The sequence below is a fragment of the Mesoplodon bidens genome, assembly GCF_964165515.1.
Source record: "Mesoplodon bidens genome assembly, chromosome: 10".
Taxonomy (NCBI): Eukaryota; Metazoa; Chordata; class Mammalia; order Artiodactyla; family Ziphiidae; genus Mesoplodon; species Mesoplodon bidens.
The window spans coordinates 103,238,702-103,516,499 of NC_138172.1; the positions used below are offsets into that span (position 1 = coordinate 103,238,702).

At 52.4% G+C, this 277,798-nt stretch overlaps 3 protein-coding genes across 5 annotated transcripts; 2 read left to right on the forward strand and 1 right to left on the reverse strand.

Moving 5' to 3' along the window:
• Window positions 1-72,363: 72,363 nt before the first annotated feature.
• On the forward strand, window positions 72,364-220,113 carry SLC22A23 (solute carrier family 22 member 23). 2 transcript variants are annotated; one of them, XM_081245517.1, is made up of 11 exons: window positions 72,364-73,143; window positions 107,144-107,247; window positions 112,342-112,496; window positions 176,326-176,494; window positions 193,718-193,845; window positions 196,798-196,848; window positions 198,137-198,239; window positions 200,471-200,703; window positions 202,306-202,338; window positions 203,462-203,585; window positions 215,814-220,113. In XM_081245517.1, the coding sequence occupies exons 1-11, from the start codon at window positions 72,493-72,495 to the stop codon at window positions 216,169-216,171; spliced, it is 2,109 nt and encodes a 702-aa protein (XP_081101643.1). In that variant the 5' UTR covers window positions 72,364-72,492; the 3' UTR covers window positions 216,172-220,113. The 2 variants fall into 2 exon arrangements, with proteins under 2 accessions (XP_081101643.1, XP_081101644.1); XM_081245518.1 differs by lacking the exon at window positions 196,798-196,848.
• A 642-nt stretch (window positions 220,114-220,755) lies between these two features.
• On the reverse strand, window positions 220,756-226,057 carry PSMG4 (proteasome assembly chaperone 4). 2 transcript variants are annotated; one of them, XM_081245519.1, is made up of 4 exons: window positions 225,870-226,057; window positions 225,390-225,688; window positions 223,801-223,876; window positions 220,756-220,964 (listed from the first exon to the last, which is right to left on the reverse strand). In XM_081245519.1, the coding sequence occupies exons 2-4, from the start codon at window positions 225,561-225,563 to the stop codon at window positions 220,843-220,845; spliced, it is 372 nt and encodes a 123-aa protein (XP_081101645.1). In that variant the 5' UTR covers window positions 225,564-225,688; window positions 225,870-226,057; the 3' UTR covers window positions 220,756-220,842. The 2 variants fall into 2 exon arrangements, with proteins under 2 accessions (XP_081101645.1, XP_081101646.1); XM_081245520.1 differs by lacking the exon at window positions 225,870-226,057 and having other exon boundaries at window positions 225,390-225,755.
• Window positions 226,058-252,343: 26,286 nt separating this feature from the next.
• Window positions 252,344-255,469, forward strand: TUBB2B (tubulin beta 2B class IIb). Its single transcript, XM_081247052.1, has 4 exons — window positions 252,344-252,497; window positions 253,240-253,348; window positions 253,651-253,761; window positions 254,106-255,469. Exons 1-4 carry the CDS (start codon window positions 252,441-252,443, stop codon window positions 255,164-255,166), a joined length of 1,338 nt encoding a protein of 445 aa, XP_081103178.1. The 5' UTR covers window positions 252,344-252,440; the 3' UTR covers window positions 255,167-255,469.
• Window positions 255,470-277,798: the final 22,329 nt, after the last annotated feature.

Below are 277,798 nucleotides of genomic sequence, written 5' to 3' on the forward strand. Positions count from 1 at the left end.
GTGTTTCTAAATCCCATTGCATACGAGCAGCTGACTCATGTCAGCAAAGCCTACCAAGAACATAGGAGAACTTCTAGATGTTTCCCTGAGCAAGAAGCCTCATCCCCATGCTGCTTCTGGAGAGCTATTCCCTGTGAGTAGGAAGGAAAATCCCTGGAGAGAAAATCTGCTTCCCTCCCTGCATTACGGACCATAACCTGGTACCTCTTTCAAGCCTGCGCTCACCGCTCTCCCCTAGTGAGGCCTAGCCTGACCTCCCCTCCACTGCCCCCAGCACATGCACACTGGACGCCCCGCCCCAGCCCCTCCCCGCTCTGCTTCGTCCTTTTAGCATTTATCTCCTTAAAAATGTCCCTATTTACCAAGCCCATCGTTTACCGTTTGCTAAGGTGAGGGGGCAGGAGTCTGCTTTGTCCCCTGATGTATCACCACAACCCACAACCCCATCTGCCCCTAAGAAGATGCTGGTGGATATTGGTGCCATGGCTCTCAGACAGAGAAGAAGTGAAATTAGATTGTGATGGGGTTTTTAACTAGTTAAGACATTCTACATCCAGATTTTTAAAAATAAAATACCCAAACAGAAGCATGGGATCATATCCTATTTTATCCTATTTTAATGAACAATTTACTTATTCAGACTCCATATCATGAAGACTCTATTCCGGATACAAGGAAATAGAGAGGAAATGGTGTGTGTGTGTGTGTGTGTGTGTGTGTGTGTGTGTGTGTGTAGGGGATAGAGATGAAACCAGAGGGCAGATCCAGAAGGTGGGTCCCTTCATATCAACCATGAGCCTGAGGCTGCTCTCCTGGAGCTAACTCTGATCCTTCAGAGCCAAGGTCTCGTCCCCCGCTACCAATGATGTGAAAACCTCCCATGGGGTCTGGAATTGCCCCAGAGCTGGAATCACCACGTATCACGCATTATTTGGTCCATAAAAATGAATCTCTGCGGACAGGACATTTCACAAAACTTATTGAAGGTGACAGCTGCCTTGGGCAAGGGTCCTGGGGCCACTTCCTCAGGTGTGGCGTGGCCACTGGGGTTAAGGTTTTGTACATCAAAGCCCGTCATCAAGAGAGACACCCTCAGCCTTCCCTAAATGACAGATAGTCTCCTAAAAGAGGAAAACCAACGCCAGCTTCCATTTGTTTAAAACAACCATAACGGAACCAGGAAGTTATTTAGGGCTCAAACGCTTTCACCCCTTTCCTCCTGGTTTAGCTGTTCCACGTGCAGGGTGAGGAGGAACCTATGATACAGTGAGACGAGTCCAGATTTTACAAGCAGGGGACTGTCCTATAACTCCACCACCACACCAGCTGTTACCTGGAACAAGTCAAGTCACTTAATGTCTCTGGTTCTCTCCTCTCTGAAATGAGGTTGCCTGGAGCTAACCCATGAGTTTTGCTTCTCCTACAGTGAGTCCCTCAACCTCAGTCTCCTCATCTGTAAAATGGGAACAGTGCCTTCTTCACACAGCACGATGCTGGTCTGGAGCAGGCACACAGTTATCTGTGTTTCCCTTTCCCACTTCCCGTCCCTGCTTTTCCCAGTGTGACGGTGCTCCTGACGCTGGTGTCTGTTCCCTCCCTCCCCTTCCTGCCTGTCGGAAGCCTCCTAATGGAAACTCTGCAGGGGGTGGAAAGATACTGAGGAAAACTACACGCAAGCCTCCCCCCACCCTGCATTCCCAGAGGCTGGAATTCAGGAGAAAAGTCCCTGGGGACCTATTCATAGAGACATCCACCCCCCAGTGAGCTCCTTCCGCAACCCCTGGCTGCATCATCGAAGCCCCATGACAGCCTCGCCCTCCAGACGGATGCTTGTCCCCTCTCCCATGGGTTCAGGGAGGCTGTGCAAACCTTCAGTTACGGGGGCCGGATTCTGACCCAAGCGTGCTTGACTCCAAAGCCCACGTTCTTTCTTTGGCTCCCCAGCTACACAGCAAAGCTGGCTCTGCCTTTAAGCCAGGCCCCCAAATAAAAGAGCCCCCTCCACCACTGAGCAGGCTGCTGGAAGGTGCCCTCTGACCCTGTGTGGGTCCCATAGGGGATGGCCAGCCTCCCCCCACCAGCTGCCTGACTGTCTCCCAAACACCTGGCGGGGGCAACAGCGTCACTTGGCAACCGGTTGGAAATGCCCCATCCCAGACCTGCCGAATCAGAACCTCTGGGGTAGGCCCCAATCTGTCTTCACAACCCCCCAGGGGGTTCTGAGGGGCTCAGGTCTGAGAACCACGGGTGCATGACACCAGGCCCTGTGTAGCTTAGCGCCAGGCTGTCGGAACAGGGAGTTGAGCTCAGAAGCCTGACATTCTGAAACACCTCGGACCACCCACCTTGGTGGGGAGCCCTGATCATCGGCCTACAGTATGCGAGGGGTTAGGGGGGTGCATCGGCCTGAGGACACAGTTCTGTTCCCAGCAAGAAAAGACGTTGCCTCCCCCAAATCAGTGCCCAGCCAGAGGGACCAGCCAAGCGAGGCCCAGTCCCTGGGGGAGGGTCAAACATGGGGCGCTCGTGGGCAAACACCAAATGCAGAGGACCAGAGAGGGTCGAGGTGAGAGCCACGGGCCATGAGGGCAGAGTGGAGGTGTCTAGAGGGGCCACGAGCACAGCTGGAGAGAGACCCCGGCCACCTGCTGCTTAGGAGGTGGACGCAGGGCACACGGGGTGTCCGGAGCTGAGGTGGACCCCAGCTAGGCAGGCAGGACGCTTGCCAAGCTGGCTCAAGGCAGGAATGAGTGGCCAGGTGTCTCCTCGATTATTCTCCTCTCCAGTCCTTCCCCGGTCCGAGGTCAGCACACAGGTGGGGATGGGCAGCGCTGGGCGGGGGTGGAGGTGGAGGTGAGGGATGAGCCCCTTTGTCAGAATTCCTCAAACCGGGATGATAATCAGAAATGTCACTTTCAGTGGACACAGCTGCTGGGATAATGAAACACATGATATGTGCCATGAGGTGCAATGTTCAGATCAAACAATGAAACACACACGAGCATTTTTATTTCTCAACATAACGCAGTGAAAAAAACCATATTTTCAGCCAATGCTCATCCTAAGCCAGAGGCCAACCAACCCCTTTCTATGGTTTTCTGGAATCACGTGATTCAGTCCACACCTCAGGCCAAGACAGGGGAGGGGGTGGTGACAACCCTGGGACTAGGAGAGGAGCACGGTGCCGAAACCAACTGGAAAGCTTCTATCTGGGACTTACCAGTTCTCTGTCATTTCCCCCTTACAAAATGTGTCACCGTGCAACGTGAGATTAGAGCAAAATTACAGATTACAGTGAGAACATGGTCCAGGCAAGGAGTTTCTCACTGGCAATACTCTTCTTTTTCATTTTATGAAAAATAAAAATTTTTCATTTTATGAAATAAAAGCCCTATATTAAGAAATTAAATTATTTTAATATTTGGTACCTCATGGGTATGTTAACTATCATTTATTAAATTGCTTTTAACTCAGGAAATGTTCAAATGAAACGTGAGCCCCCGTGCAAATCAAATTTAGATCATTAATCCTGACGTTAGTGGAGAAGCATTGCCAGGGAGACGGCGCTGTGGGACGTTTTTATCACAATAAGCGCAGCATCCGCGGGTGGAGACAAGGAGGCCAAGAGAAGAGGCAGAAGACGGTGGGTAGAGGGGACACGAGGGGCGGCCTCCCCCCTCCGGGCACAGGCAAAGCGGGACGCTGACTGGAGGGAGGAAGCCGGTGGTGGAAGGTCTGAAGCCCCTTAGCGTCCCGAGTGACTCAAGGATGGTCCTGGGTGCCTAGAATGTTCCTGGTGGGGGGCACTGCAGGGGACGAGGCTGGATGAGCAGAGAGCTGGCCTCCTCCCTCCTCTGAAGGGCTGCCCCCCAAACCACTGTCCACCCGCAGCCAGACCATCCTTCATCCCTACGTCCCTCGTCTTGTCACGTCGGGGGTGACATCCTGCACGAGGCTGAACGGCCACTGACCTGGTCCAGACCTCTCTCCCGCCCTGCCTCCACCCACCCACTCCTCGGCTGCAGCCTCCCCGACTTCTCGAAGGACCGCAGACCACCGCAGGCCCCCTGTCCCCGGGAGCGCCTGGCCTGCAGACTCCCTTCTCCCCTCCCCCGTGTGTGCTCTTCGTCCTCTGAAGCGTCAGCTCAGACGCCGCCGCTCCGCGCAGGTCAAACGCCCCCCGCCCTGTGCCTCTCTCCTCCCATTAGGGCGTGAAGTCCGTCTCTGCGGACCCCGCGTGGCGCCTCTTCACCCCGCAGGGTCCCAGCAGGTGCTCAGTCTGCGGTGAAGGAAGGAGCGGAGAAGCAGCGGAAGCCCGTCTGGTCCAGTCCCGGGCTCTCCATCCTGCCACCCCCGCAACCGGCCCATTACCACAGCCTCTCCTTCTGAGGCAGCTGTCGCCTCCATGACGAGCTTTGCTTCTGGGGTCAGAAGCCCGAGGTTCAGACCTTCTGGTCCCACCTGCTACCAGGTGGCCTTGGGCTGTGAGTTCCCTCCGAATTCATCTCGTCATCTGTAAAATGGGATCGCACCCGCACTCACCCAGCTGTGAGGATTCCAGGAAATGCACTCAGCCACGTGGACAAGAAATACTGACATTTATTGAGAATTTGCCATTTGCCAGGAACTATTGTGAATTTTCTGAATGTATCGTCCCATTTAATTCCCACAGCAACCTAACTTCCCCGGTGGGGAAAGTGAGGCTCACAGTCACGGCAGCACGCGGGGGACAAGCACAACCCCAGCGGCCACTCTGCCCTCAGAGCCCTGAGCCCACGCACTGTTTACAGAGGCAGGGAACTTCTTAGAATAACCACAAAATATGAGGACCAGCCATGCCCCGAGGAGTTTCCTGCTTCACTTCTCACGTCAAGGACCCAGCTCCCTGGACATCCGGACGACTGCGGACACGGCTTACGGGGGCTCCGAGAACATGCTCTCCCCCTAAGAGGTGAGGGGACAGCAGTGACTTCCCTGCGCTCTAATCAGCCTCGGGGAACTGGCTTGCCCCTCAGAAAAGGCCAAGGAGGGACTCGGCCAGGCCACCAGGAATGCCTTCCAAGGGAGGCTGTCCCAGTGCTTTTCTAGGACCTGCCTCTTCCCAGCAAGAGGGCCCAGACTTCATCCCACCGTGTCCCTGCTGAGTGTCCGTGTGGGTAACTGGGAGTGAGAGGCTCTGGAGGGACAAAGTAATTGGCGTCTCGAAACCTATTCTTCAGCAATACTTGCTGAAGGATGAAAGAATGAACAGTCAGTTGAGAGCTGATCAGGTGGCCATTTTTTTTTTTTTTTTTTTTTTTTTGCGGTACGCGGGCCTCTCACTGCTGTGGCCTCTCCCGTTGCGGAGCACAGGCTCTGGACCCGCAGGCTCAGCGGCCATGGCTCACGGGCCCAGCCGCTCCGCGGCATGTGGGATCCTCCCGGACCAGGGCACGAACCCGTGTCCCCTGCATCGGCAGATGGGCTCTCAACCACTGCGCCACCAGAGAAGCCCAGGTGACCATTTTTAACTCGATGGAAACAATGAGATCGGATGCCTGTCCCGCTGCTGCATTTGGACGAGGCTCACAAGCATGTGAGTCTTTTCCGTTTTCCTTTGTCTTTCTTTCTCCAAAGTTTCTTTTCAATACATCTAGACTGACCCAAATGTCACTTGTCAGCCAAATTCTTGTGACAATTTTTCTTATTGGCTTTATAGTTTATTATGATATCTCAACCCAACATCATCAAGTGTATCAAGAGGAGAGCAGGCTCTTATTAAATAAGAATCTGTGTTGCCTGTGGACACTCAGGTTACTTCCATGTCTTGACTATTGTAAATAGTGCTGCAATGAACATTGGGGCGCATGTATCTTTTCAAGTTAGAGCTTCCATCCTTTCCAGAATATGCCCAGGAGTGGGATTGCTGGGTCATATGGTAACTCTATTTTTAGTTTTTAAAGGAACCTCCATACTGTTCTCCACAGTGGCTGCACCAATTTACATTCCCACCAACAGTGTATCGACAGATGAGTGGATAAAGAAGATGTGGTACGTATACACAAAGGAATATTACTCAGCCATAAAAAAGAATGAAATAATGCCATTTGCAGCAACATGGATGGACCTAGAGATGATCATACTAAGTAAGTCAGACAAAGACAAATATCATATGATGTCACTTATATGTGGAATCTAAAAAAAATGATACAGATGAACTTATTTACAAAACAGAAATAGAGTTACAGATGTAGAAAACAAACTTATGGTTACCAGGGGGGAAGGGAGGGAGGGATAAATCGGGAGATTGGGACTGACTTATACACACGACTATATGTAAAATAGGTAACTAATAAGGACCTGCTGTAGAGCACAGGGAACGCTACTCAATACTCTGTAATGACCTATATGGGAAAAGATTTAAAGAGTGGATATAGGTATACATATAACTGACTCACTTTGCTGTACAGCAGAAACTAACACAGCATTGTAAATCAACTGTACTCCAATAAAAATTTTTAAAAATATGATACAAATGAACTTATTCACAAAATGGAAACAGACTCACAGACATAGAAAAAAAATGTATGGCTACCGAAGGGGAAAGGGGGGGATAAATTGGGAGTTTGGGATTAAAATATACGCACTACTATATACAAAATAGGTAAACAACAAGGACCTACTGTATAGCACAGGGAACTATGCTCAGTATTTTGTACTAACCTATAATGGAAGAGAATGTAAAAAGAATATATATATTTATATACATATGTATAACTGAATCCCTTTGCTGTACATCTGAAACTAACGCAACATTGTAAATCAACTATATTTCAATAAAATTTTTTTAAAAGGAATTTGTATTGCTCAGACTTGTCTTTTAAGCCTATTCTGGGAGGTAAAGCATGAATCAAGTGGAAGAAAGACCAGTGTATGTTCATCTTTTCTAAAACATTAAATACTGAGACCTCACTTACCAAAAGTTATCCTTACATATATAACTCCCAGTCATTTCTCATATAAAGTTTTATTAAACGCTATAATTCAGTGCCATTTTCTCTTGAAGGAAGATTTGTATTTTTGTAGGCTGTGACGGATAAGGTAGTAGTTAAGAGACCCTGACATCGCACGGTGCATTTATGACCTCAGGCAAATTACTTTACTCCCTTAGTCTTGGGTCTCCATCACCATGAAATATGGAAGAAAAAAAAATGAGTCCACCTCACAGCACAGTGTAGGGCATATTGAAGCACACAAAAAATGCTAGCTGTCATTATTTTTACTTCAGCTTTATTTTTCTGTAAATTGGAAAACAGTGTGAAAAATGATGGGGAAGTTTTTATACCAAACTTTTTTTATACCTAAAAATACTTTTTTCTTCTGGTCTTGGGAATTAAGAACTCATGGAGAACAAATAAGTTAGGAGAGGAGACAACTTCTTCCTTCAAATCTATAAATAAACAAATCCTTAGTTAACGGCTGTTGAATTTAGATTTTTCATTCTTCCCAAGGAGTCCAACTTCAGTTTTCTGAGAATACAAGAGGCAAGGACTCACTATAAATCCATGTGGAATGACATGAGATGTAAATGTGAGGATTATTCTCTGATGGTGCCTTATCTTTCTGATGTTTTTTTTTTAACAGAATCAGTGACTATTACGGTTGTTAGGGAGGAAATAATCAGCTAGAGCCCATCCAGATCTTCCCCCAGACATTTAATTGTATTCTACTTAGGCTCAAGCCTTACTTCATTAATATAAATGAAAACCATTGAAAAAATCAAAAAAAAAATCTGCAGGATTTATTATGCTCATTAGGAAATACTTCCGATTATGCCTCATCCTCAGGAGTATTTTAATTCCAGCTTCTGTTGAGTGTCCATCATTTGTCATCCACAGACCTCTCTGGGTACCTCCTACCTAAACAGACCTGTGCCACATACTGGGCATGAAAAGACGAGTATGAATCAGCCCCTCAGAGCAGGGTTATGGCAGTCAGCCTCCGAGGTGACCCTCCATGAAGCTGCCTCCTGGCATTCGCATCCTTGTGTGCTCCTTCCCACACTCTGCAGGGTTGGTCTGTGTGACCAAGAGTACAGAAGTGATGGTGAGTCCCCCGGAGTCCAGGGTATTAAAGTCATTGGCTCTGCCTTGCTGCCGTGGACCCCTCACTCATGGAAGGGGCTGCACGTTGCGCTGTGGAGACCCCCCACTCCGTCAGGAACGGGGAGCATCAGAGGCCGTGGCGTCTCCCACCGCAGCCCAGGGCCTGAGCTTGGAAGCAGCTTCTCCAGCCTCAGTCACGCCTTCAGATGAGACGGTCTTGCTGACGGCTGGACTGCAACCTCTCAGAGACCCTGGGCCAGACTCTCTTTGGAGAGAGAGAGAACTTTACGTACCGATAACTTTCCTTCCCCAGAGCAGACTCCACGGGTTTCTTTTTGCAAGTACATTTTAAGGCAACCTTTTCTGGCCCTGCCTTCACGGCATATAGAATTAGACCATGATTATAAACCCGAGAAACAAAAACTGCTTAAAAATGAGTGCTGGGCTTCCCTGGTGGCGCAGTGGTTGAGAGTCCGCCTGCCGATGCAGGGGACATGGGTTCGTGCCCCGGTCCGGGAAGATCCCACATGCCGCGGAGCGGCTGGGCCCGTGAGCCATGGCCGCTGAGCCTGCGCGTCCGGAGCCTGTGCTCCGCAACGGGAGAGGCCACAACAGTGAGAGGCCCGTGTACCGCAAAAAAAAAAAAAAAAATGAGTGCTTAAAAACAAAACAAAACCACATCTGTCTCTCTGCCTATCCCCTGTGGGGAAGGAGGGTGGATACAGGGTCCCAATAGCACAGTTACGAAAATTTTGCTTTTTTACTGAAGGAAAGTTTGACCATGGAAAACAAATTACAAATTTCATCCCAAATCATTAAAACGATTAACTCTGAGCAATTAAAAACATTTTTTTAATTAAAAAGAAAAAACCTGCCCAAGGAGGACCACGTTGATTTGCCTTCTCAAGAACTCCAATCCGAGGCCTAATCCTGATGCTCTCCGCGGCCCCTCTAAACAGCAGAGAATAGTAGGTTCCCATGAGCTGCCTGCTGCTCGGGTTGAGAAAGATGCTGAGACCACTTGTGGTTCGTGGTCTCTGCAGTGGCAGAATAGCTCCTCCACCGAGAGGCAGAGGCTGCCGTAAGGACACCTGCTTGGGCTGCTCTGGCAGCATCACCCCTGCCCCATGTGATCTACAACTTCTAACCTGCCATGGGGAATGGAATGACCATGTTTGCAACTAAAATGAGGGCGGGCAGGCTCTGGGGGAGGCCCTCCCATGGGTGAAATTCTTCCGTGCTTCCACCTCTGTACTTTCTGACCCCCAGAAATCCAGACGGGATTCCCACTTGTGCCGGAGCAGCCTTGACAGTGATCTTCACACAGGCGGGGCTGTTTGTACACACAGCAGCGGTCCCTGAGACCTCAGACAGTCTTCTCTGCACTGGTGACCAATCCTTCCCCCCACCCGCCTGTCCACCTGCTGTTCGATACATGGGAAGGTGATGCCAGGACCTCAGCCACGGAAGTCCACGACATCCTGGCGTTAGCAGTGAGATCTGGTAAGATCTAGGCCTGCCTTGGCATCACATTGTACAAAGTTATTTAATAAAAAGGCAAAATTTCGCATTGATTTATTTGACAGATATCTGGTGACCACCTACTGTGTGCAAATGCTTGAAGAGTAGGGACAAAATGAACCTGGAGCCCTTCCCAGAAAAATGACAAGATCAGCGTGAACTTCAATATTAGAACTGAAAAAATAAACAACAAGATAAAAGCAGATGAGACTCCATTCCTTACACAGCCACACTCCACCTGTCCTGGTCTTCGGTCGCTAACACAGACGTTGTGTCTGTGTGTCCTGGGGGCCTTAGTCTCCTCTAAAACCACCTGCAGGAGCAAAGGGGAGAGGCACCAGCCCCTGCTGACAGGAGCAGGGAGTGTTCACTTGCTTCTTTTTAGACCTCAGGTTTTGTTTTATAAAACACACATGTACATACACACACTCACCACTTCTCTGAATAGCAACTAAATCTCTAAGCCTGCTCCATTTGGGAAAAACAAAAAAATGCCGGGTTCACTGGAGTTTGCAGATTACAAAGCAGGGCTAAAATAGCTGCTTTCACCACTAGAGCAAAAATCGATGGGCCACCTGTGCTGTTCCCACAATGGAAGCCTTTAGCTTCCCAACAGCATGTGAAGCCTAGCGCCTGCAAACTGAAAGTGTGTTGCCAGCAGCTGCAAGCTACCTTCAAGGCTGGGAAATCTCTCTAAATACAGTTACCTGTGCTCTGCTGAGCAGGGAACGGTCACGGACAGAGGGACCGTGGATTCAACATCAACATGTTTTTAATGATGAGGATAAAGCAGACCACATTACAGGGAACAGGAGAGGCCTGCAAATTTCAGTACCGTGGAAATTAGATACCACAAAAATACAGGATTAATAGCTAGAGCCTAATGAGTGGAGACGGGCTTTGACATTTGCATGTGTCAGGGCTTCCCTGGTGGCGCAGCGGTTGGGAGTCCGCCTGCCGATGCAGGGGACATGGGTTCGTGCCCCAGTCTGGGAGGATCCCGCGTGCCGCGGAGCGGCTGGGCCCCTGAGCCATGGCCGCTGAGCCTGCTCGTCCGGAGCCTGTGCTCCGCAACGGGAGAGGCCACAACAGTGAGAGGCCCGCGTACCGCAAAAAAAAAAAAAAAAAGAAATTTGCATGTGTCACCTTCCCTACCCCAATTATTATTATTTTTTTTTGCGGTACGCGGGCCTCTCACTGTTGTGTCCTCTCCCGTTGCGGAGCACAGGCTCCGGACACGCAGGCCCAGCTGCCATGGCTCACGGACCCAGCCGCCCCACGGCACGCAGGATCCTCCCGGACCGGGGCACGAACCCACGTTCCCCGCTATCGGCAGGCGGACTCTCAACCACTGTGCCACCAGGGAAGCCCCCGATTAATATTGATGGAGGAGTTTGTGAAGGAGAACCACGGGTCTAGATTGTACCAGTTGCAATGGAGATGCAGATTCTAGAGCTGTGTGGACAGGGTGGGAATCCTGACGCCACTATTTACTAACTGGGTGACATTTAAAAATGACATAATTTCTCCATGACTCACGTTCCCCTGTAAAATGGACATACTCGCTGTGTTATACTATTAGAGTGTTGGGAGAAGTAAACAATACAGCTTCTGGCAAGCCCAATACTGCTTTGTCTTCTACGGTAGAATCAGAGTCCTCCCCATTCTCCCGGGTCCTTCCCCTCACCTGGAAAGACCCTGCAGAACATTGTGTTTCCAAAGACAGCTGCAGCATGTCTCCCCTTCCAGATGCTCTTCTGCACTGTGACTCCATTACTAATTATTCCAGACAACCAAATCGCTTTTCTAAACAGTGTTTTGCAAAGCTACTATCATTCCAACTTGGGATGCCAGGAATACACTCACCCTGGTGCAGCCTCGGCAATAAATCCTGGACTCCCGGTGCCCGCCCGGGAGCCCAGAGTGGGGTGCAGGGCTAGAGGGGTGACCAGGTGTCCTAGGAGGTGCCAAGAGGGGAGGGGATTTGCGCGGCTTGGGCCGCTGTTCCCAGGTGGCAGGAATTTGTTCTGAGGGCCTCTAGAGGATTTGGGGGAGTCGATATGAAGTAAGTATAGTAACCAAATGTAGGGTAGAAAAACCATAGCAGGAAAACTTAAGATGTGTATACTTTTGAGATGGTGTCTGACAAGCCATCAGGACTGTGTACCTAGGGACGGGGCTTGTTTCTAACAGTAGCCACAGTGTATCCCAACAAGTGATGGCTGCAGGTCAAGGAAGGTGAAATCATCTTACTCTGTTTAGTAATGCCATCCTCCCTGTGGGTGTTCCCTAGACAAGCCCGTGCCTTGACTGGGTCACACTCCCTGCCCCGGCACGACTCCACCTTGAGTGTCCCAACCTCCACCTGAGACGCAGTAGAACTGCTGAGCTGGCCCTGCTTGGAGTGATTGTTCCTGTTGCGTAATTAGAAATACATTTAGGTACAAGTTAGCTTCTGAAGGCCATGTGTTACCTGTGGGAATCTGCACCACGATTGTCAGTGGCCATTTCTAACTCAAGAGCCATTAACTGGAAGAGCTTTGAGATGCAACTACCAGCAACCGGGGAAGCTGGGAGGGACGCTGGCAGCAGCATCCCGGACGTGGCCGGGGAGGGGACGGTGTTGTCACTCAGCTCATGAAGTGATGATCGGGCCCCCATTGCTTTCCAACGGCTCTGTTTGGACTGGCCAGCAACTTAATTTAAATGGCCGTTGTGTCTTTAAATTTAAATATCATACTTGTGAGGAAGTATTAAGCAGGCACTGGTTTTCCTGGTCCTCCTCCCCCCTGTTCTTCCTCCTTCTCCTCCTTTTCCTCTTCTTCTCTTAGTATTTTATTTTTATATTCGTGTGCATAGTTCCATATCTGGCTATGGATCCCTGCTGAATGAAGGAACGAGTAATCCTGGTGGGGTGCAAGGTGTTTGAATAATCTACCTTCATTTAACAGATAAGAAAATTGAAACAGATTTCATGATTTCAGTCATTAAAAGGTATTTAAATAGACAGAAAGGTACATTTACTCTGTTAAACATTTTGGGGAGACTTCTGAGAATGATAATGATATTGCCTATAATTTTAAAAAAAGAAAAGAAAAAAACCTCCCCAAAGGAATCTTAAGAGTTATAACTACACTGGAACTGAGGAAATCTTCTGTGTCATGTTTACCAACTTGAAGAACTATCAGCAGGATTGAACACAGTTTGGGTTGAATTAAATGCCATCCTTATTCACTGAAAGACAACGATGTAACCAACGATGACAACGATGGGCCTCTCACTGTCGCGGCCTCTCTTGTTGCGGAGCGCAGGCTCCAGACGCGCAGGCTCAGTAGTTGTGGCTCACGGGCCCAGCCGCTCCGCGGCATGTGGGATCTACCCGGACCGGGGCATGAACCCGTGTCCCCTGAATCGGCAGGCGGACTCCCAACCGCTGCGCCACCAGGGAAGCCCAAGAAGTACAATATTTAATCCAGGAACCGAGCCGCAGAAAGAACACTGCTGAAAATACAATTCTGGAGTTGATAGAGGAACTGAAGAAGGTGCCCTCCGGGATAAAGAGGCAAAGGGGTAGAAACTGTGAAGGGGAGACAGGAAAAGAGCTCCGAGGATAGGTCTCACAGAGTTAGTCTCAATCTCTTTGAAAGCAGCTGCAGAAACAAAACATATACACAACGAGCAAAGCACGTATTCAGAAATACTGGACAATTGACAGTAAAACTTGTATTTCCTTTGAGATGGCCCTACCGAACCCAAAACTTTATGTTCCATGCTCACGGGCCAGTGAAGATAATCCGAATCATCCACAGGGCTTTCTCCCGAACACCTGGGCATTCCATCCTAAAGAAACGTGTTGGGACAGCTCTGCTCGAAAACAGTTAGCTCTGTGTGCCAGGCCCAGTCACTCCTTCCACGTGACACGGAGAGGAAGTCAGCGTCGCCTAAAACCCAAGCCACAGACCAACCGCGCCCTGAGCAAGCAGCCTGTAGGAAGAAGTCCACATCCCCTGGGAACAAGCCGTGGTCTCACCACGGGTCAGCCTTCATCCAGATTCACAAAAATTCACTCTACTGAACAAGACCCTTGACATCAGTCCGAAGCAGCTGCCCTTGGGTTACTTTCCCCTGATGAGTAGATGCTTTTCTTACATGACCAAAGTGTTCACCAAAACGTACTTCAAATAAAGAGCGGTCCACCCTCCAAAATCCTTTTCTTCTCCTTCCTAAAACATTGAAACTACTGCAACTGCCAGTCTTCACCTCTATATGTAATGTTCACAATTAAAGAGTTTTAAACTATTTATGGATCTGTCTCTTTTTCAAAGTTTTTTGGAAGTATAGTTGATTTACAGTGTCGTGAGTTTTAAAGTATTTTTAAAGGAATGAATGGGAGAGGGAGAAATATGAAGAAAATTCCAGATTACTTAACAAAAACCAGGCGATAAGAGAGGGAAAAGGGAAGTAAATGCACGTTCAACATCTTGACTATGTGAAGGCGGGTGGTTATGAATAATGTCTAATTCTTGGCTTTGACAGAAGAAAGGATAAAATATGTTTGTAATAATTTAAGGGTAACCACGATTGAGATAACATTTAGGTGTAATTTTTCATACCACTAGAGGAGAAAAAAAGACATAAAATGATCAAACAAGGAAGAGGCAGGAAAGGTGGAAAAAAAGGAAGCAACAAGACATCACAATGAACATAAAACATAAGATAAGATGGCTGGAGAAAGATTGAATGTATCATTAACACAGCAAAAAATGTGCATGGATAAAATTATTCTCCTTGCTCTGTCTTACATTTGAGAAGAAAAGAACAGATTAGGTGAAAGAGAAAAAGATCAGCTAGCTGCTATTTTTAAGGTGCATACCGACAACAAATGATAAAGAAAAAAGGTAGAAATAAAGAAGTGAGCAAGAATATATCAGGAAAATGCTAACAATGACAAATGGCAAAAATATAAACATGACACGAAGTGCACTTTAAGGTCAAAACATCAAATAAGGCACAGAGGAATGATAGTGATGAAAGATATTATCCCTAAAGAAATGGTAACAGCCATAAACATTTACACACTAAGCTACATTTCATGGAAATACTTGAAACAAAAAAAATTTTAGGAATTCAAGGGTATTTTGACAAGATCACAGTGAGCTTTAAGATTTTATATCAAAATTTAACAAATCTAGTAGAAAAAGGCTTAACATGATTAGAGTACTTGAATTACATAAGCTTTATTTAATACAAATACTATTTTTGTATAAAACAGAAAATCTTTTTTAAATGCTCATGGACTGTTTACAAAAATTGTTTAGAGACTGTATCATAACGAAAAGCTCGACAAATTCATATTTTGTCCCCCTTTCTGGAACTCATGTTGACGTCCTAACCCTCAGTACCTCGAATGTGACTGTGTTTGGATCCAGGGCCTTTAGGAGTTGATTAAAGTTAAATGAGGTCGTTAGGGTGGCTTTAATCCATTCTGACTGGTGTCACTAGAAGAAGAGGAGATTTATACACATGAAGAGTCTCCAGAGGAATGACCCTGTGAGGACACAAGCAGGAGGTGGCGTCCACAGCCCAGGAGAGAGGCCTTGGGGGGACCAGCCCCGTGACACCTTGATCTGGGACGTCCAGCCCCAGGGGCCGGGTCTTTGGTGATGCGAGGCTCTCCCTGAACCAGTGGGGTCTGATGTAAGGGTACGTGTAGTTCACACGACTCTGCCCCCCTAGAAAGCCACCCACTCCCCAGCACCCAAGCGGAACCAAAGAGATGAGACCTAGCGACGGAAGAAAACAGTCTGTGTGGAGCTCATGAGCCCAGCGCTCTGTACAGTGCACTTCACGGTCCACTTCAGGGATTTTCTACAGCAAATTTGTCTACGTACAACTTGAGCCCAATAGGCTACTTTAGAGCTTAATCTTTACCTCAGCTGTCACTCGACAGGACAGCCGGGGCGTCAAGTTTGGAGCTGACAGAGAAATGCACAGAAAGGCCCCCAGAAACAGAAATAAACGTGCGTGTGCATGTGTGTGTGTGTGTGTGTGGGACATGGTTCCCCAAAGGTATCCATGAGTTTCCAGACAAGAGTGGGAAACCCCATGGTCCAGAGGGTCTCCAGGACCCTACCTGAGGGTGTGCCGAGGGTCCAAGCCCACGGGCAGTGCCGAGGATGCCGCCAGGCTGGCACTGGCAGGACGTGGGCATTCATGACCACGTGGATGCAGAGGGTAAGGGTGTTTGTTTCACGTTCTCCAGGCAAGTGGCCACAAAGCCATGATGGCTGAAGGAGACCCCAAAGCAGGGCAGGCCCCCAAACGAATGGGGGCTGGGGGCTGCTAGGACAGTACAGTCAGACAGGAAACGCACATGCAGGGGACACACAGCCCGGAAGGAGTGCCCTTTGATCTTTGCTATTTCAGGCCACTGTTTTCAGGAAGTAAAGTGTACAGATTATGGACAAGGGTTCCAAGCAGGCAGCTGTCAGGCGGGGTAGGATTTTAATCCAGTGTGGAAGGGAAATCACATGATTTGATGACGTTTTTGATCACGAGGAGGCAGCAGGGTGCCTGGGCCCTACTCACATCCCTGTTAACGGTTTTCCCACAGAGGCCATTCGGATCCAACTGGGAGCACATGCCCTTCCCTCTCTGGTGGCGGAAGTGGTGGAGTCAGGGAACTGCGTCAAATGCCTGCTCCTGGCTTAAAAGCTGTGTGACAGTGGGGAAGTTGCTCAACTTCTCTGAACCTCATTTCCTTTTTTGAAAAAAATTTGAATCTCATTTCTTCATCTGCTCTGGGGATGGGATGTAAAAGTTTGGGATAAACCTCAGTAGAGCTGCTAAGGAATAAATAAAAAAATAAAATCTACCTTAAAAAATTAATTGAGATACATTTTATGAAACCACTTACCTGGGGTGACACCTGGCACGCACGTACAAGGTAGACGGCGCTAAATGAAGACTTCCTTTTCCTCCTTCCCCTCGCCTTCCCTCCGCTCCCTTCCCACCCCCTCCCCAGAGGGACACGGGTTCCCTAGCCCCTCAGGAGCCCAAGGTGTGGAGGGTGAAGCATGCTCACCCTGACTTGTGTGATTCCCAGGGATTCCCAGACGCGCCCCGCCCCCCCCGGGGGCAGTGGTGAGCAGTGCACAGGCTCGAAGCCCAAACCCAAGACAGGAGGGCGAGGCGGGCAGGGAGCCCGCGGGGCCTGCTTGTTTATTTTTGTCCTTTACCCCAAATATTTATTTATTTATTTTATTTTTGGCTGCGTTGGGTCTTCACTGCTGCGCGCAGGCTTTCTCTAGTTGCGGCAAGCAGGGGTCCACTCTTCGTCGTGGTGTGCGTGCCTCTCATTGCGGTGGCTTCTCTTGTTGTGGAGCACGGGGCTCTAGGCACGCAGGCTTCAGTAGTTGTGGCACATAGGCTCAGTAGTTGTGGCTCGCGGGCTCTAGAGCGCAGGCTCAGTACTTGTAGTGCACGGGCTCAGTTGCTCCACGGCATGTGGGATCCTCCTGGACCAGGGCTTGAACCCATGTCCCCTGCACTGGCAGGTGGATCTTAACCACTGCGCCACCAGGGAAGCCCCTTTACCCCCAATTTTTTTTTTTTTTTTTTTTTTTTTTTGCGGTACACGGGCCTCTCACTCTTGTGGCCTCTCCCGTTGCAGAGCACAGGCTCCAGACATGCAGGCTCAGCGGCCATGGTCCATGGGCCCAGCCGCTCCGGGCATGTGGGATCCTCCCGGACCGAGGCACGAACCCGTGTCCCCTGCATCGGCAAGTGGACTCTCAACCACTGCGCCACCAGGGAAGCCCCAGGTGTTTCTTTTTATGTCTCTCTAGATCTGAACAATTATTTTAAGAGTAAAAGGTGTACAAAGTAGGAGGGAAAACATCCCTCAGTCCACGTGCCCTCGGGCCTCCATTCCCTGGGACCCAGCCTGCTTCCCAGAGTTAAAGTTCTGGGTATCTTACTAGACCTTCACCTCACACTGCGGCTCAGTGGTGCTGAGAAAATTAGGTTCATGTCTTTATCTACATCTAATTTGGTCTTCCTTCTGGGCCCTACCCACTGGTTAGCAGGTGAAACATTTAATATTAAGCTATATTTTTAAATTAAAAATGTAACTTAATGTCCAGTGTGATTCCAATTTTGATCTGAAAATATAAACGATTTCTTGGGATGATTCTCCTTGTCTGGGCAGGTGCGCCCAGACTTTCAGACTGACTTCCCTCCCCCTTCCTGTCTCTCTCCTTGTCCAACAGGTAGAAAATGGGGGCCGTCAATGACCTCGGACATCCACCTGGCCCTCCTGGGCCACGTCATCTGCCGGGGGACGTCCCATGCCCCCACTGGGGCTGTCCTCTGGTACTTGCAGTGGACGCTGTGCTGGGGTCGGTCTCGTCTGGCCTCCCACTGGTGTCCCCCTGGCAGAGGGAGCCTCGTCTGCCACGGCTGCAGGCCCCAGATCTCTGTCTGCATCCAGGCCCCTCACCTGCTCCCCTGGGCTCTGCTGTGGGATCCTTGCAAGTGGCCACAACAGGCCTGTGGCTGGCCCGTGTGTGTCCGTCCGGACAGGGTTCGCGCCCCTCTGACACTGGGGCCAACCAGGGCCGTCTCTGTCCTGCCTGGCTGTCCCGCAGGTAGATGTGGCCACCCCGAGGTGGGCCGTGGCAGCTAGGCCGGGAGTGCTTTTCGGAGACCGAGGTAGGCAGCAGAAGCAACAGCCCACCGCGCGCTGTGTTCCCTCCTTCACCCAAAGCACCTCGTCTTCTCTGGGCCGAAGCCACACCTCCGCATCATACCCGTCCCTCCAGCGAACCCAGGGCTTGGCCCTGTGGGGGGAAAGCAAAGGCGCCTCTGCTGCACAACGCAAGACAGCTCTGAGGGGACAGAAAGAGCAGAAGGTCCTCCTTCCAGCCAATCCCCTGGCTCGCTGCCATGTCGGTGATGCTCCTGTCCCTGCCCTCCTGGGCTCCCGGCCCAACTCTCATCTCCTCGCCTCCCTGTCGGTCAGCATCCTCGGGGAGGGCAAGAGCCCACAGGTGGCCCTCAGGGGCCAGGTCTGCGTGTCGCTGAGGTGGACGCTGGCCGTGTGGACCCTGGCTGTGTGGACGCCGGCCGTGTAGACCCCGGCCGTGTAGACCCTGGCTGTGTAGACCCTGGCTGTGTGGACCCTGGCCATATAGACCCTGGCTGTGTAGACCCTGGCTAGGGTGGACCTTGGCCGTGTGGACCCTGGCTGTGTGGATCCTGGCTGTGTAGACACTGGCTGAGGTGGACCTTGGCTGTGTGGACCCTGGCTGTGTGGACGCCAGCCGTGTAGACCCCGGCCATGTAGACCCTGGCTGTGTAGACCCTGGCTGTGTGGACCCTGGCCATATAGACCCTGGCTGTGTAGACCCTGGCTAGGGTGGACCTTGGCCGTGTGGACCCTGGCTGTGTGGACCCTGGCTCTGTAGACCCTGGCTGAGGTGGACCCTGGCTGTGTAGATCCTGGCTGTGTAGACCCTGGCTGAGGTGGACCCCGGTGGTGTGGACCCTGTCAGGTAGACTCTATGGACAGCGCAGCACTGGCAGAGGGGCCAACTCCCATCTTGCTCAGTTATTGACGGCAATTTTTTGTTGCTTCTTTTGCTGTTGGGTGTAAATTAGGGGGTCGGGGGAGGGATCTCCAAGTAGGAGGGTTGGGTTGTGGGGCTGGGAACCCCCAGTCCACAAAGTGAACACATGCACGCATTTGTTTCCAAACTCAAATGGGGCCATCTTCTTTTGATATTAAACTTTGATCTTTTATTCTGAATAATAAATTATAATCTCTTAGAATCGTACAACCTGAGATATGGCTTCATCCTCCCACCCCCAAGAAATACCATGTGGTTACTGATTATACAGATTCTGCTGCCTGCGTCCTCTCTTGGGTCTTGGAGGGCTGGGCCGTTTCTGGAGACAGTGGTGGGCATACATTTTGGGATATTCCACACTAAAGTGAAGAGGAGAAACTCTTTGGAATACTTCAAGAACTCCCTTCAAGGCTCTCCTGAATGTCTATTTTTTAATTGATTGTATCTGAAAAGAAACATGATGGTGAAGGTAGTAAATATACAGCCTAATCCTCCCAGATGGGAAACAGAGCTGAGCCCCTTCCCCCCTCAGTGGCCTGGCTTCCCCAGAGGCCACACTCCCACCACAGGTGCACCCTCAGAGACTGCACAAAGCAAAGGTAGCCCCAGGGGACCCAACTCACCAGATCCCAGCAAGTGCAGCTTCCCAGAGAATCCAGCCCAAAGCCTGACCCCTTATACTAGAAATGGCTGTTTGGCTTTTCTTCCAGGATTGGAAGATTTTGCAAGAAATTGTCCGCTCTGAGCTCCACATTCACTCCTGGGAAATCAAAGCTGAAAAAGCCCTTTTCTGCCCTCAGGGGTTGGTCGGAATGGCGCTGTCACCACTTCAGGACGACTGATAAGACCCCGTCAGATGGTTAACGTTCAGCAAAGCCAGCTTGCCTCCTAGCTTTGGGGCGGGACCCATCGCATCACCGCCGTGGGAACCCTGGTGGCCTCCGCCATGATGCGCCACCTTAGGGAGGGGGACAGGGCACACGGGCGTTAGCGCACCTCCACCGAGCTAACTGCCTCCCTAATCCTCGTTGCGATGCGGAGGTTCAGACAGACGGTATGAAGCTTAGGTATTTCTAACGAAAACAAAATGAAGGCTGTAAATTTTAGGTCGCTAAGTGTGGAGTCTGCTGGTAGAATTGGGACCTTACGTGACAGAGGGACACAAACCCACCAAGTTCACAGCCACAGAGCAGGATGCGGGGCCGCGAGGCTTGTCTCTGGGCCTCTGCCAGCCTCCTGTCCCCGCAAATATTGAAGATAAAATGACTTAACTCTGGACGTCCCTAAGCCGTGGCTGCTTTGGAGCTGGGCTACTGTTCAGAACTTGCCATTTGACGGGAAGAACCGATTCTCGGGCCTCAGATTCATAACCTTTCTCAACTGAATCCCCCCGAGGACAGAGGCACTCATTTTCCCAGGTGGCCCTTGGCTGAGTCCCCTCCAGGAATTGCCCACCACCAAAGAGTCACTTGACTGAGGTCACACCACCGTTGTGGGGCGGCCACAGGCTACGGCTGGTCACACGTGCAACAGCTCCCGAGGGCCATCCGGCTCCAGAGTCCCTGTGGCAACTAAGCGTCCTGTGGTGACGGACACTCCTTACCAAACTCTGCCAGACCCATCGGAGCCCTCTTCCCAGCCTGGCCTCGGCCTTGGCCTGAAAAGACATGAACAAACAGTAACATCATGTCTACCAGCTCAAGGTTGCATCCCCAGGGGACATGAGGTCCCCTCCAAGTGCCTGCCTCAGAAAACTCAAGCCCGCCAAAGTACTGACCCTTTGCTCCAGCCACACCTGAAGATGCATCCCGTCTCCCGGCCTCTGCGGGAACCTAACTTCTATAAGCGCCAGTTAGCGACCCCAGGGGGTGTCACTTGGACCCACCCTCCCCTTGTAGATTTTCACTCCCCGACTCTGCTGAGCCCTGTCACCCCTCCTTGTCTCCTGCCTCTCCATGTGAAGTGCCATCCCCTCTGTCCACCTCCGTACAAAGTTGTGCTCATGCTGGACCCTTCTCCCCATGGCAATACTTATTCCTGATTAAAGGCCGTCCTTCCCACTTGAACTCGAGCCTGACTTTGTGTGTCTTTGACAGTCACTGTGGCATCTCAGTTCAGCCTCCCCTGAGCTGCCAGCCTCCCCGGTCTTGCCTGAGGACGTAATCATCCGCATCCTTCCAACATGGTCACCACCCCATCCCTCCACCCGGAATTCTCCAGGGCCCCTTTGATCCTAAATCCAAGTTTAGCCCCAGGCCAACTCTTGTCGCCTCCCTGGCCTCAAACCCACATATTTCTCATCTAAGAAATAGCTGATCATCCATGTAGACTCCCTAGCATCCACTGTTTCAGCTCCTAAGTAACTCAAGTGCAGGTGCCCAGCCCCACCTGCTCTGCAGCTCTGCTCTGGTTGAGGCGCCATCTTCTCCGCCTGCCCCACATCCTCCCTGGTGCTTTCTCTGCAGCGTTTGTGGACAGATTCTTCTTTACATGAAAATCTGATGACATCACTTCTCGCTGTAGCCCTGAGGACAGAGTTCAACCTCGGTTCCCTGGCTCCCGAGACCCTGTGTGGTTCACCCACCCCCACTCCTCTCCCGCTCACCCCTCACCCCTGGCCCCAGAACCTGATGCTTCAGGAATCAATGCTTCTTTTCTGTTGCTCAGATTGACACCGTTTCCTCTTCACTGGGGTGGTCCCTTTCCTCCTCTCCAGCTCTCCTCCCTGGACAGCCTGGCCAGGGTGTGCTCTTCCTTCCAGCCACAGCTCTGAGGCCACCTCCTCCAGGAAGTCTTCCCTGATCTGTCAAGTCTGGGTGGAGAGTCCTCTGCTCTTGTCACCCCTTAGATGACCCCACTCAGGGCTTTTCATACAGGGTGTCCTGGCCTGTTCATTTCCCTGTATCCTCCACTAGACATGCCTGTAAACTGCATGAAGAGAGGATTTGACTTTGATTCACTATGATACGTCCATGAAAACCTCAATAATAGGCACTCAACAAAAATCTGCCAGATGAATCTGCCCATTGGGAGGACTTAATCAGGTAATTCAAAAAGAGAGTGTGTCTGGGGCTTCCCTGGTGGCGCAGTGGTTGGGGGTCCGCCTGCCGATGCAGGGGACACAGGTTTGTGCCCCGGTCTGGGAAGATCCCACATGCCGTGGAGTGGCTAAGCCTGTGAGCCATGGCCGCTGAGCCTGCACGTCCGGAGCCTGTGCTCCGCAACGGGAGAGGCCACAACAGTGAGAGGCCCGCGTACCGCAAAAAAAAAAAAAAAAAAAAAAAAGAGAGTGTGTCTGAAAGAACCTGCCCCCACTTAAGACCCTGCAGGCCAAATCCGGCCCACGGCTTGTGTTTGTAAATAAACCTTTATTGGCACATGGCCATACCCATCGGTTTACTATTGTCTGTGGCTGCTTTCCTGCTACAATGGCAGGGTTGAGCTGTTGTGACAGAGGCCATCTGGCCCACGAAGACTAAAATATTTACTATGTAGCCCTTCATGGAAAAAACTTGCCTCTCCCTGGTCTAGACCTCAGCATAAGTAAGCCTGATTCCAAAATGAGAAAAAATGTTTATTAGCCGGGGCTCTGCCGTGGGGATCGAAGCACCATCCAGTTAATTCACCACCCTAGCAAAGGCTTCCTTCATCTGTATTATCCAGATAATCTTATCAACCACCCCCTTCCTAAGATCCTTGGCGATAAATCTCTCCCCTACGTAGTTAATTAACTCTTTCAGCCTCTGCAATGACATTGAGAAGCCCCTTGTCTGGGGTCTAATTGCTCTCTGGGGGCCATAAAAGGTTTCATTCACCCTTAAAAAGTAGAAAATTTTGACCTATTTCATTGTCAGCAGGTTCTGAATCACCAGGTCAGCTGTGTGGACACACAGATTCAAAGCTAGTTCCTTAACTAGTGGCCCCTGGAGGCCTCTGGAACCTGTGGTGAACTCACAGCTGAGGGTGGGTTAAGAGCAGTTAACCTCATACCTGGAGCCCCAGGACCAGGTGCCCCAGGTGCGTCCCGTTTCTAGATTCACACCCACCCCTGCCATAGAACCACAAGGAGGGCACGTGTTCCCAGCCAGAGCCCTGGGTAGATGTCCAAGTTTCCCTCCCGAGAAGTCCTGCCCTCGGGAAGTTTTGCTTTGTAATGTGAGCAAGCCCTCTTCAGCCGGGCAGTGACCTCTGAGTCCAGGAGGACTGATTAGCAAATAGCCTCTGCAATGAGGTCAGTAAATGTCACAGGCAAAGAGGAGCGAAGGACGGCACCCCCTCGAGGCTTGTGGAGCAAAAGCATCCCATTGAGGCCAAGACACAGGAGACCCTACGTGAGCCCTGTGAGAAAAAGGACACACACTGAGGTGCAGCTTCATTGTTACGGACACTCAGGAAGACAGGGTTTCCCAAGCCTGAGGGATGAGCATCACCCCTTACAGCAGAGCAGGTTATGTCCGGGTTCTGGGTGGGGAGGGAGAATTAATGTCCAAGTGCCAGCTCATTGCTTTTTGTTTGCTTGTTTATTTTACTATTTGTCTGTTTCGTATTTCCCAAGACTATTCTTATTTTTTTGCAGTTGGTGTTTTTTCCCATGGATGGGCTCAGATAATCAAAATAGTGATTAAGGTACTATTTCTGGGAATAACAAAATGTTAGGTGGCAGGAAAGCATATGTGGTCCCTTTAGCAAGCAGACAGCATCCTCTCAGTCAAATGGAAAGAAATGCTCAGTTGGGGCCCCCGCTGTGTGAAATGTGTTATAGGTGTCACCTCCTGGGGTCCTGTGAGCAGCCTGATGGTAACACACATACCCATAATACAGATGAGAAAACCAAGGCCCAGGTAAGTGAGGTGCACAAGGTAACTTCCTCAGGCTGGGCTCCCTCCCAAGCAGAGCCTGAGACAGACTTGGGTGCAAGTAGGTGACTTGGGCTTCGGAGCCCAGGAATTCGGGCAGGGGACTGGGTAGGGAAGGAGGAAGTGGACGGAAGCTCGTGTTGTTAAGTGTTGAAATGCAGGCAGGATGCCTCCCAGAACCGAGTGGGGGAAAATGTGGCCTCTCCAGGGCAGAAAGCAAGCAGGCCTGCAGGACATGCCCAAGGCAAAACTTACCAGATGGCCCTGAGCTGTGATCTGCGGGCTAAGGGTGGAATTTGAGACCACAGGTGCCTGTTCTCGTAGCAAACCAGGAAGAATCCAAGTCTGGCGTCTCTGTCTGGAGAGCACCCTCCACACCACCTTCCCACGCTGCAGGCCCTGGTCAGCAGAGTATCACCTGGGCCGCCAGGAGGACAGGGGCCTTGCCTGGCGTGGGCTGGCTGGCCGCCTACCTCCCTGGTACCTCACTTCCCTGTGTCGTGAGGAAAGAGGCACACGGCCCTGCTGGCCTGGTGAAGGCATCCCGCCTGGATGAAGCCAGACACACAGCAGCCTGAAGCCACGTGGGGTCCTGCGGGCTGAGCCCTGCGAGGCCCTGGAGAGCACGATTCCCGTGCGGCCTGAGTGCCTGGTGCCCCCGCTGGTGTGCAGAGAGCACTGGGTAATTGTGCACAGTGGCCTGCACCCAGCACCTCCAGTGTCACCTGCTGTCAGGTGCTCTGGGCTACCTGCTCTCCAATGGGCCCGTTAGCCAGCTGACCACACACTTGCACCTTTGAGATCCTCAGCGCATCCTTGCATCTCGTTGGCCCCGGCTCCCTTAAAGGCCGGTGCCCCCATTCACCTCCCATGTGCTGAGGAGACCTGATCACTTCTGAATGAAGGCCAAGTGACCACCTAACGCAGGGAGGGAGCCTCCGCTGAGGACGGTGAGGGTTTCCAGGCCCGGCAGGTTGAGTCAGCTCCTCGTGGGGAGGCGCCGCTGCCCCCTCGGCACAGCCAGCACTGGAAATGGGCTCCATTGTCGCCAAGCAGGGAGGGGGCGGGGAGTCAGGGGACAGAGCCCTGCTCTCCAGCGGCTGCACTTTCCTGCAACCCTGGTCTGAGACCACAGACCACCTGCCCTCTTCTCTCAGAAACACGATCAAGAGGGTCCAGGACCCATCCAGGGTTTCATAGGAACTTGAAAATTGCACCCCGAATGCCAAGTTTTGTACTTTGAGTAAAAGACGTTCCTAAGAGATTTTTCTGAAAGAGAAAATTAAAAGCTCCTGCTAAAAACACTTCTGTGCTTTTTGTTTTTTCCTGCAAAATTGCAGCTGAGCAATCTATGTGAGCTCACTGGTAGGGAACAAATGTGCACTTAACGGAAGCCTAGAATTTGTGGGACTCGACTCCGCAGTCCATCCAGAGCTTCTCCTGGACACTCATGCCTCACAGATTAGCTAATCGTCCTAAAAATATTCAGAGAAACTGTGGATATTCATTTTCATGTAAAAGGATACTCACTCACCATTCCTAGAAGGCCTGGCGCTGCCCTGATGCAAAGGTGAAGAGACCCAAGCCCTACGTTTAGGGGCTCACACTTGAGGGGCAGGAGGACAGGGGACAAACAGTATATAATAGTTACCACACAGTGGGGCAAGTACTAGAACTGAAGAAAGTTTTGTTTTAAGTGAAGCGCAGAGGAAGGGCCGTGCTAATGCCACCTGGGAAAATCAGGAAAAGAATGAGTCACAGAGGGGACATTTCAGTTGGGTCTTGAAGGATGAGTATGAGTTTTCCAACGGGGGGGTGGAAGGGGGCATGCCAACCAGAGCAGGAAGCAGAGGCAAAAGTTTAGAGGTTTAAAGCATTGTGGCATATGCGGAGGGCTTAAACGGTTTTCTGTGACTGGAGCATGGGGTACAGGAGGCAAGGGATGAGAGATCAGGCTGCTGCATGAGCTGAGGCTGGAAAAGTCTGCTGGGACCCCACTACGACGATAGCTTTGGGATGCTTCTCCCGGGGACACTGCCGGCTGTGTTAATTATTATTTGGAGACCAGGATTAAACTAAACGAAGTGCTTAGAGTAACCAAAAATGCAGCTTCTACCTCACCTCCCTAACAATAAAAGGAAGCAGAGATTTAAAAAGCAAGGGCCTCTTCGCCCCAAATATCTTCTCTACCAACCTGACCCAAGACCGGAAATGTCACCATCTGAGGCCAACCCTTGGGGTCAGAGAGCTTTTTGTTCTTTGATATCCTTAATAAAAATGCAGGGGCTTCCCTGGTGGTGCAGTGGTTGAGAATCTGCCTGCCGATGCAGGGGACACGGGTTCGTGCCCCGGTCCGGGAAGATCCCACATGCCGCGGAGCGGCTGGGCCTGTGAGCCATGGCCGCTGAGCCTGCGCGTCTGGAGCCTGTGCTCCGCAACAAGAGAGGCCGTGACAGTGAGAGGCCCACGCACCGCGATGAAGAGTGGCCCCCACTCGCCGCAACTAGAGAAAGCCCTCACACAGAAACGAAGACCCAACACAGCCAAAAATAAATAAATAAATAAATAAATAAAAATTTTAAAAAATAAAATAAAAAAAATAAAGGTGCAAATATCCTGTAGGAGAAAGTACCTGAATTTTGCGGTTTATTCTGCGTTTTCCTGATCACTGATCTGGGAGTATCTTGTTTTGTTATTGGCCATTCATGGCTCCACATCTGTGAAATGCCTCTTCAGTGCACTTGCTAATTTTTCTGCTGGGTTGTTTCTCATCGATCTGTAGTCATTCTCTGTGTCCTCTGGTTGCTAATCCTTATCAGTAACACGAGTGGCCAACATCTTCCCCCAGACCGGTGGCTCGTCTTTCATGAACACCTGTATCTCTCCATTAACGCCTCACCTGGGATCATGGCCTTCTGTGCCTGACCAGTGCTCAAGAGCTAGCTTAGGGCTCAAGACAGAGTCCCTGGCCTGGAGGGAAAGGCAGGCCTGGCAGAGAGAGGATAAAGCCAGGGAGCCTGATGCAGCCCTGCTCGCCACTTCGGGCCTGGCATCTGCTCGCTCTCAGCCAGGCTCAGCCCCTCCGCCCGGAGGCTCAAGCCTCGGGAACCTCTTCTGATCTCTGAACGCACCGCGCTCTCGCGGCCCCAGGGTTTCCCATGCTGTTCGCTGTGCCAGAGCCCCTTTCCAACTCCTCCCCCAGCCCACTCTGCCGGGAGGTCCTACCGATCCATCAGTCCTCCCCCACGTCTCACCCCAACCCGGTTAGAGTCCCTCCCGTGGGCCCCTGCAGAGACGCTCACTTTTATCCACTGCACGTTGGTCTCCCCACGTGGATTCTTCACTTTCGTGGGCAGCGCCTTCTACCACTTCTGCATCCCACACCATCTAGCACAGGACTCCACACGTGATAACTAGTTAATACATTTCTTTAAAGAACAGAATGGGGGCTTCCCTGGTGGCGCAGTGGTTGGGAATCCATCCGCCTGCCAATGCAGGGGACACGGGTTCGAGCCCTGGTCTGGGAGGATCCCACATGCCGCGGAGCAACTGGGCCCGTGAGCCACAACTACTGAGCCTGTGCGTCTGGAGCCTGTGCTCCGCAACAGGAGAGGCTGCAACAGTGAGAGGCCCGTGCACCGCGATGAAGAGTGGCCCCTGCTCGCCGCGACTAGAGAAACCCCTCGCACAGAAACGAAGACCCAACGCAGCCAAAATTAAATAAATAAATAAATAAATTAATTAATTTTTAAAAAGAACAGAATGACTCGATAAAGGTAATTTGGAATGTAATGATACTTTTTCATTAGGCTTCTCTGATCACTGGTTTAAATCAACATTTGCATTGTAAGTCTAGCATTTTTTATAAAGACCCAAGATAGTTTCAGTGGAAGTTAGAACTTTCACCATGCCTTTTTGACCCTGGAGGTGGCCTTGCGTCAGGGATGACCTGGGTGGTGCAGTGACAGAAACAGCCCAGACCGAGTCGCCATTGGAGGAGAGCTACTCTGGACCCACACTGGACGTGGATGTCATTGCAAGAGGAACCACTGTGGTGTTAAGCCTTTACGGCAGCCAGGGCTCACTTGATTTCCCTGGCCAGAAAGAAGCTCGTTTTGGAATTGCCTTTGAAATTTACTTGGAATATTGTCAGTGCTATCAAACCATCATCCTTTGAATATGAATGAATTCATGGATACAAGTCAGTCCCACAAGTGTGTCCTGAGCACCTCATGTGTTTGGGAGAGAATGACGGGGCCAGAAAGACACCTCTGTAACAGCTACAACTGGAAGGCCAGTGGAGGGCGTGGCCAGGAAGACACGGAGGAGAGGGCTGGAGTTTTAAGCCCTAAAGCTGTTTCCTTGGAAAACACCGTATGGAAAAGAGAGCCATTCAAATCACAATGTCGAACAGCTTTACTGCTCGAGGGGTCCTGCTCCCCTGGCTTTGGGTGGGCGCCCACCCGACAGGCGTGCAGCTGCAAGGGAACTTGATGGCTTGAGACCCTTCCCATCCCAGGAGGGACATCTGCACATTGAGTTGTTCAGACATGCCGTTGTTGTGTGGCCACTGACCGCTGTTGTGCCTCTGTTTCCCCACGGATGACCCAAAGAAGAGGATAGACCGCTTTCTGCCGTGTCATCGGGCCCCATGAGGATGAGGAGGGAATGTCAGGTGAGAGCTCTGGGCTCAGAAGGCTTGTTGTGATGAATAAATCATGGCAAGTATCGACGCGCGACGGATGGTGGCTGGGCTGTCAGTCCTCCCCAAACTGCTGTTTCAAAAAATTCCTCCCCCGAAGGGCATATTTAGTAAGAGCAAAAAGATAAAACTCATGGAGAAACGGGGGGATGTGAAGACTGCTTCTCTGGGATCAATAAAACAGTTTACACAAATAGAATAACCCAATGATGAGCGACCTGAGATCCTAAGATCCTGGCAGCACGGCCAGCCCTGACAGCTAGGGTCACTTGAGGATGCCGTGCGGACGGGCCCAGCTCTCTGTCTCACAAAGTACCCTGCGTGGTGGTGAGAGCTGTAACTTTGCTATAACACATCTCATAATTCCACTCTGGACACCACGCACAAATGCTATTACCCTACCCTCTCCTTGGAGGCGGGTGGGCTGAGCTTTTCTGGGATCCAGTTTCATTGTTCCATCTAATATATAAGAAAGGGTCAGACTGACTCTGAGATACCTTCCAGCTCAAGCCTTCTAAACTTCCAGTCATAAAGCTCATAACGTTCACTTATTATCTCCTTTCAACCTCACAACTAGCTCTGGAGCTAGTTCTTTTCATTCCCATCTTACAGATGAGGAAACTACGGCACAGAGAGGTTAAGTAAGCTAAGAGAAGACCACACAGCATTTAAATAGCAGAGCCGGGCTTCCCTGGTGGCGCAGTGGTTGAGAGTCCGCCTGCCGATGCAGGGGACACAGGTTCGTGCCCCGGTCCGGGAAGATCTCACATGCCGCGGAGTGGCTGGGCCTGTGAGCCATGGCTGCTGAGCCTGCATATCCGGAGCCTGTGCTCCACAACGGGAGAGGCCACAACAGTGAGAGGCCCACGTACCGAAAAAAAAAAAAAGAGATGGCTTTACAGAATTTCCCTTCCCAATTTTCAAGAAAAATAAGAAAAAAAATATTTAAGCTGGCAAAAAAAAAAAAGAGAGAGAGAATTTCCCAACAGCACCAAGGAGGAAAAGAGTATAACCAAAAAAAGAACATTTAAAAAACTGGAAGCCAAGGAAGGGCGGATTCCGGAGTGGAGCACAGGGTATAGACCCAGCGCGGCAAGTCTTCACAGCCCCTGTCCTGGAAGCCACACTGGAGGGTCCACCAAGCTGAGAGGAGGGCTGTCTCTCTCCTCTGAGCGGGTGGCATCAGTGGTGAGAGAGAAGCGGGTAAAATAGGGAGGAGGGTGAGCGAGGGCTGCAGTCAGGCTGCAGGAGAGCACGCTGCCCAAGGGAAATGCCCCGAATCCCGGGGTGTTTCCCCATGGGAACAGGGTGCACTCTGCTGCGAGGTGGAGCAGGTCCTGGTTCAAGAAGGAAAGTCCAGGTAGTCCAACACGTGTACACGATCATGTCACTCCAAGTCCTTTCCTCCACCCATGCAATTCTCCAAGGCAACAGAAAGAGAAACAGACTTCAGAACTGCTTGCAGAGAAAAACAACCTAGTCTCAGAGAAGGAAGGAGTCATGTCAAGTCACTGCTTTAATTCGGGGCAAACAGAATGTCTGGAGGGAACTCCTCAAGCAGGTGTCGGATGAAAAGGACCGGCTGAGCAGCTACGCCAGCATCCAGCACAGAGGGAGGGAGGGAAGGGGGGAGAGGGAGGGGGAGGATGGAAGGGAAGGGGGAGAGGGAGGGGGAGGGGGAGAGGGAGGGGGAGGGAGGGAGGGAGGAGGGGAGGGAGGGGGGACAGGGAGGGGGAGGGAGGGGGAGGGTGGAAGGCGGAGGGGGAGAGGGAGGGGGAGGAAGGGGGGAGGAGGGAGGAGGGGAGGGAGGGGGAACAGGGAGGGGGGAGGAGGGAGGAGGGGAGGGAGGGCGAAGGAATTCACCAAGAGTCCAAAGATGAGGAGATAACTGCAGAGAGAAAAGGGAGAGTGCACAGCTAAAGGCACACGTGGTGAACAGTGGATCTGTTTACAGATAAAGCATATGTCACACACCATAAGAACTATCTTTACCAAACAGACTGTGATTAATGTAAACCTGGACAATGTAAAAATGACTGTATTAGTCTCCCGGGGCTGCCATAGCAAAGTACCATGAACTGGGTACAACAGAAATCTCTTGTCTCACAGTCCTGGGTGCTGGAAGTCCAAGATCAAGGTGATGGCAGGGTTTGCTCCTTCTGGGGGCTCTGAGGGGGATCTGTTCCAGGCCCTTCTCCCAGCTTCTGGTGGCTGCCCGCAGCCCCTGGCGTTCCAAGGCTTGTAAACGTCCCGCTCCAACCTCAGCCTCTGTCTCCATGCAGCTTTCTTTCCTCTGTGTGTCTGTGTCAAAATGTCCCTCTTGTTGTAAGGACACCAGTCACTGGATTAGAGCCCCCTACTTACAATCCAACGTGACCTCATTTTAACGTGATCACATCTGCAAAGACCCTATTTCCAAAGGAAGAGTCACATTCACAGGTACCAGGGGTTAGGACTCGGACATGTCTTGTGGGGGAACTCAATTCAACCAACAATAATAATATAACAATAAAATGAAGAGGAAGAGGAGAAAATGGAAGCAGCATTTGGAAGGAGACGATCGATACTTCCTGAAGCCGAGACATACAGTATAGACCACTATAGATGTGTGTGCACGTGCACTCAATTTTCTGTAATCTCTTATACTAAGAGGAATAATCTCTTTTGTGGTAAAGAAACATTTAAGTCTCAACAACTTTAATTTATATTTGTCCTTTTATAAAATAAATAAATTTTAAATGTAATGATTCGTATTCTCTTAAAGACCCCAGTGACTGCTTAAGAGGTTGTTCCATTAAGCAATTCTAATACTAAGTTCCTGCCTGACAACCATCAAAACCTTCAGAAAGTGTATCAATAAGCCAGAGACCTAGTTATATTTGAAGCCCTGGCAGCTAGCAGCATGCGCGGTACATAGCTGCTGCTTAATGTTTGCTAAATTGGATTATTTTGTTGCTAATTATGCAGCGGTGTTGTACCAGATAACATACAACAAAGCCAGTGCCCATATGCCCTCTGGAATCTTGCACCCTTGGAGGTACACAGTGTCCAGTTTCCAAGGACTCCATTGTTTCATTTCTCTTTTGCACCCAACAGTCTGACTCTGGGAGGTTAATTCCAGACAGAGCTGACGGGGAGAGGGCACATCTGTCCACAGTTGGGCTGAACCCTGTGCAGAAAAGGAAAATGAATCCCTTCTTCTTCTCTGGAGTGTGTATCATGTCCCCTGATCCAAAGTCGTATTCTCTGGCAACATAGTGATTTCATCCTTGGACCAGAGAATCTGCTTGTAAAAAGCCAGGGGTGACACCCGCCCGCTCCTGGGGCTCAGCCGCTTCCACGCAGTTGCATCCTTGCTCTGTTGCATGCAGCCTGGCTCAGAAGTAAGCAGATGCTGCTGCTGACAGATGCCACCAGGCGCGCTGGACATCCGCAGACTGTGACCCGCTGTGATGTCCACTGTCCTCCCTCCCCTCCCACCAGCTCACCTCCAACCTACTTGGAAGGCAGCACAGGGGACTCAGGTTTAGCACGGAGCTGGCCTTCGCTATTACTAACAGGCCCTTGGGAAGGAAAGCCGGGGCTGCATGCTTTCCCGGGTGGAGTAAAAATACATACTCATTTAAACTCCTCCCTAGTTGTCAAGTGACAGGTTTCAAGCTGGCTGGACCTCGGAGATCACTGTGACCAGAGCCCTCTCCACGGAGGAGAAGACAGATGGATGCCCAGATGGGCCATGGCTTCCCCAAGGTCCCACGGGGGGACAGCGTCCTGTTCCAGTCCAGGGCTATATTTTTGCCTCCTTGGAGAGTGGTCCCTGCGCATAACCATCCAAATTCGTGATTCTGTCAAGTGCTTTACTTTGCAATGTCTAAGGTGTGAACCAGTCAACCGATAGTGATGCCAGCGGAGACCTGTTTGGGAAGGGAAAGCTCACTTCCTTCCACACGTTGGCTATGGGTGGTCACACTGCAGCCAGGGTGCCCTGGGTAGGGCCGGGGACGGCGGCAGGAGCTTCATCGTGAAGGACTCCCTGGGGATTATGGGGGATTACAGGAGCGGAGGCTCTTATCTGACTCCCAGTTATGGTTCAGGGGCAGAGGACAGACAAAACGGCCCCAGTGGAGATTTTGAACGAAGGAAATGAGCAATTTGGCATCCGGCATCTTTAGGTCACAGAGCACCATGATCTCTTCTGAAAAGTTCTCTGTCTGGTCTGTGGAACTCTCTGCAGAAAGGCGGTGCCTGGCTGCTATTAGTTCTGCTCCCTTGGTTTGCAGAGAAGTTGGGGGAAAGGGGGACAATAGGGAGTAAGGGGAGATACAGGGTAGCCTGTGGGGAGGTAATGGGAGGGAGGGGGTGGGGAGGGAGGGGGGGTGAAGGGGATGGAGGTGGTGGGGAGGGAGGGGGAGGGGAGGGAGGGAGGATGGGAAGAGAGGGGAGACGATGGGGAGCGGGGAACTTCCCTTAGCAGGCCTGGCTGTTGCACTGTGACCCTTAAGAAACAGCAGGCTTAATCAAGCTGAAGTTTGGGGTTTCAGGGGACACTGGCTCACAAACTAAGGGGAGAAGGTGGGTGTCAGGGGCTCACAAAGCCAAACTGCTCCTTCAGGGTGAGTCAGCCCAGGTTCTCTCAAAGGAGAATGCGGATAGGCTATTTGGTGGATCCGTGGGCAGGAAGTAATAACTTGGGGGGAAAAACGGAAGACCTCCCAGGTACTGTCTTTAAGGTGTGCAATTGCAGGACCATGGACCTCAGAGCTGAGAGCCACCGGCCTTAGAGGCCGTCCACCCACCTGAGCCTCCCGGGTAAGACTCTGCTCCGTCCTCCTCCTTTCAGCAGTTCCGAGAGAGCTGGTCTCCTTGCGGATGGATCCCCATCTCATTTGGGGGAGCTCTAATGGTTAGAATATCATCCTCATATGGAGCGGGATGGGCTGGCCCACATCTTCTTGCCTTTATTCTAATCCTTGCATGCAGTTCTCAGAAGTCAGATTATTACACTGTTGTGACACAGTTTAGAGACTGTGTGTGTGTGTGTGTGTGTGTGTGTGCGCGCGTGCGCACACACGGGAAAGGGGAACTCCCACATCGTTTAGACATATAATCTTGGCAATCCCAGAGAACTAGCAAGCAAGCCAGTGATTTATTCAGTTAGAGGCTATCAATGACTAATTCTAAATCGTTTCATAGTCTATTTGAATTTATAAATCTTGAATTTCACACCAGGGAAACAAGCTCAGCCAACGTTTCAATGCTAACATTGGAAATATTAAAATCAACCTCAGAAGAGCGATTCACACCTGTGTGGACTGTTCTCTGCTCAGACACGAGCTCAGATACATCCTAGTGTGTTTGTTGAACTCTTTAGTTGAACATCATTTATCCTGTTAATTCGCTCTTGATACAGAAGTCCCACCAGAGCTCAGACTTAAGATGCAGGGAGGACGGGGCTGACGTGGGAGGGCCCGGCTCCCGTGTCAACCTTGTAAAGAACATTCTGGTGCTTCTCAGACCTACAGAGCACAGGCCATTGCCAGGACGGCACCAGACGCCCAGCTGTGACTTGTCCCACATGATCATGGAGCATCACCGTCACGTCTGGCTCCACCGTCTGACGCTCAGGACAGGGACCAGAACCTCCGTCAGGCATGCCCCTCTCCATCCTGGCAGCCTCTGCCTTTCCTGGCTGCTCTTCAGAGGGCGCAGCAGAAAGCCTTCCTCTTTCTCACCGGGAAGCAGGGTCAGCTGGAGGCTCCTGTGGGCCCCAAGAAAGCTCACATTTCAGTGAAACTGAATATGATTCCCCGTCTATCCTGAGGCAGAACCGAGCGCTGCTTCCAGCCCCCCTGCCATCCGCCCCTCCAGGCAAAGCTCAAACTCGACACCAGCTCTCTCGGACCCGTTTAAAGGAGGCTGATGGAGCAGACTCTTGCCCGGGAGGCTCAGATGGGTGGACGGCCTCTAAGGCCTGAGGGTAGGTTTCTCCCTCGTTCGGTCCTTTCTTGGACTGTGTTAGTGGTCGTCTCGTGTCAGGCTTCCCAGAAGCAGAGCCCGAGGCCAGGGCTGTGTGCATGTGACCTACTCCGGCAGGTCCCCTGGGAAAACTGATTGAGGGGTGCAGGCAGCAGGGCAGGAAATGGGGGGGGGCATCCATCCCCTCCACAGAGGCATCCTGGAGTGGAAATTACACCTTGGAGTTTGTCTTCCGTCAAAGCAAGGGCCTGGGCTTTCAAACTCCTTCACCAGTTGGTTGCTAAGGAGCACCCCCAGGGAGGGACCCCCAGGCCCCTGCGGACCCCTGCATGGGGAGCAAAGGCTCTGGTCGCCCAAGGCACGTCCTGCATCAGGACTGCCATCGGAAGCAAAGCACAGGGACCCAGGACACGCCAGCTTGAGAACTCAGGAAGCCTAAGAGGGGCCGTGGGGACCTGGTTGGTGCACCCACCAGGCCCACTGCGGTGGTCCACGTCGAGTGGCACTTTGGGCCACTGCTGCCCAGCTGGGCCACTCCTTAACCTGCTGCCACCAAGGATGGGAGATAATAACTTAGTGGAACCCAGTTACAATCCGGCACCAGCAGGTAACCAAGATGGGCCTCGTTCCTAACCTCTCGCTGTCTCTGCCATGCACACACACACACACACAGCAGAGATGCTCACACACGCTCCAGCTGCCTTCCAAGCACAGCCCAAGAGCAGTCAGCAAAGCTGGATCCCCTTTCCCAAGACTCTGACCCAGGTGGGAGGCCCCTTCCCCTCCCCTGCTCCTGGGTCCCACATCCTCATGCAAGCCTCCTCCCCTCCCCCCGCCCACACTGCTCCTTCGGCCTCCCACCTCTTAGTGCTTCTGGGACCGTCTGAGAAAGAGCATCTGTTTCCTGAGCCCTGTTTCCTTCTGTCACTGACCCTAAGCCTTCCTCTGCATCCACAGGATTTATCTGTGAATCCTTTCCTGGAGCAGCACATCTGTGTACAAACCCTCCCCAAACCTCTCGCGGGTTTCATCTCTTTTAATCTAGAACAGGTCCTCATCATTTCTTTGTCCTTAAAGATACGGATTTTTTCCAGCTTTGACGTATAAGTGACAGGACTGATATTTGTGAAGAGGACAGGCCCCTCTTTTAGAGAGTGCTCCCAATTTGATTTTGCATACCTGTTCTCATGATTGGTTGCAGGTTTTGCATTTTGGCAGGAACACTGCCTGAGAGATGTGTTCTCAATTCATCCCACAGGACGGACCAGATGTCAGCCTGTCCCATCACTGCAAACGAGAGCTTTCCCCACCTGGCTAGGTCATGTCTGCCAGGTTTCTTTCTTTGCTTGTTGTTGGTGCCAAAACCCAGGAACAAACAGGTCTCTTGACAAATCATTGTTTTAAAGCAGAAATCAACTATGTTCTAAAGATGTGAGTCCTCAGTTAATAAGTGTATAGATTTAACATAATCTCCCCAAACGTCCTAACAAGTTTCCTTCCTTCAGAAGTAGACAAGCAAATCCACTGAAAATAAGCAAGGTAGCCCAGGAAAACCCTGAAATAGAAGAAAAATGAGGAGGGATTGGTCTTCCCGGTTCTTAAAGCCCATCACAAGGCCTTGGTGATTAATACAGAATATGAATAGACAGCCCAGTGGAAACAAAACAAAAGAGAAAGTCCAGAAATAGACCCAAGTGCATGTGGGACATTAATATATGACAAATGTGGGTAAAGGTGGATTTTGTGATAAATAGCATAGGGACAAGTGGATAGTTGTCGGAGAAGCAGGACCCAGGCCACACTTAGTACATCCAGAGAAACTCCACCGGGACAAAGTTGTAAATGTAAAAGTAAGACCCCGTAAGTGCTCCCGAGGGGGTCTGGAAGTGGGGCCCATCTCTTCTCTCCCCACGCCAGCCCCACAGAGTTTGGACCACTCACCCCTCATTCTGTGCCCTGGAAAGCTGTCCACATGGACGCTGCCAGCAGGCTTCTCCCAACGGCCATGACCAGACAGGAGGGAAGCAGGAACGTGAGGGTAGGGTGTTCCCTTCCTGGTTTCCTCCGCAGACGAGGGCCCCTCTCTAGGAGGCCTGGCCTACACAAATCTCTCCTTCCAGGTTGCATAACTCCTCCGTCCCCTCATCCCCAGGGGCCCAAGGGTGATGCATCTTGGTTGCTGCTGGGCCCCCATTCTCGCACTGCCCCTGGGATGCCCCTAAAACTTGCCCAGGCCCTTGTCAGTAGTCCCTTTGTATGTAACCCCCACCTTAAAATCACCCTAATTTGAGTGTGCCGTGTAATTCCTGTTGGGACTTTGATAGAATAACATCAGAGTCGATTGACATATAAAACCATGTCTCAAAATCCAGCAGCCAAAAAGCAGAGATTAATAATTGCAAATGTAAACAACAGCAATGTCCACAAAGAAATCAAAACCAAAGCACAACACAGAGTGAGAAAAAAAGGGCAAAAGCTAGGGGAAATATTTGTACCTCATGACACAGAAAAGTGTTTTTCTCCAAAATATATGAAGAGCTCTCAGAGATGAAAGCAAGACAGACCACAGGACCAACAGAAAAATGGGCCGAGGTCATGGGCGGTTCACAGAATAAGAAATACACGTGGTCCAAAAGACACGCAAGCGTCACAGTCAGAGACATGAGCAGTAAAACTACATAAGGACACAAGTTTTCCTCGATCAGATTGGAAAAATGACAGAAGTTTGACAAAACACTCTGTTGTCCGGGGGCCAGGGAGGCCAACACAGTTCTCCTTTCTCGGTGGGTCTACTCAACTGCCCATATGAGGGTCACGGCCAGCAAGATGTCAAATGAACTTTCCCCTGACTCAGTGACCCGCTCCTGGGGCTACAGCTGACGGGTGGGCACGGACCTCTGCAAGGTGACTCCCAGAAGGCGTTGTCTGTGATTCAAAAACACGTGGAAACCGCTGAGTGGCCGGATCCGAGGACCTGGCTGAGTAAACCGATGAGTTCCCCAACCCGGCGGAATCGCCTGTCCCTGTGAGAAGGAATGAGGAAGCTCCCTGGGGAACTAAAATCATAATATTTCCCAGACACATCACTGAGTAATGACAGAGTAAGTGCAAAGCATGGTATAATTTAGTGTGCCAACTTTGGGGTAAGAAAGTAGGAAACAAGAACACGCATTTCTAAGTTCCTGTTTTTGCAAAGAGAAAGGAGCCCAAAGGCACCAGGAAGCAGGGTTGAGGAGTGTGGTGCCAGGAGGGTAGGAGGGAGACATGTCAACGCCGGCCCTCCCTTCTGCTTCCCTTTATGACTGCGGTGCTTGTTCCAAAGGATGGAGAATACAAAATACCAGGAGGAAGGGGAGGCGGAGAAATGGACCATGATGCTGAGCCTGAGGGCACAGGGAGCCCTCCTCCGTGAGGGTGTCCGGGTCGCAGCCTTGGCGGCCAGGGGTGAAGAGCACAGTATTCGCAATAAAGCAGACCTCGGACTGAACCTTGGTGTTTCTGCCTTCCCGCTGGACAATGACCTGACCTCTCTGAGCCTCAGGGGGCATGCCAAGGAAACGGGGGTCTTCTCAGCACTGATGGCACAGTGCTATGAGGATGGATAAGGTCACTGCCATCCTTAGAAAGTGCTGGCTCATAGGAAAAAAAGACAGTGCTGTTCGCATAGCTTTTAGGCAGGTATGTTGAAAGGTAAGAATTTAATGGCCCACGTCAACTCTTTGTACCGAAAATTCTCCCTGGAAAATGAAATTACTGTCTTTGAAATAAATGCCGAGACTTCTGTTTTGAGATGCGTGGCTGAGGGCTCTTTGCTCAGCTGTGGCTCCATCATTTAACAAGCACGTCCAGGAGGCGGTGTGGGGGGAGCACACACCACGCTGGCCCCCGCCCCCCCTGCCCCGGAATCCCCTCCTCACTCACCCTCTCCTCATGTCTCGTGTCCCTTCCCCCCCATAGGCCTCCCTTCCCCTTGGCCTCGGCAGTCACAAACGACCCGAAAGCTAAAACCAGGGGTGACCTCAGGAGACGATCCGTTGAATCCACTCACGTCGCAGACGCACAAACCGAGGTCCAGCAAGTCAGGGTCTGCCCCGGCCACCGCCACCGGGGTCGCAGACCAGGACCGGAGCCAGCTTCCCGTAACGGGCCCTCTGCGTTCGGCTCCCGGACCCCAGCTTACCCCAGAGACCCCAGGCCCTATATGGGAGGGAAGCATCATCTCTTCACTTCTCATCCACGTCTAGAAAGCAACCGGGTCAGGAGTCACGTCGTCATGTGGGGCTTAAGTGAGATCAATGCTCCACGCCGGCAACTCAGTGGCAGCCGTGACTGTAGAGCGGTGGAGACAGAGCCCAGCACAGAGAGGCCCCGAGGTCCTGCCCGCACGTGGGAGGGTGTGGGCAGCGGGGGCATCGCGGGACCCCCCGGTGTCGTGGCCCAATCAACCCAAGTCTTCCTCCACGTACGGTCTCCTCTCCAGAGAGGCCTGGCTGCTGCACCTTGAATCCGCAGCCGGGCAGCCGCGGAACAGGAACCGAGCTCTAGAGCGAGGACGGAGCGAAGCCCAGGAAGGGCGACCACCCGTCGGACGGTGACCCTCTGCCAGACGCTGTGCAGCGGGCGAGGGGTCCACAAAGAGACAGAGAACTGTGGCAGGACACAGAGCTCAGGTGCCCAGGAGGGGCCGCACTGTCACTCTTCCTCAGTCTCATCTCTTCCTCGAGTCTCCATTCCGCTTGGAGGCCGAGACCTCTGCCCCCAGGATCACTCGCTCATTTCACAGGAAACGCAGTCCGTGCTGGGGGGCCCCGCGGCCTCCCCACAAGCGGGCCTCTGAGGCCACACTCCGCCCGCTCGCAAGCGCACTGCCTCTCCCTGCGGGTCCTGGGCGTCGGACTCAACCCCAGCGGCCCCTCCCGCTCAATCCGAGGGTCCAGCGGCCCCTCCCTGGCTCGGCCACACACTCTGTTTTCCTTCCCCAGCGCCGAGGCCCCTGGGGCTTCTAACTCTCGCAGGCTTCTTTCCTCTTGGGGCTCGTGAAGAGATTGCACTCCCCATCCCCTGGACGCTGGGGGACCCTGGGGCACGTCGATGAAATGCGAGCAGACCTGACGTCCGTCACTTCCAGGTGGAGACTTAGAAGAGCCCGGGAGCCGGTCACCCCCTTGCTGTGCCTCGGTCGTCAGAAATGCTTCACGCGGTGGCGTTTCCATCCCTCCGGGTCTTGGGTGACGACCGGGTGAAGCAGACACATCCCCTCTCAGGAGGGACGTGCAGCCTGAGCAAGAAATGAAACTTCATCACTTGAAGCCATTGAGATGTGGGGTGTTTCCATCACACACCTAGGCCATCCTGACTAACACAGGGAGAATGAAGGTTCAGGGCCAGGAGATGAGGGGGTTCTCGGGGGCCCTGTGCAGCCAGCACGCCTGGCTGTCACCTGCCCTCTGCTGCTGCCGCAGTCCACACCGCAGCGGGCTGGGGTCTTCTCTACAAGGCTTGCTGGGACCCCAGATTTCCCCTGGGAGTGGGGCACGAGGCCCTCCTACTCTCAAATTCCCAAACTTTTTGGAGGCGTCTATTTTCATGTCCCACCAGAGGTCTGGTCCACAGAATGGAAAGTCGACCGCAGTGCTGCCTCTAGCTAGCCCGCCCTCCCTGGGCCCTGCCCTGGACGCTGGTCTAGTTCCGAGGCCGGGGCGCTGCTGGCCGTCCGCCCCTCCGAGGCACTGTTCACGGCCTTTGCTTCATGCCTGGATGCTTCAGCGCCTAAACTTTGCAGTTCTGCAGCATATGCTCTTGCAGACCAAAAGCTCTTTTCTCAACAAGATCATCGCCTCTGGGTTTCCTTTTTCTTTTTAAAAATTATCAAAGTGATACATCTACACAATTAAAATCAAACAGAGCCACAAGTCTCGTGATGAAACACGGCACCTTTAACGTTTCTATTCCGCTGTTTACGGCAGTAATTCTAAGTGTTATCATTAGACCATTACTTTTTTTAAAAAATAAATTTATTTATTTATTTATTTATTTTGGGGGTGTTGGGTCTTCATTTCTGTGCGAGGGCTCTCTCCAGTTGCAGTGAGCGGGGGCCACTCTTCATCGCGGTGCGCGGGCCTCTCACTGTCGCGGCCTGTCTTGTTGCGGAGCACAGGCTCCAGACACGCAGGCTCAGTAGTTGTGGTTCACGGGCCTAGTTGCTCCGCGGCATGTGGGTTCTTCCCAGACCAGGGCTCGAGCCCATGTCCTCTGCATTGTCAGGCAGATTCTCAACCACTGCGACACCAGGGAAGCCCAAGACCATTACTTTTTGATTTATTGATTTTAGACATTATCCACTGACTTCCTGTCATGAAAAATGCGGGGTTTGTCCCCGGCATCACCTGGCCTGCAGTGCCTCCCATCATGGGACAGATCAATAGTCCGCACTTACCTCATGAAAACCAGGAACACGTGATTTAATTCATTCCTTACACATCTTTTTAACTATTGCCCCTGGATCTAATAATAGTTGTCATTTTGGGGTTAATCATTTTTGTTTGCTTTGTTAATTCCTCCTCCAACAGCATCATGAATATCCTCTGAATACTATTGTTTGCTTACGTGGCCAAACACAGCAGACATCTAACTGACCAGCTCCAGTTTTCCTAGGATCCGTTCCTCCTAAACCCTCACTTCCGGTCCTCCACCGCAGTCCACACAGGATCACGCTCGGCCTCCGCGCCCCTGCCAGCCTCAGCCTGGACGCTCTCTGCCTCTGTCTGGTTTTAGATGCTTTGTTCTCTGGAGCCCATGCCTTCCTCATTCTCTGTTTTGGTAGCACAGCCTCTAATAACTCACAAGAAAGGGTGTGTGAGATGTCAATACTTTTAGACCATGAATATCTGATAAATGCCTTTATTCTACCCTCCCTCTGGATGGATGCTTGGGTACGATGAGAATCATGTCTCCCTGGTCCTCTGGCTTCCATTAAGGCTTTTGAGAAGCCCTCCTAAAATTTGCATACTCTTGTCTTTGTATGTGACCTTTCTTTTTCCCCCCACTCTCTGGAAGATTTTAGGGTCTTCTCTTCCTCCTGGTGTTTTAATATCTCAGTAAGGTGCCTTAATAAGGGTGTCTTTCCATTCATGGTGTGGGTCACTTTTTGGACCTTTCAGTTTAGAAAGGTACGTATTTCGTGGTTGAGCTGTACACTTACAATTTGTGTACTTTGTTACATCTCAATAAAAATTTTAAGAACAGGAGAGGAAGAGTCTATTTTGGAGCTCAGAAGCTGAAATGGGAACTCTTTAGCATCTGTGTTCCCTCCCTGTGTCAATCCGTGCCTCTGGAGGCGAGGACCCAGGCCACGAGGAATTATGTTCACCAAGGAGCATGTGTGTGGGAGAAACGGCCCCGTGTCCCAGAACTTTGTCTCACCTCTCTGTCCTGGCTCGTTGAGGCCTTACGGTTGCCCGCGAAGTAGGTGTGATTATCCCCATTTTACTGATGAGAACGTTTAAGTAACTTCCCTGAGATCCCACTAACTCAGACTTGAACCTGATGTGGAGTCTTGCTGACCCCACCGCTCACCTTCTTAATCATGATGCTCGAGGACCTCCCTGGGGAATTATCCAAGGGCAGGGAGGAAAGAAGGGGAGAACAGACCATCAGCTGCTGCCAGGAAACGCCTGTGCACCTCCATCGAGCCTGGACTCCAGATCGTCTGCTTTTTATTTTCTCTCTTTCTCTCCCTTAGGGAGACGGTGAGTGTCCCAGGTAGACTCAAGTAAGAATCCAAGCTCCCTGAGGCCAGAGAACGGTATTTTCGGGTGCTTTGTTTCCTCCGTAGAATCCAGCAAAGATTAGTGATATGGAGAATGTATTCTGCAATACATTCTTAGGGGATTAAACATTCTAACCATTCTCCTTCCCACATGATTCTAAGGTTAGAGCATTCATTGGCACTGAGCACATCCCCATAAACTCGGAGGCAGAAAATACCCTGTTGGCCCCTCTCCTTTTTAAAGATAGGTTTCTTTTTTTTTTAATTGCAGTGTAGTTGATTTACAACATTGTGCCTATCTCTGCTGTGCAGCAAAGTGACTCAGTTATACACATACGTACATTCTTTCTTTTTATATTATTTTCCATGATGGTTTATCACAGGATATTGACTATAGTTCCCTGTGCTCTACAGTAGGTCCTTGTAGTTTATCCATTCTATATATAATAGTTTTCATCTGCTCATCCCAAACTCCCAGTTCCTGCCTCTCCCTCCCCTGCTTCCCCTTGGCAACCACAAATCTGTTCTCTATGTCTGTGAGTCTGTTTCAAAAACAGATTTCTTTTGAGGGTGACCTGGGCTTTCTTCATAGAAACATGAAGTGTAAGAAACAAACAACTGGGTCCCTGTGGGTTTTCCCCATCAGACTGGGAATCTTTCTAGCTCATCCCAGCTAATCTGCCCATTTCTTTTCCAGTTCAATGTTGCAAAGGTAAATGAAGCACTTTGGTTTCTCTGGTGACGGAAAGTCTCGATGAAGGGGACTACTCACTACTGGAATAGAGGTAAATACTGCCCTGATAAATGAAACCTTCAACTGGATTTTCTTTCCGCAATTATATTTGCTAGCTTTGCAACATAGTGATTAATACATTAAACCAATTAAACTCTGGGTAACTATTCACATTTTCTTGCATATGTTTTTTAGAAGCGCACACACAGAACTAGTCTGAACCAAAGGTGTAATTTATTTGTCTGCCATCTGAGTCACCAAGTTCCCTCAGGGTATCTTTGAACTTGTTCTTTCTAAATCTCTTTGGAAACACAACAATGTAAAGCAATTATACTCCAATGAAGATGTTTTAAAAAAAAATCTCTGTGGAGTATTTTTTTTTAACGTGATTTATTCAGACATAGAAAACAAACTTATGGTTACCAAAGCTGAAAGGGAGGGGGGGATAAATTAGGAGTTCGGGATTAGCAGATACAAACTACTATATATAAAATAGATAAACAGCAAGGACCTACTGTATAGCACAGGGAACTATATTCAATATCCTGTAATAAACCATAATAGAAAAGAATCTGGAAAATATATATATATATATGCACATATATATGTATAACTGAATCACTTTTGCTGTATACCTGAAACACTGTAAATTAAATGTATTTTAATAAAAATAAATAATTACAAGACAAAATACCCATGTGGTTTTCTAGAAACAGGCTGCCCAGCCCAGAACCCAACCTGTTCCATATTCTCTATTTCAGAATTTGCTCATGTGACTTAGGAAACGTTCAGACCACACGCTCTGTGCCTTTACAGCTCTGTGTCGGTGTGCAGCGGTGACTGCTGTTAGCGTGGCTGCTTTATCACAGAAATCCGAAACGGCCACCCTCCCTAGAAGTGCCTGTCAATGCTGGACGGTTGAAGCCAGGAGACTGGATAGACGGTTTCCACACACCTTTCAAAGCTCTTAAATTCTATGGCTTTTACAGCAATGGGCAATATTTTACCTACAGTTCAAAAGGAGTTTTCTTCTTCAACGTTTATGTAGCTTTCAGCCTCGAGCTGAAAGAGCGTCAGAGATGTACACAATTATTAGAACCTAGGTACGAGACCACAGTTTTTTTCCACACCAACAACCCTTCTGGAATATTCGTGAAGCTCTATGGTGTGTGGCCAAGAAGACAGCAGAACTGAAGCTGCGGGTGGGCTACCACTGAGCACGTGACAGGGGATGAGTTACCCCACCTGGGCCTCAGCTTCTGCAGATGTGAGACGGGGAAACACCTGTTTGGCCCTCAGGAAGCTGTGTTTGGTTTCGAGTGATGTCGTGTCTGGTGGAAGCCTTTGTAGGGTGTGAGGCTGTCCAGACACAGAACGCTGTCACGTGACCTTTTATTACTGCTCTTGCCTGGTCTCCACAGAGAGGTCTGCAAAGGGACCCATTGTGGTGCAGGAAGAGAATGTCAGGGCGCCTGGCATGCTTTACTCCCAAGCTTTACATTTCATTTCTTCTTTGGGCGCATTTGTGGAGCGGGGCGCTGTGCGTCTGAGGGAACCCTGTCTGGCTCTGTTCCAACCTCCTGGCTTGACTTCCTTACCTGCCGAGGCGGGAAAGCTCCGAATCCGCACCTCCCAGGCCCCTGTGCTTCCAGCCGCTCTGTCTGTGCATCAGCCGCGTGTCAAGCTGCTCTCAACTGGACGCTGCCACGTCTGTCCTACACACGTGTCCCAGACAGGCAGCCGGTGACACGCCTGAGTCACCTGGCCCGGGCCTCCTGCCTTCCTTGTCACCCTTGCCCCCTCCCCGCCCCCAGAGTGCACACCCCACCCCTCCTCTGTGGGCTCTCACAGTCCGGCCACTGGGAAAGTCACCAGAGGGAGGGCTCCACACACCAGCGCTGGGGAAGTTTCCCTCGGGCAGCCAGGCCGTCGGTGGAGGGGAAACGGCCCTGGGTCCAGGGAGAGAAGCCCCTTCATCTTGCAAAGGGCATCACTCTGGTCCAATCAGGAGGGAGAACCACGCAGCCATTTGAAACAGGCGAAGTTTCATAAAAAGAACTATCAACTGTAACAGGGGAAGGGAGTGATGAGGGATTGGCTAGGAAGAAGTAAAGGGAGCCCCAGAAAGTATAGGAAAAGCAGATACAAAGAGCGGCGATGACCCCCAGGGCTGACAGGGGGCCAGGAAGCAGCTCATACCCCACCCCGGGCTGAGACCTGCTCCCCGCTGGCCAGGTCCCGGCCGTGGCTCAACCAGTGGCCGAGAAGGTGCTGGGGTGCTTCACAAGTGGAATTTGCTGGTAGTCTGTCCTCTAAGGTGCCCCAGAAAGCTGATCATGGGGGTGTCTCACTGGAGTTACTCCATGTGAAACCTCCAGGAGTGGGCGCTGGGGGCTTCGCTGACCTTTGGTGCTGCTGGCTGCAGGACCAGCCCAAGCTCCCGGTCACAGAGCAGCTCAAGGGAGGGAGGGTTTGGTGCAGTAATTCGGTCTCGGTAACAGTCCACCCCTTTGGCCCTTTGGCTTCCATATTCCCTTTCACACGCTCTTGAACTTGTGTAGAACTCTGTTTCCACCTAGCGAGACGCAGCTGTCCTTCATGCGAGTGAGGAAGCCCTCACTCCCCCAACCAAACAAGGAGGTACACAGCCCCGGGAGCCAGTGTACCCACGGCCAGACAAGTTCATTACTACTCAAGTCACAATCCCACTGAGTATTCTGTCACCTGAAGCCTAAACAGTAAAGTTCATCTGTATATGAAATAATAATAAGGGAAAGAGGGGAAGAAAATGGTTGTGTAACGGCCACACATCCAAGCAAGGAGAAGGTAGGCAAGGCTCTCAGTCCTCCTGTAACTGGCCAGGGTGGGGATTGAGCCAAGAGACCCAGCGGGAGCTTCCTGACCCCATGACCTCTTGTCTGCGGCGGGGCCTGAAGCTCCTTCACCCAGCCGTCCTGCGGTGTTTTTCTAGAAGTCACATCTCTTGGACTCTGCAGCTTGTTCTTCCAGATCTTTGTGAGCATCTAATTTCTCGTATTAAATCCCTTCTGTTGAACTTTCTCTCATCTGCAACTAAACCCTGTGTATCACATTTTGTAATTAACATATTTGTACAATAGTGTAAATATAAATATATTTGAGACACCTGCTTAGTTTCTTTCAACTAATGGATATATATGATTTAAGAGTTTTTAGAGACTTGTGCTAGAGAGCGTGCAATGGTTCCTGGCTTGCATAACAAGTTTTGTGGAACCCCTGGAGCATGGTAATGGTCATCAAAAAATGACCCAAGCTCAAATTTGCTGTAGGCTGAGGAAGCGTGTATCACAGCCCTCTGCCACGGCCATGAGTGATGGGTCAGATCCATAGGTGTGACCAGGTGTTTGAAGAAGTTGCCCTCTTAGGGAAAAATACCTTGAAATGGCTTTTTTTCTTTCAATTCAACCCCGGATCAAATCTCTCTTTCCCATGCCGAGATTATACATCTCAGACATGTCTTAACTTTTTGATTTCAGTGAATGGTCTTTTGGTACAAAAAGTCTGGTGAGATTTAAATCAAGTCTTGTGTGTCAATTTCAGTCTTTTGCAGGAGGAAGGAAGGAAGAAAGGAAGGAAGGAGGAAAGGAAAGGGAAAAGGAAAAGGGAGAGAAAAGAAAAAGAAAACAGAGACACAAGGCACCTGGCACTAGAGCAGGCCAGCTTCCTAGAGTTTCACTACCTCACCACCCAGAGCCCTTTCTTCTCTCCCACAAACATGGCCTCCATCCAGGAAGCCTTTCCCAGCAGAGATCTATTGCTTTCAGGCTAGCTTTGTGTGGAAAACAAATAATTTAAGGGCAGCATAAAAGCTTATTGATTATCAATGGTCCACTCTGTGGTAGGTACTTAGACAAGGGGAAAAATGAAAAATAAAAATAAGCCCCAAGTTTACTTCTGCAGAAAGAAATGGACGAAATACCAATAGGGCACCTTCCCAGCCCAGACCTTTTCTGGCACTCATTAAAATTCAAAAGCAGTGACCCAAGTGTGTCCTGGAGGAGACATCCCAGGCTCCCCTGACTTCTCTAGCCTCCTCTCGACCTCCAGCAAGGGGCTACCGGGGGAAGAAGGGAAAGGAAGGCAGTGGTTCTAAGCTTGAGCATCAGAACTCGCTGGAGGGCTTGCAGGGTCCACCCCAGAAGATCTGGACCAGCATCAATGCCCCGCATCTGGAACCAGCTCTCAGGTGGTGCTGATGTTGCTGGTCCAGGGACCATTGTTTGAGAACCAGTGGTTCTGAGGCAGTACAGCAGAGCGGTGAAGAACACAGGCTCTGAAAGGCAGACTGCCTCGGTCCAAATTCCTGCTCCACCCTCACTGTGGGACCTGGGACAATTACTTACTGAGCCTCGGTTTCCCCATCTATAAAACAGGCATCATGGCAGTATGTGCTTCACAGGGTCATCAGGAGAACTGAGTTAATAGAGGTAAAGCACGTAGCACGGCACCTGATCCAGGCACAAGTAGGAGCTCATACACACTTTTAATTGAGACGATCACTGTTTGTCCTGTGACCCCAGTCTGGCCCCGAGTGTCCTGCTGAGTGTCCTGTGTGTGAGCCCTCATCCTCCTCAGCCCCGCCAGTGTCTGGGCTCCAGTTTCCTCTCCCATAAAATGGGAGGGTGGGTTAGTTGACTTTCAAGATTCCTCCTCATAGAAAGACAAAGCAACTTCTGAAGCTTACAGGAAGCCCTTGAAATGTTCCTGGACTGTGACTACACCCGGGCATACCTTCTTTTTTAATTTTCATATATAACAAGCACGTGAGTCCCGCTCAGCTTAGTGTGACGGAGCTGATTGTGTGTGAACTTGCCCTTGTGTGTTTCTTCTCTTTCTCGGAGTGTCACCAGCCTCCCTGCTCTCTCACGGCCGAGGGGAAGGGAGGGAGCTGAGCCGGGGGCTGCACCCCTGCTCATGTGTTCCTTGGGGCAGCCCTGCAAGGTGGTGGCCTTGTCCCATTTTACAGATGAGGAAACCAAGCTCAGGAAGGTGATGAAAGCTGCCCAAGGTGACCCAGCTGGCGGGCGATGATGCTGGGACCTGTGAGCCCCACTCAGAGGCCAGTGTGAGGTGCTGGGGCTGGAGAGGTGGAAGTGCAGACACAGACAGACCAATAAACCAGAGCCCCAGGGGGTCCAAGGAAACAGAGTGGGCCTCTCGGCGCGGCTGCCCAACCGGGTCCCAGGTCTACCTGACACGGCCCCAGAATCACCCGTTCTGGGCGGGGTAACGGCACCCTCATCTCTGCCCCAGAGCTGCACGGGAGGGCAGGGCAGGGGTGACCAGCTGCCCCTCCCTGCTCTTCCCTCCGCCCAGCTACTCCCCCACTCGAGGCTGGGACGCTCCTCCGCCTCTCCCACCCGCCTCTCTGCCTGCAGGTGAGGTTCCTCACCTCTGAAGGCCTGGCCGTCACCTCTGTGGGGCCCCTGAGACCTTTGCCCACCCCGCAGTGACCACCATCCCAGTGCCAACAGGTTTCTACCTTGGCCCCTGGGACTTAGAGCACTGTTTCCCTCCACTACCTGAGCCCCTATCGTGGGCTGAATTGTGTCCCCCTGCCCCCAGATTCACATGTTGAAGCCCTAACCCCAGGAGGTAATTAAGGTTAGCTGAGCTCATATGGGTGGGCCCTAGTCTACCGTGATAGGTGTCTTTATAAGAAGAAGAGATGAAGACACAGACCCAGGGAAACAGCATCTACCAGCCAAAGAGAGAGCCCTCAGGAGAAACCACCCTGTGACACCTTGATCCTGCACTTCCAGCCTCCAGACTGTGAGGGAATGAACTGTCGTTTAAGCCCCCAGCCAGTGGTCTTCATTACAACAGCCCTAGCAGACAAGGTACCTCGCCTTCCCAGCCCTGCAACCCTGCCCCCCAAAAAAGGCAATGAACACCTTGGCGTCTTAGGGATTGGCCTCTGGTCATCCCAGAACTCCTCACACCCAGGGAGGCCCCGGTTCTTAGGAGGCCTTGGTGGACAGGTGTGCACTGAATCAGTGGATGAGTGTCAGATACAAACTGCCTGATACCTCGTCATAAAGCCCCTTTGCCTGCCCCTCACCCAAAACACGAGATGCCCTGCCCAGAGCTGTGCTTAAAAAACAACAGGCAAAGGGACTGGCTGGAAACCCACAGGTGTGTCTTGCGCTGAAAGATGCTTTAAAGAGCTGACCCTGCCACCGGTGGCTGGCCTGGCTGTGCTTTCTATTGGATACCAATGCCTGATGTCATGGTAAAATGAAACGAAGCAAAGCCACTTCGTAATTTCACCTGAGCACAGACAAAAACAAGGTCACTGTGACACCCACAAAAACCCTTTGTCGGCTAAAGTGAGTAACTGCTACTTTGCCAAGATAGCGTTATCTTCAGTCTCCTCTCCTTAGGAAGGCTGATTGAGATGCCTGGACAAAGAAACGCTCCCACTCTTGCGGCAGCATCTAACCTCCAGTCTAGACCAATGGCAGCTTCCTAGACGCCCCCAATCACCCACCTCCTGTAGCGGGTCCCTTCCAGCCCCCTCCCCAAGATACCCGCCATTCCCGTGGTGGCATTCCCCCTCGGGGCAGCTGGTCACGACCCCACCTGTCCAAGCACAGATGTGCCCAGGGGTCTCGGCCTGCAGCTCCTGGACAGTGCTGTCCCCTGGCTGTAGTTTGATGGGATAGAATATGCTAACTGCCAGACCTGGGGGAAGGGGTGTCGAGAGGGAGGGACGGTGGGGAGCTAAAGACTGAGAAGAGGTTTGGCCGTTTCCAAAGGGGAGAGGAGTCCGCAGATTCCGGTCGGCTGCCGCTCTGTGGGCATCACGAGCCTCTCCTTCACCTCCCCAAAAAAGCTTCGGGAACGTCCATGTTATTTGTTGAGCTCTTCAAGTTGGGTTTGGGTTTGGGGCCGAGCGGGGCTGATCTCTCAGTAACTGGCTGGAGAGACTGGGCTGTGAGGGACCCTCAGGAGAGGCAGGGTGACCCCGAGGGGAATTGCTGACCATCCTCCGTGGTTCCTTGAGTCCCGGGAACGCAAGGCAGCGGTTCTCAACGCTCCCAGTGCCTTAGAATCACCCAGCGAGCTCAGGAAAGGTCCTCACGGAGCCACCTCTGGGCCCAGGTGAGCTGGCCTAGGCTGGGCCTCCCAGGTGTTTCCACCCTCACCTTTGGGAATCCTTCCTGCGGGTCCTGGAGCCACATTTCAACAGGTGCGCTTGTTTAAAAGAGCGGCCTTAATTGCGAGGATTTCAACCACCAGTTTCAACGGTGGGAAAATATTTGTGGACAGACGTGTGTCTTTTGTTCTCTAAATAACAACAGAATAAGGTCATTTTGGGGCTTTGTAAGATCTTACCAGAAAGTATGGGGGATGGAGCCGTGGGCCGTGGTGTCTGTTCCCTTATTTAGGACAGAGAAATGCATCGAGTTGTGCTCCAGGTGAGACCCGGCTCCCACCCCGTGCAAGACCTGTAGCACCCTCAGGGGACAGCAGAGAGGCATTCTGGTGTCGCTGGTGCTTTAGCGGAACAAGGGTGCCTGGAGTGGGGCCTTCCACCCCCGGTCCTTTGGGCGCAAGACCCACTAGGACATTCCCAAGACCCGGTGCTTGAAAATCCTCAGATACATCCACTTGAGCATCAGCCTCTGACGGCCTCCCGTGCTGGCAGTGAGGGCAAGAAGCCTGGGATCTGGTTAACGGGAGAATGGCCTTTCCACGATTCTGTAAAGAGTGTTTTTTTAGTCAAACAGGATTTGAAAAAACAAAGCAGAGATGAAATGTGCCCCCACTCAACAGTTTTACCTTCCTCTCTGTCGAGGTGTGACAGGTGAGCACAGGGCCCGAGCACCTTGCCGTTGGGAACATGCATCACACGCCGCACTGTTCCCGCCTGCTGACTGCAGTCCCCTCCCTCCACGGTGAGCCCCCTCTGTCCTTCAGAGCATCTCAGGGTCTAGCACCAGGCCTGGCACAACACCTCAGGTGTGAGACGAGATATAAGCCCCTGGGAGGGCTGGGGGTCTGGTCTGTAGGGTTCACTCTCTCCCAGCACCTGGCACAGGGGAGCTAAGCCACAGGCGACGGAGGAACATCAGGACCCTGAGGATGCGAAAATCAGGTTCTCACCACCGAGAGGCGCGCCCGTGATTTTTCAGACTTTCATTTACCCAGATTGATGCAGCTTTAGCAGGAGTGGGATGGGGAGGACGACAGTGGGGAGAGAATGCGGGCGGAGGGGAAGGGCGGGTGGTGGTGGCTATGGGAGACTGGGCATCTTCGACCTGGACCTTCACTCTCCCCTGGACACAGACCGACCCCAGCAGCCCCTGCACCACTGAGGTCTGAGAGTTGCCATCCGAGCTGCCTTCCTGCGGAGGCTGCTTCTCCAGGGATGACGGATGTGTCCTTTTGGCAGCTCCCCTGTCTCACGCATTTCAGCTCCTTCCCACGCAGTCCGCCGGTGCTCCCAGCCTTGCCCTCAGGTGACCTGAGAGCCGCCTCCTCCCTAACCAGGAGCCCCAGCTCATTGTTGCCACTGGCAGACACCCCGGGGCCAGGACTGCACATCCTAAATAGCGTTAAAATAGCGGAGCTGATGTGCTGGAAACGGATTAATAACCTGCTGTTTGCTCAGCTCAGCTGCCTAAGTTGAAATCTATTCCTCTCAACCACCTGGTACCTGTGGAACACCTGCTGGGAGTTTGGGGCAAAAGAAGCCCAAAGTGGTCCATGTCGGGAAGCAGCTTGCTCCCTACCTGGGGAGGCTCCAGGGACGCTGAGGACGGCAGCTAGGGCTTCAAGGTGTGACGTGGATGCTGAAGGTGAAAGCAGTGGAGGGGCGGGAGGATGACCGGGGGCCCGGACTCCCCATTCCCGCCCTCTCAGCCCCTGGCGCCCCTCATTCTGCTTTCTGTCTTTGTGAATCTGACGACTGCTGGAACCTCATATAAGTGGAATCATCCAGTATTTGTCCTTTTGTATCTGGCTTATTTCACTGGACATAATGTCCTCAAGGTCCATCCATATTGTGGCCTGTGTCAGAATTTCCTTCCCTTTTTTTGGCTGGATCATATTCCATTGTATGTATGGACCACATCTGTTTATCCATCATCCATCAATGGACACTTGGGTTGCTTCCACCTCTGGGCTATTGTGAAGGATGCTGGTAGGAACACGGGTATGCAAATATCTGTTCCAGCCCCTGCTTTTAATTTCTCTCTCTCCTCTCAAGTTTTACTCTAAGTGAACCAAGCCGCTCCTTCACTCGGCTTAGAAATCTCCTCAGCTAAATATCCAAGTTCATCACTTGCAAGTTCCACCTTCCACTCAACCCTAGAGCACAGTCCAGCCAAGCTCCTTGTCACCGTTTAACCAGTTGCCAATAACACACTCCTCGTTTCCATGTGAGCCTCCTAAGAATGGCCTTTAACATCCACGTTTCTACCAATATTCTGAACAAATGAAGTTTGTTCCCCAGTTCCATCCAGGCAGCACGTCCCACGGCCCTCGCTGGGGGTGGCTGTGACTTCCTGCAATGAGCGCCTGACTCAGTCCGGCCACCTCTGCTCCCATCCTGGCCCTGCCTGCTCGGGAAGCCCTTTAACCACGATGGGTCTCAGTGTTGCCGTTGGGGCGTGGGGATGGCGGGGCGTGACCTTTTCCCAGGCTTGTCGCAAGGGTGAAACCAACCACGAGTGGGGAGGCATTTCAGTGCCCGCACACCTAAGGGATTCCTAGTCACGCTTCCGTGCCCTTACGTGGCTAGACAGTCAAACCACAAAAGCCCACGTCTGTGCTTATCCATACTGGCCTCTTGCCTGATAGTAAGTGAGGGAGGAGTGGCATTCTCTTTCGGGTGGGGGGATCTTTTTTTTTTTTTTTTGCAGTACACGGGCCTCTCACTATTGTAGCCTCTCCCATTGCGGAGCACAGGCTCCGGATGCGCAGGCTCAGCGGCCATGGCTCACGGGCCCAGCCACTCCGCAGCACGTGGGATCTTCCCAGACTGGGGCACGAACCCGTGTCCCCTGCATTGGCAGGCGGACTCTCAACCACTGTGCCACCAGGGAAGCCCGGGGGATCTTTTTTAGAACAGAGACCAAGGATAGCAAATACTGGGTTCCAGAGGAGTCTCGGCTGTGTCCAGTCTCCGCCTGAGAGGGCGATGGTGTCCATCCAGGGCATCGGGGGGAAGAGGCCAGACTTAGCCCAGACCCCCCGGGGCTCTGCTGGCCAGTCACCGGGCTCTTGTTTTTCAATTTTCTAGGCTCTCAGAAACCCCACCACCACCCTCCAGTGTGGGGGTTTGTTGTCCAAAGGTACAGAATCATGATGGCACAAGGTGGTAACTACCGCTTAATGATTAAACCAAAACCGACTGCTGTGTCCGTCCTCAGTATCCGCAGAAATGAGCAGAGGGCCTCACGTCAATTGAGTGTCTGATGAGTGAATTCCCGCTAACAGGCGCGAAGCACCGCCAGCCTTCACACCACCAGCATCCGTGCCCTGAGTTACAAAGAGCACAGGAGACGGCCACACCTCAGCCAAGACAAAGGCCAAGATCATTAAACCCGTAAGCAGGTACAGGCAGACTTCCCTGTGCTCCCCACTGCTCTGTGCTCTAATTGGCCCTTCTTCACCCGTGCTGAGCACTCCCCATGTAGCGCCGTAATGACATAACTCTGCTTTGTCCCTCTCCCTAGACAGGGAAGCCCTTGTGGCCCAGGAGCCCTTATTAGTCTGCGTTGCCAAAGCCTGGCGCACCCTCTCCAGACCTTAGAGGAGCAAGGAGGGTGTCGTCAGGCTTCCAGAGCGGGAGGTGCCGGCGACGTTTTCCTCTTCTCGTTCCTTCCTCCCCGAGTCTCATCACCTAAGGGTACCAAAGCTGCCCTGCTTGATTTATTTTGGTCTGTGTGTCTGCAAATGCATACATTAGCTGGCTTTTGAAAAAGACGTGGCTATTCCAAAGGCTGGAATTAGATGTTGTTTCGGATGTTTGCAGAGCAAATTGTGGGATTAGAAAAATGTCTTTATCCGGAACAGGAATTGTGATGCTTCCTATTTTTTAATGTAAAACATGAAGTAAACATAATTCACAGTCATTTTTAATGTCCTGGTGCATCTCAGAGCCCCATTTAAGACAAATGATTTTCAAATGCCTGATGAGTCTGGTTTGAAAGCCTCTGTGGAATTGATGTACTATAATGTACTCAGATCATTTTAAATCCAGGCCCTGCTTTGATATTTGCCTCTCCTTGCCATCATGGATGGCAAACGTAGACACCAGGACCAGAAGAGGGTGTGTGGGTGGGATGAGGGAGAAGCGGGAAGGGAGAGCGTATCTTTACAAAGCCACGAGGCACATACTTCAACATTTGTAAAATCGCGGTGGTACAGGCTTATATTATTCCCTGTACTTTTCTGAATGTTTGAAATATTTCAGAGAGAGAGAGAGAGAAAGAGAGAGAGAGAGACTCTTCCGGGGTCTGGAGCAAGGCCACCCTGAGCCCCTCTCCGAGCCCCAGACAGCCAGAGCTACTCAAAGTGGGGTCGGCCAGCAGCTTCGCAGAAACGCAGATTCTCAGGTCCCGCCCAGCCCCAGAGATTCAGAGTCTGCATTTTTACGAGCCCCAGGTGATTCCTAGACACGTGAAAGTGCTCCTGCTGCCCTGCCCATCACCTCCCAAACTCCTAAAGCTCGGAAATAGTTCAAGGATATTTTAAGATTTCCTTGAACCCCGCCTAGGTCAGGAGTTCTGTGGTGCCCTACACCTGCTTTTCTCAAAACATCTGGCACTATCACCAGCTGCTACCTGGACTGTGAACTCCCCATCGGTCCCTTCGGCCTTTGGGCGGTTGTCCTGTCACAGTATATGGCACGTGGTGTTAGGTTCAATGAGTGTTTTATGAATGAACAAGAATACACAGTTTTAGATATACCCGTCAGGCCATCAACCAAACTGCAAATGGTTCATCCAGGGAAGGGAAGTGCCTGGTTCTAGAGCACATTAATGCATGGAATTAATTTCTTACCATCTTTTTTGGTGCTAAATCTAAAATAAATTAACTCACTTTAAAATTATCTGCATTTTTTTTTAAGTGCATGGTTAAAATTTTGTAGCAAAGTGCGATTTTTTTATGGCACATCTCAGTAAACTGACGTTAAAAAGACTTCCACTTCGGGAACTCAATCTTTCGAGATGTCTTGGCCCCATTTGAAAGCCTGAGGAAAGATGGGAACTTCTCCCCCAGGTAAATGCACACAATTGGCATATAATTCCGGGTCCACCGACCCCAAGTAAAGAGCTCTTGCCCTAAGTCGACAAGGCCAGGTCCACCGCCCTTACCTGGCGCCATCCTGGAGTTTCCCACTGTCATTAGAATAAGACGTGTCTGTGGACATCCCCCCACGTGACACTCTGGGCAGACACCTCGTTTCTCTGGCTAGGAAAATAACATGGGCAACACACTGCAAATCATGACCACCTGCAAATCATGACCACCTTAAAAGCTCTTCCTATCACTGGCTGATAAAGGGATGCTTTGAAGGGTTTTACATTTGGTTTAATCCCACAGTTTCCCCCTGTAGGTCTAGGAGACAGGAAGTTGCCATGGGAATCAACATTTACTGGACAGAGGCCACCACGGGGACCAGACAGTATTTTATCAAGTGGCTTTTTTTCTTTAGACACATCAAAAGGGGCTTGGAAGCCATCAGCAAGGCAGTGGAAATATTTGATTCTATTCACAAGCACCATCTAACCAGCGTGTGGTTTATGCGTAATAAACAAGTAACACCCAAAGGAATAGAGAGATGAGCAGAGCCATCGCTGAGGCTCTGATGATGTAAGGAACCCAGATCCTAAGGTCTCACCACTCCAAGTTGTGCTCATTTCCCGCAAAGAAAAGTCCAATGCTGCCCCTCTTAGCAAGAAACTGCCAGTTCCTTCAGAAAGTCATTTCCCCTGACATTCAGTCATTGCACCTGTACTTTAGTAGAATAAGAACAACATTGAACAATTGAATGATAATTCAATAATAATTGCCTAGTATTGAAAAAGAATAATAACATCGTATGGAGAAACCTAAACAAAAATTTTGGCCAGACCAACAATATCATGGGTATTTGCACCGTATTTAACTTTGCAAAGCTCTTTCACTTTGTGTCGGTCCAGCAATTTAATCATGTTGCCAGAAAGAAAGAGGAACTTCTTCTTCCCCTCAGGCCCACAGCCCCTCACACGTCCACACAGCCCGCGACAAGCGCCCACAGAAACCAAGACCCGCGTGGCTGTGAGCTGGGGTTGAGCCTCAGAGCCTGTTTATTGCCTTATTAGTGTCTCCGATGTCTGTGACAGAAGTCAGCTCTTCCAGGACTCTGAGTGCTGAGGTCAGAGGTTGATTGAAAAAGACTCAGAAGCTTTGAAAAGGTTTAGAAATCTCAAGCAGGGCAGAGTTCATAAGAGAAGCTGGCCTTTCCAGAAGAATTGCCTTTCTCTGGGGGCTTTGTAAAATTAAGCTCAGGAGATAAAGTGAAACGTTGGGTGAGTAGCATTTTTATTTTGGATTTTAATTTAAGTATTGCATTGATCTTTTTTTTTTTTTTTTGCCATACGCGGGCCTCTCACTGTTGTGGCCTCTCCCGTTGCAGAGCACAGGCTCCAGACGTGCAGGTTCAGCAGCCATGGCTCATGGGCCATGGCCCGCTCCGCGGCATGTGGGATCTTCCTGGACCGGAGCACGAACCCGCGTCCCCTGCATCGGCAGGCGGACTCTCAACCACTGCGCCACCAGGGAAGCCCAGAGAGAACTTTTTTTTTTTTTTTTTCTTTTTGCGGTACGCGGGCCTCTCACTGTTGTGGCCTCTCCCGTTGCGGAGCACAGGCTCCAGACACGCAGGCTCAGCGGCCATGGCTCACGGGCCCAGCCGCTCCGCGGCATATGGGATCCTCCCAGACCGGGGCACGAACCCGCATCCCCTGCATCGGCAGGCGGACTCTCAACCACTGCGCCACCAGGGAGGCCCAGAACTTATTTTTATACATTCAAGCTATCTGTTTCCAGAGAAATGAGGTTGGAGGGAGATCAGGGAAAGTGCCCTATTGATTGTGTGTCAATCGTTTCACAATTGACCCTGGTCGTCCTACACAAACTCAGTTTCTAAGGAGCAGCACCCACATGTGTTAACTGGGAATCAGACCTGAGCTCTAGTTCCGGGTTGGCCTCCGATGGAATCTTCAGTTTGGTCAAAGGAGTTGATTTCCCTGGGCCTCAGTTTCCTCTCCCAGAAATCGAGAGGCTTAGAGTCAGAAGGCTGGAGGGTCTGCTTAGCTTCCTGGTGTGTTATCATCCAAAACTATATCCCTCACCCGGGATGGGGAGAAGGTATTGATTTTTTGTTTTCTTGGAAGAAAACCAGCCATGATGCACAGGCAAACACATGAACTAACTCGCCCCTTAAAGAGCTGCTTCTTCCTTCTTCCCTCTTCCGTTTGCTGGAGGCAGGGGCATGGGCGGCTATTTGCAAAGCTTCTGAGAGGCATTCACTGGTGAGCTCACACTTGGGTTTAATGCAAAATAGCCTCTCTTGGCAACAGAGAGCTTCAAACAGTGAGGCCCAGCACCAGTGTAGATGCTGCTGGGATCAGCATTGAGCCCAGAACCCATGGGGCTCGGGTAGTTAGAAGTGGGCTGGAAACACCTGAGTCATCCTCCCGCCTGGCTCAGCAATCAGCCGGTGAACCTAAAGCTACTGAAGATCCCTAGCAGACTCTTTTTCTTTATTTTTTTTGTGGTACGTGGGCCTCTCACTGCTGTGGCCTCTCCCGTTGCGGAGCACAGGCTCCGGACGCGCAGGCTCAGCGGCCATGGCTCACGGGCCCAGCCGCTCCGCGGCATGTGGGATCTTCCCGGACTGGGGCACGAACCCGTGTCCCCCGCATCGGCAGGCGGACTCCCAACCACCCTAGCAGACTCTTGATGAAGGTGCTTTGTGCAGAAGCTTGCCAGGCAGGATGAGCAGGACTTGACACCCTGAGGCCTCATTAGGTGGGGACGTGGATGGTGCCCGTCACATGTGTTCTCCTTTGAAAGGGAAAAAACTGAAGATCGGAGAAGAGAGACCCCAGAGGAATCCTTTCATCTGCCCAGTTGGAAAGCTGGGTTGAGTGAGAGCAACTAAGAAACTGCCTCTTTGTGGAGGACACAAAACTGCCTTTTTGTGCTCAAGGGATGATTTAAATTCTTCTCCACTTCCTCCCGGGGTTTGGACATGGTGTCACCCTCATTAAATGAAAATGTGAGGGATAAACGCTCAGCAAAGATCAAGAGGGAGTGTGGTGCTTTCGAGTGAGGACGGAGCAGATGGGAAGGCCTTCAGTGGCACAGCCAAGCCTGTCACCGTCACCGTCACCGTCGCTGGGGAAAGGCCTCCCCTCCCTGACAGCCTCCTGGGCCTCAGAAGAAATTCACGACCCTCAGAGCCAGGTAGAACCACACAGGAAACTCTCCCCTTACTTCACAGTCAAAGCCATTTCAAGCTCCACGGTATGCTTCTCAGGTTAATCACTCTACTTGGCTTCAATGGACTTTCAGCCACTTAAAGTCAAGAGTGTAAAAAATTTTTTCACAATTAAGAAAATTCAAAGAATGTGCTGCTCCAAATGCAATTTCAGGAAATGAGGCTGAAAGTTTCGAACAATAGCAGCACCTTCCTCACAGGTCCATTGTTCTCTGAGAAGAGGAGAGACTTGTGTGCTCATGTTCTGATCATTTAAAAACATGTTTCTAAATGGGACCTAATTAAATTCAAAAGCTTTTGCACAGCAAAGGAAACCATAAACAAAACGAAAAGACAGCCCACAGAATGGGAGAAAATACTATGTGACCTACAAGGGATTAATCTCCAAAATTTACAAACAGCTTATGTGGCTCAATACCAAAATAACAAAAAACCCAATCAAAAATGGGCAGAAGACCTAAACAGACATTTCTCAAAAGAAGACATACCGATGGCCAAGAGGCACATGAAAAGATGCTCAACATCGCTAATTATTAGAGAAATGTGAATCAAAACTACAGTGAGATATCACCTCACACCAATCAGAATGGCCATTATCAAAAAGTCCACAAACAATAAATGCTGGAGAGGGTGTGGAGAAAAGGGAACCTTCCTACACTGTTGGTGGGAATGTAAGCTGGTGCAGCCACTATGGAAAACAGATGGAAGTTCTTTAAAAAACTAAAAATAGAGCTACCATATGACCCAGCAATCCTACTCCTGGGCATATATCCAGAGAAAAACTTGCTTCGAAAGGATACGTGCACCCCAGTGTTCACTGCAGCACTATTTACAATAGCCAAGTCATGGAAGCAACCTAAATGTCTATCAACAGAGGAATGGATAAAGAAGATGTGACATATATATATATACACACACACAATGGAATATTACTCAGTCATAAAAAAGAATTGAATAATGCCATTTGCAGCAACATGGGTGGACCTGGAGATTATCATACTAAGTGAAGTAAGTCAGACAGAATGACAAATATCATATGATATCGCTTATATGTGGAATCAAAAAAAATGATACAAATGAACTTATTTACAAAACAGAAATAGACTCAGACTTAGAGAATGAATTTATGGTTACTGGGAGGAAGGGTGTGGGGGGTAGGGATAGACTGGGAGATTGGGATTGACATGTACACACTGCTATATTTAAAATAGATAACCAATAAGGACCTACTGTGAAGCACAGGGAACTCTGCTCAGTACTCTATAATAAACTAAATAGGAAAAGAATTTGAAAAAGAATAGATAGATATATATGTATAACCGAATCACTTTGCTCTACACCTGAAGCTAACACAACATTATTAATCAACTATACTACAATATAAAATTAAAAAATTTTTAAATAAAATAAAATAAAAATATCTGTTTCTATATGTAAAAGTCTCATCTGATGCAAGGCATTACGGTCATTTTTTAAAATGAACTAGGTGGGGAAAAAGGTAAAAACATAAAATAGAATTGTAGGCAATGGAGTTTAGATTCTCATTTTTTGGATCTTTTCTGCAGAAAGACTCCTCCAGCATCTTGAGGGCGATACCCGGTTCCCTTGACCCCTCAGACTAGCTCAGGCTCCAGTCCAAGAGGGCAAATCCCTCCAGAGCCTCCAGGGAAGGGTGAGGGATTGAAGGAGTTCACCTGTGCTTCTGTTTAGTTCCGTGTCCAACAGTGGGATTTTCTGAGCCTCTCACACACAGAAGACAGAGGGGAAGACACAAAATTTTGTACTCCAGAGCCTTTTCAGTGGGAGAATGTTTCTGAACCCAAAACAAGGGGGAGTCAGGCAAGTTTCTAAGAAGGCTTCACCGTCTAGGGCTCTATTTTGTTCACTGACTAAGGGTTGATGCTGAAATGACTAGATAAATGATTCCTGAGAGATTAAGGGCTCAGAGATGTCCCCCAGGGAGGGCGGTGGGTGACAGTGCTGACCTGAGGAGCTGTACTTACTACAGGGCATTTTCCTGTAGGGGAGCAATTTGGGGTTTCTCAAGGTCACCAGTACTGGGGCAGAGAGGAAGCTGGCTCCAGGAACAAAGGCAGGGGTCAAGGAGGCCCCTGGCATGACTTTCTGTTGAGAGGACAGGAGCGGAGCAGGGCAGGTGCTGAGCGTAGTGGGCTGGCATCCTGAGTCGGGCAGGAGAACAGTCTGAGTTTTGGAGTCCTGGTTTGCGCACCATGTGACCTTGGGCAAGTTACTCAACACCTTTGAAGGCTGCCGTCACTCCTCCACAGTGGCCTTCACAGGTGTGCAGGTACTTCAGGTGAGCCAGCACGCCGGGAAGGGTGTCAGTGACCGGGATGGTTCTTGAGTTTGTTAGGAGCATGTCCTATCTCTGCTTCTGTCAAAGATGCAGAGCGGTGTGCTTGCAGCAGGACAGGGCAGACAGGGTGCGGCGGGGCCAGGACCAGGCTTTCACTCCACCAGGGGATAAAATCGGGAGGGAAGCCTGGCCGGGGCTGTTCCTGGGCGGGGTGGGGAGGTGGACATGACACTGGATGGTGGGGTGTGGCGGTCCTCCACACTTGGTGATGTGGATTTAGCCCCATCGACAAGATAGAGGACCGGGTGGCCTGCCCCTGGGCAAAGAGGCCACCGGAGATTTGGGACTTTACCCAGAGTCATCCGCTACCAGGAAGTCTGACCGCAGGCAGCAAACTCCAGCTCTGTGTCTATCGGGCCCGGCTGCAGAATTATTTAGCAGAGCTAATGGAATGAACTGTCCTGGGGATTCCAACCTCTTTTCTCTGTTTGATTGATGTTGGATCTGACCCCAGTTTGTGGGGATGATGCGCAATCAGATAAGCTCCTTCTGGATCTCTCGAGGGGTTGGGGTCAAGATGACCACGTCTGACGGCACCTAAATAATCCTGGATATTGTACAATTGTTCACTCGTCCAAGTTCCCTGCTCACATGATCTCACGTGTCCCTCGCAACAGCCCCATGTGACAGGTGATTTGTAGGTAAGGCAGGTGTTATGATTATTCCCACTTTACTGATGAGGAAAGTAAGGCTCACAGAGGTGATGAGACCAGTTCAAGGTCACACAGCCGGAAGGTGTGAGGTCTGGAGAAAACGTCAGGAGGTCTGACTTCAGATGCTCCGCTTTCTCCATGACGGGATCCTGCCAAGCGTTTGGGGGGCTTGAAACTTTTATGCTCCTTGACTTAGGCTTTGACGCCTGGAAGCAGACCCTGGAATGAGGACGCAGGCAAGGGGGCGGGGGCCTCACTGCCCCCAACTCACCTGTTCCAGGTTAAGGGAAACTGAATTCCCAGGGCTTCCTGCTGACTTGGTCCATGGGTTCCGGGCATCCAAGACACTTTGAGGAAAAGTCTCCCCTGGGGTTATGGGGATATACGTATATGTATAGCTGAATCACTTTGTCATAAAGCAGAAACTAACACACCATTGTAAAGCAATTATACTCCAATAAAGATGTTAAAAAAAAAAAGTCTCCACTGGGGGCTGATGGGATGAACATCCCTTAAAGCCAGCCTCCTTTCCCCAACCCCACGCCCTCCCAACAAAACTAGTTACAAGGGCCCTGTGGGGTCTAGGCAAAGCATCCCTCTAGCCAGGAGGCCTTGGAAGGTCCTGCATCCCAATCACGTGATGATGGCCACGTGAGTAGCACTCCCCCACGTGCTTTAGGGGAAAGGGGAGTTTAGTACCTGGGAGTCACTGGTGTTCTGTGGGTGGTAGTTCTCTCTAATTTATTTGATGAGTTATCCTGAAAAGTGGAGGATTCTCTCCTGACAACTTGTAACTAATGTCTCATCCATTTTCTTTCTCAGGTTAAGGAGCCTGAGTGACATCAATATATTTTAAACTCTACAGTTTGCACAACGTTTCTAACCAGCACAGAAATGGCCATCGTTGTTTCTGCTTCTGGTAACTGCGCCTGGGAATTCTGCTACTCCCCACTCAGGCCTGCAGTTCAGACCAGGCTAAGGCCACCTCCACGCATGTGACCAAGCCTGGCCAGAGCATCACAGCCTGGGTGCCATGGTGATAGGCTCAAAAAGAGCACGGGACCCGCCAGCAACAGTCAGAGCTGACAAGACCGGCTGGGATGTTATTGGGATATTTTAGAGAAGAGCTGCCTCTTTCTGCGGGAGCTGCCGGGGTGAGTGAGCAGGGGACACGCCACGTGGAGCCTGAGAATGAAGGTGACAGAGAAGAAAGCAACCTGGAGGTGGAGACAGAGCGGGATTCAGCCATGTCCAAAGCCATGTCCCCCTCGGTCTTTTTGGTTACATAAGCTAGTAAAGTCTCTTTTTTTGCAGAAGTCAGTTTGCCTTGGGTGTATAGTTTTCATATGAAAAAAATACTAATGCACTCGCAGTATTGGTCATTTCCTGTCGATGTCTTGCTATGTAAGCAAATATGAGACCCTGATATGCTGCCTAAAATGAGTCCACTCCCAGATACTGACGTGTAAAGTATTCACTTCAGCTCAGACGTACCAACCAGCATATTCAGTGCCATCTCCCCATTGTCACTTGTGTCCCCAAAGAATACGAGCATTATTCTAATATAAGAATGTAAGCTGTTCCATGCCAGCTCGGATGACGCTCTATCCAGCCTGGGTTCTTTGTTCAAATAGTGGCTATAAGGACACTTTTTGTGAGTTAATGACACAAAAGGTATCATTTTCAAAAAGTAAAATATGACTTATCATATAACCCACCAATGCTGCACCTAGATACTTACCCAAGAGAAATGAAAACATGTGTCTACACAAAGAACTGTATCTGAGGGTTCAGAGCAGCTTTATTCCAAGTGGCCCCAACTGGACCCAACCCAAATGCCCACGAACAGAGCAATGGATAACAAGTCCTGGGGTATTCACACAATGGAACACCACTCAGCAGTAAATACAAAGGAATGAAGTACTGATAATGGGCAACATGCGTGTCTCCTAAGTGTTATGCTGAGTGAAAGAAGCCGGACACACGACAGCCTGTGCCTGGTTCCATTTACTCGAAGCTGAGAATAGGAAAGACTCACCTGCAGTGAGAGAAGCGGGCCAGTCACTGTCTAGGGAGGTAAGGGGGGCAGAGATTGTCTGCAAAGAGGCTCAGCAGAACTTTTCTGGGTGACGTCTGTATCTTGATGGGGGTGAGGGCTTCGCAGGCGTATACATCCCTGGACTGTACATTTTAAATGTGTGTATGTAAAGTATACCTCAATAAAGTCACTTTCTAAAGTGAGGTATTTCCCTAGGATTTTCTTAACGTCCTTTCAAAACTCCTAATGTTGATATTTAAAATAGTCTTTTTTTAAAAATAAAATTTTATTTATTTATTTTTGGCCGCATTGGGTCTTCATTGCTGTGTGCGGGCTTTCTCTAGTTGCGACAAGCGGGGGCTACTCTCCCTTGTGGTGCGCGGGCTTCTCAGTGTGGTGGCTTCTCTTGTTGTGGAGTGCAGGCTCGAGGCACGTGGGCTTCAGTAGTTGTGGCTCACGGGCTCAGTAGTTGTGGCTCGCGGGCTTAGTTGCTCTGCGGTATGTGGGATTTTCCCCGACCAGGGCTCAAACCCGTGACCCCTGCGTTGGCAGATGCATTCTTAACCACTGCGCCACCAGGGAAGCCCCTAAAATAGTCTTTTGGAAAGTGCAGTTTTTTCCTCCCCACGCTCTTCTCTACTGTGTCTTTCTCACCTGTGAGTCTCCTCTGCTGCTCACGGAAAATGCTTCACCTCCGGTCACCACGTGTGGGAGGTTTTCTCCCACATCAAGCAAGTCTCTGGACACCAGCTGGGGGTCCTACACTTTAATTCAATTCAGACACTATTGACCCAGAGTTATCTTCGGATCCCACTGATTAGGGCTCCGTCTCACAAGACGGCACCCCTCCCCACACGGAAGATGCCAGTTCCAGCCCAGGCCGCCCGTCACCCGTGCTTCTGACCCACCAGCTACAGCAGGGGCCCCCAACCCCCAGGCCACGGGCTGGTTGTTAGGAACCAGGCCGCACAGCAGGAGGTGAGTGGAGGGGGAGCGAGCGAAGCTTCACCTGCCGCTCTCCATCGCTCCCCATTACTCCCCATCGCTCCCCGTCGCTCCCCGTCACTCTCCAATGCTCCCCGTCACTCCCCAATGCTCCCCGTCGCTCCCCAATGCTTCCCGTCGCCCCCCGTCGCTCCCCAATGCTCCCCGTCGCTCCCCGTCGCTCCCTGTCACTCCCCGTCGCTCCCCAATGCTTCCCGCCGCTCCCCAATGCTCCCCGTCGCTCCCCGTCCCTCCCCGTCGCTCCCCAATGCTCCCCGTCACTCCCCAATGCTCCCTGTCGCTCCCCGTCGCTCCCCGTCACTCCCCGTCACTCCCCGTCGCTCCCTGTCGCTCCCCGTCGCTTGCATTACCACCTGAACCATCTCCCCATGGCGGCCCCAGTCCGTGGAAAAACTGTCTTCCACAAAACCGGTCCCTGGTGCCAAAAAGGGTGGGGACCGCTGAGCTACAGAGCAGAGGTTGCAATGACCTCCTTCTTGAGTTTGATTAACTTGCTAGAGGGGCTCACAGATGTAGAAACGCTTACTTACCGTTACCAGTTTATTAAAGGATATAGTAAAGGACACTGATGAACAGCCAGATGAAGAGATGCACAGGGCGAGGTCTGGGAGGGTCCTGAGTGCAGGAGCCTCTGTCCCCTTGGAGATGGGGTGCGTCACCCTCCCTGTGTGGCTGTGCTCACCCACCTGGAAGCTCTCTGAACCCCACACTAGTGGGATTTTACCTACAGAGGCTTCCTCACGTGGGCATGATGGGTCATTAACGCCACTTCCGGCCCCTTTTCCCTCTCTAGAGAAACGCGGAGGGTGGCTGGATATTCCAAGCTTCTCATCATGGCTTGGTGTTTCTGCAGACCAGCCGCTTCCAGGAGCCCACCCGGAGTCACCTCATTAGAACAGAAGACACTCCTATCACCCAGGAAATTACCAGGGTTTCAGGAGCTGTGTCAGGAAGGGGGGTCAAAGACCAAATATTAGAACAAGAGATGCTCCTCGTGTTCTCATCACTTAGGAAATTACAAGGGTTTTCGGAGTCCTGTGCCAGAAACCAGGGGCAGAGACCCATAGATACATTTCTTATTATTTCACAAAGAGTATCGTCAAATTTTATCCTATAAATACCATAATTAAATCATAAGATGGAAATGCTATGAGGTCCCTAAACCTTCACAAACGTGTACGTCTCCCTGTACCTCGGTGCCTTCCTTCCTGCTGTTCCTTCAGCTGTTCCCTCTTCCCTTTCTGGCAAAATCCTATCTATCACCCCACTCTTCATCCATTCCAAAAATATTTACCAAGTGCCAGGCCCTGTGACAGGCAGGGGGGCTCCTGAGGCATATAAATCAGGGCTCTGTCCTGTAGGGACATACACTAGAAAATGGAGTTTTACTTGAATGCCCTTAGATTTATATTCCCAGCATTTTCTGGTTGATGGAGACACTCTTGTCAAAGGCCATTAACCTGGAGGCTACGGCCACTCTATTCTGTTCGCTAAAAGCGGCTGCTTATTCCACACACATGAATTCTGCAGCCTCCCTGAAGGCTCTATGTTAACTTTAAAGAAATGGAATCTTTGAGGAGGTTAACAAGGCCACAGGAGAAAAACACTGAAAAATTAAGGGAAAACTTGGATATAAGTGCATTTCTGGGTCAATGATCAAAACTGGATAAAAGATGGAAATGTAAACTAAAATGAAACAGGAAAATTTGAGCAGTTGGTCGTCATGACCCTCAGACTGGGCTCAAGGCTCACCCTCCACGCCGCTGGCCTTTCAGACAGACCAGAGACTGGACCACAGCAGGCAGGTTTAGTGCTGTTAGTGTTTTTTTAACATTTTGGAGTAGTTTTAAAAATCACTCACTTAAACAAGCTTTTTATTAAAATTTCTTTTTCTTTTTTCTTTCTTCTGCCCCTGCATCGACTTTGAGTTCCGGACCATGAAATCTTTACTTGATTAAAAATATCATCACAAATTGTAAATCAACTATACGTCAATAAAATTTTTTAAAATGTATTATCGCAAAGATAGAACCTATTCAGAGGGAAATTACTGATTTAGAGCTTAAAATGAAATTGTGTTTGGAAAGAGTGTTAAATCACCTTTTTTTAAAAAAACTAAAATGTTTATTTTAGAATATTTTTAGGCTTATAGAAAAAGATTACAAGGATAGTACAGAGAGGTTCCATATACCCTACGCCTAACGTCCCCGTTATCAACATTTTACATTAGTCTGGTATATTTGTCACAACGAATGAGCCAATACTGATACATTTTTATTCATTAAAGTCTATAGTTCACTCGGATTTTCTTAGTGTTGACAGAATGTCCTTTTTCTCTTCCAGGATCCCATCCCACGTGATCTTCACGTCTCCTTGGGCTCCTCTGGGCTGTGACGGTTTCTCACACTTGCCTTGTTTTTGATGAGCTGGGCAGTTTTCAGTTCTGGTCAGGTATTTTGTAGAACTTCTCAGCTAGGATACGCCTAGTGTTTTCCTCCTGCTTAGAGTGGGGTTATGGGTTTGCGGGAGGAAGACCCCAGAGGTAAAGGCCCTTCTCATCACACCAGGTCAAGGCTACACGCTCTCAAGATGACTTGTCTCTGTCGATGTTGTCCTCTTTGGAAGGAAACACTGTGGGCAGCCCACACTTCATGAGTGTTGAGTTAATGCTCCACCTTCTCGAGGGTCATGTACCTACACACAGTATCTACAGTTCTTCCACGGGGGAGATTTATCTCTTCTTCCCCATTTCTTTCGTTCTTTATTCAATCACTTGTTTATATCAGTATGGATCTGAGGATAGTCCTTTCATACTTTGGGTTATTAACCAACACGACTTTATTTATATTGTTGCTCAAATCAGGAGCTCATCCCTTTGACACAGCCACATGGTTGTCGTGTTAATTTCTCCTGTACAGCGAAGTGACTCTTACACACACACACACGCACACACATATTCTTTTTCAGATTCTTTTCCATTATGGTCATCACAGGATATTGACTATAGTTCCCTGTGCTCTACAGTAGGACCTTGTTGTTTATTCATCCTATGTATAATAGTTTGCCTCTGCTGCTCCCAAACTCCCATTCCTTCCCTCCCCATCCCCTCCCCCTTGGCCACCACAAGTCTGTTCTCTATATCTGTGAGTCTGTTTCTGCTTCATAGATAGGTTGATTTGTATCATATTTTAGATTCTACATATAAGTGATATCACAATGAACATTCTTAACCATGATAAGGCAAACGTGACATCTGTGATTTTTAGCAAACAAAAGCCAACCGTCCAATTCTAGATCACTTTGTTATACTAATTGTTTTTAAACTCAATAAAAGCGCTCAAAATTAAATTTTAACCAAGCTTTTAATTCAGCCCTATCAACCAAATTTACAATTGAATAGCTTTTTGCATAGAAGTCTTATCTTCACTTTGTTATTTCTTTTCACTTGGTCTTTTGATCAGGAAGAATGAATTGGCTTGTACTCCACGAGTAAGTAGTTTTTCTCAGGATATTACCTGTAGTTCTTTTTTTTGGATAGATTTTGTGACATTTTTATTACTTCTTCAACAGAACAAAAATAGCTTTTGCATTTTCATTTATGATAGGTTTTGTAAATGTCAAATTCCTTGTTAGTCAAAGTTAACATTCCAAAAGTCAAAGAATGATGTAAATAATGTTCAAGTGTACACAAGTAGAGTTTGAAGTAATTTCATATCACTTTCTCCCATCCTCCAAAAATCAAGATAACCTACTTTTCAAATAGCTATCTGAAAGAAAGAAACCAAACTGCAGTAAAAAAAAAAAGGACGTGATATTTTAAAATATATCTATTCATATTTCAAGTATAAAGAAAAAACATGAGCATACAGGTAAAAAAACCAATGTGAAATCCATTTGCTATGATTGCTTTGTACATTTTAAGTTAATTAACTCTGACACCAATTCCTTGAAACTAACTCTTACAGAATTATGGAGGATTTAAAATTAGATTTCTGCCAACTTTAGAAGTAAGCTAAATATTTTTTTCCTCCTGCTATCTCCAAGGAAATAAAATTGTTCAAGTGCATGGGTGATTTGGTTGTATCTTTTATTTCTTCTTGTTACTTTCTCAATTTTAAGAAAATTACAAACAGGCAGATTATTTAACATGCTTTCAAAGGAAGAGAAGTGGAGATCAGTGAGTTCGGGATACTAACATAAATTTAGGGTCACAGTCTCAGACGTTCTCCGGGGCCAGACAAGTGACGTGTACTCACATCCCTGTGTGCCCAGCAGAAAAAAGGCGAGCTGGAGAACTCCTGTCCTTCCATTGCCTTCCGAGGAAACATGGCATGACAAGGGCCAGGGCTTCTGCGATGTACTTAAAAAATGTTCAATCTCCCGATTTTCAAATGTTGGCAGTTATTTTTCTGGAAGCATCGTGTGTAGTCTGTGAGCTGCTTTTGGCCTACAAACCGCCCATCTGCAGACTGATAACTGCCCACAAGAACTTCACATTGGGAGCTAATCCACCAACCACAATAACTTCCACTAAGACATAGAATTGTCAAGATCATTTGAATTCTCCTGCTGGCTGATCTGAGCACTATATTTGAGACACTAAACAAACATGAAAAGGTTGCTTGGTGACGTAAGAAGCAAAGTAAACAGAGATGGAGGATGCCAATAGATAATATCACTCGGTGATAGTAACTGGATATACCCATTTATTCAGCACATACATATTGCCTTGCGTGTGCCAGGCACCAGAAATACAGCTGAGTACAGGAACAGTCTAGAGGTAGGAGGCAGTAGATAAATAAATAAACAAGAAAACTAGCACTTGGTGAAAACTACAGTGCAGTAGACTAGGGTAATGTGATAGCAGGTGCCTGAGTGGCTGCCGTATAGGAGCCAGTGAACCCGGCAGCCATCAGGGTTTCCAATTCTTTCTCTTTGCTCTTTTGGTTCTAGGTCCCTCCGTGAGGTCACTTTTTGTGGTATGTCTTAATAAATTATAGGCCAGTTTAATTGCTACCTTTTAATCTTCCTGACTAGATTTGGGGGGCATACTGATCCAAGAGGGATTTAGGGAAACCCCTAATCTAATCAGCAATTTAATTACAATGCCTGGGTCAGTGCTGCAGCTGCCTAATTCCAAACATCTTATGTGGTTTCCTTTTAGCTTGAGGGTTTTTTTTTTGTTTTTTTGCGGTACGCGGGCCTCTCACTGTTGTGGCCTCTCCCGTTGCGGAGCACAGGCTCCGGACGCGCAGGCTCAGCGGCCATGGCTCATGGGACCAACCGCTCCGCGGCATGTGGGATCTTCCCGGACTGGAGCACGAACCCATGTCCCCTGCATCGGCAGGCGGACCCTCAACCACTGCGCCACCAGGGAAGCCCTAGCTTGAGTTTTAAAGGGTACCATTTTGAGTGTGTCCCCAAATCTTAGGAATGTACCATTTGAGGATTTTTATCACCTTTTTGAAACAAGAACTAGTAACAGCTTGGCAATAAAACTCCCCCCCCCCCACCCCAGGGCTAGGGCTTCTCCCACCTAAAAATGTATATTGACAAATATCTTTTAAAACTCTTTCCTATGATTTTTTCCGCTGGTTTTTTGCTTGCTTTGTTGAGGTTTTGTTGGTGTTGTTCACCCTGCCTTTTTTGAAACGGAGAAATCCTGGAGGGCAAAGTCAGAAGATCTGGTTCCAAGCCAGAAGTTTGGCTCTGCTGCAGGCAACGCCCTAACCCTACAGCTTCATCTTGAAGACCCACCTCTTGGGGGTCTCATGAGGACTGAGTGAGCGTGTGTATCAGAAAGCCAACCCTGCAAAGTTCAATCTTTACTGAAATACTGAACACTAACAAGTGCTTAGTGTTAAAATACGTGCAGGTTTTGGGACCCATCTCTCGGCGGTTTGGTGTTTCCTGCGCCCCTGCGTATCTAATCTCCCTTTCTCAGCCACACCGGAGTCCACGACCTCCCCCGCCCCCAAGGCCCGGTGCGCTAGAAGGGTTTTAAAGAAATCTCTCTCTGGTGTGCAAGTATTTTAAATTGTAAGTACGTGTTGCCCGTAACAAAAAATAACTGTTGGTTAAAAATGTAAGCAAATAATGGAAATGCAGGAGTAGGTTCAGTATATGCAGCTTAGAGTGTATTCTTCTGGAAAGCAAAAGCATTTCTCCCACTTCCCCCCCCCCCCACCAAACAAGGCTGGAAATGGGTTGCTCTATCTGAGACACCCATTAATAAACTTCTTAGAACGTCAAGGGTCCTATCACTGGGCACGCCTGGTGAAGGGGCCAGCCGACCCGGGCGCAGGAGGAAACATGCGAACGCGGACGGTTGCCGCAGCGCGGTCTGCGCGGGAGTGCGGGAGAGGAGGGGGGTCCAGCCTCCGCGTGTGCGCCTGTGCGCTCCGCCGGAGACCGGAATGCATCTTGGGGAGGGGGTGGGGAACAGCAGCACCGTTCACGGTCATGTACATATAACTCGGTGTTGGCAATATATCCTTCCGGCCTCGTGCTTACATAGCATTCCTTTGGGAGTGGGGCGAGAAATGGAGATTTGGGAGTGGGTGCTGCGGTCGGTCGCGGGTGACCCGACGCTGCGGGTCACCCACGACCTGAAATTGGCAAATGCGCCCCCTCGACTGGAAAATCAACCGTGTCGGCACCTCGAAACAGCGCAAGAGGGTTGCTCCCGAACGCTGCCGACCCTTGGCCTCGGGACCTGGCGTGGGGTGCGGGCAGCTGGTGGCGGGCACTTGGGAAGAGAACAGAGGTCACCGAGAGCCGGTGCCGCGGGAGCCGAGCCTGAGGACCACCCGGTCACCCGCTCAACGCGCGCCACCCCCCCGAGCCGCCAGCCTCACGAGCCCGCAGTCGTGGCACCTCCTCCTCTCCCTGCCAGGGGCGGAGCGGAGCCCGGCGGGGATCCTCGCGCCCTGCGGCCGGGCATCCAGTGTCCCCGCCCCTCCCCGGCTGCTGCGGCGGTGGCGGCGGCAGCGCGGCGGGCCGGAGGGGGCGCTCGCGCGCAGGAGCCGGCGCAGCAGGTGCCGCGTTACCTCCACCGCGCGGGGGGAGAGGGGGCGGGCCGGGGCGCGGGAGGCGGAGGGAGGCCGGGCAGCCGAGCCGAGGAGCGCGGTCGGCGCGGCAGGCTGGCATCGAGCTCGCGGCTTCCGGGAGGCGCCGGGGTCGGATAAATACATCCCGGGCGCGCGGGGAGCGTGGAGCCGCCCGCGTCGCGCTCCGCAGGGCCCCCGCCGGCCGGCACAGGCACAGGCACAGGCGCGGCGCCGCTCCTCCTCCTCCTCGCGCGCCGGGCGCGGAGCCGCGGAGAGCGGCGGGCTCGGCCGCCGGCGCCCGGGCCTCTGAGCCGATGATCGGCGGCGGCTGAGGGCCGCGGCCTCTGCCCGCCCTCCGCCCGGCGCCCGCCGGGGCCGCAGCCGGGGCGCGGGTGGCCGGCCATGGGGGCGCAGTGACGCGCGCGGCGGCCGAGCGTCCCTGCGAGCGGCGGGCCCTCCTCGGCGGCGGCGGCGGCGCCGGGCCCGCGCGCTCTGCCCGGGGCCCCGCGGGAGCCTCCGCTGCACTCTATGCGCCTCTGCGGGCGCCGCGGACCCGGGCCATGGCGATAGACCGGCGGCGCGAGGCGGCGGGCGGCGTCCCTGGGCGGCTGCCGCCCGCGGCCGAGGAAAACGGCTCCCTGCCGCCCGGGGACGCGGCGGCCTCGGCGCCCCTCGGGGGACGCGCGGGCCCGGGCGGCGGCGGTGACATCCAGCCGCTGCCCGCCCCGCACCCCGCCGGCGGCCCGCACCCGAGCCTCCTGTTGCTGGACTACGACGGGTCGGTGCTGCCCTTCCTCGGGGGCCTGGGCGGCGGCTACCAGAAGACCCTTGTGCTGCTCACCTGGATCCCGGCGCTCTTTATCGGCTTCAGCCAGTTCTCGGACTCCTTCCTCTTGGACCAGCCCAACTTCTGGTGCCGCGGGGACGGCAAGGGCGCCGAGCCGGCGGGGGTCATGGCCACGGCCCGGGGGGGCGGCGGCGACCTGGCTAACTGGACCAGCCCCCCGACCATCCCCTTCTCCACCGCCTCCTGGGGGACGGCGGGCCCCCTCGGCAACGGCAACGGCAACGGCAACGGCAGCGGCGCGGAAGGGGGCGACGCGCCGCCCCTGCCGTCTCCTCGGGACAAGGGGGACAACGCCTCCAACTGCGACTGCCACGCGTGGGACTACGGCCTCCGCACAGGCCTGGTACAAAACGTGGTCAGCAAGGTAAGAGCCGCGACCGCCCCAGCCCCCCGTCCTGTTCCTGAGCGTTGTGCCCTCCGCGGTCCTCGCGCCCTTCCCCGCGCCCTCGTGCGAGGTGTCCTCGCACCTCACGTGGGCTTGCTGTCCTTCCATCCCCCAAACAGATGTGTTTGCCCGGGTGTGAAGCCGGGCTCCGGCAGCCCTCTGCGGTGGCCCTAACTACCTACGCTAAGGGGAACCTTAGCCTTCCGAGTTGGCACCCAAACTCCTGTCCCAAAGCACACACGGAAGGGGCGCCCCTCCCTCTGCAAAGGCTGGAGCTTCCCTCCCCCACCCTCGAGCTGTCGCTTTAGGCAGGGGTGGCCCGCGGAGGGTAAGGCCTGATGTGTCACCAGCTGTCCCTGGAGGACGCCCCTCTCAAGGTCTGCCCGCTGGAGCCCGGCCCCGGGCTCTGCCCTTTGCCGTGCCAGCTGTCCCCAAGTCTCCCACAAAGAAATAGCCTCCGCCAAAACAGTTCCTATTCCCAGGTGTTCTTCCGGGCACACCTCAGCCATCCAGCGCTGGCTTTGGAAACAGACTGAAGCTGACTAAAGAGCTCAGACTGTAGCCAGAGAAGCAAACAGCTTTCGAAGATTCCCTTTCCCCAAGCTCAGTCCTCCCCAGAGGTCGGCGTATTTCACGTTGGACTTCGCCACCCCCCCCCCCCCCGCCACCGCAGTGTTCCCTCAGGTGTCTTCTCGGGACTGTAGCAAACACCATTGGAGTATAGGAAGGATGCTAAGAATTTGTGGCGTTTCGGGACCACCCCTGCTGTCACACAGCAGCCCTTTTGTCCAGGCGTTGAGGTCAGATCCTGGCCAGCTTTACCTGGACATCTGACTTGCTCCAGCCCAGGGGGACCCTCTAGCAGAGGTGCTGCATCCTGGGAAATGGAGTAGGAGTGTTTGCCAGAGATATGTGGCCGTCATAGAGATGGGGAAGGGGCAGTACTAGAAAATCGATGCCTAAGACATCTACAGTTTTCTGGATTTCTTAACATACAAGAGAGATTGTATGCCAGTGTGTCAAACAACTTGTGTTATTGTGCCCCTTCTGTGTTTTAAATAACTAATTTGCCTTCCAAAGTAAATGTAGACCTTTCTCCCACTTCTGGGCAGTTCTGGGCAGAGTTTGAAATGCTTTGTTTAAATGCAAGACTGAAATTTGACAGTTTATAATAATCTATGTGCGTGTATCTCCCCCCTGCCCCAGACGTGTGTTAGTAAACAGTTGTGCCTCATGGATGTGTAAGATGAGACTCTTACACATCATAAGCCTTGTCTTCAGCTTGTACCAGCCTGGTGAGAAATGAGCTGTCCTCCGGGAACTGTCTGGCTTAGCTGTTAATGGGGAGATCCTTCTAGCTTGGTTCACCTTGATCCCGCCGGTCAGCCTGTCCTTTGCCAAGGCGTTTCTGGGACTGTTTCCCATCAGTGGAGGTGAATATCTGGTGGTTGTTTACCAGCACGGAAAACTTAAGAACAGTGACTATTTTAATACTGTTTGTATGTCTGTGAAAGTAAGGATTTGCAACTTGTCAAATACTTTGAACCTCTTTCTAAAGTACAGGAGGAATGATGTGGATCAAAGCAGATGTGCGTAGAGGGTGCTCTGTTCTGGGGTCACAGGGGAGGCCAACTTGGACGTTAGCCTCCAAGGAGGTGGGTCAGAGGATCACTGTCTCAGTGGTGGGGACCCTGCCGTGGATGGTGGGAGGAGAAAACTAGAGAACAGTTCTTGAAAGCAGGCTATGGAGGCGCCTTGGAGAGCCGGACAGGTGTTCCAAGTGAGCACTCGAGGGGGTCAAAAATGGCACGAGGGTGTGCAGCGTGGTTTGGGGTGCGTCAGTTACGTACAGCTGACAAGGCAGTCTGGGAGGTGAACACTTGGGGGCAATAGGTAGAGACGCATTTTCCTGTAAGATAAAGACTAAAAAGGACATATTGATTTTCACGCACAAATAAGATCTAAATAAAGGACTGTTCTGTTCCATAACCAATGCTTTCAAGAGCTTTTTAAGCACATTTTGGCAGGTACTGAGGCTGGCTTTCTCCTCTGATGGCGGTGTCCGCTGGATCTGTATCAGACGTACAGACGTAGAATGCATATTGTGATGGGTGCTGACTCCAGAGGTCAGGTGCCTGTCAGCGTGGCTTGCAAGTGGGAGCAGAAGGGCCAGGCTTCTCCTTCTGTCACTGGATGAAAATTCAGGGTCTGAGAAGTTGCCTTTTGTGCCATCTTCCCCCACTGAGCGCCGCGATCTTCCCACTCACAAAGAAGCCCCGTGCGATGTCTTTATCATCAGACTTCCTTCAGCAGGTGTGTGCCTCCCTGCGAGAGAGGGCCAGTTCTCTCCCCAGGTATTAGATGGGGAGGGGGATACAGAAGAACCACCAGGCACATATTACATTATATTAAATATATGTTCTAGATATATATCATTAATATCTATATCATATATTGTATAGTCTAGTATACAGGCTATAATAGCATTTACACACGTGAAACTGTCAAGGCAGATAGAGTCCCAGGTTGTTATAGTTAAAAGGGGTCTTAGAACTGACAAGAGTCTCTCCCCTCCTGGGTAGCATCCATGGCGTGGCTGTGCCTTGCACAGAACCCCGTTAGCTGGTTAGTCTTCCTTGCAGAGAGTCATGCTTTTTGGTGGACATAACTCGGGTCATCTCATGCCTGTTTGTGCAGCTCTCTCCTCCGAGTGATTCTTTTTCCTTCATATAATACATGCTCAGCTACCTGAGGATACCCAAGGACTGGTTTCTTCCCTGGCTAAGAAATCTCCAGCTCCTTCAGTCCTTCCATATGGGACAGAATTCGCCATTCTGATGGTTCCACGTGGCATATGTATCTTTTAAGCATGGCACCCAGAACACAATAGGCACGGCCTGTGTGTTCTGATCAGAAGAAAGAGAAGACATTGGACACTTCACTAATGAAGCTTACAGTCGATCATTAAGGCTTTCAGTAGACGTGTCATCTGTCTACCTCGGGGCCTCGATGGGATCCCGTTATGTCAGGGCTTTCTCAGCCTGTGCTCGTGTGATGTGGGGCACCATGTAGGTTTCATCTTGCTAGTTTGGGGTTATTAGATCTCTCCTGGTGGGATCTTTTTTATTTCTATTTTTTGCCTTGGTCCCTGGTATTTGTTAACCAGAATTTGCAATGCCTTTGTTATAGTAATAATAATGATGATGATGATGATGCCAATGCCACCACCTTCCTTTTGTGCTGCCCTTTAAAGTTTTCAAAACATTTTCACCTGTTACTTCCTTTGATTAAGAATGTTGAGCCGTCCAAGGCAGTCTTAACACTGAGTGTTGTCTTGGATTTTAAGTCAGTTCACCAGCCTTGAGTGGACCAGAAAGTTGGTCCTCAACTTCCAAATGCCGTTCATTGCTCTGCGTTTTATCCCCAGCCGGGTAGAAAGATCGTCAGTGCTTAACATAACTCTGCTGACTTTAAAATACTCCTCCCAGTAATTTGCATGGTTTATCTTTTCCTGCTTTGTTCGGAGTGAACCCTTGTTGGTTTCTCACGCTCTCCAGTTCCTTGAATAACCCCTAGAATTTTGCCTACTATCAATGTTAGCAACACCCTCTTTCTGTACGTGAAATTTAAGATGTTTGTTTATCTCCAGTCTTCTGATATTTTTTCTGTTGGCCAAGAATTCTCACAGATTGCTGGCCTTTATCCTGTAAGTAACCTGAGAGTTGTTTAAATACACCAGGAAGTAATTTGAATTCTTTTTCTGGGGCTCAAGATTAGGAGTTATTTAAAGTGACTTAGTACGATTTGATTAGGGTGAAAAATAATTACAATGTCATGCAATAGGAATATCTTTAGAAAGAACTCACCTTTAGGCCATCCTAGTGTGGTTTTATTTCGTGTGTCTACTATATACAACACAACAGTGAACATCTTTGTGCGTGACTGTTTAGAAACTTACTGAAATAGACAATGCATCACATGGGACCAAAAGCAAACAGTAAAAGTAACATTTCTCGCCATCTCTGCCTCCAGTTTCCCTCTTTGGAAGCAGCCATGGTTACCAGTTCCTTATGTATCCTTCCAGAAATATTCCAAGTATATTTTCATTTATATATTTTTCTCTCACAAGCTGTTAGTATACACTGTTGCAGGCCTTTTGTTCACCTGTGTTGGGGATGGGTGCTATCAGTACAGGGAGCCCCTCACTCTTTTCTGTGTAATAATTTAACAAGCCACCTTCCAAGGGGGCATTTCGGTTGTTTCCAGTCTTTGTTATTACATAATATATAATGAAACTCCCCCCACACATGAAACTTTTAGAAGTGGAGGGTCAAACTGGGCTGCATTTTAATTCTGACAGATGTTGTCAAAGTGCTCTACATAGAGATTTTATCGCCATTTCACCCTTCCATCCATAAGGGTGAGGCCCCACTCCCACACCCTCCCTGACCCAGGGGGTTGTCATAGTTTTAAATGTCTCCTAGTTTGACATGTGAGAAATTGTATTTGGTTGTCGTTGTCATTTGCATTCTCTTGTTAGGAGGGAGGTTAAATATCTCTGAAATTTTTTGAGCCATTTGTGTTTCCTTTTCTTTGAACTGTCTCTTTGCATCCTTTGCCTTCTTGTGTGTATATTTGGGGGGGGCATTATTTTCTTACTGATTTATAGGAGTACTTTATGCATAAAGTAAATTAAGCATTTTGGATGTTTTGTAAATGTTTTTCCTTGGTTTGTTGTTTGTCTTTTGATTTTGTTTATGGTATTTTTGTCACACAGAGACTTTTGGTTTGGATAGAGTCAAGTGAATCTTTTATGGTTTCTGGGTTTTGTGGTAGATTTAGGGCTTCTGTAATCGTGGAATGTTAGGGAAAAAACTCATTTTCTTCGAATATTTTTAGGATCTCAGTACCTTTTTGATTTGGTGTTGTAGGTGTCAGATTTGCTTCTATTGAGGCATTAGGATGAATTGCTAGGAAGGGAAATAAATGTTAGGTCAGTGGGCATAACAGCGTTTCTCATAGACTTTGACTTGCTCATGACGAGCTCCTAAGCATAGAATCTGGTGTGGTCCTCACTGATGGAGACACCGGAAGTTTCACAGTTGCTAAGCAGCTCTTCCATCTTTTGGGGGACAGTGTTCGTCCCCAGGTCTCACCTTTCCTTCATCTTCTTGCTCTGGACCAGCTGCAAAACCTCTTGTCTTTAGCATTGTTTTGCAAGTCTCAGTTCATTCTGGCCTTCAGTCCCAGGCAGGATCGAGTCAAAAGTTGATGTCATTTAAAAACACGCTGGGCACCAAATGTCAGTCCCGGTGCGGGAGCCGGCTGGGCCACACATTCAGGATGCCGGGCTGGCGGCTGGGAGCCGGCCACGGTGAGAGCGTTTACACCATGGAAATCTGCAAACACCGCACACCTGGGTCTGTTTTTCTTCCGAGGAACAGTTGTTAGGCAATCATCACGCCACTGAGTGTGGCCCTGGGCCACTCCTCTGTTTTTTCCTAACCTCTCCTTCCCTCCCTCCTCCCTCTCTCAGACGGGAGTGCGGATTCTGGGCCAGGCTTTGTGCTTCGTGCTGGGAATGCAGCACTAGGCGGAAATAGCGCAGCACCCACCGAGCTGATGGACTAACAAGCGAGGCGCACCTTAACTAATCATCATCACTTTTTAATTACAAACTGAGTTAAGTGAGTGGAAAAAAGGAGAAATGAGAGAGAACGGGAGGGAGGGAGGGAGGGAGTGTGTGTGTGTGTGTGTGTGTGTGTGTGTGTGTGTGTCCGTCCGTCCGTCCCCCCTCCGAGAGGGAGCGGCATCTGCAAGGCCTTGTGGCCTGCGGGAGCCTGGGGCTGAAGGGTGCAGGGTGGCTGGGAGAACGGGGATGGGGTGACTCATAGCCATCAGACGATGAACTCAGCCAGCCGAGGGATGGGTAGGGAACGGGGGCGCCCAGGGAGAGCCAGTGGGGTGAGGAGAGGGCTGGCGCCGACCCTGCTTGGGGCCCCAGGGACGGGCAGGGGGGAAGCCGGGCCTGCTTTTGCCGGAAGGAGGCCGCTGGCCCGAGGCGGGGGCCTGAGGAGGAGCCGTGGAGAAGCCCACTGGCCGGCAGGTTCGGACCAGGCCTTGGGCAAGTGGGTCTGACGCTGTTGCCAGGCTGTTGATTGGAGAAGCACCGGCCCTGGAGGGTTCTAGCATCTTCTCTTGCCCTCTGGCTCAAAAGTGGGGGGGAGTGCTAATTAAATTTCCACAGGGCCGAAGGACCCTGAAATGGAAAGCCATCGGCTAGAACTGACTTCATTCAACCAGCTTCACCTGTGCCCAGCACCCACTGTAGGTGAAAGTGTGCCCTGGGTACAGCGAGCTGCGGTGTTATCTTCAAGTCCAAAGTTCAGTTCCGGGAGGAGACCGAGGCTGGGGGTCACTGACGTGTACAGAGCCGTAGCTTAGAACCGCTCACCTGCTCACCCTGCAGGGTGTTCCTGCCTCCGCCCCAGGGGCCCCGCCCGGGGGAGGGGGGATGGGGGGACCTGCCCTTTCTCTTCATCTTCACTGGCCAATCAGAGATGGCCCTGCTCCTGCCCGAGGAGGGGCGTGGCTGTGCGCTGTTCCCTGCGCTTCCCGGCTTCCCGGCTTCCCGTGGCGGGCTGCGCAGACCTCTGGGCAGTTTCCCTAATCTGTGCTCCTGCTGCCTCCGGAGCCCACTTCCTGGAGCCCTTTTCTGCTTCCTTCTCCTTGCTGGTCCCGGTTCAGCCTTCAGGTCCGCACGCAGTGCCCTAGCACTGGCTGTGTGTCTGTCCCCCCTTTACCCACCGAGTCCTCACCAGAAGTGTCTGAGCTCACCTGCGTTGGTGTCATGAGAAGAGCGGAGCTCTTTAGCTTGGCAGGTGTGGGTTATGACCCGTTCATCTGCAGGCACCTCGCGGGTAAAGTGGGCTCAGGGCTCCCTTCCCCTCCCCTCCAGGGCGGCTGTGGGCTGGAATGGGAGCGAGCATCCCCCTCCAGGCGACACCTGGAAATCTCAGATTCCTTTCTTACTCTTCTGTGGGCTAAGGACTGGCTGAACGAGTCAGGTCAGACATGCGTAGATGGGGAGGACCTGATAGGCCACATCTGGAGGGGTGGTTAATTCCATGGCCGTTCCGAGGTGTCTCTCGCCTTCGCCCAGAAACTGATGACGTGGGAAGCCAGGTGTGCCCTTCAGATGAGATGCCCCAATGCAGGTGGCCTGAGGGGTCCCGCCAAGGTGGACCTCCAAGGGGTTTGTCTGAAAGACCCTTGAAGGGGTTGGCTGGTTTTCAGAGTTCTCATGTGAAAACAGAGCAAGCCTCTGGCCGCAGGGCTCAGGGATCTGAAAAGGGAAGGGGCTTCCTGGCCGGCGGGGGCCCCAGGATGAGGTGGGGTGCGCTGTCAGTTGCGCCTCCACCTCCACCGAGGTCGTGGGCCAGACATCGGAGTCTGTGCCCTTTGATGGAGGACCGTCTACCGAGTTAGAAGTCTGGGTTAGCCGTGCTGGGGGGAAGCGGATCGGAGAGAAAGTGGAATTGTAAAGGGGGGCAGAGGGTAACCTGAGCCTCGACTGCAGGCATCAGTGAGCTACCTTCAGGGCAGGTGCAAACGGGGGAAGGGCCAGGCTCTGTAGAGAGGCCCCTGCCCACCTGGAGTGTTGTCCCTGCTGGGTCTGTAGGAGGCATTGACCCTGACCTCCGTGGCCCACAGACTTGGCTCTGCGGTCTCTGCTTCTCTCAGCATTTACCCAGTGCTGGTCATTACATACGGGCTGACCTCCCCCGAGACAAGTGGCCTAGAGATTCACAAGCCTGCATTTCTGGGAAAGGGGGCAGGGTTATGGGCTGATTTAAGTGGATTTCCCCTACAACGAGTCGTTGCTGAAATAGAACACTGCCAGCGGGCTCTCAGGTCATCACTTGCACTGTATGACATGCTGTCAAACCCTCTCTTCTCAGGACTCGTTTGGTTGCAAGTAATGAAAACAAATTCCAAATTACATTAATTCACAGAAATAGAAAAGAAATTGACTGGAAAGATGCAGGGATGGCTCAGGAAACCTAGGCTGGGATCTGAGACCAGAAGGTGGGACAGGGGTTGTTTCAGAGCCCTTTTGGAAGCTACATCAGTTTCTCCTGAGATCAGCTTCCCTCCCCGCTCCAGACTGGCTTTTGCTCACCTGGTCCCTGGTCAGGCAGAGGCCAGCACCCCTCTGTCCAACACCAGATTCCTGGGCGCAATTCCGATGTCCAGCTGGGGCAGGGCAGGCGGGTTTCAGAGCACAGGGTGCAGTTACCCAGGGCGGGGGGACCCCTGCAGACCATGGGGTGGGGGGCGGCAGTAGCTGTTTTTCACTGGGCGGGTGGAAGAGACTAGAGATGGATCTTTTTGGCAGTTAATGCAGGATAAGTGAATATTGATGATTTAACCCTTAAATGCTTTAGACAAAGTACTCTTTCTCTTCTCAAAGACTCAGGATGAAACTTACCTGGCCCCTTAAGCTTAGTGTGGAATTGGCAGGAACACCCTTCCTGAGGCTTCTTTTCTGGAAATAGGTATAGATGCCCTCAGCTATTAGCTCCAGATCAGAGGGGGCTTTGAGTGAGCCCCTGGGCAGACGCTGAAACACGCAGCAAAGCGTTGCCCCGCCCCCTGCCCCACACAGGGCGGGTCTCCTGGTCTCTCCAAACCTTTCTTCTATTTAGGACCAGCCACGAAACTTGTGGGGCCCCAGTGCAAGATGAAAATGCAGGACCACTTGTTCGTAAACGATTCCCAAGATCAAGACAGCAGCCGCAGAGCATTAAGCCGCGTGCGGCCCTTCTGAGCTGGGCCCTGCTCCTGGGGGCCACCCCCCACTGCCTGTCACTGTTCACAGAGCCGGTGCCACCACCGCAAAGCTCAGCAAGTGTTCCCCGCGCCTTTCTGCGTCTTCCCCCCCGATTTCACGTCTTTCTGCTTCTCCACTCCTTTGCTGTGTCTTTTTCTCGGTTCCTTGCAGTGAAAGTGTAACTCACTTTTTGCAGGGCCTGTTTTGCAGAGGCACAGCCCTAACCGGTTTAGTTCTGGGTGTATAGTTAGCTTAGGGCCTGCAGTGGCACCCAGGAGCCAGGAGGCTTCTTACATTGGAAACCCTGCTCCAGAAATGAGACAGTTTTCTTATCTGAGCAGTGAACCCATAGCTGAGTCACAGGAGCCTGTGGGAAGGAATGTCAAGTCATAAGAATGCGGGTTAAGTGTTTATCAGCCTTTTTTTTTTTTTTTTTAAGTGGGGAAGAGGGTCAGTCTTTGTATTACTTAATCCTGCTAGCATGACAGTCACACACTATTTCTTAGCATCATTTAAAGAATGAGTGCAGGGCTTCCCCGGTGGCTCAGTGGTGAGGAATCCGCCTGCCATTGCAGGGGACACGGGTTCGAGCCCCGGTCCGGGAAGATCCCACGTGCCACAGAGCACCTAAGCCCATGTGCCACAACTACTGAGCCTGCACTCTAGAGCCCGCGAGCCACAACTACTGAGCCCAGGTGCCACAACTACTGAAACCCGCATGCCTAGAGCCCGTGCCCCGCAACAAGAGAAGCCACCGCAATGAGAAGCCTGCGCACTGCAACGAAGAGTAGCCCCCGCTCGCCGCAACTAGAGAGAGCCTGCACGCAGCAATGAAGACCCAATGCAGCCAAAACTAAAAATTTTAAAAAATAAAGAATAAGTGCAAAGGAGACAGTGTGCTGTAAACCAGCCACAAGCCTCCCAGGGGTCATATTAAATTATGGATGCTTAGGCACTCGGGCCCATAATTTGCGCTACAGACTGTTTCCTCCCAGATTAGATTAAAAGCTGCTTTTTCTGTGTGTTTAAAAGATGCTTTACAAATTGGGCACCCTTGATTGCTTCATCCTGAGGAACTCCACTGTTCCCAAATGGATATACATGAGCATTTGCAGCACACACAGAGTTTTCGTCCAACTTAAAAAAATTTTGTGTAACTGTGGTAAAGTATACGTAACATAAAACTGACCATTTTAACCACTTGTAAGTGCACAGCTCAGCGGCATTCAGTACATTCTCAGTGTCATGCAGCCGTCACCTCCATCCTTCCCAGAACTTTTCCATCTTCCCAAACTGAACCTCTGTCCGCATTAACCACTAACTCCCCTTCTCCCCACCCCGGCCCCCACCACCTAGTTTCTGTCTCTGTGAGTCTGACTACTTGCAGCCCCTCCTATAAGCGAAACCATTTTTTGTCCTTTTGTGACCGGCTTAGTTCACTGAGCATCATGTCCTCAGGTTCATCCACACTGTAGCCCGTGTCAGGATCTCCTTCCTTTTTAAGACTGAACGGTAATATTCCATTGTGTTTATACCACTTTTGTTTGTCCATCATCCGTCCGTGGACACTCGGGTGGCTCCCTCCTTGAGGTTCTTGTGACAGTGCTGCTGTGAACACAGCAGTTACACACAGCCCCTCCCCACCGCCTGTGCTGAGCCCGCCCCTGCTTCTGCTCTCATGACATCTGCTCCGTGGCAGGCCTTGCTCCGCCCTGGGTAGAGGGTGGACAGAAGCTCGTCTGTGCCCAGAGAAGGAGCTCCTGGTACAGCCGAGACCGGTGTCAGATGGAGGGTTCTGGGTGTGGTGGAGGCAGGAGCTGAGGCTTGGGGCACAGAGGTGAACACACCTGGGGAGGTCTGTGCTCACCGTCCGGGGGGGCAGGGGAGCAGTGCTCACGCCCAGCTGTCCACGCTGTGTCCTCGGGGTCCCCCAGCCCTTCCATCCATCCTCCGCCCTTGAAAACCATGGCCGTGGCCCTTCCCAGGGCTTCTGACCGAGGGCCTGTCCCTCCCGACGTGTCTGCCCTTGGGAGGTGCCAGCGCTGCCTGGTCCCCGCCTCGCCCAGGCCTCGGGGGCCCGGTGCCGCAGCCGAGTCAGGCTGGTGATACCAGATCCGCAGACGGCTTCGGTGACGTCGGGCGACCTGTCCGTGGCCTTAGCGGTGACCGTTCAGTCCTCAGCTCTCTCGGGACGGGGGCGCTGCCTGCATTTCCCGTCTGTCTCCTCCTCCTGGTCTCCTGTGAGGGTCCTTTGCCTGGCTCACCCGTTAAAAGTCGTTCCCAGGTGTCTTAGCTCCTTATGGGCCGAGAAACAAGCCCCACAGACGGGGCGGCTAAAGCAACACACTTTTAGTCCCTCACAGTCTGGGGGCTAGACGTCCAAGATCAAGGTGGCAGCGGGGCTGGTTCCTCCGAGGCCCCTCCCCTGGGCTTGTAGACACCACCTGTTCCCTGTGTCCTCACACGGTCATCCCTCTGTGTCTGTGTCCTCATCCACCCCTTACAAGGATGGCCCTGTTCAATCAGGGTCCACCTCAGTGCCCTCATTTTGAGTGAATTACCCCTGTAAGGGCCCATCTCCAAATAGTCACATCTGAGGTGCTGGGGGTCAGAACTTCAACACAGGAGAGTCTTTTGGGGGGGGTGAGGGGACACAGTTCAGCCCGTTAACAGCTGAGTTCCAGCACACAGCCTGAGGAGGGCGGCCCCAGAGCTCTGCCTGTGCCTGGGATCTCCCCAAGGCCCCAGGCCTGCGTGTTCCATCACCAGCAAGACTGGCCGTGTCCTCTGGTCTCTGATCTCCTCCACCCCCCTTGCCTCAAATCCCAGTGCTTTTGTCCTGTTGTAGCTGACCGGCTCTTTCGACTCCCCTGCTCAGTCTTCGCTGTGCTCCCTGGCCTTTAGGGTGGAGTTGGGCCTGATTGGCGGGTTTTCACGGCCGCCGCCTGCCTCTCCTGCCACTGTCCCCACCGCCCAGCACCGGGACCCTGTGCTCTGGCCCTGACCCTTCCTCAGGCAGCCTCAGCCTTTGCACATGGTGTCCTCCAGCCTGGAGTCCGCCTCCTGGTCACCCTGCCCCTTCTCCAGGCCTTTGCCTATGCCTCCGCTCCAGGCCCAGATACGCGCCCTGGGTACCTGGCCCTGGTAGGTGCTCGTCACGGCAAAGGTGGCTGGGGGCTGTGGCCCTGCCGGTGTGGGGTTTTTGCCGATTTAATTCTAGGACGGCAAGAATAGAAAGGGGAGGACAGAGTCACAGGTCAACTCAGGCCTGAAGTCCAGGTTCAAGGAGCTGTTGAGGACCATAAAGGGTGATGTGGTGTATCTCAAGTAGCAGCTCATCAAACTGGAATTCATCCTGGGCTCTGGAGCACATTATGTCTTTAAGCCAGTGTTTTTCAGAACTTCTAGTCACAGGGTCTTTTCTTGTAATGGAAGCTGCGTATCGACAGAGTTGGTCTTTCTGGATCTAGGACTGGGGGCAGAGGTGGTGTCTGGAAAACCTAGACTCGCTTGGGGAACTTTGGGAAATACCTGTAGGACCCAGGCACCAGCTATTTAAAAAAGTTCTAGGATATCTCCATGTGGTGTGGTTCTTCCCCAGTGGACACGTGGCCGTGTCTGGAAACATTGTGGTTGTCACACAGGGGAGGGGTGCCGCTGACATCTGGTGAGTAGGGACCAGGGATGCTGCTGTACGTGGTACGATGCATGGGACCGCCACCCCCAAGCGAAGGGTGATGCAGCCCCAAATGTCCAGGGCGCCAGGTCTGAGACGTCCTGGTCTAAGCTAGTGTAGACGCTCGTTGTGTTTCCTGACCCCACCCAACAGATGGCCAGGGCTCAGCCCGTCTGAGACCGAGGCTCCCCTGTAAGCCGGGCAGGAGCTGCAGAGTTGCCAGGAATGACCACTCAGCTGGGCGCTCTGCCCCGTGGAAGAAGGGTCTGTGGAGCGCATGAGTGCCGTCAGCCGAGCCTCAGCCCGTCCGCGGCCAGGCTACCGGGGCAGGCACATCATGAAGCACCAACCCGTGTGTTCTACCTGCAAATGGATGTTGCTGATGACCCCGTCACTTGTTCCATAGGCCCTTTGAACTTCTGCTTAGAATAATGGTTCATTACTTGAAAGGGAAACATTTATTTGCAAGTAAAAGATATTTATTTTCTAAATGGCTCTAATTCGGACTAGCCTTTTCCATAATTCCCATTAAGGTGGTTTGATAGTGTTTTCAGGGTCAGGCAAGGAGAGATGCCCTGTGGGACACCAACACCGAGCGCTCGGGCTGGAACGGAGCGCGAGCACTGTTTACGGCATCCGAGTAACTGAGCAGGGCGACCCCCCTCAGCCGCAGGCGGTGAACCTGCAGTGGTCCTAGTGTGACATCCCCCGTGACACGTATGCCTCCAAAAGTCAGCCTGTTGGGGGGCGGTCACTGCAACTGCTGGCCTGGGGCCTGTCCACTCACCGGAGCCGACCCCGGGCCCCACCTGCCCGTCTTCCCCAACCAGCGAGATCTTTCCCTCCTCAGATGCTCACAGCGCCGTCTGTCCGTCCCACTCGCTGTCCTCCTTCTAAGGGGTCTGTGCTCGGCGTCCTTGGTGTCCCTAGGAAAGAACCATCCAAGGATGCGAGCGGGGAGGCCTCACCGAGTGTTCTGGGGCTGGGGAGTGTCTTAGCTGGCTCGCAGAAGTAACATTCAAATAGGAAATAAAGATGCCTTGACCAGCGGTCACCCAGTGAGAGGTAGAGAAAAGTGAGAAGGTGACGCGTCTTGTTGGGGCCTGTGCACGGCTTGGAAGCTTCTGGAGCTGTCACATGGTGGGCCTGTTGTCAAATCTTCTAGGTTCCAGGGTAGGGTTTTGTATTATTTCATTGTAAAAGAAGATTTATCTTTAACCTTTTTTTCTGGGAAGTCCCAGAAGAAGCTGCTTTTCAAAAATGGATATCATCAAGGTTATGAGAGTATTTTGGGGTTATTTTTGGTTTTTGTGTGTCTGCTGATACCAGGTTTGAATTGAATTGAATTGTGGTTTAAGTATAAGCAGTGGTTTCTCTCCTTAGTTTCTCACCTGCCATCTTGTTTTTCCCCATTTGTAACTCTAGTCCTCTTTTGACTAGAGTTTTGACTAGGGTCTCAGACAAGTGATTAAAGGGAGGGTGGCGAAAAAAGAAAAACTAGAGCCTTGGTTGTGGGTCTCGCTCCAGCAGCAGTTTGGGGGAAACTGAAATGACCTGAGCAGGCGGGGGTGACCAGAATTTAAAGGCTCAGTTTATGACACCGAGAGTAGGTTTTCCAGTCTCCAAAAGGCAATTTCTCCTGTTGAGGGGGAGGCCATGATCCACAGTCTGATGCAATCTGTGCGTAGAGCAGAGGTGGTGGCCTAATCTCATCTGGTTCCCATTCACTTGGGGAGGAGACCACAGGAGGAAAGTCCAGAGGGTATGTCATTCGGATGTTTGCTGGGCAGCTCTGTTTGCAGAGTGCCGTGTTGAGAGTGGTCCCAGGAGACCGGGGAGAAGGAGGGCAGCTGGGCAGGGGGGGAGCCTGAGCAGGGGGTGGCAGTGGGGAGGGGTGGAGTGTGTGTGTTGGGGGTCAGTCCTGGGTGGCAGGAAGTGGGAAGAAGCTCTTGTTTAAACCAGGAGGAGATAAGGCACAGAGCTGTGAAGGTTTGAAACCTTGGGCCTCAGTAGGGATGCTGTCCGCTGCAAACAGCAGAAAACCTTAGATCACACTGAGTTCTGAAATATGCAGGAAAACTTAAGACATTTCCGAAGTCAGGCCAGGCCCCAGTCCACAGTCTTTTCTGCGTCTCTTTCTGGCCCTTGTCAGTGCTGTTTCATCCTAATACTGTGTAGCGAGAGGCTAATACTACTTGGGCTGCCGTAACAGAGCACCACAGACTGGGGCTGAAACAGCAGGATTTGTTCTGTCACAGTCTGGAGGCTGGAGGTCCAAGGTCAAGGTGTTGGCAGGGCTGGTTCTCCCGAGGCCTCTCTTGGCTTGTAGATGCCGCCTTCTCTCTCTGTGTGTCTGTGTCCTGATCTCCTCTTCTTTTAAAGACACGGGTTGTATTGGGTTGTGTCCCACGCTAACGACCCGTTTTAACTTAATCACCTCTTGAAAGCCTTGCGTCCAAATTCAGCCACATCTGAGGTGCCGGAGGTCAGGGCTTCAACAGATGGCTTTTGCGGGGATGCGATCCAGCCCGTGGCCAAGTGCCGAGGTCCTCGTGTTGGCAAGGTGACGCCCCCTGACGGTGGCTCTCTGAGGCTCCAGCCCCCTCCTGGCCTGGGAAAGAGGGAATGACAGCGTCTCCTTGCAGCCTGGAGCGTGGGTCCTTCTCTCTTACCTGCACCCCCTCAGGTCGCATACCTGCCCTGGACCAACAGCAGTCACCGGGGGTGCCCTGTGCGCGCCGGGGACGCCCCTTCCCCGAGTCACGTGGGGCGGGCACCTGCACAAAACTGGGTTCAAGAGGAGTGGGATCGGGGAGAAGCAGGGCTGTGTGCAGAGGACCCCGGACTGTCTCTGGCAGGTGGGCAGAGGGTGGAAGGTTTCCGAGCCAGGTCGTGGCAACATGTCCCAGCCGCGGGCTGGCCACTCTGGCGGGCCACTCACTTCTCCCTCCTGTTATCAGCATCTGATAGGTGAGGGACCCAAGGCTTAGAGGCCAAGGGGCTTGGCCAGGGACGCGGCCTTCCTAATCGACGAAGCCGGCATCCCACACACATCAGTCCCACTCCACCACCTGTGCTCCCTCCATAACACCAGCCCCCCTCTGCTCCCCCCGCCCGTTTCCAGAAGACAGACCGTGTGCCGTTGGAGAGGAGGGCCGGGGCCACCAGCGTCTGTGCTGTGGGTGATGGCGCCCGGCCACACGGGGTGGGCAAGGGGCAGGCCAGACTCACTCGCGTATCAGGTGACAGGAGGGGGCGGGCACGGAGCCTCAGAAAGTCCGATGGAAAGTCCAGGGCGGCAGCAGGCGTGGCCCCCCCCGGGGGCCCTGAGGGAGGGTCCGTCCAGGCCTCTGGAGCGGCCTCGGTCCCTGGCGTCCTGGGCTGGGATGCACCAGTCCAGTCCTGCATCTCCACCTCGACTCCCCACGTGTCTTCACGTCATCGGCCCTCTACCTGTGTCTCTGCGTCCACGTTTCCCCGTTTTCTAAGGACACCCGTCATGCTGGATGAGGACGCACCCTGATGACGTCATTTAGCGTCATCTTCTCTGTGAGGACCCTTCCTCCCACAGTCACGTCCTGAGCCGCCGGGCTGAGGAGTCGCTTCGCCGGCTCTTACTGGGGGGACGCAGCTCAGCCCACGATGGAGTCCTTTCAGGAAGACAGCGCTTCTCATCCCTGCAACACGGGTGGTTCTGTCCTTCACGTCAGTTTTGCAGGAAGAGTGCTTTCCAGCCCATTTGGTCTGTTGTAGAGTGATGGACCTGCAAGCAGGTGGCTGCAGTGGCTGGAAAGCAGGTGGTGACAGAGGGGGCAGGGAACAGGTGGCTGCAGATGGTGGCGGGAGTGCCTGTGGCGCTGTTCACGGTGAGGGAGAAGGGGGAGGGAAGGAGGGGAAGGGGCCCTGGAATAAACAGCACCTGTGCGAGTCGCTCACTCTCTGCCCTGAGCTCTTGGCCTGGAGATCGTCTCCTTGAGCAGAAGGGAAAGTACAAACAAGCGCCTTCCCTCCTGGAGGGTCCTCCAGCCCTCTGGGCTCTGTCACACCCCCTGCGTCTCCTTCCCCTTTGCCGCCTGTCACCAGAGAGCTGCCGGAGCGGGGAGGACACGGAAGCCCCGTCAGCTCTGGGTGCTGCTTCCTCATTGGGGACCCGTTTAAGACAATTTCCCAGATTTTTTAAAATGGAGATACAATTAACATACAGTAAAGTGGGCAGATTTTAAGTGTATAGTTCAGTGGGTTTGGACCCATTTATCTGCCCCTTAACCACCACCTAAATTAAGCCGCAGCGCGTTCCCCCGCCGTGGGGAACTGCCCCCTGCGCGCCTCCCATCGTCTGCCCGCCACCCCCGCCAGCAGCCGGCGTGTTACTTTCCCTCAGCACAGCCGGGTGCCGCCTGGCGCAGAGCGTGGCAGACGTGGATCCGTGCGGGACGAGGCCTGCGCGTCTGCCGCTCGCACCCGGCGCGCCCGTGAGGTCCGCCCACGTTCCCACCAGCGCCCGCGAGTTCCGCCCACGTTCCCACCAGCGCCCGTGAGTTCCGCCCACGTTCCCACTTCCGGTGGTCGTCGTGCTGCTGGCCCGCCCTCCACCGCTCGCGTCACCGCGTTCGGGTTCTCCCCTCACCTGCCGGTGGACTTTGGGGTGTTTCCTGTTAGTGGCCGCTACACGTAGATTGCCATGACAGTGAAATTCAGAACTTCGTAAGCCCTGCCTACTCACTACCTTGCAGTTCCGAGACGTCCAAGTTGACAGAATCGGAGCAGCTAGTGGGAGGTCTTGACTGACTGATAATCCGGGTAGGTTTCCCTCTTTCCCTTCTCTTCCTGGGCGTCGGAAGCAGGAGCGCGGGGTGCCTGTGGGGGAGCATCTGTGGCCTTCAAGCCCCCGGAATCCAGATGCAGTTTCCAGGGCCCGAGGGTGATGAGGAGGCCCGAGGAGTGGGGCTGGGGGCGGGGATGCACGCGGGCGGGGATTCACGTGGGCGGGGGGAGCCACACCTGGACAGGCCGCGGCGGCCATGACCGCAGCCCGGGTACCAGGAGTGCTGTGGTTTTCCACCCCAGCCCGGGGGGCGGGGGGGCTTGGAACAGCAGGGCCTCCTGCCGCATGTGGGACCCGAGCCGGGAGGCCCGCATCCCTCCTGGCTCAGGAAGACCTGGGTAAGCCTGGTGAGGGCTGACGGCTCCGGGGTTAAAGAAGCTTGGGAGCAAGAGGCCAAACAAAACAGTCGGTGCGTCCGCCATTTCCCAGCCACGGCTGAACACAGAGCGGCGGCCCCGTGTGTAGGGACACTTGTAGGGAAGGGCAAGGGGAATTCTCTTCCCATGGACCTGCCCGGCAGGATCCTGCTTCAGGAGAAGGAGGGGGTTAGGGGAGTGTTTCCCAGCAGGGCTGGGGCGTGGGAAGGGAATCATCTCTCCCAACCTCTCCCCTCCGCCTACAGAGCTTAAAGGAAGCAACGAAGTGCAGGCAGACGGTTCCCACCATTTTTGAACCTCGAAAAACGTGGCGTTTTCCCCAGGGTTTTCACGTTTGTCCGTGTTTGCGTGCCGCTGGGCATTTCGTCGGGCACAGTGTTTGCGTCCGTGCCTGCGCGTCGTCTAAGGTGAACTGTGCTCGTGTTGAAGCAGGTGAAGGCACCACTGATGCACTTGTGTTGAGACGGCAGTTTAGGGACTGCAGGCCCCGCCGTGTTCAGAGAGAATGCGTTTATCCTGATGGCTGTTGAAGTTACTGAGCCGAAGGGGAAAGCGGGAGGCGGCTTTCTTGGGCTTGGGTGGCTGGTGTTCTGAACGGCACTTGTGCACGGTAGCCAGGAAACTCGGTTCCTTTAGGGTTTGTAAACGCAGCCCCATGATTTGAAAAAAAAACAAAAGACCTTGTGAAAAATGGTTTTACACCTGGCTTTTTCACAGTCTCGATTTGACCACAAGCACCGCGTGGTTGTGAGAACCGGGGCTGGTCCAGCAGTGGCACGGGCCCGTGCTCGGGGGCTGTGGTGAGTGCAGCAGGGCGGGGGGAAGCCCCTAGGCTCGGGCAGGAGACCTGGGTCTCCATCCTGGGCTCTTCACCACTTTTCCACTCAGACCTCCAGCTCCTGGAGTTACTTGGCCTCCTGGACCCTAATTTCCGAGGTGGAGATGCCGCTTAAGGCGTAGGCTTTGCAGGGATTAAAGGAAACGACCCACACGCAGCCTCCGTCTCCACAGGGTGTGAGCTCTGAGACCCGTGCTTCATCCGAGCCCTTTCCTCGAGGAGCCCCCATTGGGGCTGGGAGGGTAACTGCTCTGAGGCATTGTACGAATCGCTGCAGTTTCCCAGCCGTTAACTCAACATGTTTAAAACAGGACATCTGGAAGGTCTCAGGACGAAATTACGATCAGCCCTGGCAAGTGAGCCTTCATGGCACGTGGCAGCCACCTGAGCCGCGGCTGCGCCTGGGGACCCTGCCTTCTCACCTTAAGAAAACGTCTGGGCAGCTGGTCTCAGCTAAGAGATAAAGCAGCTCACACCAAGGTACATGTGATGATAGAGCTAATCCTTCTCCTTGGGGCTCATCCCTGTCCTGCAGCCTGTTCCTCAGTGGCAGATGTGTGGCCTGCACCCTCGTGCCCACCCATCGGTGCGTCTGTAGAAAGGCTGGAGCCTGCTAGGTCCGCACCGCACCCCCGGTCACTCTCTCCCTTTCTCTCCTCCCCCGTCCCCTGAACAGCGGGCTCGGGGATTTGGTCCCCCTCCTCTGAAAGGCTGCCAGGCTGGATCGGGGTGTTTCTAACAGGAGCAGCATCAGGCAAGAGCCATCATGAGGTTTGATTTCAGTTGACATTTGAACTCCGTTTGAAGGTTGGTTTTGACGCGTTCCCCTCTGTAACGTGGGGTGCAGGGCCTCCGGGTCTGCCCCTGCCCCGCCTTCTCCGCTCACCTCCTGCCCCCCTGCCCGGCCAAGAGGGAGCGTCCTAACTAAACAGAGCCCCAGGCCCTTGGATGTGCTCTCAGCGCTTTAAGTTCAGCTGTATTTCATTTCTTACTCACAGCCTGTTTTCCACCCTTAGACTCTCGACAGCAGGGACAGCACGTTGCACTGTTACTTCCTGGGGTCTGGCACACAATAGTGACCAGTAAACCGCCATTAAATGTGGAAGCTGTGCCACCCTCTGAATACGCAGACCAGTCCCCGATGGGCCTGCACCAGGGTGCTGGCCGCGGGTGGGGATGCACAGGGAGGAACCTGTTTGCGTGAGGACGGAACCTAAGCCCTGGGAGCCTGGCTTGAGCATCATGGGAAGTGAAGCCCAGGGGAGGCAGCAGGCGACCGGGAGGGACAGGAGGACTGTCACGCTTCCTGTTCTCATGTCTTCCTGCACGGAGTGGTCTGGGCCTCGGAGAAGCTTGTCCTGAGACTCTAACCCATAAGGCCGAGAGTCCGCAAGCAGGAAGCGCCTGCCCCCGTGCTTCCTGCTCTTCAAGGGGGCGTCCTCTGTGTGTAAGTTAAACAGAACCCTGACTAGTCACAGCTTGGGTTTATCATTGTTAGAACAGGAACACAATTTTATCTCCCTTTTTTTTTTTTGGTAAGATATATATAAAATAAAACTTAACCATTGTAACCATTTTTAAGTATATAGTTCACTAGCATTAGGTACATTCACATTGTTGTGCAACCATCACCACCATCCGTTTCCAGAACTTTTTCATCGTCCCAAACTGAAACTGTCCCCATTAAACACTAACTGCCCATACCCCCTCCCTCTGCCCCAGCACCCACCCTTCTACTTTCTGTCTCTGTGAATCTGACGGCTCCAGTGACCTCATATAAGTGGAATCAGACAGTACTTGTCCTTTTGTGACTGGCTTATTTCTTTGAGTGTAATGTCCTCAAGCTCATCCATGGTGTAGCCTGTGTCAGAATTCCCTTCCTCTTTAGCGCTGAATACTATTCCATTCTGTGTATACACCACATTTTGTGTATCCATTCATGTGTCTATGGACCCTTGGGTTGCTTCAACTTTTTGGCTATCGTGAATAATGCTGCTTTGCACATGGACGTACAAATATCTGTTTGTGTCCCTGCTTTCACTTCTGTTGGGTACGCAGACTACGTCTTAAAGAGTCCGTAAGCACCCCTGGACTTGGGCTGACTGAGCATCCTCCTGCAAGAGAGGCAGCGGCGTCCAGTGCAGGTACATGTCCTTTCGAGGAGGGCGAATTGTACACAGTGATTGCTTTTTGCTGTCATTGACCTTCTACATATCATTTCCTAAGAGTATTGAATGTTTGTCCATCTGTTACCAGTTAGCCTTTATAATCTCTTCCAAAGACAGAGAAACATAGTTATTGTTTTTATTTTCTCTGATCAAAGGTAGAAAACAAATTCCTCTGCTTACTTTGAATATCCTTTGACACATATGAATAGCAGCCCTCCTCCGCTCATGTAGATGCAGGGGTAACCAAAGTGTCTTACCCCAGGCTCAAAATCCCAGAATTGTCATATTATAATTTGCGTTGTGATCGTCTCTTAGGTCGTAGGGCAAACAAAATATGCATGGCAATATCTCTTATTCTGCAGTTCAAAAATATGCCCTTCAAAGTGTGTGTGTGGGGTGTCCAAGGTCTCCTGAGTTTGGGAAGTGCAGCCACAGAGCCCTCTGTGCAGGATCCATGGTGCGCAGTAACAGTAAAGGCTCTGAGAAGTCCTGCAGGGGAGACTCCATCTTCCCTCTGACTGTTACTGCAGATGAACACCTGTTGGTGCCCTTTCAAGCACCTTCAGAAAATGCCTTAGCTGCTGACTTAGAAGTGAATGCGTCTTAAAGATGCAGCCCCACAGGGGAGCACAGCCCAGTTGAAGGTTTCATTTATGGACTGTTCCCTCCTCTTCTGCTTCCTGTGTGTGCCTTAGAGAGAGGGGAAGGAGTGGGGAGTGCCCAGTGGGTGGCCTTGATGGCCCTGCGACACACTTTGTAAAATCCACTCTCGAATCAGTGGTTGATGGAGAGTTTTCACTTGGCAGTCTGTGAAGCGTACCTTTCCAGAACATGCCTTAGGCTGGAATGGAATTCAGCTGCCCTGGCTTAATTAGCAGGGCCACGCCCACCAAGCTCCGGTGCAGTTAATACTGTTGCAAGAAAGAGCCTGGTTTCCAAAGGTTCACGGAAGGGGCTGCCGCACAGGTTCCTGCGTGCTGTACTTCCAAATGCGTCCATAGCAGAAGACACCGTCCCAGGCCCATCTCCAGTATTAAAGCCCATGTGGTTCTGACCGGGCTGGCAGGTGAGGAGGGTGAGAACATCCACGCAGCCGTGGGGGGCCTGGGAGGGAGGCCACCTGAGGCCCAGTCTGGCCACTCGCAGCCTCTTCGGCCTGAGGGATCTCTGACCCCTCCTTCCCCTTCCAGCTGAGTCTGTTCTCCGCTTCCCTTTCCCACCCGGCCGGGCCCAATGTGGGTCCCTGGGGTCGGTCCTCAGGAGAACTGGCTCACGGCAGTGGGTGGTACCCCTCGAGGAGCTGATTGTGGCTTTGGCTTAAGGATGCTTTGAGTTTTATTTGAGGAAAATCTTGGAGAACTGTCTATCTTCTGTTAACAACTTGTCCCTCGGGATGTTGGAGGCCCCTGGAGGGGATGGCAGGGGTCCTTCCTCGGGCCTGTATCTCCACATCCACATCCTGCTGAGCCCTGGGCAGCCGGAAACAAACTGCAGTGTCACCTTTGGCTGTCACATTGCCAACGTCCTCAATGTTTTGGGGAGATTAATAGTTGGTTCAAGGGAAAAAAACGTAAACACCCTTTTGGGTGTGGTAGTGTCACTAGCTTTTGAGAACCAACCTCCTTCTTCTCCTTTGGGTCAGAAACAGTATACTTAATGACTGTGGGACGTCTGGGACATGGGGCTGATGTTGTCCTGTCTGCAGCTGATGAGCTCGAAGCAGGGGCGTCGCGTCCGAGCTCTGGGGAAGGACGTGAAAGGCGTGTAGACCCCGTGTGGAAGGGTGCCGGCTCCCCGTCCAGTCCCTGCCCGCTGTGGACACAACTGTGCCCTGGGGGCGTCTTCTGTGCTTGCCTCTCCCACTTCCTGTTGGGTGCCAGCTGTGCAGAGAGGATGTACAGCTAGGAAGTACCCCTTCGTTTGGGTCAGTTAGGGTCAGCCTCGGTGAATAATGCGGACTCTCGATATCAAAACCCTTTTTGAAAGTCGTTTGATTAGCTCTCCTTCAGGTGTTACCCACAGACGTAAGCCCCTAAGGAGCTGCTTAAGTGGCGGAATTAATGAGTAAAAATCACCAGGCACATGCCTTATATTAGTTCTGACTCATAACAAACCTGTATTGCACGTCTTATGACTCCTGTAGCATCGACGTTGCAACTGAGACCCCAAGGGGTGAGGTAACTCACCCGGGTCATGTGACTAGAACCGAAACTCGGGTCCATCAGCTGAAAATCTTTGCTCTCGCCTTGGTGCCGGCTGCCCACCCCCGCTGTCGCCTTCCTGCCCGGCCCGGCCCCCATGTTGGTCTCTGAATTCCAGGCCTCCTGCAGGCTCTTGTTTATCTGACGATGCCCCTGGTAAGCTATAGCCCAGCCCAAGAACAACAAAGGAAAAGGCCAAATTGGTAAAAATTCCCCAACTAGTGTTCTACTAGACCTTTTGTGAGTTCAGCAGCTGAGGGTTCTGTGTACCTTGTTTTAGCAGGTTGGTGTCAGCTGTCTTTGTGGAAAGGGTGACCATTTAGATTCACATTTGTACTGGCTTCTAATTTGAGTCAGACACAGCAAACAACATCCTTGTTTGAAGAGGCCGTTTTGCCTGATACTATTCACGTCCTTTCAAGATGGTGAGACCGATGTTGAAACAGGGAGAAAACTGGTTTAGCTTCTCAACTGCTCTGATTTATTATTTAAAAAAAAAAAAAAAGTGACTATTGGACAAGAAGCCCAAGAGTTGGTCTCAATTAGAATGTTGAGATAATTTTTAAAAATTCTTTATGTTGTAAGGGCTTTGGACCAGAGTGAACGTGGTGCCGACAGATGACCGTGAGGCTGGGAGCTGGACCACACACCTCTGTCCTGCTCGGCAGTGATGGACTTGGGCGGTTTGCATCAGGGCCCCCTGTGAGGAAGGGAGATCTTCCACAGCAGCCTGGGCTGGGGTCCAGCAGCCCCAGGCATTTTTTTTTTTTTTTTTTTTTTTTGCCGCACTGCACAGCATGCAAGATCCTAGGTCCCGGACCAGGGATTGAACCCGTGCCCTCTGCAGTGGAAGCAAGGAGTGCTCTGGACCGCCAGGGAAGTCCCCAAGATTTTTTTATTTTGAGCAAGTTACATCATTTCTCTAGGCTTCAGGCTTCTCATTTCTAAAATTAGGAGGTTGACCTTGACTTTTCCCAGTATTTCGGTACTAAAATTCAAGGAAAAATAAGATACTGGGATATTATTTTTAATAGATGCCTTTGAGTACATACCTGCTCTTCACAGGGACTTTACCAGCTATTTTTGCTTAGTCATTGTAACAATGAAGTAACAGCAAAGGTTGTCCTGCTTCCACAGTAAAGCTTTGCTTCCTTGTAACTGAGGTCTTCTGAATACCAGGCAAGACAAATGCTGCAACTGATAACAACTTAATATAAACCACAGAATTGTTTATATTTGCATGAACAAGGGCTGTTTCTTTGAGTTTACTGGGGTGGGGGAAGAACATGAGTTTTAATCAGACACGGCTTGATAATCTTATACTGAAAAACCATTTGACTTTGGACTAGTTGCTTCCCCTCTGCCTCAGTTTCCTCATCTGTAAAACGGACTCACTGGTCATAAACCCGTGTTGTAGGGCTGTTTTGATCCCTGAATGAAATGCTTAGTCAAAGCAGCCAGCAGAGCCCCAAGACCATGGCAGGTGCTTAACAAATGTTGAGACGATATTTAATTTTCTATAACAGATTTGTTCTATTAAGAGAGAATTATTCATTGTTTTAAATAAATTTCTCATACCCTGTATTCTGTGGGCTTTTATAATGAAACTAGAATTCTCTTTCCCTTGGGGAAAATTACTAATGGTGAAAAGTGTGGCGGAAACACTTAAAAACTATATTGCCTGTATGAATGTTGTATAATACATAACTATGTATTAATTATTTAAATCCTGTTTGAAGAAATAATCACAGAGAGAAAGAGGGTTGCGAACATGCATGGCACGGTGAACACAAGCAAACACAGAGCACGTCCGCTTCCAGAGTGGCAGCTCCACGTGCTGTCCTGCCCCGTCCCAGACATCAGCTTAGAGCCTGAGGACGTGGTCCCTTTCTTCAGGGACTCACGGTCGAGTGCCGGGGTCGGCAGACTTTCCCTGTGAAGGGCTGAATGGTAGACATTCTCCGCTGTGCAGGCCGTCTGTTCTGTACGCCTGTGCTCGGCACACGCACTTGTGCACCAGCAGAGCCGGGCCCCCATCGAACTCGACGTGCGGAGCAGGGGGCAGGGCCACGTTGGGCCTGCGGGCTGTAGTTTGCCAACCCCTGAGCTGGCGAAAGAAAGATTTGTACGCAGCAGGCAATTATGGTATGTTCTGATCAATAGTCTGGGTGTTTATCCTGAGTACAGGTTGTCATAGGAGTACAGAACAGGGATACCAGGAAGAGGAGCGCTTCTCAATTGACTTGATTAAGTATATGGAAATGTTTTCTTTGTATCTTTCTAATTTTCTACCCCTTGTAATTAATTGCGTGCTTACAAAGCTACTGTATGCCCATCGAAAGGAATAATGCCAGGAGTACAGAAAGGCTGCCGTTCTCCAACCCACAGATGATCTACAATGTTAAATAATTTTGGTTGAAATGAGTTTTATCCATTGAGCCAGGAAAATCGGGGTGTGCATGGATATTGTAGGACAGGCAAAGGGCCCTGCGGCTTTTCGGGAGCTGGGGGTTCCCTGGCGTGGCTGGACCCTGGCAGGGCAGGGAGGTGAGGGATGACTCGGCCCAGAGGCACTTCTCGGGGCTGAGAGAAGTCAGGGTCACAGCTGCCGGGCAGTGGGGAGGGACGAGGCATTTGTTTCCGCAGGTAAAAGATAATTTTCCTTCTGCCTCTGAGTTCTTCCCGATTGATCACCTGGTCATCACATTCTTCTCGTTCCAAGGATTCCCTGAGCCTGCTGTCCAAAGGTCTCCACACTTTGCTCCTTTCCAGAATTAGTGCCGCTCGTTTAAATGTTAAAGTCCAGTTTTGTTCCTGTGCAGCTCTTCTACACACATGTAGCAACTGTTTAATTTCTCGCTAAGAATCTTTCAGTTACTTAATATCAATTACATGTGAGAAGCCGGTGTGTTGAGTTCACTTAAGGCATGAATAGTTCCCTGGGGTTGAATGTTCAGGGCGGTGGAGTTTTTTGTTTTTGTTTTCTTTCTCTCTTTCTGGTTTTGCAATAGTCCTCTTTAATGCATAGGGTTTACTATCAATTTCCCTTCTTAGAGGTAGCAAAATAGGCATTGCAGGATTTGGAAAGACTCTCCAAGGTTTCGGTACATAGAAGGTCGCTGCTTCTTTACCGTCTCTGCTGCCTGTGGAATATAGATTCAGCATCCCCCAGTGCCATAGTGGGCATTATGGCACATTCATAAGGACGTTTACTAACGTAAACCTCTGCTTAGAACTGTACGGTGTTCCTTGTTTCCTTTCAGAAAAAGTAAAGGAAAATTGAGTGCCTCGTGTTACCTGGCAGAGATGATCCTACATCCACTACTCAGGGTCTGTTTAGGTGGTTAACCTTCTGTTTCCCTTTTAAGTTAGCTTCTTAAATTTTTATTTATTTTTTAAATTGAAGTGTAGTTGATTTACAATGTTGTGTTAGTTTCAGGTGTACAGCAAAGTGATTCAGTTATACATAATACATATGTATATATCATTATATTCTTTTATTCTTTTCCATTATAGTCTTTTACAAGATATTGAATATAGTTCCCTGTGCTATAAGAAAGAGGTTTTATACTTCCAGCCCTTTAAAAATGGTCAAATTCATTAAGAACCAGGAAAGCCCCCAAAGGCGACAGTTTGAAGCAATTGTCACGTCCATCTCTCTTCCTCCACACCAAGGTGGTCCTACAGCCAAAGGACAGCAGGCCTAAGAGTCGTCACTGGAAGAAAAACAGAACAAGACCGATCACTGAGTAAGGGTTAGGGTGAGTCTAAAATTACTACACTAGTCCAGAACGGGGTTACGTGAGGTTGAAGAAGTTCACCAGCTTTGACACTGTGGTTTCGGACCGGTTTCCTTTGCACGAGGAGAGAGCGGGTTTGCTGGTCTCTTCCATGGAGCACCAACAGGCTCGCAGTAGATTTTTAGTTCAACTATTTCCCTCAACGTGCTGTGTTTGGGTTTTTGGCACCAAGTTGGTTGGGGAAAAAGAAAGTGGAGGAGCCATTTGAGCAGCAGTTAATGAAAAACAGGGAAACAAAACTAAAAAAAACCCAAAAACCTCCCAGAGTATCTGGCAAGGTCGTTCATTATGTCATTTAAGGAAGCTCGAGAGAGTGCCAGCCCTAATTGGCAGTTATGTTGGCTGCTGTGAATCTCCTAAAATTGGAGGATGAACTTAGAGGCAAAAAGCAGAGAATAATTCGGGGTTTTCAAAATATGCAGTATTTCTTGAATTTTGATAGCGTCTTTAGGAAAGAAAATCCAAATACTACTAGATTAAAAAAAACAGAAACAGAGCTTCCCTGGTGGTGCAGTGGTTAAGAATCCGCCTGCCAATGCAGGGGACAGGCGTTCGAGCCCTGGTCTGGGAAGATCCCACATGCCACAGAGCAGCTAAGCCCGAGCACCACAACTACTGAGCCTGCGCTCTAGAGCCTGCGAGCCACAACTACTGAGCCCGCGTGCCACAACTACTGAGCCTGCGCTCCAGAGCCTGCAAGCCACAATTCCTGAAGCCCGGGCGCCTAGAGCCTGTGCTCTGCAACAAGAGAAGCCACCGCAATGAGAAGCCCGTGCACCGCAACTAGAGAAAGCCCGCACGCAGCGATGAAGACCCGATGCAGCCAAAAATAAATAAATAAAATAAATCCATTAAAAAAAAAAAAAAAAACACTGAATAACACAGACCCGCATAGGCTGCCTCAGTGTTGAGCAGCTGATTGTAACTAATGTGCTTCGTGGGTCCAGCTATGTGGCCACAGCCTTCTGGGGTGTGTGTGTGTCTGGGGGCTGTTCTTGCCACTTCTTTTGTCTCCAATTAAACACAGAGCAGGGCAAATCCTTGGTGTATCAAACAGTGGTTCATGAGGGTCTGCTGAAATACCACTCTAGGGGGGAAAAAAGGTTGCAGAAGAATGCTGACCCTGAATTTCTCTAAATTCCTCCAGTTCAGTCAGGAATTTTGTTTTATTTAAGCTTTTGAAGTTTTTTTTTTTTTTTTTTTTTTTTTTTTTGCTGTACGCGGGCCTCTCACTGCTGTGGCCTCTCCCGTTGCGGAGCACAGGCTCCGGACACACAGGCTCCAAGGCCATGGCTCGCGGGCCCAGCCGCTCCGCGGCACGTGGGATCCTCCGGGACAGGGGCACGAACCCGTGTCCCCTGCATCGGCAGGCGGACTCTCAACCACTGCGCCACCAGGGAAGCCCAAAGCTTTTGAAGTTTTAAGCAGTGTTATCCCCTTTGCAGTCTGAGCAGAAACTTTTCCGTTTATCTCTACTGACTCCTCAGGGTTAGAACAAACGTGCGTTGTGACTAGTAAAACCCTCGTGGTTTCGAATGGAACAGCCTCAGATGGGCATCTCCAGCACAAAAGATGAAACTTGGGGGAAATTTTTCACTTAGTTTCCTAAAAAATGTTTTTGGCTTTAGTCAATAAACATTAACATCATCGGTAATCTTCAGGCTCCAAAGATGTAGTTTGTTTCTAGTCATTTTCCAAACAAGCTTCCGCTAGGCCTGAGTGTTTAGATTGTGTTAAAATGCATATTCCTGAAAAGGTGAAAAGTTGGGTTTTTTTTTAATCATTTGGTCTCACCCTAACTACGACCACTTCCACCTGCCGCTGTGGGTGGGAGTTTACATTACTTTTTTTCTTTCATTTTAAGGCTTATAGATTAACTGTAGAACGTTTGGAAAAGTCAAGAAAAGTATAAAATCGAAAATAAAATTCAACTCTCCAGAGATAGTCACTTTAAATATTTTGGAATATCTTCTTCTAATTTCCCCTGTGTACACAAATATCTCCTCTATTCATGGTTTTTTATTCTGAGCCTTTCTCATACCGTTATGTCATGAGCATTATTTCTCAATCATTTGCTTTCAAAAGCAAACATTTTCATGCTGTATAGTCTTGCTGGATGTCAGGCAGGTTCCCATTTCTTACAAGTTACAGACACTGCGTATCATTGCACCAGGACATCTGTGAGCATCAGTCATAGTCTCCTTGGGAAAAACCTCCAAAAAAGGGAATTGCTGGGATAGAGAGTGTTCATGATTTCAAGTCACGGGACGCATGTTGCCAGACGGTCTTGCAGAAATGCAGTGCTTCGTTTACACGCCCAGCACAGATTTGGTCCTCTTGGTTTCTCCTGCATTTTTGGGAAACTAAAAAGAAAATTTTCTTTGCAAATAAAATATTGAGCTTTGATTTTAATTAGTGGAATTGGGCATTTCCCAGGTGTTTTTTTTAACCATTTGTTTCATATTTTGTTAATTTGCCTGGTGCTTTACCCATTTCTAGTAGGAGTATCGTCTATGTTGTTATGGAAATACTTACTAAGGATAGTAACCCTTTGGCTGTTGTAGGGAAGGAGAAAACCTTTTTCCTCTACCCTCCTAGGATCTGTGGCTGGGGCCCTGGGAACTAGACTGAAGGCAGCTGAACAAGAGGGAACCAGGGTTCATTGCCAAGTGCAGCCGGGCACACAGGAGCGCTTGGTGACCAGTAACTCAAAGGGGTGGTCGGAACTTGGGCTCACGTCTTAACAGAAGGACAGCCCATTTGTACAGAAGTGAGGAGACAGGAAAAGGGGTTGAGGCTCTTAGGGGTGGCAAACTTGGGAAGGAAATACGTGGGGGAACTAACAGAAGATGAGGGTTTTAGTGAGGTTGTTTTTAATTTTTATCTTATATTGGAGTACAGTTGATTTACAATGTTGTGTTAGTTTCAGGTGTACAGCAAAGTGAGTCAGTTATACATATTTTTCAAATTCTTTTCCCATTTAGGTTATTACAGAATATTGAGTAGAGTTCCCTGTGCTATATAGTAGGTCCTTGTTGATGATCTATTTTATATATAGTAGTGTGTACATGTTAATCCCAAACTCCTAATTTGTCCGTGAGGCTGTTTGCAGACGCATCTGGGTGCCAACTTTGTCTTCACGGCCATAGGACTTCCCCGGGAGAGGGGGTTTATGGCCTTCTTCATTTCTCAGAAGCCTCTGCTTTTAGGCAGATAGGGACGCTCTGAGAAGGCTTCTTTCTGAATCTGCTGATTCTCATTTGCTCCAGCTCAAAATCATCCTTAGGCCAAAGTGGCATGTTCTGGGGGTGACCCATTCTGATCCTCCTTCCAATATATTTTACAAATTTATCTCTTTATAATTGTGTTTGTGGTATTTTTGATGCAGGGAGGTTTTAAATAATAAGTAAAATGAATAATAATTAAGGAGTAACAGATAAACTGTTATAAAATCCATCATCTTTTCCTTAGGTAGTTTTTTTCCTCTTAGTTTTTATCCTTAGGGAGTCTCTCTCCACTTCAAAATTGGGTGAGTAATCTGTTTTCTTCCAGTGTTCTTATGTTCTTGTTTTGCATTTTACTTTATCATAGTATTCATTATTGCTGAAAATAAGATTATCTTCCTCATCTCCCATTTATTTTCCATCTTCTTTAGAAACTTCATTAGTTTCCTTGATGAATATTTCTCCCCTCTGGCAAGTCAAGCAATTAGATTATTCCTTTGAAAATAGTATAAATTTTATTTCTTTTAGCTTATCTTTAAAATATATAGGTGGGAAAACAGTCTACCAGATTTTCTGTAACCACTGCCTTTTTTTTGAAAAACAGAACATGTGCAGCTAAGATTGAGATCACATTCTAGGGTCAGTTTCCTCTCCATGGAGCATCCCATGGCATCACGGTGGACCATCCCTGGTCCTGGAACAACGGCAAGGGAAGCAGGCGTCAGACTCTGAAATGGGGCCGTGACTTCTCCGCTTTCGCGATCTTGTTAAACCTGCTGATGCAGTGCTTGACTAGAGGGCTGTTCTCATTGTTGTGAAGAGAATGGATTTGAGGGGTTAATGCATGGAGACCCCTGTGTTAGTTCAGTGGGGAGGCCCCCTCTCCTCTTGCCCTGCACACTCCTTCCCAGGGAGATCTGGTCATAAAATCAGTGCTCTCCCAATTGCAGGAGCAGCTGAGAGCTGAGCCTCCTGACGGGTGCCTGGAGCAGCTCCCTAGAATGGCCTGTCCAGGGACTGGGGCACAGTTAGGAGGCTGGGGATTCAGGAGGTCACTGTCCAACCCAGGCTCTGGGATCACACCTCGGCCACCTGCAGACCAAGCCCTGCCTGATATGACCACCAAATAGATGTCCCACCTATTCCTGGCTTAACGCTCTTCCTAATTCAAGTCACCCTGGAAATTAGATAGAGGCTGTTTGGAAGTTAAGTACAGACGACGGGCAGAACCTCAGTTACATGTGAGGGCTTAGCAGTAAGGGAGCCTGGAAGTGGTATTTTCCAGCCCACACTGCGGGAACCCACACCAAAAGGGTGACGAGTGAGCCTCATCACGCGTCCCCAAAGATCGGGTTGTCCATGGCAGAGGTGGAGTGGGGGATGGGTGCCGGGTACGCTAGGAAGGGAGCACCCTCTGGCATTGGTGATTGACGGGTGTGAGAAGAGGGAGGTGACAGGTGATGATGTCAGAGACAGAACCTGTGCCACTGAGTCCTGGCTGTGCACAAGGTAGGTTTCTTAACGCCCCTTAGCCTTTGCTTAGTGAAATGACCGATTGCCGTGTCTCATCGATAGTGGGACAAATTTCGAAAGCGAGGTGATCTCAAAGCGTCCTCATACTTCTGAAATTCTTCTGGAGGTAGTACGACATCTGAGCATATTTTAGTTTCATCAGAAGTGGGGCGATCGGACAGGGGATGCTGTCCCCGTGGATTCCCAGCCCCACCTCACCTTGTTTATGGAGTGGACCTCAAGGGGCCTCCAGGCTTTTAGGGGCATCCAGCAGACCCCGAGCAGGAGGAACTTTATCTGGGGCAGCCCGCTGGGGTCTGGAGTAGTTTTCTTTTGACTCAGAGAAGCTGTCTGCTCCGGTGCCTGATTGAGGGGTTAAGGCGCCAGGTGGCTGCCTTGTCCTGGATCCTCCCCCCACCCCGCCCCCCAGGCTGAGGACAGCGGGGCCAGCAGACACTGCTAACCAGGCTGCCTTTCCCTCCTGGCCGTGGGAGCAGTTCTGTCTCCCTCAACTGTTTCAGTTTTCCACTCCTGCCTTGTTAATTGATAGAGATTGCACTGAACATCTGACTAGGTAGCAACTGAATTGGGTCATGGCTGCCCAAGGCCAGGGCGGGTTATTGTTCAGGGGCCTGAACTCAAAGCAGTGTTGGCAATCCGCTCCCCACCAGATGCTTTTATGAAAACCTCTTTTGTCCCCTGGCCATCTAATAGAAGCAGAATGTGCTCCTTGGCGTCACTGACCCTCAAATAAGCTCATCAGTGAGAAGTCTGGGTGGAGACAGGAGTGAGTGATTCTTGGCCCCAGAGCCAGCGGTTGGTCCCCCTTCCACCCCTCCCCCTTCCCCCTCCCCCTGGCAGCAACCTGGGACTGGACGTGTCCTCCTCCTGCCAAGAATGTGCCAGGCTGAGGTGCAGGAAGGTGTGATGTGGTTGGGATTGTAACCATTCTAGGTGCTGTAAGCATCTCCTTGCCCGGAGGAACCAGATGGGCTGGTAGATGCAGCTCTTAGCCTTGGAAGTCAGTTACTTTGTGGGCAGAGTCCTGTGCTAGGCAGAGTGGAGAGAAAACAGTTCAGAAACAGCCTCAGAATGTAATAAACCAGGCTGGGGAGACAGAATATACACACACTGGTACTTCCGTGAGTGTTGGTTTTCCAGGCTGGCCTGCGAAAGCCCCCTTAGCTCACACTCTAGTTTCTGACCCGGCATTTGCTGCACAAAGCACTGACCAGGCCTGCTGTGCATGTTTCATGCGGCCTTTGGCCTCACCCTGCTCTTGGGGGTTGACTGTTTGAGCCCTGGCCCAGGCCAGGGAAGCTCATTCACTGTATTCAAAACAGCAGGGAAATGGCAGGCCAGGGCGGCATCGTTGTCACCTGGACGGCTTGTTAAACTGCTTGCTGTGCTTCCTCCAGAACTTCCCATTCGGGGTCTGGCGTGGGCCCGAGAATGTGCATTTCTAACGCCTTCACAGGTGATGCTGATGCCACCGGTCCCTGGGCAGACATAGGGGGATGTCATCCCCGTAAAGAACTCCTGTATCTGAACTGTTAATGATGAGATTACGTGCAGCTAGCAGTGCCGGCCCTGTATGTGTCCCAGGGAGTCCAGGGAATGAGGTGGCGGGCGGCTGCCTTCTTGCTCTGTCCAGGCTGGCCCCTCCCTCCGCAGTGGCTGGTGCAGAAGCTCGGCTTGTCCCAAAGCCCGTTGAAGCCGAGACCCCATTTGTTTGCCTCTCGGGCCCAGACGTCAGTTGCTTGTGGATTGAGGGCCGTGTTTCCACTTGGACACACGTCACTTCAAGGGAACAGACGTGCATTTCTCTCTCACTTCTGCAAAAGGAGGAAGGAAAAATTGGAGGGTTATTTTTATTTCTTTTTCTAAATAATAAAGCTTAATTGCAAAAACAGTCTAAATGTTGTATTCACCAGTTGATTGGCTTTCTCTCCAAGCGGGGCAGGTGGCTTTAGGATGTAATATGGGAAAACACAAGGGACATTGATGAGGAAAAAAAGTAAGAATGCTTAGTTAAGGTTGATATTTCAGTATTTACTGCTAACCCTCTTTATTTTTAAGACGACTTATAAAGTTTGGGGAGTTTTTTGGGATGGAAACACAGAGGTTACTTTCAGTTTCCTTGTGTTACTGTGATACCCCGTGCAAAAAGCTGGCAGGGGCTTTCCACCTGCAGGGCCGCGTGACAGCTGTGCCAGTGATGGGGGACTCCCAGCCTGTGGTGGCAGGGTGGAGGAAAGACTCATCCGCAGATGTCATGGGGGCTGTGAGACCCTGCAGACTTTTATCCTCTGTCCCGGGCTAAAACATTACACCGCCTTCTGTGGGCAGATTATATTTCTCATTGTTGGATTTTCAAAAACATTGAAGAGACTCTTAGCGGTATGTGTGACACAGCCTGTAAAGGGTGTCATGACCCTGAGCGCAATTATGTGTTGCCCTTATGATTGACAAGTGGCCTCTGTGTGTGTTTCTCTCTGATCTGTTTTCTATTTGCCCCTCTCTAGTGGGATCTTGTGTGTGATAATGCCTGGAAGGTCCATGTCGCTAAGTTCTCCTTACTGGTTGGATTAATCTCTGGCTACCTGGTAACCGGATGCATTGCTGACTGGTAAGTACCCACATGCCCGCCGCGCAAACCCGGGAGCCGCAGCGAGCCTCCGCTGCCTCACGGGGCACGGTCGGCCGAGCTCACCGTGACCGACGCTCTCCTCTGCCCTGGCGCTGGTGCCAGAGCAGAAGGCTGTCGCTGCCACCTGCAGAATTCAGAATGAAAGGAATTGGCCAGTGCACAGAGCAGACCCTTTTGAAGTGAGAATCTAAATTCATTGCAATTCCGCGGCTGCTAGAATCTAGCAAAACCAGCTTCGCAGCCTGCAAGCCCATGTCCTCCTGACCCGTCAGAGTGCGGTTAGGAAGAGCCTGGGGACGTGGCTTCGAGGCTTTATGGGCTGGGCCCTCAGCGGGTGGATATACAAGAGGCGTCAAAAGATGGGGAGAGGACACGCCGGACTCTCTTCACCCCTGAGAGCTGGACGGTGGGGCTGTGCCCATGAGCGCCCTGAATGCTGCACAGATCTTAGAGAGGGACAGTCCTTGTAGTCGGCTTGGCCAGCAGATGCCTGTGCAGGTCCCCGGGGAGCTGGACCTTGAAAAGTGGACAGCATGTGGGTAATGGCTGGGCAGTGCAGGCAGAGGGGCGGTGACCAGAGGCGAGAATGAATACGCTTTACTTGGGTGGGTCAGGGGCCAGGTGTGTGGTTCAGGGTGAAGTGACTGGTTGCTCGGAGGGCGATGGGGGGTAGTCATGGTAATAATAACAGCGACAGTGGTAGCACCCCTCACTTACTGGCCGCCTGCCTGCCGGTGCCGGGCACTGTGCTGAGTGTCTCCATGGATTAGAATAGCCCATCCTCACAGCACCCTGTTAGGAAGGTACTGTTATTACCCCTGTCTCACAGTGGAGAAACGGAAGCACGGATGTTCAAGTAAAATCCCCGGGTTCACTCGGCTTTTAGGTCGGAGAGCCAGGATTTGAGACTAAGCTGGTGGTGGCCCCAGAGCCTGGCTCCACGGGTGTAGACAGCTGGCTGGTGCTCCAGAGAGCACCTCCGGGGACAGAGCGGCGGGGGAGCCCAGGGAGGCCCCTTTCAGGTTCTAGAACTTTCTTACCCAAAGCTAGCGCCTATTTGGGAGTTCCTTGCATTAATGTGAAGTGTGATGTCCTGAGTGTTCAGAATTTGCTTAATCATCGTTTGGAAGTGCTTCTTAAGGGCATACTCCCTGGAGACGGCAACAGAGACACTGTCAGTCATCTCTGGAAACCCACAGCCCGCCCTCGCATGGGGTTTGGTGGTGGCTTTTCTTGGGGGATGGAGGCGGGGAAAGGGCGAGCGTTTGGGTTTTTTTTTTTTTTTTTAACCAAATACTTGAGCTTTAAGGTCTTCAGACTCAGCTATACTGACCTAAAAGATACTCTAATCCCAGTGTTTTAACCACAAGGACTTTTGTTTCCTAGAAACCTGCATTGAAATAGGTGGGGAAAGCTGTGGTAATATAACCATGTCACTTCTTTCTAAAAACACGGACTTGACGGAGGTTTTAGTGTCCTGATTCCTGAGAGATTTAATAGGGGAAGTAAATACGGACTTGGACCAACACATCTGTGACGGTTTGAATTGTTTAAACGTGGTTTTGTGGTTTCTTACTTCTTGCCCATCCACGCCTTTTGGCCTCCCGGACCGCACGCCAGGCCTGGGGACAGAAGACAGGAGAGTTTGGGGTCTTCCTTGGCGAGCAGCCAGAGTCTGATGCCGTGGCCGCTTCGCCAAGGTCGCGGTGGGTGGGCAAGGGGCACCGGGAAGCCAGGGCAGGCGGCTTGTGCTGGGGCTTTCTGCACAGGTTGCGTGGGCCTCAGTTCCAGTTTGAAAGTTTGGTGTTTTCCACCCTTGCCTGATTTATTTTTGGCATTTTACTCCCCGCTAGAGCCTTGCTTCAAAGGAGATAAACACATGTAGAGGGAAGCCCAGATTTCACAGCCCTTGGCACCGTTTCACGGCCGTGTAGGGAAGTTGATCAAGTCGTAGGTTAAGCTAAGACCGCAGTCAGCGTCTAAGAAAACTTTAAAAAGTGACTGTTTTCCACACACGTTCTATATGGGAGCGGACAGTGTGTACGGTCACGCGTTAGTTCACAGGGAAGCGGGGGACCGGCCCGGCCAGTGGCTCTCGCCCCATGACCTCGTTCCCCCCCTCACTGGGTCTTTGGCGGGACATCCTGCATGTCTCGTCCAGCCGGTCCCGGGAGGCTGCCTTTATGGGCTGCACCGCAGGCCCTCTTGCCCTCTGGCTCCCGGCTGAGCCTGGCCAGCGGGGCGGAGGGCGGGGGGTAGGGGGATCACTGGCTGGAGATGTGAGGGAGGGGACAGCAAGGTGGCGGCATTTCCCTCCCCTGCTTGGTCTCTGTAGAGTTACCATCGGTCGGGGCCCCCCGGCCTGCGCCCCGTTTCTGAGCTCCGGACTGCCCTTGCTCCCGCTGCCTGCTGTCGGCAGCCCCAGCCTCCTCTCCCAGCTCGCCCCGCCCCCCCTTTGTAAATGACCCCTCCGAGCCCTCCATTTGGGCGGGACGTCTGTGTCCTGCTGAGGCCCCGTCGCATCTCCCTGGGGTAGCTGTCACAGTCACCAGGCACTTGGTGGCTTGGCTGAGCTGACTTGCGGTCCTGTCGTGCGCGCCAGGCTGAACTCAGAGTGCCCGCAGGGCTGCAGGACCCCCTGGAGGTGCCAGGAGAGAATAATTCACTTCCTTGCTTTCTCCACCTTCTCGCGTTCCTTGGCTCCCGGCCCACTTCTAGTTCCCGAGCCCGAGGTGGCTGGTCAGGTCCTTCTCACAAGGTCATCTCTCTGGTTCCCTGCAGCCAGGACAGGCTCTCCGGGTCCTTAGATTGGACCCACCTGGACAGTCACCTCACCTCAGGCCCTTCCCCTTCGTCACGTCTGTACAGCCCCTTTTGCCTTGAGAGGTGACACAGTCACAGGGTCTGAGGATTAGGACCGGGGCCCCCCCAAGGCCGTGACTCTGCGCATCACAGATCCCGACTGCAAAGGCTCTGCATCACAGATTTGGGGGTGCGATTTTACCGGTCAGCCGGTGGGGGAGGCCCCAGCTCTGGGGCAGCCGGTGCGCACTTGAACTCCAGTGCTTTCTAAATCACTTGCACGTGTCTGTACCCAACGGCCCTTCCTGAAGAAAGCACAAGGCTCGTCGGGCGGAGCCTGGCCTTCCTCAAGATTCCCTCCTTCCTCAGGGAGCCTGGGTTCGGGGCCGGGGCTCTGACTCTGAGGACCGTGTTGGTCCCACATTTCCTAATACTGATTTTCGCTTAATGATTTTAGCAACCATTTGGGAGGGAAAGATTTAGAATCATTTCTACAAGTTAAAATAAAAATCCAGGATCTTTCTTAAAGTGTCAGGACAGGGCAGACCGTGTCTGGTGGGCGACAGGGACGCAGGACGCGGGAAGGGGACCCACGAGCTGCTTGGTGGCCTGTCCATCATCCCTGTTAGCGATCCCAACGCACTGTGATGCAGGACGGTTATCCCCATGTTACAGAGAAGGGAAGTCGAGGTAGACAAAGGTGGGTAAGTTAGACTTTGTTTTCCTTCATTTTAGGAGACCGACTAAGCCATGCTTACATTTGTTTCTGTAAACGGGTTGGGTTTGGACCAAACTACCTATAGAGTCTTTGCTCATGAGGGCTTAGTGACCCCAGCACAAGTCAAGGGAGGTAGTGGCTAAAATCTCGATAAGAAGGTTGACTTACGTTGCGTTGAGCCCACAGCCTTGTCCTCCTTTCTCTAAACCAAAGTGACTGGTGGGGATGCTCAGAAGCCTAAGGAATTCTGAATGAAGTTGTGTCCTGTAGTTCCCACCCCCAGAGTTTCTAGAAATTACATCCATCGCCTGCACAGGGCAAGGCTGTGCACTACTGAGTATTGCTTTTTCAGAAAGCAGCTTTACTGAGAGATAATTTACATCCCATAAAGCTCTCCCATTTTAAGTACCCAATCCAGTGAGTTTTAGTCTATTTACAGGGTTATGCAGTCACACCACATGCTGAGTCTACAACATGTCCACCTCCTGCCCATTTGTAGTCCCTGCCGTTCTCACCCCAGCCCTGGACAGCCACGAATCTACTCTCCATTTCTCTCCATTTGCCCTTTCTGGGCACTTTGCTCTTAGGTAGGTGCCTTGTCCTAAGTCTAGGTGTTTGGGGTACCAGGCGTGGCCTTTGTTCCCTTGGCAAATGGAGTCCAGTTGCTCTGTGAGCTTTCCTTCCAGTTCACTCTGGCTGTGTCACATTCACCTGTGTGATGGAGGGTTCTGCTTTCCTTGGGACACATGGCAGCTTAGCTTGGGAGGGATGGAGAACAAGGGCCTCCGCATCCCAATAGGCCACTGCTACCCGGCCACCACCCCACCCCGGGCCACGCCTAGAAGCACATCGCCCTCTAGTGGTCACCGAGCTCTCACCGGCTGGCGCTGTGGCCCAGCAGCCCAGGGTGGGTGCGCGCTGCCCTTTCCCGAGATGCAGAGGATGGGCCCCTGGGGGCTTCACTTTCAGGTCCACACCCATTGTGTACAGGCCAGGCTACCTTAGTTTAGCCTGTGATCCCTTAAATTTTCTTCTCATCGTACAGTTGAAACCAGTTGGCAGCTGGCTGGGCCCTTGGCTCCACCAGGCCACGGGTGAGGTCGGGCCAGACTAGTTAACAGCCCAGAGACGGCTTGAAGCCGCTTGCTTGGGGTCTGTGTTGACCTTGGAGCCAGTTCCAAAGGTCAGCAGCTTCTCAAGACACTGAATGTTGGGCGTGTCAAGGTTGGTGTTTGGGGAAGGTATTATTGATTGTGTTGAATTATCCCCCTGTACTCGGGAACAGACTCGCCAACAGGACTTGGTTCCTGTCTCTTGTCTGTTGGGCGGTACTGTTGACCTGTGTTCCCTAATGTACAAGTCGAGCGGGTGCGTGCATATCCCCCGGGGGCCTTCTACCTCTGGGCCTCCCCAGGTGGGTCCAGGAGGGATACAGACTCAGTGCGGTGCTCATCCAGCACCCATCGAGCACCCGCGGTCCCAGGGATGCCGTGGCGTCCGGCTGGCGGCCCCACCCGGCGGTGGCGGCTAACCGTGTCCCTGTCCGCGTGCAGGTCCGGCCGGCGGCCCGTGCTGCTCTTCTGCGTCATCTTCATCCTCATCTTTGGACTGACGGTGGCGCTGTCTGTGAACGTGACCATGCTCAGCACACTCAGGTTCTTTGAAGGATTCTGCCTGGCTGGAGTGATCCTCACCCTGTACGCGCTACGTAAGTAGGAGCTTCACGGCGGGTCTTGAGGGAACGAGGGGAAGCGTGGCCGCGGCGTGCGAGGTTCGGGAAGGGTGTCTGCGCGCTGCGATTCGGGGAGGCGGGGGGCGGGCTGTGGAGGCAGCAGCTTCTGGAGGTGCGGACCGCACGCCTCGTCTGCTGCGAAAACACTTGTTCCCACGTTGTGTCTCTAACCCTCCCTTCAGCCCGAGCCCCAGCTCAGGCTCAGGGCCCGTCGGAGGGCGTGGGGGGGCGGCATCGTGGCCCGGAGAAGTGGGGATCGGCCTGCGGTGGGCCTGGACGGGCTTCTGCTTTCCCCCGGGAGGTCCTGTGCTCACGTTCCGTGCACTGCCAAACCTGGACGTATCCGGGCTTCCCTGCGCTTGGTTCCAGAAGAGCGTACCAAGTGCCTCCTCCAGTTGGTCTGGGCTCAGTGTCTGGTGGACTCCTCGGGAGTTTTTCTTGTCTTTTTTCCTTTAAGACTGTGCCGGGTCCAGGCTTCCCACCTCCCCACGTGGCTTAAGTGGTGTGGACTTGAACCCTAAGCACTGGTGCTGGGAGAGCAAACGGCAGTCTCTTTAGGGTGAAGGAAATTTCCATCGTGTCTGTGACCGTTTTAACTCTCCTGTCAAGGATGGTCGTCTCCCTTCTTTGTAGTTGGTGGTTTCTAGCGCAGGGCCACAACCCACAAGAAGAAGGAAGGTTTTAGGCATTTACTTATTTTCTCGTTTTATACTTTTTAATCACAGTGTGGAAAGAACTGTTAGGACTAATGTGAGATGATTTATGCCATGTTTTCTTTTTCTTTCCCTTTGACAACATAGGCAGGATAGACCAAGTAGCAGTTTCCACTGGGGTCAGTAAGGATAGCTCTGATTATCTTAAAGTACGGCTCTCTTAGTTTAGTCTATGATCCCTTTAAATAACACTTTTAGATAGCCTGGATTTTGTTCCCTTATTGTAGAGAACAGAACTATAGTCGATTATAACGTAGCTTTATAACCACAGAGAATAAAAGGGCTGCAGAGGTGTTCTCCTAAAGTCACTGTTGACAGTTTTGTTATCTTCTTCCAACACTGAATTGAATTGTGGTTTCTTAGAAATCACCATTTCCAGGTTATTTGCATTTATTTTGGAACCCTTGCTCTTGGGGGTTCTTAAGGAATGTACGTGTTCCAGGGCAGTGGGTCGAGGTGATGGCTGTTCGGAGGGTTTGTTTCTTTGAACAAACACCATGGGGTGGGGGTGGGCTTGAGCGCTTCCATTCAAGGTGCCTGGGCCGTTCTCCATCCCTGTGCACCCGTCCGTCTGTGCAGAGGAGAGGCTCTCGCGCTCGTTCTGGAGGAGGCTGCGCGCCCTGCTCTCAGGCCCTCTGGCCCCATGTTTGTTCAGGCGCGGGGGTGTCTGCTCTCCAGGCCGCCATCCCCCCGGGGCTCCGGTTCCCACAGGAGGACATCCGTCCTTTGCTTCCTCGAGGACGCTGTTCCCGGGGACGGCTCTGCATGCTGGCAGAATGGAACAGCCACGCTTCAGGAACTTAGCAGAGAAATAACCTCCATCTCACCACCCCGGTACTTAACCACGTTCAGTGGAGAGAATGTTCACGGAAAAGAGCCTTAAAGCAAAGCTGACATATCGGTTTTATCTTGCGTGCCACCTGCTGACAGAGACCTCAGAGGACCTGGGAGGACCCTTGGGGCCCAGCGGGAGAGGAGCCTGACCTGTTAGCCCTGCCGGCCTGTGATAAGGAAGGAGGGCAGGGGGTGGCCAGCACTGGCCATCTCTGCAGACTCCGCTGAACTCAGCCAGACCTGGAGAGGATTTCCCTCCAGCGGCATCATTTCAGCCTCACGTAGACTCGCCATGGTCCCTGTGAAATCTGTTGCTCTGTGTGCTGTGAAAAATGAAGCTATGGCTGCTTTTTCATGAGATTACAGTGAGCTCTTTATAGTAGAAGGTTCTCTTACATACTTCAGAACCATACGAAGAGCGTGCTTATCCCGGGAGGCAGCTTTGCTGCCATCTTACTGGCACAGATCGTGTAACCCAGGCATCTGCAGACTTTTTTCTGTAAAGGGACAGGTAGTAAATATTTTATTCTGTTGCAGCTACTCAGATCTGCCATCGTATCCTGAAAGCAGCCATAAATAATATGTAAATGACTAGGTGTGGTCGTGTAGGACTGTGTTTACAGAGGCAGATGGTGGCCGGATTTGACCAGTGGGCCGTCATATTTTAGTCAGTGATAAGTGATGCTCTCTCTTTCCCCTGACGCTGGGAAGCTTGGAAAGCTTAGAATCTGATCTAGCGTGTGTGTGGGCTTGACAAGCTGAGCTTTAAATGCTGGCCCCTCTCCTAGTTTTATTTGAAATTTTCTGCTTTCGTTTCTCCTTTGTCCCATTTTCCTATCTCCATAATTTAAGTATTATTTTATTATATGGATTTCTGCGCACGGTCTTAAATTTTCTCAGAAATGAAGCAAGGCATAAATAAATAGTTATGTTTTCTTAGATTGGGATTATGAGTCAAACGTCACGACAGATACCATTGCAATGAAAATTTCCAAATATCCACCAGTGGCCCATTGTCCGAGTTAATACGATATCTGATATAGCAAAATTAAAATAAAGCAAAACGATATAAGTGATTACTTGGAGTTCATTGAGATAATATTTAAACAGCATAAATCAGGAAAGCTAAGTTTGGGAAGGGAGACTCAAAAAAGGAAATAAAGTTGTAACGGGCAGACAGCATTGGGGTGGGTGTGCTGCGTGCTGGGCTGGGGTAGCCCCTCTCTCTGGCAATCTTGGGAGAAGACAGGCTGGTGACGAGAATTTAAGAGACCAGCTCTCAGTCTGTAGGGCAGGTGACTCTGAATTTCCTAATTAGTGTGCTTGCTAGCGTTTTATACACAAGTAGTATATATGCTTAGTGAATGCTTGGGAATTTGTTTTACTTAAAGGAAATTCTTCATAACCCTGGTCACAGGGTCGAAGTATTTCTCGACTCTAAAGAAGAGTTTTTACATTGGGGCAGTTGATTATTTGGAAGATACATTTTTTACAGCCCTGACGTTTTCTCCCGCTTCAACTGGCAGGTTTTTAGCTTACTTCACGCATCTGCTGGAAAGGTCTGAATTTTCTCAGAAGAGACCTGGATATCGTTCTTTTTTCAGCCTTGCGGGTTCTTGGCGTCGTAAGAAGCGAGAGTCATGATTTTTGCCGATTTCGTTTCTTGCGGAGCTTGCCACGAAGGTGGACTCTTCATTTTGAGACATGCTGCTGACGTGTGAAAGTTTTGTGCTTTACATGCAAGGCTGCTTAAGGTTTTTCCTGTTTTGGAATTTGTCTAAGGTGCATTCCAGTTAAAGACTCTCTCCTTGAAACTTTAGTTTCCTTCGGCTCACCAAAGGGAGATGTGGTTGTGTAATTAGGACATAAACTAGAGACGGTTGGCATCTTCCCAGGCGTCTGTACCTGTAAGCATGTTGGCAGGAACCAGAGACAGCGAGCCATGCTGAGTGGTTAGTGGCAGCTACAGACGAGCTTCCTGCCGCCTCTGAGGCCTCACAAGACCCTGAAATAATTAAACACACTTGGGCCACCCTGGTGGCTTCATGGTAGCCCTTTAGCTCTGGACCTGAAAAAAAAAAAAAAAAAGGTAGAAAGTCTTGACTTAGCTGGGCCAGCAGCAGGGAACCACAGACAAAGAAAAGAAGCGAGCATCACATTTCCTTATTCGTTTATGAAAAATAAAGTCTTGTCAGAGACTAAAGAAATAGACGCTTTTCAACACGGGCAGATGTGATTTGTTGCGGTGTGAATTCTTTTTTCAGCAAGGATTCATAACCTCACAGACAGAGTGATGCAGCTTTTGTAAAGATGTGTCCTTGTTTAAAAGAAGCCCCGAGAGGTTATAGCTGTTTGAGTTGACTTGATATCAGATGTAATAAGTCCTGGGGGAGAGGAATGCTTTTAGCGTACTTTTTTGAGTTTCTCTCCTCATTTGATCTCTGTCTTCCCTCCCCACTTTTAGCAACCTCCCCCGACCCTGAGCGCAAGTAATGAGCCCTGCTTTTTGCCAGCAGAGACCATACCTTACTGACGGTGGGTGAATGAACGTTACTTTTTTCTTTTTGTTTTTCGGCCTAGCAACAGTTAGGCCGAAAAACAAAACAATTGTTTTGTTTTGTTTGAACAATTTCCTTGAAAAATTAAAAACTTCATGTTCTCATTATAATAACCCTCCTCAAACCCAGACAGCCTACATAATTGGACGAATTTTACACGTAAGGAGTGACAAGAAATTTCACAGGTGACTAAGTTACTGATAACTTTGCAAAATGAGGAGCCTCGTCTTAACTGGTAAATAATCTCTGAAGAACCTTGAGTTTGCTCTGCGTGGGGTGATGTTCTGCTTCTCACTAGCTCATGAGATACATGATGGATCTGGACTCAGGCTGAGTAATTTCCATCATGCTGGGTGACTTTCTTCCTCGCGATTGCCTGTATTTCTATAATTTGATGTTCTTCTGAACTAATATTCCTTGGGGCGTATTTCAGTCGACAGGGTTTTTGAGCGTCAGAGCTGTGCTGTACGTTAAGAAGACAGTCCACTGAACAGTGGCACCAGGGACTGAGTCATTGAGCTGTGTGGTCGAGTAAGTGACCTCAGCTGGCTGATGAGCAGATATTGGCACTGCGTTGGGGTGAAGGGACACTTTCCGTCTAAGTGTCCCCAGCTGGCTGATGAGCAGATATTGGCACTGCGTTGGGGTGAGGGGACAGCTTCTCGTGAACGTGTGCTTGGCCCTCGTCATCTGTTGCCTCTTTCTTCCCCCACCTGCCCCGTCTTCAGATGCTTGGGCCTTCCCTGCAGCCACCCTGGGAGCCACAGCCCCGTTGTGGTGGGACCAGCTCTACCTACAGGGCTTTGTCCACCAAGGAAGTGAGTCAGAGTTTACCCAAAGCCTTTGGCAAACATTTATTTTTAAACTTCAGAAGAGTTTTGGTTTGATCCGGGTTCAAAACGGCATGGTTGGGAAATCAGAACGGACTTAGGTTTCCCCATCTGTCTTTTTCTTCATGGGAAACACTTTACTAACCCACAGACAGACTGTGACAAGGAAGGGAGCAGATGTATAAGAGAAAGGTAACAAGGCCTTTGTCCCCTCACCTGCCTTCCCCGTCACACCTCGCAGGAACCCCAGCACTCTTGGGATGCCATGAGAGGGCAGGGGTTCCCGGCAGCTTAGTCCCGTCCTCCCGAGGGGTTGAGGTGGCAGCGGCTGGGGCCCTGCCGCTGGTCTGAGACTGGAGAGGCGAGTCGTCCAGAAGGGAACCAGGAAATGCCGCCGAGGACTAGTGTTTCTCAAAGCAGTGCCCGATCTTCAAATAAAAATGATGAAACCTCTCTCCCCCTTCTCACATATTAGCCGCAACTTGGATTTATATGGGGACTTTTCTCTGAAGAAAGTGCAAATGTCTGTGTGGCTCTAGGGCATGTGAAGATATATTGTGTCACCTGGACGTCAGAGGTGGAAATATGAGGGCAGAGGAAGGGTACGCGGCTCGTGGCATCACTGAGGCCGGACGCCCAGTCTTCTGCTGGAAGTTGGGACAGAGGTGCGTGTAGTGGGCGTCAAGTGCATCTTCCTTTGGGTGTTTTGAATTTGGTGAAGAGAGTCCTGTCTCAAAATCAGCGGAAAAAGTAGAAAATATTTAGATATCTGGCGTTCTAAAATTAGAGTATTTGGATGCCTTTTCCCCTGCAGTGGAGGATGTTATTAAAGCTGTGTCTATCCCTGAGTACTGGGTGTTTCCAAGACTGGGATTCTAGTGGTGCATGAAGGCTTCGTTTGAAACAAGCTGCTCACACACTAAAAGGGGAAGGAGAGAGATGTGGAAATCAGGAGATCCAGGTGTCGTGTGGGCTCCGTGATGGACCGACCCTGTGCCTGTAACAAACTGCTTTATCTCTAAGCTTCTGTCTCCCTCTCTCTCAAGTCAGGGCACAGGTTTCAAAGTGTGTCCCGTGGAACCATTTGTGGAGAAAGTGGGTAGAAAACAAAAACAAATGGATTCTAGGTGTTAACACTGACTACTGCTGTCAAGATAAGACAACGACAAAATCAAGTGGAAACCACCGCTGCCCCCGCGCTTTCCTACTTAGGCATCCCGTGACTTTTCATTCTAAGCTCAACCAGGAGCCTCCTCTGGTGCTGAGGGTTTCATAGCCCTCAACAGGGGCCAGGAAGGACGGGAGACTGGGAATGCTTGGCCCTGAATGGTGTCCTTCTCCAGCCCGCGCTGGCAGCCTGAGTCGTTGCTCTCTGGAGGCTGCGGCGCTGAGGGGCTGAGGTCAAAGGTGATGTGGGAGGTGGGTGGGGGCAGGACTAGTGGTGGACTGCTTCCCTGTCCCTGTGGCTCTCGGCCCTGCCTTCCAGACCGCAGCTCCACCAGCCGCCGCCCCCACCCTACCTGGGAAAGCCTTTTCTTGCCCACTCCACCCTCCTTTCTCACCACACGTTTGCCAGGTGGACTCACAGGTCTGTTCCAGGAATCCCGTTAGATGCCACAGGATTTTCTTTTCTTGTCTGGAAGGACAGGAAGGGACACAGTGCTGGAAGTTGTGCTACTGGAAGAGGGGGTTGAGGAGAAGTAGGAGAGCGAGGTTGGACTCACTTTGTTTTGTTTTTCACTCTTGAAACAAAAGAGAGGAACGTCACCTGGAAAGCAAGTGAAAAAGACCAGGCTTCTTTAAAAACATCCAAACGGACCTGGTGGGAGATGAAATCATGACTGGTTTGCCAAGACTCCTGTTGGCAAAAATAACCATAATCTTGGCTGAGAGAATAGAGGGAAACGTAACTCCCGTGACGCAGAGCCCTGAAGGCTTGCTGTCAGCGACCGTGTGGCTCTGTGTCACGCCAGAGCAACTCGGCTTCAGAGAGTCTCGGTTTTGTTTTTGGTGGCTCTCGTGAAAACAGGACTGCTTTCTCCTTCACTCATGCACTCAGCAAGCGTTCGAGGGCTTACTAGGTGCCAGGGGACCGTGATTAACTTGAGCACTTACCGGGTACCTAAGTCAGGGGCTGAGCACGCAAAGGCAGACACACCTTCCTGCCCACCAGGACTCAGAGTTTAGTGAGGGAGATGCAGGGCCAGGCCCCGGCTGCACTGAGAGTGTCGGAAAGCAAGCCCGAGCTGTGAACTTGGTGGCGTCAGGGAGAGTGGGTGTTAGCTATTTGCAGTGGATACTCAGAGGCCAGAGGCGCCTAGAGCATTCTAGGTACTGTGGTTGATCAGGGACGAGCTGGAGCCTAGTGCATTCTGGGTACTGTGGGTGATCAGGGACCAGCTGGAGTCTAGTGCATCCTGGCAAATGTGAGTGACTAGGGGCCGGGTGGAGCCTAGTGCATCCTGGGTAATGTGAATGGTAGGGACCAGCTGGAGCCTAGAGCATCCTGGATATTGTGGGTTATTAGGGGCTGGGTGTAGCCCAGAGGCTGAATCATGAATAGTGAAGCCTGGGAAGGAGGCTGGGACAATGCACAAAAAGATCTGTCCTCCGTGACCTTGGGACAGTGCCAGCCTGCTGCAGGGTCTCAAGCAGAAAGGTGCCGTTTTAGATGCACGTTCTGGGGGGATTGCTCAGGTTGGGGCAGCGGAAGAAGACCAGGGAAGCAGACCACGCTGAAGGTTGCAGGCAGTTGCAGCATCTGGGTGAGGAAGGAGAGCCTGGGTGAAGACTGTGGCCACGGGGAAGGAGAGACTTTGGGGAGGTGGGACCTGAGCTTAGGTGATTGGAGAAGGGGGAGGAGAGGACCTGGTGACCAGCTTGGGCACCTGGACAGGTTTTCCTCCAAATGGTGGGGTGAGGAATGCAGCCCAGGCTTTCAGATTCCTAATCCTATAGATAGATTTCGAAGCCACTGGCCCCTCCCCTCCTCTGGCAGGTTTGCCAAGGGAAGATGACAGCTTCAGTTTCAGACAGGACGAGTTGGTGGTGCCTTAGGGGCATCTGGGGTGATTGATTTAGCAGGTGATCGGCTGTTCAGAAGTTCAGTAGCAAGGTCCGCATGTCCTCAGCATCAAGGTAGCAGTTACAAGGCCCCGGCATAGCTGAGTTTGCTCAGAGCCTGTGTAACATGAGAAATAAACGGGTGGAGGAAGAGGAAGCAGTGAGGGAGGTGGAAAGGAGTAGCCTGAGTGGTCGGTGGAAAGTCAGGGTAGCCTGATAACCAGGGCGCTAAGGAGGGGCCAGTGAGAGTGTCCAGTGATGCAAGACGAGGATTGAGAAACAGCCCTGGGATGGAGCAGTGGTTGCCCAGTAGGTCAGAGGTAACTGGGGCAAAAGCAACTCCCATTTAGCGATTAATGTAATCTAAATCATTTCAAGCATAGGTTTTAATTTCTGTTTTCCCCAGAGGGATACATCTTGTCCTCATGTCAAGTATTTTAGAAAGAAAGTAACTTCTTTTTTGGTGAAATGTATGTAACATAAAATTTACCATCGCAACCATTCTTAAGCGTACAAGTCAGTGGCTTAAGTGCATCCACCTTGCTGTGCAAGAAAATAACAAACAAGTGTTGATTCTAATTGGGTAGAAAGAATTGAGTTTAGAAGGCAAATCAGTAATGAGTCTTTTCTTGAAGTCCCCTGAAACAGTGCATTCTCTTGGCTCAGTAGCTGGGAATTCAGAACTGCATTTGAACTAGAGATGCAGTTTTGTCTTCCAAGGGATGTCTTGTTGCTCACGCCGAAAGCAGGGTCTGCACACTCGCTGTGCGCCCACCCTCCTTCTCGTCCACAGGCACGCATGTGTGTGTCACATGTCAGCAGCCTCGAAGATGCTGGGGAGGGTTTGGTGTTGGATGTAAGCCAGGCCCCAGCGCTCACCCGGTGTGATCTTGGGCGAGGTGCTTGAAGACTCTAAACCCGTTTCTCACCGTGAAGGGTGGTGCAGAGAGTCGAGAGGATGAGCGTAATTGCCGTCAGTAAACCATGAAGATCCAGGGAAGTGGGCGTGGGCGTGTGTGTTCATGTGCGTGCTTCTTTGCGTGTGACGGCCACCGCTCTGCTGAAAGCGGGAATCCTGTGCTGGGATCATCAAGGCTTTCCTCTTCCAAAGGGCCTCATCCGAGGGCTTCCCTGAGCTCACAGCAAACTCGGAGCACTTAGCTGGAGGGGAACGTTAGACTGGGGCTGGCTACTTGCTGGGGGATACGGAGGAGAGTCACTGTGGTGGGGACAGGCGGGGGTAAGAATCCGCTTCATAACCGTTTCTCCAGCAGCTGGCCTAATAAACTACCTCTCCTGTGACATCCATCCAGAGCCCCACAGGCTGCGTTTTTAAACTCCGAACCACTTCAGGGGCAGGAGAAGATAATAAACTAAAGGAAAGGTTCTCCTGGACAAATCACACGAGGGGCCCTCGGCTCTTCTGTTGGACCCCAGTACCTGGGTACCCATCACACCCAGAACACTCCATTCATTGCTGAGAAAGACACAAGGAAATGGAATACTGGCAGCTGTTTTCAAGATCTGTCTCACACAGATATTTTTTAAATTTCGTACTAACTATATAAGGTAGATCCTACTAAGACCCCCATTTTACAGATAAGGAAACTGAGGCCTCTAATCCCCAGGCGAGTGGGACCTTTCAGGAGGAGCTAATAGCATTGACTGGACTTTACAGTGTGCCTTGATGCTGTGCCGAGTGCAGTATCAGTACAGTTACTCCACCCCTTAACCCTGTGGTTTGGGCACCACTGTTATCCCTGCTTTACAAATGGGGACCTGAGGTGTAGGTGAGGTAACTGGCCCAGGACCACAAACCCAGAGATGGAGGAGCCAGGACTGGACCCCGGGCCTCGGGGGCTCCATTGCCCATGTTGGTAACTGCCATGTCGTTCCTGACAACCCTAATATCATTTTAAATGTGTACAAATATCCCATAAGGAGTTTGCATTAGTTCTTACAACTTCTAAATGACTATAACACCCACGTGTTGACGACCTCCAGTTCCAAAACCAATACGATCCAAATTAATGGCACTTGAATGTGATGGGTGAGGGTCTTTTCCTGAAACAGAATCACCTGTTGAGCCTTGTTGGGTTAAGCAGCAGAAAGGCGTGGCTTCACATTCAGTCTCACATTTAAACTGTTTTGGCATTTGGACTTGAAAAGTCCCAGCGTCCGGGACGCCTGTTCACATACCTTTGCTGTCTAAGATGCTGTCTAAGATGCTGTCTAGGAGGCTTTGCCTGCATGGAATACTCATCCTTCACACCCACCACGCCTCGGCCCCTCGACGGCCCTGCTGACTTGTCTGCTTCTCTTGACCATAAAGTGAGGTTTGTGGCATCATTAAAATATTAACTAAACAGGCGCTTAGTCCAGTGCTGACCAGGGCTGAGCCGGGAAGCCATCACTGCGTCCTGTGTCCTGGCGCTCCTGTGCTGATGAGCGTGGCCTTTCCAGCACCGGCCTCAGCCTGGTCACGTCCTGGGATGCTGAACACAGGGGTGGCTCCTGTCTCCTGCTGCTTTGTTCCAACCACGGTTAAGCCTGCCTCTGTGCAGCCAGCCATGGTGACCTTCGGCCTTTGGAGTGTAAACCTAGACGCGAACGTGGTCTGAAATCTCAGGTCCCTGCTGGGTTCTGGGCTGCTCAGCCAGACAATCAAGGTGATGCTTGTGTTAATGTAAATGGATTTTCACTGACATGAGAACATGAAATTTAAAGGTTCCTGCAGACTGCCAAGAACGTGTCCTCAGGTGGCCTGAGACAGGCCTGCCCGCACTCAGGAACCCACGTTCTAGAGTCTAGAGTCCAGCCCCAGCTGGTGACCCTCTCCCTGTCCGCATCCTTGCCGCCCTCAGCTCCTTCCACCCCCATCACCGGGTGGATGGCTTGGCTCCGGCCTGCCCCCCGGCTCCCATCCCTTTTCCCAGTCACCTGCCTCTCTGGCCTCATCCAGCATCCTGAGGACCAGGCACCTTCCCAAGACATACCTCTGTCCTCTCACCCAGGAGCCTGGCCGGCGAGTGTGACCGCTCCACAGGGAGTCACCGTGGGGGGCTGGGAAGGTTTTCCCAAAGGGCTGGGGCCTCCGAGGGACGTGGGTGCTGGGTGTGGTGTCCCGGCTTCACTCTGTAGGCGGAGGACGGCCATCGCCCGCTTTTTGCAAAAGTGTTTGCTCCGTTGCGTGTTTCGGGGAGATAGCTCTGGGGGCCTTGCCCTCTCATCCCGTGGTGGCTGGCAAGTAGCAAGAGTTTGTGCTGTTCTAGTTCTCGCTAGTTCTAACCAGTTTGAACCAGAATGTCCTCTTTGTCACGGAAGGCGTCCCTGCAGAAAGTTCAGTGGAGAGCCCATCGTTCACATCTCTCTTTCCCATGAATGGAATTTACCAAAGCCATTCCTCTTCTTGGCGCTTTTGTCACAGAAAAGATGGTCTCCTCCGGAATCGTCCTTCAGCATCCGTCCTCGTGTTTCACCTGCTCCCGGCGGCGCGGGCTCCCAGCCACGGGTGGGGATTGTTGTTGCAAGTTGGATGTGAGCCTGGAGTTGTCGGGGTGTCGGCTTGCTCTGGGGTACTCGGATCTCTCTCTTTAAGAGGGTGTAATTGAATCACAGAACACGCCACCCCCGGGGGTTTAAGGCTGACATCCCGGGAGGGGATCGCGGTGCCCAACCCTTGTTTTTCCTTTGTGATCGTCACCCAAAAACCTGGTGCTGGTCTCTGACCCGTTCGTTTATTTTCCGTTTCCCCTGTGGGGTCACTGTAGGGTCTTATTTCATGTTCTCTCCAGGGGATAATTGTTCTTTTGCTGGTTTTCCAGGCTCTTCTTTTTTTGGCATTTTCCCCACCCACCTTGTGACAGTAGAAGCAAGTGTTTGCACAGTTGGCTCTTCTGTCCCATCAGCGCTGCTGTGGCATCTCTGTGGGGCTGGGGGGCCAGCAGGGCGGGGGCGGCGGCTGTCTGCTCTCAGCGGACGGAAGAGCATCGCTTAGGGCTCCCATCCTTCTTCAGGGCCGATAAGGCAGCTGAGAATAAAAGAAGAGTTGAAACCTCAGGATAGTTACCTTCTGGAAAGTTACACAGACCTCTGATCTCTTCAAATATTGGGAATTATTGTGAACAGTTTATAAACATGAACCTGAAGGATTTGGGTGAAGGAGTGTGGTGGTTACACGTTTAAGTTATAGAAGAAGAAATAAAATGGGAAAACACACGCCTTTATTTTCTCTCCCATTCTCTCTCACACGTCAGGCTGTGAGACAAAGCAAATCCGTCATCACAAACTACCTCGAAAGAGGTTTTAGACCAGAGCTTTCCGAGAGACCTTGCAGCAGGGCTGGGAGTGTGCTCTGTCTGCGTTGCCCGGTGTTCTGACCCCACCACCTGTGGCAGTTGAGCAGTGACATGTGGCCGGGGACTGGGGCACTGAATCTGTACATTTAGTTCATTTTCATTCATTAAATATAAGTAACCGCGTGTGGCTAGCAGCTGCTGTTTTGGTTAGCGCTGCTGGAAGCTTGGTGTTGCATCATCTCGGGATGGTTTATTTCGCCAGCCCTGACCTCCCTACCCAGTTCCACGCCCCTCTGCGCAGCTGCGTCTCAGGGTTCGCGTGGCTGAGACAGAGCTCCCGTCCGCCCTCAGCCTCACAGCCACGGCCCCCGCGTCTTCCCAGCCACAGTCCAGAACCACCACACGCGCAGCAGCTCCCGTCGAGGGTCTGAGTTGCTTTCTCCCCTCTTCCCCTTGATCAGCAAGTCCTTCCGATCATCTGCTGAGGCCCTCGGTTCCCTCCGCCCCGCCACAGCCCCCGAAGCAAAGCCTTTCCATTTCGTGCCCTCAGTAGCTTCCTGAGCCGTCTTCCTGCCTCCTGCTCATGCCGGGCAACTAATTCCTCACTTACACCCAGGGTGATACCCGTGCATCCAGAACCAGGGTGATTGATACCTGTGCATCCGGAACCAGGGTGATACCTGTGCATCCGGAACCAGGCCTCGTGCTCATCTACTTGAAGCCCTCTGGGTTAGTTAGCAGTGGCTTCACTGTGGAAGCCTGAACACCAGAATGACAGGGATTTAAACAAGGTAGCTGTTTATTTCTCCCGTCACTGTAGTCATCCAGGCGGGCATGGACGGTCTCCTGAGCCCGGGGCCCGGACCCTCCCTGTCTGCTAATCCTGCCATCACGTCCACATTCCAGCCAGCACGGAGGTGGAAAAGGGGAGGCAGGAACGCTCTTCCCATTAAGGTCACTGCTCGGAGGTCGTGGGTACCACGTCTTACATCCCCGTAGTAACCTGCCCACACCCAGCTGCAAGGGGTCTGGGAAATACCGTCTCATCTTGGACAGCCGCAGGCCTGCAGGAGACCGGGTGGGGTGCTGGGGGATGACCCGGGGTCCTTGCCACACCCCCCAGTGGCTTTCACTGTGCAGCCCAAGGTCCTCACTGCAGCCTGTGAGGTCCCGTGACCTCAGTCCGTATTGCAGCCAAATTGACCTCCTTCCCATTCTCCACGTGCCAGGCTCTCACTGGTTCCTCGGGTCATTCTTAGGAGCCTCTCCCTCTGCCTGAGATGCTCCATCCCAGACCTCTGCAGACCTGGCCATGTTCTGTCACCGTGATTCTGCTCATGTGACATCTGCAAAACTTTCTCAGACCGTCCATCTAACCATCAGCCAAATTATTCCTTTAGGACCACCTGCCTTTTTTTTAAAGCATCTACCACCCCCTGGAAATATATTTATTTATCTGAATCTCCATGAATACCCCGCCCCCGGCTCTGGAGTAGACCCCACAGAGCACGACCTTCCCATTCTTCTTCCCCCTGTACCTCCGGAACCTGGGTTGTACCTGGCACAGAAAGGGTGTCTAAACATGAGTTGGGTGAATGAATGAATTTATGGAACGTGATGAAAATCTGTGCGGCACTGTCACAGAGTAGAAGGATGTGTGTGGCTGTAAAATATTAAAGCTGGAAAGGCTGGAGTTCTCTTGGTCCCATTCCCGCCTATTAAAGATGAGGGAAAAGGACGCGTGATGTCACGTAGGTGGTTATGAATAGGAAAGGTAATACCTGGGATTTCTCATGAAGCCTCGTGAGCTGGACGGACGTGGACTGGATGCCAGAAAGTTGGCTGGGCTCAAAACTGGCGACTCAGCCCTGCACCACCACGCCTGATTGATACGGACTGCTAGGAAAACAAGGTCTCAGTGACCCTGTGTGCAAGTGAAGTCTGGCTGAGCACAAATCGAGGGCCTGGCCAGCAGGAACGAGGACACAGGTCACCATCCTCCTTGTCTTCACCACGATCGGTTGACCACCCCCGAGTCACTGCTGTCGCCTTCACCGTAGCTCCATGGCGGGGAGGGGGGATCGCAGCCCATCCTGTATCCTCTGCCCGTGGTAGATACTCAGTAAGAACTAAGAGATGGGAAGAGATCTCATGGCGGGTTTTGGTGAGTCTGTAAAGAGTCAGGGTGTCGCTTCTCCATCCACACAGCTCACCAGAGGCACTTAAAGAGCGGACCCAGCATCAGCAGTAAACGGTCTGGTTCCCTCGCGTTGGGCATGCAGGGCCCTTAGGCCGAACTCTAGCATCAGTGTCAGTGTCCTTGGCTCCATTGCTGTCCGGCCATGTTTTCACAAGTAGCCAGCGTTTTAGTTAAGCTCTCAGGACCTGAAACTAATGTTTACGAAATAAAGCAGAGCTGCATAGATTCTGTGCCTTCCCGTAGGGTCTGGTGATGCACACCAGACTCGGGAATGCCAAGGGTCCTACGTGGGATGCAGGCCGGCCCCCAGTTCCCACCCGGTCTTTCATAGATGAGACAGATGGATCGTGAAATGGGGCCAGGGTGGCCGCAGGGGATACACTTAGCCCAGGCCCCTCCTAGGAGATCGTAAACCTGCAGGGAACGCTGAGTGTGCCCAGAGCTCTGGGCCCCTCGGAGCATTAGGCTTACTTCCGGCTCCCAGCTCCTCCCATGGGAGCGCCTGCCGGAGAGGTCATTGCAGACGTGGGTAGAATTCTTGGCCCGCCCATGGAGGGTTTGCACTAGGACTCCACGAGGCTCTGGGCACGGCAGGAGGAGGACGGGACAGGAGGGGGACCCAGGGTGTGCCTGGATCACTCTGCATTCTTACGTTGTGGGTGAATCTTCAAAACTCGGATCAGTGCGCTCTGTGATTTGAGGCCAGTTACTTGAGAGGCTGAATGTATGTAAAATGTCCAGGTGGTCCTGCCTTTTTCTTCTTCAGGATCATTGGATGAGAGGTTTAGCTTAGGCCAGGAGGTGTGAAAAGAGCCCCATTCCCTTATGCCTGACGTGACTCCCAGCTGGCGGCTGTTCCAGATGACGCAGCAGACAGATGGTGGCAGCTGGCCTGGTGACACCGTGCCAGGAGGGGGGGCTGTTCATTTCATCCAAAACGGGGCCTTTTTTGAAACACAGCATTGTGATGTCCTTTTGATATATGACCCACCAAAGCTGGCTGAATATTATTTTTTTAGGACAAGTGACATCAGGTTTGCAAGTTAGTAAAAAAAAAGGCACATGCCGAGGGCAGATCTTTAAAACTGGCTCCAGCAAAGCAGCCCCCTGCCGGCAGGCGTGGGGTGGGTTTCGAGCAGCTGGTGACAACCTGAAATGCGCGCACCCGCACCCTCTCCCCTCGTGCTGGATCTGCGGGACTTGATTGCGATGGCTTCACAAGTCAGGAAGACGCACCTTGCCCTGGGTGTCTGCTGCACAGGCCCCCGGCCAGGTGACTCTGCAGGGGCTCCATCCCCCCGATGAGTTTAGACCTTTGTGAGTCTGGACGAGGCTGTGATTGCAGGAAAACAGCCTGAAAAGGGGGAGAAGGGGGCCGTCAGGGAGCAGCAGATGAAAGACACCAGCCGGCTCTGTCCAGACATTTACCCTGCCCTCCACCTCCTGTCCCCCCTCAGAGAGGCTTTCCTGACAGTTCACGCAGAATTCACCAGCTTATTTCTCTTACCACACCCTGATTCTTGGCGTTCACTTGTTAAAAAAACTTTTTTAATTGTGGTATAAAACACATAATATAAAATTTCCCACCTTAATAACCATTTCTAAGTCATTGTGTTGTGTTAAGTACACTCACGTCGTTGTGCAGCGGTCACCAGCATCCGTCTCCCACTGACACCCTGTCCCTATTAAACACTGTCTCCCCTCCCCCAGTCCCCGCCACCCACTTTCTACTCTCTGTCTCCGTGCACCTGACCCCTCTAGGGACCCCACGTCAGTGGCATCACATAGTACTTGTCCTTTTGTGTCTGGCTTATTTCACTGAGCGTAATGTCCTCGAGGTTTATCCGTGTTGTGATATGTGTCTGAACTTCCTTTGTAAGCCTGATGAGTATTCCATTGTCTGTCTGGACTGTGTGTAGTTTACCCATCCATGGACACTTGGGTCGCTGGCACCTTCTGGCTACTGTGAATAGTGCTGCAGGGAACGTGGGTGTGCAAGTATCTCTTCGAGACCCTGCTTTCAGTTCTTTTAGGGGGTGTGCCCAGAAGTGGGATCGCTGCATCATATGGACTCACTGTTTTCATCCGCAAGACGAAAGTGTTGGCTCTGGCCCGCTCTGAGCCCCGGGCTGCCTCCAGCATTGCGTGGCCTGGCCGCCGAAGAGCAGACCCCGCGGGGTGGGTGTGACCAGCGGTGCCCGTCTCCTCTGGGCACGAAGAACAGGCTGTCTCGGAAGAACCACCAGCCTCCCCTGGCCGCTTTATTTGGAGCCCCTCCCCCGACTCTCCAAACAAGCAAACTTTTTAAGGGGGTTCGGGGAAGGACGAGTCACAAATGCCCACTTACCAAGTTCGTAGCTGTGGGCTTTGTTTACGGTTTCCGTGGAACAAGTGGGTTTTTCCTCTTCCTTCTCTGTCTCTGGGGCTGAGGCTTGTCTGCCATCCTGCAGGGCCTCCTTGGGGCCGCCACCCCACTGCTTCCCTTTCTGCTTCCCTCTCATCTTCCCTCTGGTCCATTTCTGAATGCCTGGGGAGCTCTCCGAGCCCTGGGGGCATTAGTGTTGTGTTTCTTGCTAATGTCGAGCCAGGTCACTTAATAAATCCATTTGCCAGGTAATTAAAGACCTAGGAGGAGTGTGGAAAGATGCTATTTTTTTCAGCCTATTGAGATCTCCTCTTTGTGTCCAGCAGGGACTGATGTTTAATGGGGAGTTTGAGACCCGCGTCATTCAGAGTGCGATGCACTTAATGTGGCAGCCTCCTGCTTGAATTCAGAGCTGGGGCGCTTGTCGCGGTATCTCGGTGGCCTCATGGATTATTCTGTGGATGTTCTTTGGAGAAGGTGAGCTGAAAATAGTCGGTGACCAAGTCTGCCCTCGTGACATCCCAGCTGTTATGCATCTCTCTGTCCTGGTAGCAAAGGGTTCTCTGAGGAATACTTTGTTTTGAGGACGGGGGTTTTTGGTTGGGGGCCGGTAGCAGGCACGTGTGTTTTGTACCTAATGGAGAGGACACAGATGTCCTAGTGTCTGGGCAGCACTTGTGCCCTCAGAGGACATCCCTGAGGAACCCAGAGACCTTTAAGGGACCAAGATGATTAGGGCCACAGCGAGGGGCAGGTTGAGTCTGTAATTTTTTTTTTTTTTTTTTTGTGGTACGCGGGCCTCTCACTGTTGTGGCCTCTCGCGTTGCGGAGCACAGGCTCCGGACGCGCAGGCCCAGCAGCCATGGCACACTGACCCAGCCGCTCTGCGGCACGTGGGATCTTCCTGGACCGGGGCACGAACCCGTGTCCCCTGCATCGGCAGGCAGACTCTCAACCACTGCGCCACCAGGGAAGCCCGTTTTGAGGACTTTTAAAGTCGCTATATTCTTTGGAGACTATCTGGTCTAACTTCCTATAAGCATAATAAGAGTTTATGTTGACATTTTTTCCAAATAGAATTAACAGGAGGCAAAAAATACGGTCGTTATTTAGTAATTAAGTTACAAGTTTGAAGTAGGTGGTGGGGTGATGAAACCAGAGAGAGTGCTGTTTTTATGTTTTATTTTCTTGGTAGCATTTAATATAATAATAATAATAATTATTATTATTATTATATATGCATGTTTCTTCTTGTCACTAGAGAAATGTGCTTTTGAACTGATTTTCCTACTGATACGATTTTAAAATGTTTACAGCATTCATAGTTCCACTTACCTGTTCTTTTAAAGAATTAAGAAGCATTTAGATAGAATGCTTGTTTAAAATGGGTCTGGTAGATTAAAATCTATTTTCATAAAGTTGACATGTGTTAGGAGATTCTTTGTTTTAGAGAAGGAGCATCTGCTTTGCAGAGATTCACTGTTGGAATGTCTTTATCATTGTAATCTCTACTGGTGCACTGATATTTAACTCAGTGTGCAAAATATTGGTTTACACAGTGTTTGTGTTCCTGCTCGTAACAGTCCATAGTTGATACCCATCAGCTGTGTTACGAAGGGCCTTGTGGTTTTGGCCTGACACCTTAGTTTTGTTTGTGTAACTGGTGGTGCTGTCAGTGACAGACAGGGACCAGCATTGCTCTCAACCCAGCAGAAACCCAGGGAGACGTCAGGACAGCAGAATAAACTGATGTTGCTACAGCAAGAAGAGTCTTTTTAGAAGACGGCTCTGACCGTGTCTTTTTACTCCATGGCTTCAGTCCTCCTAAGGCTCATGTTGCTTTGGGAGCAAAGTGCCCGTTTTTCACGGCAGCCTGTGAGGCTTCTCAGTGCTGCCTGGGGACACCCCCAGCCCTGCTTCCCCGCTGCCCCCTCATCTGCTGCTTCAGTTCCTTGAAAACTTTGTCATCTATAGCACCTCTGGACTTCTGCACAGGTGCTCTTTGCTAGAACAGCCTTCTACGACTTCTTCTCAGGGTGAAATTTGCTCAAGTCCTCAGGAGACAGATGGGCCATTTTTTCCAGAGATTTCTCCCGGCATCCCCCTCCCATCTGAGTTGGGGGCCTTCCTCACTCATCACAGTGAGTCTGCTTTCAAAAGTCAGCTTGATTAAATACTGAACAGACATAAAAATGCCAGCAAGTCAGATGTGAAGGCTTCTGACACCAGGCACATTTGAGGATTATGACCATCGCTTTGAAATGCCCCGTGTGTCCCTTCCCAGCCACCCAGGTCACTCCTGCTCTCCCGGCCACCACGAGCCTGGCTTTTGTGTTTCTCCTTCCCTTGCTTTTCTTCATAATTTTGCCTCATCTGCTGGGATCCGCGAACAGTATATCATTTAGCTTTGCATGCTTTTCAACTTTTAGTAAGTGCAATCTTGCAGCATGTGTTCTTCTGGACGTTTTTGTTTTCACTCGACCTTTTTTCCCAGGTGCATGTGTGTGGCTCTTTGCAGCTGTAACGCGCTCATTTCACTGCTGTGTGAATAGCCCACCGCTGTGTGACCCCCTAATTGATTTTTCATGGATCTCTGTTCTTCTCTTTCCCTACGCCCCATCTTTATCCCAACACACAACTTTAAACTCCCACAGGGCAGAGATTGTGTTTATCTCTCTCACTGTTATGTCCCAGTATCCAGCAGGTAAGAAAATATTTAGTAAAGGAAAGCCACGCCCTTGGTCAGAGGGTCTGCCGGGGACGGTCACGGGCCACCGTACCATCCTTGTGGGTCCAAAGCTCTTTCCTCCCTGCTCCTTCTCCTGCCGCAAACCCTAGACCAGGGCTCAGCACACTTTCTGTAAAGGGCCAGATGGGAAATATATTAGGCTCTCTGGGCCGTAAGAGTTTCTCGCGTAACTACTCTGCCGTTGTGGCACAAAGCAGCCACAGACTATGCGTAAACAGATGGGTGCTCCAATAAAACCTTATTTACAGAAATAGCCATTGGGCCGAATTGGCCCACCAGCTATTTGCTGACCTCTGCTCTGGAGGACTTTCCTGGTTGGAGAGGAGGACAGTGAGAGGAAGCCCCCCCGATCACACCATGCCTTCTGGGGGACCCTCCCCTCTAGTCCAGACGAGGACAGGCAGAGTGGGCTGAGGCCAGAAGGTGAGGTGATTGGTTCCAGTCCGGGTGGAGAGATAGCGGTTTCCAGATTGGGACCGTAGCACACCTTCCAGTCAGCCTGCTGTGTGTGCGTGTGGAGCCTTGAAGACAAAGGCTGCTGGGCCTCTGAGGTTCAGGAGGGGACAGGGTTTGGACAGCCGCCTCCCCGTCCTTCCCGCGACCCTTCCTTTCCCGATTCACCGCCAGCATCTGCAGCGGGAGGCTGGCTGGCTGTGCATGCGGACAACAGAGGGTCACGCGTACAGAATGCGTTCGGGGCGGGGAAGCATCGCCTTATTGTTGAATTGAGCAGAGCGGCTTCTTTGAAGACTTCCAGGTACAAGAGGGGGATCGACCTTGACCAAGCCGTTTTCCTGACCCTGACCTGGCCCCTTGTGTTCACGACATCAGGGCAAACCTGGGAGAACGTTGCCGGGACAGAGGGCCGGCTCGGACAGACAGATTCTAATCCTGGGTCAGTCTTGGTCTTTTCCTTATTTAACGGGGATGCTTACACCCACCTCCCAGGTTACGTTAGGAACGTGACTTGCTCTTTGTAGAACAAATTTGTTTGAAACTAACGTGGCCGAAGCGGGTTAGGTGATGAGGAGAAGAAAAAGAACAGTGGCACCGGTGCCTGTGGACGCGCCCCTTCACCCCTCATTCCACAGCACAGCGACCGGGGTGGGGGTGGGGAAGGAGCCGTCACCCTCCCCACTTGCGAGACGGTCGCTTGGCCAGAGAGGGGAGAACTGAGGCTGAGACGCGGTGAGTCCGGCTGGGGAGCCCGTGCCCTTCACCCCGACGCTGCCTCTCGTGGCACTGAGGCTGATGTGGTGCGCTGGGCTCCTGAGGTCCTGAAGCCGCCGCGCGGCAGCCCATCTGCTCTCCCGCTGTCCGTGGTACCCAGCCTTCGGCGCAGTAGACGGAAGCCGCCCCAGTGAGAGATGCTGGGAAAGAGCAGGGTGTGACACTGAAGGGGCTGAGGTCAGTGGCCGGGTCGGCACTGCTAAGCCACCTCCCGCGACGCAGCGGCAACCACGGCAGGGACTCGAGTCGGTCCCTGTTGTGGTCCTGGGGCTGCGACGAGGCGGGGCGAGGGGTCTAGACACATCTCAGGACGCAGAGCGCCCAGGAAGTCGGGCCAGCCTCTTCACGTGTGATGTGTGTTTGAAACATGTTCGAACAATCAACTCCGCACAAGGTGTGGATGTCGTTGGCGCCTTTGTCCAATATTTCCCTCGAGGTTGGGCAGGTCCCCGTGTCTGGTTCTGGCCCGTGAGCTGTGAGCAGAAGTGACGTGTCCCTCCTGGGCCGGAGCATTTAATTACCTGAGAGAGACCTGGGGGCCTCTAACTCATAACCGCTCTTTCTACCTGACCCCCGAGCGACAGTGACGATCCGAGCCCTCCGCCAGCCCTCACTGGGCATGTAGTGTACGCAGGAAATGACCTTCTGATCTTTTAAGCATCTGAAATTATTCAGTTTTTTGTTCCTGCAGCGTGATGTAGCCCATGACTAACACACCACCCACTGCAGGTTTCTGTCCGTGCAGACACCCTGCTTGTGCCACATTTGTGTGTGTGTGTGTGTGTTTTATGTCAATGAGTTAGGACAAGCAGGTAAGAATGTGAGTGTTGAATTTGGGTAGAGTTTTGTAAAGAATAGATAAGATGTTCCAAAAATAGGGTCCAGTTCCACAGGACTTGGTATGTGTTGGTAAACCTACCAAAACGTCTCGTGTAGTGATGATGTCAGGACACGTTTGCTTCATCGGTCAGGCTGTTGTCAGGGGCCCAGAGGTGTAGAAATACTCTTCACTGATGCATCCAAATCGGCCACGGCCTTGAGTCTTCTTACCAGTTCCCGTTATTGTGGTTGGAACTAGTTCCTCCTGGGCAGACCCTCTCCTCACTTCTCAGCCAGCGATGTCAGATGTCCCAGCAGAGCAGGCTGGTGTGGGTGTCGTGTTGAGCAGTGTCGTCCCTGTGTGCTCGAACGGATCCCCGTCCACCTGAGACTCGTCTAAACATCTCCAAAACCTGCTTAACTTGCTTGAGTTTGGACAACGCGTTTGCCCTGTCGGCCTGTACGCTTTGTGCGTTCACACGTCAGTGGCTGCTCCGGCCAGGACGTGTTTTCTGTTAAGTGTCTTCAACAGCCAGCGTTGGGGTTCTGTTCTCTTCACCCCTCCCCTTCTCCCTCGTCGTGTTCTTCACGTTTTCTCTTTCTCACACATAGGTGTTCCCTCTGTCTCTGTCCCTCCACCAGCCCCCCCCCGCCCCCCGACAAGCATTTAAACTGATCCTGTTCTAAGATCCCTGACCCTGGGGAGACACACGTTTTTCATCATCCCTGGTGAACAGAACTGCGGGAACGCTTGGAAGCGCTCCAGCGGGGCACGGAGGGGGTCGGGGCCCTGAGCCCACCCAGCTGCGGTCTTCAGTTTGAATCGCATAGTCTGGGCTTTCAGCTCCGTGGGTGTCGGTTTCCAGCTTGTGTTCAGGCTGACTCGGAGCAGGGGTAGAATTAGTGGGAGAAATTTAGTCCCGAGGGAAGGGAAAGATGGCAGCATTCCAGTCCCCACAGGTATGTTTGCCTCTGTGTCACATAAGCTGGAATTTCCAACGCCAGGTGGAAACGCGGTCCACCCTCCCCTCCCCTCCCCCCATCCCCAGGCCCTGCAGGTACAACACCTTGGACTTGCTGCGCAGTGTTCTTCAGTTCACCAACAGTGTCTCACAGCATGAAAAATAAATTTCATCCTTGACAATGGGAAACATGCCCTGAACGTTCTCAGGGAGCATTTGGTGATTTTTAACATTTTATAGATTATCATTAGAAAGGTGGGCCTTTCTCTCCAGGAGCTTCCCATCTGGTTGGTTGTAAGACTTTTGCAAGAAGAAGGAGCGCGTTTAGGGGACAGGGACTGCGTCCCTGCGGCAGAGAAGAGGTGCATTTTGATTCCGGCTCTTGTCTGCTCTGCGCGCCAGAGCACGGGGCTCGTGTCTGGGCAGGCCGGGTGCAGGGAGGCTCTCCAGGGAGCTTGTGAGGGAGGCCCACATCCTGGAAAAAACGGGGCTGCCCCAGACCAGCCGGTCCTATGAAGACAGGCCTGCTAGAGCTGCATCTGAGCACCCAGACCCCAGTCCAGCTCATCCATCGTATGAAAATCTACACTGTGAGAGGTTAATACACCTGAGGCCAGGCAGGTGGTGTCTGAACCAGAGTCAGAACTCACACCTTGTGAGTCGCAGTCCAACCCCCTCAGACAGGGGAGGGGGTCGTGGTTGTCGGGGAATATCCAGGAAAGACAGGAAAGGGCGGCTTTTCTCTTTTTTTTTTAAATATAAACTTATTTATTCTATTTATTTATTTTGGCTGCGTGTGGGGTTTCTCTAGTTGCAACATTGTAGTGTGCGGGCTTCCCATTGCAGTGGCTTCTCTTGCTGCAGAGCATGGGCTATAGGCGCGTGGGCTTCAGTACTTGTGGCACGTGGGCTCAGCAGTTGTGGCAGTTCAGCAGTTGTGGCTCGTGGGCTCTAGAGCACAGGCTCAGTAGTTGTGGCTCACGGGCTTAGTTGCTCTGCAGCATGTGGGATCTTCCCGGACCAGGGATCGAACCCATGTCCCCTGCATTGGCAGGCAGACTCTCAACCACTGCGCCACCAGGGAAGCCCCGTCCTTCTCTCTCTTGCTGGACCACACGGTTCATGTGTGTCCCGTTGGTTTTTGTCTAAATGACCCAACACAACGTGCATACAGTGACCTGCACCTACATGCGCTGAGCTTCATCTGACAGACACCAAGATATTTGTGATGCAAGTGAATGAATTAAGGGTGGATGCAGGTGGCTGAAAGTCACCGGAAGTTCAGGAGAAAGGAGAGCAGCGTGTGCATTGAGAGACGGGGGCCTTCCTGTGGGAGGGGGGCCTGGGACAGAGGGAGACAAGAGGGCACGTTCTATAGCAAGAGGATGTGGAGGGACGGGCACGGGTGGCAGAGAATGGCGGGGCTGGGAGGGCCTCGAACCCGCCCAGAGAGGTGGGCTTGTGAGGAGAGCCATGGCAGGGTTCTCTTTGCACCATGATGTGGTCTTGGCCTTGCCGTGGCTCAGTGACTTGCTCGAATCACACAGTGACATGAAGAGGGGGAGGAGGAGGCGCCGGGAGTCCAGGCTCTGGTCCGGCCTCTTACTAGCCTCTAGCTCTGAAATGATGGCACAAGGAGTGTTTGTGTTCTGAAGCTGCATTAGCATTTACTGCCGCGCTCTTACTGGCACAATTGTTTAATAAAATCTGCAGGATCTTTATTACCCCAAATGCAATGTGTTTTCCAAAGAAGTATATACCGCAACAAAATATTCAGAGATGAACTGTTTTAATGCCTGCTAGAAAGGGAATGGAAATACGCATGGCACCAAATGAATTTATTTCTACTATTAAAATTCCTAGTGTATCAGCCACTTTAAAGGCAAATCCAAGTAAACAGATGAGGCGTGTGGTTTCCTCTAAGGGGGATATTTTAATGAGAATAGAGACAGTTGATAGACATTTGTATCTGCATCTCTTCTTTCTGCCCCATTAAACCAGAAATTGGTCTTTGCCAGTAGTGACCCAGTATATGTGTACAGGGCACGATAATTAACCGGAAGGGACCAATTGCAGAATTGCTTACCCTGTCATATTTGCTACCATCCTTGTATATTCAGTATACAACCGTATACTATACACATTAGAGGCTAAAGTCTCCCTCCCTGAATAGAGAGACTGTGCACAAAGCAGTAAAGCACATCTGCAGAAAATAGGTTCTACAGTAGGACTGAGCAGCTTCTCCCCAGAACTTCTCTCTGTGCCCACGGTTGTGGCCTTGGCACTTGCCATGGGCTCACGTTGGTCCCCGGGCAGTAAAGCTCACTGTAGGGCACAGCCACCTGGCAGGTGAATGGTTTAGTTAGGCGCATAACTGTGCTCAAAAATGGAAAAGCAATTAGCTCCCCACGGGTCAGTGGCTGATACTCTATTTCAAAACACAGAATGTGCTCAGATACAATCCTGAGACTTAATCAGCTTTGACCGCAGTTGTAGAAGCAGTATTTTGACGGGTGGTTTGTTTGAAGCTGGGGGGTGCTGGAGGGTTAACTGGTGACCAGCGTGGATAAAGCAGCCATCAGCAAGTCTGTCTTCTCTTGGGCTTGCTTCTCGTTTTTTCCTGCTTTTTTTTCCCTTGTAGCTTATTGTCATTTAGAGTCTCACCTCTAGTAGCTGCTAAGGTTGTTTTTTCCTTTAAACACACTTTCCTGTGTGAAGTAAAGAACTTCTTTGATTTTCTCTCTTGACTTCCTTACCCCCATCAGTATCACCGTCATTCACCCAGCTTTCCGCGCCCGCTCTCGGGCCATCATGAATGCCCCACCGCTGTTAGTGAGGTACCAGAGTCCATCAATCCTCTCTTTAGAAATGGTGCTTAAAACCCACAGCTACCACCAGTTCCAGTCCAAGTCTATTAGGGTCCTAAAGGTTCAAGTGGGAAAGGCTGAGACTCTCAACACCGCCCGTCAGCTCAGAGAAGTCGCACTGGCCGAGGTCTTACACGTCTAAGCAGCAGATCTGCTGTGGAGCCCGCCTCCGGTCTTGGGCTCTGTCTGCATTTCTCGCGTGTTCACATTGCGTGGAGATTCTTTCTGCAGCTTCTCAATTCCTCCGCCTCCCCAGAGCTCTGGCCCGTCCCTCCCTCTGCCCCCAGATAACTCTTAGCAAGTCTCGCTGGCTGCCCTCCGCTGTTTAACCCGAGCTTTCCATTTAAGGGTCGTCACAGTTTGATTTCACCCGGTTTCCCCTGGACGCATCCTTCATTCTGGCCAGTCGTCTCTCAGGCCTGTCCCCTTCTCACGGTCATTGCCGGGTCCACCTCTTTGCCTGCTTTGCTGCTGCCCCGTGAACTTTCCCTTCTGACTGTTGGGAACTTAGCATTTGAGATCCGAATGTCTGCGTGTTCCCCGAAACCTAGATCACAGTTTTAGTCTGCGCTGACCCCCAGTCCTGAATGGTGACTCCCTCCCGTCTGTCTGCATCTGAATGTTTGCCGCATGCAAAGCATGGTGCCCGGGTGGGACCCAGAGTCACACCAGGCACGGACTGGCCACAGCTCAGAGGGTAGCGCGGGCAGTAAAACATGCACACAGGTCATTCTGAGGCTGGCTGGAATATAATAAATACTGTATTTTTTAAAGGGGTAGGTGAAATTGGGCCAGGTGATACCGGTTCAGATTTACGTCCCATGTCCAGAGAGAGACAGTTCTGTGTCGTGATGAGAACTTGGATTCTGAATCCAGAGGACGTGTTGCCAGTGACCAGTGTGTGACCCAGGGCGGCTCTTAGCATTTTTGTGGTCAGCTTCCTCACTGTAAAGATGGAGATAATAAAGGCGCCTGCCCTCTGGGGTTGCTGAGGATGGACTGAGTTAACATGGGAAGTGGTCATGGCAGGTCCCAGTAAGTGCAAGCTCTTGTCACCTCTGTCATCACCGTCACCGTTGCCATCTCCTACCCGAAGGACAGAAATCACGAGGTCACCTCTCCCAGAGAAGCGTGGAAGGGGTGCTTGGTCAATGGAGCAGAACACAGATACTCTCTACCTGGCTTCTCACGACCTTTGCTTCAGGGCCGGCACAGGCAGCGGCCTCCGTCCAGCACCTGGTACGGCGCTGTTTCAGAAGGATGGTGGTTTGAAATGAAACAGCTGAGGGTGGCTGTGCCAGAACCCCCAGCCCACCCCCGGGACTGGGGATTTACAGAACTCAGCATCTCAGCTTCTAGTTTGGCTGTGATTTACTGCAGGAAAGGATACAGAGCAAAATCAGCACAGGGCAAAGTCCAGAAGAGGCCAGGCCCGAGCTCCAGCACCCGCTTCCAGTGGAGCCACACAGCCAGTACTTCATTCCCCAGCTATGGGCTGTGACGACACCTGTGAGATGATGTCACCAGGAGCTCATCAGAGACCCAGCACCCAGGAATTTGATAGGAGCTGCTCACATCGGCTCCCTCTGCCTGGCACGGACCAGCCTCCAGGCTCTCAGAAGGAAGCAGGTGCTCAGCGTGAACCACCCTGAATGCACAGTGTAGGTCCCAAGGGCCATGCTTGTCGGTCAGGAAACCAAGGGACAACTCCTGAAGTCCCAGGTGCTGGACATCATGTCACATCCTCTTAGCATTGCACTCACCCTCCCCTGAACTGGGCAGGATTCCCAGTGCAGCCGTCAGGAGGGTCCTGCAGCTGAGATGCTGGTGCCCCTTGCCATTTTTATTCTACATCTGAGGCTCCCGTTTCCTGTTACTTCCTGCTGCAGTCATGCTCTGCATTGAAGCACCAGAGGGACACGAATGGCTGGCCTGTGTGTCCTCTCTGACCGAGGACGAGGTTCGTCTGTGCCCGACTCCTGGACCTTTTTGCCGTTTCCTACTCAAAGTTCCAGCTGTTTCAGCTTCTGCTGGGCATCCGTGCCCAAGAGGCAGAGCTCAGACTCTGGACTGGGCTGCCCGTGTTCAGTCCCAGCTGTTTGAGCACAGGCTAGGACCTGTCCTCAGGTTTCTCTTCTGTAAAATGGGGATAGGAGTACCTGCCTGCGAGGATGGCTGTGGGCTTAAAGGAGATACCACATTTCATTGGTTCTAAAATGCAGTTGTCCCCCCCCCCAATGCCACTACTACACACACGTTTTAGCATTTGTGAAATCGAGACGCATCTTACAGTCGATGCTGTGTCAGAGGTTAACTGGCAGCTTTTTCTGTCTTGGTGGTCCATTCAGTAATGGTGCGTCTTAAGATCATGGCCTCGTAGATTAGATAAAATACTATAAAAATCACGCAGCACTTAACACCGTGCTGGCAGGAAGCTTAGCCGTTATTGCTGTGATCAACAAGTCTACCTCTCCAGGAAGGAGATCACCTGGCATTCGTCTAGTGCTTCCTATGTTTAGGTATCTAATTGTTAGAACGCACGAGGCAAGGCTCGCGACATCCAGGCAACTCACCTTCCCTCACAGAGCAAGCAAGGGGCAGACCCAGGAGTCTGCAAGCCACGGCCACTGGCCACGCTCGGCAAGCTGTCCATTTTATATGGTTGGTGAGCTGCGAGTGGTTTCTCTATTTTTTAGAAGTCGTAAAACATCAGAAGAAGATGCATATTGGGTGGCGTGTGAAAACTGTAAGAAATCGAAATGTCTGTGTCCATCAGAAGAGCTCTGTTGGGGCTTCCCTGGTGGCGCAGTGGTTGACAGTCCACGTGCCGATGCAGGGGACACGGGTTCGTGCCCCGGTCCGGGAAGATCCCACATGCCGCAGAGCGGCTGGGCCCATGAGCCGTGGCCGCTGAGCCTGCACGTCCGGAGCCTGTGCTCCACAACGGGAGAGGCCACAACAGTGAGAGGCCTGCGTAACGCAAAAAAAAAAAAAAAAAAAGAAGAGTTCTGTTGGACCCGGCCCTGCCCACATGGTTCTGTGCAGGCTGGTGGCTCTTGCACTGTGGTGCCAGCATTGGGTGGTCCTGACAGATACCATGTGGCCCGCAGCACCTAAAGCACTCGCCATTTGGCTTTTGACGGGAAAAGCTGCCGACGCCTGGTCTGGTTCTTGGCCCGCCGACCTGTGTCTGTTGGATGAGAATCTTGTTCATCTTTGTCCTCCACGCTTGGCAGCCACTCAGCCGGCGGCGGCTAAATCGAATTTCTGTCATCGCTCCTGAGCCTTGAGCGTAGATCTTCAGTCGTGCTGGTAACCAGGGCAGCAGATAAACCTCAGAATAAAATGCTCATCGGCTCAAAGAGAGAAAACCAGTTATGGAAATTCTCCAAGACACTTTTCCAAGTAAGTTCATTTTTGTGTTGCAGCATCTCTTAGAGAGTAAATGAGATAAAGCGATTCCCTTCGAACAAGGCCACGTTCCTGGGAGCCGCGGAATGGGTAAAAAAGCCCCAGGGAGGAGCTGTTTTCAGGAAATCGAACACTTGGTTCCGTGCTGTCAGCCCTTGAAAGGCCTGCCGTGTGGCTGTAGGACTGAGTGCAGGTGGTGGGGGTCAGTGGTCAGGAGACCCTCCGGCAGGTGGGCGGAGAAGTGAGTCCACGACGTCCTGCTTTGAAGGCCCTGCTGGTTTCAAGAGGTCGATGGAGTTATTGACACTCAAGCAGGATCGATGTTCCCTCCGCATTAAATGTGTACAAGGCAGGCAAGAGGAGGCACCATCAAGGTCACTGGGGAACTTGCTCAACCTGGAGTTTGAGCCTGAGGTCGGGCAGGTGGGCCCACGGCCCGGTGAGCAAGGAGCTCCTCGGCCTTGACCCCAGGAAGGAGCCTCCTGTGGCCGCAGGGGCCGTAGGTCTGGACCAGCACGGCTGGCTAATGCCCTGGGCAGCGCGCCCACCCTGATGCAGCTTTCTCTCAAGTCAGCGTCCCATGGAGAGAGCCCACTCTTTATGCTGCGCGGAGCAAGCTTCATGAAATCAGAGCCAAGAGTGGGGCCCCCTGCCTTCGGGCGTCCGCACCCACCCCCCTCTGCCCCTTGTAAGACTCGGGGTTCCTCAAGGACCAACTCGGGATTCTTCAAAATGTGTTTAAGCATTTAAGTTGTCTTACTAAATGATTTCCATTAAAGTCACTTCTCAAAAGAGCTTAATTTTAAAAAGACTTGTTGCATTCCTAGGTGTGGTTAACAACCTTTAGTTTTGTAAAGAAAGTCAATGGAAAAGTTTAGGGGAAATAATTCCCAACCAAGGCATCCTTAAAAATGGAAGCGTAGGGCTTTTCTGGTGGCACAGTGGTTGAGAGTCCGCCTGCCGCTGCAGGGAATGCGGGTTCGTGCCCTGGTCCGGGAAGATCCCACATGCCGCGGAGCGGCTGGGCCCGTGAGCCATGGCCGCTGAGCCTGCGCGTCCGGAGTCTGTGCTCCACAATAGGGAGAGGCCTGCATACCGCAAAAAAAAAAAAAAAACAGTGGAAGCATAGATCCCATAAAATGAAGTTCAGTGGGATGCACTAGTCCGTGCCCTAATAGTCATCCTAATCAAATTGGAGCTATTTTCTTATAATTTGCCTCTTCCTCCTGAAACAAAAGTGTGATGTTAACAAATATTAATTGTTAATATGATTTGTATTACTGTTATTACAAATATTAATTGTGTACCGTAGACTGAGTTTTTCTTTTTTTCTCTTGAATTTGGAGGTGTTACCTGTATGTGATGGATATTTTCACGAGAAAAAAAGTTGTGTTTAAAATATAATATTTTAAAAACCATTTCTAATATCAAAGCAATAGTGTTTCAACACACAGATATTTTAAGTACGAAGCATTTCAACAATCTTTGGGTTAAAATGCTTGTGTAGACTGGTCCAAGGCCCCTAAAAAATGTGGCCTCAAATTGAGAACCTAAACATATGTTTACACCATTATTTCTTTTTTTTATTTTTTTAAATTTGGGTATAGTTGTTTTACAATGTTATATTCGTTTCTACTGTACAGCAAAGTGGAGTTCCCTGTGCTATACAGCAGGTTCTTATTAGTTATCTATTTTATACATATTAGTATATATATGTCAATCATTATTTCTTTTTTTAACTGAAGTACAGTTGATTTGCAATGTTGTGTTAATTTCTGCTATACAACAAAGGGATTCAGTTATACACACATATATATTCTTCTTTATATTTTTTTCCATTATGGTTTATCACAGGGTATTGAATATAGTTCCCTGTGCTATATAGTAGGACCTTATTGTTTATCCATTCTATATGTAATAGTTTGCATCTGCTCATCTCAAACTCCCCCTCCACCCCTCTCCCACCCTCCTCCCCCTGGGCAGCCACAAGTCTGTTCTCCATGTCTGTGAGTCTGTTTCTGTTTCATAGATAGGTTCATTTGTTTACACCGTTATTCCTAATAAGCAAGTTACACATGAACTTTTGGGAAACATTCATGAGGTGGATCTATCACTTTGAAGACAAGAGTTGCAGGAAAATTACGGGGAGATGATAGTGATTTTCCAAGTGCTTGGGCTACAGTCCCTTTCATCTTTTTGTTGTTGTGGTTCTTTTATTTTTAATTAGGGTCCCTGCAGGGTGCAAAGCAGGGATTCACATGTTTTTTCAGTTCTCTTCTGCCTGGAATGTCCCCATCTGTCTTCAGAAGAAATGCTTGAAGGAGACTGGAGGAATTATCAGCTAGGCTAAATTATTCATGGGAATATTAAGAAGGAAAAGGTATTTTCCTACCAAAAAAAAATGTAAACCTCCCACTTTAAGTGACAGTCAGAATTAGGTTAAAAATAGAGCATCTCTGGGAAAGACCACAGAATCTTAATTAGCTCATCTCTCTGAGCAGTTCTCACGTGTCAGCAGGTTGGTCCCAGGGGGAGGCCAGGACTTCTGTGCCGCACACATGGTTTTCCAGTAGGTTTAAGTAAAAATAGGAACCAGTGTGCCGGCTAATAAGCCAGCTGCCTGTGGAGCCCACGTCGGGAGCAGCGCACGGGGGGATGGAAGGGCCCCCGTCCACTCCGAGTTTCCGACGGCTCTTGTTCTCTCTCCTGACTCACCCCTTCCACGACCAGTAACCCCCCATCCTGTTGCAGTCCTTTCGCATAATGTATTCCGTTGGAGGATGTTTTAATTTCCCTGAAATCTTACAGATGAAATTGCCCATCCTTGCCTTTTTTCCACTTCTAATCACTCTGACCCACTTTACGTTGAAATGTGGCCAGTTTGACAGAAATGAAAGCTCCTTTTAAAGTGGTGCTTCTGAGTCATCTGAATCTTTTTTGGGTCAGAGACCCCTTCGAGAATCTGATGAAAACTGTGGGTTCTTCCCCTGGAAAAATGCATATTTTACACCCACATGCCCATACAATCTTAGAAAACTACAGAACATTCACAGCTACCCCCAGACACATCTGTGCCTCCCAGGCTGAAGATTACACGGCTCTGGTTGGGCGTGAGGGGCAGGGGCCCTGGGGGCAGCCTGACCTGCGTCGCCAGCGCTGGGATTGTATGGCAGACGCGTCACAGGAAGGGCCAGGCCAGAGAGCATATTCCCACGGTGTGGGTGTAGCAAGCACTTTGTCACAGAGAACCAAGGCTTCAATTTTTGGTCAAAACCCCGTTTCCAGAAAACACCTTGTGTCCAAACGGGAGGGGCGTTAAGTGGTTGCGACTTTCGACCCCAGGAGGCCTCCCGCCTCTGCCGTTCCCCCTCGGTTACGTTGACCTCGCTGGAGCCCCGGGAGGGCCGTCCACCTGTTCTGGGTGGTGGGCCTCTCGGGGTGTGCGTGACAACGCAGAGAGCTAGAAGCGTCTGGATGAGGCCAAGACAGCATCGTAGGACCGGGCGTCGGAACAAACGTGACCAGCCCGGGGGAGAGGTGCAGGGAGCTCTGCTCCGTCCGCAGCAGGAGGAAAGGGGGTCGGTCGCTCGTTTGGGCCCCACTCGAGGTCACTGGGACACGGGGCAGGCGAGGGTTTCTGAGCTCCTTCACGTCACGTGACTCATCTTTCACGGTTAACGAACAGTCAGGAGCCGCCGGACGCTAGCAGACGTCCGCCCGGGCTCACTCTCGGCCCATCTGCCCCCCCCAGCCTGTGACTTTGGGTGACCTGTTTCGCCTCCCGGGCCCCGGCTTCCTCTCCCACGAGGTGCTGACGCGCGGGTTTCCTCTGGGAGCTGCAGTGAGCCAGGTGGTAAAGCCCTGCGGTGAGCACCGGGCCCCTCTCTCCGTCCTCACGGAGCCCCACCGCCACCACCCCGGCCCCGAAGACGGCCCTGCAGGTGCTGTTGGGCCTGGCTTGCTGATGCCAGAGATGACAGTGGGCGGAGACAGCCGCTTTCAGAGACGACCCGCGAGCCGCGCCCGTCTGACCCTCGCCTCTCATCTCAGGACGGTTTCGGGCATTTCCTCTGAGCGCTGCGTGCGCTTTCTCTGAAGCCGTGCTCTCATCAGGAGCTCCTGGGGTGGGTGAACGACGGCCGCGCTCGCCTGTGCGTGGGGTCCACACAGCTGCCCCTGCCTGGGACTCAGGATCAGACCCTGCCCCTTCCTTGTAGGGCGATGGCTGCATCATTGGAAAGTCTCGGCCAAGTTCTGTGTTTGCACAGAGGATGGGGTGGGAGACAGAGGCGACTGGATTCTGCTAGATTTCCCCTCCCATCGCTAGGACCCCTCAGCCGGAGGTCCGCGGTGGCTTCTGCTGGGAGGAGCCCTGTAACTTAGTGATAAAACTGATATTTGGGCCGGCTGTTTCGCTTGTGAAGGGTCGGAGTGAGTTCTGTGGACTTCAGCAGTTGTATAGAGCCTGTGGGAGGATTTTTCCATGGGAGATATCCTGAGTACCAAACAACTCAGGAAAAGTTACTCTTTATGTATTACTGGTGGTAGTAATAACGAAATAATAAGTTATTTGCTGAGGCAGGAGCTGCACTAGACAGTTAACACACATTAACCCTTCCCCCCATGATACTGTGAGTTAAACATTTAGCAGAAGTTCCCAGAACAACTGGGATGGAAGACCCAAACCCCAGAGTTTTGGAAATGGAACCAATGACAGGCAGGGTCACCACCCCCTCTCGGGACCTTGACCTGCGTGACCTCTCAGCCGCTGACCTTCAGACACCTGCATCACTGTGAAGTGCAGGTCCTCACCTGGCCATTAGGATGCTGGTTGGGGTGACCCAAGGGGTGTGAGCTTAGGGGAGAGGACAGGATTCGGGGTGAAGTAGCCATTGGCACAGACTTGACTGGTCCAGCCTTTTAACAAGGTTAAAGATGACATAGGAACCTTCAAGCTCTTTACAAAGGGAGAGCTTGGGGGACCCCACACCCCTCCCTCAGAGCACCATCTGGCACCTTGTCTTGCTAGAAGACGTGTTTGGTCAGAGGGTGTGTTTTGCGAGATGCAGTCACCCGGCTTCTTTGGGAGGAAGCCCTGATCAGATCCACAGCTTCAGGTTCAGCCTGAAGCCGCTTGAGCACTTTAACTTGGGGTAAGTATAAGATGCATAGAAGTAGGAAGTCCATGAACTATGGAAATGTGGGACGTGGGATGCCGTCCGTGGCCTGGACGGAGGGCCCAGCCTCGTGCTCCTCTGCTGCCCACTTGCACTCCCTCTTACTGACCCGCTGCTTCCACCCACGCCCGGCTCGCGACGCCCCCTCCCTCCATCCCAGGGAAGCCTGTGGGCTCCACTAGAGGATGCACCTTGTAGGGGTCCCTGCACCTCTGTCCCGTGTCATCATGGAGGACTCAGCTCATTTCCTTAGGAACCGGGGTAGTGTCTGGGCTTAGGTGGCAGTGGACACAGGGATAAGTGGAAATGTGGAGATGGGTGTGCGGAATGAGATGGTCGGGGTTGACCTCAGGAGGTGCAAAGGCCCTGAAGTGACCTCTGCCTGCTGCTGAGAGGGTGCCTGCCATCTGACCATCAGGATGCAGTTCTCTATTTTAAACCACACAGGATCCTTGCCCTGAGGATGGTAATGCAACAAGCTCCCAGAGTCACTTCCACTTCGTGGTGACAGAGTTTATCTGATCCCCCTGAAGGGAAAGGGGACAGCGGGGACCCTGGTGGGTGGGGCAGCTGGGCACAGACCGGGTCAGAGCTCCAAAGGCAAATATGCCTACTTTCCATTTTTTTTTTGTTTGTTTGGAAGGGGTTTTTTTTATTGTGGTAAAAGACAGTAATGTAAAATTTACCATTTTAACTGTTTTTAAGTGTACAGTTCATTAGCAGTAGGTACATTCATGTTGTTGTATTACTGTCCACCTCCAGAAGCTTTTCATCTTGCAAAACTGAAACTCTGCCCCATTAAAGACCCAATTCCCCCTCCCCTTCCTTCCAGCCCCTGGCAGCTACCCCTCTACTTTCCGTCTCTGTGAACCTGATGACTCCAGGGACCTCATCTGAGTGGAATCACACTGGGTTTGTCCTTTTGTGACTGGCATAATGTCCTCAAGTTTCCTCCATGTTGGAACATGTGTCAGAATCTCCTCTCTTCTTAAGATTGAATAATATTCCACTGCATGCGTAGACCACATTTTGTTTATCCATTCATCCATCATTGGGAATTTGGATCATTTCCACCTTCTGGCTGTTGTGACTAATACTGCTGTGAACGTGAGTATACAGGTAGCTTTTTGAGTCTCAGCTTTCAGTTATTTTGGGTGTACATCCAGAAGTGGAGCTTTTGGGTCATATGGTAATTCTATGTTTAACTTTTTGAGGAACCTCCCTACTGTTTTCCACAGCAGCTGCACAAGGGTTCCTGTTTCTCCACATTCTTGCCATCCTAGTGAGTGTGATGTGGTATCTCATGGTCGTTTGTATCAACGTTTCCCTAACAGTTGGTGACGTTACGCATCTTTACCCTGCCTATTGGCTACCTGTACGTCGTCTTTGGTTTTCATTTTGTTTTAAACTTGCACTCAGGATCCTTATTCAGATGGATGTTTATGTGTGTGGCCTGAGAAGAGCCATTTGGTGATGAGGGATTGAGGTGCCCGCACCAGCCGGCTGGCTCAGCAGCATCTGTGTCTGCCTGGTGGTGGCGGGTCCTCCGCAGGTGTGCCTTCCAGCTTGTCCCCAGGTCAGGTGGGTCTCAGTTGGCACGTTCCAAACCTCCCATTCTCAGTGCCCAGCCTTTTCCCGGTTGAGACGGTCAGTGATTCTGGAGGCAGCCTGTCCGCTCTCTGACCCGTCTCTGCGGCACTGAACGAGTAAGAGTTTCCCTCTTGGCAATCGTGTAATTTGCACTCCCTGTCCTCCCATGGGCGCACGGGGGTGGGCGTGGGGAGGAGGGGCAGCAAACCCACTGTGGAGACGGGACAGGTGGTAGAGACCTGGCCAGGGGACGGAGAGCAGAGGCCGCCCAGGACGCGTGGCCCAAGGGCAGCTAGGGCCTCCAGTGACTCGGAGCCGTCCCCCAGACAGACGCCTGCCTGTCTCCTGGGGCTCCTCCCTGCAGCGCCTTCCGCGCAGAGCTGTGGCTCCTGCTGGTGGTGGTGAAACAGACCCCCCTGGGGACTTCGGATCCTGATGTCCAAGCTGGCCCTCGGCCTCTCCTGCGCAAACCCTCTTTCCGGGGGGAGCTGCCTCCACTGGACCCTCCTCTCAGCCCCTCCTCCCCGTCACCCACAAGGCGGGCCAGTCCTGCTTACTCTCCGCTTCGTACCAAGTTCTCCCCAGGGCCCCCTCCCCCGCCCCCCGTACACCCAGTTGCCTGATCTCATAGTCCCGTGCCTCCTTCGTCAGCCTGTCGGCCCCCTAAGGCCGACTTACCCGTCCCGCCTCTCCCCTGGCAGAGCGCTTCTGCGTGGTCTCTACTGAATAAGCAGACGGGGTGCATTTATTGTGCACTGCTAGCCTTCTGTGTTCCGTGATCCACCATTTAGGGTTTTCTCCAGGTCAAGAGCCGGACGTGGGACTTCGAATAAGAACACAGCCCCTAATCTCAAGGAGCTTTTAATGTGGTAACCAGAAAGGTTGATTCTGAATTTTTATTTATGATTCACGTTTTTTTTTGTTTTTTTTTTTTTTTTTGCGGTACATGGGCCTCTCACTGCTGTGGCCTCTCCTGTTGCGGAGCACAGCCTCCGGACGCGCAGGCTCAGCGGCCATGGCTCACAGGCCCAGCCGCTCCGCGGCACGTGGGATCTTCCCGGACTGGGGCACGAACCCGTGTCCCCTGCATCGACAGGCGGACTCTCAACCACTGCGCCACCAGGGAAGCCCCCGATTCATGTGTTTTGATATCTAGAAAGAGGTAAACAGCACAGCTTAGGGAGTTCAGTTTTTGAAGTGGTTAAGATCCGTGACTGATGCGGAGAATAGGGGGCTGGGGACACACACCCACTCTGGGGGGGGGGTCACCTCCTCACGCTGCTTGATCAGGGGAGTGGTCCCCGTGCTGTCCCAGGGCCGCCTGCCTGCTTGACCTAAGAAAGCCGTCTGGATAATCATTAGCCCAGACTTTCCGGGGAGGCCGAGGAGAGTCCTCCAGCTGGTTGTTTGCACTGGGGGTTTGCCGTGCTTTTGACCTTTGCTTAAGGTAAGGAAGGGTGTGTTTGGCAAAAGCAATGATAAATATTCCTCTGGGCTTTAAATGCCACTGGACTTTTGAGACTCAGGGAATGTGGTGTGGACTCTGCACGAGGTGGGAGCGTTTCGTGCAGTGTCTGCCTCGCTTCTTGTCTTTTATCCCGTTTTGGTTGTCTCCTCTAGGCTGTATTGCTGGGTCATCTGCTTGCAGACTGTGTGTGGTCCAGGCTGCTGTAGCCTCCGGGCTGGCCATGGTGGTGGGAATCTAGAAGCCTGTACTTCTGGTCCATCCCTGTGTCGATGAACCAACCTTTGAAGATGCCATTTCCCATCTCAGAAATGGGTGGAATACCCAACATCCTTATTTATAGGATTTACTGAGGGCTTATGAGGTCACTCCTCTAAAAATGCTCTGAAGGGCCCAGTAAGGTGTAACCGTGCACCTTACTGCGGGTGGCTGTTGATATCACGGGCCCGATTTCAACACCCGGCGGTCCAAGCCACCTGGTCCTCACTGCTGAGCAGAGAAGGACGGAGCCAACACGGTTACAGCGCAGCTGCAGACGGGGGTAGATGTCTTACGCGGGTGGGGTCCCTGCCAGCAGGTTCGGTTCTCAAATAAGCACTCTGCCTCTTGCGCTGAAATGTGCCCAGTGGAATGGAGACGCCAACGGAGGGCAGCGCGTGGTGGCTCCGTTTAGGGTAGAGGCTGTATTTTCAGCAGCAGGTGAGGAAGTGACAGGCTGCCAGGATCCCTCTTCGAGGTTTCCCTTCCTGCGAAGGCTGCTGGAGTCTCCAAGACGGGGCCATGACCCTTGACCTTCCTGCGGGTCGGCTAAAGCTGTGCTTTAGGACCCAACTCCACGAGCTGCTGCGTTGCTCGCCATTTCCTTCTGAACGTTCCAGGAGCCCGAGGGCCAGCTCCCGAGGGCTGGCACGTGTGCGAGAGGCACTCAGAGCAGGGTGTGTGCTTCGATTTCTTTTATCCATGGTCACTGGGAAATATTCCTGACGTCACACAGGTACGCACCCCCTTCCCAGACTCAGCAACAAAGCATCACCGTGCAAACTAGTGTGTGTAGGATGGATGAGCAGCAGTGTCCTACTGTAGGGCACAGGGCGCTCTATACAATGTCCTGGGATAAACCCCGGTGGAAAAGAATATGAGAAAGAATGTATGTGTGTAACTGAGTCACTTTGCTATACGGCAGAGACTAACACAACACTGTGAATCAACTACACTTCAATTTTTAAAAATAGATAAATTTTAAATACAGATGACCAACCAGGTCCTACTGTAGAGCACAGGGCACTCTATGCAATGTCCTGGGATAAGCCATGATGGAAACGACTATGAGAAAGAACGTGTGTGCGTGTGTAGCTGAGTTGCTGTGCTGTGCGGCAGAGGTGAACCCAGCACTGGGAACCAGCTCTACCTCCAGTACAATTTTCCTGAGAAGAGTAGTCTAGCCCCCCCACCCCGCGACTTCCTCCCCGCACTCGTCTGGAGCCCCCGTCACTCTGTCACCCCGTGAAATTCCTTTCGTCTTAGCCCATCTCTATGTGTCCCGAAGCTGTATCCAGAATGCTGTGTGGTACTGTTTTGCCTTTAAAAAGAACACTTTAGGGCTTCCCTGGTGGCGCAGTGGTTGAGAGTCCGCCTGCCGATGCAGGGGACACGGGTTCGTGTCCCGGTCCGGGAAGATCCCACGTGCCACGGAGTGGCTGGGCCGTGAGCCATGGCCGCTGAGCCTGCGCGTCCGGAGCCTGTGCTCCGCACCGGGAGAGGCCACAACAGTGAGAGGCCCGCGTGCCGCAAAAAGAAAAAAAAAAAAAGAACACTTTAAATAAGTGGAATCCTATGTATTTGTTCTTCTGAACTTCCGTTTTTCCTCTTTTAAAACTTAGCACTGTTTGGGAGGTCCCCCCGCATTGACAGGGTGGAGGGAACGAACTGGAGCCATGTCGGCTTTGATGGTCGGGTTGCTGAGAATTGAACTTGGGCCTTGACTTAAGAAATAGCAATTGAATGCAGTGGAGGAGCCACAGAATCCTGTACTTCTGTTTCTTACTCATTGAAATGAAATTCTGGAAGGCACGGGAAGGCGAAGGCTGGACGGGGCAGCTAGCGACCGAGCCTGCAGCCTGGGAGTGGGGCTGATGGCGAGAGTGGGGTGCGAAGGCCCAGATCAGACCCCATCCGTAATGTCACCAACGTGACCTCGCTCAGGCCTCTGCCTTCCCTCAGCCCCGGCCCCTGCCCCCTTTCTTTCTGTTGTACAAATGGTGAGAAGGAAAGATGGCATGTTGCCAAGAATAAGTCATGAAGAATCTTTGAACAGGAAACTTGGCTTCTCCTTATTTTTATTTTAAGTTCAAAGGCATCTTACCAGGCACAGTAAGTTTATCTCTTTCCTCTGAAACTCTTATTTCTGATTTTCAGTTTGAAGATGAGGACATTGATGGTATTAGGGCCTCTATTCATCTTGTTTTATTTCCACAATGTAAAGGTGAAGAGATGCGAGTCAGGATTTGCGGGGGAGATCCCTTTTTTTTTTTTTTTTTTTTTTTTGTGGTACGCAGGCCTCTCACTGTTGTGGCCTCTCCCGTTGCGGAGCACAGGCTCCAGACGCGCAGGCTCAGCGGCCATGGCTCACGGGCCTAGCCGCTCCGCGGCATGTGGGATCTTCCCGGACCGGGGCACGAACCCACGTCCCCTGCATCGGCAGGCGGACTCTAAACCACTGCGCCACCAGGGAAGCCCGGAGATCCCTTTTCTGATTGGTGAGGGCAGTAACCATGCACAGAGGGTGGAGGACGGGAAGCACAGACAAGGATGTGGACACTCCCATGTCCTACAGGTGGAGGCGCTATTTTTTTTCTTGTTTTAAACTCAATAATAGAAGAAGCCTCAGTATTTTTCCTGTTTCCTATTTAAAGGAAAGGGTGCAGCACAAAGGCATCCGAATGCATCATGCTTTTAGGGACAGAATCAGTGCTGTGACCCGTGACCCTCAGCTCATTGCTTTTCTGTGATCCCATCTTACCTGTGGACTGACACAACTACCTTCTAAGTGACGTGGGAGGACATGACATTGAATTATAAGATCCTGCGACCACGGTGACTTGGCCCAGGGCAGCCCCTTCCCACTGTAGACGTGCACTAATGACTCGAGTGATTGGTGGCACGTCAGCGATGGCGCGGGCGACGGAAAGCTGGGCAACCCCTCCGACTCCTCCCCTCCCCCTGACACTCGTAATGGGGCATCTGCTGAAAAACACAGACCGAGTTTCTGTTCCTCCACCAACGAATGGTCCGTCCATCGCGTACTGAGTGCTTGCTGGATGCAGGGCTCTAAAGATGAGGGGAAGGTGTATGGCCATCGAGGCTCAGGGTCTCGGGAATGACCGTGGCGTCTGGCCACACGCGGGACTCGCATGATGGAGACACAGAGCAAATGCACTGGGGGTGCAGGACAGGCAAACTCCCAGCCTCTCCGGAATTTTCTTCCCTCCCCCGACCTGCCTTCATGTGAAGGCAGGAGAAGGGGGTCTCTGAGGGCCTCACTTGCCAGCTTCCAGGCAAATGTGCGTCTCTCATTGAATTTACCATGGAGGGTCTTGGGGGCAGTGTCTTTGCCATCTGGTGCCCTGACTGCCATTGGGTGGGGGAGGGTCCGGTCCATCGGCAGGCTGAGTTTTCTGTGTGTCTCTGGCCTGGAATTCTCCCTGAGCCTTTCACACAGCTCTTCTTGGCCGTGCCAACTCTAAGGGAAAACTACCTGTGATCGTCATCGAAATCCCCACGAGCCTACCAAGTGTGCCAAGGAGGTTTAACTTGGCACTGGAAGGTGGCTTTGCTCCCTGTCACCCCAGACAACAGAGCAGCGCATCCAGTGAGCCTGCCCCAGGAATGGTGTGTTCCCCAGTGTCTCCCTCGAAAAAGCAAAGCAGCCAACCCGCAGGAGATCGGGAAAAAACCATGGCCGGGGCTTGGAGCCTCTGCATGTGTCACGTTCAGGGGTGAGCTGGGGTCCCAGGAAACATCCGCCAGTGGAGGAGAGGGTCTGCTCTGCTGAGAAGGGCCTGGGGCTCCCTGAGCCAGGGCCCTTGGGAACCTTCACATTTGGGTGACTGCAGCAGGGACAGAGAACCGTGTCTGAGCTTCAGTAAAGGGTAAAGAGGTACAGCCTTTTCTCCCGAACCCCGGGAAAGCAGTGCTTGACCAATTTGGTGATTTAGCAACAAAAATCCCAGTCGCACCAGTCTTCTGTTTTCAGTTGAACCTTTTTCCCGATGTTTATTTAACTCTACGTGATCTTATAGAGGGCGGTAAACCCCTAATCAGAGCAGTGTGATGTTCTCAAGCCCAGCACAGAGGGTCTCTTTTGGGTGTGATCCAGTCCCTGAGGCCGGATGATGAGAGATCTCAGGAGACGCCGGAGGTGGTTTAAACTGGTCCACTACGGGGGAGGGTGGAACTGGGAGAAGTGGAGGCGGAGACACCTCCTAATCGAGGTTCTGGGTGCGCTGGCAGACGGTGCTTCTCTTTCGCGTTCAGGCGCTGGAGGCCAGATGAGGACCCCAGTTCTGTGCCTTCTGTAGCCTCTGTCGTCGAGTCTCCAGGAAGATGAACGCGTGTTCTTTTCAGCGGTAGCAGTTTCTCTGTGTAGATGAAGCAGAGCGGTGGCGAGACCTCACGTCCCCTGGCGTCTTCTGGGACCAGGCAGTGTTTGTACAGAGATCGTGTTGACTTCCCGCCTTCGTTTTTAAGTAAGACGTTCGGCCCTGCTCCGCGGCCGCCGGGTTCCGTTGAAGCAAAGCTCATCGCCAGCGCTGGTTCTGTTGGCAGGAAGGCGGGGCGTCTCCCCAACGTCTGCCACCCTCAGCCCGTCACAGGCCAGGCCCGAGTGCCCCCAGCCTGTTGGTCAAGCTCAATCTCAGCAGACCACCCCCTCAGAATTCTAGTTTTTGTAAGAACTTGTTAGCACACTAATCGTCCTCAGAGCATAAACTTGCTGCTTAGACCTCTGCAGTTTTCACCCGATGTGAGAATATGATGAAAGCACCCAGGGGATTCCCTTTTGCATGATTCAGGGGAGTCCCCACAGAGGTTTCTTATGTGAAGGTGGAGAAGTGAGAATGAGATGGAGGCACAGGTCAGAGCAGCTCTTCTTTCCCTTTTGCTGTCAACCATCGTTACAGCTGAAGCATGGCGCTCTCACGCTGTGTGTGTGGTGTGTATATGGTGTGTGTATATCCACATGCGTGCGGTCTCTGTGTGACTGTGGTGTGTATTTGTATTGTGTGTGGTGTGCTATGTGTATGTGGCACGTGTGTGTGTGTAGTATGCCAGTGCGTGTAGTGTGTGTGAGTGTGAGCTGTGTGTGTGGTGAGTCGCGTGTGTGAGCGTGGGCTGTGTGTGGTGTGTGTGAGCATGGGCTGTGTGGTGTGTATGTGGTGAGTCGTGTGTGTGAGTGTGGGCTATGTCTGCTGTGTGCGAGTGAGGCTCCCACCCTCCCGTCCCCACCTGCCCTCTCCGTGGCCCCCCAGGCCTGGCCGTGCCCTCTGCTCGATCGCCCACCCGCCAGCAGCCCTGCCTGGCACGGGGGAGGCCTGGGATGCCTTTGTTGTGGCTCAGTTTCAGAGTTGGGCGCTGCCAGCCCGGCCTGGGGCGCCACAGCCCTGAGCGCCCCACCCTTCCCTCTCGCGGGCCACGGCCACAGGGAGCCGCGCAGCGCAGGGGCCCCGCCGTGCGCAGGTGCCCACCAGCCTTGGCACCTTGGACCCCGCCCGGTGGCACGCGTGGCTGACAAGCAGCCCTTCGAGCCTGGGTCTCCGGCTCACTTTGCACGGAAGCACCGAGTCCCCTTGGCCACCGGTTTGGTTCCAAGTGGCAGCAGCGTGGCCTCCCCAAGGCCAGCTGCTGTGGGCAGCGGCGGGGTACGAGAGGGGCTGCCGCACCTTCAAAGTGGCCAATGGCACGTTCCTAGGCCAAGGCCAGGAGGGGCACAGTGGGGAGCTTCTGGAGCTTCTGGGGTGGGGGATGGGGGCAGGAGTGGGAGCCACAAAGGGACCCTTTGTTCAGCTGAAGTGACTCCCCCCGCCTCTGACTGTGCAGACGTGGCCGAGTGCCCCTCGCGGCCATGTCCTCAGACAAAGCCCAGGGTCGTAGCTCCGCAGCCCCCCAAGCCCTCCCACCCCACGCCGTCAGCCAGGATCAGGCCCCTCTTCCTCTTACTTTTCCTTCTCCCTCCTTTGTGCACCCCGAGCGGCTAAATCCCCAGGCGTTTCTACGTCCTCGGACGATGCTGGACAAAGGCCCGCGGGCTGCAGGACTGGTGGGAGCTTTCTCTCCTCTCCAGTGGGGGCCTCACAGAAGCTGGGGCCTCCCCGCGCTCACTCCTTCCTGCGATTCTATACACATGGCGTCAGCCTTGGCCACGTCTTTGTTGGCAGCTGTTCCAAAGGAACTTTCTATCCACAGTGGTTTCTTGAACGTTAAGAGACATTTGTTCTCGTCAGCCTGGTGTGTCCTCTTGTGGAGGACAGGCAGGCTCGTGGTTTAAGTTCCAAGAGGGATGGTTTCTAAAACAATCCTTTTCTCCCACCACAAATTAGATACCTCAGTAAGAGAAGAGCATCGCACTGTGAGAACGCCCTTGGATGGCTAGCTCACCGCCCTCGGAGTGCGCGGTGCAGGGCCCTCCCCCGGCCCCCAGAGCAGCCCCGCTCCTGCCTCTCGGAGGTTACAGTACCCCCGCCTTCTCAAGGGCTCTGTCCTCGTCAGAAACCGCACGGCGCTCTCCGGGCGGCGTCACTGAGCATTGTGCTCCAAATGGGGGTAAACGCGAAATACCCTGTGACCCTGGCAACACACGTGACCAATCGATCTCATGGTCCACTCTGCACCTGCCAAAGCTTCAGAGCACAAGCCGGCACACGTTTTCTGTAAAGGGGCGGAGACTCAGTCTTCAGGGTCCTGCGGCCCATCAGTCTGTGCACTAGTGTGGGAGCAGCCGGGCAGGCTGGGAGTGAGCAAACGTGGCTGTGTTCCAGCACAGCGCTGTCGGCAGACTCTCCGATTCACATTTCACATACATTCCACACGAGACGTATCCTTCTTCCTCTGGTTGTGTTGAACCCTTTGAAAATGTAAACACCGTTTGTAGTTCGCAGGCTAAATACAAACAGGTGGCAGGTTGTACAAAACCAGGCAGCGGGCAGGATGAGGCCCGGGGTCACAGTTCACAGAGGCCCTTGCACACTTGTTTCTAAAGCGATCAGAGCCCTACCCTAGAGCAGCGTTTGGAAAACTGCAGTTCATAACGCATTAGGGGCTTACCAAGTCCGTTGGGCGGATCCTTCCCAGCATTTTAAAAGGAAAAGAGTAGGATTTAATGCAACACGCATAATAAGGGTTAAGTACTGTGTCGTAAACCTTTTGGGGGGGGTGTGTGTGTGTGTGTCTGTACGGGGTCACGATGCTGCCGAGGACTTGGACAGAATTTTATATCAACCGTGGCCCTCCCCGTCCCCCAGACTTTTGCGTACCCCAAGGACACAAAACCTCGGAATCAGTGGGGTGCTGATGTCACGGGGGACGGAGGGGAGTGTGGTCCCCCTCCTTCCTGTATCCCAGGAATCAGGATGCTCAGCATACATCTCTCTCCTAGGTCTGTAGCCTAAGAGACAGAAGCAACAAGCAAATGTCCATCCTTAAGTTACTAGGCTGTTTGGAGCACTGACCGCTAAACATGAGTTTCCTGCTTTCATGTTTTGCGTATTTTAGTAATCCGTCTTCATCTCTCCGCTCTTCTGTCTCCCCAGGCTGAGTGGCTTTTAAAGCATTGGTCAGGTATTCAGTATTCTTTGCCAAACAGAAGCACGATCCTGCGTGGGAAGAGGGGTGATACATTTTAATCTGATAAAAACAAGTCATGCCAACCATGGCTGTTTGCCAGGCCGTGAGGAGGTGGAGAAAGGAAGGAATATTGGGCGCTATAATAATTCAGGCCCCACAGGGGATGCCCTGTGGGTGATCCACAGCCTGGAGAAGGTTCCAGAAACTCCAGGGCCGCAGGGCTGCCCTGGGCCTTTGGCTTTGCCTGTTGGTGGTCAGTGGGCTGAAAAGCCTTCAGGAGGTGTTGATAGTGATGGGGCGAGGGGAGAGACAGACCCTTAGGTTCCTGCCCTGGACCCGTTCTAGAAACTGGGGTGGGGAGGGGAAGGTGGGGATGGAAAGACGCTGGGGTTCCCATGGAACAGCCCGGTGCTTCCTTGTGGTTGAAGGCCGGCTCCCTGGAGGGCCGGGGATCTCCCAGCTCTGAGGCCGTAGGGTGCCCCTGGCCCCGTGAGTGGGGTGCTCCCACGCTGAGCTGTCAGAAGAAAGGCTCACCTTCATGCCCCCTTGTTCTCCTGCTCAGATGGTGCTTTGTGGCTTCCTTGTTTACCCAGAGGGAGAAACGTTTACTCTTCTGAAGAGATAATGAAAGATTAGCTTCTCTTTCCAGGGTGGTGATGAAGGCTGAGGTGATGGGGGAGGGAAGGGGACTCGGTCACTTCCTGCCGGGAACAGAGAGTCTGAATTTCGCAAGCATCCTCTGTCTGGCCTCAAGGGGCAGCTCCGGGAGGTTGGCCGGGGGGTTGTCCCCTCATGGCTGTAAGGTCCAGTGAGTCTGTGCAGGTGGAAGGTCTGAACTGTTCTCTCCCTGGACAGTCTCCCAGTGGGTCTGAGGGAGTGATCATGGCCGTGCTGAGGGGCTGACCTCAGGTGTGGGGAGCAGGACAGGGCACCACGCCCAGCTCGGTGTCCGGAACGGGGTGGACGCCCAGTGGCGATGGCTGAGTTACTCTGGGCAGGACGGCAGGACGCGTCGTGCCATCACCAGGGCCTGCGTCCCACATGCGCACGCGGAGACGCATAGGCAGGGCCAGGAACCAGGCAGTGGCCTCACTAAATCAAGAACCCAGAGAAAGAGGAAGATGCGAATGTGCAGGCTGCAGTGGTCACTTCAGGCAGTGGCCACAGACCAGCCGAAGCGCATCCCTGCCTGTGGGAGAAGATGAAACGGCAGCTCATGGGGAATAGAACCTCTGCCCCGGGGACGGTGGCAGGTGGGCTTTGGTTCGGGGCCAGGGCCCTGCAAGCTGGGGTCGTTGTACTAGGCAGTGGTCAGAAGCCAGCTCACGCCCTGCCTTGCCCACTTCCCTCCTCCCATGGCACAGAGAACCTGTCACGTGCAGGCCCTGAAGAGGGGTCACGGTATTAAAGATGACAGAGGTATGGGCTCCTTCCCCCTGGAGCCTCAGGTCCAGGCACATATCGTACAGACGATCAGATTTGTGTGTCCCCACTTGAGACAAGTGCTGTGAAGGGGGCATCAGGTGACATGAAAGAGCCGGGAGCCTTGATGTACAAGAGGGAGCAGAAAGAGTGCGGCCTGAGGACACATCATGCATGCGGGACCGGGAGGCTTAGCCAGGGAAGGACAGGAGAGCAGCCAGGCAGAGGCACCGGGCTGGGGAGGGCTGGCCTGTCAGGGGCGGACAGAAGGGCTGGGGGCCGCGGCCTGAGCGGAGTAGGACAGGCCCCACAGGCCCTCCTGGGCCACCTCCTGGGTAAAGCAGGAGCCCCAGGTGGCGATGAGAGGAAGAATGAGATCATCCCAGACTTGGTCCTAAAGAGGCGACTTTGGCTGAAGTGTAGCTGGGAAACTGGGAGGTGGGGAGGTCCTGAGGAGGCCCCTGTGGCTGCCCAGGCGGAGAGGGGGAAGGGACGGACAGGGGGTAGGGAGCGGTGGAGAGACGGTGGCCAGGCTGGGAGAGTGAGGATGGTGTCGAGAAGAGTCACCAGGTTCCCATCCTGAGCCTGAGTGAGAGCAGATCCCGCTGGTGAGGAGATGCTGGGAGAGAAGCAGCTTAGGAGACCCGAGGCGCGGAGGGATTCCTGCAGGGCTGGGTCCTGCCTCCATGGGAGGGGAGCCCCGGGCAGCGCAGCCCTTAGGGGGACGGCACCCAGATCAGTCAGTCCACCGGGGTCATCCAGGGCTGCTCTGGGTCAGGGACGCGAGGAGTGTGAGACGGGACCGGGCCCTCGAGACCATTCATGTCCCTTTGTGGGGGGCAGTGTAACTGCACAAAGTGGGAAGCAACTAGAGAGTGGACAGGTACGTGAATTAATGGGGTCAAACCTCATGCAGCCTCTAAACCTCTCGTTTGGGGGACTGTTTAACGACTTGAGGAAATGTTTACAGTGTCCCACAAAATAAGGAAAGCAAGCAGGTAGCCAATTTTGTTGTTTAAGTTAATTCTTTAAAAGATTGGGAGGAAATACATTGGAATCTGAACGCTGGGCGCTTGGATTATCGGTGGTTCACTTAATGTATACTTTTCTATGTTTTCAAACTTCTCCCCAGTGTCTGTGGCTTTAAGGTTGAAGGTTAAGATGTGCTAATCCCCCCGCCCGGGTCCCGGGACTCCAGGCTGGATCGTGGAAGCCGGGCTGCGTTCGTCCTGGGCGTCAGCAAGGGCAGAATATTTCCAGTGGGAGGGTTGAGGGAAGCAGGGGGTGCTCTTGTGAGCCGTGTGGTGGGAGATTCGGAGAGGGTGATGGAGGGGGCCCTGCCTGAGCTGGAGCAGCAGGGATGGAAGAGGGTAGGACAGGACAGTCGGATCTCAGAGGGTCTGCAGGAAGGAAGCTTCCCGGACCCACAGACTGAGTCCAGGTAGGGGGACCCTCAGCCGGGGGCTGGGGTCGAGGGACCTGTAACTAACAGACGTAAGAAATCAGGGGCATGGCTGACTTTGGGGTGGGGAGGCCCGTGGTGAGTTTAGCCCCAGAGGAACCGTAGTGGGTTTTAGCTGTGGCGGAAACTGGCCGGCAGGGAAGCAGAGGTGGGACTTAGCTGGGAGGGCAGTGCTGGAGGGTCAGGTGGCATCCTTCATGCACAGGAGGGGAGCTGTGTCCTGTGACGCAGGGGAGCCCGTCTCTGGCTCTGAGCAGCTAGAGCAGGAGAAAGTTCCAGTGGTTCCAGGCGGAACAGCCCGTGAGTTGTAAGTGGAACATTTTAAATGCTGAAGGAGAAGCCAGCTTCATTACCCACCTCCTGGGGGCAGAACGGTTTGTACACAGCAGTAGAAACGTACTCTGCGTTCAGCTGCTCTGACCTGGGAGCTCGCACCTCAGCCCTGGATACTCACAAGTCCCGCATCTTGTCCTGCAAAAGCCACCGTGTTTGAGGAACGGTAGGCTACGTGTACTTTCCTTATAACTTAAAAGTGGGTCCTTCCCCTCTGAGAACTGTTTTCTTTGGCTGAATGAAGGTAGGCTGTACGAAAAAACACACATCTTGGCATTCGAAACTCCCTAGCCACTGAACACCTCTGTGTGCTAATTCCCCAAGTGTCGGAGCCCGGAGTCCACTGGACTCGAGGATATAACAGAAGTGACGCTAAGTGAAAGTGTGTACAGCATCCTGGTGCAGCCAGATGTCCTTCGCGTTGGGACACATGCACATATTTATTACAGGCTTAGCAGTGGACTTTTTGTCAAATACTGGATGATAAACAGCTGTTTTCTGTGTATAAAGGAAGCTTGCTCGGTGTGGGGTTTGCTCATTTCCTGATATTAAGGTTTATTGAATGATTTACCCAGGGCGGTGGCTACTTCTCCCTAGCTCCCGAACTGCCAAGAGCACAGCCTTTCTGGGGGTTTACGTCTCGGTTCAAGGCGTCAGCAGGGGAGAGTTGTAAGAAGCTTGTCTCTGCAGTTACAGGGGCAGAAAGGGGGTATTGAAGGGTTTCGTTGGAGGCATTTGTGCCTAAGGATCACGAATTTTAACATGCTTGAAGTTTGAAATTGGTTCTTTCAAGACATGCTCTCCACGTCTACCTCCAGGAAAAGGATCTTTATGCATCTGTCTGTACGTTCAAATTAGTTTCCTTTAACCTTCAGCGGATCTCCAGACGTCCTGGAGTTGCTCTAGCTATCCTGGAAGCTTAGAGCCCGTGCCGCCTGGTCTAGAGCGCAGGGTCTTCACCGCGTGGTTGCCGGACACCGATGCAGGGCTCCTTTTGAACTTTCAGCAGAGCGTTCAGTGGGCTCGTGAAGGGGCCCACGGGGGCTTCCACTGTGTCTGTTGTGTTTTCTTATCTTCACTCAAAAAGAAGTGGGGAAATAAAGTAAATGTAAAGATTTGACCAAACCAAGTGTTTGGGCACACAAGTGTTTTCTAGTATTTCTTATACTTTTCCAATATACTTGAAATATTTCACAATTTAAAAATAATCTTTTAAGTTCAGTTTCCTCCTCCTTCCTCCTTACATGTTCTTGAGAATGTTGGCAAAGTGTCTTTATTTCGACATTTTGACATCGGATTCTAGATCTGTGCTGTCCAGTAGAACACGTGAAATGTGGCTAGCCTAACTCAACAACCGAATTTTTTATTTTATTTAACTTTAATTACATTTAAATTTTAAAAACCTTAGGTGGTTACCGTTTTGGTCAGGTACAATTCTGGAAGAAGAAGCTGTAGAAACCAGAATATTCCTCGAATGCTGTCAGAGACTGGGCTGAACACTCCAATTTGTGTTCCATTCCTTATCAAAGATCTTCTTTAGAGTTAATGAATCCAGCATAAAATTTAGTGAAGGAAATAATATCCTGAGTATTTATAGAATGTAGTTTTCTTCTTCTTCCATCTCGTACCCTCCACTTGTCCTTTTCCAAATAAAATGCTTTTCTTCCTTCTTGCGTGGGAGAGCTGCTCGCTGGTCGGCACGAGTGTTTGACAATGATGAGCTCTTTGCTGGGCCTGACTCCACGCCGGTCCTCGAGGTCATCCATCAGTGTCGTGATGTTGGAAGCAGATGGACACTTCAGGAGCAAGCTGTGGGCCCTTAGACATTGGGCTGGTTACCGAGTGTTTCATTATGTCTCAGCAGACACGGGAGTGGGCCCTCCTGGATAAGCTTAGCCGGTCTGGTCAGCGGTCGTGGTGATAAATTGAGCGAGTCTTACTGAAAAGAGTTGACTAATAGGAAGACCGTGTCTGAATGGGACTTTGTGTGCGTGTTTGGAGGGCCGGGTTGTCTGCTTTGTTCTCAAAGGATACATCTGATGTTTAGAATCCAGAAAGTCTGGATTCAGGGTCTAGGTACTGTAAACCACGTGACCCGAGACCTGATTGGTCACCAGCCTCTTGGGGCCACCCTGTAAAATGGGAATAGGACAAGCATGTGGTTAGGAATAAAGGCCATGCTGCCGGTGTCTCCTAGGGAAAGGGTCCAGAATGTGCCACGGGGGCATAAGCAGTACTTTGGGCTGAAGACGTTTGACAGAAGCAGGAAGAGGCTTTCTCTGCCCTCCATTTACTGCCTAAAAGCAGATCTTCTGAAAGAATTCAACTCCCATACACCCCCCTTTATGGGAAGCTTCCTATCCCGGGGGCGGGGGACGCGGGTAGTGACTCCTGTCACCAGAGATGAGAAATTGCATAAACAGACTTTACTAAAGCGAACCTTACTTTCCAATAGTTTCTTTCATCTATGTAATTGGCATTCATTTCTCACTATTTATTGCCCCTTGAAGTCCTAACTCCTTCCTCATGTTGAGAGATGGTGTATAAGCCCCAAATTCTAACTGCTTCTCTGAGCCACTTTCTTTGTGAGCCCCTGCGTCCATACGTCCACAGTCAGCAGTGAACTTTGTCTTTTCTCTTGCTAATCTGCTTTTTGTCAGTTTAATTCATGAGCCCCCGGAAGCGCACATAAAAGGGTAGGGAAAAGGTTTCCCCTCCCCTGCAACACTAACAGGTGAAGATGTTATTTGTCTGATGATAGTTTGAGACCGATGAAGAACCCCATCAGTTTTGCTGGAGCTTGATGACAGAGGTGCATCAGCATCTCCTCGACGCCCTGCTAAACTCTGGCTTCTACCAAGGAAGTGTCTGATTCTGTAGGTTTGGGCAGGGGATCCCAGGGGAGGGTGATGCAGAGGGTTAAGGGAGCCGTACTCTGAGGAGCGCTGCTTTTGGGGACCTCCACGTTTAGAAGGACCACAGGCGTGGGGATGACCCAGCATGCCTCGTTCATAGTTTCTGGGGCTCCACTTCATTCTGCATTTCAGTTTTAGTAATTGGTTGCCTAAATGAATTGAGATGTTCTTTTCAGTTTTGCTTTATCTCAGTGTATGAGCCATACAGCGACTTTCTGGAGGAGTTGAACCATGTTAAGAAGATTCATATCCTTAAAGTATCACACGCTGTAATGGGTTTAATTTGAAATTCAGGGTCCCATCTTAAAATGCTGATTGAACATAAGTTTTCACACAGACACACCCAGCATTTAAACCCATATTATTTACCTAGAGGAATAAAATGCTAGGTTAGGTGTTACGAAACTTGGGTTACCTTCTTAACTCTCTTGGGCAGGTTGCTTCCTCTGTCCATGAATCAAAATACATTTAAGCACTTGGACCCTAGAATTTGTTCAGGAAATGAGAGAAATACGTGGAGATGTAAGTTATATGATTTTTTAAAATCTATTAACTTTTCTTTTAAGGAATTTACATTATTTATTCTGTGTAAAGCCCGTCACTCGAATTTTGATTTTTCCCAAACCAGATGGAGTCATTCCTCACTAGTAATTAATTCCAAGCACAGCCCCACCCTGGCAGGAAAGCTTTGGTCGTGATAGATGATAAGTGAATAGTTCGTTTGTTTTCTGCCCCTTTGCCTCTTTCTCTTCTATCAACTTTGTCAAAGGTGGCCCAGCATGACTCAGAGGTGCTGGCTGAACATGTACCCCAGACTCTGGGGTTGTTTTGTGTGACAGCTTTTACATTTGATTGTCACTTGATAACCACAGCAATGACTACTAGTGACTGCAGCATCACATCCAAAGTGGGGTGACTTCTGTGCTTTTATGTTCTGGACCAAAGAAACGGGGAGAGAGGGAGAGAGCAAACAAAACACACCCACCTTGGAAGTTTCCTGGAGGTCTGGCAGTCATTATACTAACAGGTGTGTCCTCAAAGCTTGGCCTTGAAACAGACTCTTACACCATATAGAAAGTAGGCTTTGGAATCAAATCTTTTAAACAAAATTAAAAAATCATAATTCAGTGGCAGAACTTTTCCAAACTTTAAATCCCTTGTAGCCGACAAGCCCCCTCTCAACTTGAGAGCAGGGATGCTTTCTGGGAAACTTCCCACTGCAGCTCACAAGGGCACCCGGGACAGGTCGGCCTCTAGAGATCCTCAGCGTGAGGGTCCTGCTCTTTATAAAGCGCTGTCTGTCCTGAACATGCCTCCTTCAGAACCAAGAACTAGAGGGAGCCGTACAATCCCTGACTTCACAGCAGGCCGTTTTGAACGGTATGAAACGGTCGGAGGTGTGTGTGTGATGCGAACGTCTGCGTTCACGGGGGGCATGAAAGATGGGGCTCCTGGCCGTTCACCGTTACCCTTAAAGAAGGAACATAGTGTGAAGACACTGCTCTTTTAAATAGAATTACTTAGAATCTATAGTGCCTCCAGGGCCGCTTTTCCAAATGCTAAGTGTGTCCCTTCTAAATGGAGCCCATCAAAACCCACAGACAAATCTCTTGGGACCTCTCCCATCCTCGCATTCCGGGGCTGTCCTTTCCCCGTGGCCCATCCATTTCCACGAGGCCTGTGCTCTGTTGCTTGCACATTGGCTGCCACAGTTGTCTTCTCCCTTTTCGCATGGGGCCTGGAAAATCCTTGCTCACCTTTACACAGCGGATCATGTAGAAAGGCCCTTCCTCTGTACACTGTGGTTATAGCATTCCTGGCACTTCAGAGGTTGCCATTCTCATGCAAAAAGTCCCCAACTTTCACAAGAGTTATAAACTTCTACAAAAGTTCCTTTGTTTTGTGGTTACCTGGAACTAAAGGGGCGTTTTGCAAGAGCCTCTGCTGTGGCCGTGAGCGTCTCCCGCAGCCCCGGGGCCGTTGGACCGAGTCCCTGAGCTATTACTCGGATGTGCTGTGTCAGGCGCTGGGGCAGACGGGCCCGGCAGCTCACCTCCTGTCACCTGTCCTTCCGGCGGGGACCTGTCACCCTGTCCCGTGACAGCGTGAGTGTGTTAAGTACGCAGCTCAAGACCATGAGGCGGGTACTTGGAAAATGGAAAAGTCCAGCCCGTTTCAGCGCTTCTGCTCTTCCTGTTGCCGCCTCTGGGCTGCCTGTCTTGGATGATGCTGTTTCCGTGGGAAAGGAGCAACCGGCAGGTGGATTCTTGCGGATACAGTCCTTTTTAATTTTGTACAACTGCAGAGGGAGGCTGGCCTCGGGGCAGATATTCCTCAAGGTCATGAGCTGGAAAGCCGAGACTTCACCCCAGGAGGGACGGGGCCAGGGCTTGGGAACCCGGCTGCACCTGGCGAGTGATGGTCAGTGTCTGTCCCTATCAAAGCCTGTGAGCGTGGTGCCAGGTTATCACACCGGGGGGGGGGGGAGGCAGGGGGAGGGGAGGGCTGGGGAAGGAATGCCAGTTTCATTTTTATCAAAAATTGGGACAATTTTTTTTTTTTTTTGCGGTACGCGGGCCTCTCACTGTTGCGGCCTCTCCCGTTGCAGAGCACAGGCTCCGGACGCGCAGGCTCAGCGGCCATGGCTCACGGGCCCAGCCGCTCCGCGGCATGTGGGATCTTCCCGGACCGGGGCACGAACCCGCGTCCCCTGCGTCGGACGGCGGACTCTAAACCACTGCGCCACCAGGGAAGCCCCTTAGTGCAGCCTTTTTTGAGCATCTGCTGGGTGCTGGATGCAGTGCTGGACGTCAAAGAGACGGGGAGGAGCAGGCTTGGTTGCTGCCAGCGGCCTCTGCGACCTTACTCTCCCCGTGAACGAAGCCAGCAGGCCGGCAGCGCGTGGCGGACCTTGGCCCCCACCGGGTTCCGTGCGACCCAGACAGAGGTTTTCTTCTAATTGAATTTGAAGGGCTTTAAACAGAGCCAGCGAGCCGTGATTCGCTGCAGGTCCACCCCTCCTCCCAGGCCGGTTTGGCACGTTTCTTACCTGACTGGCATTGGACTCTGCCAGCCCCGGTGGGTGTTCTCTGAGTTTCCTCTCATCTGAATTAGGCTGAGAGTTGAACTTCTTTGCAACTCCAGGTCTTTTAATCCTCTGCCTGCCTTGCCCTGGGGGCACTGGAAGAGCTATTTTCTTCAGTGGGAAAGAAAGTCACACGTGGTGATTGGGAAAAAAGCAAGCATGTAGTCTCCCCAAGGCCTGCAGGCCAACAGGTGTTCTAAGCTGCAGTGTAGCCTTGAGCTTTGTTAGTTTTAATACGCTAATGCTGCAAAGGGGACGTTAATACGGCATCTCAGGGCTAAGATGTGTAGAACTCTCCCTACGGTGTTCACAGCGCTGGGGTTCAGAGCAAGGCCCCTGAACGAGCAGCACCTGCATCACCTGTGAACTTGTTAGAAGCACAGATTCTGGAACCCTGACCCAGACCCTCCGAATCAGCATCTCGAGGCTGGGGCCCAGGAGTCTGTGTTTGTTATCTTTAAGATTTAATGATAAAATAGTGCTACCTCCTAGGGTCATTAGAAGGATTGAATGATGTGATATGTGTCAGGTCCGCTGTAGGGCTTGTTAACACGGGTTGCCGGATGCAGCCCCAGGTACGGATTCAGCAGGTCTGGAGCAGGGCCCTAGAATTTGTGTTTCCAGCACGGTCCCAGGTGCCACTGCTGCTGGTTTTGGGACCACACTTGAGAAACTTGAGAACCACTGTCCAGAGACACTGTGCCCTGTGTGGTGAGTCATCAGGAAGAACTTGGGGAGATGAGACAGGGTAGGGACGGCTGTTTTGTGTGGCGTGGTGGTGACACGTGGGCGGAGGGAGCGTGGGACACTCGGGGAGGGTGTTCCAGGCACAGGGACAGACAGCAGGTGCAGCAAGGAGGCCAGTGGGTGACGGGCAGGGGAAGGGGCTGGAGAACACGTCAGGCCTCCAGTCACTGTGAAGGCCTGCTTTTGCTCTGGGCACAGTGGGAGCTCTCAGAGGTGACGTGACCCGTGAAATCACCCGTCGCCTGGTGTGCCTGTGGTTCCGTAATGCTGCCTCTTCTGAATGGCCCTCCCTGGTGAATCAGAGTTCTCCTGTACACGTGTAACTCAAGGCGAAAAACAACGCGCAGTGACGACGGACTTAGGAAATCTTGCCCCTGATGACATCACTGACGTGGGCCCTGCCCGTCGGGGGGTGTTGAAGCCAGGAGGAAGGTGTTGGTGAGCGGCTCCAGGTGGGAGGCTGAGACACCACCACGGGAGTCTGTTGGTCAAGCTCAGCATCTTCCAAAGTAGGTGCCCCTCCTGGGGGGCTGCAGCAGGAAGCACAGGCCCACTGCCAGCCATTCTTACCGAAAATGTTGCACCTGAGTCCAGCTGGACCTTCAGGTCTAACTTACTGTTCAGAGATTAAAACAGCGAATGAAGGAGCAAGTCAGCACCCCCCGGGAAGTAGGTTTTCAGACAAAACCAGAGCCCGTCTGGCCTCTTCAACAAGACAGCACCCTGGGAAAGGGGATGGGGAGGGGCTTTTCTAGATTGAAGGAGACTTAGAGCCGAGCATATGAATTTCGTTTGGACCTGGTGTTTTAAACATACACCCATAAAGAGATTTTGGGGGTAATTGAATAATTAGAGCATAGACTGGAGAATAAACAACATTAAAGAATTATCATAGATTTTGTCAGACGTGATGATGGTATTGGTCTTTACGTAAGAAAATACCCTTTTTATAGAGAGACGTCTGTGGGCTTAGAAGTGAAATGACATGATGTCAAGAATTTGATTTAGGGCTTCCCTGGTGGCACAGTGGTTGAGAGTCCACCTGCCGATGCAGGGAACGCAGGTTCGAGCCCCGGTCCGGGAAGATCCCACATGCCGCGGAGAGGCTGGGCCCGTGAGCCATGGCCGCTGAGCCTGCGCGTCTGGAGCCGGTGCTCCACAACGGGAGAGGCCACAACAGTGAGAGGCCCGCGTACCGCAAAAAAAAAAAAAAAAGAATTTGATTTAAAATATTACAGGAAACAGTGAAAGAAAAGTGGCAGAAGAATCAAGAGAACCAAACTATTGATCAGCGCTGACCCCACACGTGGTCGTTGGGGATTCATTACATGATTCTCTCTTCTTGGTGAATGTATGAGCTTTCAAAAGCTTTTAAAAATGCAGACATAAGAGAAACAGGAAGGTACGCAGAAGAGGCAAATGAGAAAAAAGGAAGACCTTGTTTAGAAAGACTGATTGCTAAGAATTCCTCCCTGTTTAGGATATGCTAAAGAGTGAAGTACATTTACCATTACCAGGTATTATACAGTAATGATACTGTGACCTCATGTTGAGGTATATTCTATTTGCCATAAACCCAACCGCTACTTTCCTGACTGCTTGTCAAGCTCATAAAACAACAACAATGTCGACAGTGCTGTTGAAGAGAAATAAAAGTTGGGGGGTCCTCCCTGCCCTCCGACACCTGGGGAGCTGTGTGCTGCTAACGCAAGGCAGAGTTGGAAGTAACCTAGGACTGTTCTCTTGGGCCACCTTCCTCCGAGGGTTCAAACCTGCCGTCTGTGAGAACTCTGCTTGGATGCGTCATCTAATGATGCAAACGTGATTGGTCAGTAAGTGCGATTTTGACCCATAGGATGGATGGTACCAAAGAAAATGAGGATTGAGGATTGTCACTTTGGAACTGGCAGCTGGAAACCTGTGTTCTGGACCCGAAAATCACCCACTCTCTGCAACTGCTCCTTCACTCAGCTTTGAAGGTGCTCAGCAGACGCAAAATGCAAGGATTTCAGTGGGCTTGAGGCTGTTCTGATGTTTCAAGTCCCTCCTCTCACTGGATTTTTCCTCTCTTACTAAATGCTGGGAGACTGAAAGTGCTATTAATGTAAATTCTTACGCGTGTACACTGCCGAACATTAGTCACTGCTCTTAAACAGAAGAGATTGGTAAGCGGAAACATCAGTGAGCATTTAAATCCTTTTTCCTCATTTTGAGTAATTATAATGCTTGTTTAAAAGAAACATAAGGTGGGCTTCCCTGATGGCGCAGTGGTTGAGAGTCCGCCTGCCGATGCAGGGGACACGGGTTCGAGCCCCAGTCCGGGAAGATCCCACATGCCGTGGAGCAGCTGGGCCCGTGAGCCATGGCCGCTGAGCCTTCACGTCCGGAGCCTGTGCTCCACAATGGGAGAGGCCACACAGTGAGAGGCCTGCGTACCGCAAAAATAAATGAATGAATGAATGAAACATAAGGTGATAGAAAGAATTCATTATCTGGAGAGGACAGTGGGCTCAGTGGCTCCTACTGCATAGCTGGGCTTTGTGGGCAGTGTTCCCCCCAATAGCGCTCAGCGTGTGAATCTGTGAACCACAGTGAGCTCCCGTGTAAGACCAGCTTCTGCAGATTTACTAACCAGTCTCAGCTACCGTGACCCTAATTGATTCCATCATAGAAATCGAAGGAAACAGGAGCGCAGGTAAAGCCACTGAACTAGACAGGAAAAGTCCATCCCGAGGTTCCTCAGGTGACAGATACCTGAGTCCCCGCTGTGTGCCAGGCACCATCCCAGGCTCTGAGGAAGGGCCGTGAGCAAAGCCGAGGAGGCCTGACCTCCAGGACCTTAGATTCCGGTGGGCACAGCAAAGAGGCCAGACCCACCAGGGACTCCTGTTGGAGACCTGCCTGCAGCCAGGCGGGTGGAGGCACGGGGGAGGGGGGACCTAGCTTCAGTGCCTAGTCGGTTCCCTCCTTAGCTGTGTGATCTTGGACAAGTCACATAATCACTCCGAACTCTAGGGTCCTCTTGTGTGAAATGAGCATTAAAAACAGTACCTAGGGCCTCCCTGGTGGCGCAGTGGTTGAGAGTCCGCCTGCCGATGCAGGGGATGCGGGTTCGTGCCCCGGTCCGGGAGGATCCCATATGCCGCGGAGCGGCTGGGCCCGTGAGCCATGGCCGCTGAGCCTGCGCGTCCGGAGCCTGTGCTCCGCAACGGGAGAGGCCACAACAGTGAGAGGCCCGCATACCGCAAAAAAAAAAAAAAAAAAAAAAAAAACAGTACCTACATCAGAGAGTTGTGCAGATTGAGTGAGTTTAATGGATGAAAAATGCCCACCGACGTGTTTAGCCACAGTGAGGGCGAGCTTTGCCTTAGCCCAGTGCCGCAGACCTGATGGGTAAGCCAGCGGGTAGGTAATGTGGTTCTTCTGCATTTGAGCATAAATGTTTGAGTCTGTTTGTCTGGCAGGCACTGGAACGTGATTTGTGGGAGATATTTATGTTTCCATATTTTTTTATCTTCTTTTCTCTAAATGGAGGTGGTTTTAACCGTTCCGCTGGGTTGGCAGGTCCTAAATTGAGAGGAAAAGGAAGTTTTCCACGGGGAAGGTAAGACATGGAGCTGTTGTGATAATAGCAGCCTTTTACAGTCACGCTCTCCGATGCTATTTGAGTCTCCATGACTGGCGATTTCAGGCCGCTTGCTATAATAAGGAATTCCAAAATCACATGTCACAGGTCTATTTTCCGGGGTTCTGGGGGCCCCGTGACCTTAGCCAAGGCTGTAAGTAGAGAGTGGTGTGTCCCCTTCCAGGCCAGCTTGGTGAGGGCAGGGAGCAGGGAGGAGGAGAGAGGCCGGCGGGTGTCGGGGCAGCAGCCAGTGAGCGCGCCCCCCTTGCTGCGGAGGAGCCCGGGCCCGGGGGGGCATCAGCAGCCTGGAGGCTGGGCCGGGCCAGGCTGGAGGGAGCCGGTGCGCAAGGTGAGGGGCGGCGATGCCACGCCCTTCCATTTGGCGGGGCCCCCTTCCTCCTAATTCGGGCAGTTTCTCCCCAGCGGCCCCTCAGCTACTCGGCTGATGACAGGTTCTTGGGAGCATAGGGAGGGGCTCCGCGTGGAAGGACGTGTCTGGCCCAGTGGCCCCTGAGCGGCCTGTGCTGCCGCCACGGGGCTGCGAGGGGCCCAGCGGCCCTTGGTGGGGATGGCCGAGCCGCTCGGCGGTGCCCTGGGCTTTGATGGATTTCTCACTCCCCAGCGGATCCAGAAGCATGTTTAGTTCTGGTGCTTGAACACAGTTTGGGGGAGACCGTCCTTTCCTGAGCCCGTCTCCCTCCTACAGCGAGTTGAGTCCCCCCAACAACCCCTGTCCCAGGTGGGGTGACGTCTGGGTCCAGCCACAGAGACCCAGGTGGCGCCCCAGGGAAACCGCAGGGGCTGGCGCTTCTCGAGAAGTTGTGGGGACAGGAGCAGGGCTTGAAATCCCGCTGGGCTCGCTGGGAGCGCGTGCGGGCACCTGCATGCGGGCACCTGCGTGCAGGCTGGTTTCTTGCCAGTCCAGACTCCCTGTTTCTTTCCTGGGGACCTACCTGGTGCAGGAGTTCGTGAGGGTGGGGGTGGGTGGGTGTGGGCCTCACAGCCCGAAGGGGAGGCGGAGGCAGCGAGAGAGGGACCATCACCCAGAGGAGACTGTTCTTTCCACGCAGCCTCGTCAGCATCCCCTGGAGAGCAGAGGCTACTGACGTCCAAGAATCCTGTCACGGGCTTGTATGCGTATCGTTTTGTCAGTTCCGACCGAGTTTTGCCTAAAACCCAGGATCGTTCAGGTCCCACATGGGAGCACTTACTTTACTGGCCGTAGTCTCTGGGGGACATGAGCCCACCTGGAGCTGGACCCAGACAGCCTGAGCCTGAGGTCTGTAGGGACGGCAGCCTGGAATGGCGGTTGGATGTGCGTCACCTCGTGGCCGAGGAATGTTATCTACTTTGTAGGCCAGGAAGGAGCAGCACAGAGGCTGAGCGACTTCACCCCGACAGGAAGGGGCAGGGAAGGGGTCCCACGCCTGCCGTGCGCTCACACTGGCGCCCCAGCCTCTCCCCTGCAGGGCCCACTTCCTCCTCATTCTATGCGGATGCTGTCAGCCAGCTGCATATGTTCCCTCCTTACGGCCGACTGCCATCCAGAAAAATCCTGGAGACTCATTTCAGAGCAGCTGGGAGCACTTCGAGATCCCAAGAAAACGTAGACTCCCGGACCTGCAGCAAGCATACACAGCTTTTTAAAAATCCATTTAAGAAAGGATAAGGGTTGAGCGCTCCTGTGCGCAGAGCTGGGATCAGACCTTCCTCGGGTAGAACCATCTACCTGCAGTCCCCGCCCCCTCCCAGATGCAAGGACTTAGGACGTTCACGCTCTGATGTATTCCTTCCTCTCCTCACTTCAGAAAAGCTGACTTCTCATCATCCAAAAGGAGCATGTGACTGAAGGCAAACCCAAAGTGCTTGAGGTTCTTTGATAATTGCTTTTTCTTTTTTAAACATCTTTACAGCCACCTTCAGAACATAGTTGATTGCAGCAGTTCGGGACGAATTCCTGGTGAGTCAAGGCAAAAGGGTCACTGTAAGTGTCATAGCCGTGTCCTTACATCAAATGGCTGTGTTTTTCCATTGCCTCGGCAGGAATACTAAAATACTGTAGATCTGCTGGAATGCTCTACGTTCTTCTCCCTGATGAGATGAATCAAAATCTCTGCTAGGATTCCTAGCAAAACAGAAGCTCTGGAGAATTCGGGAAATGATTTTACTTATTCCGCTCTCATAGACGTGTGCCTGGGGGACAAAAGCATTTCTCCTGCTGTGGGTGATGCCCACGGTTTGGGAGAAGCACGGTGAGCCAGTGCTTGTGAGAGAGGCACCTGGGTCTCTCTTTAAAATGCAGGTGTGATCCTGGGGGCCTAGGCAGGGCCTGAGGCTGTGTGCCTAACAAGCTCCCAGGTGACGCTGATGCTTCCCATCCAGGTACCTAGGAGTTAGAGGATCGCTCGGGCCATTTACGGGCGGGGAAGGAGAGACCCTGTAGGAGGAGAACCACGACAAGGTCATCATCGTCTGAGCAGTGGTAACGGGGAGGGTCGAGGGAGGAGGAGCCAGACTGTGGAATCCTCTGCCTTTCGAGGGGCGATGCTGCTTTGTCGCCCACAAACCTCGACCCGGCTTTGGGAAGTGGCCTGTGATCCTCGGTGTGACGGCACGTGGTGTAGACTGATGTGTGGGATTAGACGCACCAAAGGGGGCCTGGGGGACCAGAACGATAGCTGCAGATATTTTCATACTTACTGCATTGTGAAATCAAAGAGCCAGGTAGAGGAGAGGAGAACCGCCAGCCCCGCGCAGGGCCTGTCGAATCAGCGAACCCGAGGACGTGAAGCCATGATGCTGCCTTGACGTTACCTCTCTGAGTGGCCAAGTGCTCAATTTTCTCATCCGGTCCTAACCTGTGCCGAGCCTCAGAGCATCACACTCGCCCTGGCTGATGCCGAGTTCTGGTTTCCATAGCAGCGCATCCACTGCTTGTGCTTACTTAATACGTGAAAACTAGAACCTGCAACTGTTAGTCTTTTCTAAAAGACCCTGATCTCTTTATTATTTTTAAGAGCAGAAATGCCAGATGGGTTGGGGGAAGGGATACTTAGGGAGTTTGGGATCGACTATATATATATATATATATATATATATATATATTTTTTTTTTTTTGGCGGTACGCGGGCCTCTCACTGTTGCGGCCTCTCCCGTTGCGGAGCGCAGGCTCAGCGGCCATGGCTCGCGGGCCCAGCCGCTCCGCGGCACGTGGGATCCTCCCAGACCGGGGCACGAACCTGTGTCCCCTGCATCGGCAGGCGGACTCTCAGCCACTGTGCCACCAGGGAAGCCCAGGATCGACTATATTTAAAACAGATAACTGACAAGGACCTACTGTGTAGCACAGGGAGCTCTGCTCAGTGTTACGTGGCAGCCTGGATGGGAGGGGAGTCTGGGGGAGAATGGGTACATGCATATGTATGGCTGAGTCCCTCTGCTGTGCACCTGAAACTATCACAGTGTTGTTAATCGGCTATACTCCAAAATAAAATGAAAAGTTAAAAAAAAAAAAAAGGAATGCCAGATGTGGAGTAAATACCTGAGCCCCACTAGGAAGTGACCCTTTACATGAAGCTGGCCTGGGCGCTGAAAGGAACAGCAGCACAGTACGTGTGGCCAGGAGAGAACTGTTTGATCCTATTTTCTTAATTAAATAGCAGAAGTTCTTTATTAGCAAGGCCAGGTTTCTCTTTCACTCACAGAGAGCTGTGATGCTGACCTGTCTGTCTGTGGCAGGGCAAGGATGGAGATTCTGGCGACTGTTATTTCTTCCTTACAGATGAGCCGGTGTAGGTATTGGCTGGCGCAGTGCGTGATCCTTGTTAACGCCGATTCCATCCTGTGGCCACACGTAACCTGCCTGTTCCGCCCCCTCTCATCTGCTTCCCTTCTTACTGCCTTTTGACCTCTGACCTCTGCTCTGGCCTCTGGACGACCAGCAGATGGGCTGTAGCCACTGATCTATGAACAGTCTCTGGATATAGAGACGTGAGAAGTATTCTCTCCTGAGGGTCTGTCTTCTTTTTTTTTTTTTTTTTTCCTTGCGATATGCAGGCCTCCCACTGCTGTGGCCTCTCCCGTCGCAGAGCACAGGCTCTGGACGCACAGGCTCAGCGGCCATGGCTCACGGGTCCAGCTGCTCCGTGGCATGTGGGATCTTCCCGGTCTGGGGCACGAACCCGTGTCCCCTGCATCGGCAGGCGGACTCTCAACCACTGCGCCACCAGGGAAGCCCATGTCTTCTTCTTTTTTAAAAAATCATTTTAACTATGCTTTTTTTTTTTAAAAATGAAAAAAAAAAAGCCAGCCTTTAGGGAATCCTGCAAATTGTTGAGGAAGAATAGCAAACAAATTACAGGCTCTGTGGGGGAAAATATTTAAAACCCAGCTGCATTTTCTAGTATTGGGGACTTTTATTACAGGAATTCATGTAGTGGGTGTGCACTGGTTGTCACTTGGGTGCTACAGTTTAAGGTTTTGAGACCATCTTTTTTTGTGCAAGGTCAAATTAAGAGCATAGATTCTTGCAAACAGGAGGGACCGTGATGTCCTTGACATTTATTGAAGGCAGACACTGGTGTTTTTGGAGCTATGAAGGTGAATCAGACCTGCCCCTGCTGGCAGAGCCGTCATCTGAGGCGGGTGCGTGGGATGCCCAGGTCACGGGGGCAGCAGAATTCTGAGAGGGAGGCGGGGCTTGGGTGAGATCCGCCCTATGTGATCCAGTCTGCTTCATGGTTTGGCTTCTGTCTTGTTCAGAAGATGGGTTGGGTACGACGGACCTGTCTTGGTCTCACGTGTGAGTGGGCTGCCTGGAACTCAGAGCTCGGGGACGGAAGGAGGGGTGGTGAGGCGCGGGGAGCTGGGCTGGGCTTCCTGTGCCCTGTGCGGAGGTTGGGAGGGCCACGTGGTCCAGCAGCGGAGACGGAAGGCAGGGCGGCAGAGGGAGCTCAGGGACGCCGAGAGAGCGGGAGGTGTGGGGGCCGCGCGTGACGCACGCGCCCTGTCTCCCCGCGAGGCAGCATCTCCTGGCCCCCGGGCCGGCCGCTCCCCATCACGGCGTTCTTCAGCCACGACTTGCTCTGTGACCCTGAGCAACGATCTCGCTCCCTTTGCAGGGGGAGCCTCAGCTCGTCCAGCTGTACAAGCGAGCGTCTCAGCCTTGACGTACCACCTGGCAGTCCTTGGCCAGATGGGAAGCGTGCTGGCCCGGCGCTCATGGCTCTCTTGTCCCTTCTGTGTTCCAGGCATAGAGCTCTGCCCCCCGGGAAAACGGTTCCTGATCACAATGGTGGCGAGCTTCGTGACCACGGCGGGGCAGCTCCTCATGCCCGGGCTGGCCGCCCTGTGCCGCGACTGGCAGGTGCTGCAGGCCCTCATCATCTGCCCCTTCCTGTTCATGCTGCTCTACTGGTCGTGAGTATCCTCCTGCCCCCCCCCGGGCCCCCTGCATCGCGTCCCAGGGCCGCGCCCCGGGCTCAGGCCCCGCGGTCCCCAGACCTCCTGCCGGTTTCAGCTTGTGGTTTTTTTAATGAGGGAATGTTCCTCTTTAAAAAAATCTCCTCTTCTAAACGTTTCATCTTGGCAAACGTTCTAACATACACAGAAGTAGACGGAGGAGTGGGGCGAGGCCTGGGCGCCCCTGCCCAGCTCCAGCCGCCTACCCTCCACGGTCTGGCTGAACACACGCTTGCTGGGTGTGCAACATGACTTTCATGACTGGGTTTGCAAAGGGCGGGGTCTCGTGTTGGGAGGGGAAATGTGTTTGGAGGTGTTCAGGAGAGATTTAGCAGAGCCACTGTCCCGTCTCCTCTGGGCTAGGGATGGGCAAACGCCAGCCCGCGGGCCAACTCTGGCCCGCTGTCTGTTTCTGTAAATAAAGTTTTATTGGAACACGGCTGTGCTCACATGTTTCCACATGTATCATCCGTGACCACTTTCATGCCACGATGGCAGAGCTGAGCAGATGCGACCAAGACGATGTGGCCCTACAAAGCCGAAAACATTTAGTCTCCGGTCCTTTGCAGAAGTTTGTCCACTCCTGCTCTGGACGAGCCCGCTAGGCCTTTTAGAACCGTGTGTAACTTTTAGTGTTTGGCTTGCTGACTTTAGGGAAAAAACAACTGAACACACTGGCCTGGCCTGGGGATATGACCTGGGCAACCAGATGCTTTTAAACTCCTCAGGGGATTAATGATTAGCCAAGGTTGAAAAACACTGCTCTCGGATAGAGAGATGTTTACCGGAAAAATGAGTGCTGTACCCGTTCTGTAAAAACCTCTTTTCTTTCCTTCCTTCCCTCCCATCCCCATTCCGGGCCAAACTCTCCCGCCGGCCCGCACCGAGTACAAGGTACTGGAGAGGAGATTTTACCCACTACACTGTGTTTCTATTATTTAGTCACTAATGAAAACCCGATTTGTGGCCAGAAGTCAGTTGTGTCTTAGTTTTAAGTGCTCGCCGTAGCGGACGCGGCTATTAATTGGGCTTCCTTTCCTAAGGTGCGGGGGAGGGGAAGAAAGCGCAACCTTGCAGCTTAATAGGCTGGCCCCGCCCTCACCCTGGCAGCAGACCCACCCCCAGCAGAGAAATCACATGAGCCAGACTCAGGTGTCTTTTCCTCAAGAGCCGGGTTCTTACTCACAGTGTCCTCAGAGCCTCGGCAGTGGTGGGGAGGCTACAAGGAGAGATGAGAAAAAGGCCACCTGCCAGGAAAAGCGTCCCCCGCCCGAGGCTGGAGGGCACCCGTTCCACAGGAGCCTGCGTGTTTTGGGACATCCTGCTCTTTCCTGCAGGGTCTTAAGAGGCAAAGAACGAAGTCGTTCACCAAAGCAGGATGGAGTGGGCAGCCCGTCCTTATATCCCTAAGGAGGCTCTTCCTGGTCCTCCCCTTGCTGCGTCCAGAGCTGGGCTTTGCTTGGTTTGGAATTTCAGGACATTTCCTTATTTAACACTTGTTTGTATCGTGTTTGTGCCAGAGGCAAATGACAAGCACTGTATTAATAGTAGATCATTCAGTCTGCGCATTTCATGGCCCCATTGTAGAGATGACAAAGCTGAGGACACCCAACTGACCCTTGAGCCCGGAGTTGTGCTGTCTCCCGCTCTGCAGTCAGGAATCCCCCGACCCCACTCCTCTGGCTTCCTGGGCTCCACTGCGCCCAAGGGCAGTGGTGCTGTCTGCCGGCCCCTGGAGACACAGCCTCTTGGAGACTCACACACCTGTGAGGATAGGCAACGTTGTCTCCATCACCTCCAGGCTTTGAGGCTCAGCCCAGGCTCTGCTCCCACCTGTCCCAGGTAGGAGGAAACCTGACAGAGAGAAAAGGCAGAGAAGGGTTTCCTGGAGCAGGTCTGGGGGCCTGGCCCATGTGGGAAAGCATTAGGGGTTTTGTTTATTTTATTTTTTTATTTTAAATTTTAAAAATATATCAAGGTTTAGTGTTAGGCAAGGTAAAAATGTTCATTTATTTAAATCCATTGTAAAACATAAAAAATAATTCTTTGAAACACACAAATGCAAAAATATGACTTTATGGTGAAAAGGGCACCCAGGGTACTTTGGTAAGTGAGACGTGTGTGTGGACAGACAGATGGACAGCGTCCGCAGGCACCAGGCACCCCAGTATGGGGTAGACCCGCTCCACCCACCCGTGTACTTGTCCCTTGTGTTATTACGTAAGGCCCCTGACGCATGTCTGGCCTGCGGTAGCGCTTGCAGAGATCAGCTACTGCTCTTACTGTTACTATATCCCCACCTTCCCAGTGTGGAAGCCTGGGTGTATACGGAGCCAGTCGAGGGAATCGCGGTAAGAGGTGTGTCCCATCTCTGCCTGCAGTCAAGAGCGGCTCCAGGGGCGTCACTGGCTTTTAAAGGCCCTTGAGGTGCCCCCTCTTTCTCGCCCCCTAATGACCACCCTTCCTCCCCTCTGCTGTGGTAGAAGATTTGTCGCAGAAGGCTCTGTGGTTTGACAGGATGAACTGGTCTCTGGGGAGGGCAGTGAGCTGCAGCGGCCAGCACGACCGGCTGTTGGTGACAAAATGTTGGAAGTCACTCTCTCCTTTAAGAGCAAGTATTGATCGTATGTGCCCTGGGTGCCTGGCAGCCTGCTTGGTGCTTTGGAGCAGCCCTAAGGAGCAGGTGTGTTAACAGGGCCATAAAGCAGAGCACACGACATAAAGTCCCCGGGACGCAGGGTCAGGTCAGGAGCACAAAGGAAAGGGTGCAGGTGAGGGATCTTCTGGTCCAGGTGGAAGCTGGGAGCATCCAGACACACCAGGTAAGAGGTGACACTAACCAGATACGGACACAACGCTGGCCTCCAGCACAGGAAGGGGGTGCTGGGGCAAAGACCCAGGACGGCATTCAAGCTGGAGTGACACAGAGGCCACCGCGGGGCAGCTGAACCAGAAAGGGACCCAGGGGCCTGGGTTAACCGCTGCATGGGGCCTGGGGCTGAGATCTCAGGCCCCTTCTGCACTTAGAACTGAGCCCCCGGGACGAAGCCAGGCCTCAGAGCATCAGTGATCACAGATCTCTGTGCAGCACAGGGCCTCAGCTCCAAAGCTGGCCAACTGCCCCAGGCCGTGGGTGGGAAGGATTCACCCTCAAGACATCAGCGCCTTGGAGTCTGCAGCACACCCACACGCGGCTACGTGTTCCGTTCCAAATTCCAACTGCTCCCCAAGGCTGACGGAAGAGCCAGGGGAGCTCGCTGGAACCTCAGGGTCAGAAATGAAACCTCCGTGGGGAATCGCTGGAGCTGAGACTCACGTGGAAGAGAATTCTCACCAAGGATGAGCTCACCGAGCCCAGGGGACCCATTACCAAGGGCAAAAACTATACTTCAGGGAGTTTGCATCTCAGGAATTCTGCAAAACAGACCAATCGGAAAGAGAAGTTAACTCACCTCATTTGTTATAAGTAGTTACCACTTACACACTGCATGCCATTCTAGACACGAGGGATTCTGGAGACTGCCGTGCACGTCACCAGACCTCTGCCCGCTGAGACGTACTTGATGGGCTGATGGGGGGCCCACAGCCCGTAAATCATAAGTCAGCCAATAACATGCTTTCAAATAACCAGCACTAGGAAGAAATGGAATAAAGCAGTGGGATGAAAAGGAACAAGTGGGGGTCAGGGTCTCTGAGGAAGTGACTCTTGGGCTGAGACTAAATGCCCAGCACATGGTGACAGCCAGGGCAAAAGCTGGCTCCACTTGGCTTTTTGTGGAAGAGGAAGGCGGTGGTCAGTGTGGCCAGAGCCCGAGTGGCCAGTTGGGGCGGAAGATGACCTTGGACACAGAGGTGGGTCAGACGTGGGGGGCCTTGGGCGCCGAGGTTCCTCTGAAAACACGCCAGCGGTCGAAGCGGGGCAGGGCTGTGCCCTGAGAGCCTGGCTCTGTCTGCTGTGGGAGTGGCCACAGGGCAGGGCGGGTGCTGATGTTGCGCTGGCTGCGGGGGACGGTGGCGCCTGCGCTCCAGTGGGCATGGCAGTCACCTGACGGGGTCTGGTTCCAGGTCTGTTGTGCAAGTAGCCCTGGGAGGTCTCGTTTGTGGATCTGCTGGGGCACAGGTGGGTAAGAGGGCAAATGGCCTGGGCTTGGACCGGCTCCCGAAATGGGAGACTGGGGGCCTCTGAAACGTGGAACCCGCTGGGGAACAGCATAAAGTCCCGAGGGAAGGGTCTGCAGGGAGCTGAGGGAGGGCTTGGGGAGGGAGATGGAGGAGCCGACGGGAAGAGCTCAGCTCAGCGACTTGGTGGAAAGCACGCCCGTGTTGAAATGTAGGATGTGTCGTTATCCTGGGGTGGGGAGAAGACAGTTCCCAAGAGGAGGGGCCTCCCCACGCCATGGGGGCAGGGGGCACACGGGGAAGCACCAGGGTCTCGGGAGGCCGAGGGGGAGAGAGAAGGTAGGCAAGAGCCTTCATTGTGGTTTCTGGGGAGAAGGAGGGGTGAGGCAGGTGAGCAGGCTTGGCTCTGCTAGTCTGAATCATTTCAGTGGAATCTGGGGCGTGGGGCTGTCTCAGTTTTCTGGTACCCGGCCCTGGCTGATGAGGGCAGGTGGGCGGTGGCCAGGGTGTCAGAACCCACAGAAGAGGGGGCCTGGGATGGATGGGTTTTGCATCTGAAAGGTGCTGTCCCTGGGCAAGTTGTTTGCTATCTCTAGGAATTAGCTAACTCTGGGAGGAGCAGCCCTCCCTCCCAGAAACATCAGAAAATACAGAAAACAAAAAGGCATGATTAATACACAGCTCTAGGGCAGCGACAGGGTTACAGAATGCTCTGGAATGAAGTGAGCCTAGGGCTGGAGAAGCAGCTGGGAGAGGTGGCGGCAGCAGAGGTACGAGGTGCCTGGGGACTGGAGGGGCTTGGCAGGGGCGGTAGTGAGCGCAGGCGGGGCTGGTGATGGGGGTGTGATGTGCAGATGACTTGTGCCCCAGCAAGTGGAGCTGCCCGGGAAGTGTGAGCTACCGTCTTCCTGGGGGCTTAGGTGGAGGAATAGCTTCGGAAGCTGAGTGCTGGGATGCTGTGCTCCAGACGGCTTCTCAGAGTCAAGTTTAAGTGCCTTGTCCTGAAGCAGAAGCAGAGGGCGCCCTGGGAATATTTCCCGCCTGGACGTAAACCCCATCCCAGCTGCTGGTGTTTCCACTGACAGACGCCAGTGCCGGAAGTTAGACCCACACAGCCTGTGCACTCCAGACCCCAGCACCGGACAGAAATGCTGGCTCCTGCTTGGGCATTTGCTGTCACTTGAGAAAGGGCAGCAGAGTTTCACTGCTAACCTGGAAGGAGGTCATACTGACTGATCTTTTTTCCGGAATAAATGTAGAATTCTTCCAGGGCCACAGAAGACAAGATGCAGAATACGAGAATGATGGAGACTTCAGGAAAAGCTCTGCTTAGACACGCTGTGGGTAGCAGTAACGCCAGGATGGAGAGAGGCTGGCTGGCTGGGCTGCCCAGCTTCCAAGTGTGCCGGGCATACAACAGGAGTCCCTCGGGGGCCGAGCCTGCTCCAGGGCACGTGCTTGGAGCCAGAGGGCCTCCCGCATCCCGGAGCCCCATGGGCACAGCCTATATTCGGGCTGTATTCGGGGGTCCAGGCGTGTGTCCAGTGAGAGCATCAGGGAAACTGCAGGGTGGGCGATCAGGAAGGTGTACACGGAAGACGTGACCTCGGCTTTCCTGGGTGGAAGTCACTGTTGAGGAGTGAGACGGGGGAAGAGGAGGTGGAGGGGGCCACCCACATGGCATCTGCCTGTAGCGTTTGGGAGGGCACCCCGGGAAGAGGCGTTCCGGGCCATGCTGGAGATGTTCCGGCCACTCTCCCAAAATGCTGGTGCGTGCAGTCACCTGCCTTAGAGCATCACTTGTTGGTGCCGAGTACCTGTGATGGTCTGTGAGAACGAGCACCTGCACGTCTGCTTTGGACCTGGCATGTGCTGGGCACGGTCATGACACCAAGGCAGCGAGGCCTCTTCCCAGGCGGCGTCTGCCGGGTGTCGGGTGCCCAGGCCCCTGCCTGGTGGAGCAGCTCACCAGGGAGGGCAACCTCACGTGCCTCCTTCGAGGCAGGCGCACCGTCAGGTATGGCAGTTTGAACACATCTTAAAGTTTTCAGGACACGCTTTTCCCGAGATCAGCTGCAGGTTTCTGTGTGCGAGGCTGCATTAACCTGATATTTTCAGATTAGGTACAAGATGGTGGTTGGTGGGATTATTCCTGGTTTTAGCTGGGGAAACCAGGACATCAAAAAGCTGCACCAGGGGCTTCCCTGGTGGCGCAGTGGTTGAGACTCCGCCTGCCGATGCAGGGGACGTGGGTTCGTGCCCTGGTCTGGGAGGATCCCACATGCCGCGGAGCGGCTGGGCCCGTGAGCCATGGCCGCTGAGCCTGCGCGTCCGGAGCCTGTGCTCCGCAACGGGAGAGGCCACAACAGTGAGAGGCCCACGTACAGCAAAAAAAAAAAAAAAAAAAAAGCTGCACCAAAGACACAAGTGTGGCGAGTCATTAAAAACTGGTTTCTGAACGTCAGTGGTTCTCAGAGCGTGGCCACTGGGCCAGCGTCACCACCACCACCTGGGAACTGTTAGCAACATCAGTGCTCAGACCCCACCCCAGGCTGACTGAGTCACAGTGTCTGCGGGTAGTTTAAGAAGCCCTACAGGGGTGCTGATGATGGCTCAAATCCCAGAGGGCTGCTGTACACCAGGCTGCCCAGTGAGAAGGAAAAGCCAGATATCTGCTTATGGGATATGGGACCTGGTCCACTTCCAATAAAGTGAAAGATGTTGTCAAGAGTGAAAGGAGATGTGGGTTGGCTGGGGTGACACACCCTTCTTAAAGGAGCGGTTCTTGGTTCTGCAAGGACGTGAAACAGTTGCCGTCCTTGAGGGTCTGTGAAGTGCCACACGGGACCTAGCTGCCCAGTCCAGATCCACCGTGAGTCATCTCAGGCGGCAGAAGTCATAGGCATTCCTGGAACCAGCAGACGAAGACAAAAAACCCTCAGTACTGAATCCAGTGACTTCTATCTGCACCGTGAGAACATAAACCCACGTGCGTGTGTGTCTGGGAGTCTTCAGCTGTGGCCCGTGATGGAAGTTGCTGGGAGGGAAAGGTCCCACCTTGCTTACCTGTCCTAGAACCTGTGTGTCCCTCACCCCTGCAGGGAGCCTGGGTGCGGTTTTCCTTCACATTCCCCAGACTTCCAGCCAAGTCCCTGGGTAGGACAGGGTCTCACCTGAGACTCACCTGATGTGTGTTGCGTGAACTGCCTCGAAGTTTCAAAACGTGTGAAGATGCTGAATTATTAACCGAGTGCTGTTGGCGGTCAGCGTGATTGTGGGAAACGTTCGGGAGAACGAGGAGAAGAATATGAACGCTGTGGGAATAATGAGGAAGAGAAAGATCACGCTGCGCTGGTAACATTGGAGAATAAGCAACAGTGTCCATTCCTCAAATGGAAGATAAACCTTGAAACCCAGGATGTTCGAGCGGGCTGACCTCGGGACTCACTGGTAGAGGAGAAACAATTAAAACCCTCGGGAAAAAGCTATGTGCTAAAAGCGATCTTAATTTTTAAAAATGTCAAGAAACAAGCCATTGTATTGGGTTGGCCAAAAAGTTCGTTCGTTTTTTTTCTGTTAAGATGTTATGGAAAAACCCAAATGAACTTTTTGGCCAAGCCAATAAAACATTTAAAGGGCCTCGTGTTAGATAAATATCCAGAAAAAAAAAACTACTAACAATTCCAATAGATAAGCGCTCCTAAATATTACTTGGCTCTTTTAAATAGCATCAGAAATATTCTGGCCAAAATAAGACTAATTTTTAACGTTTCTTGAGGGTTTGCTCTGAGTCAGACCCTCTGGAGGAGGTTCCATGGCGCATGGAGAAATCAAGGCACAGAGATTGGTACCAGCACTGGTCCGAGGTCAAAGCCGGTAGGTAGGCCACTCCAGAGCCAGCATGAGGATATGAGTATGTACATGCATCCCCGCGGCTGCCGGCCTTTTTCTCTTGCCTATACACTTGAGGGACAAAACACCTTCCTCCATCAAAAACAGTTTTATTTCAATAGGGGGTCAAAATAACACTGTGCAAACAGGCAAAACAAGGGCCTCGGGGCGCCCCACACACCAGGAGGGAGACTGGAATCAGTTACACCATCACCAAAGGTTAAGCCTCACAGGACGATGTTTTCCTTCCAGGAAGCGGAAGAATTGAGAAGTGAGTGATAAAAGGCATGTAGCCTCTGGGAGCTTGAATGAATCTGCAGTCATTATTTGTACAGGTTATCAGATAGTTCATTTGGGGAGGGTTTCAGGAAACTTAGAGCAAAAAAAATTTTTTTAGCCAAATCCTGTTTGTCTACGAATTATCTAGATGGGGGAAAACGAGGTAATACTGACAAAGGCAAACAGACATAAAAATGATAGCCCAGGGCCTCCCTGGTGGCGCAGTGGTTGAGAGTCCGCCTGCCGATGCAGGGGATACGGGTTCGTGCCCCGGTCTGGGAGGATCCCATATGCCGCGGAGCGGCTGGGCCCGTGAGCCGTGGCCGCTGGGCCTGCGCGTCCGGAGCCTGTGCTCCGCAGCGGGAGAGGCCACAACAGTGAGAGGCCCGCATACCGCAAAAAGAAAAAAAAAAAAAATGATAGCCCGTATGTCAGTCACAAGCATAGGATGAGCAATTAAAAGTGAGATCAGGGCTTCCCTGGTGGCGCAGTGGTTGAGAGTCCACCTGCCGATGCAGGGGACGCGGGTTTGTGCCCCGGTCCGGGAAGATCCCACGTGCCACGGAGCGGCTGGGCCGGTGAGCCATGGCCAATGAGCCTGCGCGTCTGGAGCCTGTGCTCCGCAACGGGAGAGGCCACAACAGTGAGAGGCCCGTGTACCTCAAAAAAAAAAAAAAAAGTGAGATCAAAATGTTCTCTAAATTGGCGCTTGAGGGATTTGCTCATGGTGTGGAATTTTCAGGAGCCCTCAGGCCAGAGGCAACCCCATTTTTGCCTTATGAGTGGGCAGAGATAATGTAAAATACTAGGAATCCCTGCAGTCAACTAAATGTTTCCAAGTAGATGTGGAGAGAGGCGCTACCACAGGGTCTGGCCTCCGCTCTGAAGGCCAGCATCACTGACCCCAGAGCCACACCGTGGTCCACGCGGACCCCGTGCCTGGCACGTGTTCCAATGTTCCATCCCACTCCCCTGCCCACCCCTAGGAGGCTGGGGGTCGCTTAAGGCCAGCTTGAGGATCTCTGAGCCTCGAGACCAGGCAGGGTTCAGGCTGCGTGCGTGCGAGCCTGTGTGTTCAAGTGTGCGTGCGCGTGTGCGTGCGCTGGGAGCAGTGAGGTCGAGCTGTTGGCCGCTGGCAGAAATGGGGGAAATGGCCCTCTGGTGACAGGCAGGTGTCCAGTGAGAGCTGCCAAGTGTTTGCCCGGCTGGCAGCTGGCAAAAGTCCATGTGGACGGATAGAGAGAGAGGGGCCAGGTTCCAGAGCCGGGTCTGAGGTCAGGGCAGAACCAGCAGGGGCCCCCCGATGGTGAGTGGCATTTGTGGCCTCGGTTATCATCCTGTCAGGACGAGACTGCAGCCAGGTAGGGGGGAGGCTGGGCCAACGGGGATGGTCTGTGGAGCCCCCTGTAACCGGTTGCTGATTCAGAGGTGATGACAAAATTCCAATTGGAAGCAGAACCACACAAAGCTTCGGTTCCTTCTGCCCACTTACCTCCTCGAATTGTTTTTCAACATCTTATTTTATTTTTATCATTTGCAAAAATGCCAATTAATTCCCCTACCGTATTATGTTTTAAATGCCCTGTGTGCCCTACGCTGTCTTCAGCCTGATCATTGTGCACGTGGATAAGTTAGTAAAAGAAGCAGAAGGAAGAGAGTCGAAGGAGAGAGAAAGTGGAAAAGACCAACCCAGATGAATTCCAAGTGTTCCCGTTTCTAGTGGGAACTGAGGAACATTTTAAATTGATCTCAGCCGTTATACACTGTTGTACATTCCGAGTTGCTTGGCCTTTAAAAGGCCAGCTCCATTCGTCCTGGCAACACCTAGAGCAGCATTAGGATATTGATTCAAGTGCACTTGTGTGAGCAGCATCTTTTTTAACTTTCAGAAGGGGTCACAGTTACCATCAGCCGCTTGAAATAAACTAGGGAGAGAATGTTGGAGCTGGGGGGAGGCCTTGGTGTGACTCCACACACCCCACTCCCACCCCATTCTACAGATGGGGAAACAAGCCCGGAGGTTTAGGTGACTTGCCCAAGGTCACGAAACTGGTCTATAAACCGGCCTCCTGATACAGTCCCTCCACAATTTTGCTGTAGTGGAAGAACTCTAGAGCTTAGGCGTGTATCATTTTGAAAAACAAGAGGTGCAGTGTTCCAGATTTATGTGACAGATAAGCTAGTGCAGTGGCCACTTAATTATGAAAGTATTCCTTGTTCTACCAAGATTTACAGGAAGAGTTGATTTGCCTTAGGAAGACTTTAGGGTTTAACCATCCTAAGAGCCAAATTTTCTTTAATTTCATACTTGTCCCTTCTCCCTAATTTACTAAATTTAACTCAAGTCATGAACTTGGCTTTTTTAAAGAGCTAATTCATATCCATTTGCTCTACCCTGAAATGAAACTACTTACCTTTTTTTTTTAACACCAAACAGAACTAAAGTTTAAAAAAAAAATCCGACTGAAAGCTTATCTTCCAGAACCAAGTGTATTATTTTTGTAAGAGCTTTGAATCAGAAACTGAGGATATTCCCCCAACTGGTGTTTAATTCAATTCTAGTCTCTGAATTTTTTCATTTTGAAAATCCTTATGGAATGTCCTAAGTTTGATACTTGGTAACACCCCAAAGCATTAACAGCTAGAATCACCTCTGTAAATCAAAGCACCCTTAGAACAACTGCCTAAGACTCTTTTCACACACACGTTCAGGGAAACGTCATCTCTGCAAAGCCTTTCATGGCTGTGCTCCTCGAACTTCACTTATGTGCTTCCCTCTGTGTTTTCTAACCTGTTTGATAGAAGCCCCTCCCTGTCAGGCTTTATTAATTTACACGCTTTTCCCCCCGGCAGGCTGCTCACGTTCAGTACACATTTATCCCATGAGTGCTGTGATGTCACCAGTACGAGAGCATACCTGTCGACAGGTGTGTCACCCAAAACTAACTACATCAGAAACACAGACAAAACAACTTGAGGGTAAAATTAATTTCAGAGAGCGTTCGCAGTTAGCCTTACTTCCTGTCCATATTTTCTTTGTGAGTAAATGTTCCAGTTCGGTGATTTGAAGAGAGACATACTTTGACTGTAGAGCATTGCCAAGCGCAGGTGTTGCATGGGTTAGCTGGCAGGCAGCCTGCGTGGAATCGTCGTCTGAGTCAGGTCCTGCAGTGGGGTAGAAGGAATACTTGCTTTTATTGTTAAATGTTAAGGAAAAAATACCAACTTCATAGTATTATGAAAGGATCACAGTATCGCATTTTAATTTCTGATTCTTTGGAGAGACCATACAATGCAGGTAAAACAGATCCAGGAATGCAGGTCAGACGCACTTGAGACAGAGCCAGGTAACAGAAGAGGCAGGAAGGAAGACAAAGATGGGAAAGCAGATGAGAAGCAACACATGACTATTAAATCATAAAGCGTCGAGGTCTGAAAAGCATGTGGTGAATCAGAGGCCTCAAGAGGGGAAGCCGGCAGGGTCCTCCTGTTGGAATGGCTTCTTCTGCTCAGCTTGGAGGAACAACCCAAGGGCATCGATCAGAAAACAGGGAAAGGACTTCCCTGGTGGCGCAGTGGTGAGGAATCCGCCTGCCGATGCAGGGGACACGAGTTCGAGCCCTGGTCCGGGAAGATCCCACATGCCACGGAGCAACTAAGCCCGTGTGCCACAACTACTGAGCCTGTGCTCTAGAGCCCGCAAGCCACAACTACTGAGCCCACATGCCACAACTACTGAGCCCGTGCGCCTAGAGTCCATGCTCCGCAGCAAGAGAAGCCACCGCAGTGAGAAGCCCGTGCACCACAACAAAGAGTAGCCCCCGCTCGCTGCAACTAGAGAAAGACGGCACACAGCAAAGACCCAACGCAGCCAAAAATAATTATTTTAAAGAAAGGTTCTTCCTTTAAAGAAAAAAAAAGGAAACAGGGAAAGCTTTCTCTCTTGATACAGTAACATCATTTACATTGGTACCATTGAAAAAGTAGTTCCACGTAAATAAATTTTCCATATAATTCTTTAAGAATCGATACTTTATTGTAGCTGTTTAGGGTGGGCATCTTTCTAAAATATTTTTTCCTGCTTTTTAAGTAGTGCTGTAAGCCTGAAGTGGGAAAAGTGACGCTGCCCTAGAGATTCAAAGGCCAGGTCCCAGACCTATGAATCAGTGCCACCGGGGAAAGGCTAAGTGCAAATCAGAGACCCCCTCGGGCTTCAAGTTCAGACGTGTGACTGCCTTCTTCTGTGAGTGATTCAAGGGTTTTCATCATGTCAACAGACACGCGTGTGCTGCAGAAGTGTGATCCTGCAGCAGGGTCTGTGGTGTGGGGCGCAGTCTGGTGCCCCCGGGCAAGGTCGGGAAGCCCGTGCCTTCCCAGTTGGGGGTTTCCTGCTGCCCCCGCCCAGCCTCTCTGCCCCTCACCGCCTCCCCGACCCCCATCGCCGCCTGGGGGTTCTCCTCTGAAGAAAGCCTGGGTTTGCAGTGCGTCCTCTGTAACCTCCCTGGCGCTCAGTCAAAGCCTCTTCCTTAAATTTCTGGTTCTTGGCTTTCGTGGAATAAGTGAGGCCATGGGGTTCATGACCCGTAGATCCAGGCGGAGTTTGGATGTTCTCGGGATGCACTGGGAAACGAGGTGGCCCAGGTAGGACTGACCTGCGTTGGTGTCCCCAGTGCACAGGTAGGATGTGAGCGTGGCTTCCTCCCAGGATCTTGGGGTGGACACCACCGTGCACACCCCTGGGGTGACGGTCTCCGGACCACCACGGGGGCAGTTGTGTGCCCATGTGGAAGGGAGGGAATTTCGGAGAGCGTAGCTGGCATTTCCCACTGCAGGTGGGGGCAGTGTGACGGCAGAGGGAGCACCTTGAGATGACCGGGGCGCCAGTGGTTGGAAGGACGCGCACCCACAGGGCAGGGGCCAGCTCGGGGCGGGGAGGGCACTGCAGGGCTGCCAGGACTGGGGCAGGAGGTCGGCGGAGGGGGGCGGGGTTCTCTGGAATAGTTTAGTTTTTAAGTAGAGAATGGGTTTATCTGTGATTTGCTTAATTAAAAATTAACTTCGTGGTTGAAGTCTTTAAGCACAGCTTCCTCACCTGTGACTCATGCCTGCTGCCGGGAAGACGTGGCAGGTGACAAGGGCAAGGCAGGGGTGGCACCGTCCACCTGCAGCCCCGCCACCACCCGTGGGGATGCTGACGTGTCCACCGGATGCTCACACTTCTGCAAGGAAGTGTCTGCATCTCAGGGGAGCGATGCCCGAGGCTGACGCTCATACCCAGTAGGTCCCATTCTGCCTCAGGGAGTTCAGGTCTTTTCCCAAGTGAGTTAAATGAAGAGGTTTTAGATTTCAGAATCTTCTGGATTCTGGAATTGTGAATGAGGGATCCTGGACCTTCTAACCATCCTGAATGTATTTCGGAGGCCTCAGGACCAAGTGCCTTGGGGCGAGAGGTCCATCAACCTGTGACCATCCTCAGGGAGGGGATGGGACTTCTGCCCAGGGCTCTGCGTTTGCCCTTCCTGGGCCCCTCGCTTCCCGCCAGGGGCTTAGGACTTGAACTGGACAAGAAGAGACTTTTGGTTTTGCCCACATCCTCCCGCAGGAGCCCTGGAGCCACTGAACCCCTGGCTTGGACGGATCACAGCCTGAAAGTCTCCCGAGTTCAAGTCCAGCTCTGCCCCTTTAATAGCTACATAATCCGGGCAACGTACTTGAACCTGCTGTGCCTCCATTTTCCCGTCTGTGGGAGAGGGGTGATGACAGTTCTGCCACACAGTGCGCTTGAGAGGACCAGATACTTCCAGCTTTCAAACACTCCTGTCTCTCCACCCACTCCGGGGACCACTGCCTGTCCCCGTAGCCATCGCCCCTTCTGGCAGCAACGGCAAAGCTCCCTCCTAGAGGTGCCGCTGTGGCTTTTATGCACATTACTGTGTTCGCAGAGGTCATCCTCAAGGTCGCTTTTTCTTAGTATCCACACGTGAGGGTCCACCAGCAGACGTGGGCTCCAGCTGCCTACCGTGCTCTTTTATTTTTGTTGAAAATGTTGGGTATTTCTGAGGCTCAGCTACACTCCTGCCAGATCCTGGGCCACTGGCCAGTTTTTTAGTTTTCATGGTGTTACTACATTATGTGCCTGTCAGCAGACATTTCGTTAAATTCCCGTAATGTGGCCACACTGCACATTATCCAAGCTAGAACCGCCATCTCTGGGCTTTCTCACAGGCTGACAGTTCAGCGAGTTCTTTATGACTTTGCAGCAGGTTTAAATACCCAGAGGGCACCGTGGCATCTGGAAGGGCTGAGGAGGTGGCGCTGGAACGGTATCTCCCAAACCCCAGTCATGGGAGCGAAGTCTCTGCACGTGGGGTTGGTTTCTTTGCTGCATCCCCCAGGGTTAAGGATGTGGGGTCCTGAGTCAGACTGCCTGGGGTCAAATCCAGCTCTGCATTTCACCGCCCTGGAATCTGGAACACATCCTTGAGTGCTTTGCCTGAGTTTCCCCATCTGTGAAGTGGGGATAATGTTACTACAACATAATGAGCTGGAAAGACGTAAATTCATGGGAAATGTGTAGAAGGGTGAGTGTAGGCCAGGCAGGCGTGGAGGAAGCGGCCTGCAATGCTGTCCGCCACCAGAGACGGGACGTGTGGCTAGCAGAGCCCTCCTGGTCCCTGTGCCCAGGTCCCCGGGGAGAGCCCTGCTTCTTTACTCGGGTTCATTCCGGTCCGAGGGCTGCCCCTCCGTAACCTCAGGTCCTCCCCGCCCGGGGCCCTGCCTCTCTCCTCTCCTCCTCCTTCCTCCTCTTGGATCCAGGATTCTGGTTGTACCAGTTTGCAGTAACACAGACTGTGTTTTCTCAAAATGACTAAATAAAATTAAAAGTCAATGAAACAAGATTGCAACCCCGCCACTACCCCCCTCTCAAAACCGGTATGTTTGGAAATGTTATGTATATATATGAGATATGTCTGTCTGTCTAACTGGCTATCATAGGTAAGGAAAAATCCTGATAGAAATCAAAATATTTATAATCAAATCACAGCAAGAACTATCAAAACGTGTGAAATGTTGCTAAAGTGATACTTAGGTGAAATTTTGAAGTCTGAAATGCATATATTAGAAAAGAAGAATTAAAGTAATGATCTATGTGTCTGTCTTAAGAAATGAGAAAGTGACACTAAACCCAAATAAATCAGAAAGATGGATGGAGATAACGTAGGTGAGAGCTATAGGGGTGGGCATTTGTGTTAGGTTATTTCATTATAAAGAAAAGATCTGATAAAATATGGCAAGATGTTAATATCTATATAATATTGATGTCTGTTATGTTATATTCTGAGTGTTTCTGTTTGCTTGAATTATATTCAAAATTAATTTGTAAAAACTAGAGGCTAGTAAAGCAAACATTAACTTTTATTATTTAAAAAAAAAATCAGTGCTTACAGTTTGAAACCTGTGTTTTATCAGCTTTCCAATATGGGCTCCTGGGCGAAAAGACATGAGACTTTCTGAGCCCGTCTTACTGCTCCGGCCGTACCTCACCAAGGTGGGCCCCCAGCTCACCTGCACCTTTGTGCAGCCACGTGGGATGGTGGCTTTTTGACTCTTGGTGACAACCCAGGTCTCCCAGCGTAGATGAACACTCTGATCAGACCATCCCTGTACCACTGAAGTCAGCTGTTTCTATAAAATACATAATGAACATTTAGAAGCTTGATTTTTTGTTCAAACAGGTAAGGGAGTGACAGCCGTTACATCATTAGTGATGTGACTCTGAAATAAAAATTTACCACTGATAGCTTTTGCAGCTTCTGGCTTACTTTGATTAGAGGCTCCCCAGAGCTGGGAGGGCAGGTGTTGGGTAGTAGCAAAGATGACTTCTTATCAGCATCAGTCATGATTCCTTGACACTCTGTAACTGACATGAAACACAGGGACGCCTGGAGCGCTGGGCCCACAGAGGCTATGCTGTCATCCCCAACCTTGACTTCCAGCTTTTGCTTCTCCCACTCAGGGGTGCCACCTGCTTCAAAATCAAGTCCTGAGGGAACACAGCCTCCATCCCTGGGCATGTGGCAGTGGCTGGTTTCTCAAGAGACCTTGTGACCTGCAAAGTCTCAAATAGTCACTATTTGGACTTTTACAGAAAAAGCACGCTGACCCCCTGCTCCAGACAGGCACACGGTTCTCCTTGACGGACTTGCAAATCTCGTTATAAACGTAAAATTACAAAAAATGCGTTGATAAGACACTAGTTTGGTTTTGTTTTTTTTCCTGATGGGACTCCTCACCGGATTTCATCCTAAACACGAACAAACCAGCAAGGAGTCTGTTGCTAATTACACTTGAAAACCATCACCCACCTCAGGGAGGCGTTCTGGGCAGTTAGCAGCAAGATGAAAATAATTCTACAGTTGAGCCCTGGGAAAGTCAGCCTCCAAATGTTCAAAACGGAAAGTGCCTGTCAGGTTGCTAGGATGGGGGGCATTTTTTTTAAACTTAAAATCATTCTATGAACATTTGTTTTTTGAGACAAAATATCACAAAAGCAGCCCTTCAATGAATTGCTGGAACGTGCTTTAGTAATCCAGCATTCTGGTGAAAAGTATACACAGATTTCTTGACCTAGCTGGGAGGATACTGCTCCTTTCTGCCTCATTTTAAAAATTGCAACTTCTACACTTTCTAAGAGAAAACCAGAAACATCCAGGGCCACGGTCTTCTCTCGTCTGCTTGGGCCAGGAGAGGGTCTTGAGCACCCGCTAGCCTCCACCACTCACAGACGGATACCCAGTCCGACCCGGCTGGGCGCTCCCAGCCCCCGACAGAGCTGCGTCTTCACGCCTCACCCGATGGGAAGACCCTCACCCGCTCCCTGTCTCTTTGCAGGATCTTCCCAGAGTCCCTGCGGTGGCTCCTGGCCACCCACCAGTTTGCGTCGGCAAAGAAGCTGATCCTGCGCTTCACACAGAAGAACCGCATGAACCCCGAGAGCGACATCAAAGGCGTGATGCCTGGTGAGCCTGTGTTCCCTTCAAACCCACAGCCCCACCAGACTTGGGGGACCTGCCGCCCATCCCGCCGGGACCGGGGGTCACCCCACATCACCCCTGGTGCCTTCGTTGCCCAGCCAGCTGTCCAGCTTCCTGTGACGGTCGGTCCTCAGCCAGACCAGGAACGTGGCCAAGTCCAAATCCACAGGGAGGCATGACCTTGCGTGCCCCTGCTCCTCGGGGGAACCTTGAGGGCTGAACCGTGCCTGGCACACAGCCTTGCCTGCCTGCGGTTTGGTGCCGGCAGTCCTGGCCGGGGGGCGCTGGCCTTCGCTGCCCCCCTCTCCCAAGCAGGACCTTCAGAGAGCTGCTGTGTTGTCTGTATCTGTCAGGACCTATTGGTTGGGCCTCTGAGGAAGCGGAAAAGTTCAAATCCATAGAATCGCTGTTCATCAGGACCATCAGCATGAGCTAGATCAGATCCATGAGAGCACCCGGAGGGTGTTAAAATCCAGACTCCTGGGCCCCTCCCGGCACCCAGAGATTCTGAGCCAGTAGATCTTGGAAGGAACCCCGAACATTGTGTGTTTAATAAGCACTAGAAGTGATTTATTGTGACCTGCAAAGTCTAAAATATTGACTATTTGGACTTTTACAGGAAAAGCAAGCTTCTAATATCAATATTAGAAGTGTATTGATATTAACTTAAATCTTTCCACAGCATTTCTGTGCAAGGTACTGTAATTATCCCTATTTGCAGATGAGGAAACTGAGGCACAGAGAGGTTGAGTATTTTGCCAGAGGTCACACAGCTAGTGAGTAGTAGCGCTGGACTTGAGCCCAGGAAGCCCAGCAGCAGCAGTTTCCCTGTGCTGCTTCCGAGAGAGAGGGTGATGGACGTGCTGGCGTGGCGGGCAGTGGGGGTGAGGGGTGAGTGGACCTCACTCCTTTCAGGCCACGTTTGCTCCTTTTGGAGTGTCTGGCTCTTGTCCCCAAACTTGTCCAGGCCCATCCATTAGCAGGTCAGCGCTCTTAAGTCAAAGTGCCTTGTTTCTGGCATTTCCCTAATTAAATCACCACACTCCACTTCTTTCAGGTTAAAATACTGTCTGAGAGAAGCTTGTTTTCTCCATCCTGATTACGCTGATTCATTTCCCTCCTGTTTTAAGAAAGTGGTATCCTCGCTTAGGAGCTGGGCTGGTGCTGGTCTCTGTGCTGGGGGACAGGCAGCAGCACGCGTGAGCCCCCCTGACTGGGGGCTGGGGTGGCATGTGCCCGCGCCCCGGGGCACGCGGCTCTCACCCGCCTCTGGGTCTCTGCTCCCTCGCTGTCAGGCGCACGGTGACGGTGACGTGATGGCCCCAGGGCAAAGCTGGAGGAAGGCGGGTGTCTGTCTCCTCGAAAGTGGCCCCTTGCACCTCCCTAGGCTGGACCGGTTTGCCTGCTTGTATGCTGCGTCCCAGCGTCTTATCTAGGCCACCAACCAGCATCCCGTCCCCGAGTCCCCAACCCAGGCTCTCACCCGCCCCGCCTCGGGGGCTGAGATGCCATGCAGGCGTTGGACCCTCGTGGGAACCTTTACATACGGAAAGGGGCCCCAGGAGGCTGAGGGCTGGAGGCATGGCTTCCCTGCTCCCGGCATTCCCTCCACATGGAAGGAGCCCCTGAGAAAGACTGAACCGGCTCCCCTTTTTCTCCTTGGACGTGAGCCAGGTGCAGAGAGGGGGTCCCCGGCATCAGGCCCTCTCCGGGCAGCCTGACCGCAGGGAAGCAGCTGAGTCCGGCATCACCAGGTCAGGCAGCGAGTCGGGGGGGTACGAGGCCCCCATCAGGCGCACAGGGGCTTTACCCAAGCCCTTCTCGGTAACCGAGCGGGGATCCCGCCCCATGTGCCTCACTCCGTCCTGTCCGTCCGTCCTGAACCCGAGGTGAGAAGCGGGTCCCTTTATCGGGCCACCTCAGGGTCCCCAGCGTCAGGTGACTTGCACCAGTCACACCCCAGCAGGAGATGAAGCCAAGGCGGCCCCAGGCAGCCGAGCCCAGCGCCCTGCCTCTGACCCTCCACGCCTACTTCCTGCTCCTGCAAGAGGCTTTGGGCCTCCGCATTGAGAGGGAATTTCTGGGGTCAGCAGGTGTCCCCGCAGGCCCAGGAAGGAGTCTCCGCAGTGGGTGGGGAGAGGCCAGGACGGTCTGGGTCGGCCGGAGCCTGGGGCCAGGAAGGCCTCATGGCTTCTTGCGTGTCTCTGGTGTCGACAGGCTGGGGATGCATGTAACAGAGACAACATACCAACAGCCCCAGAGAGGTTAGTGTAATTCCACTTAGAATAATGCAGTTACCTCTGTAGACGACAGTCAGCTTGGGCTTCAGAGTTTAAAGCTTTAAAAAAAGAAGAAAGGTCATAATTACAGTTACTACAGCTTCTTAACATCTATTTCATACACTAGAAAGTATCAGGAATTAAGTTTTGGCTGCATTACAAAAAAAAAATTTTTAACCTTTATAGCCATGCGAATGGACATTTAGTTTTTCTTCCTGGAAGATTTCCATGGTGGGCAAGTGTGGCTATGATAGATAGGTTCCTGACCAGTTTCACAACAGTGAAGATACTCAGATCGTTGGATCAACGCTATGTGTTGACCATGTTTTCGTGCTCTTTAAAAGTTTTCTAGTGTTCTGACCATAGGGAAAGTATGTCTGTAAATCAAATGAGCCTGTTTTCACAGAGATCATAAAGGCCAGGAGAATGTCAGGAGCTGAGCGTCTAGCCGTTCTGGCTGGCGCACGGGCCTCCAGCTCTGTGCCTGAATATTGACACGGAAGAAAGTTCTGGAAACTGAGGGAGCATGGTATCCCTCAGACGTAGGACAGGTGTCCCCTTCTCCCTCTGTGCCCCAGCTGGTGACACTGATCCAAACACTTTTTTAAATTAAAAACTCCTAAACCGTTATGGTTAAGCAACCTGTTTCTCCTTCCAGCTGTAACTAGTGAGGCTGGTGACCCTCTCGCCCTTGGATGGCAGGAAAGAGGTAGGACGTCCAGGGGTGAGAGTGCCCCTGAGAAGTACAGGGAGGGGGACACACCTCAGAGACCCCCCCGAGGGGGCTGCAGCTCCTGGGCCCCTCTTGAGGCAACCCCACTTCCTCCGGGCCTTCCCACCCCACTGAGTGCTTTATTTTTAGTAAGCTTGTTTTGGATTCCTCTTAGGTTTATAGTAAAGTTACAAAGAGAGCACAGAATTTTGAGAAACCCCCAGTCAGTCTCCCTGTTGGACCATCTCACATCCCCTGCACCTGTTACGACTGGGAAACTGCCATCGCTGCACCGCTGTCAGTCAGCCCAGCTGCAGCCTGGACCGCACGTCCCCCCGTGACCCTGCCGTAGGATCCCACCCAGGCTGCGTGCGCTCACCTCCCAGCCGCCTGTGGTCGGCGCGCCGTCAGCCTTTCTTTGCGTCCCCTGACCTCGGCAGTCTTGATTGGTTAAGTCTCCTTTTTCTTCTCTGGCCCCTGAGAAAGGGGTCCCCTCCCCCGAGGGCACGCCCGGCCAGGGGAGCAGGGACAGACTCGGAGGCTGAATGTGCGGCATTTCTGCTCACAGATGCCGGGAGATGGGGAGGCTGGGGCGTTTCCTCGCTGGATCTTCCCTGTTGAACCGTCAGCCCCAGGACAGCGGCAAACCCCTCGACCTTGCTGACGTGGGCCTGGCGTCTGTTCAGATCTGGTCTGGGCCCCCCGAGAAGCTAGGTCTCGTGACCAAGCTGTAGTTGGTCACGTCACCTGAGCCGAGACGCCGTCTGTCTGGCTCAGTGCACATATGTGCACGGGCCACGCCTCTGTGCACACGTATGCACACGTGTTCATTCAGTCACTCATTTCTCCTCCTAATATGCGGGCCATGCAGGGGCAGGTGCAGAGGAAGCAGCCTCAGCCTGTTTGGCCCACGGAGTTGGTTTGGGGACCAGAGCAGTGCGTGGGTCTCCTGGTCCCTGAGCAGAGGGATCAGACTCTGTAAGGAAGAGGACCCCTGCCCAAGCCCGACCAGGGCCTCCGCGCCCGCCAGCGGCCTCCGCAGCCCTTCCAAGCAGACGGAGCCCACGCAGGTGGCTGCTTTGTGTGTCCTGGCGCCTCCCTGTGAGCCCCGTGGGCAGTGACACCTGCCAAGTCAGTGTCTGTGGCGAGTTTTCTACCCTGAGAGCCAGGCCCTGCCCCTGCCTTAAAGAGAAACACTCTCCTCCTCCTGACCCCCGAATCCGCGCATCGGGCCGTCGGGGGGCTGCCTGGCTGAGCGTGGCTCTCGTGTCCCCCCTCCCTGCAGAGCTGGAGAAGGAGCTTTCCCGGAGGCCCAAGAAGGTCTGCATCGTGAAAGTGGTGGGAACCCGGAACCTGTGGAAGAACATCGTGGTGCTGTGCGTGAACTCGTGAGTCACGGGCGCGGGCGGGCTCGGGCCTGGGGCGGGGGAGAGGCGCCAGGGCCGGGGTGAGCCTGAGCAGCCCCGTCAGAGCTTCTGAACAGCTGTCTGAAGGGCTAAGAGTGCCGGCAGACGCGGACCTCCAGCCTCGGGGCAGCCAGACATCTCCCCCTGCATGCCACTCGGGCCGCACAGATGTGTCCCAGGGGGACGGGGCTGCCGGAGAGCAGGCTCACGTCCAGGGACGTCCTAGGAGCAGGGCTGTCCGGCCATGTGCCTCCGGGATGCACCTCCCCCCGAGGCACAGTGGCGGGGGGCTTGGGGGCGACGGCACCCCCACGTGTGGGCCTCCAGGCACCATCACGGGCGAGGGGGCCAGGCTGCTGAGTGTCTTCGCTCCCTGCGTGGAGCCAGCGCCTGCAGAGGCCCTGACCCCAGGGCCGCCGCAGGTGGTGATGGGCCAGCCCGGCCCCGGGTGTGACCTGCACACGTGGCCAGAGGCCCTCCCACCTTGCCGACCACATCCAGCCTGGCGCCGCAGGTTTGAACCTGCACCCCCGTGGCTCACAGCGTTTCCTGCCAGCGCTGTCCGGGGTCAGTGTGCACTGGCAGGCCTATGCTGCCAACGCACAGCTCAGTAGCCCTGCCCTTCCCTGCTGCCCGGGTGGGGCCTCGTTCAGGGTCACAGGTCATCTAGAGGTCACTGGGGGAGGGGAGCTTGCACCCTTCCGTGCACAGTCTCAGGACGGCTGCCGTCGGTAGAGAGCGAGGCCCGGGGGGGGGCCTCTGGCCCCACGTCCCACAGCTGCTCCTGTCAAAGCAGCTTCATTGAATCAGCTCTCAGGATCGGGGTTCCAGGTTAAATAACTTGGGGGAGGGAGGATACAAAACACCCCAGCACCAAAGCAGTGGAAGAGCCCGGATCTGACGGACACCTCGTCCTGCAGCCGAGTAGCCGAGGCCCAGGCAGGGGAAGAGCCAGCCGCGCCGCACGCCTGGTCGGGGCCGAGCCCTCAGGCCCGTCTCTGCACAGAGTCGGCTCCAGCCCGGCCACCCGCTGCCCAGTCTCAGGCAGAGCCGGCTGGGCCAGTGGGACCGTTTACAGTGGGGTCACTTCTCCAACTTTTATTTTGGAAAGAACACAAATGGTGACATAGACAAGATGGGGAGTTTCCACCTTAATGATTCTTGCTTTGGGGGAGGGCGAGCCAGTCTCTCCGGCTTTGTTGTGGTTGTGGTCGGAGGACGTCCTTCCACCAGAACAACAAGGTGGGAGACCCGCCCTGAGACCAGGAGCCCCGCCCAACTCACCCCTGTTAGGCCGTCCAGTGTGGCCTGGGGGAGCCGGGTCTGCCTGTCCCCAAGGGGAAACGCATGGGTTTGGCAGAGGGCGGCTCCCTCCTGCAGGGCCGGGTCTGTAGTTGACCTTGATGCGTCCTCAAGTTCTGCTGAAAGCATGGAGGGAGGCTGGGAGAGAAGCGTTTCAGCTCAGGGACGGATGCAGGCGCTCGCAGCCCTGCTCCCACGGGGCACGTCCACCGGGGCCTCAGAGCCCTGCCGCCCCGTGCTCCCAGGGGACACGACACATCTTTATTCCTGTTCCCAGAGTGGACATCCGCCTGAGCGGCTGAGACACACGTTTCTCTGCGGGTTTTTGTGACCCTGTGGGGCAGGAGGGGGCTGAACCCAGGGCAGGGCGGGGAAACGGTAAATTAAGCGTTGAACGGCCTCCCAGACCAGATGTCCTCACCGGCCTGACCCTTCCTGCCCCTCCAGGCCACGTGAGCCGTGAGTAGCAGCGAGGGCGGGGAGGAGCCAGTTCTCGGGGCGGGTCCCCAAGTTTCCAGAACCCCGGGAGAGGCAGAGGTGTAGACGGGCGGTGCGTGCTAGAGGCTGTGCTCACCTGCTGCACTGTCCGCCTGTCGACCTGCCTGGAAAGTGGGTCTGATGGGCCCCCTTGGTGCCCACGATGCGGGCTCAAACGCAGGGACCCTGGGGGTGCCTGCCTCACACCTGGATTCCATGAGAAAGACGGCGTTTGAGCAGAGGGTCTCCCTGCTTGTACGCCCACACCCTCCGTAAGGCCACGGCAGGGAGGTGACCACGCACATCCCCTCCCTGAAGTCCTCTCTGACGTGCGTTCCCCGCCCCCTTCCGAGTGGCTGCTCTGCCCCTGGACGCGACGCAGTGTGTCCCGCCCCCGCTGGAAGGTGGTGGCCCCAGGCACTGTGTCCCCGCAGGCTGACCGGCTTCGGGATCCACCACTGCTTCGCGCGCAGCATGATGGGCCACGAGGTGAAGGTGCCACTGCTCGAGAACTTCTACGCCGACTACTACACGGCGGCCGGCATCGCCCTGGCGTCCTGCCTGGCCATGTGCCCGGTGGTGCGGCTCCTGGGGCGCCGGGGAGGCCTGCTGCTCTTCATGATCCTCACGGCCCTGGCCTCGCTCCTGCAGCTCGGGCTGCTCAACCGTGAGTGGGCCCGGGCCCCGGGCGGGCGGTGGGCAGGGCCTGGCGTGCTGGAGGGACCCTCCAGAGCCCTGGGTGGATGGGCAGCCCGAGGTGTCCCCCCAGAATCGACAGCTGCAGGGGGCTACTTTGGGAAAGACGAGCTTTCACTGCAACACGTGCGTGGGGTCCCCCCTCCTCCCATCCGACCCCACGGCTTCCCGCTGCCCCCGGGCTCCCTGGTAGCCGGGGCCCTCACAGTCCTGGTGGGCGTGATGACCCCACTGGGGGCCACGCTCTCCCGCTGTGATCCATCACGTGAGAAGGAACGAAGGACTTTTTCCTCATGTGAGATCAAGGGTGAGATAAATACATTTTGACACCCTTGCACTGGGACACTGCTTTTCAGTACGTGTTTCCAAGTTCATCAGCTGCTCTTGGGGCCAGAGAGTTTCTCAGTAAACGTTAAAAGTAATTTAAAGAAGAGCTATAGCCGGTCCGTGTCGCCCACCCAACTCTGTGAGGCAAGCGCAGTGCAGCTCCAGGTGAAAAAAAGCCCTCGCCCGCCACGGGGACGAGCCGCAGGTATCTGACCGCCTGGGGCGAGGCGGGAGTGAGCCGGGCAGCCAAGCCTTCTCGCCCAGGAGCGTCCCCCCACAGTGGACTCAGGCGCCGCGGGGACCACATGGCTCTGATGGCTGCCCTCCCCCCCAAGCTGTCAGAGCTCGGTCAGCGCTGCTGGGAAAGTCAGAAGCTTGCAGTAGTGCTTCAGGTCTGCGTGATGTCCAGGTGGGGAGGGAGTATCCAGAACAGAAGGAAGAGAGAGAGAGAACCGAGGACTTTCTCAGCCTTGTTGTGCAAACTGGAGTCTAGAATAGCCAGTGTCAGACTCAGGGGCAGTTTTCTGACTTGGGCACGTTCACGTGCGTTCCGCATCTTGCTGGGAGACTGGTCTCATTCTCAGCTGTGACCACATGGGGTCTGTGCCCTGGTGGGGCCGCCCAACCTGCCCTTGGGGGAGTCTTCTGCAGCTCCCGCCGGCTGGGCGGACACGCAGGGGCCCGGCAGCCCCGGCTCTCACAGCCGCCCTTCTTAGTCCCTGAGCAGGGATGCCCAGGAGACCAGGCACCGTGGGGACCAGGCTGGGAGGGCATAGCGATGCTGTCTGCCGGGTCTGCCCACAGCACTTGGTGCCCCGAGCACAGACCAGCAGTGACTTGAGTAACTTTGGACAGGGCGAGATTCCCCCCTTTGGCTTGAGGGCGGGCGCTGCGCGAGGGCCCCTGCTCTCAGGAGCTGGCGTCCTCCCCAGGTTACGAGGCCAGAGGGGCCCAGCCCTCCCGAACAGAAGGAGCTCCATTTGGTCAAATGCCAGCCCTGATTCCCTGGACCCTCCCCCACGCCTGCACCACGTCCCTCCTGCTCTCTGGCCCCTGGATGCATCAGCTGGGCTCCCCGAGTGGGCCTGGCGGGCTGGCTGCAAGGCCACCCCTGCTGGTCCCAGAGTGGGTGTGCTTAGAAAGCAGTCACGTGGAAGCCCGCGGTGGTGACTTCCGTCCGACCTGCTCTCTTTCTCCCCCCCCCTGCCCGCCTTCCTCCTCGTCTGCCGCCGATTCTGCGGTCCAGTGATCGGAAAATACAGCCAGCATCCAGACTCAGGTGAGCCGAACGCACGTGCGGCACCGTTGTCTTTTTTATTACACCTGCAGGGCATTTTCACAAAGACTCACAGACCTGTGGTTTCCCTTTCCTCTCTCTCCCCTCCCCCTTGCACCCCAAGAGTTGCAGCTGAAGTTGGCCGTAGGTTGGACACTACACGCATCCACTTGTCCTCTCTGCCCCTCGCGCCTCTACAAAGTCGGGCTGCCCCCCGCCCCCTTTGTGCCTGGCTTGCACGCTGCCCTCGCCCCTGCCCCTGGCACCAGTGGCCAGCACAGCCCAGCAGCCTCCACTGTGATACAGGGCCTTGGGGACAGGCCTGGGCTGGGCCACACGGCCCTGGGGGCCCTGGGGGCCTGGCTGACCACGCCACCAGGGGAAGCAGCCGTCCCCGCCTGTGAGCGACACAAGCCTGCTGCTCTCGGCCTCTGGGACGGCATAGCCGCTGCCCCGCACGCGACACTGCTGCGTACACGTGCCTGGCCTGACCGAGCCCATGCCGCCAGGGCTCCCAGTGCAGCCTTGTGGGGAACTGGGCTGCGCCCCGAATGTGGAACCCCAGAAGCTTGCTGTGCCTGCCTAGCGCCACCTGGGTGTGAGGTCAGACCCGGTGCCACTGGCAAGATGCTCAAGTTGGCCCAGCTCGCTCCCTCCAGGCCCATAAGTTCTCCTCTTGGGGTTGAGTTCTCGTTCCCCTCAGTCAAGCCTGGGCTGCCCTGTCCCTTGTATTGGACTGGTCGGGCCTGAAGCCAGGATGGGCAGGCTCTCTGGAACCAGAGACCTTTCTCTGGAGCTGAGCCGGAAGGCTGGACAGGAGGGCGTTGCCATAGCGTCGGGGAGACCACCAGCCTCCCTCCCTGCCGGCCGCTCTAGGCTACGGCGTCCGGCAGAGTCAGCCTGAGCCCCACGTTTTAGACCCACAGGGACTCCCGGGGGACCCGACAGAGGCTCCTGCCAGAAGGGCTCTGACCTCCCACCCCGGGACATGCTGCTGCATCTCCCGGGTCTGCACCTCAAACCGGGCAGAGGGGAGGAGGGGAGACCCTTCGTCGGCCCCAGGCCGCCCTCCGCCCCTCTCCCCGGCTCCCTCCGCCCCCCTCACCACCCACTGGTTCTCCCCCAGGAATGAGCGACAGTGTCAAAGACAAGTTCTCCATCGCCTTCTCCATCGTGGGCATGTTCGCGTCCCATGCAGTGGGGAGCCTCAGCGTGTTCTTCTGTGCAGAGATCACTCCCACAGTAATAAGGTGCGTGGCGGGCGCTCGTGCAGGGGCGTGTTTCTTCTGAGGACACGGGGGGCGGGGCTTCCCGTCTGGCAGGGCTCCCAGTGAATGAACCACCTGCTCCACTCCAGCCTCCGGACGAGCTGCGGCCCGTGCTGGGCGTCAGCTCCCAGACTGCTGTCCCGCCCTGACCCCCAGGGAACCCAGAGTCAGGTGAGGGCTGGACCCTGGGTCCCGTCCAGGCAGCTGGAGGGACGGGGAGCGTTGGGGGCACAAGCAGCACGGCAGGGCCTGGAAAAGGAGTGGAGTGGGGAGGCCACTGAATTTACGCCTGTGCTCCAGCCCAGACGCCATCCACTCTCCTAGGAGGACTCAGGAAACAGCCTGTTTCACATACAAAGCAGAGTAGAAAGGGCCTTGGTTTTCTACTGGCCTGAGAGGCCAATGTCTCAAGTCCAAAGAAGGGCCTCGGAGAGAAAGCCCAGCAAGTTACATCACTGATTTGTTTGACAAATATTTGTTAAGAAGCCGCCGTGTGTCCGGCAGAGGCCGAGTGTGCAGCCCGGCCCCCAGGAGTCCGTGATGGGTCTGTTTACTGAAAGGCGGGGTGACCTGCACTCAGCTGCCTTTGCTTTCCTGGTGAGGGGGGTCTGCTCCGTCTGGCACCGTCCCGGGGAGTGGTACGCGGGTGGGCACACCCTCAGGTGCTGTCGAGGTTACAGCATCACGGAAGGGTTTCCTTCTATAAAGGGCATCACCTCCCCGCCGTCACGCTGTCTTCCCGGTAGCAACTGTTGTGACTTTCAGTCAAGCTCCTGAACTTGGTGTGGGAACGTCATTAGCTTGCCCAGCGCACACGCTCTATTAAAGTGTAACTGGGAGTGTGGCAGTTAACCGGCTGTGGGATACCGCCCAGAAGCCAGCATGACGGCACCCTTCCATCCTCCCTTTCCCACGTGGGCGACAAGCAGGGGCCAGTCCCATTCAGGCAGGACGCCCAGGACTGACCATCTGGTCCCTGGTGCCGGGCTCTGGGAGGAGGCCCACGTCTGCAGGCGTCACACTGACGCAGCATCTTCACTGGCCTCGCTCTGATTCATCCTCCTGGATTCTTACATACACACGCCAAGCCTGAAGACTGCCCCATACCCAGGGAATAAAATGCCAGGGAATTGTGCATTTAAGAAAAAGCAAGCAAATGCAAGTAATTCACCCTGGTTCAACCCTCTGCTTAACCTGATATGGGAAGTGAGCCTGGAGCTTATTTCATGCGGGACGTTGCAAAGCGCCCCAGGCGGACAGCAGCCCCTCGGTGTCTTTCTTTACCGGGCTAATGTCCTTCCTTTACCAAGGAGCCCAGCAAGGAGGACTGTTTCAGGAGACCAGAAGTCGAGGTCAGAGCTTTGCGTGGTTGTCTCTCTCTCTGGGGGTGGCCACCCTCCCCTCCAGCAGTTGGCAGACCTCGTTAATCATCATTAGATTTTGCTGAAAAGAGCTGAACAAGCTACACTGAAGGAAATGCAGTATCCTTTTCCTCTCTGAGGCAAACCTGCAAGGATTATTTTGGGGATAGAAAATGTTCTCGGGGTCAGCTTGCCAGGATGACAAACTAGAAAACACGTTCACTTGACCCTAGGTGATGCGTTTATAGTTGCAGAGGAAGGAGGTGAGGTCCGGGGGGTCTCCTGGTGGGGACAGGTGGTTCTCTGGTGTGGCCAGTGAGTCACTCTCCCTGCTGGACACCCCTCGTCCCGGCCCTTCCTTGCATGTCCACCCAGGGACAGTCCCATGGAGTCGCTGGGAGGAAATGGACTTCCTGCCCTCCCCCGACTTCTCACGGGTGAGCCAGGAGGAGCTGGGAGGGCCGCTCAGGTCTGTGAGCTTCACGTGGCCTAGTGCAAAACTAGCCTTTTCTACAACACGGTGTTATAAACACACCCTCTGAACAAGAACAGCAGCGAAGGTTAGGGGTTGGCTACCGAGGAGCAAAGAGGAGGGTAAGAACTCCTTTGCACAGAGCCCGGGGGACGTTGGCTGTCCACGCATGACAGCTGTCCGGCACGCCCACCCAGACGCTGACGGCGCCCTCCCCGTGGCCTGCAGCTACAGCAGGTGCTTCTCGGCATCCTCCCCTTGGGCCTTGGCGGTGTAGGGGCAGCCGGTGGCTTTGGTGTGGCAGGCCCAGTGTCACCTGGAAGCTGCAGGAGGGTCCCTGAGGCCTCGCTGTCTCCGTGTGCCCTCACAAAGCAGGGCGGGGGGCGGGGGCAGGCCCTGGTGGCAGGGATGCATCCCTCACCTCCCGACACCTCCTCAGGCTCCCAGAGCGCCGGGGCCCGGCTGCGGGGTATTTCTTCCTTTTTTGAGATATAGTTGATATACAACATTATGTTTCAGGTGTACAACACAGTGATTCACAATTTTTGAAGGTTAATATGTAGCAGTTTAAAGGTAAATTATAAAATACTGGCTGTAGTCCTGGTGTTGTACAGTACATCCTCGTAGCTTGTTTCATACCTAACAGTTCGTACCTCTCACCCCCTACCCCTATGTCGCCCCTCCCTGCTTCCCGCTCCCCACTGCTAACCACTAACTAGTTTGTTCTCTGTGAGTCTATTTCCTTTTTGTTAAGTTCCCTAGTTTGTTGTATTTTTGAGATTCCAAATATAAGTGATATCATACAGTATTTGTCTTTCCCTGACTTGTTTCACTTAGCATAATGCCCTCCAAGCCCATCCATGTTGCAAATGGCAGAATTCCATTCTTTTTGACGGCTGAGTAATATTCCACTGCATATGTATACCGTATCTTCTTTGTCAGTAGACCTTTAGGTTGCCTCCGTGTTTTGGCTATTGTAAATAATACTGCTATGACCACAGAGGTGCATGTATCTTTTTGAATTAGTATTTTCAGGTTTTTTTGATACATACCAAAAGTCGAATTACTGGATCATATGGTAGTTCTATTTTTAGTTTTTTGAGAAACCTCCATACTGGTTTCCATAGTGGCTGCACCATTTCACATTCCCACCAGCGGTGTACGAGGGTTCTCTTCTCTCCATATCCTCATCAACATGTGTTACCTGTGTTCTTTTTGATGATGGCCATTCTGACAGGTATGAGGTGGTACCTCATTGTGGTTTTGATTTGCATCTCCCTGATGACTAGCAGTGTTGAACATCTTTTCACATGCCCGTTGCCCACCTGCATTTCTTCTTTGGAAAAATGCCTATTCAGTTCTTGTGCCGTTGTTTCAGTCGGGGTTTTGTTTGTTTTTGATGTTGACTTGTATGAGCTGTTTATATATTTTGGATGTCAACCCCTTATTGGTCATATCATTTGCAAATAGGGTCTGCCATTCAATAGGTTGTCTTTTCATTTTGTCCATGGTTTCCTTTACTGTGCAAAACCTTTTAAAAGTTAAATTAGGTCCCATTTGTTTCTTTTTGCTTTTGTTTCCTTTGCCTGAGGAGACGAGCCACTTCACCACCTGACACCTCTTCACCCGCTCCCTGGCTGCCCACCCCCTTCTCCGGCTGAGCTCTTCCCTCCCCTCAGGTGCCCACCCCTTCCTCCAAGCATCTTCCTTCCGGAAACCTTCCTTCTGGCTCCTCCCTGTCCCCACCCCCAATGGACCCCACCCGCTGTCACTGCTCCAGACGTGCCTCAGGAACGGGCACCAGGGACAAAGATGGCCTGTGTGTCACGTGACACGTGGGGTCGTTTAGCTTGTTTCAAAATTTGCATCATATACATATATATAAATGTTTATAACACACTCCATGAGTGACCGCAGGCCAAGGGGATGATGGGTAATCCTCACTGTTAAACAGCAGGAGGGGGACAGACAGGACAGGGGACAGCCGCACACAGGTTGCATCCCCCCCGAGCCCCCGACTCGGGCCTTTAGCGGGCAGGGAACCTGCATTCCTCGTGGCCTTGGGCACATCCTTCAGCTGGGCTCATCTCTGCCCCAAAACAAGACTAGTCATGACGGCTTTCTCGTGGGGGGACTGGTGGGGGACAGACTGTACACAGAGGGTCTGGCCGCAGTAAGTGACAACTGGTGGTGTCACTTAGGAAAATATTCCTACCTGAATATTTTGGGCAGTGATATTTATTTCTGTAACGATCGGCAGAAATATTTGTTCATCCTTGACTTCACAGAAAGGTAGTCAAGACAAATTAAGTAATACAAAGAAGGAAGTGGAAAACAGGAGGTTTGTTTTCTGTGTTCAAGACGCTGGTATTAACATGGTTAAAAGAATGATTTCTTTTTTGTTGTTTTTGGTTTTTGGTTGTTTTTCTTCTTTCTTTTTTTCCTTTATTCTTTTTATTTTTTTCTGAAGATTCTAGAATTCTTGTCAAGCTTGCTACTTCTAAGAAGTCTGCCTGTATACTATCTTTCTATCCTCAAAGTAATTTAGGTATTATTACTAGTAAAATAAGGACAACCAGTAAAAGCCTTTGAGCACTAGAAGGCAACCTTGCTCCAGGTTCTCCTTTACCTGTAAATCGAGGCGGCTGCCGCTCTCCTGTTTAAACATGAGCGTGTGCTGCCCTCTCGTGACAACCTGGAGAAAAGCAGAAAATGTACGGAGTCAGCATTTGCGGGGAGAAAGATGAAGTTAGCACCTTAGAACCAAGCACGTAATGATCCCATTCTCTAAACTGAGATTTCTAAAAGAAACAGATCCAAAAATGGAATACCAGATTCTGCCACTGTTGTTCCTAACCTTACTAATTTCAAGGTCTCCTTGATAGAAAACCAATAGAAAATTGCTTTTGTGGAAAAAAATACATGAGGCTATATTGCATATTACATGTGCATGTGTACATGTATTGCATTATACATATATGCATCTGTAGGTATGTCAGTACTTTTTAAAAACAAGTCATCGAACCCTACCATAAATCAAATACGTTCCATCTCATTTGACGTGACTTGCTACCATGACACGGTTCACCTGGACTCTGAGGGGAAGCCGGCTCCTTGCTCAGGAATTCCTCGTGGGCTGTGCACTCACGTCCCTGTGCACTAACCACGTGAGCAGTTTACTGCACTGAGCGGGGAAGCCTCTCTCATGCTCATCAGCACCACCCCCACTCAAATCACGGGAAGGTCAGGCAGACACAGGGGCAGTTTTGTTTTGCTTTAATAAATTTATTTATTTATGGCTGCGTTGGGTCTTCGTTGCTGCGCACAGGTTTCCTCTAGTTGCGGCGAGTGGGGGCTGCTCTTTGTTGCAGTGTGCGGGCTTCTCATTGCGGTGGCTCCTCTTGTTGCTGAGCTCGGGCTCTAGGCACGCGGGCTTCAGTAGCTGTGGCACAAGGGCTCAGTAGTTGTGGCGCACAGGCTTAGTTGCTCCGCGGCATGTGGGACCTTCCTGGACCAGGGCTTGAACCTGTGTCCCCTGCATTGGCAGGTGGATTCTTAGCCACTGCACTACCAGGGAAGTCCCACATGGGCAGTTTTAGAGAAAATGATATCTCACTGGTGTCAAAGGCCCATGAAACACGTCCTTTATTTCCGGTGCCCCAATACAATTCCTTGTAGCCTCCTGTGGCTTCCTGGAGTGGCCAGACTCACAAGGACTGAAGAGCTATTTCAGGTGCTCGTTTATTCACCTTCCAGGTGGAGTCCGTCACACCGCTCTTTGTAAGGGTCATCATATTCACTCTGCCCCATTCACTGGGACAGTGGCCCTCTTGCTGAGGAACCAGGGTGATCTGATCTGCAGCATCCCAACGTTTATGAAGCACAGTGTGTGCCATGGATGTTCCAGAAAAGAATCCTTGACTGTCTTTTCTCCATTGTACATTCTTGGCTCCTTTGTCGTAGATTAATTGACCATAAGAGCGTAGGTTTATTTCTGGGCTCTCTATTCTGTTTCACTGATCTATGTGTCTGTTTTTGTGCTAGTACCATACTGTTTTGATTACTGTAGCTTTGTAGTATAGTCTGAAGTTGGGGAGTGTGGTTCTTCCAGCTCCGTTCTTCTTTCTCAAGATTGTTTTGGCTATTTAGGGTCTCCTGCGTTTCCATTAAAAATTTTAAATTATTCTAGTTCTGTGAAAAATGTCATGGGTATTTTGATAGGCATTGCATTGACTCTGTAGATTGTCCTGGGTAGTATGGTCATTTTGACAATATTAATTCTCCCAATCCAAGAACACGATATATCTTTCCATCTCTTTTTGTCGTTTTCAATTTCTTTCATCAGTGACTTATAGTTTTCTGAGTAGGTTTATTCCTAAGTATTTTATTCTCTTTGTTGCAATGGTATATGAGATTGTTTCTTTAATTTCTTTCTGATAGTTCATTGTTAGTGTATAGAAATGCAACAGATTTCTGTATATTAATTTTATATCTTGCAACTTTACCAAATCCATTGATGAGCTCCATAGTTTTCTGGTGACAGCTTTAGGATTTTCTATATATATTTATAGTATCATGTCATCCACAAACAGTGACAGTTTTACTTCTTCCTTTCCAATTTGGATTCTTTTTATTTCTTTTTCTTCTCTGAGTGCTGTGGCTAGGATTTCCAAAACGGTATTGAATAAAAGTTGCAAGACTGGGTATCTTTGTCTTGTTCCTGATCTTACAGGAAATGCTTTCAGCTTTCCATTGTTGAGTATGATGCTAGCTGTGGGTTTGTCATATATGGCCTTTACTATGTTGAGGTATGTTCCCTCTATGCCCACTTTCTGGAGAGTTTTTATCATAAATCGGTGTTGAGTTTTGTCAAAAGCTTTTTCTGCATCTATGGAGATAATCATATGGTTTTTATTCTTCCATTTGTCAATGTGGTGTAACATACTGACTTGCAGATACTGAAAAACCCTTGCATCCCTGGGATAAATCCCACTTGATTGTGGTGTATGATCCTTTTAATGTATTGTTGGATTTGGTTTGCTAATGTTTTGTTGAGGATTTTTGCATCTGTGTTAATCAGCAGCCTATAACTTTGTGATATTTTTGTCTGGTTTTGTATCAGGGTGATGGTGGCCTCATAGAATGAATTCGGAAGTGTTCCTTCCTCTGCAATTTTTTTGCAATAGTTTGAGGAGGATGGGGGTTAGTTCTTCTCTAAATGTTTGGTATAATTCACCTGTGAAGCCATCTAGTCCTGCACTTTTTTGTGTTTTGGGAGTTTTTTGTTGTTTTTTCTGTACGCGGTCTTCTCACTGCTGTGGCCTCTCCCATTGCGGAGCACAGGCTCCGGACGCGCAGGCTCAGCGGCCATGGCTCACGGGCCCAGCCGCTCCGTGCCATGTGGGATCCTCCCGGACCGGGGCACGAACCCACGTCCCCTGCATTGGCAGGCGGACCCCCAACCACTGCGCCACCAGGGAAGCCCGTTTTGGGAGTTTTTAAATTACTGATTCAGTTTCATTACTGGTAATTGATCTGTTCATATTTTCTATTTCTTCCTGGTTCAGTCTTGGGAGATTGTACCTAAGAATTTGCCCATTTCTTCTAGGTTGATGATTATTATTGGCATATAGTTGTTCAGAGCAGTCTCTTATGGTCCTTTGTATGTCTGTGGTGTCGGTTGAAACTTCTTTTATCATTTATGATTTTATTGATTTGGGCCCTCTCCCTTTTTTTCATGATGAGTCTGGCTAAAGGTTAATCAATTTTGTTTATCCTTTCAAAGAACCAGCTTTTAGTTTCGTAGATCTTTTCTATTGTTTTTTTAGTCTCTATTTCATTTATTTCTGCTCTGATTTTTATGATTTCGTTCCTTCTACTAACTTTGGGTTTTGTTTGTTCTTCTTTCTCTAGTTCCTTTAGGAGTACAGTCAGGTTGTTCATTTGAAATTTTTCTTATTTCCTGAGGTAAGCTTGTATCACTGTAACTTACCTCTTAGAACTGCTTTTGCTGTGTCCCATAGGTTTTGAATTGTTCTGTTTTCATTTTCATTTGTGTCTAGGTATTTTTTTGTTTCCTCTTTAATTTCTTCAGTGATCCACTGGTTGTTTAGTTACATATTGTTTAGCCTCCATGTGCTTGTGTTTTCTGCAGTTCTTTTCATGTAGTTGATTTCTAGTATCATAGTTTTGTGGTCAAAAAAGCTGCCAGATATGACTTCAATTTTATTAAATTTCCTGAGTCTTGTTTTATGGCCTAGCATGTGATCTGTCCTGGACAGTGTTCCATATGCACTTGGAAAGAATGTGTATTCTGCTTTCAGATGGAATGCTCTCTTTATATACACATCAATTAAGTGCATCTGGTCTCATGTGTCATTCAGGGTCAGTGTTTTCTTACTGATTTTCTGTCTGGATGATCTGTCCAGTGATGTGAGTAGGCTGTTAAAGTCCCCTATTATTGTGTTACTGTCCATTTCTCTCTCTATGTCTGTTAACATTTGCCTTATATACTGAGGTGCTCCTGTGTTGGGTGCATATATATTTACAATGGTTATATCTTCTTTTTGGATTGATCATTTTATCCATAATGTGGTGTTCTTCTTTGTCTCTTGTAACAGTCTTTATTTTAAAGTCTATTTTGTCTGATATGAGTATTGCTACTCCAGCTTTCTTCTGATGTCCATTTGCATGGGATACTTTTTCCATCCCCTCACTTTCAGTCTGTGTGTGTCCCTAGGTCTGAAGTGGGTCTCTTGTAGACATCATACATACGGGCCTTGTTTTTGTATCCATTCAGCGAGCCTGTGTCTTTTGGTTGGAGCACTTAGTCCATTTACACCCAAGGTAACCCAGGGTAATTATCAATATGTATGTTCCGACTGCCATTTTGTTCATTGTTTTGGATTTGTTTTTGGAGGTCTTTATCCCCCTTTCTTCTCGTTTTCTTCTCTTGTGATTTGATGACTATCTTTAGTGTTATGTTTGGATTCCTTTTTCTTTTTTATGGGTGTATCTCTTACAGATTTTTGACTCGTGGTTGCCATGAGGTTTTTATATAGCAGTCTATATATACATGTGACTGTTTCAAGGTGCTGATCTCTTAATTTCAAATATACTTTTAAAACTCTGCATTTGGGACTTCCCTCGTGGCACAGTGGTTGGGAATCCGCCTGCCAATGCAGGGGACACGGGTTTGAGCCCTGGTCCAGGAAGATCCCACATGCCATGGAGCAACTAAGCCCTTGCACCACAACTATTGAGCCCACAAGCCTAGAGCCCGTGCTCCGCAACAAGAGAAGCCACCACAATTAGCCTGCGCACTGCAACTAGAGAAAGCCCGTGCAGCAATGAAGACCCAATGCAGCCAAAAGTAAATTAAATTTTTAAAAAACAAAAACGAAACAAAGAAAACCCTGCCTTTGTACTCTTCTCCCCTCACGTTGACTGTTTTTGACCTCATATTCTACATCTAATTGTTTTCTGCATCCCTTAACTGCGTATGTGGATATAGATGATTTTACTACGTCTGTCTTTTAACCCCCCACTAGCTTTGTTTGTGGATGACTTCCTACCTTTACTATGTGTTTGCCCTTACCACTTAGTTTTTTCACTTCATAGTTTTCTTGTTTCTAGTTGTAGCCATTTATTTTTCTTCTAGAGAAGTCCCTTTAACATTTGTTGTAAAGCTGGTTTGGTGGTGCTGAACTCTTAGTTTTTGCTTGTCTGTAAAGCTTTGATCTCTCCATCAAATCTGAACGAGAGCCTTGCTGGGTAGAGTATTCTTGGTTGTAGGTTTTGTCCCTTCATCATCATGCCATTCTCTTCTGGCCTGCAGTTTCCACTGGAAAAACCAGCCGATAGCCTTATGGGAGTTCCCTTGTGTGTTATTTGCTGCTTTTCTCTTGCTGCTTTTAATATTCTACTTCTATTTTTTGGTATTTTAATTGCAGTGTGCCTTGGTGTGGTCCTCTTTGGGTTGATCCTGTTTGAGACTCTCTGGGCTTCCTGGACCTTGATGTCTGTTTCCTTTCCCAGGTTAAATAAGTCTTCAGTGGTTATGTCTTCAAATATGTTCTGTGCCCCTTTCTCTCTCTCCTCCTTCTGGGACCCCTATAATGCAAGCATTAAGTGCACTTGGTGTTGTCCCAGAGTCTCTTACACTGGCCTCACTTTTTTCATTCTTTTTTCTGTTCAGCAGTAGCAGTGACTCCCACTGCTCTGTCTTCCAGCTCACTGATCGATTCCTCTGTATCACTTAGTCTACTGTTGACTCCTTCATTTCAGTTACTATAGTCTTCATCTCTGTATGGTTGTTCTTTATATTTTCTGACTCTGTTAAAAGCTTTTAACTCCTCACTCTGTGCATCCATTCTTCTCCCGAGTTCTCTGATCATCTCTACTGTCATTATTCTGGACTCTTGCCTGGGTAGACTGCCTGTCTCCACTTCACTTAGTTGTTCTCCTGGGGTTTTCTTTTGTTCCTTCGTCTGCAGCATGTTCCTCTGCCACCTCATCTTGTCTGAGTTGCTGTTTGTAATTATGTATGTGGTAGGTTACGTTTCTCGACCTCAGAGAAGTGGCCCTCTGTAGGAGACATCTCATGCATCCCAGCAGCACGCTCCCCCTCATCACCCAAGCTGTATGCTCTAGGGGTGCCCCCTATGAGGGCTGCATGGTTCCTTCTGTTTTGGAGGGCTATGTGGGTGGTTTGGTGGGCTTAGTTGGCACCTGGTCTGGTTGACTGCCAAGCTCTGCCTTGTGTGGAGGCCACTGGTTGATGGGGCCTGGTCAGGAGGCGGCTGACTGCAGAATCCCCGGGGACCCTGGGGCTAGTGCTGGGTCACTGATGGGTGAAGTCAGGGTCCAGGCGACTCTGGAGCTGTTGACACCCTACTGGTGGGTGAAGCCAGGTCCTGGGGTTAGTGCCAGACTGCTGGCAGGCAGAGCTGGGTCCTGGTGTCTGGCTGCAGGGCCCAGGGATCTCAGAGCTGGTGTAAGATCGCTGGTGGCTGGGGCCAGTTCCTAACACAGTTGGGTATGGGGTCCGAGGTGTCCAGAAGCTTGCATTGGCCTGCTGTGAGCAGCCAAGGTCTGCAAGCTGCAGGATTCTGGTTTTCTTGCTTCTGGTTTCTGCCCCGTGGTGGGTGAGACTGGTCTAGAGGCTCGTGCAGGCTTCCTAGCAGCAGAGGCCGGCACCTGTCAGCTGGTGGGTGGAGCTGAATCTTGGCCCTCTGGTGGGCAGGGCCGTGTCCAGAGTTGGCTGGCTGTGTGCTCAGGAAGTCTCTAAGAAGCCTGTCTGCCGAGGGGTGGGGCTATGTTCCCACCCTGCTGGTTGGCTCAAGGCGTCCCAGCACTGGCATCTACAAGCGGTTGGGTGGGACCAGGTCTCGGAGCTCATGAGCCAAGACGGCGGTCGCCAGCACCAGCGTCCCCGTGGTAGAAAGCTCCCAAATATGTCTGCCACCAGCATCCATGTCCCCAGTGTGAGCTACGGCTGCCCCCCTGCCTGTCCGAGAGCCTCTCCAAGTCCAGCAGGTACGTCTGGCCCAGGCTCCTATCAAGTTACTGCTCTGCCCTTGGTCCCAGTGCACATGGGATTTTGTGTACTCCCTGTAACAGCAGAGTCTCTGTTTCCCCCAGTCCTCTGGGACCCCTGAAAGCCCATCCTCGGCCTTCAAAGCCACACGCCCTGGGGGCCCGTTTTCCTGGTACAGGACCCACAGGCTACAGAGCCCGACGTGCGGCTCAGAACTGTCTCCTGTGGGAGAACCTCCGCGATGCCCTCGCTCTCCAGTGTGTGGGTCGCCCACCCGGTGCGGGTCACGAGCCTTGATCATCTCGCACCTCTGCTCCTCCTACCCGTCTCGTTGTGGCTCCTTCTCTATGTCTTCAGTTGTAGATCTTTTCTGGCAGGCTCTGGTCCTTTGCGTCCATGGTGGCTCTGCGCGCAGCTGTGAGTCCGGCGTGCCCATGGGAAGAGGCGAGCTGGGGGGGGGGGTCTTTCAGCTCCACCACCTCGGCAGCTCTCCTGTCGACGTGTCCTTAATGCCTTCTTTAACCCCCGGCCTCCCTCCCCGCTTCCAAATGAAGAGCGAGCCTCGGAAAAACAGCGTAAATTGATACAGCGTTGAGAAACAAAATGTTATGTTATTCACGGGAAGTGAAGCTGGTTGTCCCCTTACGGTGGTATTTATTACAGCCACTTTTCAAACTAAATGAAGTAAGAAGTTTTGGGCTGGCAAGGAAAATGTTCACTGAATAGCGGTGGCAGCAGATGCAGGAGGTGAAGGGGGTTGGGGGGAGCTGGCCGTGCGCTGGTGCTGGGGCCCCATGCCTGTGGGTCCGACCCGCTGCCGACCTGTGCGCTTCCTGCAGGTGCGGCGGCCTGGGGCTGGTGCTGGCCAGTGCGGGCTTCGGCATGCTGACGGCGCCCATCATCGAGCTGCACAACCAGAAGGGCTACTTCCTGCACCACATCATCTTCGCCTGCTGCACGCTCATCTGCATCATCTGCCTCCTGCTGCTTCCCGAGAGCCGGGACCAGAACCTGCCTGAGAGCATACCCGACGGCGAGCACTACACGCGCCAGCCCCTGCTGCCGCCCAGGCGCGGGGAGCAGCCCCTCCTGCTCACCAACGCCGAGCTCAAGGACTACTCGGGGCTGCACGACGCGGCCACCGCCGGCGACGGGCTGCCGGACCGTGCCACAGCCAACGGCGGGCGGCCCATGTAGCAGGGCCCTGGGGGCGGACCAGGCTGAGCGTGGCCACGGGCGGGCCCACTCTGCTGAGGCCAGCGTGGGGACCCCCAAGGAGCCCATGTTTGAGGAAGAGGACTTTGCAAACGACCCTTCAAAGACTTTCCTTTCTGCCATGAAACGTTTGTATTTATTTTGGTCATTTTTACGAGAAGCACTTTATTCCCTTCCCTTCACGGATCTCGAAATGGAGCCACCTCCTCGGGAAGAGGGACGCGGTGGCCGAGGACACGCCGTAAGGACCGCGCAGCCCAGGCTCCCCGGGAGGTCAGCTGCACCCTCAGAGCCAGCTGTCCCCGAGGCCGTGCGCAGAGACCGACCAGCCACCGTCTGGAGCACTCCTACAGCTGTGCTTTATTCAGACTGAAATGTGAATGGTTAGGGTTTTGCTAGAGTCTGTGTGGTTTCTAAAGGTTTTCTCTGTAAGGTAAGAGCTCCTGCTCCATGTGCTGGGGGAAGGCAGCTCACGGTATCATTAAAACCAGCTTAGTCTTTCCCGCAAGATCATCCTTTTATACTTGATGCTGGAAGCTCTTTGGGGGAAAAGCTTAACCATTCACCAGAAATGCTGATGAGTGGCGGTACCGCCACGGTCTTCCAAGGCAGGTCTGCCCAGCTCAGCTCCTGAGCGGCAGATGCATCGAGTCGGAGACAAGTTACTGTTATCACCCCTCCTCCCAGTTCAGCTCCAGCAGGAAAGTCCCCTCTTGCAGTCAGCTTTTCTGCCAGCACAACCTGAACACACGGCTACTTCCTGAACTAAAACCAATAGGAAAATAACTAAATAGGCAACTACGGCAGCCCCCCAGGAGGGAGCGGTGCTCTTGCAAATACGGCCCGTCAGCCACGTCCCGAGCACACACAGCGCAGAAATCACCAGCTTGGAGGCCTCGGCTCCACTGGCCGCCAGCGGAGACCCCAGAGCCTGCGGGGGACGGCCCCGTGCCCTCTGCTTCCGTCAGCACGGAGCTGGGCCTGGGGCAAGAAGCAGGCCCCTCACCAGGGAGCCCAGCTGGCCACAGCCTCCGAGAGCATCAAGACCAACTGAGAGAAGCAATAACTCACCAAAGGTCGAGCCCCACCCCGTCCCCGGTGTCCGAGGGTTTTCATCATGTGCCTCACTTCGTCCCCCTGCCTTTCCAGGTCAGGCTCTCTGCACCTGTCTGGAGCCGTTTCAGAGGAAACGCGGGAGGTGCTGAGAAACAGCCCTCGCTGGCCAGGCAGGCACTGCCTTGTGGCAGTGCCAGGACAGCCTGGGCTCTTCCTGGAAGGGTCCACCTCCCCACGGTGCCTCTGCCATGGGCTCTTCTTCCAGGAAAGGTGTGGCCCCGGGTCTGTGGGAAGCAGCGAGGGGACTCCCAGCCCACGGCTGCTTGGACTCCGAGGCCCAGGAGAGAGGTGGAGCGCGTCCCCGCTCGCCTCCTGTCCCCTCCAGTCTGTCTTACCATCCCCCCATGGTGCCCCTACAAGCTGGCGGCCACGGGGATGAGCCGCTGGCTTGGTGAGAACGCCATGAGGTGGTGAGCAGACTCGCAGGCCTGTGTGGTGCCAGCAGCTACACCGCATGGTCCAGGGCCACCGGCCCAGCCCCTCGTGGCCCTGCCTAGTGTCCTGAGTCACGTCTGTTCTGTGTTTCAGCGTCCGTCTGCACTCACCTTTATCTACAAGACCTTTCTTCACACCTGTGCAGCTCGAGTGCCAAACCTGGGAAGCACTTCAGCCTCTCTCAGCATGCCGGCCGCAGGGTCCCCGGTCCAGGGCGGACGTGAGGCACAGGGCCAGCAGGGTCCCTGGGCCACACCTGGCAGGTGTGTCTGCACCCATCACCCCAGCTCCAGGACACCTTGCAGCCAGGCTGCTCGCCGGACCCCAGGCCGTGCGTGCCCTCCCGCTGGCCGTGTAGACCTTTAGGGATCGTGCTCAAGCCACGGGGCAGCCGGCACCTCCAGGAAGGTGGGCACAGCACTCCCAGACCCCCGTTCCAAAGTCCGAGGTCCATCTTAAGTGACAACAGCAGACGCTGGTCCCCCGGAGCCCAGCACTGTGACCGCAGCAGTCAGGACCAGCTCGTGGACTAAAAGAGAAGCTGGCTGTGAGGGCGGGGCTCCCGGGACCAAAGTCCGGCAGGTGTGAGCGAGGGGAGGTTCCTGGCTCCTCCGTGCCCCCTCCTGTGGCCCCAGGTCAGGCTGGTCCCCTGAGGGACAGCTGTGAGCGTGGCCAAAGCAGAAAAGCTTCCTGTGGGCCGAGCCCCATGAGACCCCACACCACGCGGGCGAGGCAGCCCCAAGCCCAGCCGGGGCCAGTCCTGCCTTGCTCCGTGAGACCCCTGTGGTCACGTGTGGACCCCTCGGCCCAGCACCCTCCGTGCTTAGTGGAGAGACGCTTCTCAGGCGCCTGCCACTGCACGTCCGCCGCCCGGCTCGCCCAGCCCGCTGCCCGGGAAGGTCCAGCTCCTCCCCTGGCATCACGCCACACCCTCCATCCCAGCCCCCCGGGAGCCGGGACCCCCTTCCAACGAGTCAGGTACAAATGTGATCCTCCTGCCTTCTGTTCCTGTCTGGAAATCAGTAACAACTCACCTGATACCCTGCCTATTAGCACCCAAAACACACAGTAAAAGTTTTAAATGTTACATTTTCTGAAAAACTATATGACCACTTGCAACTAGGGGCAGGGGGGCTGGCAAGCTGGTCCGACCACAGAACAGGAGAAGGAAACCACCCAGAGGAAGTACTGCCCGCAAATACCACTTCCTGGCGCCGCACAAGGGCGGCTGAGGTGCCGCGAAAGGACAAGCCCCTGAGCCACAGGGTGGTGGGGACGCAGTGCGGCCTGCGTGCCGCTGGGGGTGCCCTGCCCTGGTGGCCCAGCAGCCCCGAGCCGGAGATTTCTGTGTGAGAACCATGTGGCCCGCGTACGGACGGGACGCCTGGAGGTGCCTGCTCCCAGCACAAACCTGCACCCAGTCCTGGCCTGTCCTTCCACGTTCCTGTCTGCATGACATCACAGCTCTTGTACCCTGGGGGGAGATTTGTATGTAAACGTACAGAAATAAAAATGTTGCCCCATTAAACTTCCTCTGGAATGTCTTCCCTACCTCATCTGATGGTATCCAGTGAAGGGCCACGTGACCACTGGCTACGAGTAATAAACTCTGTTGATTCAGGTCTCGCTGTGTCCCTACTTTAGCGCCTGTGAAAACCCAGCCTCAGCTCTGCCCCCGGAGGACCGCGGGGCGCTTCTCTGCCTGCAGATTCCCCATCGTAAAGGCGGGCAGAGGCAGAGGAAACCTCAAACTGCCGTTCGTAGACCCCGAGAAATGGGGGGCAACAGCAGATTTCAGAGTTCTTTTCTCTTGTGTGTGGATGTCCTGCTAATCTAATCCGTGGCCTGAAGGTTCCTTGAGAGGAAACGATTCTCACACTGTGATTCGGTCAGGAGAGACTGAGAACCCAGAGCTCTCTTTAATGTAATATTTTTTAACAAGAAAGCAATATTTCTTTAATAAAGTATTTATACCGAACTCTCCTCTCCATAGCCCTGATTTTGCGTTACTTGCTCTTCCTAGAAAGGTGCCCGCTGTGCTTCCAGACCACAACCGGCCAGGGCCTTGCAGGTTAGCGTCCTGAGCCCCAGACCTGGTCCCCGGAAGGGCCTTTCCGTCCCGGCCAAAGTGTCACCGCTCCGGCTGCCGGCACTGGCTCGACACGGGACTTGCCACCCATCGCATGAACCGTGTCAGAGGGCCTGAAACCATCCACCTCTCATGACAAAAGGGGTCCACGTGGACCCCAAAGATCAGAGAGTCCTTTGCCTGTAGTCCTCGGCCTTGGCTGTGCTGAGAAGCACGTGGGGGGCTTTCCAACCCCACAAAACCTGGGCCTCCGCCCGCCTGAGTCTGGGGAGGGGAACCTGTAAAAGCTCTGCTGGTAGTTCAACCGCAAGTCAAGTTAAGAGCCACTGACCTGAGAAACACCAGCCTCTGGAAAGGAGCGCACGTACCACAAAGACTGGACTCCTCCACCTGAAGCGGCAGGAAGAGGCCAAGGATTAAGACGACGCAGCAGGGGCCTGGGACTTGGAGGAAAGGGGACGGGAGGACAGGGCAGCAGAAAGCCAGGGAGGGGCTGACACGCTCGGATCCATTCAACAAAGGGTAAAACCATGACCCAGGTCCTAGGGGCCACGGCACCGGGGTGTGCGAAGCATTTCCAGCAATAACCCAGCCAGGTGAGACCGTCCCACTTCACAGGTGAGGAAACAGCGCCCAGAGAAGTGGGACTCGGGGAGCGGCGGGACGCGGGGACACACGACGGAAGGACCTCGCAGACCTCGGGCCTCAGGCCCCAGTCGTGACAAGAGGGGCCTGACGGAGTCGTGACTGATTTCCCCTCCGGGGACGGAGAGCAGCCCCTCCGCCCACAACGGCCCCGAAGCCCTCCCCCCAGGACCGCGAGGAACCTTCCCTGCCCTTTGCCTGCCTCCTCCTGCAGGTGCAGCCCTGGCGCCCAACTCCAGTGACGGCGGGAAGACCGACCCTTTAAAAACAAACGTCACGCGTGACCCTGCTGACGGCTGGCGAGACCCCGCGCGTTTATTCAGATGTCCGTCCGGGCGCGCGCGCCTGCGTCTTCGGTGCCGCCTCGGCTAAAACTTCTCGGGAAAGGCCTCCATTTCCTCCTTGATCCTGTTTTCTACCAGCAACGTGAAGCTGCTGTCGGTGTTTGGAAGGTTATAGCTGACAAACACCTGTTTGCTGGTCTTCCTGGCTGAAACGAGAGAAAGCACACGGACGCGTGCAACCCACTGCGGGGAAAGGCCTGGAAGAGGAAGGCGGGCTCCCAGGGAGAGAAGCGAGCTCTGACACCTGTGGTGTCACGGGCAGCTGCTGCAGACCAGACCACAGGCACCGAACAGCGGTTCTGAAAGTCTGGTCCCCATGGCCACGGCACCGGGACCTCGTGAGAGATGCAGACCCTCGGGCCGCCCAGACCCACCGAGTCTGTTCTCAGACTCTACCGTCTGAGACCCACCGCCCTGCACATGGGGCCGGCTGGTTGTGCTGCTTTTTAAAAAGCACAGATAATGTGCAAGTATTTAAAACACTAAGGTCCTGGGACTTCCCTGGCGGTCCAGTGGTTAGGACTCCACGCCTCCACCGCCGAGGGCCTGGGTTCAATCCCCAGTCAGGGAACTAAGATCCCGCAGGCATGGCCCAAAAAGTCTATCTATACTTCAGTACCGCCCCCTCCGGCAACTCCCCCCGCCCACAGAGGGAACCGGCGTTCCTACACATACACACGTGCAGGCGCACGCGCGCACATGTACGATTTCTCAACGCGATGCGAGCGACGTGTTTTAGCTCCTTTCTACGGCACCGTTCATGGCCGACGTGAGCTGCTCCGACCACCAAAAGCACGCGCAGTTGCACACCCATAACCTGAAGGCAGGACAGGTCCCGAAAACGAGCCAGGCAGTACCGGTCCCGGTCCCCTCTTCCTCTTTCGGTGAAATAGCTCCTCCCTGGGCCCCATCCCACAGGGGGCGGGTGCAAGCCCCTCCTCCCCCCACCGAAGTCAGGGGCTACGTCAGTCCCATCGGCAAAGGCAAAGAGGTGGGGACGGGGGAGAGCCGGGGCAGTCGAGCCACAGCCGCTCAGCCTGCCCGCGTTCAGCGGCAGGAAAGTCCCCGGCCCCGGGGGCCACTGATTCCAGTCCCTCCGCGAGCCAAGAACCATGCCGCCTGCGTGGCCCACCCGGCAGCCGCACCCTGCCCCCCGGAGCCACACAGGGCAACGGGTCCCCGTCCACACCGAAGCCCCCAGCGCCCCCAGGCCGTTCACCTCTTCCACACGAGACACTGTCTCGGGGCACCTGTCTCTTCTCAGCAGCCCCACTGCAGACACGTAACGACGGTTAATGACACATTTTCAACCGCAGGTGGCCTCCCTGCGCAACGGTCCCCTGTGGCCTCCACACACGTGTCGCCTGCCGTGTGCCCGTCCCGCTGGGCGGTGGCCGAGGGCCGCCGGGCTTGCCGATTCGGGCAGACGGGAGCCTCCATTAACGTCTGACTTTAGTTAAGCTACACAGACTGTATTGTGTGGTCTGTGTTGTTCCACATTATGCAGATTATACATCGACGTAAACCACGTGAGAGACTGTGAAAAAGAGCCCCAACGTTTGCACAAAATGCCCCAAAAAGAAAAAGAACCCTAGTTTTCGCACACAAACCGCTTCCAGGCCGCATCTCAAGGACACTGGGAGCCCACCTCACTTCACTGGAGTAACCAGCTGATTCGTGGCTCATCAAATGAGCTCCCCCCACCCTCCTCTCCTGGACTCTGTCCACCCTGGGGGGACCCACTGGTCCCAGCTCCACAAACCAGCAGCCTCCCTCCCTCCTCCACCAGGCCCGGCACACGGGGCCTGCCTGCTGGGGGTGTGTCACCCCGAAACGCTGGCAAGTACACAGTGAAGCAAAGGGGCATCAGGCCCCCCACCTGCTCTCACGTGGTTCACAAAGAACCAGCAGCTCGAACGCAGAGCAGGAGCGATAGCGCCTGGGGGTCCGGGCGAAGGCTAGGCTGGAATCCTTTCTCTCTCTCCCGCGGCTTTTCTGTACATTTTAAATTGCTTCCTCATAAAGAGTTACCAAAATAACTTACTAGTCAGGCTGCTCTAGCTTCAGGCTAAAGGACAAGTGCGGTGGACGTCCCCGAGACGCAGCCGCCAGGTCTCTGCCCCGTCTCGTGCGACCTGTGGGCCACCTGTGCCAGCCCCGGCCCTCGACGCACTGGCAGTGCCTCCACCGCGTGGCCGCGCTGTCCGCACGCGTGCATCCCGGAGCGACGGACACACACATCCCAGCTCCCCGGAGATCAGCCTAACAGGACTATCAACACAACTGCAAAATAAGCTCCTCAAAATCAGGGCCCGGCCTCATCACCACACCCCAGCCGGGACCCGGGGCTCCGCATGTGGTTGGGACACTGTGAACACGAAGGCCAGACGGGGGGCAAGGCTGCCCTGCCGGTCGAGGTCCCCAGGCGCCTGGGACCACCCGGCGGTCATGGCTACCAGCTGGGGGCACCTTTACCTGAACCACCTGGGCATCTGCAGGACGCGTGTTTGGGGTGTAGGGGGCTGGAGCCCTCAACCTTGGGGCCCTGCCTGATGCCCTTTCAGGCCACCCTAGGCCGGGCCGTCACCCTTCTGAGCTCTGAGCGACATCACCTGCGGCGAAGGGTGGTCCCTCCTGCTCCGCGGGGCCCCACCGAACCCCCGGAGGCTAACTGGAGCCGCCGCCCACTAGGCACTGTGGGCATCACTCGCCCTCTCCTCCCACGAGGAGGAGGAGCAAGATCACCTGTCACTGGTCGGCCTGGATGGCAGCCAGGGCAACACGGGAGCCCGTGGGGAGCACAAGCCCCGAGCGGTGCTGGTACCAGGTCAGCCCCTGAGAAGCCCAGTGTACGAGGCCTTCCTTCCCACAGAGACCGGGGGTCCGCCTCCCAGACAGTCTTCCTCCTCCAGTGACCGCCTCCCGGCTCCACCGAACGAGGTCCCCACCCAGGCACTCGGGCAGCTTAGCTGCAGGACCTACCTAAGCGCTGGGCGAGGCCGGTGGACGTCGTGTCGGACACGTCCCCAAAGAGAGCAGTGGACACAGGGATGGGGTCCTGCAAGGAAAACAAAGGCCCAACGCTCCTGATCACCTGAGCACCCAGGGTCCCATGGCCCCCCTTCCTGTCCCAGGCTGGCCTCCCCCTGCGGTGGGTCCGTGTCACCCTAGTTCGGCAGCCTCTCCTGGCAGCAGGCAGGCCTGCCCGGTGAAGGGCCGGAGCAGCCCAGAGGGGCGAGTGGCTGCCAAGGCAGGGGGGCAGGGGCGCCCCAGCAGCTGACAGGGCCTGGAGGTCAGTGCAGGCTCTGGACTCTCGGAAGGTCTGAGCAAAGGGATGACGATACTGCAGCCCAGGGGGAACTGGCCGTAAGGCAGCGCCGAGGGCTGAGCCACGACCTCCAAAACGTACGTCCCGGTCCTAACCCCTGGCACCTGTGCAGGTGACTTTATTTGGAAATAGGGCCTTTGCAGACGTAATTGAGATGTAAGTTAAGGTGAGAAGGACCCTTCATCTGGTAGGACTGGTGTCTTCAGAAGAAGGAAAGAGACACAGGCACACAGAGAAGGCCTGTGACACTGGCAGCAGCACTGGGGGTGACGAGGCTGCCACCAGCGCCAGAAGCCCAGAGACAGAGGACGACTTCTCCCCCAGAGCCTCCAGGAGGAACCAGCCCTGCTGACACCTTGATTCAGACTTCTGGCCTCCAGATCTGGGAGGGAATCAGCCTGTTGTTTTCAACCACCCAGTCTGTGGCACTTTGCAACAGCAGCTCTGAGAAACCTATAACGTGGCAAAAGGGACCTCAGACGCCACGAGAGATGCAGGTTTGGCCCAGGCAGCAGGTGAGAAGAGGCTGGATTCTGCAGGTTCTGCTGACAGCAGTGCCTGCTGCTTCACTGACACTGGGCGCGTGAAGCGTGGGAGAGGGGATCCAAAGATGACCCCAAGGTTGGGACGGAGCTGCTGTAATAGAGAGGGGCTGGCTGCTGGAGGAGCAGGGCCGGAGCCTGACAGATAGATGCCTATTACACCCTGATAGATGCCTATTACACCCGCCAGCGAGACATGAGAGGGGAGGACAAGGGCGGGAAAGAGGTCTGGGCCGGAAACGTAAATAAATGTGGTCAACACAGAGCCGGCAAGAAAAACGGGCAGATGCCACCCCCCAGGGCGAGTGTGAACGGACAGCAGAGGTCCCACGAGGGAGCTCTGACACTCCAACCAGAAATGGAGGAGGACCAGCCGAGCGGCGGGACGCAGCTCTCCCCGGGTGGGTAGCGCAACCCTCCTCGACCCCGGTCCCGGGGAGCCCCAAGCGCCCCTCCCCGACCCAGGACAGCCCTGGGGGCCACCGAATCCGCGGTCTCCCCGGCGGGCACCTGGTGGGCACGGGGCGCGCGCCTGAGGCCCTCGGTCACCGTCCGGCCCCCACCGGCCCGGTCTCCGGGACCCCATCCCTCCCCCGCATCCCTAGCCCCCTCCGCCCCCTCCCGGACCCCGCGCCGCTGCCCCTCCCCTCGCCCCCCGCCCCGGCCCCTCTACCCACCCACGGCCCTCCCGCCGCACTCACGTAGCGGGTGCACATGGCCACGGAGAGGTTGCGCAGGTGCGGCGTGGCCCCCACCCACAGGAAGAGCGAGTCCGTCAGCCGCATGACGTGGAAGTGGACGAGCTGCTCCCACAGCCTCGCGCTGAAGTTGTGCAGGGAGACGTTCCCCCGCGCAGCAGCCCCCGGCCCCTCCATGCCGCCCGGAGGCCCCGCCGCACGCACCCGACCCGGTTCAGCCGCGCCGCCGCCGCCAGACCCGAGCAGGCGAGCGCCGAGAGGTCGAGCGCGCCTTCGTTTTCGATCCCGAGGTGGGGCGGGGCCTGGGGCGGGGGCGGATCCCGGTGTGGGCGGGGCTTTCCGGGGAAGGGCGGTGCCCAGGTGGGACGCCGGGGGGCGGGTCCCAAGAGTGGGCGGGGGCGGGGAGGGGGCGGGGCGGGGGAGGGGGCGGGGGAGGGCCGGCGTCCTTGCGGACAGCAGTGTAGACTTGTGGGAGCGTCTTACCTGGTGGAGACGCGCCGCCCAGCAGAGGGCAGCGCTGTTCAGTCGGTGCCGCAAGTACTCAAAGCAGCCTCCTCCGTCCCTCGTGCTCGGTTAGATTTTCCAAAATCCTCCTGCTCCCAGCAGCCCCGTAACAGCAGGAAGCCTTGAATGCAGCTAGCCGTGAGGATGGCAGCGATATTGGGGAAGCTCTAGAAAGGAAAATTGCATGGACTGAGCGGGGTGGGTTGGCACGCCTTTGGACCCAGACCCCCTGAGCTGATGTCCTGTACAAGCGTGGGCCTTGGCTAACCGTTCAACCCCTGAGACTCAGTCTCCCCATCTGCAAAGTGGAAGTAAGAACAGGTGCCTCTCAGAGGCGTGGGAAGCAGGTGAAAGGGGGCCACTGTCATCCCTGCTGGGGACCTTGACTTGTAGTCACTCTGGGACACTCGGAGTTGACATAGGAAGGCTTCAGTGTGTTGAGACAGAGTGTTTGTGGTAAACGCACACAGCGCCCGTTTTTGTCAGATTCTGTTACAACTGACTCTTGGGTTTTATGTCAGAGCTATCAGAGTTGTGCTTGTTAAATCTCTAGTAGATCTAAGTCGACTAAATTGACATTTAAGACAGTAAGTATTGTTAAAAGTTTGTTCCCTTTGCTAATTATCAATGATTCAATTATGTACTTAATTTTCAGGTCAATAGTTTCTAACAGCTTTATTAAGGTATAATTAACCTACAACAACTGCACTATTTAAAGTATACGAATTGAAGTTGTGACACGTGTGTAACTCATGAAACCATCCCCACAATGAAGAGAATGTACATATCCGTCACCCCCAGAGGCTTCCTCAAGCCCCTTGTAACCCCTCTTGCCTCCCCCAAACACTGTGCTGTACTTGGTCACTAGTTTGCACTTTCTAGAGTTTTATGTAAATAGACCATACAGTAGGTATAATTTCTGGTCTGCCTTTTCACTCATCACAATTATTTTGAGATTCATCCAGGTTGTTGCATGTGTCAGTCGTTCCTTCCTTTGCATTGATGACCAGCGTTCTGCTGGGTGGGCGCACCACTACTTGTTTATCCCTCACGTGGTGATGCCCATTGAGCTGTTTTCAGTTTGGGGATATTGCAGTCAAGCTGCCATGAACACGTGTGTACAAATCTCTATGAACATATGCTTTCATTTCTTGTAGTTAAAGACCTTGGAGTAGAATGGTTGTACCATGTGTAACTTTTTAAGAACCTGACAAGCTGTTTCCACAGTGACTGTACCCTTGTATGTTCCCATCAGCAGAGTGTGAGCTCTGGGTCCTCCACATCCTCAGCCAGGACCATATCAGCTGCTTGGTGTGGTCAGTCTTTTTCATTTTAGCCATTCTAAGGAGTATTTTAACATGATTTTGATTTGCATTTCCTTAATTATTCATGAACCTCAGTTTACACTTCACACCATACGCAAGAGTGAACTCAAAATGGTTCAGAGACCTAAACATGAAACCTAAAACTGTAAAACTTCCAGAAGAAAACATAGGAGAAAAGTTTTGTGACCTTTAAACAGACAAAGATTTCACAATAAAACACCAAAAGCATGATCCATAAAAGAATAAATCGATGAACTGGACTGACGGAGCAGGTGATGTCACCCACACATCAACTCTAATACCCGCTAATGCTTTGTCCCCTTTAGAAGACAAACACCACTTTTTTCTTTCTTTTTTTTTTTTTTTTGCTGTACGCAGGCCTCTCACTGTTGTGGCCTCTCCCGTTGCGGAGCACAGGCTCCAGACGCGCAGGCTCAGCGGCCATGGCTCACGGGCCCAGCCGCTCCGTGGCATGTGGGATCCTCCCGGACCGGGGCACGAACCCGTGTCCCCTGCATCAGCAGGCGGACTCTCAACCACTGCACCACCAGGGAAGCCCCAAACACCATTTTTAAAACAGAGAGTTTCTCTCTAAAGAGTTTTGAAGAGCTGTCTTGGGAAACTAAGGCAACAAGCTAACACCCTGTTGCCCCCTGTTCTCCCCGACACCTGCCCAGCGCAAGTGGGAGCGTCCTCCTTTCTGCTCCTCCGCAGGCTCAGATAACCGCTGGGGAAGCCACATGACCCAGCAGGTGGGGCTCACAACCTCCAGGCCCCCCATCATCAGCTGCCCCTCAACACACTGTCCTGTGGGCCCCAGGTTGCATCCTCTCATTTACCTTGAGGACTTTTCTCCTCAAGTCCTAACCCTAGCCCACATTCAGCCGATGCCCCAGCTTCTGAGTTTACAAAGAAAACAGAGGTCATCGGGCTCGATTTCCCCAAATCCTTGTCCCTCCTCTCAAACCCTTACCTTCATGTGACCCCACTCTTACCTCCTTCTCCCCCTCATTAAGCAGGAGATGCCCCTCCCCTTGTCCCAGGTTGATCTCTCCCCCTGTGCTCTGACCCTCTCCTCCACGTCCTCAGGAACCCACTCCATCAACCACACTGGCTTCTCCAAAGACTCTGGGATGGACTCTGAGATGTGCCACCCAGACCCCTTCAAGAAAGGACTGGTTGTCCCAGCTGCTGGCAACGCCATTAGCAGAGAGCCTTCCACTGGGGCCTCCTGCAGTGTCTGCACGCCCTCCCCAGGGCAGCCCACACCCAGTGACTGGCAGAGGCAGCTGTGTAAAGGCCAGGCCGTTTCAGCCCAGTGCAGGACAGCTGTGATGGGCCCTTTTCGCTCCACAGTGCCCACGGAGTCAGCTCAGGGTGTAAGGTGAGGGCGATACAAGGCTAGTAGTCACCCTACACAAAACATGTAAACACAAAACATGCAAGCTACAAGTGGATAGCAGTTGCATTACAGATTCACTCTGGCAGTGCACCCTGGTCGCAAAACATGGAGGATGGATGACCAGCAGTCACCCTGATCTTGTGGTCCCTTTGCTCAGTCTCTGGGAACCAAATAACTGAAGAGGTGACCAGGTCCCCTGCAACACACTGTGACCCCCAGCCCTTCCCCAAAGGGACCAGTGGCCATTTACTCAGGTACTGGTACCCTCGGGAAAGAGGAAGACCCAGGCATTTCAAGGGTCAGAGCTGGCATTGAGATATGAGGACCAGAAGTGTCATCACTGTCCTCCTGCTAGTACGGGGGCCTACAGGGACCAGACAATAAGCGGAGTGCTGGCCAAGGGTCCACTAGGTCTGCAGACCCATCTGGGGCCATTCACCTGGTCCCTGAACATGTAATTGGGGTGGACGCACTTGGAAGTTGGCACGGCCCCATACTGGGTCCTTGGCCTGGGGTAGGAGCTACCATAGTGGAGAACGCCAGGGGGGAGCCTGTGATACTGCCCCTCCTCAGCCAAGCAGTACTGCATCCAGAGGAGGCTGGAGCATTGTGGATCCAAAGGATGCAGTGGCGGTGGTCCTCATCCCTCTCTGCTTCACCAGCTGAGGCTGGAAGATGGCGATAGACCACCATAAACTTAACCAAGAAGCAGTCCCAGTTCCAGCTGCCTCAGCAGCTGTGGCATCTTTGCCAGAGCAGAATAATAAGTCTTCAGGTACATGGCAGGTGGACCAGGATTTGGGAAATGCATTCTTTTCTCTTCCGATCAGAAAAGAGGAGCAGAAACAGTCTGCACTGACATGGATGGATGACAATATTCGTTTATATGAACAGTACTCATAGCCCAAGGCTGTGTTAGCGCTCCACCCCCTGATAAAATGTAGTCTGAAGAGCTCTACACTGTAGACATTCCACATGATATCACACTGATGTATTACATCATTGTCACCTCTGTTTCACCAATGCCCTGTCGTCCTCAGCTCACACTTATGGCTGTATGCAGGATCCCATAAAAATAGCTGAAGAATGGGGTAAAAGCCTGAGCTTGGTTTTTGGATGGGTCAATGCAAGCTACAAATGGACGGCAGTTGCATCACAGATTCACTCTGGCAGTGCACTGGTCATCTACTGTGTGTCGACAGAGCAGTAGCCCAAGGTTAGGGTATATACAGACTCACGGGCAACGGCCAGTGGCCTGGCTGGGCTGGTCAAGGACCTGTAGGAAGAAAGACTGGAAGATGGAGGGCAAGGAAGTCTGGGGAAGAGGCATGTGGATGGACTGTCCATGAGGTGTGGAGATCACTGTAGCATGTGCTATCACCCAGCAGAGAACGTCCACCACAGGCGACAAATTTATCAACTCAGTGACCAAAGGACTCCATCACTTGATGTTGGTCGGCCCTGTCTGCCACCACCCAGGGCTGGCACAAAGGGCCAAGAACAAAATAGCCGCCACGGCAGCAGAGATGGGGGTTCTGCAAAGAGCGAACAGCACGGAATCCCACTGCCCAAGGTCGATCCTGCAACTGTGCCACCAGACGTCCTACTAGCCAGGAGACCCAGGCCCCAGCTCTCCTCTGGCGCTGCTCCCCAAGGGTGGGAGCAGGGTGGTGGTGACGGGCTCCTTCCACCCAGAGGCGCCAGCGATTTGTTCTCATGGGGGCCACATTCCAGGTACAGGTTTGCCCTCCTGTCCACAGGGCCTCAGAGAGCGCCGCCATCCAAGTGCTTACAGAGCATGTCCTCTGCGTGGCATTCCACGTAATGTCACTGAGACAGTGAAAGAGGTGGGAGAGTGGGCCCAGACCCACAGGAGCCGCTGGTCTCATCACCCTCTGCCACCCACAAGCTGCCGCCCACTGAAGAAAGAGATGCTCAGAGATGGTGAGGGTGGGGAGCCATCCCCCAGGACACCCTACGCTACTTGAACCGAAGTGCTTCCCATGGTGCCATGTCCCCAAGAGGAAGACGTCTTGAGCCAAGGACACCAGGGGTGGCAGCGGGAGCAACCGCACTCACCATCCTCCCAGAAATCCATCTAGGGGATGGTGCTCCCCAAACCGTCACTCACCGCAGGATCAGAGCCCCCAGGGGACATGGCAGGAGTCCGCTAAGCCATTGCTATGTGTGGCTGTCACCAGCACTTTGGGCTCCCTGTGTCCAGAGCCCCGCAAGTCTCGAAGCAGAGGCAGCGTCCCAGCAGTGAGGTGCACCCTGATGTCAGGAGGAGGTTAGGGCCATTGTCACCCCTAGGGGTAGGGAGGAAAATGTCCTGCTCCTGGGTGACCTACTTGCGAGTCATTTGGTATCCCCTGCCCAGTTGTGACAGTAAGTGGACCAAAAAGCACCTCTGGCCTAAGGGCAGATCCCCCTTCCAGGAAAGAACTGTCACTGGGCCCTGGGGTCTGGGACCTTCAAGTGTCACCCCTCTTGATTACCTCAGCTGCCGAGAGCCTCCTTGCCCAGAGGTCTTTCCCGGGGGCTCTACAGCCATTTTAGCTCTGGAGCCCCCCATGGGGTTGTTGCCAAGCTGGGTCCTTGGACCCTTTCTCTTAATCAATAGAAATTGATAAGAGGCCAGACGGGAAATACAGGCAAGGCTTTATTGGACCCTTGCTACAGCGCAAGTTAACGAAAACAAGAAACAGGTGCCCTTGCTTGCTCCCTAAGTGGGGGCGAGCTGTCCCTTAAACAGGCTAAAGGGTGGAGGTGGATCAGCGGGTCGGGCCGGAGGCGTGTCTTAGTGTCACCCCCTTGGTGATGCCGTGTGCAGGGGGCACGCGCAGGACCCTGCCCTTGCTCCCGGCACCTCAGAAGTGGCAGCTGGTTTGTGGTCTCTTTGTGTCTTGTTGTCCATAACTTGCCCCAGCTGCGTATGCGTTCAGTTGCCTTTAGTCCCTTATACTTTCTGTTCTGTTGCTCAAGGAGACGTTTGTCCAGGTGCCAGCTCTGCAGCAAAGGGCCCCAGTTCCCAGGGTCAGCGGAGGCTTTGGGGTCCGCACCGTCCTGCTCCCTTTCCCAGGCCCATCCTCTCCCTCCTTCCATGGGTGGGCATTCCCAGCGTCCTCTCTCATCAACATTCAGACTAAGCTCTCTGAATTTGCTTTCTGCAGAACCCAGCCCGGGATAGCTCCTTCGGGGGCCTGCCCTCATCTCACTTGGCACTTTCCCTGGGCAGTTACATCCATGGACCTGATCCTGCTCATCACCCACTCTCCAAAGTGTGAACCTGCAGGCAGCCTCGCTCTGCTTCGAGCCGCACGCATGCCTCCCGGCCAGCACCTCCAAACCGTGCCCAAGCACCTGGACCCATCATCTCCGCCATCCGCTGCCCCCGCCCCCAGCCCTCTCCCTCCTGTCGTCCCGACATTGGTGAATGCACACCTGTCCCCCCCTTTCCCCACACACACTCAGGAATCCTATTTCTGCAAACAGTGCAGACGTCACCCCCGCCCCCTCCGGCCCTCACCCTGCCCGCCCTGCCCTCCGTCCTGGCACAGACCCTGCCCGTCTGTCGCCTGGGCGGCTGCTGTTGTATTCCGACTGGCTTCCCTGCCGCCTGTTTCACGGGTTCCCAATTTGTCTTTCCCACCGAGCGAACGAACGAATGGATGGAGAGCTGGACTGAGTGACTAAACCTGCCCACGTCACTTCCCCTAACTGTTCTTCAGCGGTGTTCAGACCTAACACCTTTGCAGACATCAAGGCCCCTCACCTCCTGACTTGATGCCCTGCTGACACCAAGCTCCACGAGGCGGCCAGAACCCACCGCCTCCGTTTGCCCTGTGCGCCACTGCACGCCGTGCCCCTGCCCGCCCCAGCTTTCCTGCAGGGGAAACCCCAGAGGTTTGCCCCGACTCTGCCCCTTAAGGAAGCCTTCCCCGCCTCGGGCAGACGGGCTGCAGCTTCTCCTGGCCTGCCTTTTTACTGCCCACAGAGCAATCGTTTCATGCAGTGGCCTTTTTCATTCCCATCTTCCTTCTCAGGAAGCTCCTTAAGGGCAGCTACGGGGTCTCTCTTCCAAGCGGTAGCCAGCAGGGGCCCTGCTGGTCACAGGCAAAGCAAATACTGATTGAGCGGTTGAGTGAGGAAATGCTGGAAGAATAAACAGAGAACTTCTCAAGGCTGCAGGCCCCAGGCCTGGCCCGCTGCTCCTTAGCCCTGGGCCCCTCTGCTAGGTCTGTTACCTGAGCTGTAAATGGAGAAGATTGGCTTGGATTATCTCTAGGGCGCCTTCTAGGGCTAATACCCTGTGAAGATCAGATAAGAATGCAGACCGGTAACCAGATCCTTCCATTCCAACCGGACCAGGAGGGTGTAATTCCACAGGGGACCACAGGGTGGCAGGTGGGAAGGAGGCGGGCTCCATGCAGAGTGGCCTTGGCTTTGCAAAGCCATGGGGAGGGCCTGAGTTCCTCCCCTCAACTCGGGGAACTCTGTCAGGGCCGGGCTTTTCTCTAACCTGTGCAATTTTAGAACACTCACATCTCCGTGAGGGCCAGTATTTTCTCTAAACTCTGCAATTTTAGAACACTCAGATGAAACAGCAGTTTCTGTTTCCCAGGTAGCCACGGCCCACAGATGCAAAGGCCCAGCAGGAGGCTGTGAAAGAGGCCAGCCTACCAGCTGTCTGCTTGAAGAGACGAAGGGGCCCCGGTGTTCTGACTCATCCCTCTCTTCTTTCTGCCACCGGGTTGTGAGCTTTGGTGTGAATTTCATTCACCAAGAACCAAGAACTACAGGGTTTAGATGATGGATAAGAGAACTGCCCGTGGGGAGGACACCTGTCAGCTTCCTACTAAGTGAGGAAGGGTGAGTCCTGGGTTCGTGATGTGCCCACCTGGAGATGCAGCTGCCCCCGGGCACGTGCCCAGTGAGTCACAAGAACATCGAGGATGTTTACAGCATCACAGGATTCTCTCACGAGATCCTTGGGCCTTTAATCCAAAATCAAACCCAAACTCTGTTATATGCCATGGTTGGTAATGTGGTATTTGGGTTAGTACTAGACCAGGTTATGCTGTGGTAACATTTTAGCCCTGAAATGGCAGTGCCGTGATGTAACAAACTCTATCCTCAGCTCATGTATTTCTAGCTTGGGATGCAGGCAAGGGGGTAAGAGGTAGGGTGGGGTCTCTGCTGCATGTGGTCCTTCAAGGACCCAGACTGCTCCTTGGGTCACAGCTGCAGGGGTGGGTCCAGCCTTTCAATGCTCCAACTTAGAAGTGACACATCACACCCTCTCGTTGCCCATTAGCCAGAAATAGTCACCTGTCACTGCCTACCTGCCGGGGGTCGAGGGGTTACAAGCTGTGGGGGGCAGATGGAGTGTTTGATGAGCACCACTGTCCCTGCCACAGTGACAAAACAGATCAGGACCTACTGAGAGCCTCTGCAGCTGCCAACCAGCGTTGTCCAGATTTTCCAGAGGCCTGAGGTCAGGAGGCGAGGCCCAAAGCTGCGTCTACCACCCCAAGTGCTTGATCTATCTGGGTCACTGTCTGCCCCGAAGAGTACATGATAACCCGCATCCTGCTTCAGACCTGTTCCCCCACCAAAGCCCACGAACCTCCTCCAAGCCCTCCTCCGTCCTGTGCCTGTGGATAAAGATCAGCCCTCCTCTCACACTGGCCCTGCCTAACCTCCAGGGCACCACCCAGAGGCTTGTATCTCTCTCCTGCATCCTCGAGTCCACCCCCCCACTTCCAGACTATTCCCGTCAGGGTGTAGACACGTCCTTCAAACCTATTTTTGTCTCCCCACTGACTCTGATCACCCCACCCCTGCAATTCCTCACCCTTTCTTTCCTGAACTCACTCCACTGGGCCGCCCTTCCCGTCACTGAGCTGCTCTCACCGAGGCCACCGAAGAGCCCGCTGTGTCAGAGCCGTAGCCCGATACCGTCTCCTCCCAGCCTGGGCTGCCGTGGCTTCCAGGCTGTTCCGGGCTGTCTCCCCCTAGTTCGGGGTCACAGTCCCAGCCTCCTCTGTTCTGGGGTCCACCCTCTCCCCTCACTGCTCTCCCTCTCGCCCCCCAGCCCATAGCTTACAAACCTCCTACACACTGACTTCTCCCAAATTTGTGTCTCTGGAGCCAGCCTCCTTCCTGAGCTCCAGCCCTATAGGGTCGGCTGCCCACCCAGCATCTCCATCTGAATGTGCCTAGAGACCTCTAACTTTACGAGGGTCCCCCAGGAAGCCTGCCCCCCACCGCTGTCTCCCCCCTCGGAACGCGGCCCCTGATTCGTAGGTGTTCAGGCATCTTCCTCTCACACCTGCATCTCCCTCATCAGCAAATCCTACTAGCTCTATGCATCACCTCCGCCGTCGCCTGCCGTCTGGACTCAGGCGCTAACCTTCTAAATGGTCCCCCGGCCCCACCCTCATCCCCTTACCATCTATTCTCAACATAACAGAGTGAGTCCTTTAAAGTGGCTTTCCTCTTACCTCATTTTTGAAATAGGAGGATTAGATTCTCCAACCAAAATTGCCTAATATGAGCAGTCTGTTTCCAGAGAAGTCTTCCAGAATGTTCACCTTCCTGGGGGCTATCAGAACCATTCCTATTTCTTTTCTAATTTCCCCTGTCAGTCCTCGAATCCCCCGAAAGCTATATTCCCAGTGCATCCACCTCTTCCCTGGCCTCCCCCGCCCCGTCTCCACAAGTGCAGACAAAATATTTGTGCTGGCAGCAGCTGTCCCAGAGCTTTCCTTAGCTTACAAAAGAAACCCTGCCCAAGTTCTGAGGTCATCAGGCTCTGGCATCAAAGGAAAATTAGATAATCCTATCAGTTTGCTCCAGAGGGAAACAAACCTTAAAGTGGACGGAAACAAGTTGAGTTGTCACTGTGATCACAGACAGAATCATCCGCCCTGAGATTTTTCTGTAACTCCCTGAAAGATGTCAATACAGTTTCTTTATCAACTATGCTTCAGTACAGCCCCGCCTGCCCCCCCGCCCAGGTTAACCTGCTCAGCCCCTGCTGCAGACCGGCCTTCCACGCCCTCACTCCACGCCGGACTCGGCAGGAGCCCCAATTCCACCCTAGGACGGAGCAGGTCTGGGCCCTTCCTCTGGCTGACCCATGAGTGATGAATAAAAAGGTTCCCCCCAGTCCGTCTGGCCAGGGGAGCAGCCGCCTGGGTGCCCACAGTCCCCAGGAAGGACAACACAAGCCTAGGATTTAGGGGAGCAAAGCAGGAAAGGGGGTTCCAACAAGGGGCGTGGCCGTGTGTCCTCACGCCCCTGACCCCTGCTTCTCCCAGCGGCTTTTAGGGCACACGGAGCTGTGGGAAGAGCATTTCACCTTGACCCCCAGGCAGACACCAGACGATAATTAACAATGGGGGGTGGGTGCAGGGCCGCACTGCGAGGGGAGCTGGGGGCCAGGTTAGTCCGGGCAGGGCGCTGGGCCTGATGGGGGACAACCAGGCGGACAAGGAGAAGCCTGTGAGCCACAGACCTGGGAGCGTGTGTCCTACAAGCAGAGAAGCCCAGCCGCCGGGAGGGGGTCATGAGTGGGACACCCTCACGACGATCCTGTGAGGTGGGTGTTGTGACTCGAGTTTTCAAGCAAGGAAATGAACCCCAGGATAGACAAGGGACCCAGAAGGCACTTGGTCACTGAGGGTGGAGCATGGCCTCTATGGGCACCACCGGGGGCCCCCCTCCCCCTCAGGGGGCGGGGCTGAATGCCGGGAGCCAGGGTGGAGGCGATGCACAGGCTGCGGGGTGTTGGGGGGAGGGGGGGGAGCCTGCTCTACGCGGCCCTCCCACGGCAGCTCCCACAGCTGGACATCTGCTGTGGCCCTGAAGGTGGACAGTGACTCTGGGGCCGTGTCACCAACGTCAGTGGGGCTGCTCTCTCTCATCCCGGACCTCAGAATTCCCCACAACCCCAGTGCTTAATATTTCAGTGAAGTCAGTGTTGGTCTCAATGTGATTTTATTTTGTGACTCAGCACTTTTCAGATAAGCAAACTCACACACCTGGAGGGGGACCCTTTCCACGGATGGCGTGTACCCCCTGGGGCGGGGAAATGTGGTCGTGCGTGTGACTGTGTTGGGGGGTGACTTGAAGGCTCCGGGGCGCAGGTGGGGTCGGTGGCACTATGCGACTCACAAGGAAGCAGAGACACAGCTGCCAGCGGAAGATGGAGCTTTCATCCCTGTGTCCAGCGCCGGCCCGCCTCTGGGCGCAGCCCCTAAGGCTTTCGCAGAATCCTCAGCCACACTTCAGAGCTGAGCCCGCGATCAGCAGACACGGGGGACAGGGAACAAAAGCCTGCGTGTGCGCGCGCGTGTGTGTGTGTGTGTGTGTGTGTGCGCGCGCGTGTGTGTCTCCTGCTGAAAGGATCATGTGATGCAGAAATCCATCCGCAGAGGCCCTGCCGTGGGAGGGGCAGGTGGGGCTGGCTGCTTAGCACGTTGAGGGGTGTCTCAAGAATGTCAAAGCCCCTTCCCCGCCTTGGTGCCCGGACGCTGCGTGAGCCACGGCCCGTGGGCCAGCCCCTCGGCCCCGAGCCCCCTCCTAGTGTGTAGACGGGTCTGTTCTTGGCACAAAGGAGACCTCCTTCGCCCAGAACATGGCTGCTGGGCGGGTCCATTTCTGGTGTTTTCTTCCTGGCCCTGAAGACGAGCCCAGCGACCCAATAAAGAAAGACGCGGCCCATGAAAGCAGCTGTATTTCAAGGAGAACGGGGAGCAAGCCAAGGGAAAAAATGAAAAGATCCAGTGACAAAACGCCCATTCATGGGTTCACTCGGCAAACATTTACTGAGGCCATCTGTGCTCCAGGCCCCGCGCTGAGTGCCGGGGGCACAAAGATGCCCTTGAGCGCGCGCCCCGCCCCCGGCTGCCCACCCCGCTCCCCGGGCCGCGAGCAGAGGGAGGGTGGCACCCCTCCATCCACGCACCGCATCCCAGGACCCGGAGCGCGGGTGTGTGAACGCGCATCACACCAGGATGAATGGACCTCACAGTGAGGGGCGCAGATGCATCCAAAGCTGATGGATTCCTAGTTCCACGGGTCAGGACCGCGGTTACTCTCTGGGGCGAGGGACGGGGACCACCAAGGGGCTCTGGAAGGTGTGCAGTGTCCACTAGGACAGTCGTGGAGCCGTGCACTGTGCTCTGAGCACTTTCTGAATCGATCCTTGAATAGCTTAAGAATCTGTGTGACTCTACAGATGTTTGTATCCTGACTCAGAGAGCAGGAGGCCTTTAAAGGCAGCTATTCTACATACTACCTTTGCACAGAACCAATCTAAACGGTACTGGTCCCTTCCGTATTCACCCCAAACTTCATCACATCTCCACCAAAAGGTCTTTATCTCAGTCCATAAAATGCAGCAATTAAGCCCACTGATCCTAATGATGCCACCTGGCTTGCACAGAGGTGAGTTCCCAAGCAGTTTTTCATTTATTCATACCTATGTTTATCCTACAAACAATTATTGAGCGACTACTGTGTGCCAGTCACCAGGGGAACAAAAAAAAAATGAGGAAGACAAAGCTCTTTCTAGTGAAAGAAATGGACAAGCAAATAACGACAATGCAGCTCAGTAAGGGCTGGGCTAAAGGCAAGCAGAGTGACTTGGGCGGTTCACCCAGCGCAGGCTCAGCCCTTAGGAGGGCTTCCTGGAAGAGGTGGGGTGGAGGGGGAGGGCGCAGTCAGATGGACCAGGTGGGAGGCCTGGGCTGGGCACAGGCACCACGTGGGGGGAAGTGCAGGGCGCTCAGAAGGCAGGGTCAGCACTGACGACACAGCTGGGGGCACAGGACAGAGGGGCTCAGGGCCTGTTCACCGAACAGGGAGAAGGATGAGCTGAGAAAGGGCAGCGAGACAGAGGAAAAGGGAGGGTTAAATTCAGCAAGATCCCCCCAGTGAAAAGCCTCATCTGAGCATCCGGACACCCACTTAGAGTGGTGACCTTGCCTTAGAAAGGGAGGACATTCGACACAGGCTACAACACGGAGGAACCTTGAGGACACTGTGCTCCAGTGAATAAGCCAGACACAAAAGGACAAATACTTGACGGTTCCACTTCTGTGAGGTCCCTAGAGGGGTCAGACTCAGAGAGACAGAAAGTAGATGGTGGGGCAGGGACTGAGTGAGAGGAATGGGGAGTTAGGGTTTAATGGGGAGAGAGCTTCGGGTTTGCAAGATGAAAAGAGTTCTGGGGCTTCCCTGGTGGCGCAGTGCTTGAGAGTCCGCCTGCCGATGCAGGGGATGCGGGTTCGTGCCCCGGTCCGGGAAGATCCCACATGCCGCGGAGCAGGTGGGCCCATGAGCCATGGCCGCTGAGCCTGCGTGTCCGGAGCCTGTGCTCCACAGCGGGAGAGGCCACAGCAGTGAGAGGCCCGTGTACCGCAAAAAAAAAAAAAAAAAAAAAAAAGAAGGGTGACCCTAGCTCAGAAGGTCAAATACATTCACAAGATGTATTTAACCAAGTCTCATCACCCTAAGAAGCCTCCACGCACTCTGCTACCCAAACTATACCAGGTCTTCTTGAGACAGCCTGGGACCTGGGCCCCTTTGCTGCAGTACTTTCACCTGAACAAACATCTCCTAGAGCACCAAAATACAAAGACTCTATAAGGGATGAAAAACAACTGCACGCATGCCTAGCTGGGGCAAATTATGAACAACAAGGCCAAAACCTAGCTGCCACTTCTGAGGTACCGGGAGCAAAAGCAGGGTCCTGCGCACGCCCCCTGCACACGGCGCCACCAGGGGCGTGGGCAGCCCACCTAAGCCACACCTCTGATCCGCCCCCTCCGCAGCCCGTTTAAGGGACCAGCCTGCCCTCCTCAGCGAGCAAGCAAGGGCACCTGCTACTTGTTTTCGCTCCCTCGTGCTGCAGAGCCCTAATAAAGCCTTGCCTGGAGTTCTCCTCTGGCCTCTTACCAAGTTCTATTGATTCAAGAGTCCAAGGACCCAGGCTGGTAACACTCCGAGAATCCAGAGCAAATCACAAATTGTTACTAACGTTGCAGTTCTCCTGTAAACTTCTGCATCAACTTCACTTCCAAAAGCCCCACTGGGTCAGTCGCCCCCTTTCTGGGCGCTGCTCTCTGGAAGCTGCTGCTAAGAGCCCCCCGCCCCCCCCGCAAGGCTTCCCAGCCCAGAAGTACCGCTGTTCAGCCATTGCCCACCGCTCGCCCCGTCCTGCCCTCCGGCCATTACTAGCCCTACAGCGAGCCCACCTGGGGCCTCACCACCAGGCTGCGGAGGCCCAGGCTGAACACTCACCTCCTTGCCCACAGGATCCCAGGCATAAAGTCTGTGCTTTGCAGACTTACACCTCACAGCTCCTTGTACTTCCCTTCCAGCTGCAGCACGGCGGTGCGATTCCGGGCCCCAGTTCTGACGCTGGGTTTTTCCCAACCATTTTGGCACAAGAACCTCTGCCCTCCCATCCCCTCACCTAACGGTGATGGTCGTTCCCAGGCGGGCACCTACCTGCTTGGCGTTGGGAGCCGCTGCCTGAGCTTCCCGTCCACACGTCAGCGACCCGGGGAAGCGTCCGTTTTCCCTAGTTTCTCCGTTTAGGTCGCGGTTTGAGCCCAAACTGGATGTTCTTCCCACTCTGCTCTCCCGCTTCGTCTGTGCGACCTGGGCTCCCCGTGGTAGCGTCTTTAAGGCTTCGCTCCAGGTTCAAGAGGACGTCACCACACGTCCGACTGCGCCCCGGCTCCTTGACCTGCGCTTCTCCGGTATCCCGGCCCTTGCCTCCGCGCCCCTGCACGGCCCGGCTTCCAGTCCAGCCCCTCTGCTCGACGGGCCCGCGCCGCCTGCGGCCCTCCGGGGACCTGCACGACGGCGGCTGAGGCTCGGGGCGCCCGCCTGCCGAGCCCGTCCCTCCTGCGCAGACGCCGCAGGAACCCTGCAGCTGGTGGAGGAGCCGGAGGAGCCGCAGGGCGCTCAGATCTGCGTGGGGCTCGAGGCGAGGAGAACAGGGCTCACCTGCTGGCTTCACGGGCCCCGTGAGTTCTGGAAACTCTCCCAGCTGCTACAGGTCTCAGCTAAGGGGCCGCAGTCAGCTGATGTGCTTCAGTTAATCTCCGTCTCACGGCTAAAATGAAAACCCTCCACGGGGTCACGGAGCTCCCCACGCCCAGCGTCCCAGCCCCGTGCACCCCGCCCCGTCTGCCCCTCACGCACACTTTCCCAGACAGGCCCCTCCCCAGCACCCTCGCCAGCACCCTGGCGGGTTCCTCGGGGTGCTCACCCAGCAGCCATGAGCCTGGGGCCACGCGGAGTCCCTCTCCCAGGAGTTTGATTGGGGCCCTAGAGAGATTCAGTCTCTCTCTCTCTCTCTCTGTCTCTCTGTCTCTCTCTCTCCCTCTGTCTCTCTCTGTCTCTGTGTCTCTGTCTCTCTCTCTGTCTCTCTGTCTCTCTCTGTCTCTGTGTCTCTGTGTCTCTCTCTGTCTCTCTGTCTCTCTCTCTCCCTCTGTCTCTCTCTGTCTCTGTGTCTCTCTGTCTCTCTCTCTCTCTCTGTCTCTCTGTCTGTCTCCTTCTGTCTGTCTCTCTGTCTCTGTCTCTCTCTGTCTCTGTCTCTCTCTCTCTCAGAGGCTGGTCTGTACAAAGAGGGCTTCAAGGTGACAATGGAAAATAGGTTCACCTTTGCCTTCGGCCTAGTGGTCACCTTCGTGATGATCCTGTAATGACTAAAGATGCCAATTTTTAGGCGGAGAGTTGGCTTCCTTGTTTTTTATTTTTTATTTTTCAACAAAATCCCAGAATCAATCACTTGTTTTCTCACACCAGGATCTATAATCATTCAGAGAGCAACACAACAGGGGTAGGGGGTGGGAGGAGATTGGAGGATGGGTTAGTGTCATTACCGCGAGTGTCAGCGTGACGCACCTGACTGCACCTCATCTGACAAGCTGTCCCAGACTCACTGTCACCAGGTCTCTGCAACCTTTAATTACCCGTCTGACCACACACTTGATTTAGCAGAGAAAAGAAAGCCTTGGAGAAGCATAAAAATGGGATGAACAAAACCAGTGAGGGCAAGGAAATAAGCAAGAGAAAACATCAAAAACCAGGAACCATACTTTTCTAACTTGACAACTTCGGCTGCAGCTTAGCTCCAGGAGGGCGGGGGTTTCTGCCTGATTCCTTCACTGCTGTCTTTCTGGGCCTAGAGCAGAGCCTGACCCACGGCAGGTATTTGTTGGATGAATTCGGTGGCCTCTAAGTCCACTTTAAAGGATCAAGCTGGGTATGCCAGCTGCAAGTCAGCACCTCCAGAGGCCGCCCTGGCCCTGACCCCACCATGGGGGTCCCAGCTCACCCTCGGGAGGAGGCCAGAGCCGTCCCGCTCTCTGCTCCCAGGGAAAGGCCCACCAGGCCCTTTCCTCTGCCCACCTGGGGAAAGCGCCAGAACCGGTGGCTCTGGGAAGCGAGCTCTGTTTCCTCACCCTCACCCTCCACTGTAACATAACCCCCTCTCCCAGGTCCTTCTGATCATGAAGAAAGCTGGGCCTGAGAAGTCTGTGCACCTTTCAAGTGGCAGAGTGCTAACCCACTTGGGAACACGCCTAATTTCAATCGGTTTCCAGAATGAAGGCAGCGACTAGGACAAAGGAACAGGCCCCTGTGGTCATTCCAGGTCATCTGATTCCCGAGTGAGGAAATTGTTACGATGCAAAGGTGGGCACCTCGCTACACTTCAAATTACAATAAGGTTTTTTCTTTCTCCATCTTAAGGTACCTTGACAACATTTTTGAACTTTAAAAATATTTGTTAAAGGTATTTCATTTTCATCATATTTTCATAATGTTTAAAGTAATTTGCCAACTACTCGAATTATGGTAACCAAAATAAAACAGGTACTACTGTAGGCAGCTGCATCTGCAGAGTCTTCTTCATTTGTGGCTCAGGGGGCACAACTTCAGGTCAGCCTGGGAAAATAACAACTTCAATACAAAAGAGAACAATAGAGGGCTTCCCTGGTGGCGCAGTGATTGAGAGTCCGCCTGCCGATGCAGGGGACGCGGGTTCCTGCCCCGGTCCGGGAAGATCCCACGTGCCGCAGAGCGGCTGGGCCCGTGAGCCATGGCCGCTGAGCCTGCGCGTCCGGAGCCTGTGCTCCGCAAGGGGAGAGGCCACAGCAGTGAGAGGCCCGCGTACCACCAAAAAAAAAAAGAGCACAATAGAAATGGATTTGAAGCACAGGGATGTTTCCAGCAGCCCCTTCATCGTCACGACGAAGGTCTGGGAGAGGCCTGAGGGTCATCCTGTGAGCAGCCACGAGACAAGGGTCACCTCTGGAGCCTGAAGACATTCCTGAATCTTGCAAAAGGTGGAGGCAGACAGTGCACAGCTCTGGGATGGGAGGAGGGCAGGGGAGGCTGCCTGAAGCACTGAGGGCCTGGGATTCTAGAGCGGGGCTCTGCAGGGCCTCCCTCCACGTGACAGCCTGCTCTGAGTGGGCAGTGTTCCCTGGGCCTGGAGGGGGGGCCCGGCGGGAGCAAGGGGTGGGAGATGGCGCAGAGGCCAGAAGCCACCCTCGGTGAGGAGGTGTCCAAGCAGACCCCGTGGGCATCCTCCGTCCTCCAGTTGAAAGCCGGGGTTCTCTGAGGCCAGCCTCACCTGTGACATCATCACTGTCAAAGGGAAGAGGTTTCTGGGTTTACCGATGATGGCTCCTGGAGCCCGTGGCAGAGGCAGATTTGTTCCAGAAACTGCATATGATCCCCTCGGCCCATCCGCAGATCATTTGGGGCGTATCTCTTCCCTAAGAGAAGAGAAATCCAGAGCTGTGGGTACCGTGTCCTCGTGGGTTTGAGCAGCAGAGCGGGGAGAGGAGGATTTCTCTCCGGAAGTCACAGGTTTGACGGCCTCCATTTCTGTCCCGGGTTGGCATATTTCCCCTCCACTCCATCGAGAACAGCGGGCCAGCTGTCACGCATGTGCTTCCCCCACGAGGATCAGCCTGGGGTTTTGTGAGATCTCTCTGCTGCCATTCTGCATTCAGTGTGTCTTCTTCCTCTGCTTGTAAGGCTTCACTTCCTCTGCAGCTGGCGGCTTCTGCGTTTCTTTTCCCATTTATACCAGTCGTGAATCAGCTGCGTTTTCAGAACCCTGTATGGTATTTCTTTTGAGAGAGGTCATTACAGCTCTCTGCTTTGTGCTGCAAGGTTTTTTCTTTCATTTTCCAGCAGAATTTCGGCCAAATGTCTGTCCAACTGACCTCTCAGCAGTCAGCTTATGTTGGAAACAAAGGATTTAGCAAAGATTTGTCTGTGAGCTCTTCATCTTCCTCCTTCTCTGGTTTCTTTAAAAATAACGTCACTCCAGTGATTGGCCTGTGCTTCCACTGCAAAATGCAGTGATTTAAAACTTCAGTTTCCTTTTCTCTGCAAGCGAGCGTCCTCACACATCTTTCTAAGAGTTTCCAGTAATTTTATTAGTTCACTGAGCTCAGAGCATTTCTCATTCCTCCATCGCTGCTCCACGCTGCTCTGAAATTTAGTCATTTTCTTTGTAAGCCTGGTGGACCGCAGACTTAATCTTTACTAATTTAGCTTCATTACAGCATTTTGGGGGGTGGGCCTCTGTGAGTTTTACAGAATTCCTTATAAAAACTGTTATTTCCATAGAATTTTGACTTTCCCAATAGCTCGTCCTGTTTCTTTCCATGGCATTTATCCTTAGTCATCAAAATAAGAAGCGAATTTTCTACTGCTATCTGGTTCCTTTCTTCAAGGCCCCGGCATGTCTCTAAGCCCACACTCACCTCCTCAGACAGACTCTTATTTTGCATCCTGAGTTCTTCAAGAGATACCTTTGTTGATTTGATCTTCTCTCTCAACTCTTACAATGTGTTGAGAATTTTATGTTTTCATGGGACATTTTTAAATGTCTGTGTATCTGTTGTTGCATCACTTGAAATCTTCTACTCTTTGTAGCAGAGAAGCTTCCAGAATAAACTGGCAAACAACCAATTCCCCGTAAGGAGGTAATAAGTCCAATTTACAGGGAACTTGATGATGATCCGGCAGCCTCAGGTCCTTGGCCAGGGTCACTACCAGCATCTTGGAAAAGCATTTCCACAGAACTCCTCGACTGAAGGGCTTCTGTATCTGTTTCTGGACTATATTCAGAGATACCATTACCTCTTAGGTCACGTGCTTTCAAACAGCCAACTTTTCTAAGATTTATTTCTATTTCTACATTCTCTGGATCCTTTTTTTTTTCTTTCCAAAATGACTCACAGAAACTACATTTCCTCAGTTCTTCTATGTTCAAAAATGTTTATTTGTTACCTTTAAAATTAAAAGGCAATGTAACTGGACGTACAAATACTTGGGCACACTTTCCTTGAAAATTTTATAGGAATTGTTCTATCATCTTCTAGTACTGAATATTGTTTTAGAAAAGTCTGGACAACTGTGATTTTTTTTCCCACCTTTATAAATGACTTGGTCTTTTTTCTGTCTCTAACCTGCTTCTGTGTGGGTTGGAAATAGCTGGGTTCCCTGGTTGCCATATATTCGGGGTATTTCATTTACTGGAGGAATATTTACTGCTTGCCTGCACTTAGTTTCAGATCATGGGGGAGATATAAAGGCTAATAAGACATGGCTCCTGCCATCAAGAGGTCAAAAACCAGCAGGAAACAGAGGCCTCGATGGAGCGAACTCTAACCTCACGCAGAGATCTTGAGGTGGGAGAGGCAGGAGCAGCATTGGCAGCATGCGGAGGAACTGGGAGAACTCCCGTGTATACTTCTGTCCCATAAAACTACAGAAACGATACTTTAAACAGTTAATGTTCCCAATGATGCTGGTGCCCCACGGGATGCTGTGTCCTGTGGTTACCTGGTGTGAATCATTCCCCGGAAAGGAGGAAACAACGATGCGTTTACTAACACGTTACCTAGATTTTGTTCCCCTGAGACCCCCACAACTGGGCAAGGGAGGGGCTTAAAACACTGCGGCAAAGAAACTGCAAAGTGAAGATGATATTAGTGATGAAAACATATAAAAAAATAAGATGGCAGAGCTGGCATTCTGCTCCTTCCACGGGCTCTTGGTAAGAAAACCATGAGGAGCTCCAGTCTGGCAAGATGTTTGCCAAAATAAAATTAAAAGTTATACAAAAGTGTATTTGAAATATTGATTAACTTCTGATATCACTCACGATACAACTCATACTAAGTATATGGTACCTTGAGATACCGGCTTATAAAAATAAGTATAGGGGACTTCCCTGGTGGCACAGTGGTTAAGAATCCTCCTGCCAATGCAGGGGACACGGGTCTGAGCCCTGGTCCGGGAAGATCCCACATGCCGCAGAGCAGCTAAGTCCATGTGCCACAACTACTGAGCCAGCACTCTAGAGCCCGCGTGCCACAAGTACTGAGCCCACGCGCCTAGAGCCCATGCTCTGCAACAAGAGAAGCCACCGCAATCACTGCAACGAAGAGTAGCCCCTGGTGACTGCAACTAGAGAAAAGCCCGCGTGCAGCAACAAAGACCCAACACAGCCAAAACTAAATAAATAAATGTTTACAATAAATAAATATATACGATTTATGGATAAATAAATATACATATACAGTATTGGGCAATATTCATTCTCAACTCTTTTTTTAATGGGTGGAGGTGTGCGATGAAAAAGCCCAGTGATCACTGCTTTAATGTAACAAATGCAAAACTGGCATTAACCATGTGAAGAAGCCTCTGGCGGAGCAGGGCATCATCAGTTCGTTGATCCTGGCAACAGGGGGACGAATCACAGATAGTTGAGCTGCAGCATGAAGAACAATTGAAATGTCACCGGATGCAGAAGAGGAGAGGGTGACTCCAGGTCTATGGCACAGCAATGAGCAGAGACTCAGCGGCAGAGAGAACACGTCCTGAAAGGAGATGGGCAGGCAGGCCCAAGTCTCCTGGGATGTACTATAGAGGCAGAGGGTGCAGGTGACCCTGGGATGGCAGATTACCCAGGGCTGGAGCAGCCTGAACTCTGCGCTAAGACTGTGGACCACGGGGAGTCCGTGGAGACGAATGAACAAGGAGAGCCCGGGGCCAATGGTACTGAGATGCCTCTGACCTCACTTTTGGGGCAAAAGGAGGAGCAATGAATGATGAAATTGATACTGGTTTTTAAAATATCTACCTAGTGTCTATCTATGTATCTATCATCTATGTATCTATCTATGTATCTGTCTATCAATCACTGAGAAACGTGGGGCACCATATTAGCATCAAGACAAAAAAGGTGCCACTAGATATTTCATAGATAGTGAGGAACTAATTCTTTATTTTTATTTTTAATTGTGGTAAAACGCACATAAACATAGAATTTGCCATCTCAACCATTTTTACACACACAGTTTAGTGGCATTAAGTCCATTCACACTGTCGTGCAATCACCACCACCGTCCTCTCCGGAGCACTTTTCATCTTGCAAAACTGAAACTCTGTCCCTATTAAACACTTACTCCCCATTCCCCTCCCCCCTGGCACCCACCCTCCTACTCTCTGTCTCTATGAATCTGACTACTCTAGGTACCTTGTATACATGAAATTATACAGTATTTGTCTTTTCATAACTAGCTTATTTCACTGAGCGTAATATCTTCAGGGTTCATCCATGTTGTACCAGGTGTCAGAATTTCCTTCCTTTTTTAGGGCTGAAGAGTACTCCATGTATGTGTAGACCACATTTTTTTTTTTTTTTTGTACATTCATCTATTGCTGAACACTTAGGGCTACTTCCACCGTGGGCTATTGTGACTAGCGCTGCTGTGGACAGGGGTGTACAAATATCTCTTCGAAATTCTGCTTTCAATTCTTCCGCAGATATGTGAGAAACCAAATCTTTTGATACGTTTCCTCTCTAGTGGTTATTTTGAAAGAGGTAGAGAATTCTCCCAGAGGTGCTCTTAATGCATTATTTTCTTGAAAATGTACCATGACTATGTGGTGGCCACTAAAAAGGAGGCTGGACACGTCAAGCCAAGAGTTCCTGCTCAGAAGGTGACCTGTTTCTGCAGTGAAGACATCGTTAATGGTGACCAGACATCTAAATCCAAGAGGCCGAGGGTGTTACTCTATGTATTTGTGTGCATCTGTCTATCTGAATACACATTTTAATTCTACTTAAGTGGCAAGCAAAGGTCTGGGGCAAATGGTGAGCTGCCTGGATCTCCATGAGCACCAGTGGCCGGTGGACTGGTTTCTACTGGGGGGTCGGGGGGCGGCAGCCCCGCAGTCACATCAATACTACAGCGATCTGTGCTGAAACTTAAAAGGGCTCCCCTCATACCTTCTGTGTGTAGCATTCGTTTCATAAGGAGTTTATTTCTACGTTTGTTGATTTCACGGGCTGCACCTGTCCATCTTAGTATGCTAAAATGTTCCCATTCAAGGGTGGTTTCTACTCTGCTTCTATTTTCCGCCCAGTCTGACTCCGTGTCACGAGATGCCCATTCACCTAGGAGTCACAGAGCCCGCATCCTCTGGCCCGCCCTCCCCCAGCCCAAGAATCTTACAAATCCGTGATAGTGTGTGTGTGTGGGGGAGGCCGCTTATAAAAGGGAAGCTGTGCCCGGGAAAGCCGGGGTCCGACCCCCTCTGCCGATCTGTAGGACAAAGAAGGAAAAGCTCTTCGGTGAAAGCTCAGCGCTCTCAGCCTGGACTGAGGCCATTTTAACCCAGATTCAGTCACCGGCCGTGGGAAAACAGCCAGCCTCACGGCGGAACAAAAGTAAATGTCGCCGCACACCCTGCATTCACGGCCTCGGAATTTTCTCTGCTCATCTTCGTCTTTTGTTACCTGGGCCTTCTGGTCCCCATAGAGCCCCACGACTGCGGAAGGACAAGGGCTTGAGGCTCCCACCCAGGCAGCCCTTTGATTAAAGAGCCCCCGGGGCAGCTCTGCCGGGAGCTGCTGGCTTCTTACGGGGGGAGGGAAGGCCTGGGAGGAAACGGGGGACAGTGGGACATCAACAGGGGGAGTGACAAAGCTGAGAAAGCACATGTCTCGGCGAGTCCTGTGAACCCTTTCCACTACCCCCTCCCCGCAGTCACAAGACAGGGCTGGACCCCTTCCTAGGCCCAGTTCTCTGGGCATTTGACTCCTTTGCATAAATGTTAGGGTTGGTAGCTTTCCAATATTTCTAGCCGGAGAGCACTGGGACGAGTAAAAAAGGAAATAATGATGGATTTGCAGTCTCTTTCTTTCGATTCCTCTTCATTCATTGGCTAAGTGTCGGTTGCCTAGGAAACCGCGTGCATCTCGGCTGCAGAGTCTGCTGGCAGGCTACCGGGCCTGTGAGCTGTGTATTAAGTGGTGAATGCAAGCAGGCAGTGGGAAAATCCGAAAGCTACGAGCCTTGCAATTTCAGCGTGTGTAAAAACATATATCTTGCTTTAAGAAAACAACGCTTTGAAAATTTACTACCAACTGAGCTATGTAATGTCCCCTTTCTATCAGACTTCAATTAATTAACAGAACTCTGTGGCCACGTTAAAAGATAAATGCAAAATCACTTGAGAATGTGCCCTTGAAAATACTCTGAAAAGTGTGAGAGCAAATAGGATTTTGATAGCTTACGGGGGTATCTCACTCACCTCAGCCACACAATGCTATTCATAAAATAAAGGTCGAATTTTATTTTACATGTGTAATTTCTACAATGGTCTCAGGAAGGGAAAACTTCAAAATGTTAGTGCATCATTAAAGTTAATAGCATGTAAGTGATGATGAAATATACTGTTCTGACGCCTTCATGTCTGATGTGCAGTGACCGAGATGGAGAGGAATTGTGTGTAATACACAGACAAAAAGAAATGCTTGGATGCTGGAGGACCCAGCCGAGAGCGATTCGTTTTTCTCTTTGAAAGCCCTTCACCAGGCTCTTCTCCGACAGCTACTTAGAATAAGGGTGATAAGGGTTGGCAGATAAACGGAAACCTTCAGGGAAAGCCTTGGCTGTCATCAACACATCCTTCCGACGCAAAACCAGCTCCTTGTGAAAATTCAAATGCGCAGTATCATACTTCCAAGTTGGGGAGGGCCCGTGGAACGGTTAACGAGAATGCCCGCTCGGTAGAGGCGGGGATGCGGGACAGTACCGGCGAATGGTATGAAATGAAGGCAGGCCTTGAGCCCAAAGGGCTGAGTCCTCAAGGGCATCCAGGCTTTCGGAAGGATGAGTTCCACCCTCGCCTTATTCTAAGCCCCTTCCCAAAAAGAAACCCTGGAGGAAAGGGTCCTTTTATCCACCTAACCTTGAACACGCGTTTCCACGCCGGGCCCTCCGCGGAAATCTGGCGGTGAAACGGGAGCTGAGAAATAGACCGTTAGGTGCGGGAGCTGATGGGGCTCAAGGTGCCAGGCGAGGAGCTCATCCCCGGGGAGCGCTGCGCTCAGCGCCCGGGCGGGGCTCTAGCCGCTCGGCGCACGTCCACGCCAGCAGCGTGTGTGCAGCCCTCGCTTGGGTCCTTCCCGCGCGGCTCGGTCCCACCCGAGCCGCCACCCCCAGGTCCGGGTGCTGACACCAGGCACAACCCGTTCTGCCTGGACGCGGTCCCCTTGCCCAGGGCTGGGAGCCGGGAAGCGGGATTCCGGCCTGAGTCCTGTCTTTAACTTGCTGTGTGACCCCGGGCATCACTCGCCCTGGACGCTTCTGCGTCTGTGGGAGCTGGGTTAGTAACTCGGGGTCAGGCGCTGGAGCCCCGCAAGCGGGCATGTGGGCCGACCTTCCGCCCCTCTGCCCCCCCGCCCGACCCCTCCCAACCCTGGCTCCGGCCGCCGCGTCTGGGGACCTCTGCCCCGAGCTGCAGTCGGGCACAAGGGGTGTTTGGGGGCGGCTGGGCTTTTGTTCTCTCTGTCTCTCTTTGTGCGCAGGAATTGGGTTGAAAGCCCCCCTTCCAACCCCAGCGGGAAGGGAGGCGATGACAGCTTGCTGATACTTCTGGGAGGGTCTCACTCAACAGCTGCGGGCTGCGCTCCGCCGCGGGAACCCGGGTCATTCGGGCCCTCTCGCCTGAGGATGAAAAGGGGTCACGTCACCTCGCAGAAGACCCGTCAAGGGTCAGGGTGGAGGAGGGGTAGCTTCACCCACAGAATTGCGGGAGCCAGGTTCCAGCGCGCGCTCTTCTCTCTCTCTCTCTCTCTCTCTCTCTCTCTCGCTCTCTCGCTCTCTCGCGCTCGCTCTCTCTCTCTCTCTCTCTCTCTCTCTCTCTCTCTCTCTCACACACACACACACACACACACACACACACACACACACGAAAACTAACAAAGAGATCAGCTCCTTCTTGGACTCTGTAGAAACTGGGGGTTTGAAGGAGTGTCTGGACTACGAGTCTGCGCACGCGCGCGGAAAGCGCCTCGGGGTCTCGGGTGACCTCTACCTCGCGCTGCTGCAGTTTTCAGGCGTGTCCCTCACCCGCAGCAGCAGCAAGAAGGTTGGGGACCTCGGGGCCGCCTCGGGGTCCGGCGCCTGATGGATGACGAGAATGTTAGCGGTGGGGCGGGCGATGACCTCCCTTGGAACCCAACCCCTTTCTGGACAATAGATGGACTGAACCCAGTGCTTTTAAAATGCTCAGCTCTGGGAGGGTAGCCCACGCATTTTCCAGCTCTTTGTTCTGCCGCAGCCCCGCCCCCGAACCCCACCCTCTTCTGACCGCTGGACAGTCCACCCCGCGCGCTCGGCCACACCCACCCCATCCACTCCCAAGGAACAAAAGCCGACCCGCGGGGTGGAGGGGTCCTGGGTACCAGCCGGGGAGCTGTGGACTCTTGGAGAGGGTCACGCAGGGCGGAGGAGGCGCGGAGGTCGCCCCACGCCTGGATGCTGCCGCCACAGAGAAGGGGCCCTTGGCAGAGACAAAAGAGAGGACGCGCGGATGCTGGGGGGCGGGGCGGAGGGCACCCTGGGGCTCTTGGGCCTTAGGTGTCCAAGGTCACCGCCTTCAGACCCCAACAAACTGATCACACAGGACTTTCTCCTGGGGCAGCCTGTCCTCTCCCAAGACTCTGTGCGACCGAGGTTCGGCCGCAGGACAGCCGTTGGCCTCTAAGGGCTGGGGAAAGGGGCAGTGGTCTCACCAGGGAGAGTGGCTTAGGGGTCTCCGGCCCTGGGCGGAGGAGGGCCGCAATCCTCGCTGGTAGCGAAACCTGCGCCACCCCGCCACCCCTGACACCTGCCAGCACCCGGAGCACAGCGCTCTCCTTTCCGGCGCACCTGACACCCTCTCCACGGGCTCCAGTCCCCTGGCTCCCACCCGTTCAGTGCCAGCTCTCCCCCCAGGCACCCGGCCTGCCACCCTGGTCGCCCTCGCGTCGCTGCCCTCAGCCCTCGGTTCCTCCACCCACCCCGCAGTCGCAGGGCCCAGCTTTTCCACATCTCCCCCCTCATCCTAGACAATGCGCACGCCCCCATCCTACCCCCCGCAGCCCCCATGCCTCGCCCGGTCCGCAAGCCTGTGCTGATTGGCCGCGGGCCGGTGGTCCAGCCCCTTGGACGGTCCCTGGGGCCCGGAGCATTACGTCAGCGGGGCCTGGAGAGCTCTAGCCCGAAGGGGACTGGGGGGGGGGGGCTCAGGCTGGGGGCGCGGCCTGCGCGGGCCGCCCCACCCTCCTCGCATAAAAGGCCGAGCCCGCTGGGCGGACGCTCTCAGCCGGCTGGTTCCCGAGCGCGTTCCCGGTGACCCCGCAGTGGGTGTGTAGGCGGACGGACAGACTGACCAGACGCCGACCGGGGCCAGAAGAAGCGAGCCGGCACCATGCGTGAGATCGTGCACATCCAGGCGGGCCAGTGCGGCAACCAGATCGGCGCCAAGGTGGGCGCGGCGCCCGGGAGGGGCCGGGGTGGGGCCGGGGACGCCGGCCTAGCGCCCTTCGGGGTTGCGGGCGCGAGCGTGGTCCTGGGCAGGCCCGCGGCTCGCCAAGCGCGGACCTTCCCGGCGCTTTGGGCCGCAGAGCGGGACGTGGGCCCGAGGCAGCTTTCGGGGGCCATGGGGAGGAACCTCTCAACTTTCTGCTGTAACTCGTTTGGAATCCCGGTCCCTCGGCCTCCCTTTCCTCCCGGCTCTTCTAGCCCGGCACGCGGGCCTGGAGAGCGCGGGGGTGTGTCCGCCAGGCTGTGTGCGCGGCTTTGCGGGCGGGGCCCCGACGCCAGGAGAATCAATTTGACGCGCTCGAACCCGAGTCGAGCTGCGGGGGGAGGGGCGGAGAGCGATCTTCCTGAGGTCTCTGGACGTGCTTTGAACCTAAAACCCCCCTCCTTCAGCCCCCACCGGTCCCTGTTCCCCTGCCCGCCCCCTAGGCGCCGCTGGGGTCCCTGCGCGTCCGCCCCGCCCCGCCAGACCCCCGCCTCCTGCCGCGAGCAGCTGTTCGCCCGGGAAACGCCCAGTTTCAGTTCCGTGACCTTGCAAAATGCAAGCCCTGCGGCTGTGCAGGTCCCGCTGCCCTAAAGCTCCTAGAGGTTGGGTTATCGGAACTGAGATCGGGGCTTTTCACTGTGAGTCTCAGCCTCTCTGAGGGGTGGGGCGTAGCTAAATGCAAGCTTTTTGTGTGTCTCAGTTTTGGGAGGTCATCAGCGATGAGCATGGGATCGACCCCACCGGCAGTTACCATGGAGACAGTGACCTGCAGCTGGAGAGAATCAACGTGTACTACAATGAAGCCACTGGTGATTGCCTTTACCCCTTCCTTTACCCCTTCCCCTCTCCCCCGGGGATTGACCCCAGGAGTGTGGCCCCAGGGGAGGGTGGACTAGCGGATTTAGGATTCCCAGGGGAGGGTGGACTAGCGGATTTAGGATTCCCATCTTTCCCTGAGGTTTTCCAGCGGGCGCCCCTTTGAGAATCCTGTCATCCTCTGTCCTTCTTTGTTTGGGGGAAACAAGCAGCGCCTGCAAAAAGGAAGCTGGTACCAGGCCCTCCTCTCCCGAGCTCTCTGCCTGCAGGTCTGAGTCCTGCTCTGTCCCCGCAGGTAACAAATATGTGCCTCGGGCCATCCTGGTGGATCTGGAGCCGGGCACCATGGACTCGGTCAGGTCTGGACCCTTCGGCCAGATCTTCAGGCCCGACAACTTCGTGTTTGGTGAGTGACTGCCATGGCTGATGGCCTGGGAGGCTCATTTTACGCTGGACAGCTCAGGGTGGAGCGGTGTGACCGCCTTAAAGAACGTATAGACTTGTGTGTTGATTTTGTCTCAATATAACCTAAAACAAAATGCCGTTCAACCTCTAATAGCCAGGTCCCTAACCCTCCTTATTTATAATTATGTCCACGACCAACTAGTTTCTTTAACGTCTGGCCATTTTAACGACAACCTGAAATAATCTTCTCGGAACACCGACTCCCTGAGCTCTGTTAAAGGGTTTAGGGGAAAAGGAATTGAAGGTGGTCATCAGGGACTTATGAAGACTCTTTCCCTCCGGCAGGCCAGAGTGGTGCCGGCAACAACTGGGCCAAGGGCCACTACACGGAGGGCGCGGAGCTGGTGGACTCGGTCCTGGACGTGGTCCGGAAGGAGTCAGAAAGCTGTGACTGTCTGCAGGGCTTCCAGCTGACCCACTCGCTGGGGGGCGGCACCGGGTCCGGGATGGGCACCCTCCTCATCAGCAAGATCCGCGAGGAGTACCCCGACCGCATCATGAACACCTTCAGCGTGATGCCCTCGCCCAAGGTGTCGGACACGGTGGTGGAGCCCTACAACGCCACGCTGTCCGTGCACCAGCTGGTGGAGAACACGGATGAGACCTACTGCATCGACAACGAGGCGCTGTACGACATCTGCTTCCGCACCCTGAAGCTGACCACGCCCACCTACGGGGACCTCAACCACCTGGTGTCGGCCACCATGAGCGGGGTCACCACGTGCCTGCGCTTCCCGGGCCAGCTCAACGCTGACCTGCGCAAGCTGGCCGTGAACATGGTGCCCTTCCCGCGCCTGCACTTCTTCATGCCCGGCTTCGCGCCGCTCACCAGCCGGGGCAGCCAGCAGTACCGCGCGCTGACGGTGCCCGAGCTCACGCAGCAGATGTTCGACTCCAAGAACATGATGGCCGCCTGCGACCCGCGCCACGGCCGCTACCTGACCGTGGCCGCCATCTTCCGGGGCCGCATGTCCATGAAGGAGGTGGACGAGCAGATGCTCAACGTGCAGAACAAGAACAGCAGCTACTTCGTGGAGTGGATCCCCAACAACGTGAAGACGGCCGTGTGCGACATCCCGCCCCGCGGGCTCAAGATGTCGGCCACCTTCATCGGGAACAGCACGGCCATCCAGGAGCTGTTCAAGCGCATCTCGGAGCAGTTCACGGCCATGTTCCGGCGCAAGGCCTTCCTGCACTGGTACACGGGCGAGGGCATGGACGAGATGGAGTTCACGGAGGCCGAGAGCAACATGAACGACCTGGTGTCCGAGTACCAGCAGTACCAGGACGCCACAGCCGACGAGCAGGGCGAGTTCGAGGAGGAGGAGGGCGAGGACGAGGCCTGAGCCCCGAGCGCGGCTGGACGTGGCCGGAGGCTGCGTGGCCGGAGGCCGGGAGGAGAACGAGGGGGAGGGGGGCTCGCGGAAGGAGAGAAGCAGGGACCGGGGTCACTGCGGCCGGGCGCTGGTTCGCTGGTGCTCTTCACTGTTGCCCGTCCCTTTTTTTTTTTTTTTTTCCTCTCTTTGTAATATTGATGACATCTATGTAACATCTGAGATCTTTCTGAACTACTGTTGTAATGTCTAAAATCACATAAACGTTTGTGTCCTAATGGTGTCCTCTTTTCTGTCTCCTCTTTATTATCAATTTAAATGTCACTTTCAGAACATTATACTGAATCCTTCTTTCAGAAAAGCGAAGGGATGGGTAAAATCTCACATGAATTTACTGTTCAGTGTGGTAAAACTGAACCAACCACAATCTTACCCGATTTAAGAGGGGAGAGCAATCCGCATTTTAAGATGCCTTCAAGTAAATACGCTACGAGTTGAGAGATGCCTGCTTGAAAGCACACTAACTATTCTCATGGAGAAACCCTACTATACCTTTATTTCCTCTACAAAAAAAAATTTTTTTTTGGATAGTTACTACATGCGCACTGCACAGAATTCTAAAGCATAGAGAGTGGAAAGAAAGCCTCTCTTCCTCCTGTGTCTCTTGATGCATTTTCTTCCCCGGAGGGCAGGCATTCTTCTTATATTGTTATCTTTCTTGCGTCCTTGCAGAAATATTCCATGAGTCTTGAAACCTATTTAGACTATTCCCTTTTTCTTTCTTCACAGGTTATGATACCAATACTGTTCTGCTGCCTTTTTTCACTAAACAGTGTATCTTTAAAATACAGAGCGGCCGCCTCCTTTAAATGGATACATAGTATCCATTATGTAGCTGTGCCATATTTTATTTAACCAGTTCCCTACCAATGGACATGTAGGTTGCTTATACTTTTATCTTACAGTGCCACAGTGAATAAGTTTGTGCATATGTCATTGTGTGAAGTTCTCTAAGTGGAATATTCTGTCAAAGGGTATATGATACTGTGACATTTTAAGTTAATGAAATCCCCTGTACTTAGGAATCGCCATAGATTTATAAGTTGTTAATAGACTAAAATTCTCAAGCAAACTTTCTCCCAGCAATTATGTTTATACTACATTACAAACTATTTGCACATTAACTACCTTTGAATTTATATGAAATTATAAATTGTGGATTATTGGAGAATTTTACTTTTAATAGGTAAGCCACTATAATTTTCAGTTTATTGTGTTCCTACCATGCAGCTTTGAAATTTGGGATTTGAACCCAAGCCTGCCTCTAGACTTGAACTCAATCACCAAAGAAGCTGTGGGATTTTAACAAGTGACTTTTAGTAAAGTCAAATGCTTCTGTGCGATCAGTTATACTTTGTCAAAATGTGCCAATGTTCTGCCTTAATCCGGGCCAGTCAGTTTCTCATTCTGGGAAGAGGAGTGTAAGTAATAAACAAATGTGCAAAACATATTTACGTACCCCTCTAGGAAGAAAAAAACACCAAGGAAACTGTAGGTTTATGATTTTTCTCTAATTTTTAGACAAATTCAAAATTAGAGAAAATATTACTTTAAATCTGACCCTGTGTTCATTTCATTCTACTTGGTTCTATTCCTACTTAAGTGTTTTTTTGAAGAAGAAGAAAAAGAAGGAGGAAGAGGAGGAGGAAGATGAGGGGTGAAGAGGTGAACAGTTTCAAAGAAAAAGTGTGAGCAGTGTCATTCTAAATAGTGTGAAAATAAGCTCATTCTACCAAATGCCCCCCAAGTGGCAATGAGCAGCACTTCACCTTCTGAATATTATACATCATAAAAACTAAACCCAGCGATGGGGAGGGTCAAACGGGTCAGGAACCAGTGGATTCTGCTTTCATATTCTACATTTAACAATGAACAGGCAGGTGCATTTCCTGCTGAGCTAGTGTAAAGCTGCCAACAACCTCGCTGAAGGGGAACATTGGTTTGAAGAGCTCTGATCACTTGGGGCAGCTGCCAGGGCCCCCTGGATCCGCCCTTGGCTATGCCTTCCCACAACCTGTCAGACACATGATGGGTAACTTTGGAGACGAGAGGGAGTCCTGCCAGGTGCCTCTTGGCATCCTGTAAGTGTCCTGCTTCTCTCTCCACCTTGTGAGAAAAGAGCGGACAGGAGGCACCCAGCAGGCCAGCCTGCCAGCCTGTCGGCACACACACACGCACGCTGCCAGGGCTCGCTTCTGCATGACTGGAACAGGGGTGCCAGACCGACCCATCGAGCAGACGCTCCAGGGCGAAGCTTTAAAAGCCCATTTATATAAAGTGACTTGAAATGCACACTTAGGAAAACACTGCAAAAGTAGGAAAATGCACAGAATAACAGCTGAATTACGAGATACTTTTTGAAACTGTTACTTTCGTTTGTCACGTTAGCACAGTGGGATGGGGATTTAGTAGTGGGGGCGATGGTGACGGTGTGTGTTTTCGACACCATTTCTACAAAGGAATTCTTCCGGCCCTCCCTGAGGTGCCACCAGGAGGACATTCACTTCTGGTCAGGCATGGTACCCGAATTACAAGACCCACTGGGATGTGATGCCGGATTCTGAGGCTGGGGTTAGCGGGGTGAGCTGGAGTCCCCCCAGGCGTCTGAGAAGGAACGGGAACCCCGACGTGCCCGATTTGCCTGCACCTCTGCCTCAGCCCTAAGCTGAGCTCCCACTTCATCACCAACAGTGTGTTAGATTAATAGAAATTTGAGCTAAAAGTAACCTGAAGAGGTCATCTAGTTGGACTTCCTTATTTTGTAAGGAAGGAGACGGAGGGTCAGAGAATTTTGTCTCATTTCACAGAACTTTCTGTACAAATCAGATTTTGGACTCTGTTTTTTTCTCTATAGCCGCACCTCCCAGGTCCTGTTGTTTACAAGGCCACACGAGGATCGTGAACGAGGGAAAGGGAAGTGTCCTGGCTTCAAGGAAAAACCCAAAGGTGTCCCTGGGTTCACACTCAACCTTCCCACATGGTCTGGGCACAGGGTCGAGTGTTTTGTCTCCGACGGGGTCAGTGTCAGGCAACGCTGAATCTCCTGATTCTAAAACACCACACATATGTCCTACTGCAATTATGGTTGCAAGAAGAATACTCCATCGGGGGTACTTATTGTGAAAATGAGTGGGAAGTTCATGAATATTCCTTGGAGTACCACCTTTTACACACCCCCATTTTTTTTTTTTTTTAATTTGCGGTACGCGGGCCTCTCACTGCTGTGGCCTCTCCCGTTGCGGAGCACAGGCTCCGGACCCGCAGGCTCAGCGGCCATGGCTCATGGGCCCAGCCACTCCACGGTATGTGGGATCCTCCCGGACCGGGGCACGAACCCGTGTACCCTGCATCGGCAGGCGGACTCTCAACCACTGCGCCACCAGGGAAGCCCCACACACCCCCATTTTAGTTGTGACTTGCGTACTACACAACACTACTTGACAACTATTACAATGCTGATTTATTTCCAGGGTATAAGAGAAATTCTCTTGCAAGGTCATGCTTTTCGAAATGGCTCAAAGTTGAGCCATTTACTTGAAAACAGACTCACTCACACCTGTGCTTCTTAGAGGCGTTTTCCCCTCCTTCCCTGACCCTCCGTGCTTAAGGCATGATTGCCGACACGTACCCAGAGAAGCTTAGTTTGGTGCAGTCTATTTCACTCAAAATGCTGCACAGTCATTTCTTATTTTTCTATTAACTGAGATATGGTTCACAGGACACAAAATTCACCATTTAAAAGAGTACAAGTCAGTGGGTTTTAGTATATTCACAGAGTTGTGCAAGTATCACCACTGTGTGATTCTGGAACATTTTCATCACCCACACCCACGTGCCGTCCCTCCCTGTTCCCCTCTCCCTCCAACCCCTGGCAGCCACGAATCTGTCTCTACAAACTTGTCTTTTCTGGACATTTCAAATACACGGAATCACACAACATGTGGTCTTTTGTGTCTGGCTTTTTAAATTTAGCATGTTTTCAAGGGTCATCCCTGTTGTAGCAGGTGTCAGTACTTCATGACATTTTACAGATGAATAATATTCCACTGTGCGCATATGCCACCTTCTGTTTATCCATCCGTCAACTGATGGACATTTAGGTTGCTTCCACTTTTTAGCTATTAAGAATAATACTAGGGCTTCCCTGGTGGCACAGTGGTTGAGAGTCCGCCTGCCAATGCAGGGGACATGGGTTCGTGCCCGGTTCGGGAAGATCCCACATGCCGCGGAGCGGCTGGGCCCGTGAGCCATGGCCACTGAGCCTGCGCGTCTGGAGCCTGTGCTCCGCAACAGAGGCCCGCGTACCGCAAAAAAACAAAACAAAACAAACAAAAAAAGAATAATACTGCTATGAACATTCATGCACACTTTTTTTTGTGTATGTGTGTTTTCATTTCTCCTGGGTATATATCCAGGAGTGGAACTGCTGGGTCACGTGGTATAAATTTATAGTCCTTGTGACTCCACCTAGGGATGTGGATGCCTTCCCGTTTGCCCAGGAGGCCAAGGTGGAATAGAGATCCGATGAGCCTTAGGGTTTTCGTACTTGTGCATCTGTACAGAGTCTTAGAAACAGAGGGAACTGTAGAGATGGCACATGACTCCATCAGCTTATAAATTAGGAAACTAAGCCTCCAAGTAAGCAATGTCCTCAGGTCACTCTGTCCAGTTGAGGCTGACGTTCAGCTCCTAGCAACAGTGGCTTAGAGTTATTTTTTCCCTCTAACTTAAAACAGTCTAGAGACACCCAGTCCAGGCCCTTAGCTCTACAATATCCTCCTTATGCTCTACTCATTGCTGCCACTGGCTTTCAACCTCGAGTTCTCCTTGGGCTGCAGGATGGCTGCTGCAGCTCTGGTCATGGTGTCTGGGTTCTTGGCAAGAAGGTGGAAGGAGGAGGGTAAAGAGGCACCTTCTGGCTGAGTAAGCCACTTTAAAGACTCGTGCCAGGAGCCCCCTCCATGGCCTCTGCCTGCATTTCACCAGCCACGTTTATTTTTGCCGGGGGTGCAGAGAGAAGTAGCCGTTTAGATGAGCACACATTATCCCCCTGCCCCGCCACCAACTCAGAGGTCCTTTTAGGAAGGAAGAAGTGGAGAATGGACACTGGATGGGTAACCAGAAGTTTCTCCCATAATCAGAGAGGGGGCTAAGGAGTGACATTAACCCTGATCTCTTAGTTCCTGCTGCAGGGCTCTCTGCAGACATGAGTTTGCAAAGTGTTTCATGACAAGAGTTCCCATTTTCTAAAACAGGGAGCTGAAGACTGAATTAAAGAAGGTTCTTGATCCAAATTCCTGGATTGAAATGTTTACTCGTCTCACTTCAGGACCTTCCTTTTAGTCAACTGATGACAGCACATACCCATGGCTTCTAGGGAAATTCCTTTCAATGATCTGTAGTGCGTGAACGTTTGTTTGGCCAAAGCAGTAGGATGTTTTTTCATGAATGTGTTCAGTGTGACCTGCACACCTGGTCACTGAGGAGAATGAACCAAGGCGACTTTGGTGAATTGCGTGGGAGGAGAGGGTACAGGCCATACACGGGGCGTGAGCGGCTGGGGGCCACCTGGGTCACGGGGACAGCCTGCCCAGGAGGACGCTGGTACATGCCAGGGAACAATGCAAGTCAGTGTGCTGGAGGGCCAGCCGGGGCGGGGAATCTGTGGGACAGCCACTTCCAGACGCAGCGGAGACCTCGGGGGGACAGCTGAGAGGGATGAGCCTTCGGAGGCTAAGACAGGAAGGTTCAAGCCTTGAGAAGGTCAGATCCTTCCAAGATAATGCTCTGAAGAGCTAACTATACCGCAATGAGCCAGAATCAAGACAAGCAACTGTTCAGCTTCTCCTTTCTTTTAGATCTCTGGGCGGACAGGCATGATTTTAGGGTCTCGTTTACAGGAAATGGGCAGGGAACCAACATTTACCAAGTGCCGACCGCGTGCCAGGAATGTTACTGTGGAGACCACAGTGTAGAGGAGACACAGCTCTCAGTCACGTCATTTATTAACTCCGGGATCTTAATGAGTCACTTCACCTCTGTAAATTCCTTTATAAAACAGAGTCCTTACCCTACTTGTACGGAGGGTTAAAGGGCATTAGCTACGTGTAGTGATAAGGAAGTGATGACATGCAGGATTTATTGAACGTGTAGGTTACATATTTGTCTCATTTCATCCACTCAGAGATGCTGTACAGTTTAGGTGCTTTTCATTGTGTCCAAAATCAATTCAAAATTTACTTACAAAAGGGGTAAGTTTGGGAGATTGTTGGCTCACATAATTTGAAAGTCCGGGGCAGACCCTTCTGGCTGTCTCATGGCTGCATCCGGGGCCTCTAAGCAAGTTCTCAGAACGTGTCCTTCTCTGCTGCTCTCCTGGCTCTGCGGTTTTCTGTTGGGCTTCATGCTGAGGCAGGGTCTCCCCACCTGGTGGCTACTTTAGGTTCATTCCCCCTATTCCTAGAGACTAAGAGAAAAGAACCCAGACTGGCCAGACAGATGTTGTGTGCCCATCCCTGGATCGGTCATGTGGTCAGAGAAAAGCAATGCTGGTTGACTAGCCTGGACTACCTGTCCTGTGAGGTGAGCGAGGACGGGCCATGCGCCTGGCAGTCTCATCCTTCCTTAGGGAACTGACTCTTCCTGATAGAACTCGGGTTAAGTGACTTGCCCCCAAAGCATTCAGCTCTAACTGGAGGACCTGTGTATAAATCCCAGGTTTTCTGACTCCAAAGTGTGTGATGTTATATATAGTTTTAAGAGATTAAAAACTAAGAAAAACAGATTTATCCACAACATTTACCAATTCAGGTCACTTCATCTTTGTGGGTGGATCACATCTCGTTCTGCCTGAAAAACTTCCTTTACGTTTCTTGTAGTGCAGACCTGCTGGACATGAATCTCTTGGCTTTTGTTTGGCTGAAAAAGGTATTTTGCCTCATTTTTCAAAGATATTTTCACTGGATATAGAATTCTAGGTGGACAACTTGTTTTCTGTCAGCACTTTAAAGACATAATTCTATGGTCTCCTAACTTGTGCTGTATAAGATGAGACATCACCAATAATTATCAACCTTGTTTCCCTGTATATAATGTTTTATTTTTCTGTCTAGCTGCTTTTAAGATGATCTCAAGATAATCACTAATTTCCAGCAGTTTTAAGGTGATGTGCTCTGGGGTGCTTTCCTCTTTTTTATTCTCCTTGGGGTTTCTTGAGCTTCCTGAATCTGTGAGCTTATAGTTTCATCGAATTCATAAAATTTTCTACCATAATTTCTTCAAATATTTTTCCATCCCCCTACTTTATTCTGAGATTCCAACTGCATGCATTTTAGACTTTTTAAAAAAATTATTTATTTTATTTATTTTATTTTTGGCTGTGTTGGCTCTCCATTGCTGCGCACGGGCTTTCTCTAGTTGCGGCGAGCAGGGGCTACTCTTTGTTGCAGTGCGTGGGCTTCTCATTGCAGTGGCTTCTCTTGTTGTGGAGCATGGGCTCTAGGCGTGCGGGCTCCAGTAGTTGTGGCGTGTGGGCTCAGTAGTTGTGGCTCGCGGGCTCTGGAGCGCAGGCTCAGTCGTTGTGGCGCACGGGCTTAGTGGCTCCGCGGCGTGTGGGATCTTCCCGGACCAGGGCTCGAACCCGTGTCCCCTGCATTGGCAGGAGGATTCTTAACCACTGCGCCACCGGGGAAGCCCCATGTTAGACTTCTTGACATGGCTTCACACTGTACTGATAATCTGCTCATGTTTTGTTCAGTCTTTTCTCTGTGCTTCAAGTTTTGACTGCTGTACCTTCAAGTCACTGTTCTCTGCTGTTAATCTCATACAAATATTTTTCATCTCAGATATTATATATTTAGTTTCTAGGAGTTCTATTTGTGTCTTCTAAAAATTTTCCATTTCTCTCCTCTTCGTGTTCATGTTTTCCTCTACTTTCTTGAGTGTATGGAGCATATAATACACTAACTGCATTATGGTCCTTGTCTGTCATTTCATCATCTTTGTCATTTCCAGATCTATTGCTATAACTGATCCTTCTCGGGGTTATGGGCCATATTTTCCCACTTCTTTGTATGTTTTGATTGGATGCCAGACATTGTGAGTTTCATGTTGTTGACTGCTGGATTTTGTTATAGTCTTTTAAATGTTATGGGACTTTGTTCTGGCACACGGTTACGTTACTTGGAGTCAAATGGGTCCTTTGGAAACATGCTTCTAAGCTTTACTAGGGTAAATCCAAAGTAGTCTTTGATCCAGGGATAATTTAACCCCACTATTACAGCAATGCCCACGCATGATGATGTGTTTCCAGTCTAGCTAATAGAAACACACATCATTCCCAGCCCTGCATGAGTTCTAGGAACTGTTTTGTCTACTGCTTTCCAGCAGTTTTTCCCGTTCTTGAGCAGTAGTTTCCGACCTTGCACATGCACGTTTGTTCTCAGCCAAAGACACGAGAGGCCCTCTCTGCAGACCCCCAGAGCCCTCTCTGTGACGCTCCTTCCTCTTCTGTTTTCTGCCTTGTGCCCCTGCCTGACTTGGCCCTCTGAATTCTGATGTCTCGGTCCTCAACTCACTGAGACCACCGAACCCTGTTTGGGTTCCACCTCCCCCCGTCCCCACTGCAGCCTGGAAGCTGCCTCCAAACCGTGAGCTGGGGCAATCACATGCTAACTTCATCTCCCTTTCCTCAGTGGCCAGTCATTGATTGCCTGGTGTCCAACATCTTGAGAACCATTGTTTCATATATTTTGCCCAGGTTTTTAGTTGTTTCAGTCAGGAGAGTAATCCAATTCCTGTTGCCCCATCTTGGCTGAAAGTAGAATTCCTCTCTTCATTTCCTTTTGATTAAAATGATGTTTTTTTTTTCCCCTTCCAACTACTAATTCTCTTACGGCAGTATGTCCTGTGTATTTGCTCTTGTATTCCTTTTAGTTTGGACTTCATTTATGATTTTTCTTTTTACTTTCTTTCTCACTTCTTTCACCTATTTAGAAATTTTTCCCCAAAGAATCTCATTTCAGAGTTTTTGTAACTTTAATGCATTTTTCTTTCATATCTGTTATCCTTTGCTTGATTTTTTTCTTTTTTAGATAATTTGAAATTTTAGGTTACAGCTTTCATCCATTTGAATCTGTTGTGTTTTTGGCATACTTATCTGTAGAGACATTATTCTGCTTATAATTCTCCTTGCTTTTATTAATAATTTTGTATGAGATTTGAGCACGATTTTTCTCTGTTGCCCTTTTTAAAGCGAAATGGGTTTTCCTGTAGTTTTAGGCGTAAGAGAAAAGCCAGGATAGTTTTAAGAGCTGCATGGCTCTATTGCTCCCCCTTGTGTTGTTTTCAGAAAGTGATTTTTTTTTTTTTTTTTTTTGACCAGCTTACTTTCTGAGATCTGCTTCAATCAGTCTCCCTCCCTCATTTTTACCAGGATCTTTTCTTTCCTTTGATGCTGTTAATCCCATCTTCCATATTATGGACTCTGCTTCCAGCAGCTTTTCTTACTATAAGGCTAGTTCTGAAAGGGAGATTTGATTTTTTAGTTTGATTAGGGTCAGTTTCTTGGCCTGTTTTTGATGGGGGCAGTGACAGAAGATAGTTGAGGGAGACTCAAAGCTGTGACCCCGCCGTCGTCTTCCAAGGACCCTGGGATCCAGTCATTTCTGAAGTCTCGCTTTCGATCGTCACGCTTCTATTTCATCATCCATTTACTTTGACAAATAATCTTTGGGCACCTGCCCCGTGTGTGACACTGGGCTAAGGATACAGATAGGAATAAACACACTCCAGCCTTCAAGGAGTTTCCAAGCCACTGGGGAGACAAATAGAAGCACAACTAAGTGCAACCAGGCCGTGGTAGCTGCTGTAAAGATGCCATGGAAACACGGAGAAGGCATCAGCGCACCCTCATTGGTTTGAAATCAGGCCAATTTCCATAGAAAAGCAACATTTACAACCCCCAAACTGGAAGGTCTAATGTGACTCACATATTAATGAGAATCAGGGCTCTTGGAGGAGACAACGGGCTGGTTTAAACGATAGCTCTTGAAACAGCCAAGCTGTTATTATAGAGAATGTGGCTGTATAATTAGTGCCGTTTCCTTCACAGAGCTGCGCGCTTCTCACCATCACCGTGAGCCTGGCCTCCCTCGGCTTTGATCTGTTTTCCTCTTCCCCCAGCAATCCTGACAGGTGTCTGGGAAGCAGGGTGGCTGTGCTTGGCGTAAATGCTGTCTCCTGCTCTTGGTGGCAGACACCCCAGACTGTAGCTTTCAGTCCTTCGGCAGAAAGGAGTCCTGCATTGAGTCCACCTGCATTCCTGACCCGTGATGAGCCTCCCCAGCCCAGCCCCTCCCCTCACCCCGGGGAGGCCCACAGGCTGGCTCCTTGGCTGGCATTTCACACAATCGTACCCCTTTGTTTGGATATTTCTCAGAAAAAGCCAGTGGGTGGATGTGAGTGCTGGCACAGGATGAGGGCAGGCTGCCATCCGCCCAGCTTCCACCCAGAGCAGTCTTTGTGGGCAGATCTTCATTACACGGCACCAATGTGCATGTCTTGCTTCTATTCATAAGAGTGAATTTCTTTGGTTGTTTTTGGGTTTTTTAGTGTTGAATCTGGTATTCAATTATGCAAAGGTGAAGTGAGAGATTTTAAGGAGACGCAGAAGATGTGGTTATGCTTGGGAACCAGCAGCATCTCCATGTGCAATGCCTTCCTAGAGATCCAGGAGCTCAGAAGCAACCCCTGAGGCCAGGAGGCGGGAGAGAAATGGTGTAAGCAAGGCCTTCCCCTGTGTCAGCCCCAGCAACAGCATCCAGGAGGGGAGCCCGCTGAGGGCAAGCACCGCCCAAAGCTTTCGACCAAAAGAGGAGGGGAGGAAGAAGATGGGAGTCTGGGAGACAAGGGGTCGGCAGCCCCCGGCCGTCCCTCCACCGGCTGCCTTAGCTCATGGCCAGGCCTTGAGCAGGTCACTGCAGGGCCAGCGCTGCTCCTGGCCTCTAGGGGTTCAGCGACACCCCGACTCCTCATCCAGGTGAGGAGTTCCCTTTGCCAGATAAAGTTCGTACGATGAGGTTAGAAAGTTCCTGGAGGAAATCAGAAATTCTAGGGCTTGGAAGCAAAGGACTTCCAAACTCCGAGAGTCTCGTCCTAACGCGACCGTCTCCCACATGGGCTCCCTCCCACCTCCCTTTCCTGACTTTGACGCCCTCTGAGATGGTCGCCAACCAGACAGACGCGGTCATTCGGGCCGCCGTGGACCTGGGACGGGTCTCCTCTCTCTCTCACCCTCGCCCCAGCGGTTCTGTTCTGTCCCCTCAGTTACCCCCAGACCACTGAGGTGACGGCACCTCCCCTTGGGGGCTTCTTGGGCAAAGCCTTCGGGGGCCTCTCTCCGGCAGGTCTCAGGCCCTGGCCTGGCACTCCTCCCCCACCCCTGCCCACATCTCCCGTCCTGTCCAGCTGTCCTCGCTCACAGCTGATTGTCTGTGATAGTTCTGTCCTTCAGCGAGGTCTATGTGTCCCAGGGACACGGGCCAGACTTGGGCCTGATCACACTGCAGACTGTGGGACTCAGGGGGGCCCCTCGGTTCCTGGGAACATGTCTGCCCACAGCGGCGTGGGTGACCAGCTTCTTTTCATGTCCTCGCTTTCTTCACCCACTTTTAGGCGGTTCACCGTGTCTCTGGCTCCTCGGAGCCTTAGCGTGTGTGCCCAGCAGGAAGTGACCAGCAGTCTTGGGCTGTCAAGAGCGTCAGGCAGCTCTGCCGCCAGGGCCCAGATGCAAGCAGGTGTCATTCCACTTACAAGCTGCGGGAACTGGGCAAGTACTTAATGCCTCCGGGCTTTCGTTTCTGCGCCTACGAAATAGGAACGGTTGTTATGCCTGCCCCGTGGGTCGGATACAGACGCGGCCCCTAGAACAGCGCCTGGTATGCGGCGGCACTTGATATTACTATCAGCGGTCACTGCCGTTGCTGGTAACATTCAAGGTGGTGGAGAACCGTCACCTCCTGAACACGGCGCCCTGGAAGCCCTGGCCATCTCTCAGGAGGCACGGCTGGTACCCAGGTCAGCGGGCAGGCGGTGGGGACACCACGCACTGGGCGAGGAGGGGAGCGTGGAAACACCCTGGACACTCCCCACGTGTGACGCTGAGCCATACGAAATCGCTGGGGTCCGGGGAGAAAACCTCAGATTTCTGTTAATGTGACCCCACGTGTGTCCTGAGCAGCGGGGTCTCCCAGGCTCTCCTGACGACTCATCACAGGGGCAAGAGTGTCTGCGTCCCCAGGGGCTCCTCAAACTTTAACCTGCCGGCTCGGCCCTGGGGATCTCGTTAAAATGCAGGTTCTGACTCAGTCCGTCTGGGGCGGGGCCCGAAGTCCTACATTTCTAACCTGCGCCCAGGGACACACTGCTGCCCCCACCAGCCAGGGAGGAGCAGGGCCCCTGGATGATGTCGGTGGGTGTGGAGTTCTAGCTGCAGAGATCCCAGAATAAATGTTTTCCTTGCAGCATTAGCATATTAAAAACAAGATAAGACAAGGGGTTGGCAGAGTCTCTAACACCCGCGTCACACTTCCACACCTCACCTGCTTGAAGGGGTCAGTCTACCCATTTTGCTGCCAGCCCACAAAGCCCATTCAAAAGGATGCTTTTCTTCCCTTTCCTCACTGACCACTCACTGCACAGACATTTACTGAGTGCCTCCACGTGAGAGAGGCTGGGCTACCGAGTGTGGGAAGATGTCTCAGTCATTCGGCATCCACACCTTTTTGCTGACCTGCATTTTGGTGTAAGCGTTCTGCCACCTGGCAGGGACTCCGGCCTGTGGAGGTGCCTGTGGATGTGACCTGCTTCCAGGCCCTTCACCCTGGTTGCCCTGCCCAGGCTAGAGACTGCTGAGAACTGGAAATGCTCCAGGGGCCTGTGCGTCATCCAGGGAGGTGACCTTTCACAGCCCAGCTGTTGGGACAGCATCCATAAACCTGTCCTGACCGACACCAAGCAGGCAGAGGTGGGGACAGGACCGGCAGCCCGTCACATGTACAGAAAGAGAGCTGGCCAGGGCCTTAGCTCTGCTTCCCCCTGGAAACCCCTCAGATTTGGATATAATGAGATGAAAAGGGAATTCAGATGCTCCGCAGCTTCTAAAACTAGTTCTGTCTTGCTTCACCAAATGTTTGGAGCAGCTAATATTTACTGATTTTGGCAGCTTTGTAACCATTTCACTCTTATGCCCCTGAATTGCTAAAAATCACTTCTTTCTTTTTATGAGAAAAGGGTTTTGGAAAATATTTTATTTGCTTGCTCTTCTCTTGAAACCCTCCACTCACAACCTCCACACCCATTCAAAAACCACACACATGGAAACACAAAAGACCCCAAAGAGCCAAAACAATCTTGAGAAAGAATGAAGCTGGAAGAATCATGCTCCCCGACTTCAGACTACACTACAAAGCTTCAGTAATCAAAACAGTATGGTACTGGCACAAAAACAGACACATAGATCAATGGAACAGGATAGAGAGCCCAGAAGTAAACCCACATACTTATGGTCAATTAGTCTACAAAAAAGGAGGCAAGAATATACAATGGAGAAAAGACAGCCTCTTCAATACGTGGTGCTGGGAAAACTGGACAGCTGTATGTAAAAGAATGAAATTAGAACATTCTCTAACACCACAGACAAAAATAAGCTCAAGATGGATTAAAGACCTAGATATAAGATCAGAAATCATAAAACTCCTAGTAGAATACACAGGCAGAACACTCTGATATACATAACAGCAATATGTTTTTGGATCTGTCTCCTAAAGGGAAGAAAATAAACACAAAAATAAACAAATGGGACCTAATTAAACTTAAAAGCTTTTGCACATGAAAGGAAATCACAGACAAAATGAAAAGACAACCTACTGAATGGGAGAAAACATTTGCAAATGATATGACTAATAAAGGGTTAATATCCAACATATATAAACAGCTCATACAACTTAACATCAAAAGAAACAACTCGATTAAAAAATGGGCAGAAGACCGGAACAGACATTTTTCCAAAAAGGACATTCAGATGGCCAACAGACCATGAAAAGATGCTCAATATCATTAATCATCAGGGAAATGCAAATCAAAACCACAATGAGATATCACCTCCCACTGATGATGTCTCATGGTGTCAGAATGGCTATCATCAGAAAGAACACAAATAACAAATGTTGGCAAAGATGTGGGGAAAAGGGAACGCTTGTACATTGTTGGTGGGAATGTAAATTGGTGCAGTCACTGTGGAAACAGTATGAGGTTTCACAAAAAACTAAAAATAGAACAACCATTTGACTGAGCAATTCCACTCCTGGGTATAGATCTGAAAAACAAAAACTCTAATTTGAAAAGATACATGCACCCCAATGTTCACAGCAGCATTATCTACAATTGCCAAGAAATGGAAGCAACCTAAGTATCCATCAATAGATGAATGGATAAAGATGAATGTGTGCGCACATATTCATAAAGATGAATGTGCGCGTGTGCACAGGCACACACACACACAATGGAATACTACTCAGCCATGAAAAAGAATGAAACTTTGCCATTTGCATTACCCTCTGTGAAAAGCATCAAGAAACATAAACAAATAAGTGTGGCTGTGTGCCAATAAAACTTAACTTATAGCACCTTTTTTGTAATAAACTTTTTGTAAATGACTGCTGACTTCTGCTCTATTACATTAAAATCTATTGGTCTATCTTGCACTTGGAATGGATGATTTTGACCATGCAGATGCCCTGAAAGGGTTTTAGGGACCCCCAGGGGGTCACTAGATCACACTTTGAGAACTTCTTCTCTAATATTCTTGTTTCACAAGGTAATAAGTTTCTTAAGATGAAAGCTACTTTCAGTTGGACCTTCTGTTTCTTGCAGCCAAAAGCATCTTCGCTGATAAACTCCTAGGTAGCTTCTCAAGCCAGAAATCGGAATACCAGCTTCTATCTTGGATCCTGGGAAATGGCAAAGCCCAACACATTTCCTCCTACCAGTTTGCTGTGGCGGCAGGAGAGGAGAAATTGCAGATGCATGTCCAGACTTGGAAGGTCCCAAGACCCCCCGGGAGCCTTGCTGGGCCCCAGAACATTGCAAGAGAGCTTCAGAAAGCTTCCATGTTTCACTGGGAGGAGCATATGTAGCTGGGAGAGAGCCAGGAGAACCAAAGAGACATTGTTTAGACAACAGGTGTATTAGTCAGGGTTCTCCAGAGAAGAGCCAACAGAATAAGGAATTGCGGGCCAGGGAAGTCCCACCACCCGCCATCTGCAAGCTGGAGGTGCAGGAGAGCTGGTGGTGTGGTTCCAGTCTGAGCCCAAAGGCCTGAGAATCCTGACAGTCGATGGTATAGGCCCCAGGCTGAGGACAGAAGACTGATGTCCCAGCTCAACAGTCGGGCAGACAGAGCAAATTCTCCTTCCTCCATCTTTTTGTTCTATTCAGACCTCCGAAGGATTGGGTGACGCCCATCACATTGGGAAAAGCAGTTTGCTTCACTCACTTTGCTGATTAAAATGCTGATGTCGTCCAGAATCACCATCCGAGACACACCTAGCATCACATGTAACCAACTACTTGGGCACCCCATGGTCCAGTCACATTGACACATACAATTAACTGTCACAATGGGACCCGGAGGAGAAGTCAGCACGAACTCTCTCCTGGGGGACGACAGGGGATGTGGGTAGATGACAGTGAAGAGGGAGAGCAAGACCCCCTCTTTGGGATGCTCTGGCATCACATATACTGGCTCTAACGTGGAACCAGCCTCAGGGAGGAGTGGGGAGGGTGAAACCCCCAGTTGACAGAGGGTCTTCTGAATTGACAAAGATTAACCTACGTCGACTAAGTTGAGGCTGTCTTTTCCGTCAAACAGAGTCGGGGGCTCTTGAGATAGAAACTAAGGTTGACTTTAGAAAATTTAGGAAAGTTTAAAAAATTTTAATAAACATACATTTTTAGTTTATGTGCTAAAAATTCATCTTCGCTAACAATGGACATCATCAAATTCAGAACTTTTGCCAACCTGATGAAAAATGATCTCACTCCTATTTTATTTATATTTCCTAATTATCAGCAAGGATAAGCACCATTCACATGTCATTGGAGGCATTATTTTTGAACCCACTACAGTGCTTTTGAATTCTGTGCAATTAATGTTCACAAAATAGGACACTCTAGGATCTGAAGATGAACCCATGGGCACAGAAATGGGTGCTGCTATTTTTACCTTTAAATTGAGTAGATTCACAGTTTGTCCAACATTAAGTAGACTGCTTACGGGATGAACTCTTCTAGTTCAAGCTGACCTCTGTCTTTGTGTGCCCTGCTCACCATGGACATTGAACTTTGTTCCAACACGCACCCCTCCCTGCCCACCTTCCTGATCTCTGCATCAGCACCTGCTGGAGCCAAGGCCACGGCATCAGGCTGTGTTCAGGATTCTGCTACTTCCAAAGCCTCTCTTCTCTTTCCCAACATTCTAATAAGAGCAACACGCACTTCTCTGAATCTAGATTCCACGTGGACTGAGGCAAGTCATTCTCCATGCTGTGCTATTTCTTCTCTATATTAAACAGCCTCCATTTGCTTGCCTGCAGGGGTCATACTCATTTATAAGTTACTTTTATTAAAAACAAAATGCTAGGGGCTTCCCTGGTGGCGCAGTGGTTGAGAGTCCGCCTGCTGATGCAGGGGACACGGGTTCGTGCCCCGGTCCGGGAAGATCCTATGTGCCGCGGAGCGGCTGGGCCCGTGAGCCATGGCCGCTGAGCCTGCGCGTCCGGAGCCTGTGCTCCGCAACGGGAGAGGCCACAACAGTGAGAGGCCCGCGTACCGCAAAAAACAAACAAACAAACAAAAATGTTACACGGGATAAAGAAGGCTGCCTGGAGTCTCACCACTGTAATGCAAGAGCTTCTTTCTTTTTTTTTAATTTTAGCGTCTAATCCTTCCTCAACAGCAGACTTTTACATGTTGATAATGCTGTATCATTACCTAAGTATTTCCCTTGTAAGCACTGGACATCCATCTGCTATGTTTAGTCTACAAACGTGATAAATCATAAAAACAATGGTATTACAAATTTGCATAATCCTTGGCTGTTTGTAGAATTCAAATATCATCACATCTCTTCATTTTCCTTTTTTCATTGATTTATTTTCATTTTACTTATTTATTCATGTGTTTATTCAACAAATTATTTAGGGTGCTGGGCAATGGGGGTTCACCTATAAATAAGACACACTGTCCCTGCCCTTAAGAACCTCACAGTCTGGGAGGGGAGACAGACACCATCGTGTGATTTCCACCCATTTACCCATTTGAGCCAGGCATTCATGTTATATTTGCACAAGCATCAAAACAGAGAATATCTGTTTTTTAAATGATTTGCTGTTCACATACAAGTGGCCAGAAGAGTGGCTGTCCTGTGTGTGTTTTAGCTGATGGAGTTATTTCCTCAAGGCTATAATAAAAGCAGAACCACGAAAGGGACCTGAAGACTCGCCATCCACTCTTGGGGTTTAATCTGCAGACACCACTCCCGCCCTCTTACTGCGGCAGGACGGCCAGTCAGATAAAAACGCTCTTTTCAATGAGAAAAACAATTAAGCACTGAATATGTGAGAACAAGAAAAAGCGAGATAAAAAAAGAACACACCAGCTGGCTTTGTGAGACATACTTCTAACGGGTGGGTGTGAATGCAGCTTTCTCACCAGAGTCCACCCTTTCTGGACTCTTCCACATTAATAAGGAGGAAGTCGGCAAGACAGTTAAGAAACTACCACTTATTCTAGAGTTTAACTCTAGGCCCGTTATGAGGAAAACTGTTTCACGTCTCAGGCCTAGAACTAATCAACCCTTGAAAAAACTTATTTAAAAAATAAAACTTAAAACCTACAAGCTGAAAGAAGAGCAGCCAACCCTAACCCTCGTGTGCCTTTCTCTAATTTCAACCGTTATTAATGTTTTGCCCACTTTGCGGCACTGGCTTGCGTGTATATTTTTTGCTGAATTATTTGAACACAGATTACAGACATCACAACACTCCCCCTGAAGTGTCAGAGCACACCTCCTGAGGACAAAGACACCCTCTCCCACGACTGCCGTGCTGTTACCACACCCAGGAAGCGTGTCACCAGTTCACAGGCTCACCTAATATCCAGCTGCACTGCCCAGGAGTCGTGTGCCGGCTGGAACTGGCTGCCAGCCCTGCCGCCTGGGCACTGAGCCCTGTCTCCACCCTGTCCACTGCCTTCCACAACCAAAAGCCTGACTTGGGGATGAGATTGTCCAGAGACGTGCCAGGCACCTTTGCCCAGCAGCTCAGACCCCTGATGCAGACGCCTCCCCACACCCGCATCACCGAGGCCACGTCCCGACCCTGTGGGCCACCCTGACCCGGCCCGCACTGCAGCTGTGCAGGCGTATTTCAAATGGCAAGTGAAGATGTTAATCGTGCATCACAGGACTGGACACAGACATTCCGACCGCTGCCTGCACAAAACGCTGCCGAGAAAAACGGCTCTCAGCAGCAACGCCCGGGAGCTCACATTTCACTAATATTTATGTCAGAAGAGAGGTGCTCATAACAGCAAATGCGTTTCAGCTTCGTAGAAAAGGGTAAGGAAATGCTCTGGATGGAGGAAGATCAAACCGTTGAAGGCGGGAGGGAGGGGCTGCCCCATTCTCCTGTTCCTCGCCTATCTCCTCCCTTCCCAAGCCTGTCCCAGTATCAGGGCAGGGGGTCAAATTCCTGAGGTCCCAGCGGCCACCTGCAGGGACCATCACAGGGCAAGCACGATGACAAAGACTCAGCGCCAGGGTGACCGGGCCCATGGCACAGACACTTGCTGGCCCTGGTCCCTGTCCTGGTCACTTGCAGGTCAGGGCAGGATGAGGACTCTGCAGAGCCGCTGCCCGAGGGGAAGAGGTCCTGGGGTCAAGGGCACAGGCTCTTTGGAAGTTCTCACGGCTGTGGCACCCGCAAAGGGAGCCTGCTGTGAAGACAGAAAGCCTGAGCAAAAGGGAAAGGCAGGGAGTGAATAAAAATAGAAACAGGCTCACTGCTCTGACAGGCGAGACGCTCAATGAATGCGGTCCTTCAGCGAGCAGAAGTGTCTTGTTGGAAATTTAATCCCACCGGCAAGCTTTGGGCTTTCTGTTTTTGCCCACAGTAACGCCCCAACAAAGGGCTGCAGCGCTGCTGATGCAGGAAAAGAGGGAAAGAGTGGACACTGGATGGACCACCCCCCTTCCTTTCATGCAGACGGTCCTGCGGGCTGTGTGGTGGTTACCTAGGAAACAGCGTGGAGGTGAAACTCCAGGAAATGCGTGGTGCGGCGGCAGGAGATGCAATTGATTTTTTTTTTTTTTTTTTTTTTTTTTTGCTGGCATTGCGTGACGCCAGGCCATTCTTAACCTCTCTGCACCAGTTTCCTCACGTCCGAGGAGGAGATCAGATCTACCTTGTGTGTGTGCGAGTGTGCATGAGCACGTGTGTGTGTGTAACGCGCCTCGGCCGGCTGGTGGACACAGGAGGAGCGCTCAGTGCGGATGTTTTCCTTTCTGTGCCCACTCACCAGGCACCACTGACTAACTGGGATGAAGATCTGACAGAGAAAGAGCTGAGGTGATACATGTGAGAGCAGGCGCCGTGAACCGGGGTTCGTCCTCTCCACCGCTGGGGACCTCCCACCACCATACGAGGGAGCATGACTAACCTGATGGGTGACAGACGGTTGGCCCAGCTGACGTCACACTGACAGCCAGACAAGACAGCGAGTCACTGGACCAGCGAGCCGCCGACCACCAGCCCTAGTGAAGTTGCCCAGGACACGGGACCCCAGAGGGACTGGCCCTGGACAAATCGCACTCAGCCACCCCTCAAACTTGTGCTTACTAATAAGTGCTTTGTCTTAATCCATCAAACTTGAGGGCGGTTAGTTACAGAGCAAAAGAGAGCAGAGGGGCTTCCCTGGTGGCGCAGTGGTTGAGAGTCCACCTGCCGATGCAGGGGACACGGGTTCGTGCCCCGGTCCGGGAAGATCCCACATGCCGTGGAGCGGCTGGGCCCGTGAGCCATGGCCGCTGAGCCTGCGCGTCCGGAGCCTGTGCTCCGCAACGGGAGAGGCCACAACAGTGAGAGGCCCTCGTACCGCAAAAAAAAAAAAAGAAAAAGAAAAAAAGATAGCAGAGATAATCACTATTATTAGTGCTTTCTTCCCGAGACAGCCATATTCCCCAGAATCCCCTCACCAACATCCTGTTCCCTACACCTGGCTGCCAGTGTGCTGAGAGCCAAGGAGAAGCCTGGGGGGTTCAGAATTCAGTAGTAAATACTCACCACGTCCCCTGAATAAATGAGGGCCAACTACAAAGTCTGGGCGGGGGACACGGTGTCCACACAGAAGACTGCCCTCACTTCTGACAGGTACAAGTTTGAGGGGTTCCCCAAACCACCCTCAGTTTCAATAATCTTCCAGAAGGACTCACAGAACTCACTGAAAGCTGTTCTACTCCCGCTTATGGTTTATTACAGGGAGAGCACGTGGGTTAAAATCAGCCGAGGGAGGAGAAACATGGGAGGTATCCAGGAGTGTCCAACAGAAGGCCAAGGGCCCAGGGGTCCTCTCCCCATGGGGACACAGACACATTAAGCCCCTGCCATCGATGTGAGACCACAGGCATGGAGCATCGCCCACGAGGTCAATGACCTGAGCCTGTGAGCCCGGAGTTCCTACTGGGGCTTGACCACCTCCCGGCCTACCCAGCAGCCTCTTGCGCCAGCTCCTCCTGGATGCTGAGGCCTTTGGTCTCTAGTTCCTGGGAGGTCTCACCTGGTACCGTGTGGCCCAGAGCCCCAACTTCAAGTCACTCCTTAGACGCTCAGTGGCCAAAGCCCCCCAAGCAAACAGCGCACTCATATCAGGCAGGACATGCCAGGGGCCTGGAAATCACCTGCCAGCAGCCGAGGGAAGAGCCCAGACCTCTCCTGGGTAAGATTAATTCTTCACCACACAGGCCACCTCTGGCTTTTGGCCAAGGCCCTCTTACAGCAAAGCAGTTATCTTTGAGCATCTATACTTGATACAGTATTTATCAGACTGAGCAATAGGAAACAACTCATCGCTTTATCCTACAAGGCCAGTACATATATTTCCATCTTTCTGTACTAAGTGGATTACTCTTTTCCCCTCGAGATAAACTTGTACAGAAATACGCAGCATACAAATTAGCTGATGGGTGGGTCAACCCAGTTCCTCCCCAAGCCAGTCATTTTATTACGTCCTGAACAGGCTTTAACTCCATTTCTCATCATATTTGATCATCAACATCAGTATTATCATCAGACTTGTTTGCATAAAGTGGTTGAGTCTCACCAACAAGGCCAGCGTCACCCCGTATCACAGTGTGGCAAATCACAGCCTGACAAACGACAGTCAAAAGATGACACTTCATCAGAGTCCCACCGAGTCATCGACAACGGGGTCAGGGCATCATCCCAACCCACGATGCTCCCTGAGCCATGCCACTCAGCTCTGTAGGCTTCCACTCGACCAATCAGGTTCCCAAAGCAAGCATGGTGTCGGCAACAGACAGCCCCACCCTCTCAGGCAGCCGGTGCACCCGGGCGAAGCGGCCCCAACCACCTCGTGCTCTGAGTCTCTCTCAAGGCAGCCACATAAACGCTTTATTTCCTTCACTGCACAAACCACTTACTTCCTCACTCCTTTATCCTCAGCTCCCGTTCCACATTGATCATTTGATTTTTAACAGACTTGTCCACCTCTGTTTGGAAAGGATGCTAGGCTCGGCCCCTGTGCTGGGTTGGCAGCAGCAATGGTAGTCTGGCAAGTCCCCCCTTCCGTCCCCCCATCCTTTCTCGTAGGGGAGGGTCACGAGGCCCAGAAGGAGTGGGCTTTCCTGACCACCAGGCGACGCAGCTGCATATTCACTGTTAGCCCCGGTGTTGCCAGATAAGATCAAGGCACAACCCACCCGCTCTGGCCCTTAGGAATTCTGACATAAAGATGGGAGCGTACAGTGAGAGTTTCTTGTTTAGGCATCAACCCGACTACTGGCCAGTGGTTGCGGCCCTGGTCCCAGGACCACTGCATCCAGAAAAAGGAAGTTGAGGTGATGTGGGCAAGGGCTGTAGAGTCGTGTCAACATCCCTCCTGCTTGTACCCCAGATGCCACAGAAAAGTGGAGGCACCTCCCCGGTGGACGCTCCACGGCCCCCTTCCTGTGGAGTGTGAGCACACACTCACAGAGGTGTGTAAGCCGGCCCTCCCTGCCTGAGTCATTGCCTGTTCCAGTGATCTACCCAACTATTTCTCAGGATGAGAGTGGGGTGCTCGATCTGAAGAAATGGGACTCCGCGGTCCGAACTGGTACAATACCTCCTACTCCAGTCCTTTTACAGTACTTTGCACAACTGCCTCTTCCGGCAGGCATGCAAAACCTAACCCAGAGTGTCTACGACCATGGCGGGGTGGGGTGGGGGAGCAACAGCCCCCCCTGACGGC

Excerpts from the sequence above, each read along its gene's own strand:
- SLC22A23 (XM_081245517.1), top strand. The coding sequence starts at position 72,493 with ATGGCGATAGACCGGCGGCGCGAGGCGGCGGGCGGCGTCCCTGGGCGG. Across the intron at positions 193,846-196,797 it reads CATCAAAGGCGTGATGCCTG|CTGTAACTAGTGAGGCTGGT; the intron begins GTGAGCCTGTGT and ends TTCTCCTTCCAG. Across the intron at positions 200,704-202,305 it reads GCAGCTCGGGCTGCTCAACC|TGATCGGAAAATACAGCCAG; the intron begins GTGAGTGGGCCC and ends TCTGCGGTCCAG.
- TUBB2B (XM_081247052.1), top strand. The coding sequence starts at position 252,441 with ATGCGTGAGATCGTGCACATCCAGGCGGGCCAGTGCGGCAACCAGATC. Across the intron at positions 252,498-253,239 it reads GCAACCAGATCGGCGCCAAG|TTTTGGGAGGTCATCAGCGA; the intron begins GTGGGCGCGGCG and ends TGTGTGTCTCAG. Across the intron at positions 253,762-254,105 it reads GCCCGACAACTTCGTGTTTG|GCCAGAGTGGTGCCGGCAAC; the intron begins GTGAGTGACTGC and ends TCCCTCCGGCAG.
- PSMG4 (XM_081245519.1), bottom strand. The coding sequence starts at position 225,563 with ATGGAGGGGCCGGGGGCTGCTGCGCGGGGGAACGTCTCCCTGCACAAC. Across the intron at positions 223,877-225,389 it reads TGGCCATGTGCACCCGCTAC|GACCCCATCCCTGTGTCCAC; the intron begins GTGAGTGCGGCG and ends TTTTCCTTGCAG. Across the intron at positions 220,965-223,800 it reads CGGCCTCGCCCAGCGCTTAG|CCAGGAAGACCAGCAAACAG; the intron begins GTAGGTCCTGCA and ends CTCTCGTTTCAG.